This window comes from Lontra canadensis, unplaced genomic scaffold (genome assembly GCF_010015895.1).
Source record: "Lontra canadensis isolate GAN:19392208 unplaced genomic scaffold, GSC_riverotter_1.0 scaffold75, whole genome shotgun sequence".
Lineage (NCBI taxonomy): Eukaryota > Metazoa > Chordata > Mammalia > Carnivora > Mustelidae > Lontra > Lontra canadensis.
The window spans coordinates 642128-930485 of record NW_022631069.1 but is presented as its reverse complement, the minus strand read 5'-3'; the positions used below and the strand labels follow the sequence as shown (position 1 = coordinate 930485).

At 40.3% G+C, this 288358-nt stretch overlaps 3 protein-coding genes across 10 annotated transcripts; all 3 read right to left on the bottom strand.

The window, feature by feature from the left end:
• Nucleotides 1–13016: 13016 nt before the first annotated feature.
• On the bottom strand, nucleotides 13017–27422 carry REG4 (regenerating family member 4). The gene is made up of 6 exons (XM_032881254.1): nucleotides 27401–27422; nucleotides 24834–25009; nucleotides 22037–22134; nucleotides 18333–18470; nucleotides 16650–16755; nucleotides 13017–13096 (listed from the first exon to the last, which is right to left on the bottom strand). The coding sequence occupies exons 2-6, from the start codon at nucleotides 24898–24900 to the stop codon at nucleotides 13029–13031; spliced, it is 477 nt and encodes a 158-aa protein (XP_032737145.1). The 5' UTR covers nucleotides 24901–25009; nucleotides 27401–27422; the 3' UTR covers nucleotides 13017–13028.
• Nucleotides 27423–74863: 47441 nt separating this feature from the next.
• Nucleotides 74864–77151, bottom strand: ADAM30 (ADAM metallopeptidase domain 30). The gene has a single exon (XM_032881253.1). It carries the CDS (start codon nucleotides 77149–77151, stop codon nucleotides 74947–74949), a length of 2205 nt encoding a protein of 734 aa, XP_032737144.1. The 3' UTR covers nucleotides 74864–74946.
• Nucleotides 77152–87836: 10685 nt separating this feature from the next.
• On the bottom strand, nucleotides 87837–282872 carry NOTCH2 (notch receptor 2). 8 transcript variants are annotated; one of them, XM_032881298.1, is made up of 36 exons: nucleotides 282622–282869; nucleotides 272989–273212; nucleotides 266435–266545; nucleotides 212248–212329; nucleotides 178029–178288; nucleotides 174017–174352; nucleotides 162996–163118; nucleotides 144310–144543; nucleotides 142839–142994; nucleotides 141970–142158; nucleotides 140901–141014; nucleotides 139949–140062; nucleotides 138021–138254; nucleotides 134257–134367; nucleotides 128471–128663; nucleotides 126934–127079; nucleotides 124838–124951; nucleotides 122334–122453; nucleotides 121729–121881; nucleotides 114147–114375; nucleotides 113189–113390; nucleotides 111391–111544; nucleotides 110639–110823; nucleotides 108950–109082; nucleotides 104173–104409; nucleotides 101506–101618; nucleotides 100045–100550; nucleotides 98384–98731; nucleotides 97512–97654; nucleotides 97103–97313; nucleotides 96574–96670; nucleotides 94995–95163; nucleotides 93799–94100; nucleotides 92893–93040; nucleotides 92156–92253; nucleotides 87837–91232 (listed from the first exon to the last, which is right to left on the bottom strand). In XM_032881298.1, the coding sequence occupies exons 2-36, from the start codon at nucleotides 273161–273163 to the stop codon at nucleotides 89844–89846; spliced, it is 7629 nt and encodes a 2542-aa protein (XP_032737189.1). In that variant the 5' UTR covers nucleotides 273164–273212; nucleotides 282622–282869; the 3' UTR covers nucleotides 87837–89843. The 8 variants fall into 8 exon arrangements, 7 of the variants coding, with proteins under 7 accessions (XP_032737189.1, XP_032737190.1, XP_032737192.1 ...); XM_032881299.1 differs by lacking the exon at nucleotides 272989–273212 and having other exon boundaries at nucleotides 282622–282868; XM_032881301.1 differs by lacking the exons at nucleotides 266435–266545; nucleotides 272989–273212; nucleotides 282622–282869 and adding an exon at nucleotides 253055–253352.
• Between the last annotated feature and the right edge of the window lie 5486 nt (nucleotides 282873–288358).

Here is a 288358-nt window from a genome sequence, read left to right as displayed (position 1 = left end):
ACAATGAAGGCTTTGTAGTTTGGATGCAGAAAAGCCAAGTGACATTTGAGCCACAAAGTCATTGTTGAACTCCGGAAGAATTGGAACTAAAGCAAAATATCCCAGGTTCCTTTTGTAAGCCTAGTTTTGTTGCAGCAAACCAGCATTCTCTGTTAAACCACATTAATGTGAATTTGAAGTTTATTCAGATATATAGTTTTATTTCTACTTAATATGTCATTCTTTCCTGGTTTTGTAAGAGCTACCAGCATAAAGCATATATGTCTATTTTAATGTTTAAATATATTTAATATAAGAAAATAATTTTTATTTCAGTATGGTTGACACACAATGTTACTTTAGTTTCACATGCACAACATAGCCTTCAACTCTTATATATGTTGTTATGCTCACAAGTGTAGCTACCATTTGTCACAATTCAACACTATGACAATATCAATGACTATATTCCCTGTACTGTGCCTTTTAGTCCCATGACTTATTCCTTCCATAAGTGGAAGCCTAGACCTCCCACTCTCCTTCACCCATTTTTCCCATTCTACCTCCCTCCCCCAGCAACCATCAGTTTGTTCTCTGCATTGATAAGCCTGATTCTGCTTTTGTTTATTTATTCATTTGGGTTTTTTTCAGATTTCATATATGAGTGAAACCATATGGTATTTATCTTTGTCTGTCTGACTTATTTTACTTAACACAATACCCTCTAGGCCCATCCATGTTGTCACAAATGGCATGATCTCATTCGTTTTTATGGCTGTGTAAATATTCATATATGTATTCATATAATATATTCATATACATTCATATAATATTCATATATTTTCACAGACACACACATATACCATATATATGCACCACATTTTCCTCTGCGGACCAGTGGGTTTTGTAATCCTGTGTTTACTCTTGACTCATGGCTGAATTCTAGAATTGAAGTGATAGGTTCCCTTTCTCTGATTCAGGATGTCTACATGTCAGAAAGACCTTTACATCTCATTATGTGAGGGTCTAATATTTTCTTATGGTTGTTATTAACAAATTGAATTATAAATTACCTTAAATGAAAGGATCTGTATTCTGATTAGCTTATTGAGATACAATAGTGCTTATATAAATTAATATTTCTAAGATTCCCAGAAAACAAGGAAATTTAACTTGTAATGTTTTCAATGTATTAGAAATAAAAAGTATTCTTATTGAGACTAAGTAAAAAATGTTTTAAGAATTCAAGTTCGGGGTGCCTGGGTGGGTGGCTCAGTGGCTCAGTGGGTTAAAGCCTCTGCCTTTGGCTCAGGTCGTGATCTCAGGGTCCTGGGATCGAGCCCTGCATCGGGCTCTCTGCTCAGTGGGGAGCCTGCTCCCCCCTCTCTCTGCCTGCCTCTCTGCCTACTTGTGATCTCTGTCTGTCAAATAAATAAATAAAATCTTTAAAAAAAAAAAGAATTCAGGTTCACATAATTGTGGTAAATTTGCCAAATTAGCTAGTTTAGTCATTTTAATTTAATAAAAACAGCTAAGTCTTCACTGCTGTTTCAGTGTAAAGTGTAGATTTTTATTCTATGTGGGTATATTCTTCCCAAACTTATGTAGATTTACTGACCACATAGGCCAGGAATACTTCTACTTAATGTTCAAAGTTATGAAAAATATAGCTTTGTATTTTACCAAATTGATTTGTTATTCTGATAAAATGTGATTTCAACAGCAATTATGTTTTGTAGCATGTCAACTTGAAGATAGTTTCCAGGATGTTTAAGTAACTAAACCTCAGACTGACATTAAGTTGAATTAAGTAATGGCTACACATTGAATACCTACCATTCTAAGTAAGATGAATACTGAAACATTAATTACTAAGCATAATTTTAAATTTATATGATTTTGCTTCTTCTTATATGCTACAGGAAGACTAGATAATCTTGAATCTATTAATGAATGTGTTCATTTTTGTTATTTTGAGAAGTTGTAGAAAGTATGGCTATAGAAAGTTGCATTGTATTGTTGAGCTCTGAAGGACTGCAATGCAGCTGGTGTGTAAGCTCAGTTGTCCACCCCCAAGTTTTCTTTGTGATTTGAAGTTACCTTGGTCATAAATTAGAATGAATATATGTGATGAGGCTCTATTTAGCAGCAATAGTTTCAGAGAAATACCACTGTGTACATACTTCTATTTGTCAAGGAAATGATGAGTATTATCCTAAAGGACTATTTGCTTTTTTTTTTTTTCCAGCGTAACAGTATTCATTGTTTTTGCACCACACCCAGTGCTCCATGCAATCTGTGCCCTCTCTAATACTCACCACCTGGTTCCCCCAACCTCCCACCCCCTGCCCCTTCAAAACCCTCAGATTGTTTTTCAGGACTATTTGCTTTACCTCCACTCTGCACTCTTGAAGCTTATTGAGGGTCCCAAGAAGGAGCATTACTTATGGATTATAATTATTAATATTTACCATATTGAAGAGTGCCTTGGCTCAGTCAGTTAAGCAACCAACTCTTAATTCAGCTATGGTCATGATCTCAGGATCTTGAGATCGATCCATGTTGGGCTCCACACTGGGGGTGGAACTTGCTTAAGATTCTCTCTCTCCCTCTGCCATTACCCCTACTATACACTTTCTCTCCCTCTCAAAAAAAATTTACCATATTGAAAATTGAAACATAATTTTTAAAATGCTTACTTATTGCTAGGGGGGAGGAACAAGATAGCAGAGGACTAGTAGACCTAAATTATGTCTGGTCCCAGGAGTTCAGCTAGATAGTTATCAAACCATTCTGAACACCTACAAACTCAACAGGAGATTGAAGAAAAGAATAGCAGCAATTCTAGGAACAGAAAAGTGGCCACTTACTGGAAAGTAGGACATGCAGAAAAGTGAATCCAAGGTGGGAGGACAGACAACAGTGGGAGGGGCAAGCTCCCAGCAAGTGGTAGAGCAGTGGAGCACAAAATCAGAACTTTTAGAGGTCTGCTCTGTAGGATGTCACTCCAGAGGCTAAGTGGGGGTGGAGCTCTTGCAGGAAAAGTGTGGTCTCAGGTCCCTTGGGGTCACAGAAAGACTGGGGGTGCTTGGGTGTGGCAGAGCTCCCAGGTGTCAGAGCAGGGAAGCTGGCTGCAGAGATGGAGCTGAGGGGTGGGCTCTCATCTCAGGGTTACCTTAAACCATGATCTGGGGCACAGTTGGCCACTGCTCTTCCAGCAGGGACCCCGCAAGCGACAGATCCAGGGAGACTCACCTTCCTGCTCTGGGAGGAGCAGCACAGGAGCATGCTGCAGGAATCTGCTGGGTTTGGAGACTCCAATGGGGCTGTGTGCCAGAGATAGAAATGCTTGGTCACAGGCTGGGTGAGCTTGAAGCATGGCCAGAGACCAGGGAGACCGTAGGGATTGACTTCTTTTCTCTGAGGGTGCACCGAGGAGTGGAGCCCTGAGCTCTCGGCTTCTCAGGGTCAGAGATTAGAAGGCCGCCATTTTCATCCCTCCCTCCAAAGCTGTAGGGAAAGCATTCAGGGAACAGAAGCTTCCTAGAGTGAACCCGAGCAGATTGTTTAGTATGGCCCCTGGCAAGGGTGGTGCAATTCCGCCTTGGGCAAAGACATTTGAGAATCACTGCAACAGGCCCTTCCCCCAGAAGATTAGCAAGAACAACCAACCAAGACTAAGTTCACCAATCAATGAGAACCATGGAACTCCAGAGCTCTGGGAATGTAGCATATAGAATTCATGACTTTTTCCCCATGATTCTTTAGTCTTTCGAAGTTAAACTTTTTAAATTTTATTTTTTTCTTATCTTATTTAAAAAATTTTTTTATCTTTCCTATTTTAACCTTTTTAAACTATTTTATCTTGTCAATACCTTTTTAAAAAATCTTTTAAAATTTTCATTGTTATAGTCATATTCTATCCCTTCATTGTATTTAACCTCATTATTATTATTATTTTGTATAAATATAAGTTTTTCTTTCTTTAAAGTTTTGAGATACAGTTTCTTCTAACAGATCAAACTATACCCTAAATCTAGCATATGGCTCTGTTCTAGTCTCTAGCCTGATCACATTCTTTTTTTTTTTCTTTTTCCTTTTTTCAACCAACTTCTTATCTTATCAATTCCTTTTTTAGAATCTTTTTCAATTTTCATCTTCACAGTCATATTCCATTCTTTCATCATGTTTACTGTTATTTTTGTGTATGTATAAGTTTTTCTTTAAAATTTGGGGAGGCAGTTTCTTCTAACAGACCAAAATACATCCAAAATTAAGTGTGTGGCTTCTAATATATATGTATATATATATTTTTCTTGTTCTTCTTTCTCCTTTTTATCCCCCTGGTTTTAGGTCTCTTCTGATTTGGTGATTTGGTTAGTGTATAATTTTCTGGGATAATTGCTACCCATTTAGTATTTTGTTCTCTCATTCATCTATTCTTATCTGGATAAAATGGCAAGGTGGAAAACTCACCTCAAAAAAAAAAAAAAAAGAACAAGAGGCAGTACTGATGGCTAGGGACCTAATCAATATAGACATTAGTAAGATGTCAGAACCAGAGTTCAGAATAATGATTATCAAGATGCTAGCTGGGCTTGGAAAAAGTATAGAAGATAACAGAGAATCCCTTTCTGGAGAAATAAAAGCCCTTTCTGGAGAAATAAAAGAACTAAAATCTATCCGAGTGGAAATCAAAAAAGCTATTAATGAGGTGCAATAAAAAAATGGAGGCTCTTACTGCTAGGATAAATGAGGCAGAAGAGAGAATTAGTGATATAGAAGACTGAATGATGGAGAATAAAGAATCTGAAAAAACAGACATAAACAACTACTGGACCACAAGGGGAGAATTTGAGAGATAAGTGATAGCATAAGATGAAACAATATTAGAATAATTGGGATCCCAGAAGAAGAAGAAAGAGAGAGGGGACAGAAGGCATATTGAAGCAAATTATAGCAGAGAATTTCCCCAGTTTGGGGAAGGGAACAAGCATCAAAATCCAGGAGGCACAGAGAAATCCCCCCAAAATCAATGGAAATAGGTTAGCACCCTGTCATCTAATAGTAAAACTTACAAGTCTCAGAGATAAAAAGAAAATCCTGAAAGCAGTTCGGGACAAGAGGTTTGTAACATACAATGGGAGAAATATTAGATTGGCAGCAGACCTATCCAGAGAGACCTGGCAGGCCAGAAAGGACTGGCATGGTATATTTAGAGCACTAAATGAGAAAAATATGCAGCCAAGAATCTTATATCCAACTAGGCCATCACTGGAAATAGAAGGAGAGATAAAAGAGCTTAAAGGACAAACAAAAACTAAAAGAATTTGCAGACACCAAACCAGCCCTACAGGAAATATTGAAAGGGGTCCTCTAAGCAAAGAGAGAGACTAAAAGTAAGAGAGCAGAAAGGAACAGAGAGACAATATACAGTAACAGTCACCTTATAGACAATACAATGGCACTAAATTCATATCTTTCAATAGTTACCCTGAATGTAAATGGGCTAAATGCCCCAATCAAAAGACACAAGGTATCAGAATGGATAAAAAAACAAGACCCGTCAATATGCTGTCTGCAAAATACTCATTTTAGACCCAAAGACACCTCCAGATTTCAAGTGAGGGGGTAGAAAACAATTTACCATGCTAATGGACATCGAAATAAAGAGTGGCAATCCTTATATCAGACAAATTAGATTTTCAGCCAAAGACTATAATAAGAGATGAGGAAGGACATTATATCATATTTAAAGCATCTATCCAACAAGAAGATCTAATAATTTTAAATATCTATGCCCCAACATGGAATCAACCAATTATATAAACCAATTAATAACAAAATCAAAGAAACACATTGACAATAATACAATAACAGTAGAGGACTTTAACAACCCCCTCACTGAAATGGACAGTTTATCTAAGCAAAAGATCAACAAGGAAATAAGGCTTTAAATGACACACTAGACCAGATGGACATCACAGACATATTCAGAACATTCTATCCCAAAGCAACAGAATACACATTCTTCTCTAGTGCACATGGAACACTCTCCAGAATAGATCACATCCTGGGTCACAAATCAGGTCTCAACCAGTACCAAAAGATTGGGATCATTTCCTGCATATTTTCAGACCACAATCCTCTGAAACTAGAACTCAATCACAAGAGGAAAGCTGGAAAGAACTCAAATGCATGGCTAAAGAGCATCCTACTAAAGAATGAATGGGTCAACCAGGAAATTAAAGAACTGAAAAAATTCATGGAAACAAATGAAAATGAAAATACAACTGTTCAAAATCTTTGGGATACAGCAAAGGGGGTCCTGAAAGGAAAGAATATAGCAATACAAGCCTTTCTCAAGAAACAAGAAAAGGTCTCAAATATACAACCTAATACTACACCTAAAGGAGCTGAAGAAAAAAAACAGCAAAGAAAGCCTAAACCCAGCAGGAGAAGATAAATAATAATGATCAGAGCAGAAATCAATGAAATAGAAACCAAAAGAACAGTAGAACAGATCAACAAAACTAGGAGTTGGTTCTTTGAAAGAATTAATAAGATTGACAAACCCCTGGCCAGACTTATCAAAAATTTGATAAGCAGTAAATTTGACAATCTGGAAGAAATGGATGCATTCACAGAGATGTAAAAACTACCAAAACTAAACCAGGAAGAAATAGTAAACCTGAACAGACTCATAACCAGGAAGGATTTTGAAGCAATAATCAAAAGTCTTCCAACAAACAAGGGCCCAGGGCCAGACAGCTTTCCAGGAAAATTCTACTAAACATTTAAAGAAGAATTAATACCTATTCTCCTGAAAAGTTCCAAAAACCTGTTCCAAAAAACAGAACTGTTTTTTTGGTAGAATTAATACCTATTCTCCTGAATAGTTTCCAAAAAACTGTTCCAAAAAACAGAAATGGAAGGAAAACTTCCAAGCTCATTTTATGAGGCCAGCATTACCATGATCCCAAAACCAGACAAAGACCCCCTCAAAAAGGAGAATTACAGACCAATATCCCTAATGAACATGGATGCAAAAATTCCAAACAGAAACAGAAAAAGAGAATGTTGGAGGGGCACCTGGGGGGGGGCTCAGTCAGTTAAGTGTCTGACTCCTGGTTTTGTCTCTGGGATTGAGCCTCCTGCAATGCCCCCCTCCCCATGTGCAGATGCACTGCACACTCAGCAGGGAGTCCGATTGAGGATTCTCTCTCCCTTTCCCCCTGACCCTCCTCCACTAGTACAAACACTCTGTCGCTCACTAAAATGAATATGTAAACCTTAAAAAAAGAGAGAGAGAATGTTGGAGTTGGAAGGGACTGGCCTCCATGGACAAAGGTCAGTGGGCCTGCTCTGTTTGGCTCACACACAGCTGGGAAGAAATTCGTGTAACTGCTAGTTTTCCAGCTCAAACTGCTTTCCACCAAGCCACTTCACTTACTCATATCTAACCAGACCCTGTAAACATTTGAGTTTAACTGATGACCCTCATTTTATAGACAAACTGAGGCTTAAAAAACACATGTGGCCCAGGTCACAAAGACTTACAATGGCAATGAAACTGAGAGACAGGCCATATGTTTTGGCATTTAGAAGAGGAAAAAGCCTTCTTAAACAGTCTTAGCAAAACCAGAGGAGACTCCTGAAGGGAGCAGTGGGGCATTTGGTCGGAAGCACGTGCAGACATCAGTTAGCAGATGAAGGGCCTCTAGGATATTCATGACAGAGGACCTGATATGTTTGAAGGGAGGGAGAGTGGTCTCTCACTTTTCTTGGGGTCTTTGGAGTGTTAACAGATAACAGGGTGAAGGGACTTGGTACTGGATTAAGAAGATAGTAGGAACGATAAAGAGAATGAGTGATGGAATGAGGTAGAGAGAAGGGAAATAAATAATTCTGATAGAGATGAGGTTGGGAGAGCCAACTAAGGTGGGGAACATGAACATGAGGGGTTTTGTAAATAAATAGGTTTGGATTTAGGTTTTTTTCAAAGGTGACATGTTATGGGACTAACTCAGCTGTATTGCTCTGCAGAAGCAGAAAAGTTCCAGCTGATTTTTTTCCATCCCTTTTGGGAAAGTTTTTCCATAACTTTAAGTCGCTTTTATTGAGGTCCAATTTATATATTTTAAATTCACCCCTTTTAAGTTTATAGTGTGATGGGTGACAACTGTAGACTGTTGTGTGACCACCCCAACAACTGTGACCTGGAACGTTTCTATCACCCCAAAGCATTCCCCTGTGGTCCTTTGCCACCAACCCCCTTCCCCACATACAGCTGTTGGCCAGCAGTGCTCTGCCCTCTATCACTATAAGTTTTGTCTTTTCTAGAGTTTCAGATAAGTGGATTGTAGCTTACAGCATGTAGTCCTTTGTGTCTGGCTTCTTTTTCATAGCAGAATGATAATTTTTGAGATCTTTCCATGTTATGTGGATCCATAGTTGGTTTCCCTTTACCACCGATCAATATTCCATTGTATGGATATGCCTCGATTTGTTTATCTGTTCACCAGTAGATGAGTCAATACCTTTGGGTTCTTCCCAGTTTTGTGCCATTATGAATTAAACTATCACAAAATAAAATGTAATTAACAATTGCATAGTGGCCTTTCTGTGGACATGTATTCTCTTTGTTCTTAGATAAATAGGAAAGGACTGTTGGGTCATATGGTGAGTATGTTTAACTCTACAAGAAAGTGCCCAACTGTCTTCCAAAGTGACAGTACCCTTGTGCGTTCCCACAGCTATATCTAATTGAGGGCTCTGGCCACTGTGTCTCCTCAACAGCTCTTGGTAATTATGAGTCTTTTGCATTTTAGCCATTCTAGAGGATTTATTGACGTATCACATTTGGTTTTGCTGTTGTTGTTTTGAATTAAATTTTGAAGTACAGTTTCTCAGGGTTTTTTTCTTTTATGGTTTTTGCTTAGAGTCCCAAGACATTTAACCCAAGATCACAAAGATTGCTGCCTATATTTACCCTTAAAATAAATGGTTTCTGACTTAATCTCCATGCCCTCAGGTTACTCTCTTCTGCTTTTATTTACCTAGTGAATACAAAGCCTTCAGATATTATAGTCAGTCTGACAGAAGTGTGTATTAAGTTTTTAAATTAATGCTTGGTGTGTCCCTCCTTCGCTATCCTGTCTGTGTTGCCTCCTATGTGCTTGTTTGTGCAATGCCAGACAGATACACACACAGAATTTTCTGGAATCCAAGGTCTCTCATCTATAGTTGTCTTCCCATGCTCCTGCAGAAGGCATTACTTGGAGTTCCGCAGTCAGGCAGTTCATAATGACAGCTCATGTGACTTCCAGAGAGGACAGTGACTTTTGTTAAGCTCTTAGGTCAGGCTCCATTCCTAACAATTTTACCTATTTTAACTAACTTAATCCTCAAATCCCTGAGGAAGAAAATGAAGGCTTCAGGCTCCCTCTAATACAGCCTGTTTGTGGCAGGGCCCAGGAGATCTGGAGTGGCCTAATTCCAAGCGCTTTGCTCTCCCCACTGTAGTAAACCACCCCAGGCTGTGGCTGGAGTCTTTTGTGATTGAGCACATCTTGGGACACAATATCCACCTGATTGTTGTCTTTCTTGAATCAGATGTGCCTCCAGTCTCAGTTCAGACATCTGATTCTAAAGTCCCATGGTGGGGCCTTGGGACAGAGTTTCCCAAAGAATCACCCTTAGCCCGCAGGCAGAGACCCGCATGTGTCAGCCAGGCCACAGAAGAAGGTGGTGTAGTTTGTGCACTGCACAAATGTACACAGCGAAGGGGGCAAGTGAAGGCTGAATTTCAGCCTGCTTTTGTCCTATGGGATCACGGGGCTGTGTCTTCCCAGAAGATCCTGTTTAGTTCCCACAAAGTCACTGTATCTGCTAGTAGTGGCCCTGTCCTGTAGGGGAAGCTGCCTAAGCCATGGACTCCAGGGGGAATTACAGGTGCTGTCACTGGCTAAATTAATCACCACATCACACTCTCCTAGCCGTTTTGATTGGCTGAGGACTGAGAATACAACCCATGTTGGAAGATTCTTGGTCAATGAGGCTTAATCTGGAGGCTTCCCTTTGAGGGCTGTGGGTCTCTTTTCCCAAGGTGAGGACTGGAGCTGTGGCAGACGATCTTACAATTAGATGGGGCTTGATAATGAGGTTCATTCCCACAAACAATGCAGAGAGAAAGCCTTATTATATAATTTTGATGAGCCCTTGGTCAGGTTCTGCCTGAAGCCCGTATCTCCTCATGGACCATGGAGTAACCTATAGTATTAAATTGCCTGTTTTGCACAGACAGTCTGGCTTGTCAGTGTCTGACCAAGAAGGCACCAAATAGTCCATGCATAGTGTACCCAGGCTCCCTCCCGGACCACTTCCTGGGTCCGTACCTCCATCACAGGGCCTGCCACCCTCTCATACGACATTATTTACTTATTTAGTTAATTGAGTTTCTCCCTTCGCTCCTCCCGCCTGCTGAAGTGTATGCTCTATAACGGGAAGGGATTTATCTGGTTTGCCCACTGATGGATGCGCAGTCCCCAGAACGAGTTCTTAGCACATAGCATGCATTCAAATAACATTCTGTTGAATGATATATCTACTCGCTGAATAATTAAAGATCACTAAAATTCCATATGCACAACTAGAAACCAGCACAGCTCTAAAGTTAACCAAGGACCAGCCTTCTAATAAAACACGTGGCTGCTTGTCCTTGTTTTGAAATGTCGTGAAGCGTACCCTGCACTGCGCATGCGCAGCTTGGAATGTCGTGAAGCGTACCCTGCACTGCGCATGCGCAGCTTGAAATATTCCCGCATATTTCAGGCAGGGTGCTTAGTGCTACGTCACCACGGATGTGTCAGGTTGGTGATACTATTCAGCTGGAACTGTTTTAAACATATTTTAAATATTTTTAATTAATGTATTTGCAGGATGATTCTTAGATTTTACTTTGAGTTGGTATATCTGTTATTTGTCACTTTTTGAATTTTTATTTTGTTTCTCTTTACTTTGCTATCATGAGCTACTTTTCCTCAGGAGAGGATGAAAGAATTAGGGGGCACCGGTGGTCTGTGGTATCTTTTGTCTCTCTTATGTGCCATAGTCAGGAGCCACTGAGAATTTCTTCCTGTTTGGGATATTGTGATCCATGTTTCTTTTACATTCTGTTAAATCTTCCAGGAAATACCAAAGAATCTGACGCTTAATCCAGCAAGTTTCTTACATGGCTCCCATCAGTCTCACATTCCAGATTTATCTTTTATCTTTGATATAGAATCTGATACCTTTGTTTGTTTCTCCGGCGGTGGCTGGACCAGAACACTCGTAGGAGTCAGTGGCTGGTTTTTGCTGAAGCTAACAATCAGCTTCGAAAGAATGGCCTTTTCCATCTGCCTGTCATCTTGCCTGAGCTCCCACAATTAAGACATTTATCCTGTGGGTTAACAAGCTTTTCATACTTAGAAGGAGCAGCACAGGGACACCTGGGTGGCTGCCGGTTAAGTACCTCCCTTCGGCCCAGGTCATGATCCCAGGATCCTGGGATTAAGTCCAGCAACCAGCTTCCAACTCAGCAGGGAGTCTGCTTTTCCCTCTCCCTCTGCTCCTCCCCCTGCTCATACTCTCTCTCTGTCCCTCTCAAATAGATAAATAAAATCTTAGAAGAAAGAAGAAGAAGAGGGAGCAGCACATTACTTCTGATGTCTTCCTCTTTGGTTACCAAAAGAGTGACAAGGGTGTGGGGGTAGGAGGAAGAAGCGGGCCAGTTCTTCCTCCCACTTGAGAGGGCCAGTTCTGTCTGTTCACTTCTCTTCTCCTCATTGCCAGCATGTGACAGCTGGTCTCAGCCTGCTAAGGTTACAGGGGAGCAGGGGAGCGTTCTCAGTTTCGGGTATAAGACTCGGTGTTGACTGGTTGGCAGAGCAACATAAGGGAAGCCAATGGCCATCCACCTAGCCTGAACTGCGTGGCCACATGTGCTCTCCTCTCTGGTGCTTCTAAGAAAGGCAGATATGATCACATCAAAGCCACATTTTCTGTAATTGTCAAGTCCATAACATTTTTTCTTACATGGCCAAGTAGATTCCTGATTTAGGGAGTCACAAATCTGTATGAGGGAAAAATTACCTTCTGAGTATTGGGGCAACCTCTCATAGGGGATCTCAAACCTCACCAGGCAAAGAGACTTGAGCAAGGTGACGGGGTTGTTAGTGGCTGAGGAGAGAGGAACATCAGGCCCAAGGCGGCACCAGGCACCAGCTGTGATTCTTGTCTTCCCTCCTCAGTTGCTGTACTCATGCTTAAATAACCCCCACCCATTCGCCCCCACACAGAGGTTGGCTAGGCACGTGGCCCCCCTCTCTCCTCTGGTCAGACCAGGGCTGCAGCTGGGGTGGGTTGGAGGGGGGCTATTCTGAGAAAAGGCAGGGACTTTGAGGAAGGAGATGAAGAAATACATGGGTATGTTTTCTGAGTCTTATTTCACTTTTTCATTCCCATCGCTACTGAAGTGGAACAGAGCGATCTTCTATGCAGACAGCTATTTATTAAAAGATGGCCCTGGAATTGATGGTCCACGTCAGCCTGATACAGACCCTACCAGTAAAGATTCCCCATGGCGAAGGGAAAACTGAGCAGATGTCTGAGCAGGAGAACGTGGGCACTAGAGATAGGGCAGAGGGGTGCAGAAGCTGCAGGGGGCTGGAGGCTCATTCCTGAGGTTCCTCCTCCTGTCTTCAAACCTTTACCCCTGACCACCCAACTCCCGGCTACTTCACCAGTCCCCTCTCCACTCCGAGACAACCTCATGTGTGGAGGAGGAAAGCAGAGGACCATGGAGACACATCCCAGGGTGACTTTAGAGCTAGAAGCCACTGTCGTACTAGTATTGAGGACTTGGCCCCTAATAAACCTAGAACAGTGAGTGCAACAGGGGCACCAGCTGCTATGTTTACTCTGAGATGACGGGGAGATGCAGCCAGCGCACACACAGGGAAGGGGACAGGGGCTTGCACGATGTGGACACAGCCTCGAAGCTCATTCTATGGCCGGTATTTGCACACGAAGTGCTGGCGGTTGCTGCATTCATTGCTCTCCCAGGTCAAAAAATCTGTAAGACAATAAACAAACAGTGAAATCCATCTGGATCTGTACTGCATGTACCCGCGTCACCTGAGGATTTTGCCTGGAACACCGGGGAAGGTACTGCCATGGTTCATTTCCTGTGTCGCCTGGGCTGGGGTGTGTTCCCAGGTGTTGGGACAAACACCAGCCTACATGTGGCTGTGAGGGATTATTTTTTTAAGCTGTGATTAGTATTTAAATTAGTTGACTCTGAGTAAAGCAGAGGACCCTCCATAATGCGGGGAATCATCCAGTGAAAAGACGGAGTTTCAAGGAGCAAAGAATTCTGAGTCCAAAGTGCCTCCGATGCAGCACCACGACGTGAGTGGTTGTGGGGGTCTCTAGTTGCGGGGCCCACCCTGCGCACATCAGCTCTGCCAGCCCAACGATTGCAGGATCCACGTCCTTGAAAGAAATCTCTCTGTCTACATGTGCATCCTGTAACTTCTGTCTCTCTGGAGAACCAGACAGTCCTACCGGTACTAACTTTGTTCCCAGAAAGAAAAATAATTTAAATGTCACCTACAATTGCAGAAGCCACATGCCAGCATCCCTTCTGAGGGAAGGCAGAGCTTGACACGAATCCACAAAAAGTGGGCGTCCTTTGTATTTGAAACAGGGTGCTGTGAGGATGCGACGGTGATTTCTCCAAAGTTCACAGCTGAGGCACTAAGCAGCGCCTGTTAGAAAATCAAAGAATTGGAAGCCACAGAGCCAGTCTTGGCCCACAGGCCATCCCTTTATGAGGAAGAACCCAGAGCAAGGAGGAGGTGGTCTTTTGAAAGTGAAACATCTTTCAGGAGCGGTCCAGCTGTGGTTACGCACAGAGTCACTCGTCACCGCATGGTGTGTGCCACACAGCGGGAGTCTGGACGTCTGCCTGCCTCTGACATGCGGGTCCCGCCCTGGTGCCTTCTCCTTCCTCAACACCAGAGAGGCGTGTGGAGGCAACCACAGCCCTCCCCTCCGGGTTGCAAGAACCATGAGCTTACCCCACACTGGGAGAAGCACCTCCCCTTGTACGTATTCAGATAATGTGTACTCTTGGTTTGCCCTTTTTATGGCGGGGCAACTGAGGCACAGAGAAGTAGGAAATCTGCTCCAGGTCACACAGCTATATGGAGGAACTGGAATCCCACCCCAGGCATTCAGAATGCAGAGCCCATGATCTTGACCCCAACTCCAGAGGATATGAAATTTCTCTCTAAATAGTAACACCCTCATTATAATTATTAAATGTGTCAGAGAGGACCAGTAGAAATGTCAGAAAGTGCTGGGAAGTGCGATTTGCCAGAGTCCTAAGAGAGTTCCACTGTGCTGCAGAAAGGGAGTCAGAGAGGGTGGGAGAAGAACCGATGGGACAAAATGCCCCAGCAGGTCGTTCAAAACAGATAGAACAGAGGAACAAGTTCTGTCACACATGGGATGTGTGTGTGTGGCTGTGTTTTGATGCATTAATCTTACATTTTGAGTCTTAAAGAAAATATTCAGCCCCCAAGTTGGTGGGGCTAAATCTGTTACACAAATATAAAATGACACTGATGGCACCAGGGAAGGCTCTCTAAAATTCTCTCCTCCACCAGTTTCTCGCTAATCCTTGCTTTGTTCCTTGTGCTCTTCTGGCTTGAGCACTTCTGGCCGCTCAGAGTTGTGCTGAACGAGCCCGGGGACGGAAGAGTCTGAAAGATCAGTGTTCTCAGCAGGACGCCAGGTTTCCGGGTCCCACTCAAGTGGGTTCGTTCCTAGAAACTTGCTCCGGTGAACGTGGACCAATGGGAAAGACTTGTGTTTGAGAACTTGGTCCTGTTGAAATCTCAGTCGGGAGAAGGACTCTGGAGGGCATCTGGTCCATGGCTTCCCCAAAGCTGGCCCAGCCTGCAGCCCTAGACTTGCGGGTATTGTAGGTCCAAAATGATGACTGGAATTTGTATTTTAAAAGTGTTCCTCAATCGATTCTCCTTGCGCCTTCGAGCTTCTTTAGAAGCACTTTTAGCAGCTACAGTTGTCCACTTTCACTTGGTTAACTCTAGTGATGGGATTCTCACTACTTCCTGGGGGTAGCCCATTCGACTTTTGGGTAGTGCTAATTGTTCAAATTTTTTCCCCTTAATTTAGACAGAAATCCACATTTTGTTAGCTTCTACCTATTGGTCTCACTTGTGTTTCTTCCATCTGGGCTGTCCTGAATCTTTCACAGCAGTGGTTGTGTTCTCTGCAAGTCTGTGAGAAGTCCTTCCTTCATCTGTGAGGAGACCCTCTTATCATGAAGGGTCTAGACTTGGCCTCAGAGTTTGTGCCTTCCGTCTACCATTCATTCTTTGTCATAGGAAAGTTTTCCCACTCTTTTTTGTGCACATAAGCTTTATTCCTCGTACGAGAGCCACGCTGCCTCATGTCCCTGAGTCCTCCATCCAGGCCTTTCCCAGGCCGACTTCCTGCCTGGAGGGGTGTCCTGGTGACACCTTGGGAACTTTTAAACCCACCAAGATGTTGTCTTTGGCATCAAGTAGTCTCTTTTATCTTTGATAATCTGTTTTCTTGTTTTACAACGGAGATCTTCCATACCACTTACCAGCTGTGGTTCTCAAAAAATCAAATATGATTTTGCCCCTAAGGGACATTTAGCAATGTCTGGAGACATTTTTGGTGGAAACAACTTGTGGTGGGGAGGGGCGGTTCTACTGACGTCTAATGGTTAGAGGCCAGGGTATCCTAAACCTACAATGATAGCCCTCATTACGAAGAGTTATCCAGCCCCAAATGTCATAGCTACAAAGGTCGAAAACTCTACTTTATTTATTTATTTATTTTTAAGATTTGACAGAGAGAGATCACAAGTAGGCAGAGAGGTAGGCAGAGACAGAGGGGGAAGCAGGCTCCCTGCTGAGCAAAGAGCCTGATGCGGGGCTCGATCCCAGGACCCTGAGATCATGACCTGAGCTGAAGGCAGAGGCTTAACCCACTGAGCCACCCAGGTGCCCCCAAAACTCTATTAACATAAAAAGCAAGGAATGAAAGCAGACAAGAGAAAGAAGAAGACTCATATGAATTTGCGCAGCCTGCCTCTGAGGTTCTGGGCCCTGCACTTTGGGGACAAAACTCAGGGCAACAAACAAAAGGGCAGAATTCAGGCAAAGAGGAGGTCTCCCAGGCACCCCTAACCATCAAGAAGCCGGCAAAGGGTCCTCTATTTTTGCACCGGGTAGTCTGGGTTTCCTACAGTGTGACATCTTTCTTGCTCATGGCTTGAATATAGTAGCATTTAAAAATAAATGTATTTAAGGGAAAAAGTGAGTGGATTTAAAGAACGTATTAAGTAAATAACTGAACAGCTGGACCTTAGGTATGGCCAAGGTTATGAAGCGGTCACAGCTCACTGAAGGTTGGTCCACCACGTCCGCGGCAAGACCCCTGTCCTGTAGAAACAGAGTTGCTGGTGCAGATGGGGGGATGGGGAGCGGATTCCATTTTTGCTCTTATAGGTGAAGCACAGGAGCTGGGATTCAGGAAGAGGCAATGGGCAGTGCGGGAGAACTTACCGGTCTTGGAGCTCATCTCTGCACAGTACTTCTTCCCACGCTGGAATGCTCCAGACCAGCTCCGGTATGTATCCAAGGCTCCATCAATCCACTGCCACTGATGTCTCTGCCGGTGACCAGAGATGGAAGACAGTCAGCTCTCCTCCAGCCACTTGGAAACTTGTAAAAATGCGTCACTGCAAAAACTGGGGAAGCCCAGAAATGTGCACCGGAATGGAACATGGAAAACTCACCCCACTTAATCAGTGAGAGGAAAACGCCAACGTTTTGGCCTATTTCCTTCTGGTGTAAACATTTTTCTGGATCACAGTATTTTTACGTGCTAACATATGAGATGATCTTGAAAATACCTCTTCAACAGTGCATCTTGCTTCCTAAACTTTTTTAGATGGTAATGATGTACTAGAATTTGCCTTAATTCTGTTGATGATAGTTACATTGTTTCCAACTTACTCCCATTATAAAGAATACTGCCATGAACAACTTTGTTCCTGGAGCTGTTTCTGTACTTAAACTTACTTCTTAGGATAGAAACCCGAAAGCAGAATGAAGAAGTTAAAGGATATCATTTGTTGAGGGTACTGATATACATGGTCAAACTACTTTCCAAGCACTTTTCAGTTGTAGGAATTTAAATCCCATCTTCTGGACAATTTCTTTATATCCCTAAAAATAATAGGGATTAAGGGTAAGCTTAATAAATAATAACATTGAATAATTAAGCAAAAGCTTGGTAATCTGACAAGTCAAGTTACATTGCTATTTTAACTTGCATTTCTTTGATAACTAGAGACACTGCACAATTTTTTAAGGGGTTTTATGAGCTATTTACTCTCTTCAGTTATGAATGTAGAAAAGTAAATTACCAAAACAAATCTGGTATAAATAGATGTAAATATTTGTCTGGACTCTGAAGGAGAGAGTTCTGATTGATAGCAATGTGAATACATAAAAATATATAATGAATTGTATAAAATACTGGCAACATCTATGGCAAAGTTTTGGCAAGAGACTGGAGATTTCTTCTTGCGTTTCTGATGTCTTTTTGGGTTAATGATAGAAGCACCACGAAGAATCTGTAAACTGCAGGTCCCACATACCTCTGCGACCAGCCCAAAAACCTCACATGCCATTCTTTACAAGGAGGTAGTGATGGAAAGTGAAACAAGGGAAAAAAGTTATGGATGACTTGAAAAACACAGTAGCATCTAGGAAAAAGCTTGGCTGAAATTTCCTAACTTTGACTCAAGATCTAACGAGTATTATTAAGCTGGGTCCCCTAACAGGGGTGTGTGTGTGCATGCATGCATGTGTAGTGTGTGTTTGTGTGTTTATATAAATATATGTGTGTGTGTGTGTGTGTATACACACATATATAGGTACATATACCTATATATACTTACAAACATTTTTTAAGGCTCTGAAAAGCTGGTCATGGGGTGTTCTAAGATTTGGAAGGAATTTATTTAGATAGAAGTTCTATAAAACGATGCCACTGAAATAATTTCCTCCACAGAGGGACAGAAGGGAGATGCACAGCTTGAGGCTTTGGCGGATCAGAGACAGTGACTGAAGGAGACCCACAACCCATGCCCCTGTCAGTAGGGCTGGAGGCTATTTCCCAGGCTAGGGGCTATCTATCCGGCTTTCTGCAGGGGGCCTCTGTTGACCGTCTGACCTTACCTTTTCTGGGTCGTGCAGGCCGATCCACACGGGCTGGATTCTTTGGTAGCCAATTATGTAGTTCGCTACCACGGAGGCTTCCTTTGCATTCTGGAGAGACACCAGGTGGGCTCCGTTTCCGTAGGACTGACACTCGAACTGTGGGCCAGATGTTGTGCTAATCACCTCTTGAGTTTTAAAAGGGTCATCCTCACCCCAGAACCCCAGTGCACCAAGCAACAGGGAGTGCGCAGCCCCACCTGCTCCAGAAGTTGAGATCTACACCCTGTGACTCTGCCTGTTTCCAGAGGAGAAAACACAATTGCCCCAAGTGTGGGGTCTCAGAGGAAGAGGCAGCTGGAGGCAAGGTCGTGAGCTTTAGGGTCCATGGACGTGCCTGGGGTCCTCCTGGTCTTGCCTCAAGTTACTGTATGTGACCTTGACAAGTCACATGACCTCTCTGAGGCTCACAATGCTTATCTGTGAAGTTGAAGAAATAATCACTCTGCTACACAATGGACTTGTGTAGGGATATAATGGCTATAATTAAATATTCTAATACTGCATTTCAACAAACCTAAGAAATCACTAATTATAAAATGTGCCCTTTGTTTCATGTTCCACTAGAAAAGAAAGAGAGAAAAAATCAGTGCCACTTTCTTTAAGGGAACACTGATTTCGGAGGTGTTTAGACGTGATCAGGATGCATCTCACAGCAGAGAGAATAGGGCAGTGCTCTTCATGGAGCACCTCCAAAATGATGAGCACCTCAACACGCTACCCCCATTGAATCTTCACACCGATCTCAGGAAGTAGAACCCACCTGTAGCTTATGGTGGAAATGCATGATCAGAAAAGTGTGTCAGACTGAGTTGCCCAAGAATAGAGCCCCGGTCTACATAACTCCCAAGTTTGATGTCCATTCTATTTTACATCATTTATTATTTATTAAATTATTATGAAATTATTCTGGCTCTGTCTTGCACAAGAATAGTACATTGTGAATTGTAAACAGTGTTCTGTACATTATCTTTATCTGGTACCAGATAGGAATAGTGTGGATTGTCCAAAAATCTGTGATGCTCCCTCCAGGAGAGGGGAGATGCCTCAGATGTTGGTTTAGAATTGAAGATCCCGTGCTCATGACTTTCTGATTCCAGTTGAATGTGCCTGTCTGTTTGCTTGTCCTCAGCAGTAGCCACAGGATTTAATCTAGTTGGGGTTTTGAGTATCTTCATCCCAGTTAAACCAGACCAGGGGCTGGTGTGGGAGCATGGAACTATCTTATCTCTCTGTTGCAACTTTTAAAACTCAGCTCCAGACCCCAGTTTGTTTTGCTGCTGTATGTCTTTTTTGATCCCAAATTCTGTTCTTCAAAGATGTTGCCTTCATTCCTATGCAAGAGAACATGATCTGGATTTTTCTTATCATTTCCTGAATGATAATCCCCTTTTGTTTCAGGTATTGGATGGAAGATGTGGCATAACCGTTCCCTAACCGGAAACTTACTGTTCAATTAAATAAGACAAACTTTTACATGTACGTATCTTATAGCTAGATAGAGATACCCACTTATTTCATGCTTTTTGGGGGTTGTGTTACAGGAGCTGCCTACATGGTAAAACTTAATTTAATACAACTTAATTGGATAAAAACATGGCTTTGGCTGTGGTTGCTATTCCAGTGCTTCCCTTTGGTATCCTGCTCATGATGAGATGTGGTTAGAGTTGAGTGTTTGTGCCGGCCTCCCATTTGCCAACCACTTCACAACACCAGAATGCTTCCAGACCCCTAACTTCATTTGACTTTTGAACTTGGGAGGCATGGAAGTCAGAGAACCAGTCAACATTTACTGAGAGTGCCAGTCACCAGGGATTCCTGGGACAGAAGGGAAACGGGCTCCAAGTGATTCAGTGAGCTTTTCCTCCAAGTTCCAACTCCTGGTAGTGAGGGAATTTGGCCTGGAACCCAGACCTCTCTGCCTCTCATGTCTGAGATCAGATGTACCCACCATTTTCATGGTCCCCTTCATACCAGGGCTCTCAAGAACTGAGATCGACTCTCAGTACTGGCAACTAGTCAAGCTAGCAGCAGTGGCCATGGTAAAGTTTTCCAGTACTTTCTCTGCATTCTGATCAGGAGTAACCGGTTAATTCTGCTAAGGCCCCAGATCAATCGTGTAGACTGTTTTTGTCTTGAGAACTCAACTGAGTACTTAGCATGTGCCATAGGCTCTTTGCAAGTTATTTTAAGGAATCCTTCTGAGAAGCCCATGGGGTGAATTGTCATCCCCATTTTAAAACAAGAAAACCAGTCAAGTGAGGTATCACTTAACTCTGTAAGGCACTGTTAGGATTGAAACTCATGTCTATATTACTCCCAAGTCCTCCAGGTATCTTCCCCTTTGTGTTGGCAGAATTCGTGTTGGAATCTCTGGAGACAGGCAGAATGGGTGGCCTTCCAAGATTTCTTCCAGTTGCTTCTCAAGAACTCAGGAAAAGTTCATTGCTCTCCATCAGCTTTCTTTCTTTCATCGAATAGTGTCTGGGAAACCCCTTCTTCATTTAGTGTTCTCTCTCTCTCTTCCTCGCTCTCTCCCTCTCTCTCTCTGTAACTATCATCCACGTAAGCCCAGAAAGCATTGCATTAGGCTGACTTCCCTGGGTTTGTTCCATTAGTTACTCTGGGTGGGACCTTGGGAGAGTTAGTCATGCTCACACTGCATGGAAATGTTCTGTTTAAATACCACACAATCTTGCACAGGTCCTGCACGTTTTTGTTTTTTTTTTTTTTAAAGAATTTATCCTTTCATCTAACAGACGAAGATCACAGGTAGGCAGAGAGGCAGGCAGAGTGGGGGAAGTGGGGAAAGCAGGCTCCCTGCTGAGCAGAGAGCCCGATGTGGGGCTCGATCCCAGGACCCTGGGACCATGACCTGAGCTGAAGGCAGGTCCTAACCTACTGAGCCACCCAGGCATCCCAATCCTGCACTTTTTAAGGCCACAGATGACTTTGTATCTCTAATAGCTATTACTTGGAAAGTGCTCTGTCATTGCTGAGTTAGTTATATACAGAATTCTGAGGCCATTCTGGGCCTGGATCACACATTTTCCCATAAGGTGCCCCCAACTAATCACATCAGCTCAACAACCACAACCCAGAGAGACAGCAGCATGGGCTCCCCACAACCCTCTGAGGTAGAGTGGCTACTTGGGTATCTTCTAGACAAAGCCTCAGTGAAACAAAACCAGTACATTTGTGGGTGGTGTAGACAGTGAAGCCTTCCATTTGTTTAGTCTGCTTCCCTTTCTGTCAGGGGTTTCTGAAGACCATGCCCCAGGCCTGTCTGTACCCTGGTCTTTCTGGTAAATCAGGTACAGCAATTGAGTGATTCTTTCTAACGGTCTTTATCTTCTCATTCTCCTGTTTGTGTATTTCTGTCCTTCCTCTGGACAGTGACCTCCTTGAGGGTAATGGCTGTTTCTTGTTCATTCTTATGTCTTGACAGCCCATCTAGGGTCTGGGCATAGATCACAGGCCCCAGCAATGCTTTGAGAACTGAATGAGAGGAACACACCACCTCCTTCTCCCCATTTCAGCAGCCACGTGACTCCTCAGAATGTCTCCTCAGAAGGACCCTTAATTCTGAGTCACATGAGACCAGCATCTCTGGGTGGCCCCTGGCTTTAGAGGTACCCGTCCAAGCGTGGGGCAAGATTTCTTACCTCAGCCTCAGACCAGCTCCTCAGCTTCCGGAAGTATCCGTAGCAGTTGGACATGTAGTAAAACCATCCAGGAGCACAGCTGGGTCTCATGAGAATTTCTGCAGAGACATCAAAGGGCATCACAAGTTAGGATGGCAAAAACAATCACGTCCCACGCTGTGAAGTTTCCAGAATGATGGGGAGGCTGGGTACCCTGAGGAAGGGCCCTGCCACGCTCCCCAAACTTTGTGCCGTTAATCTTTCTCTCAGCCTTCCCCAAAGGGAACTATGGTCTTTATAAGGCTAAGTGCACATTGGAGAAAAGGAGACAACTGGATTCTTTGAGGATCACTGGACACTGGTTCTGAACTGGGAGACTAATTCCAGGAGACTCAAAACATCACTGTGGTCTGTCAGAGCAGAGCTTAGGGAGGTTCAGGTGACCATGGAGTTTTAGCTAGGAGTTTGACGGCAGGCCCGGTGGGACCCCCAGCCCACCCTGTGATTCTTTCCTGGTTATGGGATGCACCATTGGAACAGACATATTCAGCAACTGGCAGAATCCTCACTTTGGTCCTAAGGTCAAACAGCCATAATTCGAGGCAGCACCAGAGTGGACGAGGGGCATAAGTTGGCAGTTTTAGGCATTACAAGGAAGGAGTGGTGTTTTGGGCCAGAGGGACACAGGACAGGTTAGATGGCAACTTGGACAGAATTGAAGATGGGTAAGCTGGGCTGTGAGTCAGTAGTGAAGGGACATGTTAGGCCAAGGGGGTGAGCAGAGGAATGGGGGCAGAAGCTCACAAGATGTGCAGAGCAAGAGTGAACACTGAAGTTTGCCTTAAGTAGAGGGGATCTTTCAGACAAGCACGGTGGAAAGGAGAAGGAGAATCATTAGGCCTGGATGCTAAGGAAACTGTGACGGAGAGAAGCACAATCTCTTCCTGCTAGTTGCCTTAGTGGGGGGGCCATGTCACCATATCTGAAGGTTCAAGAAGCAAGGAGATGACTGGCAATGCAGAGGGCCTCGATGATGAAGAGAATGCTAGGCTAGTAAGTTTGGGCTTCGTGACCCTGGGGCTGCACTCCAAGGCTAGATGTGAGTGCAGGGCTCCTCCTGCTCCTAAAGGATGTCCACAGATTGTTGTTGTCACACAGCGAGCGTTTCATCTCTCCCCACTCAAATGACACCACTATCCTTTGTTTGCCCGATTCTCCTGTTCTATTTCATCCGTGCCTATAAATCCCTAGGGACTAACTATGCTTTTATTTTTTTTTAAAGATTTTATTTATTTGAGAGAGAGAGAGTGCGCGAGAAAGCACGAGAGGGGGGAGGGTCAGAGGGAGAAGCAGACTCCCTGCTGAGCATAGAGCCTGATGCAGGACTCGATCCTGGGGTTCCCGGATCAGGACCCGAGCCGAAGGCAGTGGCTTAACCAACTGAGCCACCCAGGCGCCCAGACCTCCTGTGCTTTTAGATAAGCTCCCTACTCTGGCTAGCATGGAGGGCTCTAGTGACCTAGCCCCACAGCCCTATCCATCTGGATCTTCCTATCCAGCAGCAACCCCAGAAAGTCTCTACAGCGGGGAACAGGATCTGTAGAGGAGCAGTGGAGTGACCAGTGGGCATGTCCTGGCTCTATCACCTCTGAGGGACAGAAACCAGAGAGCTTTAGTGAAGTCCCAGAGCAGGGCGATTGGTTTCTCACTCACAGGGTGTAGCTTGGGTGAATTTCAAGTCCTTGCAGGGTAGCCAGAACAAGAAACAACAGGGATCTAACTCTGGTTAGGTGGCTCCACAGGAGGGCTTGGGGCTGCTTCTTTCATACTCTAGCATGGCTTAGAGAAAGTGGCTGAATCCCCCAGGTGCGGAGCAGCCATAAAGATTGAGAGAACTGGTGGCTGGCAGTTGGCGTGGGGTAGAGGGCAGAGAGCCTTTGGGCACAAAGGGGGCTAAGGCAAGGACCACAGACCTTGAGCCACGGACACCTATGAGGCCTGAAGAACACTGCTTCTCTTCCTTTGTCCTCCCAATGCATCTCCCCTTGGCCAAAGTATTCCCCAGGTTATATACATGCTCAGGCATGGTTTTCCCCACAGGGCCACATGGGACTATGAGAGGCACCCCAGACTGGGAGCCAGAATATCCTGCAGTCTTGCTATGTGATATTGGGCAAGTCCAGACTTCCTTTGGGCCCCAGCTTCTTCGTAAACAGAACAAAGGCATTATACAAGATGTGCTCACATTCCATTTCTTTCCATTTTGGATGTTCTATGATATGTATTTTTAGCTCATGTGTACAGTTTTCTTCCCGCTTTCTCCGCTGCAAGATCTTAGGGTATTGATTCCTACCTTGTTGACATGTTACTTTGTACTTGATGCTGGGTCTACATGGGTGTAGGACCCATCTCTCCAATAAGGCTCTAAGTCCCTTGCAAACCAAAATTGCTGGTATGTTCAAACGGGAAAACAATGCATGAATGTTGGGGAGCTCTAATTCTAGTTCTCGCTCACCAACCGCTAGGTGACAGATGCTTTAAATACGTTATCTCCACCCTTCACCAGAAACTTGTAAAATAATGATCACAACTGACATTGAGTTGATAATTTCCCTATGGCTTACAACCACACGAGGTTGGATTTGTTTGATTCTACAGTCCTTGTGATTTTCCCCACATGACCTTGTCCTTCGTTCCTGTCTTTGATATCTATTGCCTGCAGCACCTAAACATCATGTGGGGCGAGTGGAGGGCTGAGTCAGTGTGCTGCGCGAACACTGGCTGTCGGCTCACTTCCAGCTGAATGACTGATACTCACCTCCCAGGACTTCAGTGCTGGCTATACAGCTCAGCAGTAGGAACAGACGCATGCTTTGGGGGGTCATCTTCCTCTTCTCCGGGGAAGCTGAAGTGCTTCGGAAACCTCTCCTGTAAGGGTCTCAGAGACCGTGTGACTTTTCCCTCGAAGTTCCTGGATTTGCTTGAATCTGCAATCTGAACACAGTGGGTGAGACAGACCCAGAATTTAGATGGCAAATCACATGTGGAGGAAAAAAAAAATAATTTTCTGGATGAACCCAGATTATACAATCAAGGGACTCTCAAGATAACTGTAGAGATTAGGGGTATTTAATCTATGTCACCTGCAAGGCCTCTGGTCCAGCGCCAGATACCTAACTGTGTTGGGTTGAAGAGTTTAGTAGTCTGGAGGAAGGCATTTGGTCCATTGCGAAGAGCCTGCTCCTGCTATTCTCAGAAGGACCAGAAGAGGGCGCCTAAGGCACGCTTTCGCACAGATGGGGCGGTAATGGACTTTCTATTGAGTCAACTCAATCAAATCAAGTCAGTCGCAAGAGCGAATTTGTCTGTGTTAGCACTAAAAGGGCATATATGGTCCAATACCCACATTTTACAGATGAGAGGACCTGAGGTCTATGGGTATTAAGTGGCTTGTTCATAGTCACACAGCTACAACTAGATAGTCAGGCACCCTCTTTCCTTCACGCTTAGGTATAACCGCATTTTTTTTTTTTTTAAAGAAAATGACTTTATTATCTTCCCCATCACCAGACAGTACATGAACTATTAAAAGATCCGTGACAAACTGGAAAATAGGAAGTAAATTCTATCTCCCAGAGATAAACAATTTAGTGAATAGCTTATGGACATCTTTCTATGTACATATGTCTATGTGTTGATTTGTGTAGCATTTTATATAAGTCGAGTCATATAATTCTGATACCTCGTTTTGTTGCTCAGAAACTGATCAACTGTAATGAACCTTCTTCCCCTTGAGTAACTATTATGCAGTTTTGGTTCTCTCTTTAGTATAAATGCACATACACAGGGCTGTGACTTCACAGAACGTGCACGTTGTCACACTGATACCCTTAGCTAAAATGCCTTCTGGATGGGCTGTTCCATACATTCCAGTAATAGCACATAGACAGCAATGCTGGTTCCCCCAGACTTCAAGGAACACCCAATTTATCCATTTTTTTCTTGCTAATTTTGGCATAATAAGAAAAATCTCACTGGCTAGTATTTTTAAAATATTCATAATTATATTACTTAAATTAATAATTAAAAAAATTTTTCAAGATATATAAAAAGTTGAAGATCTTTTTATATAATGATTGATTAGATTTTTAAATTTTTTTGTTAAATTTTTGGTTTATACCTTTGCACATTTTTCCTGTTTGTTATCTTTTTTCTCAGAAATCTGTAGGGCCATTTTTGTGCATTTGTTGTTTTTCATATATTATTAATATTTTAACATTAATACTTTAATATTAATATTAATTTTAAATATTTTTATATTAAATATTTTAATATTAATACTAAAATACTTTGTATTTCTTTTTAAATTTAATTTTGTTTTTTCAGTGTTCCAAGATTCTTTTTTATATCTTTTGTCACACTGAAAATTTCAAAAACTGTCATATTTACCTTCTCCTTTAAACATTTGGACTTTATATCAGAAAAATGTGTCATTACCATCCACATAAGATTAAAATATCTACCCATATTCTCTTTTATTTTCGTCCATCTGGTGTTTATTTTAGTGTAAGCATATGAATTGGGTCCAAGATTTTTTCCCTAATAATTATTAGGATGAGTGATTCATTGAATCTTCCCTTGAGCATGCTTTATGATCCAACAATCAGAATACATATTCTAACTATCAAATAATAGATTGCTTAAGGGGAATGACGGAACATAATGTTCAAACTTTTCTGGATATTCTACACAGGTCCATGTAAGCACTCCAACACAGTGTGAATAAAGAAGGAAACCAAATGAAGAAGATTGTGATGGACCCTCTGCTCCCAAACATTTTACATCATTGTATTAGCCCTGCGCTTCTCTAACGAACTTCCATTCAGAAGGTGATGGAGGTATGTTCAATGTCCTCCAACCCCCTTAAGACACAAACAGCAAGGACTTCTCTGTCCAACCAACTATCTGGGGGGAAGGGAGGTAGAGCATCTTTTGGGATAATCTGTAAGTGGATCTTAACAAACTGACATTCATTGGATGCTCGCATGTCACCTAATGTAATCATAACTAGGCTGCCTTGTAGTTATCATTAACTTATTTTACACATGAAAACACACACTTCATTGAAATTAAGGAACTCTCCCAAAGTTTCACAGCTGCTAGATTTCACAGCCAGGATTTAACCCCATGCTGACACCAAAGGCAATGCTCTTTACAGACAGAGAAGAAAGAAATGCATAGTTCAAGTAGAAAAACCAGCAGCACAAAGCATGACTAACATCATTAGACCCAGAGCTTGTCACTTCTGGCCCAGTGAAAAGCTGATAGAAGAAAACAGATGTTCAAAGAAAGCCTTCTGCCCTCAAATGGGTGGAGATTACCTACCTGATCAGCCCTCAAGGCTTTGAGGACCCCTGCCTTCTTCGGTGTCCTGAGAGATCCCCGGCAGTTTCTTGAGTTCTTATATCTTCTTGCTTCCGGAATTATATGGCCCTTGTTTTAATCATAGAGCAACAGTACTGCTTGAAGTAATAACCCATCCATAAAAGTCTTATCTGTAGTCAAAGTGAATGCGTGAGAGAAGGGAGAAGAACCCCTCCTCATTTGTAAATAGTCTTTCCTTTCCATCCCACCTTATCAAAACTGACAACATCCTGTAATCTGTTAGAAGATAGTCTTCTCTCCCCGTATTTACCTTTTTTTCCTTGTCAATCTTTTTTTTTTCTTAAGATTTTATTTATTTATTTGACATAGAGAGAGAGCGAGCGCGCACAAGCCGGGAGAGCAGCAGGCAGAAGGGTGGGAGAAGCAGGCTTCCCCCTGAGCAGGAAGCCTAACTCAGAGCTGGATCCCAGGACCCCAGGACCATGACCTGAGCCAAAGGCAGCTTCTTAACCAACTAAGCCACCCAGGCGCCCCTTCTGTCAATCTTTTTATCTCTTTCTACTGTCAATTTCCTTAATTTCTCTTTCCTTTCTATAAAGATGCCCCACTTCAACTCTGGAGAATCAGGATGTGTCTATCTTTGCGGAAACGATTTGCCACCAGGCCTGGATGTAAGTTTATGCACCCCTGGGGTGTGCTTGAGGGGTCCATACAGACTTTCCTCCTTAAGACACCAACCCCATCCACCTCAGCATGCACCCCATTCCTCAAATACCTGTTTTAACTCTTTCTCCTTATTCCTCAGGAACAAGGCACTGAAATCTTGACCTAATGGAGGGCAATTATGTCAAAATAGCTTAGAGTTATACAATAATTTATGATACAGTGTTTCCACCTAAGCCATTACCTGAGCTCCTAACAGAATCCCCGGGACTGACATAGGACATATACCCCCATTTCACATGGAAGCAACTTGATATTAAGAGAGAGCAGAGAGCCTGCTCAATCAGGATCATCATACTGGTCAGTGGTAGAGCTGGACCTTGACCTCTGGCTGTCTCTGTTTCCTGACTCACACAGTCTAAAGAAGAAAATAACCTATTTGAGAAAGGCAACACCATTTCCTTCTCTGGTGTAGGTAGCAAAAAATTAAACTACACTGAAGGTGTTGGAGATCATTCAACCTCAACGGACTAGAACGTTAAGGCTGGGAAGGATAACAGGATTTCTCAAGTCCTGGGCTTTTGCTCTACCAGTGAGGAACCTGAGGCCCAGAGAAGCCCAGGAATGATTCAATACGCACAGCTAGTTTGGAGTACAGCTGGCATCAGAAGCTGGGCTTTCTTCCTCTCAGCTCAAGGTTATTTTTACAATGCTACTCGGGCTTTTTGCCATCAGCTTTTTCCAACCTGTGTATACATCCATGGCAGGACAAGAGAAAGTCATGTTTCCATGGTGTACAAAGTGTACCGTAGAGAACCTCAGCCATTCTGATGATGCTCTGGGGAAAGAACACAGGGCCTGGCTTCTGGTGGATGTGGGTTCAGGTCCTACTCCTGTTACCTACTTGCTGCGGAACATTCAGCGTGCTCCTGAACCTCTCTGCACCTCAGTTTCCTAAGTGTATGTGGTAGGATATTACCAGATGAATTTTGTTCTTTATACTACCTGTTAAACACAGCCTTTTCCCCTTTAGGCAGCTGGGTGGGAATCATCATTGCTTCCTGACACAATAAAAAACAAAGATATTAATTCCAAGCCATTTGAGTTCAAAAGCACTGGTCCAGATGCAAGAGAGAAAAGTTTTGACAAAATATATGCCCAAGGAGATTTCCCAACCCCCAACCCTCACTCTGCTAGCTTCATGTCACGATATAAAAATTTTAAAGTCTTGATATGAAAGAGGGAAGAGAAGGAGATAAGACAAGAGGATTAAAGACTCCTAGGACTTTAAGAGATCTTACACTGAATCTCCCTCATTAGTTAGCTCCAAGAGAGGACATTGAAGGAACCCACATAAAACTTTGGAATGTAAGAATACAGAGGACTCAAGAACTATCTGAACTGAAAAGGGCCATTAGAATACTGAGTAAAAACATTTGGAATTTTTCTTTTTAAATTTTTTTTTTTTTTTTAAGATTTTATTTATTTATTTGCCAGAGAGAGAGAGAGAGAGAGCACAGGCAGACAGAATGGCAGGCAGAGGCAGAGGGAGAAGCAGGCTCCCTGATGAGCAAGGAGCCCGATGTGGGACTCGATCCCAGGACTCTGGGATCATGACCTGAGCCGAAGGCAGCTGCTTAACCAACTGAGCCACCCAGGCGTCCCTGGAATTTTTCTATATGTAGGCACATCATACATGAAATTTAGAGAGAACCCTAAAATGGCAAATCAGCAATTACCTCCAAAACTAGGATCAGAATAGCACCATACCAGAGTAATAAAAATGGAAGGGAAATAAAAACAAATAAACAAATAAATGAAATATATAAATAAAAAATAAACAAATAAATAAATAACATAAAAATAAATAAAAAGCGTGAAGGGAAACAACTTTCAACCCAGAACTATATTCCCACCCAAACAATCAATGAAGGAGGGGAGCATGAAATTAAGACAAGTGAAAATTATAAAAACATAGAAAGGATATTGTCCATAGTCTGCTACTGGGATTACTGCTCAAGCATGTCTTTTGGAAAAAAATAAAATAATCCCTGAAGAAGAGAATGTGGTAAAATAAAGAGATAGGTATTGATGTTAAATAAGAATTCTAATGTTTAGAATACGATTCCTAGTGACTTTTAGTTTTTCTTCTTAATACAAGTTGGGTCTAAAATATCAGACAATGACAACAGGAATTAAGAGTTTGGAGTAAAGTTAAAATTTCATTTCTAAGGTCTGGTGCTAGTTAAATTTACTTGATTAGAAAATTTTCATTTGAGAAGACCTGAGTGGTACGGTCAGTTAAGCCTCTGATTCTTGGTTTCTGCTCAGGTCATAATCTCAGGGTCCTGAGATTGAGCTCTGTGTCAGGGTCCAGACTCAGTGCAGAATCTGCTTGAGATTCCCTCTCCCTCTCACTCTGTCCACCCCCTCAAATAAAGAAGTACATCTTTAAGATAAAAAAGAGAAAATTTTCATTTGAGTCTGTGTATTTCCAGAATACTATTTATACAATGCAAACTTGATGTTGTTACATTTATGAGGAAATAGTAAAATTGAGCCTTTCCTCTATCCAAATTTTTAGGACAGCAGGAAAAACCTTCCCATCTTAGCCCCTTTTGTGACTCTAGTCTCTGGCACTGGGGCTCACTCCACTCATGTCTGACCACCATCAACACCCCATCAGTATTTCCTGGAAACCACACAAGTCATGCCTCTGTGCCTTTTTCCGTGTCATTCCCCCCTTTTTGCAATACTCTTCTTTTTATTTGTTGGGTCATGTTTATTTGTCTTTTAATTAATTAATTCAACAAACCTTGAATGTTATTAAGTGCAAGGATCCTGGGTTGGGGGATAGGTGCTGTGGGGAAGACAACAAGAGGTAAGAAAAAGATCACCAATCTGGTCCCCAGCTAGCTTGGTTTTGTTCCCAACTTGAAGTTTCTCCTTATTCTACTCTTGGACAGCAGAGATGCCTTTCTTGTGCTCACAGACCACATGCTTATATTTAAATTCTATTTTCTGCCTGTCTTCCTAATCAATCTTTAAGCTACTTTGAGTCTGAGATCACACCAACTCATCTCCACAATCTTATGCTCAGGAGGTTTTAGTGCTAAACTGACCAATACCTAAGAAAGAATAGAGGCTTCCAAACCTGCCCCTCTTTTTCTTAGGTGTTTCCTTCTAGAGGACAAGTAGACTCACTCATGCCTTTCTTTTCCCCATAAACAAAAGTTTTGTTTTGTTTGTGTTTTGCTTTTTTTTTTTTTTCGAAGACATTCACCTCATTCTCAGAGGGAAATGTTTTCTTTCCTCTTTTGCAAGAATTCTTACTCTACACTTGCTTGAAGCATTTTGCCTTCATCTATGAAGTGATTCTACTTTACTTCCTAAAAGACTCTTCCTAGGGAAAACATACACATTGGTGTATCTCCATAGATAGATGGTACATTTCTGAAAAGATGAGGGTGGTTAAAAATGCTTAAATCAAATTGAGTTTTCTGATGGAAAATAAAAATATGACCTCTTGGCCTGTGTTCATAAATATTCAATAAGTTCTCATCAATTCATGGCCCACTAGTACAACTGCCCTGAAGGATAGGACATGTCCTAATCTGTGCTATTAATGTGGCAGCCATTAACCACATATGGCCATCAAGCACTTGGAATATGGCTGGTGTGAATAAGGAGTTGAATTTTAAATTTTATATAATTTTAAAATTAAATCTTATAATAAAATTTTAAATTTTATATACTTTTTGTCAACTACATTTAAATGTAAACACCTCATGTGGTTGGTTAGTGGCTACCACTAAGTGAAACCAAGAAGACAGGAGAGGGTCTCTTATAGAAACAGACTGATGTGAAAGAAGGGAGAAATTGTTCCTATTTTTGAGGAAGCTTAGAGGCAGAAAGAAACTTTGCAGAAATAAGTCCCAAGAACTTGAAGGAATTGTGGGGAGTTTGTGGAGAAAACTGTACAGCTTAGATTTGAGTCAAATTCTATTTGATCTCCAATCTGACACCTAGGTTATACTTCAGTAAATAATCCTTGTCATATCCACAGTTTTCTGATTCTAGTTTCCCTGACTGAAGCTCGGATGGAAGCAATCTCTTTGCCTTCCTCTTCAAATGACGGATGAAAGCCATTCTGAGTCAAAGAGTAGAGTCACTGCTTCTTCATCTGAAGTCAAGAATAAATCACCTCCAGCTTTGGGATGGCAGCTTTACCCATTTTAATTAGTGAACAATTTCTACTTTGTTGTTGATGCCTATTGGAAGTTTTTTGAAAGGGTCAATTATTTTTTGACATCTAAACATATCAATACTATTAAATCTGCATGAGAAAATAACCTCAGCCAGTCATGGGCAGTGGGAGCACCAAATGGGATGGTGAGTGTGAGAGAAATCAAAGAAAAATGCTTTAGGGGAATGTGAAAAATGGAAGTCTGGTAGAGGGATTTGGAAAAAACATGAAATGACTATAACAAGAAAGCAAGTCTTGAAATTTTTTCCGATTCTAGATCTTAAGAAAACAGCATAAATTCTTACTATTATGAAAGAGTTTCTCCTTGCCCCTTTAGGGAGCAAATTTTTAGTGTTGGACTTAATCCTTTTATATTTGACAGAGATATTGACCATGAACAGAGCTGAAGGCAAGCCCTACAACATCCTATGCTACTGGACCAGTCCTATCAACGGGAGAGAGAAAATGAGTCACTTGAGGAGGTTTTCATTAACTTTTATAGCTAGTCTGAAGAAACTCTTGTTTTGAGGGTAAGTGAGTTTATGCCTATTCACTCATCTCTGACGTGGGGGACTGGTGACATAGAGTAATCTCCCCATCTCTACCTTTCCTAGGAAGTCTATCTGTATCTGTGGAAAGCTCTACCAGCTAGAAAGAATCAGCTGATTTGCTCAAAAGGCACAATGGAAGTTATGCCACAGAGACATAAATTGAAAAATTGTGTATGCAGCTAGCTCTTTTCTTCATCCTTCAGTGTTTTCAACTCAGGCTTCCTCTCCTCCAGAAACCCAGCCCTAAGCCTGCCCCTTCTCTGTAATAACATTCTCCTTTTTATGTAAAAATTATTTGTTTACAGGCCTGTTGCTCTCAACAGGGTGTCACTTCTCAAGCACAGCTATGTGACTTTCCATTTCTATCTGCTTATCTTAGATATGTGCTTAGATGGTGCTTAGATAATGCTCAAAATGTGTTTGCTGGACCAAACTCACTATACTGGAATGCCCTGGGCAGTACCTGACACAAAGAAGACACATAATGTATGTTATCTTCCATCTCCTATATTTTCTTCTAAAGATTTCCACTGACTTGATTGAGCTTATTATCTGAAAACATACATACTTTACAGATGCATATATGGAGGTGTGAAAATATTGTTATACCAGGCCCTACAATTTGTTTGGGAGGTGTTGTCTTCAAAGACATTCTCTTGATAAGCAAATTGGGGTGGAAAGTAAGACCCTAAGAATATTGATTAGCAGGATGGAAACATAAGACATATATCTAAGTAGTTCTGCTTTTGAGCAATAATTTGATGGCAGAGGGGCAAAAAGAGAGGTGAGGGGAGGGTGAAGGAAGAGAGAGAGGGTTAATGAGGCATCGTTGCTTTGCCCAAAAGACTTAAAAACAGGTTTGTCTAATATTAAACCCATTTTTAAAATTATTATATAAACTGTTCTACATTTCACCAAGATATTTATAAATTCTGTCATATTCACAAAGACCTTACGAAACTCTGGATTTGGTTTGCTTTTGTTTTATTTTTTTATTAGTATTTCAATGTATAATATTAATGGAAAATTATAATATTGTATGTAGACTGTGATCCTATTTTTGTAAAAGAACTAAGCTATCTAGGTATTTATGTGTATATATAGTTATGTGCCTAGAAAAAGCATGCAAACCACATTTCTCTGATTACCCTGGAGAATGAGGTGGGACTAGGAAAAGGGAAGAGGTTTCAATTTTTGTGTAATTCTGCATTGTTTCAAATGGTCAATAGCATGTTATTTGGAGTCACTTTCATTTATCTTTTTGTTTTGTTTTGGAATTCTGGATGGCTTCAAAACTTCCTCTTCCCTCCTCCCCTTTCTTTACTTCCTTCCCTTCCCTTCCTTCTCTTTCCTTCCCCTTCTTCTTCAAGTCATTTTATTTCCACTGTATTTCCACTTGTTTCTCATCTCTTGAGTCTTGCCATATCACATCTTCAAGATGTCTGGGTGAAAATGGATTCCCCTTAATGCCAAATTCCTTGATTAATTGTGTTTTGTTTTGCATTCTAAGACTTTTTTAAATGATGACTTTACCTTATTAGGTTTAATGCGTGCATTTTACACATTAAGCTTGAAAATTTTTGACAAATCTATACAGCTGTGTAACAACCCAAGATGTAGAACCTTTTCCATCCACAAGAAATTCCCTCTTGCCCCTCCCACCTAGGTGACTTCCATTACCACAGATTAGTCTTGCCTTTTCCTTTTATAAATTTATGTGAATAAAATATGTACTCATGTCTGGATTTTTTCACTTGACATAATGTTTTTGTGATTTTTCCACATTGTTGCCTGTATTGATAATTTGTTCTTTCTAATGCCCAGTAGCATTCCATCACACAAATATAACACAGGTTATTGTTATTATGATTCCTCATTCTTGGTTGATGGACATTTCAGCTATTTTCAGCTTCTGACTGAAGCTGCTATGAACATTGTTAGCCTCTTGATGGATATATGTTTCCATTCCGGGAGTAGGAGTGGGATTGCTGGCTCATGCCATGGGTGTGTAGTTTGTTAGAAAGGAACAAACTTTCTAATTTTACACTCCCACCAGCAATGTACAAGAGTTTTAAGTGCTCCACATCCTCAATAACACTTTGGCTATTGTCAGTCTTTTAATACATTCATCTTAAGTCAAAAAGTATGATACTATTTCCTGTGCTATGATTTATCACAGAGTAAGGGATTAAAAACTACCTAAAGAAAATGACTCAGATCTTAATGAGAAGAGAATTCATATGTGGGAGAATCATAGTCCTTTCTGGGTCTCTTAATTATCTTCAAAATAATAACATTGGAGCAGATGATTTCTGAGGCATTTATAACTCAGATAATGGATTTGAAAGAAGTCAGGCCAATGTAGTGTCTGTGCATGGCCTTTGGCATCAAGATTCAGGTTCTCACCAGGCTCTGCTATCAATTAGCTGGAGGGCTTTGGGTAGACACTTAGGCTCAAGAATACTCTATTGTTTTTACTAATACAATCAGATATGAATTATACATCTAACATAGGAAAGTTTTGAATATTAAATGAGATAATGAATGCAAGGAGTTTTGCATAGTACACAGCAAAAACTTCATAAGTATCAGATTATAGAATCATTGACACTTTCTGTGGGCATGCTGGCAACACTGACTCCATTGTTGGCCCTCCATCTTGTTCTCCCCTCTCATGCACAGATGGCCCCACTTCAGATAACTCCCCTGTGCCCTTACAACCATGCCCCTTGCTTTATACAAGCCATGGCTTGAGGTCCAAATGGGGCAGAGAGTGAATGCAGAGAATAGCCTTATACTGTTTAGAATGTCTGACTGCAGGGTACCTCTGTCAGTAAGTTACCTCACATAAAACTGTGTAAATAATATGGAGCAGCTTGCTTCATTTTTTGGCCTTAAAGTGAGTTCTCAATCTGGAGGATACTTTACTGGCCTTCCTCTGCATTTTCACACTTTCTAAAGTTGAAAAGATGGTGTTCTAATGAACATGATTAATCCTTAGTGTGGTTGACATGACATGATGACACTTTTCTCCTTGTGGGATCTCCAAAGACTTGAAGCACCTAATCCCCTCCAGTTCCACCCATGTTGATGCACATGGTGGGTACTCATCCTTTCTAAGGGCTGAGTTATATTCCATTGTATATATGTACCACATCTTCTTTATCCCTTCATCTGTTGAAGGGAATCTCAGCATCACACTGGGGTGCATGTGCCCTTTCTTTTCACTATATCTGTATCTTTGGGGTAAATACCTAGTAGTGACTCCAGGAAACAAACTGAGGGTTTCAGAGGGGAGGCTGTGGAGGGGGTAGCCAGGTAATGGATATTAAGGAGGGCACGTGTTATGATGAGCACTGGGTGTTATACACAATAATGAATCATTGAACACTACATCAAAAACAAATGATGTAGGCAAGGTTTAAAGAAGTATGTGACCACCAAGCCAGCACTACAAGAAATATTAAGGGGGGGTTAATAAAAGAAGAAAAAACCCAAGAGTGACATGGAACAGAAATTTACAGAGACAATCTCTAGAAACAAGAACTTCAGGCAACATGATGTCAATAAAAACTTATCTTTCAATAATCCCTCTCAACATGAATGGCCTAAATGATCCCATAAAATGGCACAGGGTTGTAGACTGGATAAAATAAAAGGACCCATCCATATGCTGTCTACAAGCGACACATTTGGAACTTAAGGATACATCCAGACTGAAAGTGAAGGGATGGAGAACCATCTTTCATGACAATGGGCCTCAAAAGAAAGCTGGGGTAGTGATTCTCATATCAGATAAATTAGATATTAAGTTACAGACTATAGTCAGAGATACAGAAGAACACCACATCATGTTTAAAGGGTCTATCCACCAAGAAGATCTAGCAATTGTAGATATTTATGCCCCCAATATGGGAGCAGCCAACTACATAAGCCAAATCTTAATCAAAATAAAGAGTCATAACTATCATACAATCTCCCTGATATAAGTGGAGATGCAACGTGAAACAAGATGGGATTGGGAGGGAGACAAACCATAAGAGACTCTTACTGTCACAAAATAAACTGAGGGTGACTGGGGGGAGGGAGTAAGGAGAGGGTGGTGGGGTTATGGACATTGGGGAGATTATGGATATGGTGAGTGCTGTGAAGTGTGTAAACCTGGCTATTCACAGACCTGTACCCCTGGGGCTAATAACAATATGTTTATAAAAAATAAAAAAAAATACTTGAACTAAAAAAAAAATAAAGAGTCATATTGAGGGGCACCTGGGTGACTCAGTGGGTTAAGCCTCTGCCTTCAGCTCAGGTCATGATCTCAGGGTCCTTGGATCGAGCCCTGCATCGGGCTCTCTGCTCAGCATGGAGCCTGCTTCCTTCTCTCTCTCTCTGCCTGCCTCTCTGCCTACTTGTGATCTCTCTCTGTCAAATAAATAAATAAATAAATATATTATTTTAAAAAGAGTCATATTGATATGAATACACTAATTGTAGGGGATCTTAACATGCCACTTTCAGATCATCCAAGGAGAAAATCAATAAAGAAATAAGAGCTTTGAGTGACACCTTGGACCAGATAGCCTCATAGATATATACAGAACATTCCACCGTAAAACAGAAGACTCATTCTTCTTGAGCACACATGAAACTTTCTCCAGAATAGACCACATACTGGGTCACAATTCAGGGCTAAACTGATACCAAAAGATTGAGATTATTCTCTGCATATTCTCAGATCACAATGCTTTGAAACTGGAATTCAACCATAAGAAAAAGTTTGGAAGGATTTAAACACTTGGAAGCTAAAGACCAACCTCCTCAAGAATGTTTGGATCAACCAGGAAATCAAAGAACTTAAACAATTCATGGAAACCAATGAGAATGAAGACACACTGATCCAAAACCTATGGGATACAGCAAAGGCGGTCCTAAGGGGGAAATACATAGCCATCCAAGCCTCATTCAAAAAAATTTTTAAATCCTGAATACACCATCTCTCTTTACACCTTAAAGAACTGGAAAATCTACAACAAATCAAGCCAACCCCACACATGAGAAGGGAAATAATCAAGATTAGAGCAGAGATCAATGAGTTAGAAACTAGAAATCCAGTAGAACACATCAACAAAAACTAGAAACTGGTTCTTTGAAAGAATCAATAAGATCAATAAACCCCTGGCCAAACTAATCCAAAAGAAAAGAGAGGACCCAAATTAATAAAATTATGAATGAAAGGTGAGAGATCATGACTAAGACCAAGTAAATAGAAACAATCATCAGAAATTAATATCAACAGTTATATGCCAATAAGTTAAGCAACCTAGAAGAAATGGATGCATTCTGGGAAACCTCTAAACTTCCAAGACTAAAACAGGAAGAAATTGACAACCTGAATAGACCAATATCTAGTAATGAGATTGAAGCAGTGATCAAAAACCTCCCAAAAAACAGGAACCCAGGACCTGACAGATTCCCTGAGGAATTCTCCCAAACATTCAAAGAAGAAATGATACCTATTCTCCTGAAGCTGCTTCAAAAAATAGAAACAGAAGGAAAACTTCCAAACTCTATGAAGCCAGCATTACCCTGATCCCCAAACCAGGCAAAGACCCCATCAAAAAGGACAATTTCAGACCAATATCCCTGATAAATATGGATGCTAAGATTCTCAACAAGATCCTAGCTAATAGAATCCAACAGTACATTAAAAAGATTATCTACCATGACCAGGTGGAATTTATCTCTGGGATGCAAGTGTGCTTCAACATTCGCAAATCAATCGATGTGATAGAACAAGTCAATAAGAAAAGAGAGAACCACATGGTCCTCTCGATGCAGAAAATGCATTTGACAAAATACAGCATCTATTCCTGATTAAAATGCTCCAAAGTATAGGGATAGAGGGAACATTCCTCAACTTCATAAAATCTGTCTACGAAAAACCCACAGCAAATATCATTCTCCATGGGGAAAACCTGACAACCTTCCCTTTAAGATTAGGAACAAGACAAGGATGCCCATTCTTGCCACTGCTGTTCAACATAGCACTAGAAGTCCTAGCAACAGCAATCAGACAACAAAAAGAAATAAAAGGTATTTGAATTGGCAAAAAAGAACTCAAACTCTCTCTCTTCACAGATGACTTGATACTTTATATGGAAAACCCAAGAGACTCCACCCCTAAACTACTAGAACAGAACTCATACAGCAATTCAGTAATGTGGCAGGATACAAAGTCAATGTACAGAAATCAGTTGCTTTCCTATACACTAACAATGAAGACATAGAAAGGGAAATTAGAGAATCCACTCCATTTACTATAGCACCAAGAACCATAAGATACCTTGGAATAAACCTCACCAAAGAGGTAAATGATCTGTACTTGAAGAACTACAGAACACTCATGAAAGAAATTGAAGAAGACACAAAAAGATGGAAGAGCATTCCATGCTCATGGATCAGAGGAATAAACATTGTTAAAATGTCTATACTGCCCAGAGCAATATATACTTTCAACGCCACCCTGATCAAAATCCCACTGGCATTTTTCAAAGTGCTGGAACAAACAATCCTAAAAGACCCAAATTGCTAAGGAAATGTTGAAAAAGAAAAACAAAGCTGGGGGCATCACATTGCCTGATTTCAAGCTTTACTACAAAGCTGTGATCACCAAGACAGCATGGTACTGGCACAAAAACAGACACATAGACAAGTGGAACAGAGTAGAGAGTCCAGATATGGACCCGCAACTCTATGGTCAAATAATCTTTGACAAAGCAGGAAAAAATATGCAGTGGAAAAAAAGACAGTCTCTTCAATAGAGGTGCTGGGAAAATTGGACAGCTAAGTACAGAAGAATGAAACTTGACCATTCTCTTACACCATACACAAAGATAAACTCGAAATGGATAAAAGACCTCAATGTGAGGTGGAATCTATCAAACTCCTAGAGAAGTGCGTTGGTGGTATAGTGGTGAGCATAGCTGCCTTCCAAACTTCTAGAGAAGAACATAGGCAGTAACCTCTTCAACACTGGCCACAACTTCTTTCAAGACTTGTCTCCAAAGGCAAAGGAAACAAAAGCAAAAATGAACTTTTGGTACTTCATCAAGATCAAAGTTTCTGCACGGCAAAGGAAACAGTTAACAAAACAAAAGCAACCCACAGAATGGGAGAAGATATTTGCAAACAGCACTACAGACAAAGGGCTGATATCCAAGATCTATAAAGAACTCCTCAAACTCAACACACACAAAACAGATAATCATGTCAAAAAATGGGCAGAAGACATGAACAGACACGTCTCCAAAGAAGACGTACAAATAGCTTACAGACACATGAAAAAATGTTCATCATCGTTAGCCATCAGGGAGATTCAAATCAAAACCACATTGAGATACCACCTTACACCAGTTAGAATGGCCAAAATTAACAGGACAGTACACAACAACTGTTGGAAAGGATGCGGAGAAAGGGGAACCATCTTACACTGTTGGTGGGAATGCAAGTTGGTGCAGCCACTTTGGAAAGCAGTGTGATGATTCCTTAAGAAATAAAAAATAGAGGGATGCCTGGATGGCTCAGTGGGTTAAAGCTTCTGCCTTCAGCTCAGGTAATGATCCCAGGGTCCTGGGATGGAGCCCCACATGGGCTTCTCTGCTCAGCAGGGAGCTTGCTTCCTCCTCTCTCTCTGCCTGCCTCTCTGCCTACTTGTGGTCTCTATCAAATAGATAAATAAAGGTCTTTAAAAAAAAAAGAAATAAAAAATAGAGCTACCCTATGATCTTCTCTTGCAATTGCATTACTGGATATTTACCTCAAAGATACAGATGTAGTGAAAAGAAGGGCCATCTGTACTCTAATGTTTATAGCAGCAATGGCCATGGTCGCCAAACTGTGGAAAGAACGAAGATGCCCTTCAACAGATGAATGGTCAAAGAAGATGTGGTCCATATATACAATGGAATATTATGCCTCCATCAGATAAAATGAATACCCAACTTTTGTATCAACATGGACAGGACTTGAGGAGATTATGGTGAGTGAAATAAGTCAAGCAGAGAGAGTCAATTATCATTTGGTTTTACTTACTTTTGGAGCATAAGGAATAACATGGAGAACATTAGGAAAAGGAAAGGAAAAATGAATTGGGGGAAATAGGAGGAGGAGATGAACCATGAAGACTGTGGACTCTGAGAAATAAACTAAGGGTTTTGGAGGGGAGGGGAGTCAGTGGTTAGGTGAGCTTGGTGGTGAGTATTAAGGAGGGTACATATTGCATGGAGCACTAATCTTGGAACACTAAAAAAATAAAATCTAATTTAAAATATAAAGATCTGTTTTGTTTGTATCATTAAAAAAAACTGATGATATACTACATGGTGGCTAATTAAATATAAAAAAAAAAAAGACTTGAGGGGTGCCTGGTGGCTCAGTCGTTAAGCATCTGCCTTTGGCTCAGAGCATGATCCCAGGGTCCTGGGATTGGGCCCTGCATCAGGGTCCTTGCTTGGCGGGAAGCCTGCTTCTCCCTCTCTCACTACCTCTGCTTGTGTTTCCTCTCTCGCTGTGTCTCTCTGTCAAATAAATAAATAAATAAAATCTTAAAAAAAAAAAAAAGACTTGAAGTACAGTACTTCATTATCACAAAAATTTTCAGACATAAATTTGAAGGGCTCTTATAAAAGTAGTATACTTTTGCCTGTATACTCATAACTTAGAATCTATTGTTAGCATTTTACTATTCTTCCTTTATCACATATTTATATGTTTACCCAAATCCCAGTGTACCCATCAATTCGTGTTGTGTTTTTTAAAAAATGCATTTCAAAGTAGATTACAGCATCAGTATACTTTCCTCTAAATGCTTCAGCATACCTATCATTTACTAGGTTAAATACTTACTTACAGATTTTATTTTGAGGTAAAATTTATATACAAGGATAAGCACAAATCTCTAGTATAGATTTTCAGTTTTGACAAGTGCGCACAAATGTGTAAACCAAACTCCTATGAAGATATAGAACCCTTCCATCACCCTGGGAAGTTCTTTGTACCCCTTCCTAATCAATTCCTACCTGAGCCATAGTCAAGTACTGTTTGTTTTTTTTAACCATAGATTTTAAATTTCAGAACTCCTAACAGTGGAATTAAAGAGCACACACTCTTTTTTACTCAATAAAATGTTTTTGAGATTCATCCATTTTTTTAAAAGATTTTATTCATTTATTTGAGAGAGAGAGAGCACATGTGTGAGTGGGGAGGGGCTGCGAGGGAGAGGAGAGTCTGAAGCAGACTCCATACTGAGCACAGAGCCTGAGTTGGGGCTCAATCCCACAACACTGAGATCATGACCTGAGCCAAACCAAGAGTCAGATGCTTAACCAACTGAGCCACCCAGAGGTCCTTCACCCATGTTGTTTTCTTTGTCAGTGATTTGTTGCTTTTTATTGATCTTTTGAATATTCCATAGAGGGAATAGATCACAGTTTATCCATCCATTGAAAGGTACCTGAATGTTTCCAGCCTGGTCTTGTAATATTAAAGCTGCTATAAACATTTTTGTATAATAAGTCATTTTGTGGATGTATTTTACTTTCTTTTGGGTAAATACCTTGGAATTACTGAGTCATAAAATAGGTAGTTGTTTAGTTTAATACAAATTTGCCAGACTTTGGGGCACCTGGGGTGGCTCAGTCAATTAAACATCTGCCTTCAGCTCAGGTCCTGATTCCAGGATCCTGGGATTGGGCCCCACGTTGAGCTCCCTGCCCAATGGGAAGCATGCTTCTCCCTCTCCCTATGCCTGCCGCAACCCCTATTTATGCTCTTTCTCTCTTTCTCTGTCAAATAAATACATAAAATCTTAAAAAAGAAGAATTTTCCAGACTTTCCTCAAAAGTGGTTAAATCATTTTACATTTTTTTAAAGATTTCATGTATTTATTTGACAGATGGAGATCACAAGAGGCAGAGAAGCAGGCAGAGAGAGAGAGGAGGAAGCAGGCTACCTGCTGAACAGAGAGCCCGATGTGGGGCTTGATCCCAGGACCCTGGGATCACGACCTGAGCCAAAGGCAGAGGCTTCAACCCACTGAGCCACCCAGGCACCCCTCGTTTTACATTCTTATCAATTATGTATGAGAAGGGAGACAGCTTTTGCTACTTCCAAAGGGTTTTTTCCCTAACTGGAGACATGGCTGGTGACTTCAGGAGCATGAGGGTGGGATACAGGAACACTGCCACCACCATCACACTAAACTGCAGGAAGTAGGTTAATTGTATAAGGAATCCTAAGACTAGCAAGAATTCTTGTCAGACAACACAGAGTACTCAACTTATTAGGGCTTAGGAGGGCCCTGGGATTACCAGTAAGGAAGTGTCCCACAGTGAGTCATTATACCTGTGCCCACCTGGCAGGTAAATATATTTTGTCCCTCCTTGGCAACCCCTAAAGATAAGGATGGTCAAACAAAACAATATCACATTTGGAGGAACCCAGATCTTAATACAAAGTAAGAGACAAATGCAGAGCTAATGCCAAGAAGCAGCTAATGGGCATCAAATGTGAGTCTGTGGGTCAAGGTAAGGAAGGAATGAAACACACAAGGTTTTTTTTGGAAGGAGTCACCAGTTGTTTTTCCTAGGCAGAGATGGGGTCTTTGTTTGCATTTCTACCTAAGGTAACCCATATGCTTCTCTTTGAATGACGATGTTCCTTAGTCAACAATTTCCTAAACCCTCTTTAGATAAGAATTTTATGAGCATCCCTGAAAGGGTTCGGGCTTAAAATTAACAAATTTTATGGTTTTATTCTAAAGTCTTGCCTTTGTTTCCATTTTAAGATGACATAATTTATAATACGCAAGCTTGCTGTCTCCTCCCTTTATGTACACATCAAATGAGCAAACAGTTGGCCATGACACAGATGGTCATAGAGTTGGTTCAATGTTTGTGAGGATAGTTACATAAAAGCCTCTTATCTGAAATAGGCCTAGGAATGCTTAGGCACAGGAGGCAGAAGGTGTTCAGCTGGAAACTTTAGGGTATGTGCTTCCAAAAGCAAAGTTATTGAAAAGGAACTAGAAATACAGGATGTCAGAGCCAGAAAAGAATATGGAGGTCATTGATACCTCCTCATCATCATACAAGGGAGATGGTGGAATGAAACAAGAATAAGCCTAACTTCTGTGTTCACAGTTCATTGGAAATTATTACAATTAAGATTTTGTGTATGATTGATGGAGAAATACACTCCAGTCAGCTCAAATTCAAGTTGGTTTATTGAGAGGATAAAGAAGCCTCTTGCAGAAATAAAGAATGCCTAGGACTTGTGGGCTCTGCCTAGGGAAATGAGAAGCCCTTAATTAGTGGCTGACTCAGTCACTGACTTGGATCACATGGTCTGTGGTTCCCTTTGGGCATCTATTCTTCTCCCTTCCTTCTTCTTTGAGCCTGGCTTTCTTTGTGTATTCATCAGCACAAAACTGAACACTGCTGCCCCAGCCGCAATGCTACCTGACCTGTTAGGTCAAATGTTAAAAGTGTGTAATGGCTGGCTCTTTATAATATGTCTTTTGGAATGACAGTTCCAACAGTGAATATTTTGACTGCTGTTTAGTGATTTATGCTGAACTTTCTCTTCTGAGCATAAGCACAGACAGTGAAAGAGCTTACCCTCAGTTTTCTCCTAAGATAGGAATAATAATTTCTATTTTGCAGAGTTTGGGTGGTGATTAAACCCATTTAATAATTGTAAAATGCCTAGAACATATGATACTGGTGATACCTAATGTTATTAACTGGTATTTTCCTTCTGCTCTCCACCTCCCAACACCTCTACCCCTGGACATGCATCTCTGTCCTGCCTTGTTCTCTTCAGAATGCACCCCCTGGGCTCTCTTGTTGATAGGCTCTCAGTTAGCTTTAGTCAATGGGAGGCACCAGAAGGAGCCTGGAAGATGAGAGGAGAGTGAGGTCAGTGTTTCCCACCCTGCCCTCCCTGCACTGACACTGGGAATCTTGTAGTACTTGCATCTTTCCATTATTTCTGTGGCCCCTCTTCCACAGTCCTAATTCTCAGAGCTCCATGCAGCTGTATTTCTCTCCTTGTTTCTTTGCCTCCCACAAACAAAAGTCCAGAAGACATCTCTTCATCAAGACTTTAAGATCCTTGGGTCTCCTGGGTGGCTCAGTCATTAAGCATCTGTCTTCGGCTCAGTTCATGATCCCAGGGTCCTTGAATTGAGTCCTACACTGGGTTCACTGCTCAGCAGGAAGTCTGCTTCTCTCTCTCCTGCTTCCCCTGCTTGTGTTCCCTTTATCTCTGTGTCTCTGTCAAATTAATAAAATCTTAAAAAAAAGAAAAAGCCTTTAAGAACCTTGTGGTATGTCCTCTACAGGCTGCTTCTAATGGTGGGAGATATTGCCATGGATTTGGCTTCCTGATGTTGGTGGGAATCATAGGATCCTGGAGAAGTACAGGATAGGTATGGCACTTAACCACCTAGAGACAAAATAGGAGTAATTACCTTGTGGCCAGGGACATGTGGTGGTGATTTATTATCCTGGGGTCCCTGGGAGTGAAATAGATGGTGAGCCTACTACAAAATTTTTTGACTTACCTAATAATTAGAAAAACTCTAGTTTGGGGCAACAGGGACCTGCCTGACTCACGATAGTGGGAATGTACGACCTCTCGTACAGTCCTTAGACCTGGAACTCCTTAACTGAGAAAAGACTGAGTCTCTCAGGAAGAATGAACCTTGCCAAGCAGCCACAAGTGATGCTATAAATCTTCCCCAGGGCTTTCCTAGGGAAACTGGAGCCATTTCCTGGGATGATGTGGAGAGGGAAATACCCAGACTTCCTGGGTTTATTAGATCTTGGCTCCCTGTAATAGTAGCCTATGGGGACCTACAGTGGACATGAAAACAACCACTCCCATCTCCAGCTGCAGAAACCATAACTCTTCAACAGCCCTAGCTAGTGTGCACTAAGTCTAGGGCTCTCTGACCTCTCCCCATGTCTGTATCAGCCCATGAAGAAGAAAGCCTCACACTGGGCCCTCCAATGATGAATCATGAGGATGTCAACTGTTTTTCTGGCCAACTCTGACTTTTTTTTTCTGGTTTATTTCTGCATATTAACATGTTTATGTGAAAGAAGAGAAGAAATCCTTAGACTCACCTAAGTCTCCTTTATTGAATCTTTCAATATCATCACATATATCATTTTTTCTTGATATCTCTTGATTAGTTGAAAAATTTCTCCCCAATCTCCCCAGGAATAGTTGAAAAATTTCTCTTCAATACCAAAATTAGACATATACTTTAAAAAATGGAAATTTTTAATTTTTAAATTAAACCTTTCTGTTTAAGTTTCAAATCCATTTAGAAATTACATTTTTGAGTATAGAGAAGCAGAGGCCCAATGTTATTTCCTTCTAAATGGACAGACACTTAATTTTGCCAGCATTAATTCTTTTTTTTTAATCATCATTTTCTCACTAATTTAATATGTCATTACATATATTAATTTTTATAAACTGTGATCTAAGTTCTCCATACTCTTCCACTTATCTCTATCATCTATCTATATATCAACAGCACACTGTTGTTCTTAATGAGCATATAGTTTAAACATAAAAATGTACCTTTTAAGTGTACAATTTAATGTATTTTGACAAATGTATACACTGGTGTAACCACAATCTCAGCTGAGATCAAAATATATTCATCATCCAGAATGTTCTCTCATGCATGTTGACAGACAATTCTTCACTGGAGCAAAGAGTGATCTGGTTTCTGTCATTGAAGATTAGTTTAATCTTCTCTTAACACTTCATAGAAATGGACTCATATGCTGTCTAGTTTTTATCTGTCCTCTTTCACTTAGCTGAACAGTTTTGAGAATCTTCATTGTTATTGTTAGTATCAGTAGTTTCTTCCTTTTATTCCTCAGGAAGATTCTGTTGTATGAATATATGAAAATTTGTTTATCTGTTCACAGATACTGGACACTTTCTTGGAGGTGTAACAGATATAGAACATCATGTTAGTTTCAGGTGTACTATAGAATGATTTGGTAATTGTATACACTGTGAAAAGGTAGTAGCCCAATATCATTATTTTGCACATGGCTGTCCAGTTTTCACAACACCACTAATTGAAGAAACAGTCCATTCCCCATTTTTTATTCTTGGCTCTCTTGTCATAAATTAATTGACTATAAATGCATGAGCTTATTTCTGGGCTCTCTATTCTGTTCTATTGATCTATATGTTTGTTTTTATGTCAGTACTCTACTGTTTTGATTATGATAGCTTTGTAATATAGTTTGAAGTCAGGGGGCATGATGTCTCTACCTTTGTTCTACCTTAATGGACATTTTGATTATTGCCATTTGGAACTATTGTGAGTAAAGCAACTCACAGGATTGTGTACACATCCTTTTGTTTGGTTGTTTATTTAAAAAAGGTTTTATTTATTTGAGAGAAAGAGAGAGAGAGCATAAGCAGTGGGAGGGAGAAGGACAAGCAGACTCTGCATTGAGTGCAGAGTCTGACACAGGGCTTGATCTCAGGACCCTGAGCTGAAATCAAGAGTTGGACAGTTAACCGACAGACCCATCCAAGTGGCCCTACAAGTCCTTTTGTAGATTTATGTCATTTTATGTCTTGAGGAGCACCGATGGGTCACACAGTAAGCATGTATCAATCTTTATAAGAAACTGCCAAACTGCTTTCTAAACAAATTATAGTATTTTGCACTCTGATCAATGACAGGAGCTCCATTTTTTCCACATTCTCTCCAGCACTTGGCATTGTCAGTCGTTTTGACTGTAGCCGTCTTAACTGATGCGAAGTGGTGTCTCACTGTGGAATTCACTCTCATTTTCCTGATGACCAATGGGTTCCAGCATCTTTTCTTTTCCTTTTTTATTATGTACATTTAGCCAGCATATAGTAGTACATCATTAGTTTTTGATGTAGCATTCAATGATTCATTAGTTACATATAACACCCAGTGCTCATCACCACACATGCCCTCTTCAAAACCCATCTGTAACTCTCAGTTTGTTTTCTGGAGTGCAAAGTCTCTTATTCTTTCTCTCTCTCTCTGATTTCTTCACATTCAGTTTTTTTCCCTTCCCCCTAGTTCCACATATAAGAGAAACCATATAATAATTGTCTTTCTCTACTTGATTTATTTCACTTAGCATAATGCCTTCTGGTCTCATCCATGTCAATGTAAATGGTAGGTAATCATCCTTTGTGATGGCTGAGTAATATTTCATTGTATATATGAACCACATCTTTATCCATTCATCTGTTGAAGGACATTTTGACTCCTTCCACAGTTTTCCAGCATCTTTTCATGTAACCTCTGTGTTTATACATCTTCCTCTATATAGTATTGGTTGAAATATTTGACCCACCTTTAACTGAGTTGTTTGCCTTCTTATTGCTGAATTATTAGGAGATTTTATATGATTATGATACAACTTCTTTTTCAAATAAACGTATTGTGAATATTATCTATGGCTTGCATTTTCATTTTCTTGATGGAATCAAGAAGTTAAAAATTCTGATAATGTTCAATATCAATTTTTTTTTAATTTCAATGGCTTGTTCTTTTTGTTTCCTGTATAAGATATCATTGCTTAATTCAACTCATAAAGATTTTCTCTTTAGTTTTCCTTTATAAGTTTATAGTTTTAGCTTTCATATTTAATGAATGAAAGGGGAGGTCACTTAGGAATTGTTATGGTTAATATCCTCAGAGAGATTTGAGAAGCAGTCACCCCAATCCAACAGGAGAAGCTGCTATGCAATAAGAATCACTCAGACACAGAATACAATAAAAACTTCAACAGAAGCACAGAACAGCCATACTAGTCACAACCAAAACAGTTCTTGAGACTTATGATGTTCTCTTGCCAGTGCCTGTCATGGGTTCATTCATTTATATACTTTGCCACAACCTTTAGAGAATGGTGTTATTAAGCTTTATCCCACAAGTGACAAAATAAGACACTGAAATCTTAAATAACTTCCCTACATCATACAACTAGCAAGTAGCAAGAACTGACATGATAGACATGGTTGAACAATAAATGAGTGAGCTGAGAGGTCAAGATGAGATCTTTGTCTATACAAAGGACAGATAACAGCTTCTATTCTGAGGAGAAAAGAAGTATGGAAGGAAGGTCCAGGAATTCAATAAGCTGTAATATGAGTTTTAAAGGAAGGAATGAAAACACAAGAGGAATATGGACAACATAACAAATTACATAAACGTAGGACAATTTCCCTGGCTTGGCTTCAGATACAGAGGATCTATCAAAACCTTCATGTTTGGGACGCCTGGGTGGCTCAGTGTGTTAGGCCTCTGCCTTCGGCTCAGGTCATGATCTCAGGGTCCTGGGATCGAGCCCTGCATCAGGCTCTCTGCTCTGCAGGGAGCCTGTCTCCCCTCTATCTCTGCCTGCTGCTCTGCCTACTTGTGATCTCTCTCTCTCTGTGTCAAATAAATAAATAAAATTTAAAAAAAAAACTTTTATGGAAAACTTGAAACATCCCCACACAGGGGTATCTGGGTGGCACAGTCAGTTGAGTGTCTGACTCTGGTTCTGGTTGTTGATCTCAAGACACTTGTCTAGCTCCACACTGAGCATGGAGTCTGTTTAAGATTCTCTCAAGAGGAAGCAAGATGGTGGGAGAGTAGGGGACCTCATTTCATCTGGTCCCTTGAAATTAGCTAGATAACTATCAAATCATCCTGAACATCCATGAATTCAACCTAAGATGTAAGAAAAGAATATCTGGAACTCTACAAGTAGAAAAGTGACCATTTTTTGCAAGCTAAGAGGTATGGAGAAGTGAATTTGAGGGGATATAACAGAAGATAAATGGCGGGGGAGGGAGACTCTAGGAGCTGGCTACCAGAAAGTGACATAGCCCTGAGGGTGAAATGAGAACGCTTAGAAATCTGCTCTAGTGAGAGACATCCCAGTCTGAAAAGTCTCATGTGATGAAATGGAGCAGAATTCTAGGTGAGACCATGTGGTCTCAGGTTCCCCACAGTCACAGAAATAACGGGAGTTCCTGAGTTAGTAGAGTTCCTGAGCACTGGAGTGGGAAAACTGGTTACAGTCAGCAAGACTGGCAGGGAACTCTCAGCTCAATTCACCATAAACTGTGAGCCTAGACCAATCAGGTGACCGTTTTCCACCTGAGGACCACGAATAGGACTAGAACACAGGGACCCTCCACCTTCCCCAGGGAGCAGCGGTGTGGGTGCATGCACAATTGGGCAACCTCTCTCTGTGCCAGGGCCCTACAAATTGCAGTAGTGATGGACCCACCATCTTCCCCTGAGAGAATCAGTGTGGGCATGTACTGTAGGAATCTGCAGAGGTTGGCACACACAAAAGTAAAGACTGTTTATCCCTGAGGGCTTACTGAAGAGAGGGGACTGATCTTTCAGCTCTGGGGCTGGAGATCAGGGTGAGGGCATTTTTATTTAGATCCTCTAGAGAGGCCATTAAACCTTCAGGAAACAAAAGCCACACAGAGTAACCCAAAAGAGCTTACACTGAGCCTGTCCTCAGGCAAGGGATGGTGTAACTCCACCCAGGCAAAGACACCTGAGAATCAGTGCAGGAGGCCCCTCCCTCAGAAGACTAGCTGGAAGAACAGGTGAAAAGCAAGTTTATGGACCTCACAGCACTAGGAGAAAATAATATAGAATTATTATTATTTTATAAGATAAAATATAGAATTCATGTTTTTTCCCCATGATTTGTTATCTTTCAGTTTTAAATTTTCCATTTCTTTTTTTTTCTTTTTTCCTTTTCAACTAGTTTCTTATCAACTTTTTGATTTTAAGTCTGTTTTTAACTTCCATTTTTTACATTTACATTTTATAGATATATTCTTCATTTTTGGCTTCCTTTCATTCTATTCAATTTAAATATATATGTGTATATATATGTTTTGCTTTCTTTACAATTTTGGGATTTAGTATCTTCTAACACACAGACCAAAATAGACTCAGGACTATGTAAATTGCCCTATTTTGTCCACCTGTGAGACTATATGCTACCCCTTCCCCACATTTTTTCTTTTTCTTTCCCTTTTTCTTTTTCTTTTTCCTTTATTTTTGGTTTCTGACCTCTTTGGATTTGTCTACCATATATTTTGCTTGGCTTGTGGTTCATATTTTTTATTTTGTTCACTTGTTCAATCTATTCTTCTCTGGGCAAAATAATTAGAAGGAGGAATTCACAACAAAAGAAAGAACTGGAGGTAATACTCTCTGTCACAGATCTAATCAATATGGGTATAAGTAAAATGTCAGAGCTGGAATTCAGGATAACAACTACACAGTTACTAGTTGGACTTGATAAAAAGCATAAAAGACATAGAGAATCTTTTAGTGCAGAAATAAGATCCAATCAGGCTGAAATTAAAAATGCTCTAACTGAGGCATAGTCTAAATTGGACGCTCTAATAGCTAGGGTAAATGAAGGGAGAGGTAAGTGACATTGAATGCAAGTTGATGGAAAGGAAGGAAGCTGAGGAAAAGAGAGAAAGACAGCTAATGGAATGGAGGGGAGGCTCCAGAAATCAGTGATGCTATAAAACAAAACAATATCAGAATCATTGGAATGCCTGAGGGAGAAGAAAGAGAGAGGGGGCCAGAGGGTATATTTGAGCAAATCATAGCTGAGAATCTTCCTAATCTGGAGAAGGAAACAGGCATTCCTGCCCGAGAGGTAGAGAGGACCCCTCCCAAATTAATAAAAATAGATTAACACCCTGACATATAATAGTGAAACTTGAAAATTTCAGAGATAAAGAGAAAATCCTGACAGCAGCTTGAGACAAGATGTTCCTAACCTACAAGGGTAGGAACATTAGACTGACATCAGACCTATACACAGAGACCTGGCAAGTCAGAAAGGGCTGGCATGATACATTCAAAGTACTAAATGATAAAAACACGCAGCCAAGAATACCTTATATAGAAAGATGTCATTCAGAATGGAAGGAGAGATAAAGCACATCCAGGACAGGGGCGCCTGGGTGGCTCAGTGGGTTAAAGCCTCTGCCTTCGGCTCAGGTCACGATCCCGGGGTCCTGGGATCGAGCCCTGCATCGGGCTCTCTGCTCCGCAGAGAGCCTGCTTCCTCCTCTCTCTCTCTGCCTGCCTCTCTGCCTACTTGTGATCTCGGTCTGTCAAATAAATAAATAAAATCTTTAAAAAAAAAAAAAAAGCACATCCAGGACAGACAGAAACTAAAAGAATATGTGACCACCAAACCAGTCCTGCAAGAAATATTAAGGGAAATCCTGTAAGTGAAGAGAGAGCCCAAGAGTAACATAAAACAGAAAGAAACAGAGACAATCTACAGAAACAGGGACTTTACAGGTAATACAATGGTACTAAATTCATATCTTTCAATAGTTACTCTGAATGTAAATGGGCTAACTGCTCCAATAAAAAGACATAGGTTATCAGATTAGATTAAAAAAAAAAAAAAAGTAAGACTCATCCATGTGCTGTCTATAAGAGACTCACTTTAGACCTAAAATGGTATCTGTAGACTGAAAGTGAGCAGGTGGGAGAATGATTTATCAGGCTAATGGACCTCAAAAGAAAGTGGGGACAGCAATCCTCATATCAGATAAATTAGATTCTAAACCAAAGACTATAAGAGATGAAGAGGGACACTACATCATACTTAAAGTGTCTACTCAACAAGAAGATCTAACAATTGTAAATATTTATGTCTCTAATTTGGGAGCTGCCAGTTATATCAACCTATTAATAACAAAATTAAAGAATCACATTGATAATAACAAAATAATAGTAGAAGACTTCAACACGCCATTTACAGTAGTGGGCATATCATCTAAGAAGAAGATAAACAAGGAAATAAGGGCTTTGAATTACACTGGACCAGATGGATTTCACAGATAAATACAGAGCACTCCATCCTAAAGCAACAGAGTACACATTCCTCTTGGGTGTACATAGAATATTGTCCAGAATAGATCACATAATGGGTCACAAATCTGGTCTCAACTGATTCCAAAGATTGGGATTATTCCCTGCATGTTTTCAGACTACTGTGCTTTGAAATGTGAATTCAATCACAAGAGGAAATTTGGAAGGAATTTAAACACTTGGAGGTTAAATAACATCCTAAAAAAGAATGAATGGATCAACCAGGAAATTAAAGAAGAATTTAAAAAATTCATGGAAACTAGAGAAAATGAAAACACAACTGTTCAAAACATTTGGGATACAGCAAGGGTGGTCCTAAGAGGGAAGTACATTGCAATATAAGCCTCTAATCAAAAAATTAGAAAAATCTCAAATACACAAGTTAACCTTATACCTAAAGGAGCTGGAGGAGAACATCAAATAAAGTCTAAACCAAGAAGGAGAAGAGAAATAATAAAGATGAGAACAGAAATCAATGAAATAGAAACCAAAAGAACAGTAGAATAGATCAACGAAACTAGGAGCTGGTTCTTTGAAACAATTAATAAGATTGAAACAATTAATATGACTGGCTAGACATATCAAAAAGAAAAGAGAAAGCACCCAAATACATAAAATCATGAATGAAAGCAGAGAGATCATGACCAAGACCAAGGAAATACAATTTTAAGAACATATTATGAACAACTGTACGCCAACAAACTCAACAATCTGGAAGAAATGGATGCATTTCTGGAAACTTATAAACTACCAAAACTGAAACAGGAAGAAATAGAAAAACTGAACAGACCCATAACCAGAAAAGAAATTGAAGCAGTAATCAAAATTCTCTCAAAAAACAAGAGTCCAGGGTCAGATGGCTTCCCAGGGGAATTGTACTGAACATTTAAAGAAGAAATAATACCTACTCTACTGAAGCTGTTTCAAAAGACAGAAATGGAAGGAAAAGTTCCAAACTCATTCTATGAGGCCAGCATTACCTTGATCCCCAAACTAGACAAAGACCCCATCAAAAATGAGAATAATAGGGGTGCCTGGGTGGCTCAGTGGGTTAAGCCTCTGCCTTCAGCTCAGGTCATGATTTCAGGATCCTGGGATCAAGCCCCACATCGGGCTCTCTGCTCAGCTGGGAGCCTGCTTCCTCTTCTCTCTGCCTGCCTCTCTGCCTACTTGTGATCTCTCTCTCTGTCAAATAAATAAATAAAATCTTTTTAAAAAATGAGAATTATAGACTAATATCCCTGATGAACATGGATGTCAAAATACTCAGTAAGATACTAGCCAATAGGATCCAACAGTACATTAAAAGGATTATTCACCACAACCAAGTGGGATTTACTCCTGGGCTGCAAGGTTGTCTCAACATTTGAAAATCAATAAACATGATACATCGCATTAATAAAAGAAAAGACAAGAACCATATGATCCTCTCAATTGATGCAGAAAAAGCATTTGACAAAGTACAGCATCCTTTCTTGATTAAAACTCATCACAATGTAGAGATAGAGGGAACATACCTCAATATGATAAAAGCCATACATGAAAAGCCCACAGCAATATCATTCTCAATGGGGAAAAACTGAGAGCTTTTCCCTTAAGTTCAGGAACACGACAGGGAAGCCCACTCTCACCACTTGCTGAACACAGTACTAGAAGTCCTAGTCTCAGCAGTCAGACAACAAAAAGAAATAAAAGACATTCAATTTGGCAAAGAAGTCAAACTCTCACTCTTCACAGATGACATGATACTTTATGTGGAAAACCCAAAAGACTGCCCCCCCAAATTGGTAGAACTCATACAGCAATTCAGCAACATGGCAGGATATAAAATCAATGCACAGAAATCAGTTGCATTTCTATACAATAACAATGAGACAGAAGAAAGAGAAATTAAGGAATTGATTCCATTTATAATTTCACTAAAACCCATAAGATACCTAGGAATAAACCCAACCATGGAGGTAAAGAATCCATACTCTAAAAACTATAGAACACATATGAAAGAAATTAAGATACAAAGAAATGAGAAAACATTCCATACAGTTGAATTGGAAGAATAAATATTGTGAAAATGGCCATGCTACCCAGAGCAATCTACCCATTCAATGTAATCCCTATCAAGATACCATAGACATTTTCACAGAGCTGGAACAGATAATCCTAAAATTTGTATGTAACCAGAAAACACCCCAAATAGCCAAAGGAATGTTAAAGTAGAAAACCAAAGCTGTGGGCATCACAAATGCCTGACTTCAAGCTCTATCACAAAGCTGTAACCATCAAGACAGTATGGTACTGGCACAAAACAGACACATAGATTAATGGAATAGAATAGAGAGCCCAGAAATGGACCCTCAACTTTATGGTCAACTAATCTTTAACATAGCAGGAAAGAATGTCCAACGGAAAAAGGACAGTCTGTTCAATAAATGGTGCTAGGAATACTGGACAGCCACATGTAGAAGAATGAAACTGGACCCTTTTCTTACACCACACACAAAGATAAATTCCAAATGGATGAAAGACCTCAATATGAGACAGGAACCCAACAAAATCCTAGAGGAGAACACAGGCAGCAACCTTTTTGACTTCGGCCACAGCAACTTCTTGCTAGAAACTTCCCCCAAGGCAAGGGAAACAAAAGTGCAAACGAACTGCCAGGGCTTCATCAAGATAAAAACCTTCTGCATTGCAAAGGAAACAGTCAACAAAATGAAAAAGCAACCTATGGAATAGGAGGAGATATTTGCAGATGACATATCAGATAAAGGGTTAGTACCCAACATCTATAAAGAATTTATCAAACTCAACACCCAAAAAACAAATTATCCAGTCAAGAAATGGGCAGAAGACATGAACAGACACTTTTCCAAAGAAGACATACGAATGGCTAACAGACACGAGAAAACGTGTGCAACACCACTCAGCATCAGGGAGATACAAATCAAAATCACAATGAGATACCATCTCACACCAGTTAAAATGGCTAAAACTAAGTAGACAGGAAACAACAAATGTTGGCAAGGATGTCGAGGAAGGAGAATCCTCTTACACTGTTGGTGGGAATGCAAGCTGGTGCAGCCACTCTGGAAACTGGTACGGAGGTTCCTCTAGAAGTTAAAAATAGAGCTACCTTCTATTTATTGCTATAAATATAAATTGCTATACCCAGCAATTGCACTACTAGGTATTTACCCCAAAGATACAAATGTAGCGATCTGAAGGAGCACTTGCACCCCAATGTTCATAGCAGCAATGTCCACAATAGCCAAACTGTGGATAGAGCTGAGATGTCCATTGACAGATGAATGGATAAAGAAGATGTGGTATATATATATATACACACACAATGGAATATTACTCAGCCATCTGAAAGGATGAACACTTACCATTTACACTGATGTGGATGGAACTGGAGGGTATTATGCTGAGTGAAGTAACTCATTCAGAGAAATACAATTATATGGCTTCACTCATATGCGGAATATAAAAAATAGGGCAGAGGATCATAGGGTAAGGGAAAGAAAACTGAAGGGGAAGCCATTAGAGAGGGAGAAAAGCCATGAGAGACTAGGAAACAAACTGAGGGTTGCTGGAGGGGAGGTGAGTGGGGGGGTGTGGTACCTAGGTGACAGGCAGTAAGGAGGGCATGTGATATGATGAGCACTGGGTGTTATATGCAACTGATAAAGTGTTGAACACTATCTGAAACTAATGATATGCTATATGTTGGCTAATTGGATTTATGTATGTATGTATGTATGAATGTATTTTTAAAGACTTTATTTATTTGTCAGAGAGAGAGAGAAAGAGCACAAGTGGGAGGAAGGGAAGACAGAGGGAGAAGCAGTTTCACTGCTGAGCAAGGAGCCAGATATGGGCTCATTCTGAGGACCCTGGGATCATGAACTGAGGGGAAGGCAGATGCTTAACGGACTGAACCACCCAGGTGTCCCAGCTAATTGAAGTTAAAAAAAAAAAAAGATTCTTTCTCCCTCTCCCTCTGCCCTTAACCCCTTGAATACTTTCTCTATATAATCAATCAATCAATCAATCAATCTAGCTTAAAAAACACACAGACATGCACACACACTCCTGGGCATATTCTAATGAAAATTCAAATTTTATACTGTTCCATTAAAAAGAGGAAGGCATTGGACTCAGACAAAATAAAATATGAATCCACGAAAGTGGTACATCTGAGGAATAAAGAAAAATGATGAGTAAGATCTTATTGCATTGTAAAACTATGCATTGATGATAGAGTTGTGAATTTGATTACACTATTTTTTTAAGTGGCAGATTAATTAAATAGAAGGTTTGTTATTAATAATCTTTTACAAAAGTTCCAGCTGACATCAACAAAACTTGGAAGATGGCCAGGGAACTGCAAACCAAGAAATTATTGTGTAGGAAAGCTGTGTTATTCCAAGGTAATCTTCACAGTCCAAAAACAATTCCAAAACTATATGAAAGAGAAATCTGAGTTGGCCAAATTTAGATGTTCAGGGATCTACTGTTTTGTTTTTTTTTTTTTTCAGCAGGTGTCAGAATGTGAGCATAAACACTGGTGCAGTGTCTTTCCCTCACAGTTTTCCTAATGGTGTCTGCACTAACTGAACACACGCATATCCTCAGTACAATGCATGTTCAACAGCACAGAAAGATCTGGGCCAGAGCAGTCTTCAAACAATATGTCATTGTTTCTTAGCCCAGACTGATTCTTGGTAATGTGGAAAAGGTCCCAGGCGAGGGGCAGGCCAGCCCATGGGGCTCTCACAAAAGCCACTGGAAAAGGAAAGCTAATTGATGAGTTCATATCGAGACACCCTGACCTATCTTGTTAAGGGTCTGTTAGTTTCAAAAAAAAATTCTAACATGAGGATGCAAATATACTGTTCGCATAGGTAGGTAAAAGGCAATTGGATGAGATTGCTATGCTCTCCAGTACCCAATTATCCAACCAGAGCCCTCTTGAAGACTGTCTCAGTCAGCAGGGCTTCCCAAAGTCCAGGAGGAGGTGAAAATATTTATGACCAGGCACTACAGATCGAAGTGCAATTCTGATGCTTAAAAATAGCACCAAAGTAGTGTGAGGCAATGCAGAGACCAGGCACCAGAAAAGAAGATGTTGCTGGACTCTATGGCTCTAAAGGCACCCAATGTCCCCTCTTCTTCATCCAAGATGCTCCCTCCTTTTTTCCCCAAACCTTCTGTGCAGGCCAGGGTCTTGTCTCCTGGTGCCCTTTTGTTCTGGCTGCTCCTCTGAGGCTCAATTGTACAGCAATACCTGGTATGGGCCTTCCCTGACCTTCCCTACCTTGCTCTACCTACCATGACCTGCCCTACCCTGACCTGTGCTGGGCTCTGCACTGCCCACAGCTGCACTGACACCAGGCTGAGTGGCTGGAGGCTTCCAGTGGCCTGATTCCCCTGCCTGGGCCTCTGTGGCATCTCTGGTACTGGCCACTGTGGGTCTTGCTGGGCATTGGGTCTGGGCTTGGGCTGGAGGCCAATGGGGACCTCCTAGGTCCAGGATCACTCCATTCTGTCCCTTACCTCTTGGCCATCTATGCTGTCCCAGATACTTGGGACAGGACTTATATATCCAACTCCAGTGGGTCTTTGACTCTTATGAGATCATTATCCCCAGGAAGTTGAACTCCAGAATGGAGAAACAGTCTGGACCAGGGAACATATGTGCAAACCTACTTTTGCAATTTTGGTTTGTAATATAACTTTTTATTTACTATAAGATCTAAAAGACAAATGCAAAAAAAGTTATTATAAATCTATGGTAGTGGATACACAATATATAACAAGGCAATTTGTGACAACAACAGCATAATGTTTATGGATCTAGAGCTGTAAAGGAACAGAGTTTTGGTAAATGAATGATGTTAAGTTGGTATCACTTTCAATAGATTGCTAGAGCTTTAGGATATAATATGTAATCCTCTTAGTAAATCACAAGGAAACTATCTATGGAATACACACAAAGGAAATGAGAAAATAATCTAAACCACAAAAACACAACCAAACATGAAGGAAGGCAATAATGGGGGAAATGGACAAAAGGGCTATAAGACATACAGAAAACAACTGGAAAAATGCCCAAAATAAATCCTTCCCTATTAGTAAGTACTGTATTTTTAAAAAATTTTTTTATTTTATTTTTTCAGTGTTCCAAGATTCATTGTTTATACATATGAAGTAAGTTTCCCAATCAAAAGACTTAGACTGACAGATAGCATTTTAAAAAAAGTGGATCCAGGAGAGAGGAGCAAGATGGCAGAGGAGTAGGAGACCTAAATTTCTTCTGGTCCCAGGAATTTAGCTAGATAGTTATCAAACCATTCTGAACACCTACAAACTCAACAGGAGATCCGAGAGAAGAAGAGCAGTAATTCTAGGAACAGAAAAGCGACCACTTACTGGAAGGTAGGATGTGCGCAAAAGTAAATCTGAGGTGATATATGGGAAGAGAGACTGTGGGGGAAGGGCTGGGTCCTGGCAAGTGGTAGAGCAGCAGAGCACAAAATCGGAGCTTTTAGAAGTCTTCTCCACTGAAGGATGTCACTCCAGAGGTTAAGTCGGGGGTGGATTCCTCAGGGGGACAGTGTGGTCTCAGGTTCCTCGTGGTCACAGAAAGACTGGGGTTGCCTGAGTGTGGCAGAGCTCCCAAGTATTGGAGCAGGGAAGCCAGCTACAGAGATGGAGCTGAGGAGTTCGCTTTCAGCTCAGGGTTACTTTAAACTGTGATCCGAGGCAAAGTTGGGCCACTACTCTTTGAGCAGGGCCCCCACAGGTGGCAGATCTGGGGAGACTCACCTTCCCCCTCCAGGAGGAGCAGTGTGGGAGTGGGTTGCAGGAATCTGCTGGGTTTGGAGACTCCAAACGGCCACGTGCCAGAGATAGATATGCTCCGTCACAGGCTGGGTGAGCTTTGAGTGCGGCCAGAGACCAGGGAGATGGGAAGGAATGACTGCTTTTCTCTGAGGACACATTGACGAGTGGGACCTGAGCTCTGGGGTCCTCTGGGACTGGAGATTGGGAGGCTGCCATCTTCATTCCCATCCTCCAAAACCGTATGGAAGGCATTCGAGGATCAAAAGCTGCCCAGAGCGAAGCCAAGCAGATTACTTAGCCTGGCCCCTGGCAAGGGCAGTGCAATTCCGCCCCAGGTAAAGACATCTGAGAATCACTGCAACAGGCCCCTCCCACAGATTAGCAAGGACATCCAGCCAAGACCAAGTTCACCAATCAATGATCAATGAGAACTGCGGAACTTCAGAATTACAGGACTACACATAGAATTCAAGGCTTTTCCCCCTCCATTCTTTATTCTTTCAAAGTTAAATTTTATTTTTTTCTTATTCCATTTTTTTTTAGTTTTTCCTCTTTCTTATTTCAACATTTTTAAAACTGTTTTATCTTATCAATACCATTTTTTTTTAATTTTATTTTTTTGGGCGCCTGGGTAGCTCAGTGTGTTAAGCTTCTGCCTTTGGCTTGGGGTCATGGTCTCAGGGTCTTGGGATCAAGCCCTGAGTCAGGATCTCCACTCAGTGGAGGGCCTGCTTCCCCCTTTCTCTCTGCTTGCCTCTCTACTACTTATGATCTCTCTCTCTCTGTCAAATAAATAAATAAAATCTTTAAAAAAAATAAAAATAAAATAAAATAAATAAATTTTATTTTGTCAAAATAAACTTTTTGAGGAATCAAAATAGAGCTACCCTACCATCCAGCAATTGCACTACTGAGTATATACCCTAAATATACAAATGTAGTGATTGGAAGGGGCATGTGCACCTGAATGTTTTTTAGCAGCAATGTCCATAATACCCAGATTATGGAAAGAGCCTAGATGTCCTTCAACAGATGAATGGGTAAAGAAGATGTGTTATATATATACATATGTGTGTGTGTGTGTGTGTGTGTGTATGTATGCAGCCATCAAAAAATGAAATCTTGTCATTTGCCATGACATGGATGGAACTAGAGTGTATTATGCTAAGTGAAATAAGTCAGAGAAAGACAATTATCATATGATCTCATTGATATGAGGAATTTGAGAAACAAGACAGAGGATCACAGGGGAAGGGAAAAATAAAACAAGATGAAATCAGAGAGGGAGACAAACCATAAGACACTCTTATCTCAGGAAACAAACTGAGGGTTGCTGGAGGGGATGGGGGTGAGAGGGATGGGGTGGCTGGGTGATGGACATTGGGGAGGGTATGTGCTATGGTGAGAAAAATCAAAATAAATTAAAAAAATTTTTAATTAGATAAATAAAAGGATTCAATTCTCTACTGTCTATAAGAGACTCAGTTTAGCTCTAAGGATACATACAGGCTGAAAGTGATAGAGAAAAATATTCTATACAAATAGTAACCAAAAGAGAGCAGAGATGGCTATCTTAATATCAGACAAATGTCATTCCTGACTATCCTCCCCCTCATAAGAACAATTAACAACTATTTGTGTCAAAACCCCAGTGAGAGAATCTTAGTAGATGAGGGTGAGGTAGAAGTACCCCTTGTACCACAGAGACCATGGTAGACTCCATTAGGAGGGTAAGAGCAGTGGCTCCATATGGACTGAATTGCCCCTCCTCCAACCTGTTGGAGCACCAGGTGGCGAGGTCTTCTCTGAGCCTATGGTTCCTGCAGTGGGAAAAGAACCCAGTGGGGACATCCAGCCCCTCCAGCCTTGTGGGTTACTTCACAGGAGTCCCTACTCAGGTCTTGCCTTATGGGGATTGCAGGGGAATCTTTAGGGCTCAACCACTAGAAATATTATTGTGACAGTGAAGAGGGAGGGGCTTGGAATAATCAACCCAAGCAGTGGTCCCTGCCAGTGGTTTTGCTTACCTGCAGAACCAAGTCAGTGGTGCTGTCTGACCAGGGAACTTGGTAGAGTGCAGACCTGCTTGATTCAGGTCTTTAAATGAGGGATTTCACCAACCCTGGAGCCTGGTCTGTCCCAACCCAGACATGGGAGCTGTCACAGCCCCCTGCTATTGAGTAAGGCTTCTGGACCTGTCTGACCAGCAGGGCTTGTGTGAACATGTGGAAGTTACATAGCCCAGTCATGCTCAGGCTGAGAGATGGGCAGGCAGAATTGATCACCTCCAAAACAAAGTCAGTATGGGTCATAGAAAGTTCCCCTACTATGCTCAAGCAAAGGGAGTTAATTTGTAGCTCCACCCATTATTGAGTATAACTCTTGGCCCCTCCAGACAGAATGCTTGGAGTGGACTCTGCTGCCCTACCCAAGCATGGGAGTTGAGTCATGGCTCCACCTGCCAAGTGTGGCCAAAGGGGCTGCCTGGAGGCTACAAAGGGCAGTAAGCTCAAGCCACAATCTGGGCAAGCAATGACATGTGCAGAGAAATACCAGTAGACCTGTTTGACAGGGAACATGGAGCAAAGATTGGCTTGAGTCAAGAACATAGACAAAATAAAAGAGCCTTACTGGTCCTAGAGGTGGTTTGGCTTCTACACCTGGACAGGGAAACTGATTCATTGCCCCACTCATTGCTGATTACAGTCTTCAGCCTGTCTGACCAGAGAACCTAACCAGAACACACAGAAAGCTGTGTAGCTCATCCAAGAGTGCTGCTTACAGTGATCCTTGACCAGAGAACACAGCCCCTGGTTTTCCCCATCTGCTGAGCAAAATCAGTGTCCTTACTTAGCCAGGGAATTCAGTTCATACTCTTGCCTGATTTGGGTACTCAAACAACCTGTGCAGGCCCTGGGTCCTGTTCTGCTTCCCCATCAGGGCTGAGAAGCTAATTCATATTCCCAACAAATACTACACATAGTATCATTCATAGCCATCTAGAAAACCTGACCTGAGAAGCTAGACAATCATGGAGCCCATCCTTTAGCCTTGCTAGGTCAGGGAACCAATGAACAGCCTTATCTAAATGTTCTCAGCCAGCAGTACATGCCCCTGACCTGACTGACATCAGAGCTTGGACATTAGCCTTGTCCCAAAATAGTAACCAAAATGGTAACCCCAAGGATGTTACCAGTTGATGTGTCTGAATACCCAAAGTAAGCTGACTGGTAAAGAATTGTCCCTGCCAAAGCAAACCTGTAAAGTATGGAAAAGGAGACCACTTACTCAAATTAATAAATACCAATATAGGGATTCAAGGATCACACACACATAATCAGGCAAATATGACACCACCAAAGGAAACTGACAAAACTCCAACAGCTGACCCTAAAGAAATGGAGCTCGATAAACTTTCAGGCAAAGAAATCAGAATAATTCTCTTAAAGAAGTTTAGTCAACTATAAGAACACACAGACAGACAACTCAACAAAATTAATTATACAATTCCTGAACAAAATGATAACTTCCACAAAGAAAAAGAAATCATCTTTTCAAAAAACCACAACCCTGGAAAGTCTAGAGTTGAAAAACACAATGACTAAACTGAAGAATTCAATAGAGAGTTTCAAAAGTAAAGTCAACTCATAATAAACAGTGAGGAGCACAGTACTCTGCATGAAGCCATGTTATAGTCATTGTTCATATTTTCTTTGGAGGATCTTTGATATAGGAGAAATTATCAAGACTGACATGCTCCTAAAGTCACTATGACTACCCAGAAGCATCTGCTCAGCTCTTGGGGCAGGGAGGGATAATGGAGTTTGTATGCCCTTCATCTTGGGTCAAACAGAACCTGTTGTTGTACCTGGTATGATTTTTTTAAAATATTTTTTTTTAATTTATTTATTTGACAGAGATCACAAGTAGGCAGAGAGGCAGACAGAGAGACAGGAGGAAGCAGGTTCCCCGGTGAGCAGAAAGCCCAATGCAGGGCTCGATCCCAGGATCTTGGGACTACAACCCAATCTGAAGGCAGAGGCCTCAACCCACTGAGCCACCCAGGCGCCCCTGGTATGATGTTTTTTAAAACAAGATTTAAAGGGTTCTTTAATATATTTTTCAACCTGACTGTGGCTGTTGCTCTCTCTGTATTTTGTAAATTTCTGTATTCAAAATCTAGACTGATATTTTCCAACTTTGATTTCTTTAAAAGATGGTACAGTGACCAAGACTAAGTAACAATGGCTAGATATGCTTTACTTTCTGAAACAACTAAAAAAGCAGATAAAACACTGGAATGAATCTTTTCAAGACATAGGACATCAGGCCAAGGAAGATAGTCATCCCTGAACTCTACTACTGTCCCAAATGTACTGCCTTAGGAGAGTTTTCAAGCTGGTCACAGGAGGGAAAACTGAGGAGGAGCCCAGCAGACCCTTTGAGCTGAGAGTTTAAGGAGGTCAAAGTAGATATAATCCATAAGACAGAATCTCAGGCAAGATCTCCAAAAAGAAAATCATGAAAAACTTCAGAGGAATTACCTCTAATACTCCCCAGAGTACTGAAAATTACCCAAAAGTCAAGATAGAATAGGATTAAAGGGGAGAGTGTCAGTTACCCACGAAGGGCTGAGAATAGACCTATTCCCAACAACCAGAGTGGAACAACTTATAATTAACAGGGAATTGGGAAGATGACTCAGGGAGGTAGCTGGAAATAATTAGCAGTAGGATGATCACTGTTCTGGACAACTTAACAAATAATTAAATCAAGATCTGAGAGAATAAAATTGTTTCTAAGTAACCTACCTGCATCGCTGAACAAAGTCCAAAATTTCTAGCAGATAAAAACTATTCAGCAACCAACAAAGTAAATATACCATCAAAATATTACTCTCCATTTGAAGGAGAAGGAAAATAGGGCCAACAATAAGGATACAAATCAATCATTTGAAACTGACCCAGATTGATACAGATGTTAGAATTGGCAGAGAACAGCATTAAAACTGTTATTATAGGGACGCCTGGGTGGCTCAGTAGGTTAAGCCTCTGCCTTCATCTCAGTCATGATCCCCGGGGTCCTGGGATCAAGTCCTACATCAGGCTCCTTGCTTGGTGGGGAGCCTGCTTCCCCCTCCCTCTCTGCCTGTCACTCTGCCTGCTTCTGTGCACTCTCTCTCTCTCTTTGACAAATAAACAAATAAAATATTTTTTTAAAAAGTACTGTTATTATAACTATATTCCATAAGTTCAAAAAGTTAAATATACAAGTGGATGGAATAAAAAAGACCCAAATCCAACTTTTAGGAATGAATAGTATAATGTCTAAGATAGACATTAAAAAATGTCTAATAGTATAATGTCCAAGATAGACATTAAAAAAATCCCAGCTAAGCTTAATAGCAGATTAGACAGTGTAGAAGGAAAAATTTAGCAAATATGAGGCCTAGTGAAAGTCATCCAAAAGGAAACACTGAGAGAAAGAAAGAATGGGAAGAAAAGCATCAATGAGCTGTGAGATAATTTCAGCTGGGCTAATATATGGATAATGAGGGTTCCTGAAGAAGAGAGAGGCACAAAACTACTTAAATAATAGCAAAAAACTTTCCAAGCATAATAAAAACAATAAATACACAGATCCAAGCATCTGAACATACTCAATTATTAGAAACAGGAAAAAATTACATGAAGAACCATCATCATCAGACTACTAAAAATAATGATGAAGAGCACATTTTAAGTAGGAGAGAGGGGAGGAGTCAAGATGGCAGAGGATTAGCAGACTGAGATGACCTCAGGTCACAGGAGTTCAGCTAAATAGTTATCAAACCATTCTGAACACCTATAAACCTAATAGGAGATCAAAGAGAAGAAGAGCAGCAATTCTGGAAACAAAAAATCAACCACTTTTTAAAAGGTGGAATGTGTGGAGAAAGTGAATCTGAAGCAATGGGAAGATAGACCATGGGGGTGGGGGGGCTGCTCCTGGCAAGTGGTGGAGGAATGGAGCACAAAATTCGAACTTGTAAAAGTCTGCTCCACTGAGGGCATCGCTCCAGAGGCTAAGCAGGGGTGGAGCCCGCGCAGGGAGAGTGTGGTCTCAGGTCCTGCGAGGTCACAGAAGGATCGGGGGTGTCTGAGTGTACCAGAGCTTTCAGGTATTGGAACAGGGAAGCCCGCTACAGAAACAGAGCTGAGGGGTGAGTTCTCAGCTTGGGGTTACCTTAAACTGTGATCCGCAGCACAGTCGGACCATTGTTCTTTGAGCAGGGACCCCACAAGTGGCAGATCCAGGGACACCCACTTTCATCCACTGGAAGAGCACAGTGGCAGGATCTGCTGGGTTTGGAGGCTCCAAATGGGGCTGTGTGACAGAGATAGAAACATTAGATCACAGGCCAGGTGAGTTTGGAGCACGGCCAGAGACCTGGGAGACAGGAGTGATTGATGAGTGATTGACCGCTTTTGTCCTAGGGTGCACTGAGGGCCCTGAACTCTTGGCTCCTCCAGGCCAGAGATTGGGAGGCCGCCATTTTCTTTCCTGTCCTCCAGAGCTCTATGGAAAGCATTCAGGGAACAAAACCTCCTAGAGAGCAAACCAAGCAAATTACTTAGCCCGGTCCCTGGCAAGGGCAGTGCAATTTGGCCTTGGGCAAAGACATTTGAGAATCACTACAATAAGCCCCTCCCCCAGAAGATCAGCAAGAACATCCAGCCAGGATCAAGCTCACTGAACAAGGAGAACAGCGGAATTCCAGAGAAGGGGAAAGCAAAGCATGGAATTCATGGCTTTCTCCCCATGATTCTTTAGTCTTGCAAAGTTAATTAAATTTTCTTAATTTTATGTTTTCTTATTCTAATTTTTTAAAACTTTTCCTCTTTCCTCTTTTAACATGTTTTAACATATTTATTTTAATTTTAACATTTAATTAATTTTAACATTAATTTTTAACATTAATTAATTTTAACTTTATCTTTAACATATTTATCTTAATACCTTTCTAAAAAAAATCTTTTTAAGCCTTCATTATTATAGTCGTATTTTATCCTTCATTGTATCTAATTTTATTTTTTGTACACATATAGGGGTTTTTCTTCTAAAAATTTCTGGGATACAATTTCTTCTAATAGATCAAAATATACCCTAAATCTAGCACAGGGCTTTGTTCTAGGCTCCAGCCTGAGCAAATTCTTTCCACTTTCTTTTTCTTTCTTTTTCCAACCAGCTTATCTTATCAATTCCTTTTTTAGAATTTTTAAAAAAATGTTTCATCTTTATAGTCATATTCTATCCCTTCATCATGCTTACCCTTATTTTTGTATATATATATAAGTTTTTCTTTCTTTAAAATTTCAGGAGGTAGTTTCTTCTAAGAGACCAATATACATCCAAAATCAAGTGTGTGGCTCTGTTCCATTCACCAGTCTAATATATATATGTATTTTTAAATTTTTTTAAAAAATGTTTTAACTTCATTTTACCACCTTTCTTCCCCCTGATTTGCGAGTCTCTTCTGATTTGGTTAGTATACATTTTTCTGGGGTCTTTGCCACCCTCTTAGTATTTTATTCTCTTGTTCATGTATTCTTATCCGGATAAAATGACAAGGTGGAAAAACTCACCACAAAAAAAAGAACAAGAGACATTACCAAAGGCTAGGGACCTAATCAATACGGACATTGGTAATATGTCAGATCTGGAGTTCAAATGATGATTCTCAAGGTGCTAGCTGGGCTCGAAAAAGGTATGGAAGATATTAGAGAAACCCTGTCTGGAGACATAAAAGCCCTTTCTGGAGAAATAAAAGAACTAACACCTAACCAAGCTGAAATTTTAAAAAAAGCTATTAATGAGGTGCAATCAAAACTGGAGGATCTACCTGCTAGGATAAATGAGGCAGAAGAGAGAATTAGTGATACAGAAGACCAAATGATAGAGAATAAAGAAGCTGAGCAAAAGAGAGACAAACAACTACTGGAACACGAGGGAAGAATTTGAGAGATAAGGGATACCATAAGATGAAATAATATTAGAATAATTGGGATTCCAGAAAAAGAAGAAAGAGAGGGGGGGCAAGAAGGTATATTGGAGAGAATTATTGCAGAGAATTTCCCCAATTTGGGGAAGGGAACAAGCATCAAAAGCCAGGAGGCACAGAGAACCCCCCTCAAAATCAATAAAAATAGGTCCATACTACCATCTAATAGTAAAACTTACTAGTCTCAGTGACAAAGAGAAATCCTGAAAGCAGCCTGGGACAAAAAGTCTGTAACATACAATGGTAAAAATATTAGATGGGCAGCAGACTTATCCACAGATATCTGGCAGGCCAGAAAGAACTGGCATGATATATTCTGAGCACTAAATGAGAAGAACATGCACCCAAGAATACTATATCCAACTAGGCTGTCATTGAAAATAGAAGGAGAGATAAAAAAAAAACTTGCAGGACAAACAAAAACTAAAAGAATTTGTAAACACCAAACCAGCCCAACACGAAATATTGAAAGGGGTCCTCTAAGCAAAGAGAGAGCCTAAAAGTAGTAGACCAGAAAGAAACAGAGACAACATACAGTAACAGTCACCTTATGGGCAATACAATGGCACTAAATTCATATCTCTTAACAGTTACCCTGAACGTAAATGGGCTAAATGCACCAATCGAAAGACACAGAGTATCAGGATGAATAAAAAAACAAGACCAATCTATATGCTGTCTATGGGAAACTCATTTTAGACCCAAAGACAACTCCAGATTTCAAGTGAGGGGGTGGAAAACAATTTACCATGCTAATGGACATCAAAAGAAAGCTGGGGTGGCAATCCTTATATCAGATCAATTCGACTTTAAGCCAAAGACTATAATAAGAGATGAGGAAGGACACTATATCATACTTAAAGGGTCTATTTCAACAAGAAGATCTAAAAATTTTAAATATCTATGCCCCTAACATGGGAGCAGCCAACTATATAAACCAATTAATAACAAAATCAAAGAAATACATCAACAATAATACAATAATAGTAGGGGACTTTACCACCCCCCTCACTGAAATGGACAGATCATCCAAGCAAAAGATCAACAAGGAAATAAAGGCCTTAAATGACACACTGGACCAGATGGACATCACAGATATATTCAGAACATTCCACCCCAAAGCAACAGAATACACATTCTTCTCTAGTGCACATGGAACATGCTCCAGAATAGATCACATCCTGGGTCACAAATCAGGTTTCAACCAGTACCAAAAGACTGGGATCATTCCTTGCATATTTTCAGAACACAATGCTCTGAAGCTAGAACTCAATCACAAGAGGAAAGTTGGAAAGAACCCAAATACATGGAGGCTAAAGAACATCCTTCTAAAGAATGAATGGGTCAACCAGGAAATTGAAGAACTGAAAAAATTCATGGAAACAAATGATAATGAAAACACAACAGTTCAAATCTGTGGAACACAGCAAAGGTGGTCTTGAGAGGAAAGTATATAGCAATACAAGACTTTCTTAAGAAACAAGAAAGATCTCAAATACACAACCTAACCCTACACCTCAAGGAGTTGGAGAAAGAACAGCAAAGAAAGCCTAAACCCAGAAAGAATAAAGATCAGAGCAGAAATCAATGAAATAGAAACCAAAATAAAAACAGTAGAACAAATCAACAAAACTAGGAGCTGGTTCTTTCAAAGAATTAATATGATTAACAAACCCCTGGCCAGACTTACCAAAAAGAAAAGAGAAAGGACCCAAATTAATAAAATCATGAATGAAAGAGGAGACATCACAACAAACACCAAAGAAATACGAACAATTATAAGAACATATGATGAGCAAATATATGACAGCAAATTTGACAATCTGGAAGAAATTGATGCATCCATAGAGATGTATAAACTACCAAAACTGAACCAGAAAGAAATAGTAAACCTGAACAGACCCATAACCAGTAAGGAGATTGAAGCAGTCATCAAAAATCTCCAGACAAACAAGAGCCCAGGGCCAGACGGCTTCCCAGGGAAATTCTACCAAACATTTAAAGAAGAATTAATACCTATTCTCCTGAAACTCTTCCAAAAAACAGAAATGGAAGGAAAACTTCCAAACTCATTTTATGAGGCCAGCATTACCTTGATCCCAAAACCAGACAAAGGCCCCATCAAAAAAGAATTACAGACCAATATCCTTGATGGCCACAGATGCAAAAATTCTCACCAAAATACTAGCCAATAGGGTCCAACAGTATATTAAAAGGATTATCTACCACGACCAAATGGGATTTATTCCAGGGCTGCAAGGTTTGTTCGACATCTGCAAATCAATCAATGTGATACAATACATTAATGAAAGAAAGGACAAGAACCATATGATACTCTCAAAAGATGCTGAAAAAGCATTTGACAAAGTACAGCATCCTTTCTTGATCAAAACTCTTCAAAGTGTAGGGATAGGATTACATACCTCAATATCATCAAAGCCAACTATGAAAAACCTACAGTGAATATCATTCTCAATGGAGAAAACCTGAGAGCTTTTCTGCTAAAATCAGGAACATGGCAGGGATGTCCATTATCACCACTGCTCTTCAAATAGTACTGGAAGTCCTAGCCTCAGCAATCAGACAACAAAAAGAAATTAAAGGCATCCAAATTGGCAAAGAAGCTGTTAAACTATCACCCTTTGTGGATGATATGATGCTTTCTGTGGAAAACCCAAAAGACTCCACTCCAAATCTGCTAGAACTTGTACAGGAATTCAGTAAAGTGTCAGGATATAAAATCAATGCACAGAAATCAGTTGCATTTCTATATACCAACAACAAGACAGAAGAAAAACAAATTAAGGAGTTGATCCCATTTACAATTGCGCTCAAACCATAAGATACCTAGGAATAAACCTAACCAAAGAGGCAACGAATCTATACTCAGAAAACTATAAAGTACTCATGAAAGAAATTGAGGAAGACACAAAGAAATGGAAAAATGTTCCATGCTCATGGATTGGAAGAACAAATATTGTGAAAATGTCTATGCTACCTAAAGCAATCTATACATTTAATGCAATCCCTATCAAAATACCATCAATTTCTTTCAAAGAAATGGAACAAATAATCCTAAACTTTATATGGAACCAGAAAAGATCTTGAACAGCCAGAGGAATGTTGAAAAAGAAAGCCAATGTTGGTGGCATCACAATTCCCAGACTTCAAGCTCTATTACAATGCTGTCATCATCAAGACAGTATGGTACTGGCACAAAAACAGACATATAGATCAATGGCACAGAATAGAGCCCAGAAACAGACCCTCAACTCCATGGTCAACTAATCTTTGACAAAGCAGGAAAGAATGTCCAATGGAAAAAAGACAGTCTCTTCAACAAATGGTGTTGAGAAAATTGGACAGCCACATGCAGAAAAATGAAACTGGACCATTTCCTTACACCACACACAAAAATAGACTCAAAATGGATGAAGAACCTCAATGTGAGAAAGGAATCCATCAAAATCCTTGAGGAGAACACAGGCAGCAACCTCTTCGACCTTAGCTGCAGCAACTTCTTCCTAGGAACATTGCCAAAGGCAAGGGAAGCAAGGGCAAAAATGAACTATTGGGACTTCATCAGATCAAAAACTTTGCACAGCAAAGGAAATAGTCCACAAAACCAATGGGAGAAGGTATTTGCAAATGACATATCAGATAAAGGGCTAGTATCCAAAATCTATAAAGAACTTATCGAACTCAACACCCAAGGAACAAATAATCCAATTAAGAAATGGGCAGAAGACATGAACAGACATTTCTGCAAGGAAAATATCCAAATGGCCAACAGACACATGAAAAAGTGCTCCACATCACTTGGCGTCAGGAAAATACAAATCAAAACCACAATGAGATACCACCTCACACCAGTCAGAATGGCTAAAATTAACAAGTCAGGAAATGACAGAATTGAATTGAAGAATTGAAGAAAGTGGGAATTTTTACTTTTTTTAAAGTGAGGAAATGCTTTTCACCTAGGTTTTTAAGGCAGCACAGACTTCCAAAGTCTGTTTTCTATGGATTGAAATCACGTGGGGAGATTTCAAGGGTGAAGAGAAAGGAGAACCCTCCTACACTATTGGTGGGAATGCAAGCTGGTGCAGCCATTCTGGAAAACAGCATGGAGGTTCCTCAAAAAGTTGAAAATAGAGCTACCCTATGACCCAGCAATCGCAGTACTGGGTATTTATCCTAAAGATACAAATGTAGTGATCTGAAGGGGCATGTGCACCCAAATGTTTATAGCAGCAATGTCCACAATAGCCATACTATGGAAAGAATCTAAATGTCCATCAACAGATGAATGCATAAAGAAGATGTGATACACACACACACACACACACACACACACACACTCACAATGGAATACTATGCAGCCCTCAAAAGAAATGAAATCTTTTCATTTGCAATGACATGAATGGAGCTAGAGGGTATTATGCTGAGCAAAATAGGTCAATCAGAGAAAGACAATTATCATATGATCTCCCTGATATGAGGAATTTGAGAGGCAACGTGGGGGGTTTGGGGGGTAGGAAAGGAAAAAAAAAACCGGATGGGATCAGGAGGGAGACAAACCATAAGAAACACTTAATCTCACAAAACAAACTGCAGGTTGCTGGGGGAGGGAGGTAGGGAGAGAGGGGTGGCGTTATGGACATTGGGAAGGGTATGTGTTATGGTGAGTGCTGTGAAGTGTGTAAACCTGACAATTCACAGACCTGTACTTCTAGGGCTAATAATACATTATATTTTCATAATCACATTAAATGTGAATGGTCAAAACATCAATCAAAAGGCAGAAATTGTCAGACTTGATTTTAAAAACGACTCAACTATACGTTGCCTACTAGAAACTCAGTATAAATATGAAGATACTAATATATTCAAATAAAAGAATGGAAAAAGGTGTGTATGTGATGTGAACAGTAGTCAAAAGGAAGCTGAAGTAACTGTATTAACAACAGCTATGACAGACTTCCTAGCAAGACCTATGACCAGAATCAGATAGTCATTTCATATCAATAAAGAGGTCAGTTCATCAAGAAGACATAAGAATCCCCCAAGTTTCTGCACCTGACAGCAGCTCCAAAAGACATCATGCAAACTGATAGAACTGCACAGAGAAATTGACAAATTCATCCGAAAAACGAGTTACAGTTCTCGCTTGAATACAGCAAGGAGACAGTGGACTGAAACAACACTATCAATCAAGGCTGCCCAGCTACAGTTTCTAGAGTACGCCACACGGCCATGGCACTGTCTTCTCAAGAGCCCACATATAGAATGCTTCTTGTAGCAATACCATTACTTATTAGTTACATCATCTTGAGCAGATTATTACTCTGCATCGTGCTTTAATTTGTCTGTTAGAGGGGGGGAAATAAGAACATATACCACACAGAGTTATTTTCAGGAGTGAAAATACATAAATGCGCATGAGGCATTTAGAACACTGCCTGGCACGGGGGCACCTGGGTGGCTCAGTGGGTTAAAGCCTCTGCCTTCGGCTGGGGTCATGATCTCAGGGTCTTGGGATCAAGCCCCGCATGGGGCTCTCTGCTCAGCAGGGAGCCTGCTTCCCTCTCTCTCTGCCTGTCTCTCTGCCTACTTGTGATCTCTGTCAAATAAATAAAATCTTTAAAAAAAAAAAAAAAGAACACTGCCTGGCACGGAGGGACCTCTCCACACATGACAGCTGTCATTTTTACTATTCCAACTAAATGTCCTTGCTTTCTCAGGATGTTTTCTGGTGACAGCCAAGCCTAAAAAATGTTAGAATTACGATCATCACAAAGTCAGGTTTTCTTGTTCTCCCCTCACTAAAAACCAGTCTCCAAACAGTACAAGGGGACCCCTTCCCCACCCCAGCCTCCTGCAACTTCTTCAATTAGAAGAACAGTGTGGCTGAGAAAAGAGAACGGGACAGGTGGGGGAGGAAGGTGAGGATAGTGAGCCTTCAGTGGTGCTTGGGGAGGGGAGAGCACAGTTGGCAGGGGAGAGGGGCGCAGTGGGGGATGAGATAACAGTGGGATGGCACGGCCTAGAGCAAGACCGCAAACCCTTGGGCTGACACAGGTCTGGGAAGGACGAGGTCCTCCCTGGGCACGAGAGGGGAGCATTGATTCCGCCCACGCTCAGCACCGTGAAAAGGGGCAAGAGTATTTGGAGGGAGACATGGGGGTCCATGGTGGAAGGCTTTCCTCACCCTCCTCTGCTCTACTTGAGGGTGTGGCAAACCTAGGGCCATGTGTCCCTTCAGCACACATTCACAAAAGACCAGATCCTGCCAGCAAAAGCCCAAAGCATGGAACTTTGTTACAAGTCTTGTCCCCAGGACGCTGCCACAGTTTGTCATCATTTATAGACTGGGGTGAAATGCAAGAGTTATGGTAGGTTAGTGTCCTTCATCCAAATGAGATTGCCCCAAACCACATGCCTGCAGAGCTGGAGGGACCCATAACATGACCAGACCAGGGAAGAAGAATTACCCCTGTGACACCCCTTATAAAAGATGGCTTTCTTTTTATAAAAGCGGTCGTCCAGGGGCACCTGGGTGGCTCAGTCATTAAGCGTCTGCCTTCAGCTCAGGTCATGATCCCAGAGTCCTGGGATTGAGCCCTACATCAGGCTCCCTGCTCAGCGGGAAGCCTGCTTCTCCCTCTTCCTCTCCCCTTGCTTGCATTCCCTCTCTCTGTCAAATAAATAAATAAAATCTTTAAAAAAAAAAAAAAGCGGATGTCCACATTTATCAGTCAGCAGGGGCCCAAGCCCAGAGTTCTCACTGATCACTTGAGGGAGGCAGACAATCACTTTGTGTGCTGGGATTCTGAGCCACGGGACTCAACTGTGAAAACCAATGCAATTCTGCAAAGCAATATCCAGAGCTTGAGTGTTCAGAAAAGCCATTGTGCCATGTTTTTCAGGATATCCCAAACTTGATCACAAATGAAGGAGCAAGAGAATGCTAAAAAAGCAAAAGGCACTGATTTGTTTCCCAAACAAGAATATCATTTATTTGCCGATCGAAGCTTGAAGGAAAATTACCTGAAAAAAGAACTGGAAGAAGAACAAAAGTGCTGTTGGGCTAAGTGAGAAGCTTTTCGATTACAGCTCTGTGTTATTAAATGGCTGTGGATCGCCCACTTACTTGTTTGGGTTCTTGACATTTTTTGCCTTGGATTATTTATTTTGAATGTTAATCGGTGTTGCTTCTCTCTCTGTGGGGGTTATATACTGTTCTATCAATCTCCTGAAAAACACAGCGACCACTGAGATGATTAAAAAAATAAGGCGCATTAACATAATGGACACCACCTGCACTGGGGCAGGCATATCCTCTTTCAGCTGTCTCGCCGGCCCGCTGTCAATGCTGCCTCCATACCCTACCTCCTCGCAGAATGGAGGCGCCCAGCCATAGGTGCAATGGCAGTTTCTCTTATTGTTGCAAACACCTCGGAGGTTGCACTTCGTAGGTGAACAGTCAAATTTCAAGGTGGAGGTATGCACACAAGTTCTGTTAACACAGATATGGTCAAAACCACAGGGGGTACCATCATTTATGACACCGATGTCAGATATTCCCGTGGGCTCCAAGGATTCGTGGAAACCTACCCCCCAGCACATGAGATTTTCTGCTCGCAGATGAGTAGAGATGAGGGCCCTATGCACTGGCATATCAGGGACGCTCTTGACATTTATACACTGTAGCCTGCCACACAATGCATTTTCCCTGGTACAGGCTTTGTATCTACGGTAACCTCTGAAACCACAGTTCCCATATTGATCACCCATTAAATTCACTGCCTGATAGCACTGCTCAGGAGCTTCCCTGGCGTCCGATCCAAAAATATTTTGGCACTGCGTATATCTGGAATTACACCTCCTTTTGAAACAACGGGAGTTACGCTTGCAAAGGGTTCCATCGTGCTTATAAGTATCATTTGGGCAGAAATTTGAGATTCCACTGCAGTACTCTGCAAGGTCACATTCATTATCTTCCTTTCGACACATGTACCCAAGTGGACGAAAGCGACAGTTATGACAGCAAAGCCCAGTGTTACAATCGGCACCTTGCACGAATTTACAATCCGGTTGGCAACACCTGTCATTTTTACAGTCCTCTCTTGAACCACAATCACATTCTTCAGTGCCTTCCACAATTTTATTTCCACATCTCTCCACCACATAACCCAGTCCCGGGATATTATTTAGACATTCTGCTCCTGTTTGTACGTGATCAAAATATTCGCTATAACTACAATTACTAAACCCACTACTCCCAACGCCCATGATACAAGTGCGCTTACCTCTACACTGACAATATAGCGTATCATGTTTCATTCCCACCCCATGACCCAGTTCGTGAGCAGACATTCTGCTGGCTTCAAGAATATTTGCGTTTGTAAAACTACTTACTGATCCACTATATTGGTCCTTACACACACCTCCAATATACGCCCATCCAAGAGAATGAGTAAAAGTACGTGTAGTATACAAATGTGCCCAATCTGCTGAAATCTGCTTAGAAAGGTTTGCTGTACGATATTTTAAAAACGCATTTAGAAGTTCTTGTGAGCTCATTTGGCGAATATTTAATCTGTCGTTCTCTGTCCATATTTCAACACCTTGTAGAATTATCCTCATGTTGAGATCTTTAAAGAAGGTGTCCATAATCCCAGTCAAAAGAACGGCATCCTGTATGATTCGAGTAACATTGGCATTTGAAAACAAGTATCTCCTGTGATCAAAGACCAGGGCTATTTCCATGTACTTCGGATGGAGAGAGGATCTGGGAGAGTCCCTAAGCCTCGCCATATTCTCCGTCTGAGCTGTCTGCTCTTCTAGGTCATCATTAGTTAAGCCACAGGTCTGATTCTGAAATTTGTGGTCTGTCTTCAGGAGATACATGACATGTTCAAAGCTGGAAGAGGCCTGGAGGGGCTCGATTTGGTAACGTTCCTCGTCAATTCTCAATATGCCTCGGAGACTCCCTGTGCATGTACTTAAAGTAGCTTCTGAATCCTGAGTTCCTTCAACCAGGCCTATGTAGTTGCAGTCCCTGGGTACGTAAGGGTGATCCTCCAGGAGTTTCCCTTGTTTTGTGAAGGAGAAAACCTTTAGATTTCGGGGCAGTAGAAACCTCTTGGGCCAGAGGTGGAGGACATACTTCTTGCCTTTGACCTGCAGGAGGTAGGACACTTGCTGGACGGCACCCTGCGGGCCTCCCCGGAGGCTCAGCTTCTTGGGAATGATGATTTCATACGACTCAAACCCCCACTCAGGGTGAAAAATTAAACCCTCACCAAGTGCGTCTAAGAGAAGCGCCACCAGGATGATCATGGGGAGCGAATGGCTTTTGGGGAATAAGGTCCATCCTGACCTCATGGCGGGGATGGGTGGCCCCAGCGAGTCAATCCCAGCAAGTGGCCTGAGTCAGGTTCCAGGGGTGGCTGCCAGGGGCGCGGGAGCGCAAAGTGCCGAGTTCCCAAAGCAGGGTACGCAGGAACCCCCCCGCCCCCAGCCTCCCAAGGCTCGGTCTGGCTGACATTCCCTGAATGAATCTAGTTCGTTTTCTGGGCGGTGCCGTTGGGTGGTGCCGTTGCGCGCACGAGGGAGAACCAAGGGAAAGGTGCTTGGCTCCTCTGGAGAATAAAACAGGAAAGAGGGGCTTTTGGCGCGAGGGATGGAGAAGGGCGGTGAGCAGCTTGGAGAAAAGAGGACTAGAGAAAAAGGAAGAACAAAAGACATCTTGTTCGAGGATTACCACATCCTGTGCTGTTTCATCTGTTTCTGTACTCCCTAGGACACACCTCGTGTTTTCCATCGGTGGGAATCATGTAGACGTTTCCTAAGCACTGCGTGCACCGCACTGCCACACCATTTCCAGCTTTCTGTTAGACTCGCGTAGCCTCGGGGGCAGCGGCAGCGGCAGAGCCAGGGACTATCAGTGAAGGATCTAATCCCCACCCCCACCTGGGGCAGAGCCTGGGTTCTAGCAAGAGAAAGTTTCCAGCTCATTTTCTCCCGTGGCTCTTTCTGCTCTTTGTCCTTGGATGCCAGGGACTAGAGGGATTTGGGGCCTGTGTGCAGCGTGGGGGTGGGGGGGGGTGGTAGGGAATGTAGGAATAGAAAAACACTGGTGAGAGCAGAACTCCTGGAGTTCTCGGAGAAAGGCAAATTGGTGGGTATGTTTGTAATATGAGTGGTGGGTGAGGGAGGAGACCGGGAAGGGCCACGGATTAAAATGATTTTAAAATGACTGACAATAGCAGATTTTGATGAGGGTGTAGAATGAGAACAACTCTGACACGTTTCTGGAGGGAATTTAATAGGCTAAAACCACGTTAGAAAACTGTGTAGCAGTATCTCATATCGTTGAAAATATGAAGGTTCCACTGTGCATGAATTTACCAGGATACATGGAAACTGCAATAACTGCAATATTCTCCAAATTGGAAACAATTCAAATTTCCATCAATAGTGACTGCAGCAACAGGATATGACAAGGGAAGAATTACTTACATGCACGACATGAATGCATATTACAAAGAAAAACAAATAAATGTAAAGATTAAAATCAGACAAAATTGAACTTTACTTTTAGGGATACATGCATCGCTGGCAAAATGAATCAAGGAAATAATTACCCAAACAGTGAGGACGAGCTGTCACCTTACTTCTAGGGTGAGCAGAAGGGGCTGTACACGGGTGGATGAGGGAGGGGCAGGGTGTGGTTCAGAAAGCTTCTAGTATGCTAGGGGTGTTGGTAGTGTATGTCTTGACCACTTGGGTTTGCTGTACATATTTGTTAAACCAATTCTAAAAATTCATGCTCATTTCTGTGTAGGTTATATTTCACAATGAAAAAAAATTTAAAGATTTTATTTATTTATTTGACAGACAGAGATCACAAGTAGGCAGAGAGGCAGGCAGAAAGAGAGGAAGGGAAGCAGGGTCCCTGCCAAGCAGAGAGCCCAGTGTGGGGCTCGATCACCGGCCCTGGGATCATGACCTGAGCCGAAGGCAGAGGCTTTAACCACACTGAGCCACCCAGGGGCTCCCCCAAAAACGTTTTAATAACCTAAAAATTTGTGTCTGTTTTCTGAGATGAGACAAATATGCTTTCATTAATCTTTAGGCTGACAGATTAGTTTGGAGTCATAAAGATATTGTCGAAGGGATGATGCTGGTAGATTAAATATGACTACTATTTTTTTAATTTACACCGTAAAATTTTATAGCACCATTGTATTCGTCCCCATATATATATATATATATATGAGGATATATATATATATATATGTATATATATATAATTTTTTTTTAAAGACTAGCTCCAGGTTTTTGAGAGAGCCATCATTCATTCATTCATTATGTCTCTTTGGGAAAAGAAAAGTTTTATAGATTAAAAGTTTCTGACTAGTTAATATTAAGATAAAACTAAGCACAACACAGAGCAATGTTTATGTCTCTGCAAAAGTTACCTTCTGTATCAGTCTGGGTTCAGTCAGGAGAAAGAATCCATATCATAGTTGAAGAGGGAAATGAGAATTATCAATTTGAACAGGGAATTGGAGGAATGAGAGATTTGGGGGTAAACTGTAAAGAGAATCCTAAAGAATATTGGAATTGTGGCTAGAATACTTAATACAGCAAATATGCAATGATATAATAAGATATGGTATAATATAATATAAAATGATATGAAATAAAGCAGAATAGGATGTAGTAGTATAGTAGACCTACAAACCTGAGAGGTGAAATAGGCCATCCAGGAAGAGCTAGCCTCCTCCTAGTGCTGAGATCAGATCTTGTGAGATGCCACAGCCTTGGATACTGAATGGCAGAGAAGTCGGTGAGGTAGCACTCTGGTGGATCTTACCATAAATCCAACGTCTAAGGTACTGGGTCTCGTCTAAGGTGTCTCACTAGGGCACTGGGGAAAGCTGTTCAAATACATTCCGCTACAAAGCACCCCCGCCCTTGCATCCCCCCCTCCCCCCATAGGCATAGGGACTGCCAGGTGTTGCTGAGGAGGAGTCCCTGGAACCGGGAAAGAAAACTTCTTACTCCTACAAAATCTCTCCAGCGCCCTCTACTGCTAAGGCTTAACATAGCGCCATTTGACAAAGCAAACATACTTAAAGGTCCCACATCCAGTTTTTCCAGAGCAGGTGGAAGGGGGGGATTTCAGAAGTAAGAGGCAATGACCTGATCACCAACACAGTCTGCTCTGAGGAATTCGATCTGTCAGTCAGGAGAGGCATGATTACAGAATTCTAGTTAGCGCTCTCTTGGCTCTCACACAGATATCTGAGGCTGGGATGAGGAATAAGAACTATGTGCCTTCAGGATGATGCTTCCTAAGGCACAGAAGGAATTCCCGAACGCATTTTTTCTTCCCAGTGTTCGTCATTAGGTCAACAGAGGCCCCTAAACCCACAGCTCCCAATATCCAGGTTTTTCTTGACTGACGTGGGTTAGAAGTCTCCTGTATCCAACATCCAGAATGCATGTAATTTCTTTACCCATCTGGTTGGAGTCAATAATCACTAACAGGAAGATTCTGTTCAAAACAAAACAACTCTCTTTTGTCCTCTTTAATGGCAACAGTTTCTTTTAAAAAATATTTTATTTATTTATTTGACAGAGATCACAAGTAGACAGAGAGGTAGGCAGAGAGAGAGAGGAGGAAGCAGGCTCCCTGCAGAGGAGGGGTTCGATCCCAGGACCCTGGGATCATGACCTGAGCCGAAGGCAGAGGCTTTAACCTATTGAGCTACCCAGGTGCCCCATGGCAACAGTTTCTAATAGTTTATATTTCTTCCTGGACTTTTAAAGAAATGGCCTATAAGCAATGACTTTCCATTTTTCCTGGTCAGAGCTAGGACTTCCAGAACAAACTGGATAGAATGTGTGAGAGCTGGCATCTGCAGCGTAGTTAACATCAAAGGAAACAAATTTGTAAGTTCATCATTAAAACTTGAGTTGCTTTCCACAGTAGATGCTGAAAAAGCATTTTACAAAGTACAGCATCCTTTCCTGATCAAAACTCTTCAAAGTGTAGGGATAGAGGGTACAATATCATCAAAGCCATCTATGAAAAACCCACTGCGAATATCATTCTCAATGGAGAAAAACTGAGAGCTTTTCTGCTAAGGTCAGGAACATGGCAGGGATGTCCATTATCACCACTGCTATTCAACATAGTAGTAGAAGTCCTAGCCTCAGCAATCAGACAACAAAAAGAAATTAAAGACATCCAAATCAGCAAAGAAGTCAACTATCATTTTTTGCAGATGGTATGATACTATATGTGTGGAAAACCCAAAAGACTCCACTCCAAATCTGTTAGAACTTGTACAGGAATTCAGTAAACTGTCAGGATATAAAATCAATGCACAGAAATCAGTTACACTTCTTTATACCAACAACAAGACAGAAGAAAGACAAATTAAGGAGTCAATCCCATTTACAATTGCACCCAAAACCATAAGATTCCTAGGAATAAACCTAACCAAAGAGGCAATGAATCTATACTCAGAAAACCATAAAGTACTCATGAAAGAAATTGAGGAAGATGCAAAGAAATGGAAAAATGTTCCATGCACATGGATTGGAAGAACAAATATTGTGAAAGTGTCTATGCTACCTAAAGCAGTCTACACATTTAATGCAATCCCTATCAAAATACTGTCAGTTTCTTTCAAAGAAATGGAAAAAGTAATCCTAAAATTTATATGGAACCAGAAGAGACCTTGAATACCCCGAGGAATGTTGAAAAAGAAAGCCAAAGTTGGTGGCATCACAATTCCCAGACTTCAAGCATCAAGACAGTATGGTACTGGGGCACCTGGATGGCTCAGTGGGTTAAGCCTCTGCCTTCGACTCGGATCATGATGTCAGGGTTCTGGGATCGAGCCCCACATCGGGCTCTGCTCAGCAGGGAGCCTGCTCCCCCCTCTCTCTCTGCCTGCCTCTGCCTACTTGTGATCTCTCTCTCTGTCAAATAAATAAGTAAAATCTTTGAAAAAAAAAAAAGATAGTATGGTACTGGCACAAAAACAGACACACAGATCAATGGAACAGAATAGAGAGAGAGCCCAGAAATAGACCCTCAACTCCATGGTCAACTAATCTTTGACAAAGCAAGAAGGTATGTGCTATGAAGTGTGTAAACCTGGCTATTCACAGACCTGAACCCCTGGGGCTAATAATATATTATATGTTAATTAAAAAAAAAACTCGAGTTGCTTTCCATATGTTTTAACAATTAGCATTTCAAAAGCAGTGGTACTAGGGAGGCCTGGGTGGCTCAGTCCGTTAAGCATCTGCCTTCTGCTCAGGTCACAATCCCAGGGTCCTGGGATCCAGCCTAGGGATCGGGTTCTCTGATTAGCGGGGAGCCTGCTTCCCTCTTTCCACCGCCATTCCCCTGCTCATGCTCTCTCTCTCTCTTTCAAATAAATAAAATCTTTAAAAATAAAAGACAAAATCTAAAAAAAATAGTGGTACTATTTGATAAGTATTTTGTGCTCTTTCTAAATATCTTCTAACTTACATTTGTATCAATAACTGATTTATAAGTTTAAAAATTCTTTGTACACATAGGCTGCTGGTAACATTTTTATTCTGATTCTAATTTGATAGTGCTGGGTTCAGAAATTCCTGTCTATATAATACTGATTTTTTGAAACTCTGAGATTTTAGCATGGTTTCATCTATGTGCGTTTTTGTGAATGTTCCAGGTATTCTTAAATTCTTGGGCACTCACTGTCACAGTCAGTGCTCTGTGTATAACAGGGTGTAAAGATAGGATTCTTTCTGGGTTGGAGTTTCAGCACAGACCTCTGCTGACGTCTGTGGGTCAGAGGCCACCAGGAGCACCCCTGCTCATCAAACAAAGATGGAGTACTCGCTGCTCTTTGCTGCAGGGAAAAAACTGCACACAGGGGGCAGATGTGGGTATGTGGAAGTGGGTGTTAGGCAGGGCTCAGCTGGCACGTGTGTTCGGTGAAATGGAGATGGGTTCAAAGACTTGAGTATTTTAGTGACTTTTATCCAGGTGGCAGGTGTGATTGGATATATTTATGATTTTTATCCAGCAGGTGGGAAGAATAGAAGCAGAGTTAAAGCTGTAATTGTTCAGGAGTCAGTGGCCACTCAAGTTGTCCGGAGTGGGTATATTCGTTAATATTTGCAGGTAGTAATTTTTAAAGGTTATTGGTGTGTGTGTTTGCTGTTATAAGTGTGATCTTCTTTTCAAATACATCCCCCAAATGGTTTTTATTTATAACAGATGTTTCTGCATGAATTAATTTGACATCATTTGAATTACTGAATTCCTAACGGTTAAGTGTTTCAGTAAGTTTCCTTGGGTTGTCTTATTAACCTCAGATGTGGACAGCCTCTCTCCCTCCTTTCCAATTCTTATATGCAAAGCCCTATAATAACCACAGTAACACAGATTCTGATATAACATGATTGGTGATTGGTGTCCATCCTCTGCCAGGTCCATGTTCTTAAATCTTTTTTAGGAGTACATTGAAAGTGGACACGGAGGAGAGAAGGTGGAGAAAAATAGAGAAAGAGGAGACAGAGAACCAGGAGCTGGGTCCCTATAGCCGGTACTTGGCTGACCCAAAGTTTCTGTAATGGGCATACAAAGCAAGGGATAATTTGAAGTGAGGTTCTTGCAAATTCCAGACGGTGTACAGAACCTAGAATCAAACCCAAAGATATTTGTACTGAAGCAGACAGGTGCCACCAGGTAGCACCAAAAGACAGCCAGGACCCAGCCAGAGATGGATTATCCAGCAGGCCTCCAGAACTCCTAGCCAGCTAGCCAACAGCGGGCTCACCTCACTCACATAATTAAGTTTGTCATTACGCAATCCCACATTTTACACAATGGCAATGAAAATATATTTCTTTCATGGATTAGCTATCGTACATAATGATATTTTTAAGAATAAAATAATCCCCACAAACCAAATTTATGAAATCAAGTAACTGGGAAAGGGAAGAGGGAGGAATAGAAGGAGAGGGAATGGAACAAGAGGGAAATACAGGAGTCTTTGCTATATGTGTATCATTATTAAACATCTGAAACAAATATGATAACAATTAACATTTTATGAGGTAAAAATATATATAACTTTTATATTGGGTATATATACATTTCTGTCAGTTATTATATATGTGTTTTATTGAAGTCCAATTTACCTAAGTAAAATGCACAAAGTCCTAAGTGTATTTTATACAAAACTGTACATATGTATATATTTATGCAACTACCACCCAGGCCAAGATATTTTCAGACTCCAGAAAGATTTTTCTTGCCCTCTTCTCACTCAAGACCCTTCTCCCAGAGGAATACCCAGTATTCCGATCCCTGTTTGCCTCTGGTTTGTTTTTCTTAAGCATATATAATGGAATCATACAGAATGTATGTTTTTGTGTCTGGCTTAATTTGCTTGACCTTATGTCAATGACAGTTCTTCATATGGTTGCCTGTTTTTGTTTTCATTTCTGTGTAGTATTCCATTGAGAGGATGTACCATAATCTGTCCCTTCTACTGCTGATGATTATCTTCATTTTGAGTGCTCAAAGCCAAAGTGGTGAAGAAACACACTAGGAGATGGGGAAAAGAAGTTGAGTAGGGATTATTGATACCTAATTCCTTTTACCTTGTGTGTCCTGCCTTGACACCTCAATGGCAGGCTGCCCATAGAACTTTCTTAGAAATGTGCTAGCTGTAGGGAGAATATTCTGGTTAAGGATATGTTTGCACCCGCAGGTCCACTCTCTCTTCCCTTCTCTACCAAGCTCTCCACTCCAGGAAGCTGACACGTATCAGTGGATCAAATTCCACAGGCTCCTGTATTTCCAGACTTCCACTGCTTCAGCAGTGTGTCTGGGTAGAAGGTGGGTGGGGAACGAGATCAGAGTTCTCATTCCCTGGCTTCCTCCTTGTGGAGGGTCCTGGGGCTCCCTGCGCTCCCTGACAGAAGTCACAGCTCTTACAGTGAGTGCTGTGAATTGTGTAAGACTGATGATTCACAGATCCACACCCTTAAAGCAAATAATGCATTATATGTTAATTTAAAAAAAAGTCACAGCTTTTCTTGAGGTCACTTGCTCTACAGGTCTCTTTCCAGGTTCCAGTAACCTCTCCCGGCTTCATCCCTTTGGACCCAGTAGTCATAGCTCTGCTGTGCTAGCCAGCACTTTCTACATTGTCTCTTAGAGTTCCCCTCCACCTCACCTGTGCACACTTCCTAAGTAGTCATTTTGTAAGTAATTATCCCGATTGGAGTTTGCCCACACTTGGCAGGGAGGATTTGACTGCTGTAAATGCTTTTGTTGTGTTTCGCTAAGCTACAAGTCAAAAGAAGAGTTGTATTTTCTCTTTCACACACACTCACACCCCTACGCCTCCTCACCTACTCACATATTTTACACGCACTCTATCTTCAGGGCTTTTGCAAACATTGTCAGACGTGTGAGGAGATGGAGCTGACCACACGCAGAGCTGGCCCAAAGCAGTGTTCACTGGGAGAGCTTGCAGAAGCAGAGGCAGTAAGCAAGCTCAGTTCCTCCACTGCCCATCACATCTTGGACTGTGTGTGGGCATTAGGGGTGGTTGCTGTGTTCCTTGTATTCTGAAAGGTGTACTTGGCCCCCTCTCCTTGGGCTGTGAGGCTTTTGAGCTGCACAAGTGAGGGAAGCACCCATCCCTTCCCTGGCCTGACTGTGGCCTGGTGTCCAAGTCTCCTGTTCAAGCCATGTGATGTGGCAGCCCTTGGTCTCCGGCCCTGATCTCCCTCCTTGGATTTCATGGTTGGGAGAGGCCTGGATCTTTCCGCCACAGTCAAGGGCTAGGTTTGTAGGCTTGCAATTACAGGGGTAGGATGTGGTGAGCGAGCTAGCGGCCTTCAGCTCAGCTCCATGAAAGCAGGTTTCCGGCGAGTCTTTGTTCCCAAATTGTCTGAAGAGGCAAGTCTAGCTCTGAGAGGCCAGCCTCCAGACGACCAGATTTCGCTGGTCATTCCTTAGCTCTCAAATTCATTTTCCTTTTACACCATTACAGAACCGAAGGTGAAGGCTTAACTATGTTATATGAGATTATAATGCTCTCTGGATAACCAACATGGGCTGTCAGTTGTGTTAAGATATATTTGTGCAGATCCTGAGTAATGCTTCTCCAACTATTTAACTGAAGCGTATCATAAGATTTCCAGTCATTTAAACAAATATGTCTACTGTTTAGAATTACATATGTGGGATTCAGAAGTTTCTGAAAAGTTAACAATATGGAAATAAGCTCAAGGCTAAAATTGATACAAGACTGCTAATTCCATAAATATCACCAATGTCAAGTATCTGTGTTGAAATGTCTCCCTGATTGACTTATACAAGGAAATGTATAAAGGAAATTGGTAACATATTTATAGGCAAAATACTATTTTAGAATTGTATATATTAAGTGCTATACAAAATTTACTTTGAGGAACAATGTGGTTTAGGTAACAGCATCATCAGTGTTATTAGTTTGACTATGTTTTTTAATTCTGGCTTTAGCAGAATTAAATTCTACCCAGACACACTCTCCATCTCCACTGGCAGGCACTCTGTCCTGAGCAAGTATCTTATTTGTCACCAACTAGTATACAGAAAAGTGACTCAGTCTTGTGATGCTTCCTGTTTGACAGAAATTTTTTCCTCAAAAGCGTTTCTTTACAATTTGGCTGGGGAAAGAAAAAAAAGATAGCTAGTGCTGGCCTTTGTGGGATTCAGAATGAAAAGAAAATTATTTCTCTCTCAGCAAATTCTGACATCATCAGGTGTATCATCGCAAGACGAGGGACACAGGAATAGAAAGTAAAAAATGCAATGCCACAGAGCTTGACTTGTAATCTTTTTTATTTTGTGATAAAAATGCTTTCATATAAATTTCATCTTAACTACATTAGAATGCAACTTTGAAAAGTAAAAACATTGTGCATTTTCCTTACTATGTCATAGTTAGGAACATGCAGTCATTTTCCTTGGTTACTGGGTTTTTCATACAAACAGATATAATATCACTTTTAAGAGAAATGTACACAAGGAAGGAGCCATAGTACCAAACAGTTACAAGTGGGAGCGTCAGGTCATACAATTGTATCCTCTCAAATGCTCATTATACATTCAATGTGTTGGTTAAAACCAAAATCTCCAAGCTGCCTGCCAACAAAACATTATACCTTTGGTTCTTTTCCATGCAAGAATTGTGTACCACCAAATGTGATAATAAGATGGTATAATGGGCTTGAGCATCATGGCTGATAGCTTACATCAAAGTCTTTCACTCTATTACCCTTACACCTTTCCCTCCCTCACCATCATGTAAGTCAGAAAATGATGCTTAACACAAAATAGAAGAAACAAATAGAAAAATCTACCCCCAAAGGCAGACAGGAGCCAAAGGAAGAATTTATAAAAATAAAAATAAACCAAAAATGGGGGGGGTGACCTATAAATGGCATAAAAGATATGTCCTATAAAAACTTAGTCTCTAATTCAGAACCCAAATGAGAAAGTGATTCTCCATCTCACCTTCTCTTTTATTAGGCACTATACAACTCAAGGGTTCTTACAAACTAAGGGACTCATAAATGCTTGAAAGGCAGTGTCTTCCTCTTCATCACTGAAGCCTGTTGTCTGTAATGGCAGCTTTCACAGTCCCTTCCTCCAAACCCAAAGGATCCCAAGAAGGAAAAATACATGAGTTAGGCCTGCACTGTGGTTGGGGAGAGAGGAGGCTATAGAATAGGAGCCAAGCTGTTGGGTCAAAGGCTGATACTTTCAGGAAGTGAGGATGAGATAGGATAACAGAGAGAGCAGATGGGGTGGGGTCCACACTGGTCCATGCAGAGACGTTCTCCCCATCTGTGAATTAGCAGTGGGTCCAAGGTAAAGAGTCACCATTCAAAAGATAAAATATTACATGCTATGAAAGGGCTGGTAGAGTTGCCATGTGAGAATAAAATACAGAATGAAGTCTGCTCATATTGGGGCAGGAACGACTAAAAAAAAAAAAAAAAACCAAAACATTGTAGACTGCCATGTTAACAGACATACAGGGCTACAGACAAATCAGGTTAAGTGGGATGCTCTGATGGGCACTCCTAGCCAAGGCAGGAACAAAGACTATCATTCAGACGAAAACAGAATAGGAAATTCACCTGTCAATATCTACAAAATGCCCCAGCAGAACTAATTCCCCAGGTGTCATGACATCATAGCACCGGGTAGAAGGGAGCATCAGGGAGAAGAGGAAGAAAACTATTTTCCTCTTATTTCTAGCATTGACTAGAATGTGTCTGCCCTCGACAGAGGGTCACGGAAGGTGCCAAGACCACAAACAGAAAGCAGACTCAAGTACAACATAATCACAATCTCAGCACGAGCATGACAAAGACGGTAAGTCTTTCATTGTCCATCATCATCTAGAAGGTGACTCTAGGAAGGGAAAGTATCCTGGTAAGTTTCTATGTTAATTGCCTAAAAGGGAATGTCATGACTGCCATGAAGGAAAAGGAATGGTAGCAAAAACACAGCAAAGGCTGCGTAATGGTTCCAACTTTTTTATAGGGCCGGCTTGGACTTCAGAAAACTAGGCCAGCTTTCTGTTTCCTGTGCTTGAACATAGAAAATCCATGTATTCAGCAAGAACCTACTTGGGTACACCATAACTTCAAGTGCACATTGTGGAGGGAAGACTGGTGAGCGGGTGTGCGGTCAGAAACAGACTCAGGAGGTAGAGACTGCAGCCCCCCCCGCTGTCACAGGGTTCCCCCGAACCGAGCAGAGTTCATTTTTTCATGGCGAGGGAGCATCATTTGAAACATCTTCTTCTATGGAGATATCTGGAAGGAAAGGCTCAACAGCTAAGGCTAGCTTCCCCTGCTGGACGAGTGAGTGAAGTGGGCCGGGGGTTCCGAGATCTGGGAATAAATGTGTTTCACACGGGCCATCAGTGGAATGCTGGGCAGGAAGGAGAGGAACTTGATAGTGGGTAACCACTTCTCACATGAGTTAGCTTATCTCTTGGTCATTCCAACATTCCAATTTTTTTCTTTTTTTAAGGGTGTCATAGTACCTGCACTGCCAAGGATAAAAGTTCACACTGACTAGGCCCACAAATGGAGAAACAGCCAATTCTCATCCTTCTTCCTGGTAAGGTTTATGTAAAACCCAGCATGCAGGCAAGAGAATTAAGGTGCAGTCTCTTGAAAGGCTCTTCTGTCCCCAGAATGGGTTCAAAGAAAACTATCTTGCCCCTCTTCCTCTTGTAGGAATGATATTATGTAGGAGACTGCAAGAGATCTGTTTTCTAAAGAAACATACTTGAAAGGTGTATGCTGAGAACCATTACCAAAACAAACCCTGTGATACTCCTGGGGACACTGGGAAAAGAGGAGCAAGGAGGCTGAAGTTGCTTTCCAGAGCAGGAATGATTAAAAGCACAAGGGTCTTGCCCTCATACATGCTAGGGGCAGGGGTGCACAACCACAGAGAGGTGCGAAAAGTAAAGCACCAAATGAAGTCAAGAGAATTTCCAAGGAAGGGAAGATGAGACAGGTCAACGTCAGCAGAATTCCAGGGTACAATTTCGAACAGGACCGTTCTGTAGAATCTTCTCATGGATATCGCAGAAGCCCCCAGGGCTTAAAATGCAGTCCAAACTGCAAGAATGTCTGGGCTATGACAGGCATCCATTCTTTCCTCCAAATAGAAAAGAGTAAACATGGTCCCAAGTCTTATATTAGTTTTGCACTTCCACAAACTTGGCTTGATAGGTAAGAGATTAAAAGGAGCCATGTTCCCCCGAACCCAAATCCTGCAGATACCCAGTGAAGCTGACAAAACTGCTTCCCTTGCATTATCTAAAAGATAAAAGCATCTTCTTTCTCCTGCCTCCGGAAGCTGGTTCCAGAGATTTCTTCATGTCTCTCCCGGATGACCTTCATTTGTTCCTCAGCAGCATTTACAATAGGCAGCTCTGTCCCTACACTGGAGGCAGATTCTTTCATGCATAAACCTGCATGTTGCTGCGTGGTGGCTCAGACATGTGTGTTCCAGGTCCCCGCTGACCTCCTCCAGCACCCCCAGGGGTAGGGCTGGTGGTCACATCTGACCAGTCAGAAGCAGAGTGTGGTGATGAACTTGACCACTGGTCAGGAGACTCTGGGGACGGTGTCAGGTAGGGATGCTCACCCTGCAGGTGACCGCTGTGACTGGGTGTTCGCTCAGCAGCATTTGAGGAAGCATAGCTATGCTGGGAAGGTGGTGTGGGGTACTTGCCCACAGAGGCTGGAAAAGGATGATAGGCTGGGAGAATGGTCTGAGCAACCTGCCCATCCTGCTGGGGCACCATGGCAGTGGGGAAAGCCATACTGGGCAAACGAGCCATTTCTGGAATCTGGTACATGGTGGGCACGGGGCCTGCAACAGGAGGAGGGCAGTTGGACTGAGTCTGGGGAGTCCCTGCCGGTTGGGCAATACTGCCTTTGGGGATTAGCTGGAAAGTCACAATGGGGGGCAAAGGCTCCCGGGGGGTAGTTACGTGCTTCCCTTCAGGCGGCCTGCTCTGGGGAGCTATGCCAGGGTGCGTGCCCTCAGCTGGAGCCAGAACCATCCCAAACATCTCATTGTACGGGGTCTCATTCACCTCCATGCGGCTCATCCAATCTGCTGGAACAGTGACGGGATGGAGCCTGCTCAAGCTCCCCGCACTGCCACTGCCTGGGGGAGCAATGTGGTGATGGGACAGCAGCTGGCTCACCGAGGGAAGCACAGTGCTGGCCCCATGAGCCAAAGGCTGCATTTCATGCAGGTTAGAGAAAGACAGTGCATGCTGTGCATGGACTGGGGCAGGGGGAGCTGCAGCGGCCAGCATGGGGTTGGGCGAGGCCTGTAAGATTCCAGGGGATGTAATCATTGGAGAGGATGTGGTGTCAGAAACGTATGTGTGAGGAGACTCTAAGGAATCAACGGGGGATAAAGTCACTGAGCTCTCAGAAAGCTGACCCTTGTCACTCAGAGACTTCTTCCTCCTACTACCCTTGGCATCCTTGGCCTCCTTGGCAAGATTAGGGAGGCTAGTGGGCATGGTACTCTTGGTGTTGGGTCGTCTAGGCTTCTTGCCCATTGGTGTATGCTTTAGGCTGAGGAAAGATCTGTTGGGCCCACAGATCACAGGTGAGAGGGCAGAAGTCAGCACAGTGCCTGGAGGGCTTGGTGTCACATTGTACTCGTCCAGGAGGCGCACAATGTCATGGTGCATGCGGTCCCGAGCCACGTCCCGGGGAAGACGATCCATGTGATCTGTGATGTCCCGATTGGCAAAATGGTCTAACAGGATCTTGGCTGCTTCATAACTTCCCTCCCGGGCAGCAAGAAACAGAGGTGTCTCTTCCTACAGAAAAGGCCCACATAGCACATTAAAATTAGCAACACTCTTGAGAATAAACCAGTGTTTCTCAAACTTTGTTATTATCAAACCCAGTTATTTTTTTCCTAACTGCCTCCCTGTATGAAATTTTAATACCACAGATAAAATGTCTTCCTGCCTGTGTACTGACTGGATATCTGTGGCTTTATACGTAAAAAGAATAAGATTATTTTATCCTTCTCCAAGAAGCAATACTGCCTCATTGAGGGTGATGTCTCCTTAGTTGGGAATATGGGAAATAAAGCATGCCCCTGAGCCAGAGATTTAGTTAAAAGAACACGGAGCTTACCAAAATAGGGTTCTAAGAGGATAAGGAGTTAGAAATAAGAAAGGTAGGAGGGGAAGAACCTAAAGTGGGGAAAAAAGGGAAAGCAAAAGCAAAAGGAAACTAAACATGTTCAAGAAAGAATTAAAATAAGGGAAAAGAGGAAATACAAAAGATAAGATGAGCAAGAGACGGGGAAACATGACCTAAGACTCAGAGGAAGAAAAGCAAACAGGAAAACACCCGTGGTGTCCAAGAACAGAAAACAAGAGCCACAGCAAAGAAAATGGAAATGAACAAGAGAAAAGGAAGTGGGCATGAGCCAAAAAGAGAAGAGGAGAAAGAGCAATGTCAAAGAAGAGAAAGGCAGAGAAGGCTATGATGACATTATTTATAGGACGGCCTGCTTCAGACTGAGTACTGCGGAGGCAGAGGGCTCACTCCGGACACTTCCCTGGGTAAGCCCAATATCCTCCCCTCAAGCTCTTCAGAGCCAGTTCCTGTCCAACCTGTGTCCCTCTCTGTCTGAATTCATCACAAGAGGAGCTATGGGAGAAAAGGGAAGGCTTCATAACCTGAGGCACTGTGAGGTCTGCCCTCCAGCTCAGAGCCCAGACTGTACCTTGTTGTCTTGCATGTCTCGGTTGGCTCCGTTTTTCAACAGCAAAAGGGTTGCCTCCACGTTATTGACAGCAGCTGCCCAGTGAAGAGCGGATTTTCCTAGAGGGAAAAACATTTTTGTAAGCCGACAGAGTAGAGGGACATGTCCTACTCAGTATAAACAAGCATCATGACTTATATGAGGAAACTTTGAACTTCCCAGACAGCAGCGAGCCAGCTGTCTCTAGAGGTCCATGGGAAAAAAAACAAAGTATTACCTTACTTTTCTTCTGTTCTAGAAATACTTTAATATAAGCTGCCTAGCTTTCAGAAGACACATAGGTAAAGGGATCATTTGTCTATGGTACCCACATCCTCCCCATGACAGAATCCCACACTGAGGACAAAAGCCTATCTACTTAGCACACACCAGAATGTCTATTTAAGATATTGTCCACAGCCCTCTAGTGAAGTCAGTTCACAAGTCCTCATACTGAGCGTGGTATGCCTGGGAGCCCACAAAGGCAAGCCTTTCATAGGCTGGCTTTGAGATCCAAGAATGCTTACTAGAAATCTCTTCCTATCTTTGCCTGTGAACTTCCCACTGGCATAGTTCTCTGAACTCAAAATGTTGAAAGGAAGAACAAAGAGTCTATGCTGGATTCAAATCTGGGAAATTCTACAAGGATCGTGTAATGATTTTCCCCTCAGAGGCATGCTTTGCAGACAAGAGTCTGACTCCCCGCCTCTTGGCCCTACCATGGTCATCCACTGCATTCACATCTGCTTGACAGTTGATCAGTTCTGCCACCATTCCCTCCACAGCTAGGCGGGCAGCCAGGATCAGTGGTGTAGTGCCATCATTCATCCTGGCATCCAGATCAGTTACTCGGTTGCGGATCAGAATCTAGAAGATGAAAAAGTACAGAAAAGAGAGTCACCTGGAAATAAGAAATAATGAAGCTAAGAGAAGAAACAAGAGCAACAGAGCTGACGCTATGCTGTGAGATCCTGGAGGGCAGGGAATGCTTGTTATCTTTGTGTCCAAGACTCTGTCATACTCAATAAATACTGAATGAATGAATGAATGAACGAACAAATGAGTGCTCAAGGGACAATGGCTCATGGAAAGTGATGTCTTCTACGTTCTAAAGAAAGGAGGGATGTGGGAAAATATCACAACCTCAATTATGGTGTCTAGTTTAAGATGAACTAGAATGCTTCCAGTTTCCTTACAAGGGTAAAATAAAAGGGCAACAAGGAATACACTGGAAATTCACATCAAGAAAACCACCAAGGAGCAGCTGGAAGTCCATATGGCCAGATAAATCTACAAGGAGAAGCTGATACTAGCCAAAAGCATCATAACAGGTACCTCTCCCCTCTGATCTATTCACCTGGGAGGCATTTAGGCACATCAAAAGGGACAATGATTAAAAATTAGAAACCGGTGTAATCTGCTGTTGGCTCTATTGCTATCTGGCTGTTAGAATTAGGTTAGCTTGGGGCCATTCTTTTCCTCCTCTTCTGCCCAGAAAGCAGGACTCCACCACCCACTCTATTCTCTCAAAGAATTTTTGAAGGAATATAATCAGATATTCAGTGCCTTAGCAAAGAGGAAACATTATGGACCCACAGGGAATCAGCCCTAGTCCTGTTCTTCACCTGGAAGACCCCCTGGGCGTCAGCTGCCACTGCAGCATGGAGAGGGCAGCGGCCCATGTTGTCCTGCGCGTTGGCGTCTGCACCTGCATCCAGGAGACGCTTGGCAGCATCAGCCCTTGAGTAGCGGGCTGCAAGGTGCAGAGCCATCTCACCGGTCCGGTCTGTCTGGGCCTGCAGGCTGGCACCTTGGTAGACCAAGTCTGTGATGATGTTGGCAGAAGAGTCCTCTCCATCTTCATCTTCATCGCTCATATCTGAGCTGCCTCCTCGGAGAGAAGCCAGCATCAGTGGAGTGCACCCATCTATAAGAAAGGAATTTCCCAAAAAGTATTCAAGGAGGAGAAAGACATTAATGTTCAATTAGCCCAACTGTTGGAACAGTCCGTCTGAATGTTATTCTTGTGGAGGAAAAAAATCCCTAGGCTTCCCATGGTAACTGACAATTAGTTTTATATCTGCCACCTACTTTTCCTCTGATAACGTCCTTTCTGTGAAGAGTAATGGGAAAGTAAGAGTCTTTTTAAGTTAGGGCTCTCCTCTAAGTTAAACAAGTCTTTGTGTTTAAATTCCTAAGTGCTATGTATTTTAAACTGGGCCACATTATAAAATGTCCAGTGTTAACAGAATGGTATGCACTAAGGTATCAACTAAACTAATTTTCTATCCTTCTGCTTTGGGATATTACTTTTCTATTTTTTTCTTTTTAAGATTTTATTTATTTATTTGACAGGCAGAGATCACACGTAGGCAGACAGGCAGGCGGAGAGAGAGGGGGAGAGAGGGAAAGAGAGAGAGAGAGAGGTGGAAGCAAGGCTCCCCGCTGAGCAGACAGCCCAATGCGGGACTCGATCCCAGGACCCTGGGATCATGACCTGAGCCGAAGACAGATGCTTTAACCCACTGAGCCACCCAGGCGCCCCTGGGATATTACTTTTCTAAACTACTAAAATATTTCCCATATAACCAGCTTATCAATTCCCAAGCATGCTGTACATGAGGCAATGTGAAACTTTCCATTCTTCTCACACAGGTTTACGATTTCTGCATGCCTGTGTTCCCTAAGCATTCATTTCCTCATGCTGATTTCATCTGTGCAATCAGCAGGGGTCATAGCACCAAGTGGAGCAGACACAGGCACAACCCAGAACCAAGGGCAGGCATGGCAGGTGGAAAGGGGGAGGCTTGCGGCTGCTGACCTGGGCCACGGACATTCACGTCTAGCACGTCCACCTCCTGCTCCGCCTGTGGAGGAGTGAGCGCCAGCGACGGTGTCCTGCGGATATCTGCAGCCTCAAGGTGCTGCTGTGTCCATGGACGTCGATCGATGGCATCATCTTCCTCTGAGAGCAAAGCCTCATCTTCAGCCTGACACGGGAAAACAGTGCTACTTGTTGACCTGGCCCACCATTAGGAACTGTGGACAAGGAGCTAGTCCAGAGTCTTCTACTCATTTCTCTTTCCTTCTATTCCACCCTCCAGGGCATCATCCACACGAGCTTCCTGATGCTCCCAAGAGGTAGGTCCTGTCACCCTCTTCTGCACCATCCATACAACTCTCTCAACTTCCCCATCCCAAACTCCAGGCTTCAGCCTTAATATGCCATCTATTTCACCTACCAAATATGCTATCTACAGATCCCCAAAGCAGCATTTCCTTGCTTCTGGACTTTTGCCTGTGTTGTCCCTGCTGTCTGCCATGTCTTTGTCTAACTCCTACCTACCCTTCTTACAGAATTGGACTTTAATTCCTCTGGTGGGTCCCAAAAAGCACTCTCTGCTTACCTCTACTTAACTATTGTGTTAAGTGCTTACAAGGCATTACATGGCAGTCTCTACCACTAGAGAGTAAGGTTCACGAGAACAGGAAATAAGCCTTAGTGAACACCACTTCCCTGTACGTAACACAGTGCCCAGCACATAGCAAGCACCAGGGATATACTTGTTGGGCAATAATTACTATACTAATTTAAAAAGCAGATACCCTTTATTGAATATTTACTATGTGATAGAAAATAGGTAGGGCACTTTACATGTATTGCCGTATTTTATCTTCACAACTCCCTATTTTACAGATAATGACAATCAGGTACAAAGAAGTTAAGTAATTTTCTAGCTACCAAGTAGCAGAGTTTGGGATCCGAATCCAGTTCTGATTGTAATTAAAGCAATGTTATTGCCGTCATCCAGTACTGCATCCCTGTATTCCTCAAGCATGCATATTTTCAAGCCGCTTTAGAATATCATGGATATATGCATATCCCAGCCACGTACAGGTATGGATGGATGGTCTCCTTTTTTATATCAGCTTCAGCCTGATCTACCTCTTACTTCTACATGGTTTTAATTTTCTGGATTCAAGATGCAGAACCTTCAAATTCAATGGTCACTGCCTTTCTTCTTCTGTGTATCTACAACTTCCTTTCTAGAAGGAATATCCAGAAAGGGTAAGAGAGAGATCTAGCCAAAAAGGAAGAAAGTTTTAATACACATCAGTCTTTATTTGGATACCATCAGCATGATTCTGAAGGAAGAAGACATGTTTGTTTTATTATTTTTAAAGAGTTCTTACTGAAACACATATGGCGGAAACCCAAGGCCAATGATGACCTAACAATTTTTACCTTTCGGGACAACCGGGGTTAGCCATTGCCTGGGCAGCATATAAAGACTACCACCCTATTCTCCCATTTGGGACACTCCAGATACCAAAAGACAGAAATATGAAGTGTGACCAGATAGTGCCTGACAATGGTGGTTCTACCATGGCCAGCTTACCTTGGCTTTCTTTGGCTGGGGCCCTTCATCATCAACCCAATGTTCACTTGTTCCAGAACCAATAAGGTTAGCCTCTGAGACTTGCACAGAGAGATTTCTGACAGGACAAAATTAAGAAGGGAAAAAACAAGAGCAGAGGTTATATCGTAAACTAATATAGTGGTTTTTAATACTTTTTCTATGGCTATCCTCAAAGATTTTCAGGGGCTGTGGCCCAGAAAGGGTGGGTAGTATTTTATGTCCCATTGCCTGAGTAAAAATCCTTTCCTTTCCCATGGATCAAGAGCTTACAAAAAAAGTGTGCCTCTACAAAGAAGATGAACAGTGCCACTTAAATATGTACTGAACAGAAGCATCCAGACTCTATTATTTCATCGTCACTCAGCAGGAATTCAGAATCATGGTCAAGTGTGATAATGTGGTATTGCCAGAGCTTGAAATTTAAAATAATAATTCAACAAGATCTCCTTTCTGATCTATCCCTGCTTTTTACTACTGTCAATAGTAGTTTGCTGATAAACCATCTTACTTCAGCCCCACAGCATCCTGTCCCACTGGCTCACGACGCTTGTGATTGCTGGAGTCTCGGCGAAGGGTAAAACCTTCAGGCAGCCAGAGGGAGCCATGCTTACGCTTTCGTTTCGCCATGATTACTCCCAGCAGGATAATAAACAGGATAATGACAATAGCCACAGCAAGTAGATACAGAAGCTGAGTGCGTTCTGGAGTCAGAGATTCACCTGGAAGTGCACAGGGACAAGGAAAGTGCTGAATAAATCTCTCAATATTAGTATAAATTCATTTAGAAGGCATGGATTGATTGACATCACCAGGCCTGAAAAACAGAGCTGCACATTGAAAAGTGTGCCCTTTTCTCCCTGCCCCCAAGTAACGCCTCCCCTGCCCCAAACTTTCCCCTTAACACCAGTGCTACTCACTGACGACAGACACAAGAGGGTAGGACAGGGTCCCCTGGATGGCATGAGAAGCCAGAAGAGCTGCTGCTGCATCTGTGTTCTTGAAACACTGGTCTGAATCTTGAACACACTGGCGGTTGTCAATTTCCAGAAATACCTTAGAGCTGTGGGATGCCAAGGGAAATGGTGAGAAAACAGAAAGGTGTCAGTTAAACAGCGAAGTTAAAAAGGATTACATGAGCCTTCCTTCCTCACCTTCAGCACTGGGCTCTCCAGCTCTGTGAGGCTTCCTTGAAAGATCTTAGAAATTAAGATCCTGTCCCTTCAGATCCTAACCACTAATTCCCACTTGGACTCTGTCTCACCTTCCTTGGCCTGGCTGAGTCTGTGCCTTCTGACTGAGGCAACACAAGACCAAGTGAGAAAAGTGGGTAAAGCTGGTCCTCATTCTCCTTTGTCTCTGCATCTGGATCCTAGCTAGCTAGAATTGTGGGATATACCAACAAAAAGTGGGGTGCAAAGACACAATTTAAGATGATTATAAAGACTTTTATGAATAGAAGGCAATGATTATTACAGAAGAGTAGTACTGAAGGGATCTGAGGCAACCCTGGCAAAGGGTTACAGATTCTGGCATTTGAGGAGGCCTCCCTGACATCCTGCCTTCTGCTTGCTCCAATGCACCTCTCAGGATACCAGGACCAAGGCAAACCTTTACTCTTAAACACACATACTGGCAAATGGGTTTGTCTTACTTGGTGGGCTGTTCCACTTCTCTGAGCTCTGCATTTTTACAGGTTCAGTTATAACCTCTGTGTACCAAAGTACTTAGCTTTATAAACTTTAAGAAGTTAAGAAGTGAGCTTTAAGGGGTCTAGAAACCAAATACCTACCCAGCTACCTCCCGTTCTTGATCATCAGGAAGGGACCTGCGAGTCATCCTCTGCTTCTTCATGGCAGCCGACTTCTCACCATAGTAGGGGTAGACCATGAGTGCCCCCTGCGAGTCCCGTTTAATGTGCAGGTTGGTATGGAGCAGGGTACCCAGTGCCCGCAAGAAGCTGCGGGCGTCCTGGAGCAGCTGCTCCGGGGGCATGAGCACCACTATAACCAGGGTCCCTTCTGCCAGGTTCTCTGGCCGGTCAGCAGCACAGTCCAGCCCGTCCCAGCCACACTCCTCACTGTTGCATCCCTGGTCACAGTGGTTGTCTTTGAAGTGGTCTGCACAGTATTTGTCATACCTAGGCAGGAGGCAGAAGCGGGAGAGAACAAGCAAAGAGTTCAGAATAGACTGCCACATTATTTGGTTTTCTACTTGGAACTATTGTGGCTTTCCCCACCTATCTCCTGTGGCCCCGATCAGGTCCCTTTGCCATATCTCCTATCCCCGACAGCACAGAGTACACATCATCTAGTGCTCCCCACGCGAGAAAAAACACTGTGCTTCTCCCTATGCCGCAGGGCTCACAGCCCCCCAGGTAGCTGGTGATCTTGTTAAGTCAGATTTGTAAGCAAAGCTGCACACCTGAAACAAAAATCAAGCAGGTACACCCTTCCTCTCTTTTTTTAATCCACTATCCTAGTGAGTTAACAGTGAACTTCTGGAAGTAAAAGGTGCCTCCAGGAACTGAACCATCAGGGCTCTACAGAAGATCATGTCAGTATGGCTCATTTCCTTCCCAAACAAGACTGAATCTGAGCTCTGGAAGGTAGGTACAGAAAGGTGCATGCCATACATGGGACAAGATTTAAATCTGTGCCAGAGCACATAGAGTCTCTTTCAAATACTGGGAACAGGAAATTGAGTCTCCAAATCCAAATGCTGCACAAATCATTTCATCTCCCTCTTCTCCCCACTCCCACCCCTTCAGAGTTATGCCACTGGTACAACTTGCCACACTGGCTCATTGAATTTGGGAGTCGACAGTAATTGTATGTGTTCTGGCAAGTTCTCCAACCTCCCACGTCTCAGTTCCCTCACCTGTGAAAGACCATTGACATTAATTATGCCTGATAAGATTGTTGAAAGCTCACTGAGGTTAAATTAAATGCAAGAGCTAAAAGGAAAGTTGTTATTTAACCATAAAGCACCTTGTAACTGCCATAGTAACGACTACGAGGGTTAAGTAGGTTATGCTTTGATAAATCTAGATGGGGAAACCCTGTCTAAAAGAAAGGGATGGGGTAAACAGAGAGAGGTACAGACCTTTTCATTCATCCTGCAGGCAGATTTTGTGAGAGGCTGCCTGGGAATGGGTAACACCACTTCCAAAACTTATTTCCCCTAGGAGGTCGTGAGAGCAGCAGGTGAGAAGGCAGAGAGAGGCAGAGAGAGGGTGGCTGTGCATGAGCATTCCTGGACCTCTGTCAGCAAGGGGGAGCACAGGGCAGCGTGCGGCGGGGCAAGGCTGACACCAGGAAGAGGGTCTCAGGGTACCAGTCCGAACAGCAGAGGCAGCTTGGGCTGAAGCCCTGGAGTGGTTAGGAGCAAGAACAAGGAACTGAGGTGTGTTAGTGATAGCCTTCTCAGCTTCTGGGGACCCTGGACTCTTACTTGCATGTCTTGCTGCTCCCCTGGCATTCAAAATTGTCAAAAAGGCACTCGGCTGTGTTACACAGCTCATCACACTGGTTGTTGATGTAATCCCAGCAGGGAAGTGGGGAAGAGCAGTTGGCCCAGGGGTTCTCCATGGTCAGGGAACAGTCACCCCCATCCCACTGGCAGGCATGGCTGTTGCAGGCTTCATCGCAGACGCCGTCCCGAGCTTTGTCGGCACAGTACTGGCTCAGGCAGGTGGCAGGAGGGGTGCTGGTGGGGGCCATGTAAAGTTCACAGTGGCTGCCCCAGAATGGTGGAGAACACTGGCAAGAGTAGTAAGGAGGCTGGCGCTGAGGATAGCAGCTACCCCCATGTTGGCAGGGACTACTGGCACAGCCTGATTCACAGTCCTGGGGGTTGGGGCAGAAGCAGCGGGGTCCTGAAGCCGTGTGCACACACTGCTCTCCTCTCCTGCACTTTACTTGTCCACAGCTGCTCTGGCATCTTGCCCCGGAGAATCCCTGTGGAAATCAGTGAACAAATGAGGATAGCAGGCCTCATTTTTCCTCCCAATCCCTTCTCTGCCATACCTCTAGACAATAAAGATTAGACACATGGCTAAGATCCCTCCACGTAGCCTCCTGCACCATGTTCTAGGAGGAAGCCTCTTCAAAGTGACCTAAGGTCAGAGATGAAGATTCCATGGGATGAACGCAGAATTCGTTCACTTTAAGAGCTCACTTCTAGAAATTAAATCCACAGGTCATAGGTGGGATAAAACTCAGATAACACTATATCTATAAGCAACTTCCCTAGCTGTCCTTAGACCATTTATATAATGGGTTTTGGGGCAGGGGAGAGAGACGTTATTTCAGGAGTCTGGAGCATCTAATAAGCTTTCCGTGTCATATTATTCTTATACTTCCTGCTCATACCTCCAGACCAAAGTTACTGCACAGGTCTCCCTTCACTATGTCCTCACACAGAGTGATCTCTGTTTTAGGGAGGTTTTAGCCCCTGGAAGAGGACAAAGAGTTTTCACACCAAATGGCTAAAAACAGGCTTCCTTCTAGTATAATAAGCAGCTTGCTCCCAAATAGTCCCTGCTAAGGAGTATAAGCAGAGTAGCATTTCCAACCAACTCTGCCCCAATCTGGGAGGCAAGACTACCCTCTGGCAAACCCAGAAGCCAGAGACACTAGTCTTGTTTTCAAGGGAATATTCCACTACTCCCCGTGGATTTCTCTTAGTGCTTTTAAAGACTGAGAGTCATAGAATAGGGAGCTTACTCTTTCTGGGAGTATCTTAACAGCTTTAAATGGGAAACCCCAGCACTTTTTTGTGAAGGAGCTAAAATTAATCAATCTCCACACCAAGAAGTTCCAGATGGAGTGTGGAAAAATCAGGTTTAATCTCAGCTTCGTCCAGACTGTGTGAAAGAGAGCATACCCCTTAAATAGACTACATGGCACTTACCGGGGGACAACGACAAATGAAACCATCAGGCATGTTGCTGGCCACAGCACAAGTCCCCCCATTCAGGCAAGGCATCTGGGGACACACATCAATGAAAGTTTCACAGTGACGACCTTAAAGAAGAAAATAGAAAGGAGTTTTAAAAGGGAGGAGTAGTAACTGCAGTTACTGAACAGAGTGCTGTTGGGACGGGAGCTAGACAAATGGTGAGGGATGGGGCAAGAGTTGTGAGCTGAGTCCTAAGCCCAAGGGAACATAAGAAGATGAGGAAAACACTAATTGGACCACCACTGGCTCAGGCCAATACCCTCATCTGTCTTGCCCACACAGTAAGTATATGTGGCATACATCCCCAACAGACTCACAAAACAGGGTGGACAGGGATGTGAAAAATCACTCTAATCTGACAAAAAGAGAAGAAAAAGAAAAGGACACCGCAGCTTTTTAATTTTCTTTGAAAATACTTTAGCTTTCATAAACCCAAAGAAACATTTACCAAAACCATTCAGTGCATTTTGTTAAAACTGTCAACTTCACAGGAGAGGCTACACCGGGCCAACACATCCAAGTGGTGATTTGTAGCTTACAGAGAATTTTCATCTGTAACATCTCTTTTCAATCATTTTCTAGCCATTTTGTAATCTGATCGGCACTGCTTTAAAAGAGAGCTGAGTTTTTTCCAGAGTTAATTTCCTCTAGAGACAGTTCTAAAACAGAAGGCATCTCTAGGCCACGCTGCATGATAAAGTGAAGTAAACAGTTGGAACCTAGGGGAAGACCTGGAGACACAGCTGGTGCCTCCCCCAAATGGCAGGAGATGGGTCCCGTCTGGCCCACAGCCATGGACAAAGAGAAGAGGGGTTTTCAAAAGGAAATTAAAATAGTCATAGTTTTGGCCAGTCCGGATTAAGAGGCAAGGGTTACATGTGCCTGCCTCTTCAAATCACAGCAGTAGCCACTAACCAAGAGCTGCCGTCACATGAACATGGGGCTCAGGGACAGATGGCTCCTCCGTGTCCATCTCAGCAACTGCATCCCACAATAATTACACCCAGTGAGCTCAAGGGACTCTTTTCAATCACAAGTGCGGACAATGCATCACTACTCCTTCCTGATGGTGGGACCCAAATTCAAGGTTGTCTTCAATCCTTCCTTCATCTCTTTCCCTCTTTCTTTGTAAGTGCTTGTCAGGGTTTCCAGAAAAAGGAAGCCTCAGAGGCAATGAAAGAAACAGCAGCCTGGTTTGCTTCTCTGGCTTCCCAAGCACCTCATGGCCAACATGAGGCTGCAGGACAGACTGTTCATACTCTGTGTGTCCAGAATTGCCCCAAAAGGCATGATGTTCATAATGGACTGTTTCTTTTTTGATATCGCATCCAGGCATCTTCCACAGTGCAAAATACTTCCCATTCTTCATAAATTACCAAAGTTCTTAAAGGCATCATCTCTTTAAAATTGGAAGGAAGGAGGTCTAGAGATGGTCTCACAATACAGCTGAGTCCAGCTTGTCAAATTAGTACTCAGGAGACTACTGTAGCGTATCACCTGACTCCCAAGGAATACTACTATAGCATAAAGTCTGGAACGACTCCAGAAATGCCAGGCAGACTTCTGATTATCTGATGACACTGCCACTGTTAGACACTATTGTAGTCCCCCAAAGTCACCAAGCTGCCCATCTTCAGAAATAACTAATAAGTGCCTATGACAAGCGCCCATTCTAAGATAGGACTTGGTCATCTTTATGCTCTGTGAAGATAAAGAAGCTTGAGAAGAGACTGGGAGCACAGCCAACTCTTAGCTGTGCAGGTAATACACCTGTAGCTTTCCAGTACATACCCTCATGAACTGGTTTTGCTTAAACACATCCCAATTCAGACCTACTCCTCTTAGGTGACCTAGAAGATCCTAATCATCTCTGGGTTCCAGACATGGAGAGAAGGGGCAGTGACTACCGGTAACCCAGGTTATTACATGCCAAAGGAGACAGGGTGATAAAGCCAGAGCAGATGCATGGTTTCTGAACACAAGACATTATTTTCCTCAGATGAAAGAGTCCTGTGGATGAATTTGGTGTTGGCAGCACAGCAATGTGAACATATTTAATACCACTGAACTGTACACTTAAAAATGGTTAAGATGGGGGTGCTGGGTGGCTTAAGCCTCTGCCTTTGGCTCAGGTCATGGTCTCAGGGTCCTGGGATCGAAGCCTGCATCAGGCTCTCTGCTCAGCGGGGAGCCTGTTTCCTCCTCTCTCTCTCTGCCTACTTGTGATCTCTGTCAAATAAATAAGTAAAATCTTTTTAAAAAATGGTTAAGATGGTACACATTGTTATGTGTATTTTGCCCCAATTAAAAAGTGTTATTTTGTTCAACCACTCCTAGCATTCTATTTCTTTTTTTGCATTTCTGCTCTAGTATGATATAATCAGTGTATAACAAAAGAGAAAGCACCTCAGGAAAAACAAAAAAGGCAGAGGTAGACTCTAACATCCATGAAGCACAGACCTGAGGAAAAACTATGTCTCCGAACTAAGCTGGCCTAGTTTTTCCTATGTAAGAAAAAAGCTACTTTGGGTCCAGTAGGTGACATACGTCCTTTACTCAAATTTCCTCACTCAAAGCCCCTCTGAGGTAGAGTGCTGGCAGTGCTGGAGAGACTCTCACCAGTGAAGGCGTTGCGGCAGACACACAGGTAGTCATTGGTTAGCTGGATGCAGTCCAGGCTGCCCTCAGAGCTGCAGGGGTTTGAGAGGCACTCGTTGATATCCCCCTCACACCGCTCTCCGGCAAAGCCCGGCAGGCAGCGACAACTGTAGCCCCCGATCCTGTCCACACACTGACCACCATTAAGGCAGTGGGGACCCCCGGCACAGTCATCAATGTTCTCTTCACAAAGCAGGCCTGGAGGAAAGAGAGAAGACACAGAGAATGATGACATTCTTTAGAACACTGCTTTCCAGCTGAAGAGAGCAGTTATTCAGGTTACACATCTCAATCTGCGATGGGACCTTTTAGGTCAGACAAGGAGAAGCTGCCGTCTTCCCGGTGACCAGTAAGGGCCAAGGAAAGAATGTGTTCAGGTCTTCACAGGTACTCTCCCACACAATCCACCGAAGCAGTCCCCTGGGCAGTAGCCAGCATTCTTTGTTCCACCTGAGAGACGGGGAGCCTGGAGCTCAAGAGACACCCAGCAATTTTCATTACTTTATTCCCATTATTCAAACTATAAAAACAGTTCAAAAGAGACTATTACAATCAGGACATAGATTATAAGTATGTAAAAATATTGGTAAAAACTAGAACTTAATTTTGAGTGATATAGTTAGGTTTTAGACCACTGACTTTCTTCCTGTAAAACAAGGTGTACTAGTTGTTTATTTTTAAAAATTTTAGGGAAAATATCCTGTTGAGAGCTCAAAGGTTATTCCACTTAAAATAGCACTCATACTATAGATGCAAGTGAGCCATCTAGTATGATATCTGTAAATATTCTTGAGAGTACAAAAGAAATTAATAATAATTCTAGAAATGATTCCATGAATGATTTAAAAAATTACAAAAGAAAGGAAAACAGTTATGTATTCTTGCCACTTATAGTGGTAGCATACACTAAGATAAGCAAGACTATTAAAAAGGAAAAAGAGGGCACCTGGGTACCTCAGTCAGTTTAGTGTCTGACTTTGGCTCAGGTCACCATCCAGGGTCCTGGGATGGAGCCCCACCTTAGGCACCATGCTCAGTAGGGAGTCTCCTTGTCCCTCTCCCTCTCTCTCTGTCCCTCCCCACTGCTCAAACTCTTTCTGTCTCTCAAATAAATAAATAAAATCTTTTTTAAAAAAGGATGGAAAGACCTCATTTTCAATAGCAATATCAAAAGACAAAATTATTGCATAAAAGATCAAATATTCAGTAAATTGTGTTGGGAAAAATCAGTGGCTATATGGAAAAAAGTGCTACAATAGTCTAGTACTTGAAGAAAATATGGGAGAATTCCTTTATAAACTTAGAGTGTAGAAGGTATTACTGACTAGGATTCAAAATCCAGAAGTCATAAAAAAAAAAAAGGTTGATAAATCCAATCTGATTAAAAGGAAAAAGGTCCAAGGGTGCCTGCATGGCTCAGTCAGTTAGTTGAGCATCCAACTCTTGGTTTCAGCTCAAGTCATGATCTTGGGCACCTAAGACTGAGCCCCCTTTGAGCTCTGCATTCAGCACAGAGTCTACTTGAGATTCTCTCTCCCCCTCTCCCTTTTCCCCTCCCCCTGCTCTCTCTCTAAAGTAAATAAATCTTAAAAAAATAAAAATAAAAAGCTCTGCATAAAAAAAAACTATTAAAAAAATCAAAGACAAGAAATAATATATTGACAATATTTTGTATCATAGTTAATCTCTATAAAATATTAAGATGATCAATGTAATAGGGGAAAAAATATAGATACAAACAGAGAAACCACTGAAAGAGGAAAACCAAATGACTCATAGATGAGAATACATTTATTCTGACTGAGAAGAAACCAGTACGCTCATATACTATGAATCAGCAATATTAATCTAAGTTACAAATGCACATAATTCTCTAATCCAGCAATTCCATTTCTGTAAATTTATCTACAAATATACACATGCAAGAAACCTAAAGTTCTATCACTAGAACTTTGATTCTATATACTCTACTCAAAATTCTACAAGAAAACAAGTTTGCGATCCCACTGACACTGAATATTTGGTAATTAGGAGCTGCTAGTAAAATGAATACTGATGCCTAGCATCCCATCAGAATGGAACCAGCAGTAATACACAGACCTATTGATTGAGAATGAGCTCAACCTCTGCCCGAAGCAAGGTAGTAGGGATACGCACAACAGTTAGCTCTGGACCTGAAACCAGAGGTGCCCCCAGGCCAAGATCCAAAGCTCACGAGTACTGAAATAAAAACAATCATTGTGATAACTCTCACAATGAACTTACAGGATTTGACAGTCCCCTGGAGGCTGACCAATGGCCAGAGAAGTCAAGCCAGGAGAAATAAATACCATTCTACATACCTAACCAAGCACACTGTAGTATGGTAACTCAATGAATTCTAAGCATGATAAATTCAAAGAGATCCAAACCTACACATATCATAAGCAAAAGGTCATAAGACAAAGGCAAAGAGAGCATTTTGAAAGTACCAAGGGAGAAGCAACAAGGGATCCTCAATAAGGTTAACAGCTGATTTCTCCTTAAAAGACAAAAACAAACCCTGGAGGTCAAAAAGCAGTAGGATGCCAACAATGAATCATGGAACACTACATCAAAAGCTAATGGTAACTGACATAACATAATAAAAAAAATTATTAAGAAAAAGCAGTAGAATGACATATTCAAAATACTAATAGTCAATACTAATAGCAAAACTATTGTTTAAACTATGGAGTATTATGCCTCCATCAGAAAGGATGAATACCCAACTTTTGTAGCAACATGGACGGGACTGGAAGAGATTATGCTGTGTGAAATAAGTCAAGCAGAGAGAGTCAATTACCATATGGTTTCACTTATTTGTGGAGCATAACAAATAGCATGGAGGACAAGGGGAGTTAGAGAGGAGAAGGGAATTGAGGGAAATTGGAAGGGGAGGTGAACCATGAGAGACTATGGACTCGGAAAAACAATCTGAGGGGTTTGAAGGGACAGGGCTGGGAGGTTGGGGGAACCAGGTGGTAGGTATTAGAGAGGGCACGGATTGCATGGAGCACTGGGTGTGGTGCAAAAACAATTAATACTGTTACGCTGAAAATAAATTAAAAAAATTTTTTAAAAAAGTACAAAAAAAAAAAAACCTATTGTTTAAGCCATCCTTAACAAACAGAAAAGAGAACTTTTGTTGCATTATGGAAGGGTCCATTCCAGGACTAACATCTGTAATTCATAGAACATTCATGGTACAGCAGAATTTTTAGTGTGCAATGAATATCCACGTGATCTCTCACATCCCCAGTCTCTCCTGGAGTCAGATTGAGACCATTTTACTAATTCTGGCCAATGTACTATGAGCAATAATGATGGGTGTCATGTCCAGACTGAGGCAGGGAGAGCTGCTACATGACCCTACAAGTCTGTCCCTCCTCCTCTGCTGTGGAGGCCTTGGAGGCCAAGTGCTTGCAACCTCATAGCTAAAATACAGAGAGAGACGCTCCAACTTTGAGTGACAAACGTTGTTGTGTCAAGCCACTGAGATCTGAGGTTTCATCTGCCACCAGAATCGGAGCTTGTCGTCAAGAGTAAAAATATTAAAAGGAACAAACTAATAATGAATCAAAATCACTTCTACTTCTCTTTCAACTATTGATTTCTAGAGCAGAGAACTACTCCCCTTTTCACAGGACAAATCTTCCTGTATTTAAAGGCTGTTTCTCTTGAGTTTTCTCTTCCCCTTTAACCTCATTGCTTGATAACTATCCTATCAGTGGGGTACTTTCCTATTTTAAGTTAGCCAAACCCTGAACTCAAGGAAGGTAAATTATCAAAGTTCACTGCACAAATGTCTAAGAAAGTATAAATACTTCCCTGATATTCTATTCTCTTCAACACTGAGATGAATTTCTCACCATTGTGGATGGGCTCAGCTTTTTTGTTTTTACAGGCTGCTCAGAACGGTTATAACTACACCTCTTCTAACAAAGAATACTCCAAGCTCTCTCCAGAAGATTGTTCAGAGGCAGGGGCAATGCCCACAGTAGACTGATGCCCCATCGTTCAGTCTAGGGTTAGACTCCGTAGGCTTTACTGCAATTCTTAGTTACAGCCTTAGGGCATCACCTTCCACACCTGGGCTTATGAAAATAGGCAAATGTTTTCATTTCATTCAATCCCCCACCTTATGGAGGCAATACCTGGCAAGTTTTAAAAAATACAGAAGCTAGTGGGCACCTGGGTGGCTCGGTGGGTTAAAGCCTCTGCTTTCAGCTCAGGTCATGATCCCAGCGTCCTGGGATCGAGTCCCGAATCGGGCTCTCTGCTCAGCAGGGAGCCTGCTTCCCCCTCTCTCTCTGCCTGCCTCTCTGTCTACTTGTGATCTCTGTCTGTCAAATAAATAAATAAAATCTTAAAAAAAAAATACAGAAGCTAGTAAATGTGAATTATCTATTTAAGAGACCACTAGTTATTTTCCCTTGAAGCACCAAGAAATCTTGCTAACCAGGCTAATCTTGTTGCAACACTGCATCATTTCCACATTCCGTGTTTCATGGAACATAAGATGTCATCAACAACCAGAAAGGACTGAGAACATGAGTCAGAACATCAGAGCTAGGCAAGAGATGAGAGAGTGCAATGGCCTGAGTTACCGGAATCCAGAACTAAATGCTTAATTTTTTAAAACCTCCTCCACACTAAAAATGGATTTATAAGATAAGAAAAATACCCTAGATGGAGACGTGCAGGGCTGATGTCATACCTCGAGTGCCTGGTGGACAGGAACACTTGAAGTGGTTCACAAGGTCGACACAGGTGCCTCCGTTCTGGCATGGCTGATTCTGGCACTCATCTACTTCATACTCACAATTGACGCCCTGATACCCTGGGACACACTGATAGGAACAAGCGAATAGGAAGAAACATTGGACCATTGTTGGAAATAGACCACCAGAGCAAATGAAATCCGGAAGGTTGCTGTATACCTCTGCCCACCCTGGGCCCCCACCCAGCTCTTATATGCTTCTCCAGACCATCACACGCCCTACCAATCATCTGGTGCAGGACCAACTTGCAGCATACTAATACTGACATCTTCCAGCTGAAAAGCCACTTTATAACAAAGGCAAGGACTCAACAATCTGAGGGATATTTCAGAGTTGACGCTTGTGCAAAACTTTCATCACTCCTCAACTTAGGTTTTCCCATCTTTCAAATATGCATTCCTTGGTATGTGATGAGGACCCTGTGACTCAGTCCAACAGTATGTGTGGACAGTAGTAAACACACTGCATTTATTGATCTCTAGATTCAAGAAACCACACATATGTATGAGAAACTGGCTGAGATGGGGGAGGGGTCGTGTTAGCTAACATAGCAGACATAGGGGTTTGAGGGATTTCAGGACTGATCACGGAAAAAAACCCTGACTGTGAAGTGGCTTTATTGGGTAATACTTTGACAGGTTTGCATGTGCGGGCATCCCTCACAGCATGAGACTGTCCAGAGCAGACAAGAAGATAAGGAAAGAAGGGCAAGTGAATTCCAAGGGAAGGGGGTAACAGAGAGGGGGCCTACATGTTTCGTGCAGCCAGGCCCCAGTCTTTGGGTCAGAGAGTTCTGAAGGGCAGCACTGGCCTGGGGTCTTCAGGTCCTGGGGCTTACCTATGGCTTGCAGATATTGGGTGTAGTTTTGTAGACTATGCAAAGCAGAAAGGCTCTACGTGGCTGAAAACATGCTTTATTAGGGCTATTTTTAGAAAAACTGGATGTGTAAAAAATTTTAGTTTGGTCCTGGTGGCTTTTGAACTAACAGGTCTCAGCCTTCTCTGAAGGAATAACTGCAGGGCCAGTATAAAGAGACCATCTTTAGCTCATTTATGAGAAGTAAAGCTTTTCTCAGTGGTCCTGGGTGGCCTGAATTGGTGTCAAATACAAGTCTCTGGTGTCTTGTTTACATCTTGCTCTACCCATTATCAGCGCAACCATCAGGAAGACAGTGCCATGTTCCTTCAGAGACACACACTTCCTCAGATATATACATGTCATACTTAGTATGATGCTACATGGAACAGGCTAAGCAACTTCGGGACACACCTCAAAGTGGCTTCTCCTATCTCAGCTGCTATTCAGGAAAGTGCCAGGGGCCACTGAGCTACCGGCCTGTGAAATGCACTCTGGCAGTGAAAGTTGGCTCTGAATCCTGAGGCGACTCTATGCAAGTGAGATGGCTTCAGACCTCTATAAAAATACCTTACTAGAGCCATGTGAACTTATTATACAAGGGGATGGAAACTGGTGGTGGTTGGTAAACAATATATAATGGTGATTGGTTAAAAAACACATCTATCAATTGTAAAAATAAGTCACAAGTAGCTATCTTCAGTATGCTGGTGTTCACAAGACCTGTGCCATCTTTGGGAGGTCTCTGACATCTGCCCACTCATCTTACCTCACATCTGTACCCGCCGATGAAGTCCCTGCAGGTGGCTCCATGCTGGCAAGGGTTGGACGAGCACTCATCAAGCTGCTCCTCACAATAGCTCCCGGTGTAGCCCAGGGGGCACTGGCAGTGATGCGAGTTGCCAGCATTGATGCAGACACCAGAGTGTTTGCACAGGTGGTCAGTGGACACCCCTAGGAAACCGAGTATGGGAAGAAACATCACAGAAGAGCACATGTGTCAGGTTCAGACCAACTAATTGTATTCTTATCTAGTTCATGACCCTCAGCACCAGATTTATATTGAAAATAAACCAGCCCTGGGAATCTGGGGGGCTCAGTTAGGTGTCCGGGTCTTGACTTCACTCAGGCAGTGATCTCAGAGTTGTGGGATGGAGCCCATGTTAGACTCCATGCTGAGCATGGAGTCTGCTTGAGACTCTCTCTCCCTCTCCACTCTCCCCTCCCCATCCCTCGCTCTCTCTAAAATAAATAAGTAAATCTTAAAAAAAAAAAGAAAGAAAAGAGAAGAAGTAAGTCTTGAAAGTGGAATATACCTTCATTTCATTTTACATACATTTCTTTTTGGAATCTCTAAGCCTGTGCCTCTGCCTTTTCACCTTCCATCTCAGACCCTTTCTGTAGAGCCCTGCCCACCAACCACTGTCTGCGCTCCCATGATTAACAATATCTTCCTTAAAATGCAGCTAGTTGGCCAATACTTTGGGGAGTGACCCTGGAGCCTGAAGGGACAGAGCTCACCTCTGTGGAAAGCTGCCACCTCACAGGACACATTAGGCACATCACAGTAAGCACCAGCCCATCCAGATGGACACAGGCACCGAGACTCTGCTTTTTCCTGAATGCAAGTACCTTTGTTTTTACATGGAGACCGACTACAGAGGTTCACCAGGGTCTGAAACAGAAGGATACAGCAACATCCAAATATCAAAAAAGAAGAAAATAAGTCACACACACTGAATTTTAAGAATCAAAGGAGAGCACACTAATTAAAAAAAAAAAAAAAGAGCCCTCAGTCACATCTTAAAATAGTCCAATGTTCTCAGGTAATCCAATCATTTTACATAGTCTAATTCTTCTTAGCTCTGCTATTTAAAAAGCTCTTACCACAGAAGTTTAAGCATTTGAGGGAACCTAATAGTTTAAGCTATTCCCTATGTTATGATTATGTCCAGATCTGTAGCCACCCTCCACAGCTAGAAAGAAAGAAATTACAGCTGTCAGACAGGTCCATAACACCTGTGCTAATTCTGTGGGAGAAATCTACATGGGTCTCAGTCAAATCTATCCAGGTGAATACGAGTAAAAGGACTTAAAGCCTGTTAATAAACCTAAAAGTTGTCACAAAGCTTACTTAGAGGGGAGAAAATCAGGCTTATGAAAAACACGAGGCAAAGAATATGAGCGGACTAGTCCCATAACTCCATAACTCTCATGTGGTGACTTGATCCCCGGGGAGAGCACGGTCACACTCATGGAGTGTCTGTGAAAGAAGGGGCCAGAGTGTTTGGGTGGAGCACGCCCTGCTACATGTAACCTCACACTGTGAGAATGAGCAAGAGCCCAAGGAAGAATGTCCTTCTGATCCACAGAATCGGCATCAAGCTGTTTAATTTAATATGCAGAAGTGGGTTATTTGCATGTCCAATATAACCAAAGCCTAACTGAAATGCACCCTGTAAGTCTAGTTAAATTTGGCCACTTAGTTCTAAATTCTCTGGAGTTCTGTTATTCTATCATCCTATCATTAAGAGGTAAAAATAGCATAAAATTAAATACAATGTGGGGTGCCTGGATGGCTCAGTTAGCATCTGACTTTGGCTCAGGTCATGATCTCAGGGTCCTGGGATCAATCCCCACATCGGGCTCCATGTCCAGCTCCACACAAAATGGGAAGTTTGCTTGCTCTGTCCTCTGTCCCTCTCCCCATTCATTTGTTCTTTCTCTCTCAAATAAATAAATCAAAAATAAATAAAAATAAATAAATACAATGCTGTTTGGTATGCAACTCTGGAAAGATTACTTTGCCCCCTTTGGGACTCAGTTTCTTCTTTTAAGAAATGAAAGTTTGCCCTCGTTGGCTCTGAGAGTCTATAAAAATGTAAAACAAATTTACATATATAAATTTAAAAAACTTGTGACAAGCTTGGTTTTGAGAATATTACAACACTGCAAGACATAATAATAATTATTATTTTCTGCCTAGATACTGTATCTGATCTTAAAAGACTTTAGACTGTTATCTTCCTTTTTGTATTTCCAACATAAATACTATCTATGCACTTATTTTCCACATGTATTTCTCTGCAGTTCTTGGTTAGCCTGTTACAACCATCTCATGCTTGTAAATCTGTATAATCTTGCCAGTGTCACCACTTCGAATCTACCAGCTGTTAAGAAGTTATGCAGATTTATCTCAGAGACATCCCCTCTGAGAGCCAGAATCTTCTCCTTTAGGAAGGGCTTATTCTGCTTAGAAGAAAAATAAGTGTAATATTCAGCTACTCTGAGGGAGCTGAGTGGGCTGAAATTTAATTACCTGACAGTTTTTCCCCGTGTAGCCCAAGGGGCAGGTGCAGCGGTAGGTACCCAGGCCATCAACACATATTCCTTCATTTAGGCAGGGATGAGAACTGCATTCATTGATCTCATGGAGGCAGAAGGGGCCAGTGAAGCCCACAGGGCACAAGCAAGTGAAGGAGTTAATCCCGTCGACACAGGTGCCACCATTGAAACAGGAGCTGATAAGCAGAGAAAGCAATGCCAGCTATGTAATCTGGTTCCTCTGACCTGCTATTTAAAAGTCAGTTTCCTAGAATCTAACATGTTACAGAGGCAAATACTCCTGAGCATCTTAAACTCCTAGATCTAATAAATTTTGTTTTTCCAAATTAGATTGGGTATCAATCAGCCTGAGTCCCAGCTTCATTTCTACAACCAAAAAAGGTTACAGGAGTAACCTGTAAAGTGAGGGTTTCCAGGTTTTACCCAGTCCTGTGGTTTTCCATGTATAACATTTCACTTTATCCCTAAGTCAATTTAATTTATAAGAAAAATGCTAAATAAGTAGGTCTGGACTCTAGATTTCTGAAAGAGAAACAGAACAAACTTGTTGAAAAAAAAAAAAAAACCTGGAAATTACCAAAGAGTAATGACAAATCTGAAAAAAAAAAAAGGGGGGGGGCATTTTAAAATGTCAGCTGAAATGAACAAGGGGCCAAGAGGAGAATGGAACAGCATTATAACTTTTCCTATTCCCTAAGCATTAGAAATAAATGATGGTCGGCCCCACTAAGCTTTTTAACCTCTGACCTTTCACCTGCTAACTACACATCTACAGGGAATCAGGAAGTAGGCAATAGAAGACAATGGAATGGGACCCAGGTAGCTACCTTACCCTGCCCTGCAACCACGGCATTGTGCTCTGTAGTTTTCCCTCCTTTCTCCATTCTCCCCATAAGACAGTGGTGACTGTTGTGAGTGTATGGGTTGCTCACCTCTCAGTGCACTCATCGATGTTGTTCTCACAGTGGACTCCATCAAATCCCAACTGGCACTTGCAAGTGTAACTGTTGACATAGTCAGAACAGGTCCCTCCATTCTTACAGGGTTCACTCAGACACTCATTCATGTCTGTTTGACACTTATCCCCAATAAAGCCAGGATTGCACAGGCAGGAGAAAGTATTCATTCCATCTACACAGGAACCTCCATTCTGGCAAGGATCTAAATCATTACACACAAGAATTAGAGCTCTGAACTATAGCATCGATTTAATCTTAGACCAATAAAGGTGAGTGACCTGAACTAAGTCACACTATGAACAGTAACAATTCTGACTTTTCTCTACTTGTACTTTTCTTTACAGGTATTTTGCCTTGACTCCTCCATTTACGAAAATGAATGCAATAACAGTTGCCTGAGATTCTTAGCCTATTTGATAACTGGAATGAACTATGCACATACACCACTAGCAGTTTTGCAAAATTAAGAGACCTAAAATTTATAATGGTCGCCCACATTTGCTAATCAAGTATGTGTTCCCAATATACAGAATCTCAAAAATACCAGTAAAGATTTTCAAAAGGTGTATGTGGTAATGGGAGTGGTGATGTAGGATAGCATATATACTAAGCAGCCCCCTGTGCTGATCTGTATTTCCTATCTTTGTCCTCCCTTCATCTTTCATTTCCTTTCCTTTCCTCTTCTCTTTCTTGTTTGTTTTTGTTTTCTAGATTTAGGCAGAATCAGGAAACATTAAAAAAAAAATTCTATATCGCATAGATCAACTTTAGAACACTTTAGGCTCACAGCAATTACTCAACAAATTTTGAGCTTCTATCATGGCACAGTCTTCCGAAATAAATGACATATAAATCAGAACAAGAAAAATAAGAGTTAGCCCCTGCTCTTAAGGAGCTTAAAATATATTGCAAAGACTGGTCCTCTATATAAAAAGAGAACTAAACAACAGGTGGGTAATGTAGTCCTGATTTAAAACTTATTCATCTATTAGGTTAATTCCACTTTAAGGCTCATCTGCAATCTTTACTGGAAAAATTGTAAAAATCATTATTATTCCTTCTTATCCACAGTGCATAGCACGCTGTAATTTCCATAGTGTCTTTCAGGAAACTCACCATAACTTACTGAATTATTATAATTATAAATTTTAAATACTGAAAAGTTTGACTGATAAAATAATTAACATGGAAAAGAAATCCAAATAATTTGATCCCACTCCTTTAAATTTCTCCATCAACTGCTGTGAAATATTTTTCTTCACTACTTACTACACAATGTTGAATTTGTCTGCATATCTTTCTTTGCCAATAGACTATGAGTTTCATGAATGTAAACACTGAGTTTCATCTACCTTGGCATTGCCAGGACCTAGTTTGGTGCCATCCATATGGTGATCTGAAATTATGTATGCTGTGAATTAGGTGCCACTACTCTTAACACATTGTGATAACCTTGTTTGAAATTTAATGATTTAATCACCACACAAGTAACTGAGTACTGATAAGCAGTGAGTACGGATAAGTAACTGAGTATAGCACATGTATGTGATGACACTGTCAAAGCCAGAGAATGAACCAGAAAGACAAGATGTAGATGGAACAATCCCAAGAGCTTACAATAGGATGAGAATAGCTAATGTTCATGACAGTCAAAATGAAAAGACCTCCTAACTAAGCACTAAATAGGATCCTCAGAGAATACTATCTCAGTAGTGAGCCATTTTAGTCCTAGACTAAAGGCTGTCTGGACCTAACAAATCCTGAAGAAAAGACCCAAAGGATAAAACTGCTTCCAAATGATCCTTAAAACAAAGCTTGAAAATACTCTGAAGATCTCTGTAAAAGTCTAGCATCCAATAAAAAATTACCTGGTAGGCAAAGAAGCAAGAAATACAACTCATGATGAAGGTAAAAGTCAAGAATAGATACAGACCCGGGGGGGCACCTGGGTGGCTCAGTGGGTTAGAGCCTCTGCCTTCGGCTCAGGTCATGATCTCAGGGTCCTGGGATCGAGCCCCACGTCGGGCTCTCTGCTCAGTGGGGAGCCTGCTTCCCTTCCTCTCTCTGCCTGCCTCTCTGCCTACTTGTGATCTCTGTCAAATGAATAAATAAAATCTTTAAAAAAAAAAAAAAAACAGATCCAGGAATTTCCCATATGGTAGATTCAATGTGAGGACCATAAAACAACTATGATAAACATACTCTGTATGTTCAAGAAGAAGAAGAAAGCATGAACATGACATGGAGAGAGATAAAGGTATAAAGAAAGACTCAAATCAAACTTCTAGAGATAGAAATACAATGAAGAAAAAAAATAATATTGAATGAGATTAGCAGCAAACAGAACACTATAGAGGAAATGACTAGTGAACTTGAAGATATATCAAAATATCTTCAAATAATAAAATTATCTAAAATGAAACACTGAGGGAAAAAACTCTAAAAAAATAAATAAAATATAGTATTGTTGAACAGAGAGACAACTTCAAGCAGCCTAACAGATGTATGATGAAATTTGTAAAGGGGAGCAAAAAAGTTTTGAAAAAAACAGTGCTGGAATATTTTCCAAATCTGGACCCATATATCCAAAAATGTCAATGAAACCCCCCTCCAAAAGGAACATGAAGAACAATAAGGGGCATCAGAGTCAAACTGCTAAAAATCAGTAGAAAGAAAATACCTTAAAAACAGCTAAAGGAGAGAAAATAACATATAAAGAAACAAATATAAGAATTATCGCAGATTGCTGCTCAGAAAAAATGCAAGGTAGAAAAGAATGGAAGGATGACTTGACAGTGCCAGAGGGAAAAGTCAACTTAGAATTCTACTCCCTATGAAAATATCTTTGAAAACTGAGCCAAAATAAAAACCTTTTCAGACACAGAAAGGCAGAAAGAATTAATCACTAGGAGATAAGCACTACAATAATTATTAGATTAATTTCTTCAGGCTGAAGGAAAGTGATAACTTGACAGAAATGCAGATCTATGCAAAAGAATGGAAAACACCAGAAACTATAAATATGTTGTTATGTATAAAGGTTGTTAATTTATTTTTACATCTCTTGAAAAATTAATTGACCATTTGATGCAAAAATAATATTTTGAGGGATTATGATACATTTATGACAAAATGGAACAGAAGGCAGGAGTGAAAGTATAAGCATACTGTTATAAGGTTTTTATGTGCAATATAAAGTAGTAGAGTTGAAGGTAATCAGTTAGAGTTGCATACTGCAAACCCAAAACCACTGCCACCACCACCACCAAAAAAAAAAAAAAATACAGTTAATGTGCCAGTGGGGAAATAAAATGTAATCCAAAAAATGTTCAATTATTTCAAACGAAGGCAAAAAAAGAGAGGGAAATGGAAAGAGAAGGAAAAAGATAAAGTAAAATGCAAGATGGCAAATATTGAACTCAGTTTAAATGGCATGAACACCTCAATTAGAAGTGAGACACTGTCATATCAGAGAGAAAAAGCAAGACTCAATATATGGTCTCTATAAAAAAAAACACACTTTAAAGACACAGATAGGCCAAAAGGAAAAGGATGGAAAGAATACCCAATAATAATCAAAAGAAAGGGAGGGTAGTTACATTAATATCAAACAAAGGAGACTTCAGAACAAGGAATATTACAAGGGTTAAACAAGGTTATTTCATAACAAAGACTCAATTCTTCAAGAGAACATAACAATCTTAGATGTTTATGTACTTAAAACCAGAGCTTCAAAATACATTAGGCAAAAACTGACAGAATTATCAGGAGAAATAGACAAATACACAATAATAGTGAGAGACATCAATTTCACTAATTTATAGGGACGTCTGGGTGGCTCAGTGGGTTAAAGTCTCTGCCTTCGGCTCAGATCATGTTCCCAGGGTCCTGGAATTGAGCCCCAAGTCAGGCTCTCTACTCAGCAGGGAGCCTGCTTCCTTCCTCCTCTCTCTCTCTGCCTGCCTCTCTGCCTACTTGTGATCTCTGTCAAATAATTAAATAAAATCTTTAAAAAAAATCACTAATTTATAGAATAAGCAGAAAGAAAATCAGGGAAGACCTAAAAATACTATTAACTAATTTGAATTAGTAACAGCTATAGAACACACCAAGAAACAGCAAAACAGACATTCATTTCAAGTGCACACAGAACACTTACCAAAACAGACCACAGACTAGGCCATAAAGTACGATTTAATACATTTAAAATAATCCAAATAATGCAAAGTATCTTCTCTGATCACATGGAATTAAACTAGATATCATAACAAAACTATCTGGAAGGAATCAACAACAAAAGACACTTGGAATTAGCAACAACATAGATGGAGCTAGAGAATGTAATTCTAAGCAAAATAAGTTGGAGACAAATACCATATGGATATGATTTCACTGATATGTGTAATTTAAGAAAACAAACGAGTGAGCAAAGGGAAAAGAGAAAGAGAAAAGGAGAGAGAGAGAAAGAAAGCAAGAAACAGACTCTTTTTACTTTAGAGTTACCAGAGGGGAGGTAGGTGGGCAGATGGGTGAAACAGGAGATGGGGATTAAAGAGTACACTTACTATGATGGGCACTAAGTAATGTGTAGGATTGTTGAATCACTATATTGTATAACTAAAACTAATAGAGCAATGTATTTTAATTATAACAGAATTAAGATTAAAAACTTGATAAAAAAGATTTGGAATTAAAGAACACACTTCCAAATAATTTTTGAGTCAAAGAACGAATCAAACTGGAAATTAGAAAGTATTCTGAAAAAAAAAAAAAAAAAAAAAAAAAAACAAACCATGATATATCAAAATTTGTGAAATACAGTTAAATCAGTGTTTTGGGAAAAAAAAACATATGGCGCTAAATGTTTATTATGTTAGAAAAGTAGAAAGAAATAAAATTAATGGTCTATGCTTTCATCTTAAACTAGAAAAAGAAGGGCAAGCTAGATCCAAAATAGGAAGAATAAAGACCAGAAATCAATGAATTAGAAAACAGCAAACCAACTGAGAAAAATATGAAACTAAAAATGGGTTCACTAAAAAGATTACTAAAATCAATAACTTTCTACCAAGAGCAATCACAAAGAAAAGAGAGATGTAAATTACCAATATCTGAAATCAATGAAAGGAAATCACCAGAGATCTTACAGTAAAAGTACAATATAGGAATATTATGAGTGCCAATAATTCTGACAATTTAGAGAAAGTAAAACTCATTCCCTGAAAGATACAAATTACCAAAGCTCCATAAAAAAATAGATATCCTGAATAAATATATTTATTAAAGACATTAAATTTATAGTTAAAACCTAAGAAAGAAAGTTCCAGACCTAGATATTTAGTAGATGTAATACCAACTATACACAAACTCTTTCAGTAAATAGAGAGGAACCGATTCCCAATTGGTTCTGAGGCCAGCATTGCCCTCTTACCAAAACCATACAAACATAGCAAAACAAAGTTGGGGAACAATATCCTTCATGAACATAGACACAAAAATTCATAACAAAACTTTAAAATCATATCCAATAAATATGAGAGAGATAATACATAAAGACCAGTAGAATTTATTCCAGGAATTTAAGGTTAGGTTAACATTTGAAAATCAATTAACACAATTCACCTACATAAAAAAAAAATATATTACTCCCTTAACAGATAAAGAAAAATCATTTGAAAAAAATCAACATTCATCAACATTCATTCACTGTACAAAGAAAAAAAAACTCTCAGCAAACCAGGAGTATATGGTAAATTTCTCAATTTGTTAGAAGACCAAAAACAAAACAAAACAAAACAACCCAAAAAACCCCCAAACCTACAAGTAATGTCATACTTAGTGGCAAAAGACTATATACATGCTTCTCCCTGCCCCAGAATCCAGAACAAAGAAGGATTTGCTTCTCTTACCATTTCTATTCTGCATTTACTAAAAGTCCTAGCCAGGATAATAATGCAAGAAAAACAAAATGTATACAGATTGAAAAAGAAATAAAAATGTATTTGGCTATACTTATTCAGAGATAACATGATTATCTGTAAAAGAAAAAAAAAAATCCTGAAAAGGTAAACTAAACTAGAAGCTAAACTAATCTAGAATTAATAAGTGAGGTTAGCAAGATTACCACACAAAATTACTCTTTAAAACCTTTAAAACCCACACTACATGTAAAAATTATCTCAAAATAGATTGTGGACTTACACAGTGCTAAAAAGTATAAAATCTTTAGAAGAAATCAAAGGAGACAGACCTCAGTGATCTTGGGTTAGGCAAAGGTTTGTTAAACAACATACTAGAAAGATGAACTCTGAATGATTATATTGAATTTCATCAAAATTAAACTCTTCCTCTTCAAAAGACAGTCAAAACAGAGGCTATAATTGGGAGAAGATAATTTTAAGGCAAATATCTGACAAAGAAATTGTATGTAGAATATAAAGAACTCAACTCAGTAATAAGACAAACAATCCAATTATTCAAGTGAACAAAAGTTTGGAATAGGTAGTAGAGCAAGTAATATAGGTGGCTGATGAATAAGCACATGAAAAGATGTTCATAATATTAATAAGTGGGGAAATTCAAGTTAAAACCATTGTTAGATACCATATACAGCCACTAGAAAGGCTAAAATTAAGGGCAATCACATCCAAATGTTCTTGAGGATGTGGTTCGCCTGGAACTCTCAAACAGTGCTTTTGGGAATGAAAATGGTAAAACTATCTTGGAAAACATTTTGGCTATATTGTGAAACATACCTACGACATAATTCATCTATTCCACTTCTAGATATCTACTTAAGAGAAATAAAATCACATGTCTCCATAGACTCACTCACAGCAGCTTTATTAATAATATTCCCAAACTTTAAAAAAGCTAAATGTGAATTATAGTGTGTATATATATATATATATATATATATATAATATCCAAATAATGGAATACTACTTAGCAATAAAATAGAATGAATTGTTAATACATGTAACACAGATGAGTCTCAAATAATATGCTAAATGACATAAGTCATATTTCCTCTCCTAAAAAAAGCTCGCATGAGATGATTCGATTTACATAAAATTTAAAAAAATGCAGGTAAATCTGTAGTGACAGAGGTAGATCCCTGGTTGCCTGGGACAGGGAAGGGGAAAGGAAGAGAAATTAAAAATGAAAATATTTTTAGGGGGATGGATATGTTCATTTTCTTTAGAGATGATTTCGGTCGTCAAATGTCAAAACTTACCAAATTATACATTTAAAATATTGGCAGTACACTTCATATTAATTATACCTCAATAGATCTGCTTAAAAAAAAAAACCTATCACAGCATTGTCCCCACTTTATCAGTATATAAAAATCAGTAAGGGAATGCTTAAAGAGATTTATTCCCTCAACTCCTAAAGTCATGAGCTTTGAAAGAAGATTTGAAAAATCCTAATATTAAAGACACATGATAAACTGTTGGGATGGCCAGTCTCAGCACGGAGAGGCAACTGTCTTGATGGGGCTCTGCTCTGCTCCCTGTATGCCTCAAGGGGCGGAGCTAGCTGGTATACTCACTGGCAAGACAGTCATCGATGTCCTCCTCACAGTCCATACCACTGAAGCCTGGAGGACACTCGCACATGTAGCTGCCCTGGGTGTTATGGCAGAGACCGTGGTTCATGCAGGGCTTGGAGACACACTCATCAATGTCAATTGTACATCGCTGACCTAGAAATACAGGTGCAATGAATGGTCCTGTCTTTGGAAGGCAAGGCCCCTGAAATGTATGGGGCATCCGAGCTTCAGCTGTGGAAGATGGGGATATTCTGGTTGGTCTCCTGCTTTGGGAAGTCCTGTAAGGCTTTGTGCCCTTATTTTTATAAGGGCACAAATATTTTTTATAATTGTTATAAATTATTTGGGGCAAGTTTTGTCCAGGTGGTAAAACTGCCTTAGAACATCTTGGTTTCAGACTCAGGCCGGAGTCTTCCAGCCACTAGGGGGCCCCAAAGACATGAAAATGAAAAAGGCTTTCTAAGTCATGCCAATTAGCACTCCTACACAAAGGCAGGGTTTCTTGATGATGGGCAGGGCTCAGAAGACCTGGGCCTTCAATGTCAATCTGAAGATCTGACCACTTTGTTTAAAACTTTTGCCTTCTCTAACTCCTGTATTGTTACCTTGCCAGCCAGGGGCACACAGGCAGGTGTAACTTTCAAAATTTGGTGCCTCTTTGCAAACAGCAGCATTTTCACATGGGTTTGGGGAACAGGGAGCCAACACCGTCTGACAATTCTTGCCTGTAAAGCAAATGACAGAATTTAGAGAAATAGCCAAGGAAACTGAAATCTTGCAAATTCTATACCAAAGGATGCTCTCTGAATCCAAGTCTAAGGTCTTTGGAACTTTGGAATCTGAGACCCCTAGGTCCTTTGAGTCTTAGCTCTAGCTTGATTACTAACTGTGTGACATCAGGCAAGTTATTTATCTGCTCTGAGCCTTCCACAGAAGCAAAATGAGAACCAGGATGGTATATAACTTATAGATGCTTTTTGAGGACTAACTGAAAAAAACGCTTACCAAGTCTTTATTAGCATAGAGGCTGGCACATAGAGTGAACACTCAACAACTGTTGGGCTCCTCCTGTCTTTACTATCATGGGTAGTTATTATCGTGGATTGGGACACCTGCATCAGTCAAATGCGATAGTTTCTGCATCTCCATTGCTAAGAGTCAGCCACTCAGAAGCTCAGCCACACAGATCCTCTTTCATGTGAGCCAGGAAGAAACAACAACACAGCCTCCCTCTCCTCACCACCTCTGCTAGCCTGTTCCAGAAGGCAACAAAGTTGATCAGAAGGCCATGGGAAGCAAGAAAGAGTGAGGTAATTCTGACTGCCTGGTAACATGTCTCCTTATGCCAACATCAACAACATGACATTGATATTTGCATACCAATATTTCTTTCCTTAGCATACTGAATATAAGCTTCCAGCATGGGGGGCGGTTGGGGGAGAATGGTTTTATTAAAAGGAAAAGAGGTTTTTTTTTTAAAGTCAAGTTACAACTAACTGAACTTAAAATTCCATTCTAAAATTTCATATTCAGAAAGAAAAAAAATTACCATTAATTTTTACCAACATACCCAACCAGTTTTTAAGGTATCTGGTCAGAATAGTGGCTCGCAAGAGAAGGCAATATTGTTTAGTTCCCTTCATGCTGGCAAAGCCCAATGACAGAACCCTTACCTACACTCAGCACTGAAATTTTAATCTACATACATTTTCAGTCTAACATAATTTCCCAAACTTCATACACAGTAAATTCTTTATTGGGATCCTAATGTGAAGAAAAACCAATAGCCAGCATAGAGTCAAATATTCTTACAGTATCTGAATAGCAAGAAGACAAAATAAATATTTTCACACCTACATCACACTCAGGTAAGCCTATGATATAACTGAGCATAGTGATACTTGCTTATATCTCCCTGCAGCCATCAAGTATCAGTTTTTCTGGCTGGGAGATACTCTTCTTACTATCAACAAATGTGATTAGTGCTATCATTATGGAATGTATTTTTTAGATATCCTTTGTCTGGGGATAGCTAGGGATATCCAATAACTTCCATTTTATCAAGGAGCATGGTAAATGCAATTTGCCTCCATGAACATTTCTTCTAAAGAGGGGCTAAGTAACAATGTAGCATTAAGTCTTTTGGGTAACAGAGTTATGGTTTTGGCCACTCTGCCATTCTTAATAGCTAGAGTCACTAGTAACAGCTACTACAAACAGCCCACCAGGGGAGTAAGAACTCAGCCATGCTCCTGCCTACATGCTGCATACTGGAGAAACATGCAAAGCCATCATCCATGTTTCTGTTTTGTTCTCCACAGATCAAGAAAATGGATGATGAAGAGGTAAACAAGCCACACAAATACAACCACAAGACAGCAGTAATGAGGCAGGGAAATAGAAAGAAGAAATAAATGTCCAAGCACACTCCTAAAATACCACCTGAAGCAAAGAACACTTGATACGAAATGAAGTAACACCCATGTCTTCTATGTGTGGAATCGCCATCCAAGCGGCAATACCTCTCTGAGGGAGACGTAGTGGTACTGAATGTAAGGAGAAGAAGGGCTGTTAAGAGCACGAACTTTGGATTGAGACAGACTGAGGGGCAAATCTACCACTTACCAATGTGACTTTCAGCAGGTAACTTCTCTTTGCCTCAGCATAAAATGGTCATAGGACCTTCTACTTTGCAGAATTATTGTGAATACTAGATTAAGGAATCCAAAATATACAAAGTGTCTGGCATACAGTAAATTTTCAGTAAGTGGTGGTTGTTGTATTATTGAACTAAGACTAAGAACACAGGTCATGACAACACTGGGTCCCTTAAGATAATGAATGAAACCAGCAGCCATACATAATTTTAAAGAATACTTTAAACCCCAAAGTACAAAGAAGGCAAATGAGTTCCCTTATCAGTTGCATCTAGGAAGGCCACAGGGTTTTGTCAGGGCTCAAGATCTAGTCAATGAGGGCAGGATGGTTGACCAGGGACTGATTCCTCAGAGCAGCACCACTGCCCCACAGACCCTGTCTCTGAGACTCAGGGGTTTAGAACGACAAGGCAACATGCATTCCCTCTGGTCCTTTCACCTGCAGAACTCACCTGTGTATGGCAGCACACAGTGGCAAGTATAGCCACTTATGTCATCAAAGCAGGTTCCTTGGTTCAGACATGGATTTGAAGCACATTCATCAATATTCACTTGACAGTTATAGCCTGTAACAGAAAAAGGGAAAACCCCCAAATAGTGAGAACTTTGTTAGCTCCTCATTATCTAAATTACTAAGCAAACCTCTTCATGGTAAATATATTTTTTAGATTTTATTTATTTACTTGAGAGAGAGAGCGCACACACAAGTCGGGGGGAGGGAGAGAGGGAGAAGCAGGCTCCCCCTTGAGCAGGCAGCTGGTTTTGGGGCTTGATTCTAAGACCCCAGGATCATGATCTGAGCCAAAGGCAGACACTTAATGTACTGAGCCACCCAGGTGCCCCTCATGGGAAATATTAACTGCTTTAGAAACTGAATTTCTTTAGGCCACTGGAACACTGGTTCATTCATTTCAGTGGCAAGTCCATGACATACAGTCAGTCAGTAAAACACACTCAAAAAGTTGAATAGAAAAAGTATATTCTAATAGTCTAAAGGTTGAATGCACCTTCAAATACAAGTAATTCCTCAATAATGGACCAAGAAGCTCATTTATGTTAAAACTCTGCTGCTGTATATAAATATTAACTCTCTCTGTACAAAGCAGCTGGACAGAGCCTAAAAGGGGGTATAATTAATCAAGGGATGATATTTTTTTTTAAGATTTATTCATTTATTTGGGAGAGAGATGGGGAGAGAACATGAGCAGGGGGAAGGGCAGAGGGAAAGAATCTCAAACAGACTTCCTGCTGAGTGTGGAGACCCATGCAGGGCTCAATCCCAGAACTGTGAGATCATGACCTGAGGTAAAATCAAGAGTCAGGTGCTCAACCGGCTGAGCTGCCCAAGTGCCTCAAGGGATAATTTTTTTTTTTCAGATATTAATCAAAGTCTCTGGTTTATGCCCACTTTTTCATATACATAGTCTCTACTATTAATGTAGCAGTACTTCCTAAAGCCATAAAACTGTTTTCCCCTGATCCAAGACATGCCATCTATTCCCACTATGAAAAAGAGGAAGTATCAATGGGATAGGACAGTACCCGAGAGCCTCAAGATAGAGGAACTATAAGCACTGTAAATTAAAAAAATGGTGGTCTGGCAATACACGGGTCTGGGTTCAAAGTTTACTCTGCTACTCATCAGCCACACAACTTTGGATTTTACATTTTGATTTTTATTTTGTTCATTGATCAGCAAGTCTCGATTAGACAAAGAAATAAAAGCATTTCTAAATTTCTTTGCAAATGTAATATGTCAGAAAATTAATGACTAAAATATAGTCTCAGAAAATTTTCAAATACATAACTAAGTAAATAAACTGACCCTGGAACATATGTAAACAGTGGTCGGTAAAATTTTCAAATAATCAAATAAACTGACCCTGAAACATACTGATATATCATGGTAGCCTGGCACAATTTTTGAGTAGGGAAATTAAAGGCCAAGTGGATAGAGGAGTACAAAATAAATGATACACCCACAGATTTCACTCTCATGAGTTTCTAAGAGAAAGTTGATGGTGGAAATATAATGGCAACTCAAAAATGGATTTTATACAACAGCCACTATAATACATTTTTCCAGAAGGCCACAGGTAGACTACATGTTTAGGTTATCTCAATGTGTAAGATAATTTGTTGGAAGGTGTCTGGGAACACACAGATTCTTCCACGGCATGACTGTTCTCATAATTATAGTAAGACAATATTCTCATTCTACTCTCTACAAATCTCTTTTGAATTACCATAGAATCAAACCGGCACCAGGGAGCTTACAATTAGAACACCTGTCCAGAGTTGTATAAGTGGAATCCTAGCTGCTCACCTTAAATAGTTCTGTAGCTCACCTCTCTGCTAATAGAATTGGTATCTCTTTACGTTTTTATTTCCCAAGTGTAAAAACATTAAGTTCTTATAAATATTAAGTTCTCAAATTATGTTTGCTATAAGAGTGAATAGGAACAAAGAAAGGGAAAGGAAGAAGTCCAAGAATATGCAATAAGAAAAAGGCATAAAGGGAGATAGAAATATGCACTTCTGTTTTCACCTTTAAAACCCTTCTTGCAAGTACACCTGTATCCATTCACCAGATTGTCACAAGTTCCTCCATTCTGACATGGGTTAGAAAGACATTCATTTTTGTCCACTTCGCAGTTGATGCCAACCCAGCCTGCATCACAGAGGCACTTGTACCTGAAAGGAAATACAGCTTTCTTTACTACGGGAGGATAAATGTAAACTTGAGTCTTAGGTGAAATATAAGACTTGGTGAAGAAATGAGGGACAGAGGAGCTCATCGGTAAACTAATCTCATTTTTACTCTTCTAGGAATCTATACTTGGATCGTTGTGGACACAATGTGAATTGTGTGGCCCCATCTGGAGTATTCAGTAACCAGATTTTTCCAGTGCTTCCCATCTCACCAAGATGCTAGAGAACCTAATTAATTACAGTGAGCTTTCATATGTAAACAGCAGTCAGTAAACACATTGGACCAATTTGAAAGGCACATTAATGCGGATAAATCTGAACTTTTATTATACATAACGCTAAAGTAAAGCAAACCTTAGGATCATTTGTTTCTGATGCAAAACAGACACCTAAGAAGTAGGTTCGTATCAGAGACACTAAGTAACTCTGAGGAGCTCTTGGGATGTCTCACTTTTGAGACATGCTTTGTTCTCTCCTGAAACCCTGCCCCAGAAAGCATGCAGGGTAAGCTAAGCAGGAAAAGGAACAAAAACGAAGGTGTCTGAAATACATGTATACTGTTCACAAGTTGAACATCATTAACACTTAGATTAATTATAGCATCAGGAAATAAAAGCTCTCTTGTGTGGAGATCCTCAGGAAAAGGGTAGATGGGTTGGGATGCTTTGCAGGTTACCATATTCTGAAACAGATATACCGAGGTAATTCATTTGGAAAAATTATTTGGTTTCCCTTCACCCCTAAATACACTCTTCATTCTTTCACCTGTTTTAAGTATGGCAAATGGCAATGGCTAGAGCCCTATCTTCTGGCAGGCATAGCAAGAGTATAGGACTATCTCGTGTGACCTAACATCACACTCTGAGTTTCTAGAAAAGTACCTATCAACACATCACACAACTCTCGGGGGCTTACAAACCATGAAAGTTTTATCAGGGCCTGTCTAAAGTTAGCTGAGACCAACTCCACTTCAGTGGCACAGTGGTACCATAACAGAATAGAACTGTTAGAGTAGGTGTTTTGTTGTTGTTGTTGTTTTTAACAACTGAGCTTTTTTTACGCAGCGGGAAAGATCAAGTAGAACCTCCCTTAGAACTCAGTCTTGCAGTGATTTCTAAAAGCACAATTGCCAAAGACTCACAAAATAATGCCGGACTTCTCCTGTGAGCTGACTACCTCCCTATTTTCTACCTATTCAGTCATGGAAGGTAGAGCAGAAGTGGTGGTTTGGAAGAGTGAAGGAGACTACCAAAATCTACAACCCAGTCTCAGCTCAAGCCCCTGAATGACTTCCACAGGGCAAGGCCTGTGTTGAAACCCAAATGGCTTGCTACAAGTCAAGAAGGAACTAATCGTTCATGGCAGCTACTCACCCACTGAGGCCACCGGTACAGTTTCCGTGGATGCAGGGACTGCTCAGGCACTCGTTCACCTGTGAGTAGCAGCTGGGGTGATGGGGACCCTCGGGGCACAGACAGCGGAAACCATTCACATCATTGATGCACGTCGCACCCTTGCGACAGGGATTGGAGGCACACTCATCAATGTCAATGTTGCACCTTTGCCCTGTAGAGAAGGGAAAGTTTTTGTCAAATCCAAATCCTTAGGGAAGAGACACAGAACAAGGAGAGATACTGTGTTGACACCTTTCATCTGTACAGACTGTAAGATGCCTTGGGCACCAAATGCAAGATTTAAATAAGACACCTAAGAGCACTTAGCTCCATGCAAGAAGTAGCAAACAGCATAGTCAGTCTTCTGATAACAGAACCAAGTTAACAAATAGCTGGAACAGCATTGCAGTGTTTTGATATACATTTCTTCTCTATCCCATTCTTAGAAACAGGGGAACTTCAAATGTTACCAAAGTTGGCTGTTCCTCTTGCTGCTGTTCTGAGTACTCTCGAAGAAGCTTTTATTATTGCTTTCAGCTGGTTCACCACAAAATAATTTTTTCAGTTAGTCAACCTCTTACATCTCTACCTGTGGTATATCTCAATTGCCCAGAATACTTAGTGAATAAACTATTAATTTACAAAAATAGTCTCTTAAAATACTTGTTTTAAAAGGAGATTCTTAGGTCCTATCACCATAGACTGATTACAATCTGGAGTGGAGTCCAGAAAACCATATTTTAAATAATGCAGATGGTTCAAATATTACATTTTGAAAACCTCTGATATAAACAACTATTAATCATCACATAGTAATGTAAATACTCAGAATATATGAAATAAGTAAATATATTCTTCCTCTAAAACCTCCATAAGGCTGCACCTCAAAAAGATGTCAGCTCTAACCTTGACATTTGTTGCTTTAAGTTGATTAAAGTGTGCCACTTATATAAAAGTTTTGCTTTGTTAAATTTTGAATAACTGAGATTTAACTATACATTCCAAAATGATATAAAAATTTTAAATAACCCATAATTCTGTAAATGAGTGGCAATAACAAACTGCTGGGAAGGAACTTAAAAGTTTCAAAGAATACAATTTTCTGATTCAGATAAAAACATGCATTTTTTTATTTAAGAGTAACCCTGCATTTAGAACAGGAAATTCCAAATGAAATAGATCCACACCCCTTTAAAGTATGGGTATTAACATTTTTTCACTCTCTGTTGCTCTCTAAACCATTATTGGTGGTTCTTGTGGTAAAGACCCATAATCTGGTAGTGGTTGCTGTTTTCCTCTTAAGTGTTTTATTAATAACTTATTTTTAAATACTATTTTCTTAGCCTCAACCTCAGAATTTTTTTTAGATGTTTGCCACTGGCACCAAGAGAGGAGCCGAACTCTTCAACTGCACAGCTATCCTTGGCTTGCTATCCAATGGAGAATGAGAAAAAAGCCTTCCTTTACTGTCCTTTGTAGGAAGCATTTTCTCAGAAGTCTCTCCTCCCAGGTTTTCTTCATTTGTTTTAAAAACTCTTCCCAGATTCAATTTTCAAGTCATCTTTAACCAAGAGAGTTAAATGCCTCCTTGTGCAGTCTACCATGTGGACTGACTGCTGCTTCACTATTAAGGAGTTTCCACCCAGCATCAGAAATGCCCAGCACAAGGCAATGCATCTTACTCGGCCCAGGAACTGGTGAATGAGAAGTTAACCAATGTTTCTCACCTTGTAGATACTCAACAAAATAGTGTTTAATAACAAAAGCATGGTATAGTCCACTTGAAAGCCTGGATTTGGATGTCAGAAGTCCCATATGTGAGTTCTAGTCATTTACTCAGCAGTATCTATTGTTTCCTCCATGCTAGGCACTGTTTTAGACACTGGCTAAAAAGATGATCAGGGAGGTTTCTGCCTTCTGGGAACTCGCAGTCCTAGCCGTGTGACTTGAAACCTACAAAATATATTTGTATATATCGCATGGACACATCAAGCTCTGTCTCTCAGCTGTCTTGTTAAACAGGAAGAGTAAAACTTCTTTACCTTTTGTGTTTTGTCTTGTAAATATTCTGAGATATAACTGATATATAACACCATGCAAGTTTAAGGTATACAGCATACTGATTTGGATATACTTATACACTGCAATAGATTATCACTTTAATGTTAGCTAACATCTCTATTATGTCACATAATTATCATTTCTTTTTTTGTGTTGAGAACAATTAAGACTTACTCTCTTAACAACTCTCAAGTTTATTATACAGTATTGCTGACTATGATCACTGTGCTGTGATAAATAAGGTCTGGAGACTTATCTACTAGTTTCAAGTCTGTACCCTTAAATACATCTTCCCAATTAGCCTGGCCCCTGCTAGCCACCATCCTATTCTATTTTTGTGCATTTGGCATTTTTGTATTCTGCATACAAGTGATATCGTACAGTATTTGTCTTTCTCTTACTGACTTATCTCACTTAGCATAAAGCCCTAAAGGTCCATCCATGTTGTCTCAAATAGAAAGATTTTATTCTTTTTTTAAGATTGAGTAATTGACTTCAGTATTATTGCAAGATTCCTTGTTCTTAGCAGTGTGCCTGTTTGGGATAACCTAATAGTGGTTAACTAAGGGTGAAAAAAAACAAAAAGCAATTGCATGTTAAATGTTTATAAATTACAAATTTATATATTTGTATATATAAATTATACACGTTACTACTGATTAGAAACTACTGTAAGACATTTAGAGAGAGCAGAGATTATAAAACTCAAATATATGTTTTCTTATTGTACTTTGGTGATTTTATATGGTTTTATAATGACATTGTAATGAGGGTTAGTTACCTTGGTAGTTCTGTTACTCATGATTAGCTTTTCAAATGCTTTTTGAAAACTACTAGGGTTTGGTAGATAGTGAAGTTTTCAAAACTTCACCTGTTTCAGATGATATTGGGTTTCTAAATATAAATAATGATTTACAGTTTAAAAAAAATACAATCAGTCTGTGGCTAAATCATGTAGCTCTGAAAATTACAGTGGATACTTCTAGTATCCTCTATCTAGAAATTATTGGGAATTTTCCAATAATTGTTTCTAAAATTGTGTTGAGTTATTTCTGCCTAATGTGTGTGTGGTTTGTTTTTTTTTTTAAGATTTTGTTTATTTACTTGACAGAGATCACAAGTAGGCAGAGAGGCAGGCAGAGAGAGAGGGGGAAGCAGGCTCCCCGCTGAGCAGGGAGCCCGATGCAGGGTTCGATCCCAGGACCCTGAGATCATGACCTGAGCCAAAGGCAGAGGCTTCAACCCACTAAGCCACCCAGGAGCCGTGTGTGTGTGTGTGTGTGTGTGTGTGTGTGTGTGTGTGTGTATGTGTGTGTGTTTTAAATGAGCTATAGTTAACATTTAACATACCAGTTATAATGTGTAACAGAATGATCTGATATTTGTATATACTGCAAAATGATCATCAAAATAACTCTAGTTAACATCCAGCACCATACATTGTTCCAAAAAATTTTTTTCTTGCCTTTGCCTGTTTTTAAATTGGATTATTTGCTTTTTTGTTATTGACTTGTATGAGTTCTTTATACATTTTGGATATGATTAATCCCTTTTCAGATATATTGTTTGCAAATATTTTCTCCCATTCTGTAGGCTGCCTTCTCAATTGATTGTTCCTTGCTGTGCAAAAGCACCTTAAGTAGTCCCACTTGTTTATTTTAGTTTTTGTTGCCATTGCTTTTGGTTTCTTATTCAGCTTACCTGCTTTAATGGACTGTTATAAGAAGTCAGCAAAATAATTTTATGAAGGCAAAACTAAAAGAGTAGTTTGTAAAACTGAAAAGTAGCTTGTAGAAGTATCATTTGATATTTTACATTTCCCAATCAGTAAGTATAAAGAGGTCTAAGGAGAATATAGAATTTAGTCTTAAAAAGAAAAACTCATTTGTATCTGCCAAAGCTGTCATGAGAATTGTAAAAAAAGAAAGGAAGAAAGAAGGAAGAAAAAGAAAAGTAGTAGTGTTAAAATAAAGGAAAGGATAAAACACCTCACATTTTCAGCTCATGTATATATAATACCAGAGCTGTCTGTGGTATTTTCAGCAGCTGATTAAAAAAACAACAAATGAAAAAAAAACACAGACATAGAAAATTGTTCCAAGAACAGAGTACCACCCAGTAACCAAAACATTCCAGTTCTTGGTTATGTAATTTCATGCTACACCTTAGGTTTATTTTAGAATATTTTTAGCCTATGTCCTTCCTCCTTGACCTCCTTGGTTTGCTGAATGTTAAAATCAGAGAGAATATAATTTACTGGCATTTCAAAAAAAAAAAAAAGTCCAGTCTAAGGCTTACATATCTAAAAAGAAGCCAGAACAGGCACCCACTTAGGCTGTCTGGTGAGCTGAGAACAGCCATGGGCTCTAGAGTAGGACCACCTAGACTGGAACATTGGCCACAGTGTACCTGTAATGTTATTTATACTCTCTAAGCTCAGGGTTTCTCATCAATACCATAGAAATGATAATGGCTGTGATAATTAAATGAGATTAGGCATTTACCTCCTAGCTCAAAATAAGCTCTTAATAAATGGTAGCTATTCCCTTGTTACCTATTTAACAAAAATGCACCTATTATCCTATCTAGCAGGAATTTTTGTGTATACAATTGGCTATCACTTAATCTTGGAGTAACAAGTTTTAGGATCCAGCTACTAATAGCAGTGTTGGGCACTAGATATGACAGCTTTCATCATGCCTGTCTTCTGAGTGATCTTCCACTGAGCAGAGATCTCAGTGACTCGTGTGGGCCACGAACATTACTCCTTTGCATCCATAATCATACCAAGCAGGAGAAAGGATTGTGAAATATACAGGAAAGTAAGTTCCTGGCAAGCGAGAGGAAGACATTAACTTCACTTGGCCCTGAATGCCTTTTGACATCATGGTTTAAAAAGCTCTGGGGGAAATTTCTCACATTGGTTGCAAATGACCACATGGTATTTATTAAATGGTAACATTATTATCTAAGTTCCTGCTTGCACGTGGCACTGTCTAGAAAGAATAGAATTGGCATTATCACCTCTGATGATGCCATTAACAAATAGATGAGTCAATAAGGTGCCTTCGATTTCTTAGCCCCCAGCACTATTTGATCAGGAGGGCAAAAGGTAAAGGCAACCTTATTAACAACAAAACAGAGAGATTTATGTTTGTGTGTGCGCACATAAGCATGCGTGTATAAATGTTCTAACTACTTATAATGATTATAACCAATTTTATTTTAGCCATGTACTTTCTTCCTCCTAGTGAGAAAAGATCTCCCTTGCACTGCCAAGTTAGCTTGGTCCTTCCAAGTTCTGGCCTCATCCAACAATCCCCCACAAGAGGAAGTACTCAGTGTTTTCATAGAATTTTATCTTGGCTATCCTTTTATGAAGGCATTCACTACTAAGTGTAGCAAATTAAAGGCGGCATTAGACATTATATAACTCAAGCACAGTGACAGAAACTCATAGTCTAACTAGGAATGCTTTTCAGGTAGGTATAACATATGGTCGAAAAATCCTAATTAATGAAAAGCTTCATGTTACAGTTTAGGGAAGGCCTGTAAGTAGAAAACTGGGACAGAGAAGTACAGAAACAAACTTCTAACATTCCAAGAGATAAAGGAATAGAAAACATTTGAAAAGTGAATTTTCTTTAGGTGCCCCTTTCCCAAAGTGATGGGGCTAGGACTCCCTGACAAAGAGTGTTTATTACCTGTGAACCCTGGTGAGCAGACACAACTGTAACGATTAATGCCATCCATACAGACTCCGTGGACACAAGGGTTACTTGCACAGTCATCAAAATTGATCTCACAATTAACACCTGCAAAGATAAAAGCAAAAAGAAACCAGTATTACTGCAAAAATAGCATATGATACTAGGGGCTGAGAAATCTAGAGTATCCAGCCAACCCTGGATAGGGTAAAGCATCAGATCTCCAAAGTGTAGTCTTCCAGACCCTGTCAGGGCATTATGAGGTCAAAATTATTTTATGAATCACACTAAGCCACTATCTGCCTGTTTCAGTGCGTTGGCATCTCCACTCCTGGTGCAAAAGCAATGGGGGTAGAATTGCTGGCATGTTAGCAGGAATCAAGATAGTGGTGCCAAATTGCACTAGTTAGTGGTCTTCATATTCTTTACCTCTATGAACTTACAATTTAAACCAACAAAAAGACAGTCTCACTTAAGAATGACTTTGGAGAAGTCAAAATTATTAACTTTATATTTTTATTATATCTTGACCTTTGAATATACATCTTCTGTTCTATGTAATGAAATGGGAAATAAAGCCATTCTGTGGCATGCCAAATACACAGCTGCTTCCAGGAAAAGCAGTTGTTTGATTGTTGGAGTTCTGAACTGAACACGCTTTCTTCATGGAATCCCATTTTAATTGAAAGAACAACTGACAGAGGAACCAGGGCTATTCAGACCTACGTATTTAGCAAACATTATGTGAAAGAGGTAAACCTGTCATTTCAAGGGAAAAAACTGGCAGTACTGTGTTCCAAAAATAAAATTTAAGCTTCTGTAAGAAAATTAGAATTTTGGAACTTAAATCCACTGCCAGAAGCTTGCAACTATCACTATTATGGATGTAAGTTCAGGATAAATCTTAAAGGGTCTGGTATCTTTCATCTAGGGCTGTGCTGCCTCCCTTCTGAGCCATTCCCCAGACGAATGGTAGAAGTTTGGCTATATTAAGAAAAGCTTAATTATAGATATGGATAACTAAACAGTATGGATATACCAATCATAATTTTTACCATCATTTTATAAAAATACTCATGATATTTTGGCATTTACTTAACATGAATTTAGTGATACTTTATTTTCCATCCACAGAAAAATGCCTTGGAAGTTTAAAAAATCTAAAAATAAAGCCACTATAAAGGATACAAACTAACAAAATTTCCATGAAAAAAAAAATGTGAAAATTTTGGTTCACTCACACTTTGTATTAATATTTATTAATGATAATTATATTAAAAAATAACTGAGCCATTATTATGTACAAGTACTTTGCCTCCCACTTTACAGAACTTTTCTTTAGTCTTCTCACTCAACTGGCACATGAAGTTGTGTTACATACCCGTTTTATCATGGACTTGCATAATTACAGCAGCACAGCCAGGATGTGAGCCACACTCTTTGCCACACCATACTGGTCATTCTGTGATTAATGAGGTCAGGCTGCCTCACTGGCCACAAATCAGACAAGAGTTTCCATATTCCCTGTATACTAGTGCATACTTTTAGGAGAAGTGTCTAGCCACTGGCTAATAACCCCCACTTACCCAAAATTGACCACAGCAGGCCACAGGAGGCTCTACTTTATTCGAACGGGAACAGATAACCCTGCTCAAGATGAGACAATGAGATTTTCTCATTGCAACGTTGGAATAGGAACTGTGGGACCCATGGTCTACAAATTGCTCTGCTTCCTAATTTCTGCAAAGCCTAATCAGTCAGTTCTCACTTGGAATCTGTAAGATACTTCTATGTGCTTTCACTAAATTCTTTGTCTATTTTGTAGTTATGGTTTGCTTGTTTACTAAAGGGTCTTTAAACTAGTCAAGTTGGTTTCTATGACTTAAAACCTAAAGAAACTTACTGAGAACAGTTTTCCATTTTAAGACCAAGGGTGAAAGAAGCTTCAGAAGTGATTTTGGGTGGTATATCTCACTTTAAGTACCCAATAAGTGAGAAACCACAATTATAACCAGCACATTGTAAAGTATCCCTTCTGTCTACACTCGTCCAAACCCCAACCTACTAACTCAGGACCATGTATTGAATGGGTCATAGATTCTTCCTCTAGAACTCAAGAGTCTATTCATAATGACTAATTAAATAAACATGTTCATCCAGGACATTAGTACATTTCAGGGCTTTCTCCACCTATTACAGACCAAGATTTTTTCATGATGCCTGCATCTCTTTGCTTTAATTCTCCCAACAGCCATATGAAGGGATCTGGCAGTTTTCTGAGAGATTCCAGGCCTTTATTCTATGTTGCCTGCACACCATTCATATTTACTTATTGCATTTCTCAGTGACAGCTACTTATACCTTGTCTTCTCTGTCCTCCCCAGGGAATACACCTGATACATCCCGGCATAATGATATAATCCCAGAGAAAACAAAGTGCTTGCCAACCCACCACTCACCCAGGTTTCCAGTATATTTGTTATAATGGGGATGATAGCAAAGCCGTTTACAACAGCCCCACCATTCTAAAGGCATCCTTTCAATTGCTTGTAAATCTCTCAAATTTCTTTTCGTACTGCAATTTCTCATGTCTGGGGACCAGCCCGGAAGCAAATTGCTTTTGGAAGGTTTCACAAAGATCCATTCAGCTCTTTTAGTGAGTTATCTAAACGTGGGGAGGGGGAAGGCATTTTCAACTGTGAAGGCATGGGATGTTTTTCGTATGCTTGAGCAACTCAAAAAGGACTTTGTTTTCAAACTTGGCATGTACGAGGTCTTGGATGGAGACCAGGGCCTTTGACAAGTTTGAAGAAATGGATTTGGAAATAACAAAATAAAATGAGGGCAGTTAACCACCTCCCCCACCTTTGCCCCCTACATAGGCCATTTTCCTTAAATCAAGAATGAGTTCTCAATAAATCACTCCCTTGTATTGGCAGGTTCCCTTCTAACAAAAGCACACACTAGTTAATCTTCCACTAATACATTTTCTTTGATCTGAGACATAGTACTTCTCTGTCCATTAACCACAGTTGTGACCATAATTATTCCTTGAATAAGTAAAACAGACTCCAGTGAAACCTGTGAAATGCTGCTGCCTGAGAAAATAATTCAACATTCCCCCAGCAAGGAGCAGCATGCCCTCCTAAGTAACAAGCAGTCACTCAACCAGACTAGGGAAACTGCGAAAAACTCGGGGAGGGAAATGGCAGCTCTGCATTCTAATTTACAATGGCTGGGAGGTGCTGCAAAGTCTCCCCTTTCCCTGAGAATTCCCCCAAATGGCCAAGGTCCACCTGAGACACATGGTGGAAGAAAAGTGTCACATTAAAGACACCAGACTCTGAAATAGAGAAAAACATAACTGGAAAGACAGGAGTAAGTGAGAAGGGAAAGGGCCAGCTTCATTCATCTGAGTGTGTCGGAGGCTAAAGAAAAAAGGATAATCAAATCAAGCCACAAAGCCAACAGGGTTTCCAATTTTAAATAATAATTTCAATTTTTTGAAGTGGTGTGTTTCCTTTTAACAAAAAAGACACACCCCAAATCATCAGTTTTGCAAAGCTACTGCCTCTAATTTCTCCAATGGCTAGAGGCATCTGCCTCTGAGATGTTCCTGGCTGTAGCTTTGGCTGTGCCTCTCAGAATCAGGATTATTTTTCAGATATCTGAGCATATGCCATGACAGCCTGAGACATATATGTAAACCATGTGGGGGGGAACAGTGAAAGTCCAGAGGAGACACAGGCTGAGTGGCTTACCTGACGTGCCGGGCTGGCAATTGCACTGGTAGCCATTCACCAGGTCGATGCAGCGACCGTCATTCAGGCAGGGGCTGCTGTAACACTCATCTATCTGGTCACTGCAGATGGCACCCATGTACCCGGGGTTGCAGATGCAGGTGTAGGAATCAATCCCATCCTGACACTGGCCATGGTGGCAAGGATCAGGGTCACAGTTGTCGATGTTCTCCTCACACAACACACCAGTAAATCCTGGGAAGGAATTTTACCAAGAAGGTTTCAAACCAAGTCAGACACTCCACACTGGAACATAAGTGTGGCCACATCCACTTATCCTACAGACCTCATGTCTCAATAGTTCATACTGTAGACAATGAGCAGCTGAAGCCAACTATTTGCATGACTTATAAGGCATGCCTGAGTTGTGCTTAAAATAGTTATCAAATAAAATTTGTAGAATTCAAATACCTTTTTTAAACGACCAGTGGTTTCATTTCAGATACTTTAACTACATCTTCATTTCATACTGGGCTTCAATGAGGAATAACTTCCAATATTTTTCTATTACATATTTATCTCTATATTTCTTTCTTCCCAAAACTAATATACAGATACTATATTAATGGTTACATGTACCTTATTTCCCCAATTCTGACCTTGGAGGACAGAGAACTTTTCTTTACCCTTCTCAAACCCTCCTGGAGCACTATGCTTATATATCAAGTTTTTAGTAAGTACCTGTTAAATGAAATGAATGAAAATTTATGAGCATTTAAAAGAACAAGGGACAAATAAAGTCTCCTTCATTCAATCCATTCTTTTAGAGGATTTTAAAGGAAGAGGGGCTCTCTTTCCTTTTAAACAAGAATTCAATGTTTTTAAACTCTCTCCAGTGAAGGCTATTCTCTACAAGGATAATCTGGCCAGAGGTGGACAAAACCTGGAACTTCTCCAACCAAGGACAACAACTCATGAAAAGAGAAAGGAGTTAAGTGGTTCATTTGACAGGACCTAATCCAAGGAGGCCCAGTAAATGGTTATGTTCCAGTACTACCAAAACACTAATTCTGTGTTTATTTTTGTGACTTAGTTCCCTTTTCTGTCATCAGAAAGAAATCATGAACATGATGTTTAAAATCTTTCAAGAATCCATCTTCTAAAATAAGAAAAAGGTCTTGAATTATATCCATAACTTCTTTCTCCCTTAAGTGGTCATACAAAAAATAAATTGGGAAATCATCTTTTCTAATAATTTCTAGTCTTTCTCTAGAATACTGGTCTGTGCAGAAGCAAATGTGGAACAAGGGACGTTTGCCTTATTCAGTTCCACTCCCAAATGAGAAATGTGGCCACAGCTCAGAAATGGAGAATATCTGTAAACAGATTCTTTGTCACTGTAGTAGCAAAGTCAGGAAAGAGGACCTAAACTTTCCCAGAGTTCTCTCTCCTGTTCAGATACACACCTGACTCTCAGGGTCTGAGCAGTCTTTTATGCAGAAAACCTCTGCAATTGCACACAATGGTCCTTAGATTTCTGGGCCTTTGTTCAATCACTTGCCCCAAGAAACACAGAGACAGACCTCCTGCTGAGAAGCCCTAGTGAAAAATGGCTTTCAGCTGGAATTCTTCCCTTTCCCGAAGGAAAAAGTCAAGCCAGCTGGAAATTCACCACTGCCAAAATCTGTCCCAAAAAGACATGAACACCAAATGAAAATGTCCAAGCCAGACCACTATTGTAGTGGAGAAGGAGGCAGGTGTTGTAGAAAGAAACAATGAGAGTAGCAAAAAAAAAAAAAATAATAATCCAAAAATATGCTAGAAGCACCTCTCTCTAAACACAGAGTAGGCCATTAGTAGACTGGCTTGGTAGGACAGCTAGAAGAGGACAGTCTCCTATTTTGCTCAAATGGACCTACCAGAGGGATAAAAAGTGAGGACAATCTTACCTGTGGCACACTGGCATTCATAGCCGTTCGGGTGATCAATACACTTTGCTCCATTCAGACATGGAGTACTGGAACAGTCATCAATATCAATCTGGCAAACTGGCCCAGTGAAACCTTAAAAGGACAGAATGATGACATAGTCAAAGGACTATCCTATGTCTGTCTATCGAGGGTCTACCTAGGATATCCTATGAGAAGGATGCCCAAGAAGGGTTGGGTTAAGTTACCAGTAGGGCTTAACCCAACGTTTCAGCAAACATAAAGTTGTTCTCCCAGTAGGAAACTGGGATAACTGCATGAAGCTCAGGGCATCAGAGGCCACTGGCTGTATCTCCACCTCTGTTTCTTCCCAGTACAGATTTCTCTTCTAACTGAAGTGGGGACTAAATGGTTATACAAGGAATCCTCAAACAAGTGAGTACAGCTTCAGAGGAACTGGAACCTCTCAATAGAAACAACTTGAGAGGCTACTGTCAGTGGCAGAAAATCCAGCACATCTTCAACAATAGCTCTGGGGAACAAAAGGAGAAACAGAGCATTCTTTGGAAAAAACTGACTTGTGTTGCCTATTTTGGGACCCAGAGTGAAATATTTAAAAATAAAAATCTCACAGAGAGGCTTCAAGAATATAACCTATGGGGGGAAAAAAAAAAAAAAAAAAAAAAAGTCCCGAATAGCCTACAAAAGGCTTCTGTGAGGTATGACCTTTCTGAAATATATACACAGACAGAGAGGTCATGGGCCATTCGGAATACACTTGGACTTCTGGCCACAAAGGATTTGGATGATCCACTAGCTGAAACAAACTCCCCATTTCTCCACACACTCCTATCCTGAGTGCTCACTTTAATGACTTCCTCATGTACAGCCCACACACATTCTCTCCTCCTTTCCCAGTGGCCCGGGAGCTTTGTGCTTTCAAAGAAAACAGGGGCAGGTGGTGGGCACTTACCAGGCGGACACAGACACTGGAAGCGATTGACTTTATCCACACACTGACCATTGTTCACGCAAGGGTTGCTCTGACATTCGTTTATCTCCAATTCACAATGCACACCTTTGAAACCTGAACAAATTGGACCACACAAGTGGCTTAGAAAGAGAGAAAGGCATATTCTAGCCAAGAAAGCACAAATTTGCAGAGATGACTATAACCTCTATGAGCATGAACATTTCTGCAGAAGTCAAAAGGGACTTTGCCATGATGGGAAATAGTCACTGAAAGTATCAGTGACAGAGGATAATACTACGAAGATATCCATGTCACAGTGAAGAGGGAGAAGAGGTTACCTCCAAAGATACTGGCAAAACACAGCATGCCAGCAAAGACTATCCCATACTCTTTGACCAGTCCCTGCTTCACTTTCAGAGCAGCACCAGGCACACAGGGTCCCTAGTTAATGTTCCCAAACAGCAGCTGACCTGGAGATGCTGTTGCTCTCGGGGTACAAGTCAAGGGCAGGAGGGCCTCCCAATGCTACAGCAGCCAGCACCTTAATCTGGCAAAGCAGCCACTGTCCTGTCATTTTAAACTAGGTTTACTTGAGCTCTCTAAGGATTCAAGAAATGGTTTCTGCAGAAGAAATTCAGAATACAAGTAATTATATGCAAGTCACTATGGACAAATGACAAGTTCCTATACAATTATGTGTAAAATAATTTCTATATATGGAATAGTATGGTATTTATAATATATCAAGAGATCAGAAAAGCTTGCTATTTAAAGGATCCTTATGGTAAATCCTTTATTAAGTAAAGGATATACTATACTTAAATAAAAACAATCACTTCTGAATTTTTCTCTTACATGTAACTGGTGTTGACATATGGACTTTTAAAATTTAGTCTCCATAGCTCTAAGACTTCTTGCACTGTATTACTCCTTAAAGGTCCCCTTGGCTGGGAAACCTGTCATTACTGGGAATTAAATGCTGACAGAGTTCATGGAATTGCCATCATATACTGAAAAGTGCAGGGAAATAACTTTTGTCTAGACCCCACACACTGATGGGCCCATGTACCTGGCATGCACAAACATGTGAAGCCTCCGATCTTATCCAAACAGGTTGCATCGTTCTGGCAGGGGTCGGAATGGCACTCATTGATGTCCATCTCGCAACGAGGCCCTGCATAACCCTTCAGACATTCACAGTGGAAGGCACCATCTGTGTTCACACATTTTCCTGCATGCTCACAAGGATTGCTATTGGCTGGAAAACACAAGCACCAATTACTGGGATCAAAGTACTTTAGTGGAATTTCCACAAATGTGGGTTACAGAAGTAGGTCTGATTGTTACAGCATTAGGGCCAGGCTTTTAATATTCTGGTTCTCAACTTCCTATTTTCTTCCTTAAAAAACAAGGGAAGAAAGAAAAGGGTAAAGGAAAGGAAATGGAAATGGCAAGGGAAAGGGAAAGGAAAGACAGACTGGGGCAATCTCAACTCTTGCACATCTCTGCTGTTCTTTTGCCCAAACTGTCACCAAAGCAGGGCTTTCTATTAAGAATCAGGTACAGGGTGCCTGGGTGGCTCAGTGGGTTAAACCTCTGCCTTGGGTTCAGGTCATGATCTCAGGGTCCTGGGATCGAGCCCAGCATCGGGGTCTCTGCTTGGTACGGAGCTTGCTTTCCCCTCTCTCTCTGCCTGCTTCTCTGCCTACTTGTGATCTCTCTCTCTCTCTCTCTCTCTGTCAAATAAATAAATAAGATCTTAAAAAAAATAATCAGGTACACACCTTCTATATATTCAATTCTCAGAACAGAATATACATTTACATTTAAAGGTTGTAAACAGTGGGCATCTAACAGGAGAGATCTGAGGTTTTGCTTCTGAATGCTTGCTGAACTCGACAAACACCATGAGGAATAGGAAATGTTCCACATACTCACCCATGGCACACTCATCCACATCTTCTGTACAGTCAGCCCCTTTGTAGCCTTGGGGGCAGGTGCAAATATACTGCCCATTTAGGGGGTTGGTATCACACAGTGCCCCCTTGTGGCAAGGATTGCTGATGCATGCATCATCCAGATGACATAAGAGACCTGTCACAGGGTGGGGCAAGAAGAATAAAGAGGAAATGTCTCTTACTTGAAGGACAGTTTTTTTTCATGGAGGAGGGAAAACCTTATGGTCACCTCACCAAAATCCAATATGGAGATTTAGAGGCAACTTCCCCTTTACCTAACCCTACCTTAGGGATATGCTGCTGCCAACAGCAAGCAAAGAGCTTCTGCAGACAACTGTAATGCTCTGACCCTGAGCTCTCAGCTAGACCTCTCCTCAAGGGCAGAGTCATCTATAGGCCATAAAGTGAGATGGTTAGATGATGAAGATATCCTTCCGACTTAGCAAATAAAAATAGAGGATGCCCAGTTCAATCTGAATTTCAAATAAACAACAAATAAGTTTTTACTATATTTTCCAAATATTGCATGTACCTTATATTTTACTTAGCAACCCACTTTCCCCAAATTACGCTACCTGATGATCAGGCACCACCAGTACTTAGCCAGCCTCAGAAGGAAAAAAACAGCTGAACACCATCAGCCTATACTAGGGCAGCCTTTTAAAAAGCGTCAACATTCCTGGCTCAAGTGCCCTGAGGACTCTGAAGGTATTACTAGGCCCCACGATCTGTGTAGTTCACATGAAAACTGGATTTTCCAGTCTGCAATTAGCTTAAGAACAGGTAGCCAAGGCTTCTTCCACAAAGCTGGAGGTGGGGCTTTTGGAAAGGCATAGATAGAAGAACACTTCAAAAGTGCTGGGCACAAAGTTCTCTCAGTGAAGCTATCTTCTTCTGTCACATTCCTCCCTTCACTGCTCTCTACTCCTAGTACTGGGAGCTGTTAACTTGAGAGGCTAGAGCAATGTTAACTTTGCAGTTAGTAAAATGCCTCCCTTGGAAGAATATTTCCATAGACACTGAGAGCTGGAATGCATTCAAAACTACTCTCCTCCCAACTCCTTCTGAGTAAAAGGTTTCCTCTCAAAATGAAGTCTCTAAATCCACTTATCAGTAATTTTGTCTTAATTTCGGAGAAATTAATCTTAATTTCTTTAATCTTATTTCTTTTAAGCTTAAGATCTTAAGGATGATCCCAAGGCAACAGTTACTTTCATTTTGGGGGGGGGGGTGAAAAACTGAGGTATGCAGACTAGAGATGAGAGCCAAAAGTCCTAAAGAAGAAGACTAATTTCATAGCACTTTGGCTAGCAATTATATTTCCAGAAGAACAGTCTTGAGTAACATGTTTCTACAGATGCTAATTAAAAGGACACAACTTAGGGAATGAAAGAGATCCTGAATGCTCTCCACCCCTTCTCTGAACTCCAGTTCTGTCCTGCTGGTCTTACCTGCCTTTCCTTCTGGGCACATGCAAGAGAAGGAGGCCACACGGTCAATGCAGGTGGAGCCTGGTGTGCAGGAGGCGAAGGCACAGTCATCAATGTTCTCACTGCAGTCATCTCCACTCCAGCCATTAACGCATACACAGCCATAGCCCCCGTTGCGGTTGGTACAGGTGCCCCCATTCTGACAAGCATTAGGTTGCAGCAGACACTCATCCACATCCTCTGTGCAGAACTGTCCTTTGGGGGGAAAAGTGCATTTGATTAGGGCTCTTAAGTCTCAAAGGATTAGTACCATACCCACTCTCACACATTCTTCACCCTCATGTGACCTGCCTGAAATTAAGGCGAGCAGATCTCCCAGCAGACCAGGTCTTCACATGAATCTTAAGGCTTACCATGAACCATCCAAATGATATTTATTCCAGGGAAATAACTTAAAGAAGAATGGAAACTGCTATCCCTAGAAATTCTGACATAAGAATTTAGCCAACCTATCAAAGAGAAGATTAGTCTTGTAGCATCCTTGACTCAGTTAAGTCCCTGGGACAATGAATATGTAAGTGAGAAGAATGAGGGAAAAAGGGTGTATGAGATGAGTAAAAAAAAGAATGATGAGAAGGAACCTAAAGGTCAAAACGTCAGGGAAGTTGTTCCATATCCTGACTATATCAATGTTAACATCCTGGTTATGGTACTATACAATGGTTTTGCAAGACACTGTTACCATTGGGGGAGACTTGGTATAGGGTATCTCTCTGTATTAATTCTTATAACTGTGTGTGAAAATATGATTATCTCAAAATAAAAAGTTTATTTCTTTTAAGATTTTACTTATTTGTCAGAGAGAGAGAAGGAGAGAGAGCACACAAGCAGGGGGAACAGCAGGCAGAGGGAGAAGCAGGCTCCCTCCTGAGCAAGAAGCCTAATGTGAGACTTTCTCCCAGAACTCTGAGATCATGACCCAAGCCAAAGGCAGATGCTTAATCAACTGAGTTACCCAGGTGTCCCTCAAAATAAAAAGTTTAGTTAAAAAATAAATGTAAGGGCAAGCACGGGTAGAGAGAAGAGATGAAGGACAATGAAAAGCCTCGGTAAACTGTAGAGGTGAAAGGCAACACCAGGATGATGAAACTAGAGCAAACTGTGCCTAGCCTGAGGCACCCAGCCTTCAAAGATGTGGATTTGTGAAGTAAGATGCAGAAAGTTGACCGAATGTAAGAGAAGATGGAAAAAGGATCAGTTTGATCTGCCTGAAAAAGAACAAACTGAAGGATGACACACAAGACCACTTATGGATATAATGCAGGTCACTACAATAGTAAAGGATGAGGGGCTACTGCAAAGCCTCTCAGGCCCTGTCACAAGGAACAAAAGTATGTCTTCAACTTATAAGCAAGGCATCTGTGATTAATAAGCAATTTAATGCTAGACCACCAGAGTTATAAAACAAGTTGATGAATCGTCCTTATTAATACCAGTTTAAAGATTGGGAGGGAGACAAACCATAAGTGACTCTTAATCTCACAAAACAAACTGAGGCTTGCTGGGGGGCGGGGGGTTGGGAGAAGGGGGGTGGGGTTATGGACATTGGGGAGGGTATGTGCTATGGTGAGTGCTGTGAAGTGTGTAAACCTGGCGATTCACAGACCTGTACCCCTGGAGATAAATATATATTATATGTTTATAAAAAATAAAAAAAATAAAAAGAAATAAAGAGCTACCAAAGGGAACTCATAATCAGATCATATGAATTCTCTAAAACACAACAGGACAAGTGGCTAAAACTCATAAAACCTCAAGGTGTCTTTTAATTTTATCTTTGTTAAAGAACTCCATGAATAATTCGAAAAGGCTTTCTGATGAAGAGGGCTCTCAATGAAAAAGCACATGATTTTTTTTTTTTAACTTTAGGCAAATATTTCTTTCTTTCTTTTTTTAAATTTTATTTATTTATTTGAGCTAGTACAGGAGAGAGAGAGAGAGAGAGAGAGAGATTGAGCACAAGCATGGGGAGCAGCAGGCAGAGGGAGAAGCAGTCTCCCTGCCGAGCAGGGAGCCTGATGTGGGGCTTGATCCCTGGGCTCTGGGATCATGACCTGAGCCAAAGGCAGACGTTTAACCGACTGAGCCACTCAGGCACCCAAGCACGTAATGTTTATACTCAGAAAATGTCAAGGCTATTCCTAGTTCCAGAATACCAAACAATAATTCAAGGAGCTCAAGTATTTTCAGAAGGGTTTCAATGTACCCAGCTGTGTAGCCATCACCGATAACAGAGGTTAGCTGTGTCTGATCTAACCTAACTGACCACCTATTCTTTAACCCTATCTACATATACAATCACTGTACAGAACTAGAATCACTCTACTGTACTTATTTGATTACACATCCATCTCCCATCACATGGCTACAAGCAACCACAGTTTAGGAATTTTTTTTTTTTTATTCTTCACCTAAGATCCCACGGCCCAGGATGGCAGGATAGATGTGTGGGCATCTCTGGAACTCTGTGCTCATCAACCTCCTCCGGTGCTTCTCCTCACCCCACTTCAACAATATAATTATTTTTTTACACATAATTCTTGAGGGAGCCACCATGTCTTTACATGATCATGCCCTCCTACTCTAGCTGACTTACCCAGGATGGGCATCTGATACAAGCTATATCACAGTGTCCCTTTGCTAAACTTTTGGACTAGGGACTCTTTGACACATTGACCAAAAGGATAAAATGGCTGGTGACAGACAAAGTGATAAGGGTGAAATCAGAAGGGCACAGAAGAAAAAAACAGAGTCATGTGGCATTCAAGTTACTAGTGCCAGCTACTCCTGAAGCCCAACGGCTCTTAATGAGAGATGGCCCTTCCAACAGGTATCCCTAATTTTGGATGGGGATCTGTCAACTGCAACCCACAGTATTAACTAATACAGACTGAATGAGTGAGTGAGGGAGCACATACTGGCAATCATATCCCCAGGGCGGATGATGTCATTTATTATAGAAAGCTTTGCTCCTTTACTATACTGGTAGAAATGCTACCTCAGAGTACAGACAGATGTGTAATTAGGATACAGGTGGGATTTAGAAATGATGACTAAGACGTAGGTGAAGAGTGGCTGTAACCTGGAAATTACAGAGAGCTTTGTCTCTTACACTTAGACTAACTCAAATATCTATGCTACCCTCAAACCAAACTTACTTGCTGAATGTGAGTAATTTGGATGTTATTTTTCTTTTTGACTGGCTCTGTGATAATTCTGAGTATAAGACACTGTGTGTTTAAAAAGATCTCATATATATTTCTTATGCGATATAATATCGAGACACTTAAATATTGTAGTAAGACAGACTAGGTAAATAAAACAATGCTTGGAATGGAAATTCGGCACCCCTAGGAAAGGAAACCAAGAGTCATTGCTTGCCTGCTATGAACCAGGCATTGTGCTTGAGCTGTCAGAAAATTTACCTCCTTTATAGTTGAGGATATAGGCTCAGAGAGGTAAAATTTGCCTAGTGTGAGGCAGGAAGTGCAGAAGAAGTGGGATTTAAACCAGAGCTGCCTGCCTCTAAAACGCTTAACAAAGGGATACCTGGGTGCCTCAGTCAGTTGTGTCTGCCTTCAGCTCGGGTCATACTTCCAGGGTCCTGGGATAGGGTACCACATCAGGCTCCTTGCTCAATAGGGAGCCTGCTTCTCCCTCTGCCTGCTGACCCCCCTGCTTGTGCCCTCTCGTGCACATGCTTTCTCTCTCTCTGATAAATAAATAAAATCTTTTAAAAAATTTTAAAAAAACCCTTTTAAAAAAGACTTGAGGTGTGAGTCTGACCATATCAAAACTATCTTTGTGTGCCTCAATTTCTGAAGCACATGAAGGCCTAAGGAAGTAGAGAGGATGAAGAAGGAAGGGAAGGATTAAAATCATTACTCATACGATCAGATCACTGGAAAAACTTACGACTCAAAGTTACTATTCAAAAATCAAATGTACTTGTAGGTACAGTTCACCATTTTTTGAATATTGTTGAAGATTAGAACACCTGACAACTGTGTACTTATCAGATACTGTTTATTAGAGAAATCAAATCTACAGAGCCAAGAGCACACTGGCTCCTAAGTTATTTTCTACAAAATTGATTTTTTGCTAAGATTCAGGCACATTACTCCAGAAAAATACTCCCTCCTAGGCTCATTTCTGCCAGAATTTTTTTTTCCTCTTCATTCCAATTCTATCAACCAGAATGAGGAAAATGGTAACCTGGGTGGCCACTACAAGTGTCTGCTCCAAAATTCCCAGTGGAATGTCTGCTAAGATACTACATTTCCTTCATGCCACCACTTCTTGGCACAGAAGGAAATCAATGTAGAAGACTAAGAATAAGAAACATAAGGGCTGGAAAAGTAAAGTAGCCTTCCCAAGGTCATAAACTAGTGAAAGCACTGTCATTCAAACCCAGATCAGTCTGACTCCAAATCTACTGCCCTTCTCACTGCAGCACTGTTAAGTTTTCAAGCATTAGTTTTGATGAACAAGATCTGCAGACTAGGTCCCTGCTCCTAGGGTCTTAAAGCAGGCTGGGAAAGCACAGAAGCATGCGGCAATTAAAGAACACTCTTGGTACAAACGAATAAAGGCAGAAGATCACTAAATATTGAAATAGAGTTTATTGCGATCATCTGGAGGGATTGGGTGCATTGCCTGAGGTCATTGGGCTGTTCCCACTATTCCATGACAAGAAAGCATAAATCCGGGCTGGAGGGAGAAGGCTCCCTAAGGGTGGTAGGGCTAGGCCTTGAAGACATCAAAATGACTGAAGGATAGTCTCTGGCTGGGGTTTAAAAGAAGAATAGGTTGGAGATCATTTAAGGCTTTTAATTCTAGTATGAGTTCTGAACATGACACAACAAGTAAGGAGGAGTTATCACAGGCTCATAGATGGGGGAAGACATGATCAAAACTGCATTTGAAGATTAATCTGCCAGTACAATATAAGAGGGACTAAAAGCAAATGGCTCTCTGTTGGTACTGAAAGAAGGAAAAAGTACTAAGTTATGAGCTACCTAGCATATGAGCTAGGTAGTTATGAGCTACCTAGTCTGGTAAAAAGGGAGAGCTGCATTGTAGCCACACTACTAAATCTTGCGCCCAAACAAGTCTTAGCACGGATACTATCTGTGTCAACACACAAACTTTGCTGGTGAACTCCCAAATATGTTGCACAAAGCTCAGTTAGGCAAGTTCTTAAGGGCCTCAATTATCCCTCTCAGTAATTTCCACCTGCCAGATACTGCAGGCTAATGCCAGTTAACGTTAAGACTAAGGCAGTCGGCTATTAGGCCCTTCCCTTTTCCTATCAGCAAAGGAGAAAAGAAATAACTTGTTTTTAGCAACTACTTTCTCTATTGCCACCATGAGTCTGGGCTATCTTGGTACAAAGTATCGCAATACCAAATCCTTGGGTGATACCTTCAATACTTGCAGCCACCTACAGTTCCTGATAATTTTCTGGCTGATCACTTTTGCCTCTCAAATACACCTCAAATCCATATCTTCCCTTCGTATATTTTACTCCAGACACAGTGGCTTACTGTTGGTTCCTTAAACTTGAAGTTCTTACTCACCTCAGAACCTCTGCATACCCTATTCTCTCTGCCTCAAATATTCTTCCTCCTCTTATTTGTATGGCTAGTAACTTCCCATCCTTTGACCTCTCTTAACTAGATCTTCAAATTCACATCTCCCCAATTTTCTCCACCATTACATCTATTCCATTCAATCCATCCTGCCAACATCAAAAGTTGTACTTTTATATTTATTTTTATATTTACTTATTATGTATAGTTCCCACCCCTGTTAAACTATAAGTTCCTTGAGGATAGAAGCTGTGTCTGCCAATGACCTCAGTTTTCATATCTGGCACTTTACTAGGTACTTGTTATCAGTGGTGAACTAGACTGTAGACCTTAGATTTAATCTAACATGCTCATTTTACAGATGAGGAAAATGGGACCAGAGAGGTGCAGTGACTTGTCCACATCTGCAAAGCTTGGAAGAATGTTAGAAAAAGACAAAATGAAAAATGGAAAACTTTGAGGGCTGAAAAGGATGCTGGAGGTGTGAGGTCATAACAGATCAAGTTAGTCTTCTAATAAGGAAGGGGACTCTGACCTGGCTGTTCAGAGATAGGGCAGGATTGAGAAACACAGGGACAGAGCAAGACACTTCAGTAGTACTACTAATGAAACAACACTACCATCAGAAAAATGAGTATGCTGTATTAGTTTTGTAGGAGTAGGTCACTTTCATGTTGATCTTTTCTTACTGCCTCATCCCATGGTCTTAAAAACCAAAGGGCGAATGCGTAAGATTGTGGGCATAGCTTCTGACAGTAAATATAACAAGAGTGAACCCAAGAGAACTGTACTGAAATGAAAACCATGACCCAGGCTTCATTAGCATCCAGCTCTAGCCCAGTGAGCTGTGGACCACTAAACAGACATCATTTATGAGCTGAAACACACTGGGATACAAACAGCTCATTATGACTCTCTCATAGTACCACAAACCAACCATCAATCTGACTTGGAGTTACAAGTAACTGGGAAGTGAGAGGAAGGGAAAAAAAGAAAAGAAAAGAAATGATCACTGAGCCTTAGCACTTTAGGATAAAGCCCTTACCCTTCCTAGTCATCTCTCAACTGTGAAGTGTGTGGGAAAAACTTTTATCACATCAATGGCCCTGTTAAGGGTCAGCTCTCATTGCAACAACAATCAGCACATGAGGAACATATAAAAAATGAGCCTAGTTGGCCCTTGCCCTGACCCTGCTACCTCCTCTTCCATGGTTAAATCAAGAGAATTCAGGCTCTAATATCTCCTTCCAGCCAGCAATCACCCAAGCTCCTGAGTGTGGTGTTCCATCCTTCCATACTACAGCAGAGGACTGTTAAAACCTCTGCCCTACTGAACCTTCTCTATACACAGATGTTCTATTCCACTGCTGAAGTGAAAGAACAGAGCACAAGCTTGACTATCCTACTCCTCCTGGGTCTAGACTGGTTGAAACATTCTGTATAAACACTGTTGTCTACAGGGTCTGCCTAATAAGAAAATGTGGGCACCAATGCACAAGCACACAAATGTATGTAAAAGGCCTGGGGGTTAGGCAAGTGGCTAAGGGGATAATGCAGGAGTAGGGGATAAACATATGGATAAATGCAAGAAACTCAATGAATGTCCCCCCTAATCCTAGACACCATCATCTTTTCTATAACTCTTCAAAAGCCTGGTTTCCCTGTATCCTGACCAATATATTTCCTAAAATATCACCAGAATGATCTCAATATAAACAGTGGATTATGCCATTTGCATGATCAAACCTCTTGATGACAAGGGGTTTGATGACTTCATTATACTTAGGATGAAATTCTAAATCCTATCAATGTTTTCTTGAAATATCACCTTCTCAAGGAGCTATTACATGCCTACCCTCAACTCAATTAATTCTGCCTGTTAATATGCTCTCCTAATAACCTCTATTTTTCCTGAAGGTATTCATTAGAGTTCAAAATTTTACAGATAAGTATATGATTTATGTCTGTGTTCCTCCCTAGACTGTAAATTCCATGAAGAAATAGGTGGTAGCTATTTACTTCATCAGTGAATCCCCAGCACTTAACATGGTGCCCAGTTAATGCTTATTGAGAGGTATTCAAAAATCTTTGTTAAACAAAAGTTTATCTGTACTTGTATTCTCTTACATAGGTTATTCTAATCAAATAATAATCACTTTTCAACTCATCTTCTTCACACCTTTAGGGTGTCTCTATTCTATTCCTATTCCCAAAGTTTCCATTTTCACTTTATTGACATCCACCAGTCAATACCCAAACTCCTCATTCTATCCCTTTCCTTATACTCACTGAACTCCATCCCATTTATGTCCACACCCAATTCACCTTGCCTTTTGACCCTAACTATGTCTCAAGGGTAATTATACACTATGGCAGGTACCTTCCCGCTTTGAATAAACCTAAGATTTCCCAAAAGACTACAGCCTAGTTAGCCCTCTTCAGTAGCGTTCTCTCCTCTTCTTCTAATTGCCTCCACTAACATGAAGGTAAGTAGGCAAAGAATCAATGTTTTCTTTATTCTCTAATGCTGCTACTAACTTCAAATAGGAAAAAATATATTTATTTAGCAATTTCTAGTACCAGACTCTGAGATAAGTGCTTATATTGTTGTCAAATGTAATCTTCTCATACAATTAGTCCAGTTTCACAGATGTAGTACAGACCTGGTCCATACTGAAGAAAGATACTGAAGTATCCCAGGGAATAGGGAAAAGAGATGCTGACAGAACCCAGTATCAGCCCTGAATTTCAAAAGATGATGTCGGGCCAGCAACTGAAAATTTTCATGTTCTCATTCATTCATTCATTCAACAAATATATATATACCATGTCCCAGGGACTGATCTTTATACAATGAAATTATAATGGTAAAGAAAAGAGTTGTAGCTGTAAACAGGAGTTTTACAACCAAACACACACTGAGAGTGATAAGTGCTCTAATGGATACAGGTTGCCTTGGGAGTATAAAGTAAGAGAACAGAGCACTATGTTCTGCAGGTCCAGTTGGGGATGGTATGTTTCATTGGCAAGCCACAATTATGGGACCTAATGAGAGCCCATGTCAAGGCAGTGTAATTTTTTTTTTACATTTTATTTTCCTACAAACTTACCCCTTCAAATCACCTAAGGCTGCATTTATGACAAGAATTTATCATCCAAATATTAACAGTAATGGCAGCATGTGTCTCGGCATTTGAAGATCACAGTGGTCTCCAGCCTTAACTCTTTCTAAAGTTCTTTAATCCATTTGTTCACTGCTATGTGATCCAAACCCAGATGCCCCCCTAGTGCCAGAGACTTCATGATCTATAAAACAGATAGAGATAAGTACAACAGAATATCTTTTTTTTTTTTAAGATTTTATTTATTTATTTGACAGACAGAGATCACAAGTAGGCAGAGAGGCAGGCAGAGAGAGAGGAGGAAGCAGGCTCCCAGCCAGGCAGAGAGCCTGATGTGGGGCTCGATCCCAGGACCCTGGGATCATGACCTGAGCCGGAGGCAGAGGCTTTAACTCACTGAGCCACCCAGGCGCCCCAGTACAACAGAATATCTTGAGAATAAACTCAGAAGTATGCCATGTAATGCTACCTTAAAGTCAGAATAACTTGCAGTATAGCTGAATAAACTTTAAACTACCTTTAACAAAAGAGAGAGAAAGTGACTTCATATGTTAAGTGGGTTGTATAAGAGTGTGTATATGTGTGGAAACGTGTGTAGTAAGAGGGCAGAGTGGGGAGTATTTCAGGCAGAAATAAGTGTATGTGTATCGGTTTGAATAGAAGAGAAAGCATGCCTCATTTGAGTCAATGAAAAAAAATCAGTATGGTTCACTTATAAGGCATGGACCAGGGGAGATATGGCTGAAGAGGGAGTTATATACAGAGCCTTGGAACTCTATCCAAAGACAAGGAGGACCCACTGAAGCATTTTAAGCAAAGACATAACACTATCGCATTTGTATTTCAGAAAGCCCACTCTGCTGCTGTGAGGAGAATGGACTGAACTCCACCTCACCCCTCCAGGTCAATAGCAATTTAAAGCCCTGAGGAGTTCCAGGGCTCCTGTGGCCGCTATAGCAACGGAAGAGTCTACGGTGCATCTGGGGCAAATTCCGGATGCAGCAGCACCGAAGAACATCCAGGCTCAGCCACTGTATGGACAGCAATGGATGCTGTGCCAAAGCTGGATGTTCAGAAAGCTGACCCTGGCACAAAGGCTTCTCCACACAAGAAGAAGAATACAGAGCCAAGCTTCAGTCCCCCTGCGTGGAGGCCCACACTCCGGTTCTCTCACCACCTTCTTGGGTTACTGGGCTGTTAAACCAATTTACATAAAGAGCCCCTCACCTCACTGTAGCAGGGGTTCCAAAAAGAATCAACTGACTCTATTCACAGGCAAGCAGTTACTATGAGTAGAATGAGTAAAATGGAAAACAAAACAAAACAAAACAAAACATGGGACCTATTAAAACATTCTACAACATGAAAGATGGAGAAGGTACCCCTTAAGATGCAGATGAAGAGCATACCTGTGAAATAAGTTCCCTTGCAGAATGGAAGGAATTGGCTATGTATTCTCCAGAAATGTAGACAAATGGAGGTTTTAAAAATAAATGAAAAATAATACAAGACGTCAGACTCAGATGAAGGACAGGCTGAGAACAAAGCAGAATCACAGAAGACCTAGATGCAATGAGTAAATTCTATTAGAATATAAAAAAATGCAATTCAAATAAAAATCATAATCAGAAGCTATAAAGGACAGAACTGACAATGAAGAAAAATAAATCAGTGTTATAAAGGAAAAGTTTAAGAAGCTCTCATAAAATGCAAAGGGAATTAAAATATCAAGAGATAAATCTTAGCTATAGGAAAGAATGAAGACTTAATTAAGATAACAGAGGCTCCTGAAGACACAAAAACAAATTTAAAAAATGAAAATCTTCTCTGCGGTGAGAACAGACGGAAGCCTACAGATCCAAAGGGCTCAAAAGTGCTAGAAGATAAAATAATACGGATATACCTATACCAATAGTAGTTAAAGATTTTACTTTAAAGAGAGAGGAGACGAGGGAGAGGGGAGAGAGCCTGACTTGTCTGATATCAGAGTTCCCTATAATGTTCACAAGATGCAAAGTAACAATGTCTAGGAACTTGGCAAGATTGACTTGTGATTTAAGAATTCAATATCCAGACAAGATGCCATTTGTGTATGAAGGCAACTAAATCAAAAGATATTTTTCAAATATCTAAGAGCTCTGAAGATATGCCAACATGCAATTTTTCTGGTGAAAAAAAAAATTACTCCAAGATGTATTCATTTGACTGAAAAAATAAATCAAAATAAAGAATCCAGGAATGAAAAGGTTGTTATATAAATGTTCTGGTAGTTAACACAAAACAAGTTACATATAGAATTAAGTCCAAAGTATTATAAACTAGATTATAAAGCAATGTAAATATCAAGAATATTTTTAAAAGAAAATGCATAAAATTTTAAAATTCAATAGCAATCCTATGATATGAATTTTTAAATCCCAGATCATATAAACAAAATCTGGAGAGTGAAAAGATATAAGAGAACCAAAAGCATGCCTATTCATCTTACCAAAGAGGGGATGAGTATATGCAGTTTTACTTTTGACACTAAAAAACAGAGATGGATTCAAATCCACATTTTTCTAAACATGTATATTTTTTAAGAAAACACTAAATACTATAATTTAAATAATCTCAGCTCTATCTGTTGTCTTCATGGACCAATTTCCAGCTCCTTGAAAGACTTAAACACATGACTTATGATCTTCTCACTCTTTCCTTTCCCATTTCCCATGAAATTAATATCTACGTTGAGGACTAATAAGGTCATCCAAGCCAAGAGTTCTTTACTTTTCTCAACTCAACAGCTTCCACATCCGCTCCATATCACAAGCACACTCACATTCTGGATCACATTTGGATCCATTATTTCAACCGCAAGATCTCAAATTTGGTATTCAACTCTGACTGTAACATCCTGTCTCCCTCTTTCCCCATTCCCAACAATGATTTCACCTAATTATCCCCCACTAACACTTGTAAGAGTCAAGCCCTCCTAAATAACCGAGTTCATTAACCAACCCTCTTCTAGCTGCCTTAACTCAGTCCAGCCAAGGGGCTACGGTCAGTCACATGAATGAAGTTTCTGTCCCCTGTGGCTACTGCCCTGCATTTCTCCCTCTTTTAGCTGTACAAAATCTTACATCAGTAATCTATACCCACTCCTCTTCCTCCTTCCTCAGCACCCACTTTTTTCCTAATTTAACCCTTTGCAAGTTTGCATTCTTCTCTCCTTAATATTGAAACTACATATTAGAAGATTCCCATGACCTCAAAAATTTTGATTAACTCTTTATAGTTATCATTCTTATTTCAGTCTCTTGTCATTCACTCAGTAACTACTATTTGTTAAAATTGGTCCCAAGAATGCCAAAATAAGTAACACCACCCCCATTCTCCAGAAGCTGAAAGCCCTCCTCAGGTGAGGTAAGCATATAAACCAGGAACAGCGGTAAAATACCAAGATGGTACCAGAGAGGCATGCAGAGTTGAGGCAAGGGCACAGTCTTAAAATGAAGCCCCTGGCTCAGGGATGCTGTCATGGCAGAGCTTTCCAACTCACAGACATCCCTTTCTCTCACCTTCCTTCTTTGGGTCCCTTTCTTCCTCCATTTTCTGAAGTGTGGACATTACTCACAATTTAGGTCCAAACTCTCTGTTTCTCTCACATCCCGCACTTTCCCTTACAAACCAGATACATTCTCAGAGCAACCAAAAAGAGACTCAAAATCTGAGTCTAGAGCCCTTACCTCTAATCTGACCTTCTGGGTGTTACGTGCTTTTCTCTTGGAAAACTCACCTCAAACTCACCAGGATCTTTAGCCCATTTCTCTATCTCTGTCAATAGAACCCAAATTCTCTTATTACACAGATTCAAAACAGAAGTTAACTCTGCTCTATTTCCCCTTCATCCAACCAAGTACTTAGATGGCCCCCAATTTCCATCCAAACTCAAGTTCATTTATAGTTTCTACCTCCTATATGGTTACGTGTAGACTTTCTTCTTTCTTCCTAGTGAATCTGACAATCCTTAAAAGATAAGAATTGATTTATTCCTTCTTTGTGTCTCTTAAAGTATCCATCATAGTATATTGGATATAACAGGGAGTTATTCAATAAATAGGTTATTGAAGCTACCTTACAACAATTCTGCAGGGGCTTGAAAAGCTATGGAATGAAACTAGATCTTGCCTGGAATGTAGCCAAAGTCAGACATTGAGTCATGGACCACAAGAGCACAAAAGACCCCTCAGTCTCACCTCCTATATTTTGTGGGGGGCTAACCTAACCACTCACCCCTGTTCACACCAACATGACCACTCATCAACTCCGGATTGGATGAGGGTGCTTCAGGTTAGCACTCTGGCAGTCTGCCCAACTGATAGCAAACTGAAATTGGGTGAAGCAAAATTCCAGAAAACAGACTTTTATCAAGTCCTCACAATCGAGTTCACAGCGGAGAAACTGAAATGGGAGATGTATTTTCCCATTCCCCCATGCAGAATACAAATGAGAATAGTTTTGCAGCCCCAGATATAAATAGTTTCCACTCTCAACCAAAAGCCTACATTCCCATAGTACTTAAAAAACAGAAAAGTGGTTGTAACAAAAGCCTCATCCTAGGGAACAGCTTGTCACCAACTAGAGTCTAGACTGAAATGAGGCATCTAGTTCAAAATCAAAATACTGTCACGAAAAGACTTCGTTCCCAGACACAGGAGCTAGTGCACCACCTCTGGCAGTATGTACTTGCTGATTCATGCCAAAAAATTTTTACTGAAATTGGAGCAACTGACAGTCAAGGGAATCTTAACCAACTCTTTGGGCTCATCAGTTATAAAAAGGAGAGCTGAGAGAAAATGTGGTTGGTTTTATTTGACTCATGTCCACCTAACTTCCATTGTTCACTTCTGCTTAGCATCCCAAAGCACTATTCCAAGCCCAAGCTAAAATTACATTTCTGGGTTAATAACAAGCACAGGAAAATAAATCACGTCTGCCCTAGGAGTGAACCCAAACCAAAAGCTGCCAGAGAGGAATTTGTGAGTTGAGTTTAGAGGCAACTTTAATTCTGAAGGAAATGAACCTTTAAAAAGAAAATTCAAATAACAATTTGAATTTGTCTATGTAGACAAAACATTAATCTACACTGCTTTAATTAATTTGGGAGCCTTTTATAACTTTTTTTTTCCTCTTAAATGGATATCTGCCAGAGCAGAACTTCTCTCATATAATGGCTTGGGGCCTAATACAGTAATAATATAGACTTTTGTGCTCAGGCTTCATCAAATCCTTAGGTTTATTTCCATTTCCTAAAGGAACATCCAACTACTCAGACATCTCTTTAACAAAATTCCTATAAAAAAAGTAAACCATTTTTGCCCAAATCCCAATACCAATTGCTTTCTTCCACCTGGGCTTTAGCTCATCTAGAAGAGTGGTAGCTTTTGAATACTGTTCTGGAAGGCCATGTCAGGTGAAGAGACCAGATCAGAACATAGTCCTGTCCATAACTGATGCAAAAACCACACCAGAACAAGGGCAACATGCCTTCTTCTAGTGAGACAAACCCAAGGCCCCCCTATACAAACAACTGCGAACCTATCCCTCTACCACCCAGGATCAGAAGGGATACTCCTACAGCAGCAGCTGTGCTAATACCTATAGAACATCTTCACACCTAAAGTAGTTCTGTCCACTAAAAATATCATGAGATATACAGATTTCATTTAAAATTTTCTGGTAGCACTCAAAAGAAAAAGAAACTGATGGAATCAACTTTAATACCATATTTTATTTAACTCAATACATCCAAAACACTATCATTTTAGAGTCTAAACCAAAATTTAAAACATTGTTAATGAGACATTTTGCTTTTGTGTTGCATACTGAGTCTTCAAAATCAGGTATTTTACAGCTGTGGCACATCTCAATTTGACCTGTTACACTTCAGATACTCACTAGCAAAATATGGCTAAGGACTACGATATCAAACAGCGTAGATCTAGAATGTTTTACATGATAAGTGCAATTTACAGTTGTAAGTATAATTTAAATTACAATTAATGTAATTTAATTTACATGATAAATGAAAGGATTAAGAGGTTTTTTTATTGCACCATTTATTCTCCCAATATCCCAGTAAAGTAACTAGGAGATATTAGTTCCCTGGATAGCAAATAAAGCCTTCTGAAGAAAAGGAAGCTGACTCATTTATCCCAAATCAAACCATGAAAGACTCGGAAAAAATTTCTGGTCATCTTGAAGCCCAGAACTTGCTACTAAAGACCAAACTTTCTCTGTATATGTATTTATAAAACAACATAGTGCCTATCAGGCTCCTCTCATTAAAAACTTATAAATATAATGCTATATGTTAACTACACAGGAATTAAAATAAAAAACTTAATTAAAAATGGCAAATTCACAAATCTCCTTTATTTCAAACTGATACCTAGTTTCTTCAGCTATATAATCCCATTCATTCTTTTTCAGACACCTGGCAACTTCACTTCTTCCTAGTAGACTAACTCCAACCCTTCTTTTTCTATTGTGTCAAAAGCAAGACCAAACTGTTCATGCTTCAACTCTATAGCTGGGAATTGTATGGGGAAGTCTGAATAAAGTTGCAATAAGGCTTTTGAAAAAATCTCCAGACTGAATATAAAATATTCATTCAATATTGACTTCTGATCCCAAAGTAACCAGGAAAATATCTAAAATGGAAAAAAAGGTAAAGAATAAATCACCACATCCTAGAATAATAAAATTATAAGTTGAACATTGTCTATTAAAAAGATTCAAAATTCTTAAAAAGAAAAAAATAAAGAAAGACAATCCAGAGTCAATTTGTATAGAAAAAGACCACAGACTTGAGCACAGACTTGGGGTTCAACACTAGATTCAAACCCTGACCCAACCACTTTGTGCCTAAACTGTTTAACCCTTCTGTATATCCATCATCATTTGTAAAAAGGATATTTAATAAACTCTACCCCTAATACAATTATCACAAAGATTACACAAAATAAAACATTGTAATTAGCACAGTATTTGGTTACTAACAAACATTAGTTAACTTCCAGCCTCTAGCCCACTCATTTCTTTAATTTGTATAAAGCAAAAAATACTAATCTGAATTTATAGCTCTGATATCAGTAGAAATAGGAACCCGATGACTCCCAATTTTTTCTCTATTCTTCTAGAGGGCTGGGATGGCGAACAGTTCAGCTGTATGCTACTTAGAACAAAGGTGTGTAGAGAGCAGTAGTAACTGGTATCACCAACAACAGTTGTCATCCTATAACTCGGTATTTCCCTCACTTCAAGCATATAATAATGCCAATATTAATGTGGTGAGCATTATCACTGAGGAATGTAATGTAGTAAGGGAATGCAGAGGACAATACCTAGCTCAGCCTGGAGAGAGGTCACGGAATGTTCCCTGAAGGGGCAGCCACTTGACCTGAGCCAGGCAGGTAAAACTGGTGAGGCTGCCTATAACAAGGAGAGGAACAGAGAAGGAAAATCTGTGGAAAAGGAATGCTGTGAGTGAAGACACAGGATGCAGCAGATACAGGAGAACTGGAAGCAGTTCTTACTGCTATTGGATTCATGAGAAGACTGGAGAAGCAAACAGGGTTGAGTCCAGGAAGGAATTCACACAGCCAAGAAAGGACCTCGGACTTGATCCTGTTAGTGATGTGGACAGTAAAAAACACTGGAAATCAAAGAATCTGCATGAGTGAAAAGAGGAAGGAAACCTGTGGTGGAAAGCCAAAGACTGAGAGTCACTTTAAATGACAGCAGAGCAAAAGAAATAAATACTGCCACATTAAACTTACCCCAAAGTCTGCTATCCTTTCTAGAAAATATAAAAACACACGGAGAAAGAAACATGTTATAAGGACTGTCCTAAAAAGAGGTACTTATTAAACATTCTGGTATAAGAAATTTTGATAAAATATCATTTCACTGGGATAGTTTTCCCCAAGAATGCACCTTCCTAATAAATACCAAAGCAGGAAATGGAGTATAGCATCAAAGAAAACTCAGCAATGAAATCACCATATCATTTAATCTTCATTGGCATCAGAACCCTTAGTACCATGTACAACAAAGGAGAGAGTAGGATGGGGTCAAGTTCCCTCTCATCCTGTCTAATACCACTGTAAGGATCATCAAAAAGAGAAAAATTTAAATCCTTTCAGTTATTACTGTCAAGTAATGAACTTCACAGTAATTTTTTTGAGTTGAAAAGAAAAATGGCCTCCGAAAAAAAATCTATCAGAGAAATGGCAAAAGCTAAAGAGAAGAGAGAATATGACAGAAAGTGCAGAGTGTTGGGAGTAAAGTCCTAGGATCAAGACACCAAGAAGAAATGTTACGGAAGTCCAATTCTAGAGAAACCCAGTGGAAAAGTATTTAAAAGGAGAGCTTGGAGATTAAAATCAGAAATGTGTGCCCTTCCAGGAAATCATGTAACCAACGTTTTAAACCCTTTTAATCTTTTCATATTCATAGTGTTCAGCTCTAAAGAGTACTCTAAATAATTAGTTCCTAGAGATAAGGGAAAGCAACTTGGAGATTCTAAAGAATACCAGGTAGTAATGTCAGCAATCCAACATCAAGACTTCTTTGCTGGGCAAAATCCCTCACTGGTGCCAAGTTTCCTTCTTATTCTTTTTTTAAAGATTTTATTTATTTATTTGAGAGCAAGAGTGTGCGTGTAAGAGAGCACAAGCGGTGGAGAAGGAGAAGCAGGCTGCCCCTCAGGCAAGGAGCCCGATATGGGCCTCTATCCCAGGACCCTGGGATCATGACCCAAGCCAAGGCAGCCACTTAACCAACTGAGCCACCCAGGCGCCCCTGAAGTTTCTTCCTTATAACATTAACTTGTTCTTTGGTTTCCACATTAAATCATCAAGTTCTCTCAAAAAGGCTTAGTTCTTAGCCACTTAATCAGTTCTTAATTGTTTCCACTTTCAGTTAGATAAATAGATATAAACAGAAATTAGAACCAAATGTCTGCATAAAATCACTTAACCTTCAAAAATAAGTGGAAAATCTGCCTAAGACAACAGCAGATACTTCAAGAGGTTGAAAAATTAAGCAAGAATAATGTCTGAGGCTGAAAAATCTATTCTTGCCCCATGTGCAAAAAGGAATACAAAAAAGGAAAAAAATAGAAACATAGATGGGTGTCATAAATATAATGTCATCAAAGGTGCCTGCCCAACCCTTTGCATAATTATAGGACATGGCAATAAGATAGATTTTTGTCCATGAATAAGCTCTGAACTCTTATAGTGTGTATAACTTATATTTCACTTTTTGGTTGGAACAAAGAAGAATATTTTAATAGCCTTTTCATATAATTATTATTCTTTGATATTATACTGGAACTTATTAAGTTGTAGTTTCTTTTTTTTCCAGCTTTACTGAGATATTTTTGACATATAATACTGTATAAATTTAAAGAATACATTGTGAAAAAATAAGGTATACAATGTGATGATTTGATATGTTTATAGCGTGTGTAGCAAAATGATTACAATAAGATTAGTGAACACATCAATTAGTTGCATAGTACCTATTTTTTTATAAGTGTGGTAAGAACATTTATATTTTCATAGTTAATTGTGTTCTTTTCCTCTCAAATATGTATTAAGTATTTGCTATATCCTAGGCAACGTGTTGCTTTTCCCAGACCTCGGAGTCTGTCAGTAATGCTCTTCTCTCCTATCTGCCATAGCATCTTAGTGTGGTGCTGAGGTACTAAGTCATATCTGTGAAAATATTATTCTTGAAATGAGCATAGAAGAACATACGGGGTTAGCGCTCTACCCAATGATGTAGCACAGAGACCCTTGTAAAAGATGTCCACTTCAGTAAGAGCCTGCCTCTGGTTACCAATCCATCCCCTACTCTAACTGATTTACCACAGTGTGCATACCTGTCCACTGAGGGGGGCAGCGGCAGTTGTAAGTATTAACCCCATCCACACAAACCCCTCCATTCTGACACTTGTGGTTAGGGCAGTCGTCAATATTCCGCTCACAGGTGATCCCTTCAAAACCTGGATAAAGAAGAACAAGAAAAAATAATGAATTCTCATGCTGAAGTAAGTGATCAGCTCTTCTACAGAACATGGTCATCAGAACGGACCTACTTCATTATTTCAGTTCAGTAGCCAGCAGGTGGTCAACCCAGGACTCACCATACAAAAAAATTGCCCAATCTTCCATTTTCTCTTACCTCAAGAGAAGCTAGACAAAGTGACTCATTATGCCAATGACATGCCTTCACAGTTACCTCACAAGTATTTCAGAGTGTTTTTATGAAATAAAATCCCAGTGAAGATAAATGCGTACTTAGATGACTATTCACTGATTCTTTAAAAAAGCAGGGGAGGAGGATGTTAGATTTTTCCCAGCTCCATCCTAGATTAATGGGAAGAACAGATAAAAGATCACCTAATTAAATTTAAACTCATTTACTTTCTTCTTAGGATGTTTGCTTGGGAAAACTAGGTGGAGGTAGGGAACATAAGAAAAATACTGAGAAGTCTAAATATATGGGTCAAGTTTCAATCTCACTACCTATAAGCTACTTAACACATGGTAAATTACAAACTGAATTAGCTTCCTCATCTTTAAAATGAGGCTCAATCCACCTGCCCAACCTGCCTTTCTAGGTTGTTGTAAGTGCCATATCATGAATAAAGTACATCATAAACATAAAAAGCTATCTGAAAATGGGGTGGCCTTATTATTAATTAAACTTAACTTACCAACACTTCAAATTCTTCAACTTCCTCTCCACATTTATGGCATTACTTCCTTCCTCTTGATTTTTTTTTTTTTTGTTTTTACCAACACACTAAACTTCACCCTAACTGCCCAGTGTGTTTCTCTGTAATTTACATATTGAGCTTTTTCCTTTCTTTCTCCTTGGCTACCAAATCCCTTAGCTATTAAGACAGAAGATTACCAACTTTAAAACTGAATGTTCAACTGATCATTCTCCTATTTGAAATATAGTATGACCGGGGCACCTGGGTGGCTCAGAGGGTTAAGCCTCTGCCTTCGGCTCGGGTCATGATCTCAGGGTCCTGGGATCGAGCCCCGCATCGGGCTCTCTGCTCGGCAGGGAGCCTGCTTCTCCCTCTCTCTCTCTGCCTGCCTCTCTGCCTACTTGTGATCTATCTCTGTCAAATAAATAAATAAAATATTAAAAAAAAAAAAAAAGAAATATAGTATGACCTCCTCAAAATGTCCCTAAGGTTCTTCTCTCACTCAAAACATTTACTGGGTCTTATACTATGCACTGGGGATTAAACCGTGAGTGAAAAAGACAGAATGTCCCTGCTTTTGGGGTAATTACAGCCTGGTGAGTGGGACAGACAACAATCACACCTTGCTTTATTCATTTCTACCACAAGTCACTGTGATGATATTCTTTATCTGCTTTGTTACACTGCAACATGGCTGGTTTCTCTGAATAAAGTGGCGGTCATGTAAATGCGTATAAACTAAGTGGCAAAAAAATTTTTTTTTTTTACTGACACCAAAGAAAATCACTTCACAGAAGATGGGGATAAATGAAAGCTTGACTAAGGAGAATTTGATTTCTCTAGACATTCAGTATTCAGTCCATTCCAGCAGATAAATCACTAAGTAAGCTTGAGAAAGGCTGTGAAAATTTTTATAGACAGATTTTTAAAAATTTATCGTATTACTCATATATCTGTTTAATTGTATGAAAGTCTTACAAATGAACTGACTCAGAAAATTCTGGTTTAAGCCCACCCATAATTAAGATGAAGTAGGGCAAATCTACAGATCCACCAAGTAGCAGTGTCTGAACAAAAACTGAGGTCTTTGCTCCTACCCTAGCGCTCTTTATGAAAACATTCCTTAGAAAAGTTAAAGATAAAGTTTTAGAGTGTGGGAGGGAAATAGGGCTCCTGGCCCACCACTGCTGGAACCTGTGTGGTCTAGTGGTATTCTGGAACTGGTAACTTGATCTCTCTGGTGACTAAGACTAATATGGTTGACTATAGTGTCAGGGAAGTGATAAAGCCCTGGTAGCCAAAATACTAGGAATTGAAACTGTGACCTTAAATTTTTATTAGCCAATGCTACAACTAACTGAATTCACCAACCACAGACAGATTAAGAAAGCAGAAGCATTTCAGCATAACCACAACAATAAGAAATAAAATGTTTTCTTTTTATGACTATTTTCAAGGTAGTTCTTCCCTGTCAAAGGCAAGTAGGTAAGAAAGCAGGTTCTAAGAGTTAATTCATGATTAAAGCATGGCCTCAAGGCCTAGGTTCAACAATCAACCTTCATATGCAATAGGTGAGTGAACAGGGGCAAGATGCTGAAACTTTCTTTCCTCTCTGGGGGAATCAACAGGGTCTACCACAAAAGATTACTATAAAGAATAAATTAGTTAGATATACAGAGCACTTAATTCAGTAAATGGTGCTGGGACAACTGAACATCTACAGGCAAAATAATAAATTGGATCTCTTTCCCATATCATAACACAAAAATTACTTAAAATCTAGGAGTTAAAATTGTAAGACTCTCATAAGAAAACATAGTAGTGACTCTCTGTGACTTGGGCTAGGCAAAGCTTTCATAAATATGAACAAAAGCACAAGCAACTAAATAAAAATTGGAAAGTTTGGACTTCATTAAAATTAAAAACATTTGGGTTTCAAGATACCATCAAGAAAGTGAAAAGACAGCACACAGGATGAGAGAAAATAATTATGAATCATTTATCTGATAAGAGACTTGTATCCAGGATAGATAAAGAACACTTATAGCAATAATAAAAATACAGTATAAATAATATAATAATAAAAAGGCAAATAACCCATTATAAAACGGGTAAAGGATCTGAATAGACATTTCTCCAAAGGTGACATACAAATGGCCATAAGCACATGAAAAGATGCTCAACATCACTAGCCATCACGGAAATGCCTATCAAAACTGCAATGAGATGTCATCTCACATCAACTCAGATGGCCATAATCAAAAAAACAGACAATAACAAGTGTTGGTGAGGATGTGGGGAAACTGGAATCTTCATATACTGCTGGTTGAAATGTAAAGGAGTGCACCTACTTTGGAACAGACTGGCAGTTCCTGAAAAGGTTAAACAGCATTACCATATAACCCAGAAATTCCTCCCTTAAATATAGACCCAAGAGAAATGAAAATATATGTCCACACAAAAACTTGTTTAAGAATGTTCACAGAGGCATTATTCATAATCACCAAAAAAGCAGAAGCAGCCCAAAATGTCCATTAATTAGTGAATGGATAAATAAAATGTGGTAAGCACTGAGTATGGGATATGTATTGCAATGTTTTGCACCTGAAACCAATATAACATTATATGTCAATTATACTTCAATTTTTAAAAAGTAGGGAGAAAATGTGATAAATTTACAATGGAATACTTCAAGAGCCACGAAAGGAATGAAGCACTGATACCTCCTATAACATGAATGAACTTTAAAATATTAGGTGAGGGGCACCTGGGTGGCTCAGTGGGTTAAAGCCTCTGCCTTCGGCTCGGGTCATGATCCCAGAGTCCTGGGATCGAGCCCCACATTGGGCTCTCTGCTCCTCGGGGAGCCTGCTTCCCCCTTCTCTCTCTGCCTGCCTCTCTGCCTACTTGTGATCTCTGTCTGTCAAATAAATAAATAAAATCTTAAAAAAAAATATTAGGTGAAAGAAATGTTTCCATTTATATGAAACGTCCAGAACAAGTAAATCTATAGAGACAGTAAGTAGATTAGTAGCTGCCCGGTGCTGGGGGAGAATTAAGGACCAACGCAATGTGACTGCTGATGGTACAGGGTTCCTTCTGCAGAGATAAAAATGTTCTAAAATTGATTGTGGTGATGGTTACGTATCTGTGAATACACTGAAAACCACTGAATTGTACAATTTTTTTTTAAGATTTTATTTATTTATTTGACAGGCAGAGATCACAAGTAGGCAGAGAGGCAGGCAGAGAGAGAGAGGGGTAAGCAGGTTCCCCACCAAGTAGAGAGCGCGATACGGGGCTCGATCCCAGGACCATGACCTGAGCCGAAGGCAGAGGCTTAACCCACTGAGCCACCCAGGTGCCCTTGAATTGTATAATTTAAAGAGCAAATTATGTGGTATGTGAATTATATCTCACTAAAGCTATTCTATTGGGGGGAATGCACTTAAAACAGTGCCTGATGCATAAGTGATCTATGCATATTAGCTAATACTATATATGAATAGACTCAAACAGCCCTTAGAAAGTATCTACTCTAATCCTTTTATGTCACAGATGAAGAAGTTGAGGGCCATATGGCTGACTTATCTAAGTTTACATGGCTGGTAGGCAGAAGCCAGTACAGAACCAGTTCCAAACAGTATGCTGTCTGGGACCCCAGAGTTCCCTTGTAAAAATCTGAAAAACCAACCTAAGGTTAAAAGTTCCCATGTCTGAGAAAACTCAAGCCAAATCAGTTCTCCTCCAGAGTTAAGACAGGATTTATGCTTTAAAAATAGAGATTCAGACCTCTTTTTGGAAATAGCTAGCAAATTCTTGTAAAAAAGTCCACCCAAGGAGAGGAGGTGGTGGTAAGGCTTATATGAATAAGCTACAGTGCAATCACTTCTTAAAAATGTATTTTAAGATTCTGGGGAAAGGGAAACAGACAAGTCTCCAGACCTGTGGGTGGGATGGGTGTAGCAGATTTACAAAGAGGCTCACGTGACCATACTAAAAGGAGTCAACTACTTGCCAATTCAGATCCTTAAAAGGCCAAAAGGAGAGAAATTAAACTTAGAAGGAACATTTTAAGACTGTGCTGTTATAAAACCATGGCCCATGTAACTGATAAATGATGACAATGAGGGTGGGGAGCAGAAAAGAATTTTTTCAACTTGTCATCCCATACAGAGAACAGCATCTCTCAAGAAAGCATACGTATCTTTCCACTTTCAGATGCCGGGATGTGTGAGGGTGGAAGGGCTTCTGGAGAAACACAAAGAAGAGAGAAGAAACAGGAAGATGAGAAGACACAACTAGGATTCTTTCATACCAGGCTAAAAGTCCTCTGGAGGAGCTTTAGTCCACAGGGATGAAAAAGTGAGGAAAAAAACAGGAATATCTGAAACTGGACAAAGGCAAAAAAGAGCTACAAGTCTATTTTCTCCCACAACCCCCCAAGAAGAAATATGTCACAAAAGCAAACTGGTCCCGTACCGGTCCAGTTGGTCTTCTTGGCACACACCTTCCATTCTCCAAATGGGCCCAGATGAGCTTGCTGACCCTCATGACTGGCCCATGTATCCCCGAGCCCCCCACCCACACAGGTTGCTGCTCCTGGACACCACTCTTGGTATCTCCCTAATGATCTCCACTCTTCTAAATTCATCACCAAAAAAGTCAAAAAAATGAATAAGACGAATCAAAAGAACTTCGGTATATATATATATTTTTTTAAATTATAAAATACAATAATTCTATAATTATTTTTTAATTATATTTTTTAATTTAAATTTTTAATTTTTTTTAATTTTAATTTTAATTTTAATTTTTAATTAATTTTTTAAATTATAGAATACAATAATTCTATAATTATTTTCTATCACATTCAATTCATTCGTTTGTGAAATATTCACTGGGTCTCAATTTTGTGCCATGCACTAAGTTGGATACTGGCAGGAGGAGTTAAAAGAGCGTGTCTACTAGGAAAGATGAACAAATAAACAATCAGCTTGATAAGCGCTGTATTAGAGGTATACAAGTTACCAAAAGACCTTACAGAGGTCTCCAATTCCCATGGGGATTGGGAACATTGAAGGCACTTCAGTGAAATAGGTGCCTTTGACACATCATAAAGAATAAGTTCTAGGGCATCTGGGTGGCTCAGTCACTTGAGTGTCCAACTCTTGATTTTTGGCTTAGGTCATGATCTCAGGGGCATGGGATGGAGACCCATGTCAAGCTCTGCACTCAGTGTGCAGTCTGCTGGAGATTCTCTCTCTCTCTCTCCCCTTACCCCTCCCCTACTCATGCTCTCTAAAGAAATAAAATATTTTTTTAAAAAAGAATAATTTCTATATAAAAAGGCAAGGTGGGCAGCGTAAGGTGATAGAAAGCTAAGGAGATACCATGGTTGAAACTACTGAGCATAGGAGAATAGGAAAGACGTCCAGGAACATCAACTAAAACTGGAACTAAAATAATGTACCCTGGAAAGTGGTATGATCATTTCTGCATCGCTCCAGAGATTCCTGCAAAAGTATGATTAATATAATACCCAAGAAAAAATAATATAATACCCAAGAGAAAGCTACATGCCCTTGCGTATGAGAATGCAAGAGGGAATTACTTCTAACAGTTTTTAAGCTCAGACACAAAAGCCACAAAATGGGCTTAAGCTTTATTTTAATGATATAGGGATATCACATATACTCAGCCTGTAAAGTACAGAGGTGGTTCACAAAGAATAAACCTCTGTTGTTTGGAGAGGACAGATCAGACAGCTTTTTATGAAATTTTTTAAAAAATAATAGAGGAACAGAGAGGTATAAGAGAGTAAGAAACGTAAAGCACACTGAGGATTCGCCAATCAAACTGTGAACTCACAAGGCACAGCCAATAGATTCAAACAATCCACTGTTCTCTGATTACCTGGGCTACTTTTTAAAGTATCCACATATACAAAACCAGCCTAACTCATTCGCTCCCCATTATTTGGCCCTAATGCAAAAATACTGGGAATCAATGATTCAATAATTTATTTTCTATGTTGCTCTTATGTTAAAATTATTCTCTTCAGTGCTTCTGCTAAAGACTTATTTAATGGCAGCCCTCAAAGGAGCTGGATTATTAACAGCTGATCATCCAAGGAGAAGATGAAATATGGTTCCTTGGTCTGATTCTATTGCTTCTCTCATGAATATTTTCCTTTTTTCTTCTCTCTGTGGAGAAACACTTCTTTCTCTGTTACACAAGACTGGTCATTTTCTGCAGTTTTAATTCCCTCTCCATGAGTCTTACAGTAATACTCAAATACTAGAATCATATTACTCAACCATAAGAAGTAGGAAATCTTGCCATTTGTGACAACATGGATGGACCTGGAAGGTATTATATGCTAAATGAAATAAGTCAGACAGAGAAAGACAAATACCCTATCATTTCACTTATATGTGGAATCTAAAAAACAAAACAGACTCTTAAATATAGAGAACAAACTGGTGGTTGCCAGAAAGGAGGTGGAGGTGGGAGGGTGGGCAAAAGAGGTAAGAGGGATAAAGAGAGACAAACTTCCAGTAATAAAATAAATACATCACGGAGGTGAAAAGTACAATAGAGGGAATATAGTCTAATACTGTAATAGTGTAATAGGGACAGTGACTACACTTAGTGTGGTGAGAACTATGTAATGTATAAAACTGTCAAATCACTACGTTGTACACCCGAAACAAATATAACATTGTATGTCAACTATACTTCAACAATAAAAATTTAAAAATCAACTCACAGTAACTATAGTGTCCTTTGCAGGAAAAGAACTATAACTTGACCATTTGAATATAGTCACTAACTTATGTGCAGTTCACTGACTTTCAGAGTTGAAAAGGACTCTGAAATTCTTATCCAGTACCAGAGTACACAAGAACTAAAGAAGAAAGCACACTAAGTCTAGGATGTATGATACCAGGAAGAAAATGAAAAGACCAAAATTACATTCTCAATACTATGATATTATACTAAACTCACTTGGTTGATAAATATTTGTGTGCCTATTATGAACTTAGCACTGTTTTGGGGTGCTTGGGATACATCACTAAACAAAAACAAAGATTCTGGCTTCCACTCCGAAGAGGGGAAGAGGCGGCAGAATTTGGAAAAGACAGACAATAAACAATAGACATAATGAAGTAAATTATATAGTGCAAATTATATACTAAGCAGATGATAAGTGTTACAGAAAAAGAAAAGAAAAAGTCGACCAGGGCCAATAATTAAGGGGGGAGGGAGCTGGTTACTGTTTGAAATAGGGTGATTAGGGTAGGCCTCAATTAAAAGTGCAATGACTTGAAATGTGGCAGGAAGCACACATGGGAGTTGCTTAATAACCTAACAAGCCTTTTTCCCTCCTGCTGACTTGGTTTCTCCATTTTTAGAACTGAAACAATGATTCCCTTCAAATAAGGGTGTTATTTACATTGAGATAGTGATTATTATTTTAAGTAATATTTTAGTCTCTTGAATAGTGCAGAGCACAATGGAAGGAGGGGCAAGGAGAATGGTATTGCATTATGAAAAGGACTTTCTCAGAAAAAATCATCTCCAGGCACTATTTCCTTATATGGAAATAAAGTTAATACTTTCCAAACTCCACCTGGGACATAAAAACAACGAGAATAAAATCTTGCAAACTGTGTAAATACATTCTGCATCATCTATTGTTTTGAATTCTTTTTAAATTTCTTTTTATACATTGTCTAGGCTGATGTCATCTATTTGAGATCATGAAACCCCAAAAGGAAAGAACCAGTCTACTTAACTATCCTGAAATGTCTGTATGGTGCCATACACAGGTTGATATGTAACAAGGAGTATTTGATCATAATTAGAAGTATCTCCTACTTTTTTTTAATCCAAACATCTCAAAGCATTTAACAAAAAAGTGTCACACATTTTCAAAGCACCTTCAGGGATAGACAAACAGTGCATTGTGATGCAGTAAGATGTAGAGGCTTTCGAAATAACCTGTCTGGTTTTCAGACCTCAGCCTAACCACATGTTAGCTGTGCAACTTTGGGTAAATCTCTTAACATCTCCAAACCTGAGCTATTTCACCTGGGAAAACTAGAAAAATAATACCTATCCCCAAGGTTTTCGTATAATTGAGCTAAAGGATGCAGAAGTACCTGGAACGGTGCCTAACTCATAAAAGGCATTGAATAAATGTTAGTTTTCTATTTGCCAAATCTTCTTTCCGCCCCTGTATCCCCATCCCGAACCCCAACACACACACACACACACACACACACACATACACGCTCATCAGTGAGTAAACAAATGTCTTGCTTTCAATTACAAGCAGAGCGTAAGAGACAGCCAAGATCTCCTTATTCCATCCCACAAGCCCTGGCAGCCTCTCAGCTGTGGAATCCCTGGTTATTTCCTTTCTCAAGGAGGAGATACTATTCTGGTTTGACAGATCCTTTCCTGGACACACTCTTAAGAATTCCCTAAGGTTCTTATCATGGCTAATGGATAACAATGCAGACTATGGGAGTGAACAATCACTCTCTCTTAGCTAAAAACTTCCTTTATTGACTTCTCTGACTTCCCGTCAGTATTTCTCTGCCAAATCAACCTCTTGTTCTAGGCAACTATTAAAAAAATTTTCTTGAAACTGAAAAAAACACATTTAGCTTTCAACAATAAATCATGCTAACCTCAATTATCAGCCACTTAGACTATTAGATCATTAGAGTATCAGAATATATGTAAAATTAAATTGTATTTCTGGCTCCTTCTTTAAACTTTGGAATATGGCCAACAAATTTGGGAGTGAAGAAAGATACCTTTTAGTTATTTCTTCTACAAGATAATGTGGATGATAGTAATATTCTGTCAATAAAATTTATTTAGTGTCTAGAATGATTTATTACCTACTCTTCATTGAAAGAGAAACTGAAAGCAATATAATTAATAACTTGTTTTTGTGGCTTACAGTTAAATGGTAAAAAGTTTTTTATTATGTGGCAGCATCTTGTATCACTCCTTTCTAAGCACATAGCACAGTGCCCAGAAAACAAATGGCAGTCAATAAATTTTTACTGAATGAAATGAATTAATTACCACTGGTTTTATACCAAGGACCAACATATGAACTTTAATCCCCAAAAGATAAAACACACAATCCCATTATATGTGAACCACATCCACAAGACCAGAATCTAAGATCCCCATTTTGAAGAGTAGCTAGAACAACTTCTTTTTGAGGCAATTCTGCTTACTTAGCACTTTATTCCCCCCTACAGTTTTCCTTCTTTTGTTTCTGGACTAAGGATATTTGTATAAAAACAGAATCTTTGTTGCTTAGTAATTCATCTGCTCCAGCTGCTTGTGTTCTGTTCCCAATCAAAATTCTCGGTTTTCAACCTCCTCCTCATTTTTTACAAGGGGTTAGAGAATTGGCCAGGTTTGCTCCTTTCTCCATCTCTCCGGAACCCTGGGACCCAAGCTCCCATACGTTGCTCTTTTTTTGGCTTCTGTTTTGTAATTATGTCTGGTTGTGCCATACCTTATCTATCAGCACGCATCAAAAAGTGCCCACTGAGTAACAAAGCACTACCCGTTCCAAAATTCTCTAACTTCAAGTCAGAGCAAGGTTACCCAAAGTCTCAGAGGGTACACGGAGAGGGCCAGGAGCCCAGGGAACATTATAAAAGGTGGGCAGGTACATTTAGGTAGGTAGGAAAATAATCTATTATTCCTTCAGAGGTGAAAGCATAAAGGAAAGTTGATCACCTAGTATTACTGTCAATTCAGTGTAAAGCACTTTACTAATCACACATATTTTTCAACATCTAATTCTCATTGTGTTCCCTTCCATTCCATAGACCTATCTATCTTCCTCAGAGCTGTTTCTCTTATTTCTTGCTGTTCTTCCAAAAAGGACAATAAACAATTTCCTAGCCACTCATCATCATAAACTCTGACATGTTAAATTACCCCCTACTCAGTTTATGGACCCTATTAGCCCATAAATCTCTTCCATCACCAGCAACCCACCCCACAGAAAATTCTCATTTCCCCTTTTCCCTGCTGCAAAGAATATTTCCTGAAGGAGCAATTAAGCCACACCCACCACCCTCCTCCTGCGTTGAAGGTGTATCCCCCAACCCCAGGACACTAGGGGCTCTTCTTACCTGGAAGGCAGTTGCATTCAAATGTGAAGTCACCTGTCTGCCGGCAGGTGCCACCATTGACACAGGGGGAGGGTGCACAGGGCACATAGGGGCTGTCACAGTGCTGGCCTGTGAAGCCCTGGGGGCATTGGCACTGGTAGGAACCCGGTAGGTTGAGGCAGGTGCCGCCATGCTGGCACTGTCCTGGAACGTCACACTCATTGACATCAATCTCACACTTGTGTCCTGTGAAGCCTGTGAGGCATTTGCAGGAGAACTGGTTGGCCACAGTGGTACAGGTACTTCCATTTGCACAGGGATGAGACAGGCAGGCATCAGTCCACTGGCACAGCTTACCTAAGGAAGGAGAGAAGAACTCAGTGCTGCCCACTGAAGTGGGAGCCAGCCCCGTCCTCAACAACTCACATCTCCCACCCAACTAACGTTACTTACTGTGTGGAGCATCCCTAAGCTCTCTGAACTTCACAAGAAGCCCAAATCAGAGCCCTCAAGATCATCTGATATAAGCACTCTCTAGGGCCCTCAGCCAAATACAAAGACCCAGTGGAGCACACAGAGGGGACTGTAGGCTAGTCATACAAAACCCATCCTTGGAGAATTCCATCTGTCCCTTTGGGGACAAAGAAGGATCTGGATCCACCTACTGTCTCACACCTTGTCTTTGCATAAGCTGCTCCTCTGTTTGGAATGCCATCTTCCTTTTTGTTTACCTAGTGAACTCCTACTCGACAATTCTACTCATAAGCTACCTTATTGCCCTTCTCAGCTCCCTAAATCACTCTCTGTCTCACACACACATCTGCACATATGTAAGCAGACCCCAGATTTTCTGTTTCCATTTATTATATCACCCACCACACAGGCAGGGGCTGGATCCCTGTAGTAGACTCTCAAAGCATGTCTTTTGAGTGAATAAAATGCATTGATATTTTCCACAATATATAGTTACTAAACAGACCTCTTATATGATAGAAAACAAGTCAATGTTACTTCTATTCCCTTTAAACACAATCTACACACATATTCTAGGGAACATTTTATTAATTGTGATCTTGCTATAAATATTGCTTAATGTGTTTGATGAGGATGAAGAATCTCTGGCTACTTATCTATGAAAAAAACTAGAAGCTGTCATGAGAATAAAGGTCTAGAAAGGTTAAGTCTTGCGGACTCTCAGGCAGGAAAATACAAGAGGAAGTCAGAAGACTCTGATGTGCTGGATCCTATGTCTTTGAGGTAGAAAGAGAAAAAAAAGTTCCCATGCTATTAGTAAATCTGGTATTCATATGGATTTTTGTTTTCATCATCTTAAGCTTTTTGTTTTTAGCTAGAGATTATGAGAACTTCCTGAACTTGTTAGTATTCCAACTGGCTGCCTAGGTAAACACTCAAATATATGAAGCTCATAGAAAAACAAATGAAAGCCATGACAGCTTTTCTTTTCTTTTTCTTTTTTTTTAAAGATTTTATTTATTTATTTGACAGAGAGAGATCACAAGTAGGCAGAGAGGCAGGCAGAGAGAGAGGAGGAAGCAGGCTTTCTAAAAGAAAGAAGGAGGTGACACATGAGCACACAGACATGCTCTCTATCAAGGAATGTCACATCAAAGGTGAAAGGTAACAATAAAAATTTGGGCATAGCAGGGGCACCTGGGTGGCTCAGTCAGTTAAGCAACTGCCTGAGGCTCAGGTCATGATCCCAGGGTCCTGGGATGCAGTCTCACGTCAGACTTCCTGCTCAGTGGGGAGTCTGCTCTAGCTTCTGCCCCTCCCCCCACTTATGTGTACTCTCTCTCTCTCAAATAAATAAAATCTTAAAAAAAAAAAAACTGGGCACAGCATATGTATCTTAGGATGCTAAGCAGAGAGAAAAAGAAGGAACTAAAATTCTTCTTCCTATTTTTTCTTCATTCCTCTGAGAGGAACTTACCTACAGTGGAGAAGAGATAAAAATGGTTCCTTCTGAAAACCGTGTGTACAGAATATTTGCCTACAACTGAAACAGAAAGGTCTTGAACCTTTGTTACATATAGGCACTAACTTCCCAACTCTGCTTCTTCAGCTATGATTGAAGGTCTGACTAGGTGGAGTCCAAGGGCTAACACAAAACCAAAAGGGTAAACTTAACTGTTGTAATTCCCAAACACAGACAAAAGTGGCAGATGTATGAAAATAATAAGAGCCCTGCAGAACACCAAGAAGAGATCCTTTTCATGGCAAAGGAAGAAGTTTTATTATGGGGATCATTTCAGAGTAACATTTTAATTATTAAGAAGACATTACTGCCATTTCCGCTAGTCAGGATTAAAATGGTTTAAATGGCTAGGCCTTCCCTTCTGTTGGGGAGCAAAACAATTCAAAACTAACAATGAGGAAAAAATTATTCTTTTAACCACCAAATCTCTTCAATGAATCACAACAATAATTCTGTCATAGTCATGATGAAGATAATGGGCCATTCTAACTATCCTCTACCTCTACCAACCCCTTTTAATGAAAAATCAGTAAGACAAGTATTCCAAACTAACCAATCCAGTTTAGTTTACTGAGTATGTTTTTAATTTTTGCTTATCATATTTACAGAAATGCTGGTGTAGCAGGGGACAAAATAGTGAATGGTTCTGTTTTCCTCATCTAACTTAATAAACATCTATGGTTCATTTTGAATAAAGCTCAAACCCACCTCTGAAGAACTCATAATCTAGTCAGATGAGAGACATATAAAAAAAGTATTACAATAAAATGTGACATATAAGATAAAAGAACATAAAGACTACCTGCTTAAAGGAATCACAAAAAAGTCACTAAAACAGAATTTTAAATAACATTGGGCAATCACCAATTATAGAAAAGGACATTCCAGGCAAAGGGTGTGCAATAGCATGGCGGCAACAGGAAGTATGACATTTTCAGGAAATGATGAGAATGTTGTTGGTGTGACTAGAGCTAGATGCTTGTGGGAAGTGAGGCTATAAAAAGATGTAAGGCTGAGACCATCAAGGGCTATGAAAGCCATGTAAAAGAGTTTGCCGTTGACTCTGCAGATGATAAAAATCATTGGGCATTTAAGTAGGTGAGTTTGTGGGAAGATTGGCTTTTATGATCAAAGATGTGGCAATGGGACAGATGAGCAAGACAGGGAGAAAATAAAGGCAAGGAAACCAGTTAGGGAACAACTGCAGGAACCCAGATGGGGGCTGAGCTGTCACCAACATAGACAAGATGGACCTCAACTGCAGAGCAGGAGAGGAAAGAGAGAAGAGTAGACAGGTGAGAGCTGCTTCAGGGGCTAGATTAGGGGCCTGAGTCTAAGGGTAAGGGAGAGGAGGGGTCTAGTTTGAAATACTTGGACTATACGTCACCACCACCCATTTATATCAACATGCTGAGTGTGAGGCACCGTTGCCAAGTTTCTAAGTATAATATGCAGCAGATAGTTAGAAATATGAGCCTGAATGTCAGGGTAGGGGTGGGGCGAAAAGGATGACTGTAAGAGTCACCAGCAACTGATGAAGATAATGACAGCTGAACCCACTGGAGATAGTGAGCTGGGGGAGCTGTGATATGGCTCAAAAGTGGGCTCAAAATAGAGTTCCAAGGAACACAAAAATTTAACAGATGAGGGCAAGGCAATGCAGAAGCAAAAGGAATAGTCAGAGTACAGAAAACCGAAAAACCAGTGCTTTGAATGTCTAGGGAGACATTTCAAGAAGCAAGTAATCAATAGCACAGACAGCTTTTCTCCTAGTGACAGTGAAGTAAAGTTCTGATCCCCAATCTTGACATACATACTTTAGGAAGTCAAATACTTCTGCCTTTCTCTTTCTCTCCTCTTAGAACTCTCAAAAGGAAGTTAAAGATAGTTGTCCTGAACACTGTAGTTCCTTATCATAATGTTAAACGCATACCAGAGTTAGAGGATCCTTAAGAGCAGCATGTCAAGATCTAAGAGATGCTAAAGAAGGGTATCTACTGAGAGTAGGAAAATGTGGCCCTGAGTCACATTTGTTACCTGTAAAACCAACTTGGCAGGTGCACTCATAGTCATCCCGGCTACGCACGTGGCAGGTGCCTCCATTCAGGCAAGGGTGAGAAACGAAGCAGGGGTGTGTGGTCGAGTACTGGCAATCATCACCTGTGAACCCCAAGGCACATCGGCACGTGGCTTTCCCCAACATGGCCTGGGCCACACATGTCCCACCATTCTGGCAGCGATTCTTCTCACAGGGGTCTCGATGTTGACAATATTCCCCCAAGAAACCCTCTGGACATCTGTGTGGAAAAGAGAGGAGTCCATGAAAACATATGACTTCTTATAAGTCCAAAAACTTACAAGATAATGCAGTGCATTCAAGAAAACACTAGATTGTGAATTGAGAGACCTAAAGGTACAACCTATAAAACTGCCTTGGTCCAGAAGTGCTTAGAGAACTTAACACTCGTGTGTCCTTTCGAGTCTTGGTAGGTGATAGAATACCAGGGGGGTGACCCAGCAGGGTCTGCCATGGCCAGTCAGCACAATCCTTATCAAAAACAAAATGCAACCACAGCTTTGCTCCTGTAGGTACAGGCTGGTACAATGTCACTTGTTTGTGCAGCATTGTTGGTACTTGTCTGTTTAAATTCATTACTGGTCTCATTTTGACTAAGCCATTTGACAGGATTAGGACATTCACATGATAATGCATGGACCCACCCCCTTATCCTCTCCAATTTAGAGTAGATAAAATATCATGTGCTTTCTCTCAATGAGGTACTGAGAAATAATAAGTCCTTTTCTTGCTCCTATTAAGACACCAACTGGCCTACATCTAGATTTCTGGGTTATGTTCAGGGGTTACAGTTCTCTGTGATGGAGAAAGAAAAAAGGAGGTACAGGAAAGGGGAAAGGTGGAAAGGGGCTTTTTAAAAAGCTTGTATCTGTTAAAATATAAATAGCAGGCAGTTTTAACCAAATAAAAAAGCATAAAATATAATGATAATAACACAAAAATAAGGTACCATATAAATGCCAAAGTGAAGAAGAGTAAACAATTCAAGAATAACATTCTGTAACATTCTCCACATGGTGTGTTAAGGAATCTTTTTTTTTTTTATTTTAAAGATTTTATTTATTTATTTGACAGAGAGAGACACAGCAAGAGAGGGAACACAAGCAGGAGGAGTGGGAGAGGAAGAGGCAGGCTTCCCCCCAGAGTAGGGAGCCCGATATGGGGCTCGATCCCAGGACCATGACCATGATCCCCGGCCCAACCCACTGAGCCACCCAGGCACCCTGAGGAATCTTTTTATATGCCACCCATTGATTCATAAGATATGCAACCATCCCAAATTGTGTGTAATATTTACGACAATCCTACATTCTCTAAACAACATTAAAAAGGCGTGGATAGCCCCCATTTTCCTAATATAGAGGTTATTTAAATGAGACCTCTAAGAAGCATTCAAAAGTAACACAAAGACTTTGATTCTAACTATAAATTTTGCCATCTGGCTGTCGCTTCAGATATTTGGTTAAACTTATCTCTCCATTTTACTTTTTTGGAGGATAGAAAACTAGGTCTACAAGGCTGCTCCATCATTACCTCAAAGATGACACACTTAAACCAACAGAACCACCTCCCTCAAAACCAGCTCCCATCACAGCTCCCTAAGTGCAGACACTATGTCCTGATTCTCGCTATCACCCAGACTTGAAGCACCAGGGTTGTGTATTCCTCCTGCCTGTCTATGCCCAATCACATCCAAGACATTTCATTAGGTGTTGGTTGGCGAGGTGAAATCTTCAGAGGTCCCAGGCACTGAGAAAAGGAGGAGGACCTGATATTAAGGAACTAAGAGAGAACATGCCCAGAACTGTGTAGTAGTTAACATGGCTGGAGGAGGAAATGGAGCTGGTAGGTAGCTCCAGTGGTACTGATGTAACTCGTGACAGCCCACTCTCCTCCTCCTGGATCTGAATACAGGAAGCAGAGCCAGGAATCTCTAGAGTTCTGAGCATCTTCATGAGCATGTGAAGCTAGAAATGGAGAGGCAGTGAGGAGAGGATGAAGCATGAAAATAAAAGACTGGCTGAAGTTTCTGTGAGGAGTCTGCACCTCATATGGTCAGAAGACCTGTCTGGAGTTAAGTCCTGGTGCTGTGATCTTGGATGTGTTGCTTAATTTCACTGTTATTTCTCTCACATTTTAAAGATTTTATTTATTTATGTATTTGACAGACAGATCACAAGTAGGCAGAGAGGCAGGCAGAGAGAAAGGGGGAAGCATGCTCCCTGCTGAGCAGAGAGCCCAATGTGGGGCTTGATCCCGAGATCCTGGGATCATGACCTGAGCCAAAGGCAGAGGCTTTAACCCACTGAGCCACCCAGGCGCCCCAGTTCTCTCACATTTTAAATAGTTACTAAAGCTACATACATTGTTACAAGAACTCCATAAAATCAAGTATGTGAAGAGCCTTATGTTAAAAAGTTTTGCAAATGAAAAATGGTTTTTCTCTTTTTGTACTTATTGAGAAAAATATGATGCTTTATTCAAATCACAGCTTGATCTGCTAATAGGTTATTTTCTGATTTTTTTAAAGTAGAAGAACTGCCAATGTAGCATAGCTAAAATTATCCCTGAGCTATATTACTAAAAGCATTTGTAACTTATTTAGGAAGTCTGTTATGGATGAAGTTAAAAAAAAAAATGCAACACAATTCTCATTCACATTGGCAGTCCTATGGGCGTTAAGCCTGGCTGACAACTCTTGATTCACCCATATGGAAATTATTCACCTATAAATAGGCAAACTTTTAAACCTGGGTGGGCTTTTCCCAGCTTTGCTCCTGGACTATTACACCACCAAGACCTCCCCAACACTATCATGTGGCATCTGCTCAGAGAATGCAAATTCACTTAAATATTAGTATCATAAACATGTAAAGAAAACATAAGGTTCCCAGGAAAACAAAAATGAAACAATATGAAAATTTCTGGAGCCAAAGAATATTCTTGAATTATGTGTCACTAGGGTTTAATCTGCATTGTTGCTCCCTACCAAGTATGGGAAAATAAGTTTCAACTAAGGTATGTTTAAGAAACCAGTAAAAGCAGTGGTGGGCAAATATAGCTTGTAGAGCTACTATGGTCCACTGCCTATTTTTGTATGGCCCATTAGCTAAGTATAGTTATTACATTTTTGAATAGTTAGAAAAATGTCCAAAAAAAGAAAATATTTTGTGACATTTGAAAATTATGTAATATTCAAATTTCAGTGTCATAAATAGTCATATTGGAACACAGCCATACTCATTCATTTACGGATTGTCTATGGCTACTCATGCATTATAATAATTGGGTTAAGTAGTTGTGATGAGACCATTTAGCCTGCAAAAATATTTACTATTTGGTGCTTTATAGACGTTTGCCAGATGACTGGGTGGCTCAGTTGGTTAAGCATCTGCCTTTGGCTCAGGTCACTATCCCAGGGTCCTGGGATCAAGTCCCACACTGGGCTCCCTGCTCAGCGGAGAGTCTGCTTCTCCCTCTTCCTCTCCCCTCTGCTTCTGCTTTCTCTCTCTCTCAAATAAATAAAAGAAAAAAAGAAAAAGTTTGACAACTTGAATAAGAAAATATATGAAGCCCAATTCTATATATAGCATCCAACACGCTCATTAATAATGATGTTAATGAAGAAGAAGAATGTTCTCACATCAGTTTCTACAAAGAATATTGCACTCATTCATTCATGCAACAAACATTTAGTAAGTGCCTATTATGTGCCAGATATTGTTCTAGTGTCTAGTGTTAGGGAAGTCCTTGAACTCATGGACTTTAAATTCTAGTAAGGGAAGACAAAAAACGAGATTAGTAAGTAAAACATACAATTTATTTGGTAGAGTTAAGTGCTATGAAAAAAATAAAACAAGAAAGGGGGGATGTGAAGGAATTGGGAATAAATAGTAGGGTCCAGATAAAATGAAATATTTTGGTTTTAAATAGGAAAATCAGAGAAGGCCTCATTGAGAAGGTACATTTCAGTCAACACCTAAATGACGTGAGGGACTAGCCAAGCAGGTATCGAGGGGAAGGAGTGTGTTCAAGGCAGAGGGAACAGCAAATACAATGGACCTAAAATAGAAAATTGTCCTGGCATGTTTGAGGAATAGCAAAGAGACCTCTGTGGCTCTCCCAAAGGTATTAAGGAAACAAGTACCAGCTAAACGGATGAGAACCATACTGTTAGGCAGATCATGAGGGGTCTACAGACCACCACGAAGATAATATAATGTACAAGTGACTCACTCTCCTGAAGTCCACATATAGAACTACATCTTATTTTTATGTGAAACTTAATATAATAATACTTAATTTCTTATTTAAAACGTTCCAGAGGGCTAGACATCAATCAGCCTATTTCTTTACCTTAAAACATGTACAGATCTCTTAACCTAACAAATCTCTTTTAAATTAACAAATCTCTTTTAAAATGTTTTAGTGAATATTTTTCATTAAGCCCTAATTTTCTTTCCAAATTCACAACCAAACTTCTGTAACTGTGGCCCAATTTCACAGATAGTTTCCCTTTCTCTTCCATCTAGTTCTTACCTGCCCCTTTACAAAAATTTTCATTCTAATTATAACCCGGAAATTATGCTCTAAGAGCAATACCTTTCCCCCTTGTCAAGTTCAGTCTGAAATTTCATCATAAAGAAATTCTCTGGAGTGCTTGGGTGGCTCAGCCAGTTAAGCATTGGCCAACTCTTGATTTCCGCTCAGGTCATGGTCTCTGGGCTGTGAGACAGAGCCGTACATTGGGTTCTGCGCTGGACGTGAAGACTGCTTGAGATTGCCTCTCACTCTCTCTGCCCTCTACCCCTCTCCTCCTCACTTCTCTAAATAAATTAATTAAGAATAAACCTAAAAATATTTACTTAAAGAAATTCTCTTTCTGTAGGGGTGTCTCTGACCACGCCTTCTATCATTATAATATTTTTACATTTGGTTTCTAGGACTCCCTCTACCTCAAAGCTTGGTGAATTCTTAGTCTAGATTGCTGATTCCTCTTCCCCTTCCCCATCAATTGTGGGGGAAACTTTAAGTTTGGGATACACTGCTTTTTCCTCTCATATGCATTTGTTACTGTTGTTGATTTGGTTTTAAGCAACTACATTCATGTACCCACATAAAGAGTTCCAGTTCCATAGGTTCAGTTTACTAAAAGTCATCTACTTACCCTAATATACTCTGCAGTATTTGAAACTGAACATTTGAAAAGTGGGATCATATTCCCATGAAACTTTAATTCTTCCATTTTTCTAAGGTTTCCCTTCACAATCTCAAAAGTCACTTTTGGTTACTGCTTTTAAGTTATATATAACATTATCATATTCTGACAAGTCTTACTAATTGAACTCCTACAATACTCACCATTCATATTCACAGTTTCCTTTTTGATATAAATTCTGATCATCTTAAAAGCCTCTGCTTTTACTATCCTTGGATAGTATCCTAGATACTATCCTTGGAATAACAGAATCTTGGGATTCAACACACCCTAAGGTAATATCTACCCAATGAGATAATTCTTTCTAAGATATACTTAAAAGATGATTACCAGTCTCTACTTGAATATAAACAGTTAAGCACAGTGCCTGAGTAGCAGTAAGAATTTAATAAATGCTTGAAGTTATTATTGTTCTTGCTATTAAGAGTACAGATTCTAGAACCAGACCACATGGATTTCAATTACAGCTCCACATTTACTTGATGGGTGACCTTGCAAGTTATTAAACTTCCTTGTTGTAAAATGGATTTAATAATAGTGCTTACCTCATAGGGTTTTTAAATAATTGTAAAGTACTTAGAATGGTATCCAGCACATAGTAAACACCATGCATTTGTTAAGTAAAATAAAATTAATGGCTCACTACTTCAGCAACAGAACAGTCTTCAGTATGGGTGGATTTCTGATAGAAAGCTCTTTCTTGACTCTTAATCACAGGAAACAAACTGGGAGTTGCTGAAGGGAAGGGTCCCGGGGGAATGGGGTAACAGGGTGATGGACATTAAGCAGGGCTTGTGATGTAATGAGCACTGGGCATTATGTAAGACTGATGAATCACTGAACTCTACTTGTGAAATCAATAATATGCTATACGTTAATTAACTGAATTTAAATTAAAAAAATAAATAAATGAAAAAGAAAAGAAAAGAAAGCTCTTTCTTTCTGAGGTCTTAATTTCTGCCTCCCCTCCTTGGTATATACCCAAGATAGCTAAAAATGTTAAGTCCACACAAAAATCCATAAATAATATTCAGAGGGGCACCTGGGTGGCTCAGTGGGTTAAAGCCTCTGCCTTCAGCTCAGGTCATGATCCCAGGGTTCTGGGATCAAGCCCCACATTGGGCTCTCTGTTCAGCAGGAAGCCTGCTTCTCCCTTTCTCTCTGCCTGCCTCTCTGCCTACTTGTGATCGCTGTCAAATAATTAAAAAAAAATTTCATAGTAGTATTATTCATAATAGCAAAAGTAGAAACAACCCAAATACCCATAAGCTGATAAGTGGATAAATTAAAAAATAAATGGATAAATGATATATTCATACAATAAAATATTATTTGGTCATGAAAAGGAATGAAGATCTGATACATGCTATGACATGGATGAACCTTGAAAACATCATGCTAACTGAAAGAAGCTAGACACAAAAGACCACGTAGTATACAATTTCATTTTTATGAAACATCCAGAATAGGCAAATTCATAGAGACATAAAAGAGATTATTGTTGCCAGGGGCTAGGAGGAAGGGAAAATCGAGAAACCACTAAGGAACAGAGAGCTTCTTCAGAGTCGGGATAATAAAAATGTTTTGAAACTAGATACTGTTGATGGTTACACATATCTGTGAATATACTAAACAACACTGAATTGTACACTTTAAAAGGGTAAGTTTAATACTATGTGAATTATATCTCATTTTAAAAATTTTTTGCCTCCCTAAAATTTTCACTTAGTGGCTATTACCATCCTCTAGAATAAAAAATAAGCCTTCTGTTTCTTTAACATGTAGCCCTTCAAGAACTTAAAGATAGTTATGTTGACCCTTTGGTTTCTCTTTTACAGGATTCTGTACTTTGGACTATGCTTTAGTATAAAATTATTTCCAGACCTCCTCACCATTTCAGTGGCTCTTCTCTGCTTAAAATAGTAATAACAGTGACTGATATTTTTTTTTAAAGATTTTATTTGTTTATTTGACAGACAGAGATCACAAGCAGGCAGAGAGGCAGGCAGAGAGAGAGGAAGGGAAGCAGGCTCCCCGCCAAGCAGAGAGCCCGATGCGGGACTCGATCCCAGGACCCTGAGATCATTCATGACCTGAGCCGAAGGCAGCGGCTCAACCCACTGAGCCACCCAGGCGCCCAGTGACTGATATTTTTAAAGCACTTATTGTATATTATGTATTTGCCATGCATTTTACAGCTACTATGTCTTTTATTATTCCCTGTAACAGTACTGATAAATTATGATCCACATTCGCATCTGAGGACCTTGAAGCTTAGGATTAAGATTTCACAGCTAGGAGATGGCAAAGGCAGGGTTCAAACCCACATATGACTCCAAAGCCCATGTACCCCAAACACTGGGCCATCCTGCCTCCTCCTACTAGATGATTCTAGTTTATCAAAAACCTCTTTAAAACACAGGGCCCCAGGGGCACCTGGGTGGTTTAGTCGGTTAAGCGTCTGCCTTCCGCTCAGCTCAGGATCTCAGGGACCCCTGCTCAGTGGGAACCCTGTTTCTCCCTCTCCCTCTGCTCCCCGCAACTCACATTTTCTCTCTCTCTCTCATAAATAAATAAAATCTTAAAAACAAACAAACAACAAACACATTGCCCCAAATGAGGGGGTGGAAAGAATAACACATGTGATCTTACCAGCACAGCATAGAACTTGGGACAATCTGGACACTATATTTTTACTACTGCAGCATAAAGCTGTGTTCACTTTTTTAGAAGACACAAAGTACTATTATGAGCTACTGAACATACAGTTAAAATGCCAGATCTTTCTTTCACACAAACTACTCATGCTGTATTTCTTGCATCCTATACTTGTACAACACAGTTTTGAATGCAATAATTGGACCTGTCACCATGCTGAATCTTTACCCCAAGTTTCTTTGAGATAACTTTTACACTTTATTTCTATAATCACAGAATTTCAGCACTGCACCATACTTCAGAAATCAACTGGTCTGAACCCCTATTTTACGATAAGAACACCAAAGCTAAATGGCCTGCCCCAAATTTGCTATCTGTGAATCTAGCAATTTCCTGCACTTTTGCACCATCTACAACTATATTTCTATCTTTACCTAAATCTTTTATTGAAACATCAAACAGCACTTAACTGAATGTATTCTACTAGGTCTTGCCCCAACACGGCATCTATTCAGTCAGCCCTATCATCTTAGCTGTGTCAGCATCCTATTCACATCTCTCACTAAACCTAAGCATACTACTTACAGAATAATCCTTTTCAAGCATAATTTTGATCACGTTACTTCTCTGCTCAGAAACCAGCATTAGCATCCAGCCCTTCAAATCCGAGTTTCTTAGAGTCTATGGCCTACTCATCTGCTGTGCTCCTATCATCCAATCCCTTACTCCTAAGTAGATCACTCCAGATAATGTCCATACTCTCTCTTGTCTACCGTTCCCTATATAAAAATCTTCTAAAACTTTCGCATCTGCTATGTCTCTAATTTATGCTCCTTTCTTCCATCCTTGCTTCAAAGGTCTGCTCAAAATCTGTGTCTTCCATTAAGCTCCTTCTGAACCATCTCATCCATCTCTGATCCTCCCAACAGCAGATGCAGTGTCATGTTATGCACTCCATTATTTCTGCCAGTACGGTACTACTTTGTTTCAGCCATTGTTATGTTATGTATTTCCTGAGCTTCTCTCGAACTCCCATTTGATCTCTTCTTGTAGGGGAGGGCATGTCTTGAGACCCTTGGTACAGGTACCTTGAATACCATAAGCACCTATATACCAACTAAGCAACTGGCTCACAAAAAGGTTAAGTATCATGTGATGGATAAAATCGGTCTCTCAATCCAAATATGTTCCCAAATCCCCTACTGAACCCACACTGTGTTCTGTCTGGCAGAACACGGGCTAAATCAACCCTAAGAATCATCCTGAGGTACAAGATTATCCCTCATGCTCTAGGAGGCTAAGGGGAATTATGGACATGGGAAGAAAGCAGGTAAATGGGTAAATGAGAGAGACAGAAATAAAGGACCCCTATTTCCTAAGGCAGGAGACCTTTTGAATTTGCAAATCCCTGTTCAACTGTAATACAAGTATACCATATACCCTGTTAGTCTGAGTGGAAATTAAGACTGCCTGAAAATAAGAACTACAATAGCTCCCTTCTTGAGATGGCTCAAGTTGGGTTTGGTCAGAGGCCGGAAACATGGGCTAATCATCCAAATTCTCTCAGAAATCTGTAGTTCTATTAAGCTATTACAGCAGTATAATTTTTGGAAAATAGACTATATCTTTTTTTTAATTAATATATAATGTAGGGGCACCTGGGTGGCTCAGTGGGTTAAAGCCTCTGCTTTCAGCTTGGGTCATGATCCCAGGGTCCTGGGATTGAGCCCCGCATCGGGCTCTCTGCTCAGCAGGGAGCCTGCTTCCTCCTCTCTCTCTCTCTCTGCCTGCTTCTCTGCCTACTTGTGATCTCTGTCTGTCAAATGAATAAATAAAATCTTAAAAAAAATTATATATATATGTATATATGTGTATATATATATGTGTGTGTGTGTGTATATATATATATATATATATATATATATATATATATAGTATTATTTGCCCCAGGGGTACAGGTCTGTGAATCATCAGGCTTACACATTTCACAGCACTCACCATAGCACATACCCTCCCCAATGTCCATCACCCAGCCACTAGCCTATATCTTGAACTAGAGGTGTATGTTAAAAAATTTCTTTAAATAAATAAATAAGTAAATCTCCTTTTGTTCCCAAAACTGTCTGAAGGCCTCCCTTCTAAAGGGAATTTATCACTTATTTTAGCAGTTCTCTCAGTGACTTCCTCCTGTTTTATCCCCCTTCTCTAGCTTTGGAACTCTGAAAGAATACAGTTAACAGAGGAGGCTGGAAATATAGAAAAAGTTTTGGGAGGCTTTTCCCTGTAAATAATTCCATGAACTAATCTGAATATTTATCAGGCCCATACAGATATATACACACCTTTCTTCTGAAAAAGTCTGCCATTTCTGACATAAAGAAGTCCACTCTTTCATTGTTACTGCTCAAACACACATGGGGAATGGAGTGGGGGGAGGGAAGGAGGGAAGGAAAGAGGGAGAAAAACAAGGGATTCCTCCTCGTGGAACTAGAAAGCATTCCAACTAGAAGGACGCCCACACTGTGCCCCCTCAATAAAACAGATGAGAAGCAGACCCCAACTCTCACATGTCACCAGCAGCTTGGATGCGTTTACATGTGGCCACTTTACAGATTTCAACGAAGCTGGGATTTGAATAGCAATTCCAATCTATCTGGCAATGGCTGCAGTGCAGCATCAGTCTCCCTAGTAAAACAGGACAGAAAATTTTGTTCTTTCAAGTTTCCTAAGTGAATAGCCACTCATCTAGAGAAAAGCTTAAAACACTGTAGCAGCTTGTGTCAGCTCCAAGAAGACTGAAGTCTGAGCAGGAAATAAGCCCCCTTTTCCAAATAAAAGCCAGTGTTCTCTCTCCTTGTTTTCTCCACCGAATGTTCTGTATCAGCAGGGTGAGCCCAAATTGCATCCAGGGCTTTGCTGCAGCCCTGCCTTTAGCTTTTTTTAGTGAGGATTTGGTCATTAAGAAAATAAAACAACAAAGAAAAACCCCACCACATACAAGAAGAAGAAAAAGAGAGGCGTGCTTCACAAAACAGCTATTTCAAAATCATGATTTTTTAAAAAACTATACAGAATGTGGAACGGAGGGGAAAAAAATGTCTCATGTGGGTTGCATCGGCCCCGCAGCTGCTCCTCATTAAAGCGCCTCTTTACTCCCTCTGGGCTAGTTTCCAGCAGAAAATTCTTTAAACAGAACTCTGCTTTCAACCCACTTTCTTCTTGCTCTGGACCTCTCGGCCCCCCAATCCGCAGTGGCAGCCTGCCCTAGCTGAGCTCTAGAGGGGGGGAGCTGTCGTTAAGGTAAATGAGGTAAAGGCAGGAGAAAAAAAATAACAAAACCCAGAAACCAAATTAAGCATTGGTCAGTAACAAAGGTCTGCAGTTTGAAAAGGCCCCAAATCAGTCTGTTCTTTCCTGTGACCATAATGCCAGCTTAGTTTCCTGCCCCCTCCCCCGGTTCCCCATGTTAAAGTAGATAAAAATAATTGCTAACAGCCAAGGCTAACTGTAACCAGTGAAAGTTCCTCCATAGCATTTAATTCCCGAGGTTCCAGCTACAAACTTCTAGATGCCCCAGAGCCTACAGAATCAAGTCTACATACACTCTGAGGGTGGCATTCAAGACCATCCCAGTAGTCTAACCTCATTGTCCCCCTCCTCCCATGCCTCCAGTTTGATATCTCATCAGACTGTCAACGTCTTAATTCTGTAACTCTGTGTAAAGATAACTGGGTTATGCTAATTACTGACTTGGTATTAAAAAACAACACATGCAGACTCCTAGTTAACCTCCTGGTAAGGAGGGGAAGAAAAAGGAAGAAGCTCTGTGATGTTGACTTCTTGCTGTTCCTACTCCCACACTTACTCCCCTCCCCCAAAGAAGAAAGGAAAAAAAAGAAAGAGAGAGAGAGAGAAAGAAAGAAAAGGAAACACTACAGCTTACTCAGCAAGAAGAGAAAACAAAAAGAGTTTAAAAAAAAAAAAAAAAGTATTTGTGTATAGTTAGGGCCCAGTACTGGGCTGGTTTGTGGTGAAACACACTTTCTAGGGCTTTGCTGATTTGATGTAAAGGAAACAAAGACAAATATACAATCAGTCTCTCTCTCTCTCTCTCTCTCTCTCACACACACACACACACACACACACACACAAACTTTTTAACACAACTAATAAACAAAGACTACCAAATACTGCAGGACAGCCCATTTTTCTACTATGTAAATTCAGCTTCCTGAACAGTACATTTCTGCTTTTCTTGTAGCAGTATTTCAGAAAATGTTAATCTTGGTTCCCACATTAGGCTGAATGCTTCCAAATTAAAAGTTTCCCACAGGAAAAGAATTTTACGGGGAATTGTGAGGCTGGGAATTATCTTCTGAAACTCCACCTCACTTGGTTTCTGTGTGTTCAGGTTTTTCACCCCTTCCCCATTCAAATAAAGCAATAAACACACATGTATTTTAATAAATCCAAACCAAAAAAGAAGCTGCACTGGTACTAGTTTTAAAGCTGTTAATTCATGGCACCATTCATCTTCATCAGAGACTATGAAATCAGTAACCACTGCAATGCGAAACCATGCTTTATTTACACAAGAATTTGCAAACACCCTTATCTTCCAGTTTACAGTTGGGGCTCATTTATCAGAACTCAAAAGCTGAACCAAGCACCCAGGCTCTTCATTCATCACTTGAAAGATTGGGCAAGGGCACACAAACAGTGTTGAAAGACTTGCGTTGCTGCTATAACAGAAGGTGGTCTTCCCTCTGTCTTCTAGCGCTATTCAGTGCCCTGCCATATTCTACTGCACTGGACTCTGAGAAAATGTCTACTTCTAATTACAACATAGCAAACATACTCTAAACATTTGAGTTAACAAAAAGCACCCTCCACAGTAATGGGCAAAAATGAACGAGTTAAGCCAGTTGTTGCCAAGCTATGCACTGTATAGTCATTGCAAGGAATCTGCAAACACTGAGCACTCTCTAGACTACTAAAGAATGTCCTGTGTCCATATTTAAATGGGCTGCAGATACTGTTATGATTATTAAAATATAAAGGTATTATATAGTGGCTACTGATTTTTTTGGTGGATTTTGGTACTATGCATTACATTTCAAACAAGAAATTTAAAAAGTGGTTTCAATTCAAAATTATCTCTCCTTTATGCATTTCTCTCTTTCAGCTCCCAGAACATGCTAAAGTGCACCACTTCTCACCTCCAGACCTTTGTACATGCTGGTCACTCAGCCCAAAACACTTTTCCTGACCCTCTTCTCAGAACTAAGCCCTAAAATTCCTTCAGACTTCCGCTTAAATGTTCTTCCTCTGAGAAACAGGCTTGAATCCCCCACTGCATACTCCCATAACTCTAATAGATCATATCACTCATTATCCTTTATTTTATTTGTCTTCCCAACACACTAAGAATTGTTCATCACCACACTAACACAGTAATTGGTATACAGAAGGCTTTCAACTATGCAGTGTTCACATTCTCAATGGAAGTGAGAAGAAAAATGCAAGGGTCCATGGAATCCTAAAAAGGCTCTCTAATGACACTCAAAGTTTGGGAACCATCAGGTTGAACTATTTATCCAAAGGATTATCACACCTATTAAGATTCCTGATATGGGGAGGGCTTCTTAACCCCCACTCACCCCTAATTCATTCAAAATGGACTAGCCAACCCCATATGGAGATTTTTTCAATCATATATTCACCCAAAATATGAAGTTAACTAAAACACACATGTATGTATACACGCATGTGCACACACACACAAACACAAACACACAGTCATCTTTTCTCTTGTAGTTTTATTATTCCTTGATAAAATACTGGTTATATGAACCACCAGAAGCCTGGAGTCCTGAGGAACATAACACCCTACTAAGTAGCCTCAGAAGCATGAACTCATTCTTAAGAGAATGAGCAGTAAAAATTAAACAAGATATCAGAGAAGAAAAATGAGTATGGGTGCCTGCTTTCTGTTCCCCAGCATGAGTGGATGACTGCCTTAAAAGTTCTAAAGTTCAAAAGAAATGTCTGAAAGTAAAACAGTTCCAAAAGCTTATGGTTTAGTCTGAAAAGATTCCTAGTTGAAAAATAATTGTACCCAGGGGTGCCTGGGTGGCTCAGTTGGTTAAGCATCCAACTCTTGATTTCCTCTCAGGTCATGATCTCAGGGTTGTGGGTTTGGTCCCTGCACTGGGCTCCAAATGCGTGTGGAATCTGCTTGAGATTCTCTCTCTCCTTCCCCACTCTAAAAAATAATAATAATAATAATTATTATTATTATTATTATACTCAAATCCTATCAGACCAAACCTGAATGTAAGAGAAGGCTGGAGAAAAATCTGCATTTCTTTAAACTTGAAGAGGATTAAAAATATTCCTTTGTAGGTTCTAAATAAATCATTCTCCCCAAAAAAGGGGGGAGGGGAGACTCAGACATGTAGGTATGCAAAATTGTTCCATGGATAATTGGAAATTAAATATATAATATCAAAATGCTCTGAAACACTACAAAACCCCACTTAAATTTCCTTAATTAGAACCACAGATAATAAAAATAATGGACATAATAGGATAAGAAATTAACAATGTCTAACCCTACTTTAAGACAAAAACTTCCCTTAAGATAAGATCATGGCCCAAGAGGTAAAAAATTGGTTCTTGGGGGTCATTCTTAGGTATTACAATGGTTTATGCCTTCCAAAGAGCCACAGTGGATAAACAAATATGCAGTATATCTGTGGTATTAAAACTGCATTGGGGGGTGAGAGGGAATTAAGACCAAAAAGCCTAAAAAGGCTTCTTTGGGGCAAAGAGTGATAATGATAAAAAGACTGAAAAACACCAAGATAGCATATACAAATAAAGTAATTCCTAGCCTATTATCTGGCACTTCATAATTCTTATAAATGTTGAACGGAATAGAAAAGTTTCCCACAAATGATGCCTATATTAGTACACAATTGATCCTTGAATGAAATGAGTTTGAACTTGGCAGGTCCATTTACATATAAGCAGATTTCTTTCAATAAAGTACAGTAGCATAAATGTATTTTCTCTTATGATTTTTAATAACATATTCTCTTCTCCAACTTACTTTACTCTAAGAATACAGTATAAAATACATATATCATACAAAATATGTATTAACCGACTATTTATGTTATCAGTAAGGCTTCTGGTTAATAATAGGCAATCATAGTTTCCACGAAATCAAAAGTTTTGTGGATTTTCAACTGTGCAGGACTCAGCACCCCAAAGGCCTGTGTTGTTCAAGAGTCAACTGTGTATTCAAATTCAGCTGTCTTAAAAATAAAGTGTTCCTCGACTTTGGAAATTCCTTCATCTGTATCTGATCTGCTATATAAAATCCAAGTCTATAGCTCTATAGGAACAAAATGAAAATCCTACAAAACTAGGGTCTAATGAGAAAGTTTATCTGTGGTTTATCGATCTTACTAATTCTTTCAAAGAATAAGCTTCAAGTTTCATTAATGTGTTCTACTGTATTTCTGGTTTCTAATTCATTGATCTCTGCTCTAATCTTAATTATTTCCCTTCTCATGCATGGGTTAGGTTTAATTTGTTGTTGATTCTCCAGATTTTTAAGGTGTAAAGATAGTTTGTGTATTCGGGACTTTTCTATTTTTTTGAGTGAGGCTTGGATAGCTATATATTTCCCCCTTAGAACCGCTTTTGCTGTATCCCATAGGTTTTGGATCTAACCAAAGAGGTTAAGGATCTATACTCTAGGAACTACAAAACACTCATGAAAGAAATTGAAGAAGACACAAAAAGATGGAAAAGCATTCCATGCTCATAGATCAGAAGAATAAACATCATTAAAATGACCATGCTGCAATCTATACTTTCAACACCAGCCCAATCAAAATACAAATGGCATTTTTTCAAAATGCTGGAACAAACGATCCTAAAATTTGTATGGAACCAGAAAAGATCTCGAATTGCCAAGGAAGTGCTGAAAAAGAAAAACAGGGCACCTGGGTGGCTCAGTGGGTTAAGCCTCTGCTTTCGGCTCAGGTCATGATCTCAGGGTCCTGGGATTGAGGCCCGCATCAGGCTCTCTACTCAGCAGGGAGCCTGCTTTCCCCCACCCCCCTGCCTGCCTCTCTGCCTAGTTATAACCTCTCTGTGTCAAATAAATAAATAAAATCTTAAAAAAGAAAAAAAAGGAAAAAAAAAAGCTGGGGGCATCACGTTGCCAGATTTCAAGCTATATTACAAAGCTGTGATCACCAAGATAGCATGGTACTAGCACAAAAGCAGTCACACAGACCAATGGAACAGAGTAAAGAGCCCAGATACGTACTCTCAACTCTATGGTCAAATAACCTTCAATAAAGCAGGAAAAAATATCCAATGGAAAAAAGACAGCCCCTTCAATAAGTGGTGCTGGGAAAACTGGACAGCTATATACAGAAGAATGAAACTGGACCATTCTCATACACCATACACAAAGATAAACTCTAAATGGATGAATGGCCTCAACGTGAGACAGGAATCCATCAAAATCCTAGAGGAGAACATAGGCAGTAACCTCTTCAACATCGGCCATAGGAACTTCTTTGAAGACATGTCTCCAAAGCAAGGGAAACAAAAGTGAAAATGAACTTTTGGGACTTCATCAAGATAAAAAGCTTCTATACAGCAAAGAAAACAGTCAACAAATCAAAGAGGCAACTCATGAAATGGGAGAAGATATTTGCAAATAACACTAAGACAAAGGGCTGATATCCAAAGATCTATAAAGAACTTCTCAAACTCAACACCCAAAAAACAGACAAGTCAAAAAATGGACAGAAGACATGAGCAGACACTTCTCCAAAGAAGACAGACAAATGGCTAACAGACACATGAAAAAATGTTCATCATCACTAGCCATCAGGGAGATTCAAATCAAAACCACACTGAGATACCACCTTACATCAATTAGAGTGGCAAAAATCGACAAGGCAAGACACAACAAATGCTGAAGAAGTTGTGGAGAAAGGGGAACCCTCTTACACTGTTGCTGGGAATGCAAATTGGTGCAGCCTCTTTAGAAAACAGTGTGGAGGTTCCTCAAAAAATTAAAAATAGAGCTACCCTATGACCCAGCAATTGCTCTACTGGGTGTTTACTCCAAAGATTCAGATATAGGGAAAAGAAGGGCCATATGCACCCCAATGTTCATAGCACCAAAGTCCACAATAGCCAAAATGTGGAAAGAGCCAAGAGGCCCTTCAACAGACGAATGGATAAAGAAGATGTGGTCCATATACACAATGGAACATTACTCAGCCATCAGAAAGGATGAATACCATTTCTCCATCAATTTGGATGGGACTGGAGATTATGCTAAGTGAAATAAGTCAAAGAGAGAAAGTCAATTATCATAAGGTTTCACTTATCTGTGCAACATAAGGAGTAGCATGGAGTATATTAGGAGAAGGGAAAAATGAAGGGGGAGAAATCAGAGTAGGAGATGAACCATGAGAGACTATGAACTCCGGAAAACAAACGGAGAGTTTTAGAAGGGATGGGGGAGGGGGATAGGTGAGCCTGGTGATGGGTATTAAGGACGGCACGAATTGCATGGAGCATGGGGTGTTATATGCAAACAATGCATCATGGAACACTATATCAAAAACTAATGATATACTGTATGGTGACTAACATAACACAATAAAAAAATTTTAAAAAAAAGTTTATCTGACATACATCTAGATACCATACAAATTATTTCTTTTAAAAATACAACACTATCATTATTTTACATATTCTTGCAGTCTTTTAAGAAAAAAAACAACAGCAAAGCCCACAAACCCACATCATTTGGAAGACAGTAGCAGCGCACAGCTCTTAGCCTACTGGTGCCTATACTTGGAAGCATACTTTACACTACCTATTCTGCTGAGATTGGACTTGGTTTGTTTATGTTTTCTTCTAGATTATAAGCTTTTGAGAGCAATTATTAAAACCATCACCATCACCATAACACCCCAAAAATCTTTCCACACAAAGGGTAACTTTCGTGAAGTTAATGCCATCAGCATTTATTACTTTTATGACAGTAAGAGAACAGTTATTGTCCAAAAAAATGTAAGGTTTTTATTTATCTTATTAATACCACTCATTAATTTAACAGGATCTTACTTTTGTGTAGACCTCCAGTATTGACCATCTCAACTAGAAAAGCAGCATCAACCAAAAACTGACACAGGAGGATTCAGATATAATTCTTTGTTCTAACTTCAGCAACATCTGGCTCAAGAACTTCTTTTGTATGCTTAAAAAACAAACAAAAAAAACAACCAACTGACCACAAAGAAAGGCTCTTCCAGTTTATACCACATGCGCTTGGAAGATGCTTCAAGTGACTATTAGGCTCTAAGGTAAAGGTCGGCAAATATTGCCCTGGATGAATACCAGATGGTTTTGGATCTACACCCCAGGAACTGGCTTTTACATTTTTTAAATGGTTACATTTTAAAGGGATATACTAGTACCTGTATAATATCCTCAATTTGCCTCTTGGCCAGTAAAGCCTAAAACATTTACTATCCGGAACTTAGAGAAAAAGTTTACTGATCCCTGCTCTTAAGGCCATGACAGGAATTAAAGTATACATAGGCAAAAACACTTTCAAAACACGTGCTTTAAATTTAGGTAACTTTCTGTTTACCAGAAGTCAGGCCACTCTAGAAACACCTGTAATGAAGTATGTTTCAGATAGGCAATTTCAGAAAGGCAACTTAATGGTCAAAAGAACATCATTGTCACCTCCCACAGCTCTGCATAATTAGAACCAAAGATAATAAAAATAATGGACATCATGGGAAAAAATTATGGTGTATAACCCTGATACCCTGACTCATGACAAAAAGCCCTACTTACCTTAAGAGGACCATGGCCCAAGGGATCAAAAAAGAAAAAGAAAAAAAACTTAGATATTACAATGACTTATAGCCTTCCAAACCAGAGAAACTATCAAACAAGCATCCTGAAAGTGTACATTCAAGTTTATTCAAAGTGAACATAAATGCATTACCCCAAAAAGATGGAGCAATAAGCCAAACAGACACTGTGAAACCCGAAATGGCCCAGGCTGGACCTGTACTTAGCAACCAAGTTGAAGCTAAATAAAATCTCCCAAATCTAAACCAAAACAGCATGATGGTAGACACCATAATATAAATCACAGCCCAACCCACATTTTCACACTAACTCTGGGGAGGCACTTTACTTACTAAACTGGGTCAAGGCAAAGCCATACCTGATGTGGCTCCATTCTCCTGAATCATTACGCTTTAAAAAACCCTTGCTTGGTGGCAGGTGAGATGTATTTAGGACATACTTGAACAAATATATTTTTTAATATATGTATTACATATATACATATAAAGTCATGAGTTTATTTTATCTCAATAAGAATAAAAATGTAACTAGGATATTGTTTTACAAATCTCTTACTTAAGACTTCAGCATGTCCCCAGATCTTTTTTGATAGAGTGGCCCCACAAACTTCTAAGCCAGCTCTAGTTCTGCCACTAGATATTAACCTTAACTTTAACTTCTCTGAGCTTCAGCCTCCTCATGTATTAAAACATGCTAGGACAGGGGCGCCTGGGTGGCTCAGTGGGTTAAGCCTCTGCCTTCAGCTCGGGTCATGATCTCTTCTGTGGAGACTAATTATGAACTCCTGATACTCAGTGTCAGCCTTTGCCTGGAAGGAAATGAGTCAACTTTTCATTAGTAATCAAGTTCTCTCCATTTTTTAAGAGTGACCCAGAAATGCAAGACCGTGAGTTTTAGCAATATGAGCCAGAGAATCAGATACCACAGATATTATATACAAATAGGACTAAGACAGAAAGTTAAAGTCAAAGAGGTTCCTGAGGTATTTTTCAGGACGACTGAAGTTTCAGAAGGAGCCCACTAAAATAATTCATCAAGGAAATGTGTCTGGCTTACACAAGAACAGGCACTTCAAAATCTTAAAGGAACAGGCAATTAAATGGCTAAGGCCCTACCATGGTCTTGCCAAGAGACTCATAACCATTGTCAAATGTTTTCCACACAGAATAGGCAGCCCTGGTTTATTCTGGATAATTGAGGGTTTGGATATGTACTATATAATCAGAGGAAACAAGCAGTAAAGGACATGAGCTAATTTGGGCTAACCAAAGACTTGGCTAACAGATGCTTGCTTACTCTGGATCCCTGCAATGAACTAGATCAGGCCAATCATATGCTGGACAGAAGAGGTCAGAGGACAGGATACCTGAATTCTCAACTAGGAGAATGAACTATGCCATATATGACAAATGATCCTATTCTTAGTGTCTGTTTTTCCATCTTTCTCCTATCTTAACCCATTCTTTTTCTTGCCTCAAAGATTCTTGGATTCTGAATTCCCTTGTAAATGGTGTCCACAAGCTTACCTGGCTACTTCTGAAAGCAGCATAAAAATCAAGTCAAAACCAAAAAGTTCTAGGAGTAGGAGAGGTGACTGCTCCCAGCTGCCCTCCCTTCCTGTCTCCTATGGTCTTCCTCCTACCCCTAACACTAGACATTTTATCTTTAAGCATTCAAGCCAACATGTATTAAAGGAATGATTTTTTTTAAATCAGTTATCTATCACCATGAAACCAGATGAATCCGCACACTGGTTTAGTAAAACCTCAGAAGAGAGCAACAAGATGTAGAAAAGTTTTAAAACTATGTCATTAAGGGGGTGCCTGGGTGGCTCAGTGGGTTAAAGCTTCTGCCTTCGGTTCAGGTCATGATCCCAGGGTCCTGGGATCGAGCCCCGCATCAGGCTCTCTGCTCAGCGGGGAGCCTGCTTCCCCCTCTCTCTCTGCCTGCCTCTCTGCCTACTTGTGATCTCTATCAAATAAATAACTATGTCATTAAGAACAAAATGATGAAGATATTGGTAATGATTATTCCAGGAAACAACGGCACTTCTGGTCCCCTTAGTCTCTCTCTACTTCCATCCTTCTACTACCCATCTCCATCATATTCTCAGATTTATAAGCTAAGTGATCCACTAAAGAACGTCTGATTTTAATCTTCTGTCCTGTAGTAGTTGCTCCCGTGTCTGACTCTCCACAGTTTTTATCATCTGTGCTGACACATCAGGTAGTTACAGACCACTGTATTTTATACAAAATTTATGCCTCATCTCCCTAACAAGATGGCAAGATGTCAGAGGACTGCCACCATGTTTTACATGAGAGAAACATGACATTCATTAGCAGACACTCCCAAGGTATTTCAGACTCACAAATAAGTCAGAGAACACAAGCCTCTTGGGCCTTTGTGTCTATTCACAATACCTAGCACAGTGCTCAGTCAATGTAGCCAGCTCAAAAAATACTAGATTGATGAAAATTAAACTTTTCTTTGAAGAGTGCTATGGACTGAATGTTTGCATCCCTCCCCCCCAAATTCATATGATGAAACAATAATCCCTAATATAATGATAGTTGGAGATGGGGCCTTTGGAGGTAATTAGGTAGGTAAAATCACAAGGTAGTATCCTCGTAATGGGATTAGTGTCCATATAAGGAGAAGAAGGGACCACAGCTTTCTCTCCCTACTATGTGAAAATATATATAGTGAGAAGGTGTCCATCTCACCAGGAAGAAGGTCCTCACAGGGAACTGAATCTGCCAGTGCCTTGATCTTAGATTTCTCAGGCTCCAGAACTATGAGAAATAAATACCTGTTGTTTAAGCCACCCAGTCTGTGGTAGTTTATTAGAGTAGCCTAAGCTGATTAAGACAAAGAGTAAGAACCCTACAGTGCTTCAGTCTATCTGACCTTCAGTGTTCGGGATATAGGATTATAGACAGAGCAAGTAAAGGAAAATGGCCTGAACCTACAGAGATTCATTACCCTAAAGCCACTATGCTACATAAGTCTTAATCAGGTTATTTTCTCATTAATACCTACGTTCTCCTCATACTTATGTGAAGAAAAAAACTGGGTATGATGTTCCAGTTGGATGGGTTCACTGAGTAATACCGCCTGTCACTGAAATAATGCCCTTATTAATTAATCTTTGCTTTGACTTTTCTTGCATAAAACCCCTTTGATAAAGATTCAAGTAATAGTTTGTTTAGGAGAGGACCATTTTAAACAGAAGATAACTGCATTAATAAGGGAAGCCTGAGGGCAGCGTATAAAAATCAGTAAGACATTTTTGAACATGGAGCATGAAGTGCCAGCAAAGATTATTGACAACAGATAAACAGAATACAGAAAACTTTGGGAAGCCCCAGATAAATTGTAATTTACCTTACATCAAAACATAAAGTAAAACAACTAAGACAAATACAAAAACAAAAAACTCACATAACACACACACAGAGAAAGAGAGAAAAGAGACGGTAGGGATAGAGGAGATACCAAATTTTATTCCTAGCTACAAAATTCCAAGCTATAGTACGTTTAGAAGAGCACTTAAAAAAATCTCCTTTGGGGGTGCCTGGGTGGCTCAGTGGGTTAAAGCCTCTGCCTTTGGCTCAGGTCATGATTCCAGGGTCCTGGGATCAAGCCCCACATCGTGCTCTCTGCTCAGCGGGGAGCCTGCTTCCTCCTCTCTCTCTCTGCCTACCTCTCTGCCTACTTGTAACCTCTGTCTGTCAAATAAATAAATAAATAAATCTTTAAAAAAAAAAAAAAAAGAAAATCTCCTTTAACGTCCACACATTTATGTTAGCTTAAAGAAAAAGAAAGCATTTGGAAATTTTTAGATAATTACATTTTTATCACATTCTGATATCCCCACTGCTCTGTATTCAATCTTGCTAGCTTTGATGAAAGACAGACAGTCAAAATTTAAAATGAAGTACTTAATTAAGCTACTCCAGATCCTGAAAGAAAAATATTTCTCATCCTGCTTAGTCACAAGAAAAAAAGGGAGAAAAGAATTCCTACATGAAATTAATGGTGCTGACATGCCACAATGGAACAATAAGAAAGAAACTTTACAGAGGATTACGGTTAACTTGGGGACTGTGTTGAAAGAAGCCTAGCTAAACTCACATCTATTCATGCCAGGTTTGTAGGCCAAAATTATTTGATTTAACTTATTGGCAATTATCCAAGACAGGCAAAAGGATACAGGCAGTCTAAGAATCACCTTCTCCTACTTCTTTACCTAACACTTAAGTTTATAAAAGTTCAAACCTGAAGAATAAAGATTAATTGAAAAGAGTATAGGAATCCCATTGTTCTATATTATAAGAACCTGATAATCAAGACTTACTTTATAAAAAACTCCTCAGGGACACCTAATGTATTTGTTAAAGGATTTTTCAAACACATAGTGGTTAATAAGAATCACTTAGGAATGGTACTGTTAAAGTGTCCAGATCTCGTGTCCTAAATAAGGAAAGCCTCCTGGGACATATATCTGTACATCTGTTAACTCACTATGCAAATGTAAGGCACTATGTTTAACAATGTGTGACTTTTGACCTGGCAGCAAAATTTATCTGAAGTTGTTGAATTTGACCAGTCCAATTTCACAGCTGCATAAAATCTGTCTGGACTTGTTCATTTTCCATTAGGAAAAAGAAGAGAGAAGTTTCAAGTTTTTTTTTTAATTAATTAATTTATTTATTTGACAGACAGAGATCACACGTAGGCAGAGAGGCAGGCAGAGAGAGAGAGGAAGCAGGCTCCCTGTGGAGCAGAGAGCCCAATGCGGGACTCGATCCCAGGCCCTAGGATCATGACCTGAGCCGAAGGCAGAGGCTTTAACCCACTGAGCCACCCAGGCGCCCCTGAGAAGTTTCAAGTTTTTCCATTTAATTTTCTCTACCAAAGACCATTTTAATAGATAGTATCCTCTCTCCCCACCTTCATTGCCTTCTTATATTTCATCTGCAATAATTACACTGAGCTTTCACATCAAAGGCCACTTCTCAGAAATGCAGCATTACCCAAGCCTGGCCCAGGTACACTCACAGAGCTACAAGCAGGTTCAATATTCAAATATTATGTCAGCTGCCCAGGTCTACCTAATGATACTGTCTCTGTTTAAAATCAGAAACTATGTAGAGTTATAATCACATCCCTGACCTAAAGAGTCACTTCAAGTCTTTTAAATGTCCCATATTTCCTTTTCAGAAAGTCATGTTTGAATTACCCATTTTAAAACAGATAGTTTTTGGAAAGCCTGGGTGGTTCAGTCAGTTAAGCGTCTGCCTTAGGCTCAGATCATGATCCCAGAAACCTGGGATCAAGTCCCACATTGGGCTCCCTGCTTGATAGGGAGCCTGCTACTCCCTCTGCCTGCCTCTCCTCCTACTTGCGCTCCTGTTCGCTCTCTCCCTGACAAATAAATAAATAAATACTTAAAAAAAAATAATAAAAAGAAATAGGTAATTTTGCCCCATTTTACTGATAGGCAAACTGAGACTCAGACTGACAGCCCATTTTCCCAGAGTGTGTGTCAGGTCAGCTACTTAGAAGATATGTTAGACCAATAATCCTAATGAGCACAGATGCAAAAATTCTCAATAAAATACTAGGAAACTGAATCTAACAATACATTAAAAAAATCATTTACCACAACCAACTGGGATTTTTTTCCTTGGTTGCAAGGGTGGGTCAATATCTGCAAATCAATCAATGTGATACATCATATCAATAAGAGAAAGGGTAAGAACCATATGATCATTTCAATAGATGCACAAAAAGCACCTGACAAAGTACAACATCCATTCATGATAAAAACCCTCCACAAAGTAGGTTTAGAGGGAACATACCTCAATATAATAAAGGCCATATATGAAAAATCCACAGCTGACATCATCCTTAAAGGGGAAAAACTGAGAACCTTTCCTCTAAGGTCAGGAACAAGACAAGGGTGTCAACTCTCACTACTGTTATTCAACATAGTACTAGAAGTCCTAGCCACAGCAATCAGACAACATAAGGAAATAAAAAACATCCAAATCAATAAGGAAGAAGTAAAACTTATCATTATCTGCAGATGACATGATACTATATAGAAAACCTGAAAGACTCCACCAAAAAACTGCTAGAACTGATAAACAAATTCAGTAAAGTCACAGGATATTAAATCAATGTATAGAAATCTGTTGTATTTCAAATACCAATAATGAGCAGAAAGAGAAATTAAGAAAACAATCCCATTTACAATTGCACCAAATATAATAAAATACTTGGGAATAAACCATACCAAAGAAGTGAAAGATCTCTACTCTAAAAACTGTAAAACACTAATTTAAGAAACTGAAGATGACACAAAGAAATGGAAAGCCATTCCATGCTCATGGATTAGAAAAACAAATATTGTTAAAATGTCTACACTACCCAAAGCAAGCTATACATTTAATCCAATCCCTATCAAAACACCAGCAGTGTTTTTTACAGAACTAAAACAAGTCTTTTATAGAACTACAAAAGACCCTGTATAGCCAAAGCAATCTTGAAAAAGAGAAGCAAAGGCATGCCTGGGTGGCTCAGTGAGTTAAGCATCTGCCTTCAGCTCAGTTCATGATCTCGGAGTCCTGGAATCGAGCCCATGTCAGGCTCCCTGCTCAGCAGGGAATCTGCTTCTCCCTCTCACTTTGCCCCTCTCCCTGCTTATGTTCTCTCTCACAAATAAAATAAAATAAAATAGAAAAAAGAAAAACAAAACTGGAGGCATCACAATTTCAGACTTCAAGTTATATTACAAAGTTATATTACTGATTTGAGTAATCAAAACAGTATGGTACTGGCACAAAAATAGACACATAGATCAACGGGGGAGAACAGAAAGCCCAGAAATGAACCCATGACTATATGGTCAATTAATCTTTGACCAAAAAAAAAGAACATCCAATGGGAAAAAGATAGTCTCTTCAACAAACCGTCCTGGGAAAACTGGACAGCAACATGCAAAAGAAACTGGACCACTTTCTTACCATACTCAAAAGTAAATTTAAAATGTACTAAAAATTTAAATGTGAGACTTGAAACCATAAAAATCCTAGAAGAGAACACAGGGAGTAACCTCTGTGACAATGGACATCAGTCATATGCATATTTTTTCTAGATATGTCTCCCAAGACAAGAGAAACAAAAGCAAAAATAAATACTGGGACTTGTATCAAATAAAAATCTTCTGTACACGGAAGAAAAAAAATCAACAAAGCTAAAAGCAAGCTACAAAATGGGAGAAGATGTTTGCAAATGACATATTCAAAAAGCTTAGTATCCGAAATACATAAAGAACTTATAAAACTCAACACCTGGGGCACCTGGGTGGCTCGGTTGATTGGCCAGCTGCCTTCAGTTCAGATCATGATCCCAGGGTCCTGGAATCAAGCCCTGCGTCAGCCTCACTGCTCAGCAGAGACCCTGCTTCTCCCTCTCCCTCTCCCTCTGCCTGCTGCTCTGTCTCTTGTGCTCTCTGTCAAATAAATAAATAAAATCTAAAAAAAAAACAAAAAAAAAAAACTCAACACCCCAAAATAAATAATCCATTAAAATATAGAGAAATGAAAAGATATTTCTCCAAAGAAGACATACAGATGGCCAACAGACACATGAAAAGATGCTCATTATCACTACCATCAGGAAAATGCAAATCAAAGCTACTATGAGACATTATCTCACACCTGTCAGAATGGCTAAAATCAACACAAGAAACAACAGGTGTTATAAGAATGTGGAGAAAAGGGAATCCTCTTGCACTATCGGTGGGAATGCAAACTGGTGCAGCCACTGTGGAAAACAATATGGAGGTTCCTCAAAAAGTTAAAAATAGAACTACTTTATGATCCAGCAATCGCACTCTTGGGTATTTACCCAAAGAATTCAAAAACACTAATTCAAAGGGATACATGCACCTCTATGTTTATAACAGCATTAATTACAATACCCAAGATATAGAAGCAGCCCAAGTGTCCCATCAACTGATGAATGGATAAAGGTGTGGTATTACATACAATGGAATATTATTCAGCTATAAGAAAGAAGGAAATTTTGCCACTTGCAATGACTTGGATGAAGCCAGAGAAGATAATGCGAAGTGAAATGAGTCAGTCAGAGAAAGATAAATACCATATTGATTTTACTCATATGTGGAACTTAAGAAAAAAACAAATGAGCAAAGGAAAAAAGAGAAATCAAGAAATAGACTTCTTCTTCTTTTTTTTTTTGTTTTAAAGAAACAGACTCTTAATTGTAGAGAACAGTCTGATGGTTACCAGAGGGGAGATTGGTTCAATAGATAATAGGGAAGTGTACCTGTCATGTTGAGTACAGGGTGACTGACATATGAAAGTGTTGCATCACTATACTGTACACCTGAAGCGAATATAACACTGTATGTTAACTTTAAAAATAAATAAATAAAATAAAAGTATGTGGGGCACCTGGGTGGCTCAGTGGGTTAAAGTCTCTGCCTTTGGCTCAGGTCCCGATCCCAGGGTCATGGGATCGAGCCCCACATAGGGCTCTCTGCTCAGCAGGAAGCCTGCTTTCTCCTCTCTCTGCCTGCCTCTCTGCCTACTTGTGGTCTCTGTCTGTCAAACAAATAAATAAAAAATCTTTGAAAAAAAAAACCTTCAAAAAAATGAAAGTATGTGATTTTGGGAAAATTATTTAACTTCTTTGAGTTCCTATATATACTCATCAGTAAAACAGGAATATATAAAAAGGTTAATTAAGCACAGAGCCTGGCATATAATAAGTGCTCAATAAACACTAGCTAGCATAATATTCTTTAACTTGCCAAAGGTCTGATTGCTAACAAGAATTAGGGTTCAAACTCTAGTCCACCTGGCATAAAAACCTATATCCTCTTCATGTTACCAGGCAGGGCTCTTTCAGATGCCTTAGCCCACACAGCAGTACCACAGTAAACCATACTGAAGTCTGAGGCAAAGGAAAAGTCAGTAATACTGATCTCTTTATCTTTAGATAAATTTTAATTTGGATATTTTTATCACAGTTTTTTTGCATTAATTTTGATATTCTGAACTACTACACTAAACTATAACTGCCTGGCTAGTTCAGTCAGTAGATAAGAGCATGAGACTCTTAAAAATAGTATATGCCTTGGTAACTGGGTTCTCTGACACCCTCTAAAATTTTACACCTGAGATGAAAAGCCTCACTCACCTCACCCTGGTCCCAGCCCTACCAGTCACCAACAGTTTCTGCTCTACATTACAGTCACTTCACAATTCACTTTGCATTAGTCTAGTAAGACTCATTCTGAACCTCTTTAAAAAGTCCAGGTGATGGGGCGCCTGGGTGGCTCAGTGGGTTAAGCCTCTGCCTTCGGCTCAGGTCATGATCCCAGAGTACTGGGATCAAGCCCCACATCAGGCTCTCTGCCTACTTATGATCTCTCCCTCTCTGTCAAATAAATAAATAAAATCTTAAAAAAAAAAAAAGTCCAAGTGAATGAATCGATAATTATTTTATGACTTCTCAGAGTGTGAAATAATGTGATAACACTATCAATTATTTGCAACTACTACCACAGACTTCAGTTATCTGTTATATGTGGTATACATAAAGAGCATAAAATTAATTTCTGAATTAATAGCTTCTTAAGTATCACATTAAAAAAAAAGATTACTCTGTGAAAGCTATTTAGTGAGCAAAAGACAGTATTCTTCATTTTATGGTAAAGATAAAAGAACTATGGGAAAGTGGCCAGGCTTCTGCTAGCATCTCCCAGAAAAACTCTATATACGATGTTCTGCTGAATAGGGCACGCTACTCAAAGGACTCTTCTTGGGGGAACCAGTTTCAGCACAGAAGAAAGAGAAAGTGATTCAACAGCTGACATTTTTCCCAATGTACCTCTGTGATCTGATATTTTCCCGAACAGCACTGAATGCACTAACAAGGTGAGTAAAAAGGAAGATGCTGAGTCAGCCATGACTTTTGAAAATGCCTTTCTAGGAGAGCACCACAACAACACATATATTGATAGAGCCTCCTCTATTCTAAGCTCTGGAAGATTCCAAGTGTCTCTATTCTCTCCTGACTATATAGAAACATACTGAGAGGACAAAGAAGGCAATAGCTCTAGTTTTCTTGAAAGGCTTTAGGAGGCCTGGACCACCATTATTACTCCTAATCCTGGCAAGGAAAGTTTAGTTGTTAATGTTTACTATTTTTTACCGTTAGTAGACAAATTTTAGGTTAATTGTGAAACAAAGTTATACTTTATAACATTTTATATTTATAATGATTTACTTTGTTTACTCTGATAATGTAAAGTAAAAATAATTTATTTTGATAGTGATTACTTTAAAACGTAGTTTCTATTTAGATACTTTGGCAAAAAATAGATTCTCAAACGCAATCACCCATTCATAGGAACCTAAGTAACTCATGGTGACTTTCCAGTGTTCAATAAACACTGTGCTAGTTACCTAAGCAGCATGTAGAATTTTTTGAAAGAGTCCTTTATAATGATAACTTTTATCATTAAAAATAATGGCAGAGTAATTAGATCAACTTTCTTGCTTACAATAATTAGACACTGTGGACAAAGATTAACGGTACCAAAGAGTAATCAAACCAGGCAGAAACTGGGATATAAGCCTCAAAAAAGAAAACCAAACCATATGAAATGTACATTTACATAGTTTTTTCCCTGAAGGTAGTCCTTGGTCCATGCAGCACTGAGGAACAGAATACAAGCAGAAAATGGGAGTCTTACTGAGCTGAGGAGTCAAAGTATCTGGAACTGTCAAAGCAGCTAGAATTTGGAGGAGGAGAAATCCCCCTGGAAAAAACAGAGCCACAGAGCAGGTAGCTCTAAAATATGTATATGACTCCACTAAAATCCTTAAATGATTCCTGGCTGTGCATGAACAAGGTATTTAGGAACCCAAAGGAAAGCAAGAGTTGGAAGTGGAAGGCTGAAAAACTGAGCATGGTTCTGGGGAGTTAGAAGTTTGAATTCAAGTCCTACTAAATTAGAAGGGTTTGGGGAACACGGGGCTTGACAAGCACCTCACAATTCCCACTGATCCCCCAAGGGGTCATACCTTGGGAGTAAGGACCACATCCCAGGACTAAGACTTAAATACTGTCAGATTAAAGGCAAAACAGACCTGCCAGAGAAAAGCCTAAAATCAAGCCTTCATAGGATCAAGGTGATCTTCCAGAGATGTAACGGCCTGTTAGAACAAAACTCACCGTTCTTTAGCAGAAGGTAAACACTAAAATGCATCACTCACAATGTCCAGTAAATAACAAAAACTACCATAAATGAGAAGTAAAGGGAAACTATACCCAGAGTCAACATAAAGAGCTGTTAATACAAACATACCCAAAGACAACCCAGATGGTAAGAACTGACAGATAGGACTTCACATAATTATGATAAATATGTCCTTAAAAATGCATATATTGTGAACTTTACAAATCAAAAATTTACCCTCTCCCAACATTCTAGTCAACTTGAGTTACCCATGATTTTCAATCAAATCGGGATATGGAATGGTTTATCTTTGAAAGCCTGAGACAAACAACTTGAAAGTGATTAATGACAGCCAAACTTAATTATATATTTACACCTCCCAGAAGGACAAGGGAGGCAATAAAATGTCTTATCTCTCTGTAGTGAGAGGGCTTTATTAAGATCCGACAACAACTATTTAGGAGCAATAACTGAGTTTTATGCAAGATTATACAGGTTCTCCTTGTCTGGCATCCTAATCTAATCACAGACTGATAGAATACTTAGGCTCCTAACAGTTAGAAAAAACAGCTGAGCTATATACAAAACTAACCCTTTAAAGTACTTATCCTCATCTGTCAATGTGATCTTATCAAGGATTTCTATAATTTCTATAAACAACTATTATATTTTAGCTAAATCAGTAGCATTATGCTCTTTAAACAGATAGTCAGATACCTTCTACTCTAAAACATTTTCCATTAATTCCTGCCTTCCCACCCCCTGTAAAAAAGAATTTGGCTTCAACTTTCTTTTCCTAATCCACTAAGCAATCTCATGAACAAAAAGATAATCATATGCCCTGCATGTCTAATGTAATTTTTATAGAACTTATGTTCTAATATCCATTTACCATTAAAATAATATAAAAATATATAAAAATAATATTTACTGAACAAGCTGGGTTACCTTCTTTCCCTAAGGAAAAAAGCAAAGTTGGTGAAGATACACTGAAAGTTCTGCTAAGTAGATGTTATTTTTGCTTAAAATTTTGCTCAATATCCTATGGCATTGTCAGGATGACTGAGTTAGCCTCCTTGATATTATTCGTGCTTTTCCTGTATCCACTTTATGTTGACACTAATGTTGCTTTTACCAATGTAGAGAAATATTCTCTTTTTACAAGTTTTATTGCTCATATTGGTCTCCCAAAAGGACAGTCTGGCCCTTTTTTTTTTTTTTCCTTACTCTTCCTTCTCAGGGGCTTGTTTCCCTCACACAGGGCTGGAGGACATCTGAGGGACTCACCCAGAACTATACCCATAAGCAACCTATCCCATCAACAATAACAAGCATCCACAGACAGATTTTGGGCAGCTCCATTTTTGTTAACCATAAAGTGTGTTCCCTGTTCCCTAGCAGTGCTTCTTCCAGAGACCAGGGGTAACTCTGTCTCTCTCACTTTGGAGAATTTGAGACTAATGGCCCACAAAACTCCTTTCGCCCAAAAGTGACCCTTAGTGTCCTCTCCTGGTAAAATGCTCAGAGACTAGTCTCTCTTCCTACAGCAGACCACAAATACATAGGCCAACACTTAGAACCTATTTGAAATTCCCCTACATAAGTCACCACATTGAATTATGTTCAGATAGAACTAAAGTACCTCTCCATATAGTACCACCATACTAAAGGCTGTGTGAAGCAAATAAAATTCTCAGAGGAGAGGACAGTATCTTCTTTTTTTTTTTTTTTTTTTTAAGATTTTATTTGTCAGAGAGAGAGGGAGAGCGAGCGAGCAGAGGCAGACAGAATGGCAGGCAGAGGCAGAGGGAGAAGCAGGCTCCCCGCCGAGCAAGGAGCCCGATGTGGGACTCGATCCCAGGACGCTGGGATCATGACCCGAGCCGAAGGCAGCTGCTTAACCAACTGAGCCACCCAGGCGTCCCAAGTATCTTCTTATTTAAGACACAGATTAAAAGAACATATGAATGATGAACTCTATTGAGCACCTTTTGGTTCAAGAAACACATTGTTAAGCTCAAGCTACGTATCATCATGTCCTATATACAAAAATATATAGGACAAGGACCTCGAAATCCAGTAGGAGAAACAAATACATCCACAAATGATCATAATTTAATGGGTTAACTACCACAAGAGAGCTGGATAGCAGAATAAAACAAGTAACTATGACACTGGGTGCCAAAAAGGGACTGAAGATTTTGGTAGCAAGTTCTAAGGCATTAATATAAAAGTTCCTCCCCTTTATTATCTCCAACTGTATTACCATTCTGAAAGAAGACTACATCACATTTTTGTTTTTTGTTTTCCAGCTAGAAAAACTATGTGAGCAGCTCATTATCAGTTAAAAAATTAAAAAAAAAATTTCATTCCCAGTATTACCTTTATTCCAATGCAAGCAACGTACGGTTAAACTTTACCGTCATCTGGAGTGCCTGGGTGGCTCAGAGTCCTGGGATCGAGTCCCACATTGTGTCCCCTGTGTCCATTGCCTCCCCCGTGTCCCCGTGCCAAGCTCCCTGCTCCTGCTGCTCCCTGCTCCTGCTTCTCCCTTTGCCTCTGCCTGCTGCTCCCTCTGCTCATGCTCTCTCATTCTCTCTCTCAGATAAATAAATAAAATCTTAAATTAAAAAAACAACTTTACTGTCATCATAGTTTAAAATATTGTCACTCTGCTCAAGAGCATCTTCCTTCACTTATAAAAATCCTCACCAATGGCATTAAGGAACTTAGATCCTGGGATGCCTGGGTGGCTCAGTCAGTTAAGCATCTGCCTTCAGGTCAGGTCATGATCTCAGGGTCCTGCTCAGTGGGGAATCTGTTTCTCCATCTGCCTGCTGCTCCCCCTGCTAGTGCGCACTCATACACTCTCTCTCCCCGCCCCCGCTCTCACAAATAAATAAACAAATCTTTAAAAAAAAAAAAAGAAAGGGAACTTAGATCTTGGTGTCAAAATGGACTTGACTGGAACCAATGTCATATTATATTTATGTTATTCAATTAAATACCCAGAAAAGAAATTAAAACATGTTGGATAAACTCATTTAAAATGCTTATCAAGCAAGTATTGCTACTGAAACAGTGGACAAGTGTACCCCATGCAAGTGTTAAAGAAAAGTTACATTATCAATCTTATTTCACATGATCTAAATACAATACATGTTCCTGTCAAAAATTTTCAACTGAAGGACGGCTGAGTGGCTCAGTCGGTTAAGTGTCTGGATTTGTCTCAGGTCATGATCTCAGCGTCCTGGGATCCAGTCCTGCATTGGGCTCTCTGCTCAACAGGGAGACTGCTTCTCCCTCTACTTGCTGCTCTCTCTGCTTGTGCACTGGCACTCTCCATCTGACAAAGAAATGAAATCTCTAAAAAAATAAAATTTCAATTGAGCCAGAGCCAGAAGGAAAAAAAATACAGTCTGTAGGACACAAAGAGGAGCTATTTATGAGATAATCTCACAGGCCTCCTCAAAGAAACAAAAAGTATAGCTAAACAAGGTGTGGGAGAAAAAGAAAAACTGCTCTTGAGAACCAGCCTCTACTACCTGGTCCTGTTCCATACCCTTATTCTTGTGAGTCCATAAAATGACCTTCACCACAGTACCTGCTCCCCATCCCATCCCTACTGGTGCATATACATCTTTCTAACGGTCTCTTTTTAGGAGCTGGACTTTTTTACACCAGAAAAATAGTTTCATGTTGTAATACTCGCTTACACTAGGCAGAATTAAAGTTAGTATCTATTGTGGTTTGACTTAAAAACAAGATCATAACTAACATGTTGAGGAGTGATCCTAACAATGTATTCAATATACATTAACTAGCCACTCACTGAAAAGTCTTTTTCATAATGAAAAAGATAGTGATAAGATAGGAAGAAGTTCTTGTTAACCATTTATCTGACATCTACATCATTCCATCCTCATCCTCCACAAAGACTACATCAGAAAAGTAAGAGAACCAGTAACATTTCACAGAGTACTGAAAATAGAATTAGTAGAACCAAATCTTGTCCAGGGTTATACTGAGGAAAAATAAAATATATAAAAAGGAAAGAAAAAAAAAGAGAGAGAGAAAAACTTACTTGCAATATCCTGTGCCATTGTGGTAGGTAATACACACTCCTTCATTTACACAGGGCTCATAGCCATCCCGACACTGCAATGCTAAAAATAAAAACAAATGCACATTAGAAATAAGTCCTAATCATAACCCTCAGACAGCAAAGAAATGTTACCCAATCCAGGTCAATATTCATTCCCATATCCAACCTGATCTGTGTCTCCCTTTAGAGCTTTCATCAGGTTTTTTGTTTGTTTCTTTTGTTTTGTATTTGTCCTTTGGCTCCTGGGGCCATAGAAGCATGGAAGTTCATCCTAGGAGTCTCTGCCTACAATAACTACTTTACAGTATTGAATGATGCTCTTAATTCTCTGTGCCTCTATCTTCCCAGCTGTTGCATCCCTATCTCCCAATGATACTAAAGAAAAGTAAAGCTCTTAACATCCATGACGTGCACAAGCGTCTTGAAATTTGAATACTTCAGATAAGCAATGTAAGGATTCATCAATGAATATTTAGGAAGACTTGGGTAAATACTAGGTCACCACAATACTAATGAATTACATAAGCCTTCAAGTGAGGTTTCAGAACAGGCCACTTTAATAGCTATTCAGAAACATCAACAACATTCATTGAACAAACTGTAATTGAGAGCCTAGAATATACTAGGCACAACATTAGTATCCAGAGGAAAAGAGGAAATGGAATATGTAAGAAATGAATACAATATAATCTCTAGCCTTAAGGGACTCACACAAAGATGGGGGAGTAGACCACAAATACATATTGTAGGTAGGGGGGTCAAAGTAAAGAAAATAAAAAGTTAATTTTATATACGCAGACAAAACAATAACTCTCAAATTCTTAAACTCCAGTCCTCTTACAAGGTACCTCACTACCACAATCCCTCCCAAAAACAGGCTACTCAGAAATAAATAGCAACAGTAGAAATTTTCATTGATTTTGGCCACAAGAGGAGAAAGGCTCCTAAAGTCTACCCCTCACTTGCTAGGTAACTTGATTATTTAGCTTTTAGAGTTAGAATTTTCATCATCAAAATTCATATCAAGAATCCTAATAATAGTTGGAAAGGCAAGACAGAAAGAAACCTAGTCAAACAACAAAAACCAACATTAAAGTCAATTAACTTTTTCCTGTAAGATCTTAAGATGTCCATCTGCTAGACAGTTTGTATACAAATACCTGAAAGCAAAACTGAGAAGTTTCTACCTTTGAGTTTTCTCTAGCCATACCACTCTATGAATAAACTGCTCAATATCACAGGCTCTAGGCCTGACATTCTAGGGTATCAAAATCAGCTTGTTTTCACAGGGGGGCCCAGGCACAAACTGGATGCTAGAACAACTCCTCCATTAACATTTACTGCATAAGATGGGTGCCTGGGTGGCTCAGTCAGTTAAGCATCTGCCTACGGCTCAGGTCATGATCCCAGGGACCTGGGATCAAGTCCCACATCCAGCTCCCTGCTCAGTGGAAAGTCTGCTTCTTCCTCTCCTGCTCCTCCCCCTGCTTATGCTCCCTTTCATGAACATGTGCGTGTGCTCTCTCACTCACTCTCAAATAAATAAATAAAATCTTTTAAAAAATAAAGGGATTTCCTTTAAAAAAAAAAAAAATTACTGCATAAGAACCCTCTATTTGCCCAGTACCGTTACCAAGTGATAGAAGCATTTGAGAACATGTTTATAGAAATCTCATCTCTTAAAATAATATTTTTAAAATAGTAATAACCACAGCAGCTAAGACATTGCACTTACTCAATCCCAGATACTATTTTATGCACTTCACATAGACTAACTAATTCAATGTTCCCTACAACACTGTGAAGCAGTTAATTTCATTAAATGTGTTCCACAAAAAGGTGAAGTGACCTGCTACTGCCAAAAGAGCCAGAATTTGAACCTTAGTGAGTCTGGAACCTGGGAAGTCTGTGGTCCTAACTACAGTGATACACTGTTTCCCACTATCTGACATTTTTCTTCTCAGATGGGCAGGATAGGTATTGTTAGACCCATTTACTAGAAAGTGAGGGCCAATGAGGTTAGGTGACCTCCTCATGGAACATCACACCACTAGTTGTGGCGTGTTAGGCCTGAGACCCAGATCTCTTCCCAAGTCCAGCCCCATCTCTGACAGCTGCTGGGATCACACAGTCACTAAGCTTCAATCTGAACAGGCAGATTCAGGAAGAGGGTCATCTTGTTGTCCATATCCCACTTCCCTGTAGGGCTCAAATGCTCTCTCTTCCCACACTGATAAGGCCAATGCAACAACTATAATTAAAACAGTTAATGTCAGGTTATTTCCTCCATACCAAAGTTCTCAAACTGCTTTTTTCATTCTATTTAGACACTTTTATTAGTTTCAATGAGAACTTCCTGACTTTTTTCTATTTGCTTTTTCTCTTTAAATAAAAAAGAAAACCTGTCAGTAGGAAAGGAATGTCCTGCAGGCACAGAGCAAGCTCAACTGCAGCTTTGTCCTCCCCCTGCAGGAATCCTGGCTCAGTAGAATCCAGAAACCTGAAATCCTGTCTCTACCACTAACTAGCTATACTACTGCAAGTAAAGCACAACCTCATGGGGGCTCAATTTCCCTACTGGTAAACTAAACTTGGGTGAACTAAATGTTCGTGAAGGTCTTCTGTGATCCAACAGTGACACCTCCCTCATTAAAAGTATGTGAATGGCATGCCTGGTACCTGGAGAAATCTATGCAGAAGGACATTAAGGGCCTAGCCACCCATGACTCAGAAAGCCATGGGTGTAAAAAAAATTACAGCCTGTTCCTATTAAGTGTCCTGGCAAATCATTACAGTGACAGGTTCAGAGAAATACAAACAACCCAAAGTCAATATGTGGCAATCCATCAAGCAAGTAACTTTACAGCCTAGCCTTAGTGAACCAATCAAATTCAGTGACCAAAAAGGAGGTGGGCTTACAGGGCTAATAATTAATGCCATTTGGCTAATCTGTAGGATCATGCTACCTTGACCCTTTAACATTTACTAAGCCATGGTGCTCAAAATGTGTATCAGAATCAACTAGAGGACTTGCCAGACACCACCCCCACAGTTTCTGATTGAGGAGGTCTAGAGGGGGCCTGGGTCATTTGCATTCCTAACAAGCTCCCAGGTGATGCTGATGCCAGAAGTCTGAGGAACCATACTTGGAGAACAACTAAGGCATGACTGTCCAAGTTATGGAATCCCCTAAGACTACAGAATCCACTGGAGGTTTAGGGTAATCTAGACAGTAATTTATTCCCTGAATAGACAAAAGAAAAATAAAGTAAAATCTGAGACTCATGACTTTGCTCAGGGGTATTTCTAAATGAATACTGTAATTATCTGCCATTCAAAGAGAAATTAAAACTTTGATAACTCAAAAAAATTGCAGTGAAACCGGAAAAGAATCTCATTTCAAAATTAAATGTGCTTTTTCCAATGTAAAACACTTAAATTTAACAGTGAAACTGAAAGCACCCCTTTATATTTGTAGAGTAAAAAACAAAATGCCCAATCATATCCCATTTAGAGAACAGATGCTTAACTGATGTTTTAGTAGACTCAGAGAAATGAGTCACTCACCAAAAAAGTGACTTTTTCCCAAATTTTCACCTTAAGCCATAGTGATCACTCAATAAATACCATTGACTAGAATCAATTTCATATACTCTGTGTGTGTGTGTGTCTGTGTGTCTGTGTGCATGCTCTCCCCTCCCCAAAAAAGGGGCAAAAACAAAGCAAAGCAGGAGATTTCAATTTTATCACTCCATCAACCTGGCAATGTGACACAAAATTTAGAGACCAATTTCTAATTTTCACACATTTTCTGTCCAGTGTTTTGGGGGCTAAGCTTCCAATATTCAAAACATACTTATAAAGCATCTACTCCATGAGGTGTAGGCCCTAATGTCAGGGATTCCATAGTTATCAGAATAAAGTCTCTGTCCCCATGAACCTTCTTTCTATTAGCGAAAGATAGGGAATACATGAATAAATAATATCATTTAGAGAAGGGTAAGTGATAGATTCTGTTGGAAACAGAACCCAGATATGGGAGACAGAGTAATCACAAAGGCTGGAGGTATAGGGACCACCTTTAGATAGGACAACTGGGAAAGGCATCTCTCAGAAGCTATCTTTGAGCTAATATTTAAATGAACAAGAATCATGAAGATGTGGGAAGGAGCAATCCCAAACTGAAGAAAGAGCAAGTATCAAGGCTTTGAGATGGGAATGAGACTGGTCTTCTAAGTTCATGTAGTTGGGGATTATTAAGCAAGGAGGGGGAGTAAAAGGAGGAAGGCAGGGGTTAGACCCTGGCTTCTGATCTAAGTGTGAGGGTAAATACTGCTCAGCTTTAAGCAAGGAAAATGACACAATTAGATTTGTGTTTGGAAACAGTCACAATTGTAGGGGCCCCTGGGTTGTGCAGTCAGTTCAGCATCTGACTCTTGGGCTCAGCTCAGGTCTGATCACAGGGTCTTGAGATCAAGCTCCACATCAGGCTCCACACTCAGCACAGAATCTGCTTGAGATTCTTTCTCCCTCCCCTCTGCTCTTCCCTGCTGCGCTTGCTCTCTCTCTCACTGAAATAAATAAATCTTTGAAAGCAAAAAAAATAAAGATAGAAAACAGTCACAACTGTAAAATGTTCCAGTAAGTGAAGGCTTTTATTCTTTTTATATAAGCTTATTCGAGTCATTACTTTTTAGCCTAAGTTGAAGACATCTATTTTCTCAGCTCCCCAAAAGTGGTAAGGCTTTTATTCTAATCTCATCCAACCTCCGAGAAGCCCCACTTACAAAGTGTTGGTACAGCACTCTCTAATCTGCATTGGCTTTCAGTTCTTAATTCTCAGAATTTACTCTCAGTTTGGCTTCAGAAGAACCAGCTGAGAGGTCTATGCAGTACCTTCACACAATGGCACAGATGGTACGTCTTCCAGGAACAAGCCATTTCTTACTTCTTCCAGTCTAAACCCTCAGGTTCGCCCTCAAGAACACAGTCCACCTTACCCTCCTAGGACCCTCCCACCATAATAAATGCAGTCTCTTGTTAGAATGGATCACCACTGCACTCAGGTCCATGTCTATCCACATCTCAGCTTCCTCAGCTGCCACTTTCCCTCCACCATCAAGGACACTCTATTCATTCCACCGAGGCCCAGCCTACCTTCCACCTCACCCTCAGGGCCCCTGACTCTTAAAATATTCAAAACTCACTCACAGTTTAGCACTTAATTCTATGTTGTCTTCTTTCTCTATTCTTCCATGTTTAAGTTCCTAGACGATAGAAAAATACTTATTTTCTGTATATTTGAGGCAATATCGTTTCATGCACAGATGCTAAAATCAGGATCTGAGTTTGGAAGGCAGCTATGCTAACCTCTATACCACCAACGCCAGGATCTGAGTTTGGATTCTAGCTCCACCATTTACTATCTATATCTGTATCCTCTTTCTGTTTTAGTCTCTTATATGATCTGTAAAATCATCTCTTAGAGCCCTTGTAGGAACTAACTGAATCAATACATTTAAACAACCTCAAATGCCTGATTCATAGTAAGAACTCAAAAAAAGCCTAGCTCACACAATAGGTACTTAAATTCTTTGGTAAGTGAATGCATGATAAATGATGCCTCTAGGGAAACTTGTTAAATCAATCAAACCCAGTTTGAGCAGACAAATCTGGGAAAATAGAAGAGCCCTAGGCAATTTAAGATGTACTATCAGTAAGTGGAATAAATTCTTCCCAGTTGCCATCAGTAACAGTCTAATAAAAGAAATACTGAACTACTACTACTACCAAAAAAATTTTGTAAATAATAATAATAAGTCAGCGGTCACTGCCTTTAAAAAAAGGTGTAGCACTGCAGAAATTAGGAGAAGTGACATAGTAAAGGTAAAATAAACATATATATGAGCAAAAATGTCTTTCAATTTAATATGGTTCTATATTTGTTGAAGAACTTGCAGTGAGCATGGCCCTCCACTAGGCATTGAATGGAAATCAAACAGAAGTAAAACAATTCCTATCCTTACAGTCCATACAGTGAAATGGGGGGAAGTTAGTGGCAGGGGCAAAGAGAATGTGATTTACCCAAATGAATCCAAGACAAATACAGACAAAATAAAAACTGCTTTTATTAAATGCCTTTAGCAAACCCTCTAAATGTCAATTTCAGGACCACTCCAGAAAGAACCTCTAAGAAATACAACCCAAACCCTTGTGTTTAGCACTGTGTAGCTCAGTATAGACAAGGTCCTGGTATTTACTCAAGTTTATTGGCCTCATTTGTCTATAAATACTGCAAACAACAGAATAAGCTGTCATTGATTTTAACCAGTTCTAGTGCCTCAGGAATTAGCCATTTAGGAACTGGCCCAATATCCTGACAGGATGGAATCTTCCTTAAAATTTCGTCAAGGCATTTGCCTAGGTTTTCCAGGGCTTTTCAGTATCATGCCAGCTACATATCATTGGTTTAAAAGCCTCCCTTTGTTTTAGAAATCTCTAACGTGAGTAATTAAGTCTGCACCCCAGCCAGCTGTAATCTGAGCAGCCTTCGATGTGTTTCACTTGTTGCATTAACATGTAATCGGTGTAAAGTGGCATTACTTGTTGCTTTGTAGCCTCTTCAAATAAGCCTCTGTCTGTTGTCTATCTCACATGATTTTTTTTTCCCATATCCTGTTCTGTTGGTCTGCAGTGTGATATCTGTGTTCATATGCACTGCTCACTCAAAAGACATTTTAATATCTTCAATGGGTGGGGTTCCTAAAATATATGAAGAGCTGGCATACAGGGCCCTTTTAATTTTCTCTTCAACGTTTATGCAAATTTCGAGTAGCAGCATTTGAGAGAGAAGAAGCCTGAGTTTATGCCCTAGGACCTTGGCTACAGCTGGCTGCTGTTGCTTCAGGCACATGGTGTCTAGAAGAAGCTCAGTAAAATGAATAAAGCAAAGTTTTTTTAAAATGACTGCTTGCATTATTACCAAAAGTAAGAAAATTGAGGGCAGACAGAGAGACATCAGGGATTTGCAATAATTCTCATAGCACCCTGTGATTTCAAACAACAAACTTCCACTAAATTTTTTATTCCATTTTTTGGAATGAAGCCATAAAACAAAAAATCCAAACAAACAGAAGTGCAGAAGCTTCAAATCCCAAGTGGTATATTTAAATAAAAACAAAGTAGAGAAACATCTGTCTTCCTCCTTGAAATTCGTCTTGCTTAAAAAGCAAATAAATGCAACAAGGGAGATACCAATTTTACTTTCCTGACAGCGTTACAAGGATTTCTCTGTCCTTTACAGACATCATTTAATAGAAAATGTGTTTCCTACTTAAGAGATGCTGATATCAGACCACAGAGATTAAGGCTTAGGCTACAGAGTCCATAGTATTACTACTTTTCAAAAACAGGTATACCTTGACTAAAGAAAATATAACCAACAAAAAATGAAGTTATATATAACATAAGGGTGTTTTTGACATTACTAGAATTTTTGTTTTATAAAGATATTTGTCCTAGTGAGTTGATGAGTCTGTAATAATCTTTGATTTAAAAAATTCCAATTTTCTATTTTATACTACTGGATTTATTTATTACAAAGAGCAAAATTCACCAATATTTGCTGTGCTCTACTGACATATACTATACACTGTGTTATTTCCTTCATTTTTCTGTCTTACAGACTGCAGAAAAATTTTGACTTAAATAAAATAAAAAGTTATAAAAACATATTTACGAATCGGATGTGGTGGGCGCCTGGGTGGCTCAGTTGGTTAAGCGACTGCCTTTGGCTTAGGTCATGATCCCTGAGTCCTGGGACTGAGTCTCACATCTGGCTCCCTGCTCAGCAGGGAGTCTACTTCTCCCTCTGACTTTCCCCCTCTCAAGCTCTCTCTCTCTCAAATAAATAAATTCTTTAAAAATCAATCAATCAGGGGCGCCTGGGTGGCTCAGTGGGTTAAGCCGCTGCCTTCGGCTCAGGTCATGATCTCGGAGTCCTGGGATCGAGCCCCGCATCGGGCTCTCTGCTCAGCAGGGAGCCTGCTTCCTCCTCTCTCTCTGCCTGCCTCTCTGCCTGCTTGTGATCTCTCTGTCAAATAAATAAATAAAATCTTTAAAAAAAAAAAAATCAATCAATCAGACGTGGCAAATCTGTCGATAATCATCTCTACATATATGACATTCTTTCACTTAGAAAATACTTTCCCTCCCTTTCTTCCTTATCCATCTCGCTTACACCTACCTACATTTCAAATCATAGATAAAACATTACCTTCCTTAAGAAGCCCTCAGACACCCTCCAGTCTGATTTAGGTGTTCCTCATTTAGGTATTATTCTCATTACATCCTAGGCAGATTTAATAAAAGTGCTGGCTCACCTATCTCTTCCCCAACCTCTGCGCAAATTCTCTAAAGACGATGACCATGATTGGCTCATCTTTGTATACCCAGGACCTAGCACAGCGCCTGGACCATAGCAGGTATAGTCTATACTCATAAGATATTCAATGAATATCTTTAACACAAAAATGTATGGACAAAGTCAACAACCATTTTATGTGTTTAGAATTTTCTAAGGCTTTAATTTTAATAAGCATAGTGATACCCAAATGTGACTGTGTCTAATAATTCTGATTTCATTTTGTATAAGCATTAGAAAAATAAAATAAGAAGGAAAAAATGGTGCAAATTTCCTGCCCTTTAATGGGGATGAGAAGTTGAGAAAGTGGAACTATACTTTTCTAATCTTCACAAAACTCAAACATATTTGGAAATTCCTGCCTTAAAATTTGCATAAAGATATACACTCCCCCACTCTTCCCCATGAATCTTAAGCCATCGTATTATGGTTAGGAATTGATTTAGATGGGTTGAACAGAAGCCAAAATAATTTATATCTATATGGCAAATGCAGAAAATACAGTAATAAAAATTTCAAGTGAATGGTAAGCTAAGATCATATGTTTCCATTATATAGTACCATTTTCCCCATGAGTAGATTCACTGACACACATCCATCAAAAAATATGCACCAAAAAAAAAAAAAGGCGCCAAACTGATCCAAAGTAGCCCCAATGTACTTCTTCACTATTAAGTATATAATATTTTGTAAAATGACACTGACCAAAAAAAATTACAACACATTTACATCCAAAAGCTTCAAGATCTCAGTATAACAAAACCCAAGATGGAAGAAGCTATATCGGATCTAGAAGTTAAATTATTCTCTATGAAGAAGTCAAATTATTCTCTATGTATAGTGGTCAAAAAAGGCCAATCTGAGGTGATACTCTATGGTCTTCTACCTTCTATTATCTCCTTTATGATCTACATCTGTTCTGTTATCAGAAACAAATTCTGTCACCAATTTCCTGTGCTTTTAGTAAATGCTCCCTTTTTAAAGCTTTTTAAAGACAATTTTGTTAAGTACAGCTACATTTTTTTAAAAGCTCTTAATTTAAATACATGCTTTTAAGTACCCTTGCTGGAAAAGAATTTTATAAATATATATAATCTTCTTGCTACTCACCCAAAGAAAACAAAGTGTTCTTTTAGCTTAAATTGTTCAGAAAACTTTTTAAATGGAGTAGACAATTTCTATTATTTATCTAGAGGTAAACCCCCAAAAGAATAAGGGACAAAATTATGTTAAAAATAAAAATGGAAAAACCTAAAATTGTTACATTATATAGAAAATCAAGGAATTACGGAGGGCATATAATATAACGGGCTCTGGGTGTTATGTGCAACTGATGTATCACTGAACTCTACCTCTGAAACTAAAAATACACTATATGTTAACTAATTGAATTTAAATAAAATCAAAATCTTAAAAAAGTAATAAATAAAAAAAAGTAAAATCAAGGAGACTTCCCAAAACCAACTGAGGAAAAATCCAGAGAACAGCCCCAGATTTCTCCATGAGTATCCTTCCCCACGTCCTTTCTTTTTTTTCTTTTTTTTTTTTTTTTTTCCAAAAACTATGGTTGTAGCAATGAAGGCTAGTCTCAAGAATCAGGTCTCCTGAACCCCACAAAATGTTATTGTATGACAAAAAAATCTGAGTCCAGCATAAAGCACCATTCCATTATATCTAACTCTTCTGAAGACAGGGCTTACAGAAACTAAGGTCCTAACACTTGGGTTATTTCTGTATTATTATCTGGGTGACAGAGGTTCTATACCTTCAGCCAAAACCAAACCCTATTCACCTGTAGAAAATACTCAATACAAAACTCACATCACTGAGAACTGGGTTTTTTTTTAAATTATTTATTTTTTATCATGTTCCACTGAGAACTGTTTAAACTCAAGAGCTCAAAAGGCCCTAAACCCTGGGTTTATAACCCAGAATACTCTGGATAAACAAAGAAACCAGCATTGTGAGGAAAATGTCTAAATCTGGAAATGGTAAATGCATATTGTTCCCATTTCCAGAGAACATGTCTGGGACAACAACCCTGGAATAGAAGGTAGACACTAGGAAAATATCAAATCTTTATTAACTACTGAGGGAAGAAAACATGTAATATAGCTCCAAACTTTCATTTTTATTTAGTTTTGTTTTCAATTGCTCCCTTCTTCTCACTTCTTTCTTCAAACACAGACAGTGCTAACTCACATCAACAGAACGTGGGTCCCAGGGTCAACAGAAAAAAGTAATAATGTACACTTAAAGATATTTGATGAATAGCTGATAATTTCAATGTTTAATCAAGTCCTCTTTAAAATTCCTTTCCTCTAAGACTACTCAGATTTCTATGGAGTTGTAACAGTCATTTTAAAACAAACAAACAAACAAACAGCCCCACACACTGACAGCCACAAACTCATTTGCAAACAGGCAATCCTTGCCGTCCTTGCTCATCCATGACCATATCAGAGTTTGAGCTTTCCATGTTTGTGTTTTTTGAAACGGGAAGGAAATCTAGGTTTCTCCATTTGCAGTAATACCCAATTTGGCAAATCCAAAATTTATGTTGCCTTTGACGAAGGTTTTCTTAGTTCCAGAGAGGCCTAGAGCTTCAGTCCAGAGTTCTCAGAAAGAGCTACAAAAATAATCTAAACCTCAATATATTAAATTAAAATGGGGGTGGGATCCTAGAAGGGGTATTGGCTTTCTTGAGCCCAGTCTTCCCCAACTCTCCAAAAATGAGTCATAAATTCCTAGAGAAATTAAAAAAAAAAAAAAAAAAAAAAAAGCAGATGTCCTAAACTACCACCAGTTTTATCTACCTTGCTGTCAACTCCTCCTGCCTGGCAGTCCAAGTGGGTTCCAGTAAAGACAGATTTTGGACTCAGTAACACCAATACCATGTCTGTTCTACCTAGATTCAACCTAGCTACATAATGCTAGGCATATGGGAAATGTTTGGGAAATGTTTTCAAAGCCAGACTGTTGAAGGATCAGGCCAGTTTTCTCTCTCCCTCCAAGAGAACATAAACAAGTTCCTAATTTCCCATAAAAGAAGACAAAAATAAAATCTGCGAAATGATAGTTTATTCTAGATTTCTAAGGTCACAAAGACCTGGCAGAGCAGAGATTTGCATCTTTTTTGTTTATCACTCTTAAAATACTCTCTTCAGTAAAAATTCATTCCACTTTGGGGACATGGGAGTGATACTCATGTAGAGTAAGAGGGATTTAGAAAGGGAGTTTTACCAGTTACACCACTCCAGGCCCAGTGGGAATGTCTTTCCCACCATCACCTCATCACATTAACAGGATTAAGTCCTTTGGAAAACCAGTATTAAAGCAAGTAACCCTGAGTTCAAGCAAAGGGACAAAGGATTTAGCTAACATGGTTATTAGTGTAGTGCTGGTGATTAAATAATTTCTCCTCCTCCCCACCAAAGCACACATTACCTCATCGAAAATATGAAAACTAAGGCATTGTAATCACTTTGGCTATGAGCCTAAATAGAAGTTATCATAGAAAGTCTCAAATACTTTAAGTTTCATATTAAAAATGTGAAATGAATCAAGTATCCTCATCCTCATGTGATCTGGTGTTTGAGTTAAGTAGAAAAAGTTTATAAATATGCACACAGTGGGCTTCTGTATGTGCTCTTCCAACTCCACTGAAAATAACCCCAAATCAGCAACCTTCCTGCCATACAATATCTTACCCTCAGAGAGTAACTAATGATGTGCCTTCAGAAAGCAGTCAGTCACATCCTAGGCCAGCTGGCTGGTCAGTGTCCTTCCACTACAATGAGAGTAACAAGCACCCGCTCTGTGTAAAGATGGAGTTGGTATTGACTTGGCAACGTGTATTTAGGATTAACGTCTCAGCTTCTAATGGGCAGGGATTTCTAGCTGATTTCCATCTATGCTGCCCCACCAAAACCTACAAGTATTCTAAGACCAATGTGAACACTGGCCAAACAAATCAGAACCTCAGCTCCCAACTCACTTTTCTCACCCCTGAGAAGTCTGACCAAAGGCAATGCTACAAGAAAAATACCTTCATAGTTTATAAAACATTTTCATACAAATGATTTTATTTGATCCCCACAACAACCCTGTAAGGCATGCAAATTGGTATTAGCACCATTTACAACAGAGGAAACTGCAACTCAAAGAAATAAGGAACTTGCCCCAAATCATTCAAATCAAGATGGCCAAACCTGCCCCAGAACACAAGTCTTTTATCTACCAGTCCAGCCTCTTTCCACTCACATCTGCTGAAATGCAGTCAGAAAAACCTGATGTCCAACCAAACCTGTAAACCTCCATAACAGAATATTCTCATGCAGATAAGCACCCACATACCAGCTATGTACATAAAAAGCATTTATGCCAAAGACCAGCTAATGGCCACATGCTTGCCAAAAATCAAAACAAGACTAAGTTCCTAGGATAAGAGGGGCCACCAATGATGTATTTCAGAGCCACTCTTCATGCACATGCTCTAACAAGTACATTCAATAGTATCACTCCTACCTCCACAACAAAAGAACCTCACTTTTGAAAATTTGCCAACTCTAGGATTCAATATACTGCTATGTACTATTTCTCAGGAAAAACACAAAAACAAACTATCCTATGAGGTAAAAGAATGGGTACAACTATACAGAGTTCTTCATTTGAAAAATTATAATTAGATACCACAGCAGCATCAAGAACCAAAAGGAAATTATGAACCAGGTCATAAGAAGGATCACACCTTATGTTGGCAAGATTTTACTCTTAAGAACAGTGACCCTATTAAAAGTAGGCAACCCATCACAATTTGATCAAGCTACCCATAAATCAACTGATCGGAAATAAATTCCTCCAAATAACAACACATCTGCAATTAAGTTAGTGAAAAGGGAACCTCTAAACAGAAAAAGTGTGGCCTGCTAGTCAGAGAAGGCATGTAATAACTAATGTGGTAAACCAAGAATGCCATAAGAGAGAGAATATTTTCTTCAACCCGTCTGCTCCTCTCCCAATTAAAGGAAATCAACTGAGAGGGGAAAAAAGACAAAAACTCACCTTCCCAAACCAACAAATAAACTATCCAGACACATACCGTTAATCACATTGGATCCTATTTGAGGAAACCTCAAACAGTGCACACCACTATTTTTCCACAAGTCTCAGAACACCAGACTCTTGGCTTCCAAAAAGTCAGAAGGATAAATTTCATCATTACAGTTTGGTATAATGTTCCATAAAATACCACCCTACTTCATGCCCATACCACTAAAAAACTTAGAAAAGTAATGACATGTTAAAATAAATTGTTTTTCTGTTTCTCTTATGACTTTTTTTAAAGGATATCTGACACCATATACCAACCCTCATCCATGAATTGGTAGATGAATTTGAAATAAAACTTTAATATACAATTGGTCTATAATAAATAATATACTTCCCATAAATAAATACTCCATCAAAATTCAGAAAATCTAATGATATAAAGCTAAGGAGAAAATGGATTTTTGAAAAATGCGGGCAAAAAGAAAACCAGCTATAATTGAGAAAGGAAATGGTCAACTTCTTTTTTTTGCATATAAGCCCTACTTCTGAAACAAGAGCTGTCTTTGCTCAGCTGGAGGAAAACCACAGGACTTGGAATAACTCACTTAATGTACTGTCCCTCCTTATGTTAAAATGACACTGTTGACTCACTCTCAGTAGGACATGTGCTTGGTTTAACTCGTTTTTCCAGTAACAGTAATGAACCAAGCTGCTCTATTATTGTAATGATTTGCATCCTCACAACCAAAAAAATATTTGGAAACATCTATATCTATAGAATACATGTCCCTGAATTTGTCTTGTCTTGCTCTCCTGTGTAGCCAAAATGAGTTTGATCCCGCTCTCTAATTTCCTCTACAGTCTCTCCACAAATGATGGCCAGTGTTACTCCTTTTTACTTCATTACAAAAATGGAATTTCTTCTAATTACCAAAATAATCTTTCACTGCATTTACTCAGTGTATCTTTGTCTTAGCTAATCCCCACAGTCCTTGGCTTCCAAATTCTGAAATGAAATGAACTAATTTATTTCCTTTACTTCTGATTACAAGTTCTGCTCAGCTTTGGGTGACACTGTAGAAGGCCTACAGCAAACCAACAACCACTGCACGGCACCAGTACACTCACCAGCAGCTCCATAGCAAAGTGCAGCACACTGTCCATTCTACTGCTCTGTCATGTCTAGTGTGCTCTCCAGTTGCAATGGAAGGAATTTTTTTAAAAATCAGCAAACATTTCCTAAGCCCTAATCTGGAGTAGGAAGTTTATCACTATGATGGTGGGGAGGGAATTCCGTCTTAATGACATCAAACAAGGGTTTTGTACCAACAGAGACCAAGAAAGGGAAAGTTGTGGGGTGCCTAGCAGATTCCATCCATGGAGCATAAGACTCTTCAACTACAAGTCATGAGTTTGAGCCCCATGCCAGGAATAGAGTTTACTTTAAAAAACAAAAACAAAAATTTTAATTGGGGGGGAAAAAAAAAAGGGAGGTGTGTGTTTATCTTCCTTAGATCAAAACCATCATTCTTTCTCCAGGAGAGATTCAACTTCACTAATGTACATTCTTCATTCTCACATAATCCACTCTGGAAAGATAGCCCCCCTTTTTTTCAATTTAATTAGCCAACTTATAGTACATCTTTAGATTCAGATGTACTGTTCAATAATTTATCAGTTGCATGTAACACCCAGTGCTCATCATATCACATGTCCTCCTTAATGTCCATCACCTAAAGATAGCCTTTTAATTCAAAATTTACATTCAATGGGGCACCTGGGTGGCTCAATGGATTAAGCCTCTGCCTTCGGCGCAGGTCATGATCTCAGGGTCCGGGGATTGAGTCCTGCAGTGGGCGCTCTGCTTGGCGGGGAGCCTGCTTCCTCCTCTCTCTCTCTCTGCCTGCCCTGCCTCTCTGCCTAGTTGTGACCTCTCTCTCTTTGTCAAATAAATAAATAAAATCTTTAAAAAACAACAACAACAACAACAACAACAAAAAACCCAGGGGCACCTGGGTGGCTCAGTGGGTTAAAGCCTCTGCCTTCAGCTCAGGTCATGATCCCAGGGTCTTGGGATCGAGCCCCGCATCGGGCTCCCTGCTCAGCAGGGAGCCTGCTTCCCACCCCACCCCTTGCGTGCCTCTCTGCCTACTTGTGATCTCTGTCTGTCAAATAAATAAAATCTTAAAAAAAAAAAATTACATTCAAAAACTATTTTGTAGAGGGACATTAAAAATATTGAGAGTAAAAAATCTATATAATGGAAGAACCAACATCTTTGACATTAAACTCTTCAATTTCTGGACCAGTGGTCTACAAAATGAGATGTGTGTATCCCAGAAGCAGAGGGGTGCGAGACTATTCCATGGGGCACCAGAAGCACTTTAAGACTGTCTAAAAAACACGTAATTAAGCTTTACTAAGAGTTAATATATGCATGTATTGTTTAATAGCTGTACATATATACATGTATATAATTTGAAAATATTTACCTAGTGGGAGGAGGGAGTCCATGCTCAAAAAAAACTGCTTCTCTTGGGGCATACATTTTATTAAAGTTTGGAGGTTCTTGCTTTACTCCTGCATTTCACAAACTAGGACACACATAGCCCTGAGGGTATATAGCATTTGAGGAAAAATGCAAAGAACCTGGAGAAAATGCACAGATAAACCAGGTACATGTTCCTGGTGCCTCTATTTCATTCCCAATAGGGTAAGTGACAGTCACTCTTTCCTGTGAACAGATGCTTCAGAAGACAACACTGGTGAACATGTCTTAGAATGAAAGGGGCCACAGAATGATAACCTAAGTACCCTGCCTGCTTCCTCTCATCTAGCCATCTGACCAAAGGCCAAGCACCTCATACCTCCAGAACTTTCAGGCTCCTTCTCACTTGAATTTTATGATGCACAAGTTAAGGTTTTCATCCCATCCTTATCTACTTCTACATGTCATTCTTTTAACAAGAATGTATTAGCCTCTCCTCCCCACCAATCTCCATCCCTGCCTCCCTCCTGATGAGGCCCTGACTTTGCATTTCCTCAGCTTCTATGGACCACTGGTATGATACTAAAGAGCACTTGCTGGAAGGATTTGTAAGCATTCTCACGTTATTTCCAAGTGTCTTCTATTACTTCTGGAGAGACTGTAAGCCCCTTGGTATAAATTGTTGGGGCAGCATTCTCTAGAGGGACCGACATATGTCATCACCTGATCATGCTGACAATCCACAGCCCTGCCCCTGATGCAAATCAGCAACATACTGATGTAAGGGGAAAAGTACTAGGAACCTAAATTACCCGCATAATGAAGGTATATAGTCTAGGGAAAAGGAAGAAAAGGAAGGAAGGAAGGGAGGGAGGGAGGGAGGGAGGGAGGAAGAAAAGCAAGCAAGCAAGCAAGCTAGCTGAAACCACTAGGTAAGCCAGGCTATAAGGAAAGTAGCCCTGAACTCGACAAGAACAAAATGAGGAACTGGGGACAGCATAGAGAAGTGTTAACTCATGCTGGTAGGATGCCCCCTCTCACTCCAAACCGCTGAGTTCATGTCCCAGCCACGGCCACCCTGCCAAAATAATTAGTAATTATGCAAGTTAACATATGAAACACACTTAGAGCCTGGTATTATTAGTTAATATCATTACCCTCATTCCACCAAGTATACTAGAACTAACAGGAGAAATGTTACATCTTCATCTGCAGGCTTTGGGGGTTTCAGGGCAGAATTTTTACCTACCCAGAACAGACAGACATTCAACTTCCCTTTTCAGGTTTTGTCAACATCTCTAAAGGTTCCATGGCATATTTCCATCACGTGAAAAGATAAGAATCAATTCCCAGGCAATACAGTGCACTTTTAAGGAAGCAGCATGATGTGAGAAAGGAAGCAGTGAACCAGGGGCTAAAAACTCAAACATCTTGTCTTGGTATTGGCGCTGACTATTCTGTGCCTTTGAAAGATTATTTTCCTAAGGCTTAAATTTTCTAATCTTTTTTTTTAAATGATGACCTATGGTCTGACAGCCAATGAAGCATTAGTTTGTAAACATTTTTTTACTGTGATCTAAAGTAAGAAATACATTTTAAGTCTGAACTCAATATTCACACATATACATACACAGAAAAAAATGAAAATCTTAAGAAGCAATGCTTATCCCATGTGATATTTTCTATTCAGTTCCAATTTCCCCCCAAAGTACTGAGACTTACCAAATTGGTTTCATGCCCCACTAGTGGTCACAATTTGCAGTTTAAAAACCTTAAACTGCAGCATGGTAATAAAGAGTATGGCCTTGCAATCAGACAGACCACCTAGCTGTATAATCTTGGGTGAGTTACCAACCCTTTCAAAATTCATCTTTTAAAATGAGATGGGAACACCAGGGTTGTTGTAAAAATTAAATGGGATAATAAATGTAAAGCACTTAACTACACTGTTTCTAACATAGAACAAGTACTCAATAAAAAGTTCTGGTGATAATTAGTAATATTGATGTCATTATTATTAAATTCAAAGATTCCAAAAGAAAGTAAAATAAGTAGAAGGGAGCTAAGAAAAGGAACAGGCTCACCTGCAAACATCAGTAAACAGCAGGACTGATATTAAGTAAATCCCAGCCTATGCTCACTGAAGTTCCACAAAGGGATTTTTGTGTGCTTTTTTCAGAATATCCCCTAACAACCATAACAGTGGCTGGCACATAGCAGACACTCACAAATTTGTTGGATGAATTAATTAATACATCTGGAAGCTCACCTCTGTGCACTGGTGAAAAGATCTGAAAAGATCCCAGCTAAGCTTGCATAGCTCTCTTTGCCCCAAAAGTCAAAAACCTGATGTTCCTCTAAGCCAATGGTTCTCAAAGTACAATTCCCAAAACAGCGGCAGCAGCAGCATCTGGGAACTTGTCAGAAATGCAAATTATCAGGTCCCACTGAAGGCCTACAGAATCAGAAACTCAAGGGGTAGGCCCTGAGCCCAGGAATCTGTGTTCTAATAAACCTTCCAAATACTCACTCAACTTTGAAAACCACTATTTCAAACTGTGATGACTTGGAACCTTATAGCAATCCCAGAGAGCTACATGTGCAACCAAAGGGACTCCTGCAAAGTTCATTAGTCATAGGAACGAGTTATACTCATCTAGTTCAACCAGAACTCTTTAGAACCAGCTACAACCTCCAAGGAAATCCCCAAGAATGGCTTCTCCTCTTTTGCTTCTCCTCAGCTCACCACCAGGAGCCTAAACTAGACAAAATAAAACAAAACAAAAACTTTGAAACAACTACTTTAAACATTCAGCACAAAGCCTAATTCTTGGAAGGCATACAAAACCTATTCCTTACATGTTCTCTTACCCCTAAGCACATTCCCTGGGCTTACACTGGACCACAGGCTCAGGGTGATTTCTGAAAAATGTACATTTGTTCTCAAAAGGTAAAGCCAGTCTGCAGAGCAACTCTGGCACCGAAGTTGTACGGTACTGTTCTACCAACACTCATCTTGCATTTGGCCGCTTGCCGAAATCAATGAGCACTAATTAAGCATCCATTTTGTGCACAAACACATGCTTCAGAAAGAAGGTAATCAAATATGAAAACTCCAAAATTAAAGTTTATAATGTGTTAGTAAATCAAATAACACATCTGTACCACTAAATTGAATCTGTTCCTTCAGAAAGTCATGGATAAGCTCCCTAATTTCTATAAGACCTTAATTTTCCCAAAGGTACCTTAGAAGCCCTGCAGTGCCATCAGACTCAGGAACACTAAGATTTAGAGATAACACAATGATTTCCTATCAAAAGGCTGGAAAATATAACTATCTTCTTCCCACTCTGGAAAGGAGTGCTAACGTACCTACCAAAGGCAAATGAGTACCTTTTAAAAATCGAAAAGTTCCGTAACTCTACCAATAAAATAATGATCCAGTTATAAACCAAAGAACAGAAAGAAGACCTGGCCTTGATTCTCCAGCCGGCCCTGGTACTTGACAGCGTGACTTTCAAATAGGTCCCAGAGGGTCTCCGTCACAGTCTCCAGAAATGAACACATGGTCTTATAAAAGATATAATGCACTTGAAAGTGCTTAGAAACATATTAGATATTATCTTCCCAACATGCAAATGTATTCCTGTGAACCAATTCCTTCCCTCCCACTTACAGTGACCAAAATGATTTATATTAGAAAGCACTCATAAGTGGTTTGACAGCAGTTGTAACAAAAATGTAAACTAGTAAAGATACTAAATGTCTCTGTACACATAAAGCAGCTTGAAGCCAGAGACATGAAGGCTTTCAAATGACAAAGAAATGGATTAGAAAAATGACCCAGATACACTGGCCCTTCATGTTTTTGGCAAAAATTTTTGCTAGAAAGATATGATATTTAAGGAGGAAAATGAATGACAAATGAGAAATAACATGAGATATTTCAAAACCTCACAAAAGGATACGTTTAAAGAGAAGTTTGGGAACAAAGCATTAGGGAGGGCTATGCTTTTGTCAGATCTGACTTACCCTTTGCTATGGGTATACTGTCTTTTCATGTGGCCCCAAAGAAACAGTTGAGCCATTATTGTTGTTGATAATGACGAGCAGATGCTGATGGGATGATTGCACATCAACAGTTCTCAGACTCAGGTCTTGTGTAATTGGGTGTGTCGATCTATGTCACTCCACAAATGGTTATTAAACTCATTACAACTTCCCTAAATCTTTTCGCTAGACCTGAGCAACATTTGGATAGCTATTCCCTGCCAACTGAGAATGGGCACTATTATAAAAAAAATTTTTTTTAATAGTTCCAAGATCTATTCCTCCTCCCAAAAGACAAAGACAGACACACACACAGTTAAAGTAGGGATGTTTGTTTAATTCAAATTCCAAATTATGAAATTTGAAAATTTAACACTTTACCAAAACCATGAATATTCTTTTACTTCAGTGAATGTTATAAGTCTGTCAATTTAAACCTGTCATGAAGAAAAACTGTAATCAATTCCCAACTTTCTATGAACAAATTATATGCATTTAGAATAAGCTATGTATCTCAGGAGCAACACTGCTATCAGCACTATCAAAGCTCTCCTCAGGAATAATGGAATGATGGAGAATGGGGTAGCCCAGGTCTAAGGACAGACAACTGCCAAAGACTTCCTAGTGAGAAAGGTTCATGGCCCTGATGTGGCTAGATGACAGTGGCCTTCATCAAGGAAGCTCTCAGGTGACCACAGGGCATGGCCAAATGGCTACCTGGATTGCTGAAGGAGTCAAAATGGTCCATTTGACATTTTGTTGATACTGAGGTATCAGACCTTCAACCAGTTGGCCACTGGGTGGAAAGCTCCTGCACTGTTCCCTTTGGAGGAACATTTGTTGAGATGGCTCCCTTGAATGAAAAGCACAACTTGTGAAATGGATTCTGTGGAAAGGCAAGCATACTTTCATATATAACAGGTGTAAATAAGGCAGAGGCTCCTATAAATTATTAACCTTAGAATTAATAAGCTAAACTGAAGTGCAGTATGAGAGCTTGATCATTTTTCTTTCTTTCCCTGTGAACATTTGGCAGACTTAAAATTTTAGCCATCATGCACTTTGTTCCCTGAAATGTATCAGTTACATTTCCCACAGAAGCTAACTACGCATTTCCTCGTTGGTGTATGTGTAAAACTACCATAACAAAACATTCTCTATTTCCTCATTTTGGTTAAAAGGAAAGAAGAAAAGCTAAAGTGCACTTATATACGTGACAGTGCAATGTTGACACACCCATCTGCATTCACAATTTATATTCTGCTTAAGTTAAGGAGAGAACTGCCAAGAGCAATGAAATAAAATTACATTGAGGAGAAGCCCATGCTGCACACTCTTAAGAGATTTTAGGGAAACTTTAAGGGACAGGAAAGTCACTTCAGGCCATTCAGGAAGAACTAAGGCTTGCGACATTAAAAAGAGCTGAGAAAAATACTAAGAAATAGACATCAGAGCACATGAAATGCATGTAAATGAACATGACATTACAGAGCCACTGGCAGAACACACAGAAGCTGTGATGGACTAAGCTGAGTGAGCCCCACTCTCCTGTCTATTTCACTTTGGATCAACATCCTGTCCAGGTAAAACAATAACAACTAGGGGCGCCTGGGTGGCTCAGTGGGTTAAGCCTTTGCCTTCGGCAGGCTCTCTGCTTGCCTGTCTGCCTGCTTGTGATCTCTCTCTCTCCTCTGTCAAATAACTAAAATCTTTAGAAAAAAAAAAAAAAGTAACAACTAGTGATTGCAGCCACAGAATAGCTTTAGGAAAAGCTAATTGGTCATCTGGGGAGAGAATCCTCAACTTTTGCTTCACTGCTGTCATACTGTGACGTAGCTAATCAAACAGAAAGGAAGAGAATCTTTTCCTATCCTGGGGAACAGAATTCAGATTTAGGTACATTATGCAGGAAGCAGTGTGGTCAGAAAGGAAGAGAATCTTTTCCTATCCTGGGGAACAGAATTCAGATTTAGGTACATTATGCAGGAAGCAGTGTGGTATAATGAAACAAGAACTGCCATAGAAATCAGAACCTGAGGGCGCCTGGGTGGCTCAGTGGGTTAAGCCGCTGCCTTCGGCTCAGGTCATGATCTCAGGGTCCTGGGATCGAGTCCCGCATCAGGCTCTCTGCTCAGCAGGGAGCCTGCTTCCCTTCCTCTCTCTCTGCCTGCCTCTCTGCCTACTTGTGATCTCTGTCTGTCAAATAAACAAATAAAATCTTTAAAAAAAAAAAAAAGAAATCAGAACCTGAGTTCTAACCCCAGCTTTGCTGTACACTCACCATGTGATCTAAAGGAATTCCTTTGAGCTATTTGAGACTTACTATTCTCATGTGTAAAACTAAAAATAATGTCACCAACCTTCCCTCCTTAAAAGAGTTTATTTGCAGCTAAAGTGAGATCATGTTACAAAAGTGACTATACACCAGAAAGCACTATTTAATGTAAAATTCCCAATCCAAAATTCTGTGAAACAGGAAATACTCATCATCTAACCCTGAAATGACAAACTATTACATGATTCAAATTAGTTTACATACACCTATGTTATGAGACCAGCCCAAATGAGAGTGGGATGTATGTTGGACTGGTATAACCAAGTTCAACCTCTTTTTTTAATATCCCTACTGCTCTCCCAGTGTCTCGACAATGCTCAGGAATTATAAGCAAGAGCGATAATCTCCTCAACCTCCGCTAGCCTTCCTGGCACAGAAATCCAACATAGGCCACTTCACATGCCTGATTAGATAAGCTTTCCCAACGCTGAAAACCAACTGCTTCTAACATTTCAAACCTGATTTCCATTAAGACTCAGGGGTGAAAGATGGAAACAAGTAAATCAACCAAGTAGATCCTCTTATTAAAAGAGATCTCTGGCTTTAATTTGAAATACTAAGTAACTTTTTTCTATGAATCAGCTATTTCTGAGGTGACAGGTGCAAGATGCTGCAAACTTGAGCAGACAAAAGGTTAGAAAGGCTTTTTTATTTTTTTTTAAATTTTATTTATTTATATCACAGACAGAGATCACAAATAGGCAGAGAGGCAGGCAGAGAGAGAAGGGGAAGCAGGCTCCTCGCCGAGCAGAGAGCCCGATGCGGGGCTCTATCCCAGTACCCTGGAATCATGACCTGAGCCGAAGGCAGAGGCTTTAACCCACTGAGCCAGCCAGGCGCCCCTAGAAAGGCTTTTTTAATTCACACACAGTTAATTTACAAATTTGAAATTACCAGATAATAGTGCTTTAGTCTGCTCTTGCCTTGGCAATGAAGCAGAGTCTAAAGGAAATCCTTGAAAGAAACTGAAACGAGAAGGGTAAGAGACAAGTATTTCCAGACTATCTCCTAAAGGGAGGAATTATCATGAGGTTAATGAAGTTTTAAATTGTGGGTGTCCTCCCCTCAACTTGAATGTCTATTTTGTGCCTAGAACCATGCAGTTAAAATGTTCTTTCTAATATCTGCAAATAATCCTGCAAGTTAGGTACTACTATTATCCCTGCTATAGAGATAAGAGAACTGAGACTTAGAGATGTTAAGTGGCTTGCCCAATATTCTTAACTAAGAATCAGAGCCAGGTCTAGCTGTTCCAAAACTCACCAGCTATGCTAAAGCAAAAATCAAAATGTAGTGGTAAAAGGTACCTAAGTCAAGCCAAGAGTAATTAAAAACAAACAATCAAGTTCTACTGTCATTTATCTCTTTCATTTCCTTAATATCCCTGAGCATTCTCCCCTTCACCATTCAATGGGCATCTAACACAACTAAACCTTAAGGAGAGTCCAGTATGTTTTAAAGACCCACATGTGTGAGCACACATGTGTAAGGCTCTATTTTATAGCTTCAAGCTGAGGTAAGATGCTCAGAGATTCACACAGCAAGATGGGAAAAAGTTCAAGGAAAATGAATTAAAAAAAAGAAAACCAGAAGCTGGATTCACATGACTTCTAACTTAGTCTTTTGGCAACCAAGATTCATTAGTAAAACATCTTTTCAGTCCAAAGTAACTTTTCCTCATGGGAATCATGTGCATAGAGACTGGAGTAATAAGAGGGAAATGTGCCTAATGAGCAGACACGGGGAGGTGTAAATATCACTTTGTCTCAGGTCCATCATCCTGTGCAACCTTGGATGTGAAAGGCCATGCTTCTTGTCTGTTCTGAGTCCTAATTCTGACTGGGAGCCAATGCTTCACTTCTTCCTGCTGTCTCAGCTGAGGACAGAGCTGTAGACCCTATCCTCTGCTGTTCAGGGAAGTGATTCAGACTTCCACAAGGACACCTTCCTGTCAGGTGAGTCCTATTGTGAATGACAGTCAGAGAATGGAAGCCAAGAATATTGAACCTAGTGGTGGGTATTAAGGAGGGTCCGTGTTTCATGGACCACTGGGTGTGGTGCATAAACAACGAATCTTGGAACACTGAAAAAATAAAATTAAATTTAAAGGAAAAATAAATAAATAAATAAATAAATAAATAAATAAATAAAACAGATGGGACTAGCGTGTCTGGGTGGCTCAGTCATTAGGCGTCTGCCTTCGGCTCGGGTCATGGTCTCGGGGTCCTAGGATCAAGTCCCACATTGGGCTCTCTTCTCGTGGGGAGCCTGCTTCCTCCTCTGTCTCTGCCTGCTGCTCTGCCTACTTATGATCTCTGTCTGTCAAATAAATAAATAAAATCTTTAAAAAAAAATAAAAAATTAAAAAATAATAAAACAGATGGGATTATCTGGGATTATCTGTTGGTGACAGACGCATTCTCTCATCTATCAGTACAGATGACTATTGATTGTCAGTAACAAAGGAGATAATATAATAAGGAGAACATTCCCAGAAAAGCGTGTACTTTTTCTATAATGATATATGTAGAAATGCTACACTTCCCAGGCCAAAATAGGTTAGTACTAGGTAGTTTCAGTAACGGGCTATGTTCATTATTCACGTGCTTAGGGATTCTAATTGTTTTATGTGGTTTCTTACATCCCTTTCAAAATTAAATAATGAGAATATATGTGCATACGCACAGTCAAGAAAAAGCTATCAGAAAAACAAAAAAGCGCTATCCATAACTAAAAAGGCTGGCACAAATATGACTCGGGATGGCCATTTTCAATCTTTCAAATTGTTTTTTATTAGGAAAAAAAAAGCTACCCATTCATTCCTGATCTTAATCTACTAAAGAATTTCTTTTAGGATCAAGATATAAAAGAGAAAGAAATGCTAAACAACTTTCCTTGGATTATGACAAACATAAATCCATTCTTCCCACTTTCAAAAAGATTTGGAAAGGAGTGCAAATCCTTGAAATAGAATTTTGAATTTAAGTAATTCCCATATTATGCACATGTTCATTCAGAGGTAAGGTGTTAAGAAGTGGAAAACTTAAGTCAGTTTGGTATACAAAATATTATTAAATCCAAAGTTACATTATCTGTGACTACAGGGTTCCACCAAACGGACAAGAGCATTATTTATAATGGGTAAGTGTGTGAGCTCTAGAGTTGGGCAAGAGGGGTTCCAATTGCTGGCCTATACCAATGGTCAGCTGAGTGGTCTAGACGACCACTCTTTTAATCTTTCAGTAAATAGGAATCAAACACCTACTGTAAGGACCAAAGGAAACAGGTGAAGTACTTTTACCAAGTACAGTCAAGCATCTGTCACATAATAAGCCCTCGGGATAGGAAAGCTATGGTTACTGCATATAAGCTCCAAAAGGACGGAAATTTTTGTCTTGTTTTGTTCACTTTATTAATAAGGAAGCATGCCTCGGTCTGCTTTCATTCATTTACTCCCAGTTCCTCTAAAGTGACATTCACTTTTATCTGATATTAATTACATCCAAATGCTGCTATCCTTAGTATACACCTCCTCTCTTTTACCATAAGTGGTCTCAGCTGCTTTTTTGGAAAGATTTAAATTATTGGAAAATATTTTAAGTGTTTTAAGAGAATTTGAGTTACCATATGCACCACTTACATTTTCTGTAAACAGTGTGCTTACACATAATTATAAATATCTCAGACTATAAAAGAAAACCCTTTATAGTACTCCCACAATTGAAAAACAAAGTCTTAGAAATAATTATAGAGGGAGCAAAAGGGAGTGGTAGGTAGAAGACAGTTTACTAAATCAGCAAAATAAAATTGGAGTTTTGTCTTAAAACAAAACAAAACAAAAACCTGACAACCATTTGCTCAAGGCTGCCAAAACTTGAGAATAAGCAAACTGTCATGGGAAACAAATGTTAAAATACGAAATCCTTTTCTGAGAAAGTTAACTCCACCAGTCCTGGCTAATCCAATACTGAATCACTAATGACACCAGCCCCGCTGGCTTGTCTTAACCACTACAGAGAAATCCAAAGGGGGACAGGCAGGGCTCACAGTCAAATATTTTCTCTGCTGTCACTGACATTTTCAATATGCACACCTCTCCCCTCCCCCACTCTTCCACTCCTTTTAGGATCTAAAAAAAAGAAAAAAAAGATGGTCGACATACTGACAGATCATCTGAGTAATGAATGCAGAGGAAAGAGCACTAGAAAACAAGAGCTTGGATTGGGCCCCAACCTTGACCTAGCTCTGGGTTCTTTGGCCAGTAACTTCTTTGGGCTTTAGTTTCTGCATCTGTAAAACAAGGATGGACTAGATGGGTAACGCTCCACCTGAGATCCCCAAATCTCCAGGAGCCCCTAAAAGCGTAATAACAGACCATAGGATATTTTTATTATTTCAAAATGCCCAACAGAGATAGTCCATTAAGTGCTATAAGGCTAATTAAAACATTAAATATTTTGGGTTTAGACTAGTATTCCACATGGTGACACAGAATGGCATGTGATGATGTTTGCCATATTGTATGAGATTGGGGAACAGTTGAGTTGGATCTGATATTTTCCTTAAAGATACAACTCAGAAAAATCACCATTTCTGTAGTAACCATAACATCCAACCACAAATGCCTGATTAATAAATAATGGGGAAATGAATTGACATCTATCAGTGAAATTTGTGTAATAGACAAAATTTCTCCAAGTGGCAAGTAAACCCCATTAAAGAAAGAGACTCAAATACAATACCCTTAAACATTTATGGGGTCACTGAAAACCAGTGAACAATACATGCTGCAAAGCTGAAGAAGCTCCTATTCCTCACCAAGGGTCCAAATCACTCATCCAATTTTAATTAAAGTGAAACCAACAAAAAGTCCATATTGTAACATAAAATAACACCACCACCAATAACTACTATTTACTATACTATTTGCCAGGATTGTACTATGAATTATTATCACATTATACAATTATTAATTTACTTAATCCTCGTAACAACCCTAATAATTACATGCTGCTATAATCTTCATTTTATTAATAATGAATTTGAGGCATAGAGTGCTTAAGAAACTTGCCCAAGGACACGGGGCTAGTATGTTCAGAGCCAAACTTAAACATATGTCCACCTTCTCTCCCCATAAGGGAACAATCCCCTCTCAAGGAAGTCTCCAGAAACAGCCAGGAATGTCCCCAGGCAGAGCCCTTGGGAGTCAGGCCATTGCTCCTGACAGCAGCCCTCTGAAGATCTCACAGCGTGCCCCATTTTGGCTTAAAGCCTCATCCTTAATGAAAACTCCCTCCTCTCAGCCCAAATTCAATCTGTTTGTCCTGGTGATTGAAATCAACTAAGGAAGTCAAGGGCCATCAGTCAACTAATGTCTATCCATTTCTTTTTTATTCAGAAGCTACAAAGGATTCCTAATAGCTGACCTCTATATTCAAAGAACTGCCAGTCTAATGAATTCATATCATAAAAACATGCATCTTAGTACACTGGAATGAGTAAGGACTGCTGAGACAGACAGACATAGCTTTAAATCCCAACTCTGCCACTTAATTAGCTGCATTATCCTGGACATGTTATAAGCCTCAGTTTCCCCACTTAATCTACTCCCCATTTCATAGAGCAGTTGTGAGGTATAACTATAGGAAGGTGCATACAGCACCATGGTTGACTGAAGAGGCTCTGGAGCCAGAGGTTTGAATCCCGGCTCCATTCTTCATTAACCACATTATTCACCCCAACACCCAAAGCTATGAATCCAAGTTCCAATTTCCTTATCTGTAGAACAGTTATATACTGTCTACCCTAAAGGACAGCCACATGAATTAAATGAGGAAATATATGTAAAGCCCTAGCAAAATGACAGACACATAGTAAGAATTCAACAAAATGTTTAAAAAAAAAAAAAAAAAAGCTGAGGTTTAAAAAGTCAAACCACAAGTTTTAGTCCCAGCTCTGTCACTTATTATCTAGAGCTAAACAATGGTATACAAGCCAGTAACTCCTCTGAGGCTCACTTTCCACCATGGTTTCGTGAAGAATAAAGGAGGCAATTACATAAGAGGGTTCTGTAAACTCTACATAGCTATGTAAATGTTGGGGTTGTTTTACTTTAAGCAAATAAGTTTTGTGTTAGTTATATTGACTGATCCTTCCAAATACTATCTTCATCTTTAAAATGGAAAAATAGGCAGAGAAATTTTAAGCCATAGAGGGAAGGCTGATGGTTCCAAAAGAAGGATGGAGTAAAGGACTGGGCCAAAATAAATTCAGATCATGACAGAGCAGAAAATGAATAAGCCTTCAAGAAGAGATGAGAATAAGCACCCATCAACCTGTTTTTAGTCAGCAGCTTCACCTACTGATTAAGCCTCTCAATGTACAGTCTAGGCATAAGAATTCTCTAATTTCCTCCCAGAAACAGTAGACTTCAGGGTAAGAAAGAGCTTCACTATCAAATCTCTCTTTCTACCCATAAACTAATTTTATGGGTAGGAACTGGATGGGGCATAGAAACAAAGACCAGTGGACACAAATTGAATCTCTTAACTGGCATTTTCTTAACCACACCTAAAAAACAAAACAAAAAGAGTCACAATCCTCTTCAGAAAGCTTTCCTTCTTTGGTTGGTCAGAAATGTCCTTGTTCCCCAGGTCTTTTCATACTAAATATGGCAAGAGCTGGCAAACGACCAGCCCAGTAAATTCCAATGATACTTAAGAAAGCATTCCTATTGCCTGAAATTACTCTGAATCAAACACTTAAGACCTGCAGGGCTTCCACATACAACAGTTCGGCTGGAGCTCTTAATGTCAAAAGCAGCAGGGTACCTTAAGAACATACAAGCTTGAAAAACAGGCAGTCTACTCTTCTTTATTGCAACATTCTTCAGCAACAACACTGATCTCCTACCCACCGTGCACACAGCACCACAGTAGGGCAGTGGGAAGCCGGAGGGAGAAATTGAAGAAACAGGTGGTATCCATGGGGTGCCAAAACAACAGGTTGATTCAGTCAGTTCTGTCCCACAACTAATCAACTTAGTGAGGAGAGAGGGGAGGGAATCTTAGTCATCCTGTTGTCTGACCAAACTGACTGGCTAGACCACAGTACAATTATCAATTAGGTCAAACTAGCAGATTTAGCAGCGCACAAGTCCTGTCTTTTAGGGATGTAACACACTTCAAAAATCTTGGCTCTCCGGGAAGACAGGACATAAGCAGATTACCCTCAACGCACCAAAAATCACATATTTACCTCCAGAAAGTACTGTTTTCCTCCAGTATTTTTTTTTTATAAAAGGTTAAATGTGCATTTCCTGAGCACATACAACAGACAGCTTGTTGTTTTAGGATACAGATTAGAACTTTAAATTAGCTAAAGAAAATACCAGTTAACAAATACAAAGAAAGCTGACCAAGCTCATTACAAGTCAAAGGATTAAAAAATAAAAATAAAATATAAATTAAAAATAAAATATTATAAAAAATATTAATAAAAAATAATAAATAAAATAAATTAAAAATAAAAATAAAAATAAACAGTTTTCAATATCAGTATTGGTAGCAATGGGTATTAAGGAGGGCATTTGGGGCACCTGGGCGGCTCAGTGGGTTAAAGCCTCTGCCTTCGGCTCAGGTCATGATCCCAGGGTCCTGGGATCGAGCCCCACATTGGGATCTCTGCTCAGCAGGGAGCCTGCTTCCTCCTCTCTCTCTGCCTGCCTCTGCCTACTTGTGGTCTCTATCAAATAAATAAATAAAATCTTAAAAAAAAAAAAAGGAGTGCATTTGTTATGATGAGCACTGGGTGTTATATATGTAAGCGATGAATCACTAAATTCCACTCCTGAAACCAATATTACACTGTATGTTAACTAACTCAAACTTAAATAAACATTTGGAAGAAAAAAATAATATATTAGTAGCAATCTGAAATGTTGCAACACATTTAAGACAAAGGACTCATATCCTTAATATAAATCAGAAACAAAAAAAATGAGTATCTCGAGGGGTAAAAGACACAGTTTACCAAAGTAAGTAAATAAGTGGCCACTGACCATATGAAAAACCATTCAATATCACTGTGTAATCAGGGAGGCAAATTAAGGTGAGAAGCATCTAAAACTTATCAAATTAGTTAAGTTTTAAAAACAAAAATCAGTGTTGAACATAGCTGGCAACAATGGCAGTTTCAAATTCTGCTAATGGAACCATAGCTTGGTCAAACTATATGGAAAGGAATTTGGCAGTGTGTATCAAAGACACAAAAAGGTCCATACTCTTTGATACAATAAGTTGACTTCTGAGAGCTTAGTGTTAACAAAATAAATATTCCTCCCAAGATTTATATGTAAGAATTTCATTATAGCATTATTTATAATTATGAAAATATTACAAACTAAGAATTAATTTCAGTTTAAATTATATATATATATATATATATATATATATCTGATCCTTAAGATAGAACAGTATGCAGCCTTTAATATCATTAAAGAAAAAAAATACATATATAGGAAAACATTCACAGTATTTTAAGTAGCACAGAAGCAGATGATAAAACTATATATATGCTAATCTCCCAATTGCAATAATAGACAGAGGGGAAAAAAAACAACCTGTCTACAATGTACCAATATATTAACTGTGGGTTTTGGCTGGAGGTGATGGAATTATTAGAGATTTTAATTTTCTCCTATGTTTTCCTGTTTGTTTTTAAATTGTTTCCCAATTCCTTTAAGTCACTCTCTTTGGCATAGCAATTTTTCTTCTGCAAATCTATTTCTGTATGAAGATGAGTATCATTTATATAGGAAAAAAATGGAACCAACTAAATATGCAACCAAACCAAGGAATGGTCAAAACATAGTAACCCAATTAATAAGAATATTATTGGGACATCTGGGTGGCCCAGTCAGTTAAGCATCTGACTCTTGGCTTCAGCTCAGGTCATGATCTCAGGGTCATGCGACTGAGCCCTGCACCAGGCTCCACACTCAGCCCAGAGTCTGCTTAAGACTCTCTCTTTCCAACCTAGATGTCCATCAACAGACGAATGGATAAAGAAGATGTGGTATATATACACAATGGAACACTATGCAGCCATCAAAAGAAATGAAATCTTGCCATTTGCGACAACGTGGATGGAACTAGAGGGTATCATGCTTAGCGAAATAAGTCAATCGGAGAAAGACAACTATCATATGATCTCCCTGATATGAGGGAGAGGAGATGCAACATGGGGGGTTAAGGGGGTAGAAGAGTAAATGAAGCAAGATGGGATTGGGAGGGAGATAAACCATAAGTGACTCTTAATCTCACAAAACAAACTGAGGGTTGCTGGGGGGAGGGGGGTTGGGGGGGTGGGGTTATGGACATTGGGGAGGGTATGTGCTATGGTGAGTGCTGTGAAGTGTGTAAACCTGGTGATTCACAGACCTGTACCCCTAGGGGAAAAAATATATGTTTATAAAAAATAAAATTAAAAAAAAAAAAAAAGACTCTCTCTTTCCCTTTCCCTCTACCTCTCCCCGCTCTTCTCTAAAATAAATCTTAACAGAAGTCTTTTAAAAAAACAAGAATATTTTTAAAAGAATAGTACTTAGCCAATAAAATTCAATTTATGAAAAAATGCTTAAAAATATGAGAAATATTTATAACCATCATAGAAAGGCAGCACAGAAAATTGTGTATATATATTATGAATCAAAACATTTTAAAACTACAGGTAGGAAAAAAAAAAAGATGTACACCAAAATATTGAGTGGGATGATTGTGACTATTTTTCTCACACTTTTTTAGATTTTTCAACATCCTTAACTACTTTTTAAGTAACCTCCTCCTCCAAAAAAAATCTTGTAAAGGTGCCAGAGAAAATTAAAAAAATATAAATATAAGTTAATTATGTATAAACATGAGGAATAATTATTACTATGTAAACCTACCTTAAAATATTACAATGTTTTTAGGTACAACCATTTTCCTTAAATCTCTTAGGAAGTATATGTCACAGGAGTCATGAAACATTGTCACTTACTTTAAATAGTAACACAGGACCAAGGACTTGAATGATTCACAAGATATGTCCTTCCTCTAATAATCCTCATAAAGATTAGAAAGTGTTTCAAATGTTGTAATAAAGTAAATTGTCCTTAACATTTCCAATTAAAGAAGATCTAGCAAATAAAGAAAGACATGTTCACAGCAAACAAAAACATAATAAAAATCATAAAATATACACATCCTCAAACTTCAACAAGTCTCAACACTTTCTGGACAAAAGCATGTGAAAGCAGAGAATTAAACAAGTTTCTTTGCAGCTCACTACAATTACCATTTAGAGAAGTTAACACATTAGCACTGTCTAGTTTTCTGACCGTTCATATTCAGAGACTCAACAGAAAGTATTAGTGAGTAAACACTATTCAATTATTCTAATTTAAATGTTGGATAAATATGCCAGCATAGCAACCTGTCCCTCCTAGGGTCAGTTAAAATACACTATTTAATCTTCAAGGCTTAAAAACTTTCCAGAATCTCCTCACAAGACAGATGAGAGTAAAAAGATATGAAAAAGAAGCAAACAATTTAAAAATGTACCTGCCTCTGAACAAGGCAGTATACTTCAGAATGTAACCACATCTTCTTGTACAACATTTTATTTAGCAAGCAAAATTGTATTTTAAAGCAATGCTATTTGTTAAAAGATAACATATTATTGAGGAGACGATATCCAACTCCAATCAAAATATTATCGTCATGTTTTCCTTACTTCATAAAAGACACACATGCTTTCTTCATATGATTAAATATATATATGGGTGGGGAGCTACTCTTAACCCAGAAACAGGTTCTGCAACACCCATAGATCCAACCTGTCTTTGTGAAGCTTTGAGTCCATTTTGGCATGAAGTTTGGCTGACGTATTCAAAGAATCAGAGTCACTTGCCCAGGTGCCAATATTCTGAAAGGAACTGACTTGAAGACTAGAAACTGCCTCAGGCAGGCCTCTGGGGAAGGTGCTTCAGTCCAATGGGAAGAAAGACCAAGGCCTCTCACTTAATGGCCAAAGTCCAAGGGCACCAGAGTTGGACCAATGTAACTGACCGCAGTTGAAGAGTGGCAAAGGACAGTAAAATGACCCCTCAAGACTTTGCTCAATCATATCTAGTAAAACACAAACTTTGAGGAGCTGGTAGAACAGGGTTTTGCCAAGACAAGCACAGTGGGTGAGGGAGATGTTAGTATGATTAATCAATGCCACCTGAGGCAGCAGCTCTGGGTGTGTCCATACTGTACCTCAGTCATTGCCTGGCCATGACAAGAAGTTCCTTCAGTTACTGCCACTGAGAACTAGATCTTCCAAAGAAGATATCTCCACCTTAACTTGTTCTAGATCAGGCCTGGCATCCAGGACTAAGACCAGCCCTCTCTCTTGCCACAAACCTACTGACAGACATAATAGATACCACAACATATGCCAAATTTACATTCAGACCTCCACCAGGCAAATGGGCCTTTATCTGTACCCCAAGTTAAGTTTTGATACTTCTAAATTACAAAAGAGGAAGGGGCAAATAGCAGACAAGCCTAGCAAGAGTGCGCCAGTAGTCACTATTTCCTAGTACACTTGCAACTTACTCCCCTAGACCCTACAGCTCTTAGTCACCCCAACTGCAGGAAACTGCTTTCTGAGACTGTAGATAAGTGACTTAAATGACTTGTATTTCATATTCCTAATTGTGTGCTCATCTGCTTTATCTCCACAATGATGTCAGCTCCTTGGGGGCAGGGCCCTATCTTCTGCTTGGTCAAAAGATTCCCACACATCTACAAAAGCAGAATACCCTGTACTCCCTACCACATGAAGAAACACACAAATTAAGGATAACACACACCACAATCCTCCCTGACACATCACTGGGACAGAAGAGCTACAAAGATAATAAATCTCAGAGCCAACAGCTAGGGCTCCTACCAGAGTCTTATATGGAAGTTTACATATTTACACATATAAATAAATGCAATAATTATCTCACTTCTCACACTCCAAGCTCCGGCTTTTATCATCCCCTCTTCTTGGCTTTACTCTTCTTTTTAAGGTCACAACATATTTTCCGCCACACAACTAGTATCTGTCTCAAAAAGGAAAGGACAAAAGCACAGATCTACAGCAAACCTACCACTACAAATGAAAACTGCAGTTTGTCCATCCACAGGCCCTGAGTCTATTGTTTCAGATCTGAAGTCACTTTCTAGATCTTATAAAGGACAGCAACATTAAGTGTCTTTGTCAGAGGAGCACTCCTGGGCCCCTTCTTACAGAATGCTCTGTTCTGCTCAAGAGACCCTTGATTCCTTCTTTATTCTCCCTTCCTTATTCCATTTGCCGCAGCAGCCCAGACAGCCCGAAGGCAGGACTGCATGAAATGAGTGGGCTTTATCTCTTTGCACAAACACATTTGAGGGAAATCCCTGATACCAGGTATGTGTTCACAGGTGAAAAAGGAGACATCTTCAAAGGCAGTGTCATCACAAGGAGTAGGACAGAATTCCATAGTGGACACCAAAAAAACCAATGAACACCTATGTATTCTGCCATCTCTGCTAACATTCTGATGAAGGGATAAGAAGGCTTTCACCAAGTTCATATACAACACATACACAGCAGTCCTAAGATTCTGAATAGTTTGTAGATTATTTTTTTAAGACAAAACAACTTTACTGGCCTTCTGGGGATACCAGAGCAACTTCGCCAGCAAGCTAGGCATTTAGCAAGAAGCAAGCATTTTCAAGGGTAGAAAATGACTACAAGACCCAGGCAAAGCAACCTATCTCTAGTACTATCAAAGAACAAACAAACAAACAAACAAAAATAAACCAAAAAAATCCTTGGTTTCTCTGCATTCACTCTGCAATGATTCCAAACTTCCCTAATATATAAATTAACTGGCTATTTCTTAAATATACAAATTCCCATAACTCTTTTTATGGAGAGGTAGGTATCAATTCAGTGAAGAGTACTCCTTTGGATCCTTGTTGTTCACGCAGGACTCAGGACTCTATAAGGCAAATTCCTGAGAAGACGCCAAGGGGCACAAGTCATATGGAGACAGACTGCAACTGAATATAAGAAAATCTTTCTAAAAATCAGAGTTGTCCAGAGATTAACTAAAAGCTGCCTCCAAAGGCAGGAAGCTACCACCACAAGAGGTAGGCCACCTCTTGACAAGGATGTTGTAAGAGGAGCAGATCCAGCATGGAAAGGATAGAAGGACTAGATGGATTTTAAAGTTTCTGCCAACACATAAGTCAACAAAGAGGAAAATTTCAGCTACCCATTAATTAATAAAGAGATAGTATAAAAGTCTATAGGTGAGGTCATGTTTCCAACTGATCTTTTCTATTCAAAGAAGAAAGGAGCATAAAGACACACCCCTGACTCACCATGGGCCTCTCTTCTAGAATGTCCCAAATGTGGGGAGGACAGAGCAGGAGTCACAGGTGCTATAACAAAGCCGACCTGTTGCTTGGATGACTCTACATGCTGGGCATATGCCAAACAAGTTTTATCAACCAGAGAAGGGATGTGTGTGACGTAGTACCTCCCCTCAAGGAGTAAACCTTGTTGCAGAGATAGCTCAAGCACTATATGGTTCTCTCAAGGTTTTACTTATCACATCTCATCTTTAGAGTTTTGTTTGTGGTAGTGGCTTTTAGGGAACTCTCTTGGTAGGAAAAAAAAACTTTACTAAACGTATATATCCTCTTAGTCTAATACTAGTTTGTGATATCAAGCTCATAATGAAAATTTTTTAAAACCTCAAAAAATCATCAAAACAAACATAAACTTAGTTAACTCTAATTTTAAAAATACCATTCCAATAATCCCCCAAATGACCAAATTACAATAAAGTGTGGCAACTCTGAACAAAATAACAGAAATTGCTGATCTAGTAATAGAGTAATACAGGAAACAGTAGAAACAGCTCAAGTGAGAGGCAGGGGGTGGATGACAGCGCCTTTGAGGTTAAATTCCAAAGTCAAAGTGACCTTTATGATTTGCAGAAGTGATCAGAAAAAAAAGAGAAGAAACCACACACACACATACATACATACACACACACACACACACACACACACACACACTGAATTTCAAAATGGCAAGTTTAAATAAAACATCTGGGGAAGGGAAAAATTTGGTTTTTCCCCAAATGCAAGGTAAGCAATGACTCTTGAAAATACTATAAAAAAAAAAAAAAAAAACCTGTCTTGGATTACCATAGTAATCTAGAATAAGAAAATGACTATAAATAATTGGTCAATTGAATGAACATTTATTGAATGTCTATTAGATGCCAAGGCACTGTGCCAGGTACAGGGAAAGGGCATTAGGAAAAAAATGCATAAGTGAAAAAACACAATTCTCTTCCTCAAGAAGTACACACTAACAATAAGCACTTGAGGATGTTCTAAGTGTTTTCATGTGCATGAGCTCATTTGTACAAAAGATATAAGTGGTGTGGAGAGTAGAGGAAGCACTGGACTGAGGACCAAAGGAGAGATTCCAGTCTCAACTCTAACTGGCTCAGTGACTATGGACAACATACCTGAGCAAATGGAGGACCAAAATGCCTCTCACAAGATTACAATACTAATTAAATATAGACCTGGAGGAGAACACTGGTCTTCTGGCTCCTAGTCCAGTGATCTTTCCAAAATATTATACATATGGTAGACCAATAAAAACAGCAGAGTAGAAGAAAATAAAACCTTTTGGTTTCAAGTCATCTGCAAAAAAGGGAAAGAAGAGGAAAGTGAAACATTCAACTTGTGGCATCCAGACAGAAATGTCAAGAAAGCAAGCACTTAAATAACAAATGGAAACATAATAAAAGGAAAATGTAAAATCTCTTACTATATTTTCATTCAAATCATGGCTTAGGATTTTTTACTCAAAAAAGCACTAAGGATAAATAAAGGGAGTCCAAAATTATATATATGAGTGAAACTTGAAGAAAAAAGGACAACAGAAAAGAAAAGGATCTGGGAGAGGATTTATAATATATCTTTCAAATATATGAAGCCCTTCTAAAGAGACAATGGAGACCCATTGTGTCCAGATGAACAAGAAGAAATGGCATTATACTCAACAGATTTTATGTTAGCAATTTTAAAAATCTTTGATAGAGGGTTAAAACACTGGTATAGCTAAGGTTAGATTAATTCTGGAAATTATTAAAATTAAGAAGGAAAGACCCCCATATATACACTATATACACTTCAAGGCAGAATAATGAACAATCAGTGGGTTCCAACAAGTTACTGTAAACCTTGAAAAACACAGATTCTCAGACCTGCTGTATCAGAATCCCTGGGTGTTGAGTCTGATTTTGATCATCAGCTGATTTTGATGCAGCCAGGACATGGAGCCTCCTTCTATCACAGGGGATGGGGTAAGGAGAAGAACTACCAGGAATGGCATCAGAGTGGGAACTAGATCAATGCAAATTTTGTGGGCAAAATAGAATTTCTGCGGGTGTGATATTTTTAAAATGTATTGTAAGGCTGCTCTGAAGCATCCAAGCATATCCCACTGAATTTCAACATTTTCTAAAGGTCCTGAAGTCAGCAAATACAATTCAGGTAAACGAAACGTTTACTCCTCTATACCACAGGAAGCCCATGGAAGAGACAGTAGAGTGGGAATAGCACAGTGGGATGACAAGAAGATGTGGGTAAATATTTTTAAAAATCAAAACATCAGGAAAAAGAAAAGAAAGACAAGAGATAATCACTCTCCTTCCTCCTACCTCTACCACCCTCACCCTGTCCCTGCCAAAGAATAATAATATAGAAAGAACCAAAAGAAAAAAAAAAGAAAAATAGTGTTAGGATAAACTCCTCAACTGAAAGAAAAAAAAATTGCTCTTTGTGATTTCTTTTTTTAAAAGCAAGAGAAGAATTCAGCTGAGAAATTATCTAGCAGGCTTCAAAACCAGGGAATCACTTCCCATTACAAAGCAAAAGAAAACAAGGAGCAAGAGGTGGTCTTGGATAGCTGTTTAGACAATCAGACAGATGGGTTGACTGCTTCTTGCCTTAGGAACTCAATGATATTTAAATTAACAACTGGCCACAATCCCAAATACAGGAACACTCAAAAATTGGAAGTATGTGTTATAATTGGTACCTTGACAAAAACACAATGATAACAGATCAAGAAGATTCAAGAAGCCTTCACTACTAGACTCTGAAAAGATTTAAGATTTATACCAAAAAACAGGTTTTTAAAATATTTTATTGCAGTAGTTTAGCATCTGAAGAACACCTGTCTAAAAACCAACATATCCATATCTAGTCCTTTGAAGTAACTAACATTCAACTTGTCCACCTTAAAGCTTGCTGGTAATAGCACTACGTCATCAGTACCAAAGTATATAAGAGGATATCATTCTATGCTCTGAGGTCCTAGAATGAGAGAAGCCTTATGTGTCAAAGTAATCCAATTTCTGACATCGATCTTACCATTTAACGCTTAATTTTGAAAATTGCTTTGCAGTCTTATTTATTATTCCCTCCAACTCTCTAAGATTATTTCTTCAGTTCTTTTCATAAGTGAGGAGAGTACCTACCATGAAGATTAAGTTATTTACTAAACCAAGTTAATGGTAGAAACCAAGGATTGTAATCCTCAGACTAGCCCATTGTTTATAGTCCTTTTTATCATAAATCTACACTTACAGTCAAGCTTTTACTCAAAAGAAAAAGGAAAGGCAAAAATGCCATCCTATTTCGTTAAACGCTTCTGAAACAATGATTTTTGGTTCATCATTACACAAACTCCTGGTCCACTTCTGAAATCCTTAGGGACATAGTGGTGCATGGAATTAGAGCTTTCCAAGAAGTGCCTGGTTGGTGATGAACAACACAGTACTGTGATAAAAAGATTAAAACAAACAAACAAAAAATGTGTTCTCTTTTAAACATCTGTGATTGGCATGCCAACTGTCTGTTAACAATGAACAAAGAGCAAATTTTTCTGAAGCTCATCATCTTTTTAACCTTTTCTTTGCAAAAAGACATAGCTCATGTACCAGTTTTTTTGTGTTTTTTTTTTGTGGTTTTTTTGGTAAAGGTAAAAACTTTCCTCGGATTAGGCTAGGAAAAGAAGAAATCTCAGTTTAACAAACACGCATAAGCTACCAACCACTGGAAGCAGAGTTCCTTAAAAATAAAACATGGCCCTGTCCTGAAAGTACTTTCTGAATACCTTATATGCCATGGGTTTAATATACATTCTCTTAATTAACCCTATTAGCTGGGTAATTTCATTCCCATTTGGTGGGTGGCAGAGCTGGATTTGAACCCAGGATTACAGAGGGCTCCAAAACCCAAGCTGTTTCTACTGAACAGTCTGAAGAAAATCGGAATCTAAGACTATGGGTGGGATGGATAAGACGTGATTCGATTTCCCTTTCCTCGGTCCAACCGTGTTCGGAAAGACTGCTGCTCATATCCAACCATAAAGAGGCTTTCCAAGGAAGCACTTTGAATTAACGTATCCACTTTTCCTCACCCGCCCCTGCCCCACCCCCAACCATGCCAAAAGAGCAGCAAATGCTGCTGCCAGGTTGGAGGGTTGGTGATCGTCACACCACATTCCTGGGGCTGGACATAGACTCTGAAACAGCGCCCGAGCTCAGCGCCTCGGAAAGAATAACAGCAGTCGAGATTTTTAAATCATGTGGCTCAGCATGCAGCCACACCAGTTTGCCTACTGCTCCTGCCTCCACCTTTCAAAGTCCCCGAGCAAAACACACCGGATTCATCAGGAGCAGGGATTCGGAGTGTCAGGACTCTGGCGCACCACGAAACCCTGTCCCCATCCAAACCAAACCCACCCAGCCGGACTGCGTGCCTCCCTCCGCCAGAGCGAAGTCTGGCAGCGGAGGTACAAGCCGTTGAGAGCTCGGAGGCCCTGCCCCCGCTCCCTCCACGCCAGAATCTGGCATTCCTTTGCTCAGCCCATCTGCGGTCCCTGGCCGGCGAGGGTTCTTCTCGCGCAGCCGGCACTAGGCTCTCTCCCTCGACCTCAGGAAACGCGGAATCAAAGGGCAAAACAGCCCAACTCCCCGCATTCAAGCGCCTGGGAAAGCGAGTTTCGGAGGCTCGCGGCCCGCCCCCCCTTCAGCCAAGGAGGCGTGTGTGGGGCCACCGGCCGCGGGGCGTAGCAGGCGGCGGGGAGTGCGGGGGAGGAGGCCCTGACGGTGTCCAAACTTTGGGGAACCGAGTGGCCTCACTCGAGCCCGGCCTCCTAGCAGAGTGGAGGACGGGGGGTGGGGGGGGGGGATGATCGCCCCAGGTGGCCGGTCGGGCCAGGGTGGCGGTGCGTGGGCCCCGGGACAGGGGACAGCACTCCTCGGGCCGATACTCACCACGCGCGGGGGCCGCGCGGCACAGCCAGAGCGCCAGCAGTGCCCACAGCGGAGCGGGGCGCAGGGCGGGCATCTTCTCGGTCGCCTCCTCCGCCGCCTCCGCCTGCGCAGATCCACATGAGGAGGGGGTCCCCACAGAGGGTCCCCCACTCTCTTCTTTCCTCCTCCTGCTTCTGCGGCTCACGGCCTCGAGCTGTGCCCCGAAGCTCAGGCGTAAGTGGCCCCACTGCCCGCACCCCAGGTCTGCCGCTCCTGGGCCGCCGCCTCAGCCGCCGCCCGAAGTTTGGCTGAAACTTTCTCGGCTGTGCAGCGAAGCAGCCTCGTGTGTCCTTCCGCCTCGGCCGCCTCCTCCCACCACAAACCCCGCCCCCCTGTCGCCACGGCCGGGCCCCGCCGCCTTCGGCACCCAGGGGTTTCCCGCAGGAAGAAGCGCCGGCCCGAGCTGCGCGCGGAGGGATCTACTACGAGTCCTCCGACTGCCCCTCCAAGCCTTCTCCAGCCCGCGTCTGATCTCGACGCGCCTTAACTCAGTCGGCGCTGGACTGCCTCGCGGGGCTGGGCCTCTGTCGAAGGAGGTGGGTGATAGGACCCTGAACTTCAGACGCTAGGGTTGCCGAGACCTTGAACTTGCCGGGAGAGAGAGACCCCTTCCCGTGAGATAGGTGTCGCCCCCACACACCCACACTTACACACACTCCCGGGCTAGCTGGAGGAGTGCGCTAGAGAAGGACCAGCGCTGTCAAAGGAAATGGGGGCTCAGGCGCCAAGCCCATTGAAAAGGAACACGGCCATTAACTCCAGTTGTGTTCTACACCATTCATTCATTCATTCATTCATTCATTCATTTAGCAAGTATTTCTTTAACTGCCTTACTTTGCGTATCAGTGTCCTCAGCACAATGGGATCATACTACAGTCGGAGGATGCACAAGCCACTTTTGAGGAGAATCCTGTTTTGCTAAAGATATTCATTGTAACATTGTTTATAAAAGCCAACAACTGACATATATGACACCCTGAATCCCCGTAAAAGCCAACAATTGGAAACAGCCTAAATCCCACCCATGAATAATGTATGGCATATTTATAAAATGAAATACAGCAATAGATGAGTCTGTATTCATATATTCAATAGGGATAACTCAAGAATAAAATGACAGTGAAAAGCTCAATACAAAAGGAGATATAAAGAGTATCATTTATGTATGTCTAAATGTTTTCAAAACAATACTATATATTATTTATGGATGCATACCATGCAGTATATAGTAATAAAATATAACCAGAATAGTGGTTACTTCCAGGGAGGAGAGTGGGGAATATGATCAAGCATGGGTATATGTGGGCTTACGATTTGTAAAAGAAAACAGCTGAAAACAGAACAAGCAAAAAGGTTTGTGTGGTTGTAACATTCCAGGGGACAGCCACCATAAAAGCAAAGGTACAGATAAGGGAATTAGCAGATGAGTTCTGCACTATTTGCAGTGATAGGAGTCAAGAAGGGAAGGAGGATTGGGACCAGATTAGTAAGATCTTGAAGGACCAACTGAGAAGGGGGAGGTGTAGTTATCTCTCAGATCACAGAAAACCACTGAAGGCTTTTGAACAGGAGTGAGACTTGATGGGAAGGGAAGTTGCTCTGATAATCCTGTGTAAAATTAATTGTCAGGAGCAGAAGGTGAACTGGAGCCCAGGGACCAGTCAGGAGTTTGTGAAACACTCCAGGCATGGGGAGATGAAGGCCTGAACTAATGAGGTAAATGTCAGAATGGAAAGGAAGAAATGGATCTGAGACAATCTTGGGGGCTAGGGGTGAGTGGGTGGGGGGATGCAAACCTATGTGACTAATTGGATGTGAGAGTTTACAATCCTACTGGGAAGGAAAATCCTACACACAGAAACTCTTCCTGCCTCTTACAGGATAAAGTCCAAACTTTTAAAAGCAGCAAATACAGGCCTTTACTTCATTGGGCCCTATCTCTCATCCTCTCTGCCCCCATTGTGAACTTTACACAATAATAGTATTTAACTACTTGAGATTTCCCCAAACATATCTTCTTGTTTCAGCCTCTGTACCTTCTGTTCCCTTGGTTTGGAAGGACTCTTATCATCCCCTTCCCTCCTTCTTTTAGTGAACTTCTAATCATCATTAATCCTTCAGTCCTGAGAAGGCTTTGCTGACACTGTAACAAATTCCTCCCCCTCACAGACAGTCTCTCCACTGTACTGTTTCTTTATCTTATTAAAATGCCTATTTTTTACACAAGACTGTTGGTATTTCTGTGTTCTCAACTAATTAGGAGGTCCTTATGGGCAAAGATCATGGCTTTATTGATTCCCAGTGTCTACAAAACAACACTACACAAGTATGAGAAGAGGTATTATAGGCTTATGAAGTTCCAAACTGGATTTGAATAAGCACTTTACAATAAAAAAGCAAGTACTATTATTGAAAGTAGTCACCTTGGGATGCTAGAAACTCTTTTCAAAAATAACATAATTAGTCAAAATAGCTTTGGAATTTCCCTTGTGCAAATATGTTCAGAGAAAGATAATAACATTACTTTTTAGTTGTTGACACATAGAGTTACCAGTTAGAGCATTCTCTTTACTCACTAAATATAGTTCATGGTGACTTGGCTCTATACAAATTTTAAACCTCACCTGCAAAGACTAACTGTGTCACTATTAAAATATATTCAGAAAAATGTGAAGGTATTCATCCCCAAAGAGTGGCTCCAGAAATGACTGTGGCTTTGACTAATTAAAATAGGTAGGCAGTTTCCCAAGGTGACTGTTTTAAGAAAAACAACTATTATGTTCACATATAACTTTTGCTGGATTTGTTACCATTTTAAACTTACATACATTGCCACAAGGACAAGAGGAATAAAGATTAGATGTTATGAATCAAAGTAGGATAAGTTTGTGACCAAAGAGGTGTTTTAAAAGACATGTTTTGAAGGAAGCTATGGATATAAAGGAGTCAAAACAAAACAAAATGGGAGCTGAAAATCAAGGGAAAAACTGGAGTTGGCAAAGACTAAGAGAGGAGAACAACTCAGTCCAACTCATCATGTAACATTTTGGTGAATATTACCATGGGTCAAATCCTGTGTGAGTAGCTGAGGGATAAAGACAGACCAGTGATCAACAATGAAAATCCAGTATGACAGGTAGAATATTGTGGGTTCACATCTGATGGACTATGAGTCCTGTCCCAGCTTAGGAGTGGGCAGGGTAGGCTTCCGGGAAAACCTCAAGAGATGGACTAAGAATTAAAGAACCAAAAGTTTAATCCAGTAGAGAAGAGATATCTCATGTTTAGAGGTCTAAGCCTTTTTCAGACATAGGGAACAAGTAGAGGAAGGCAAACAATAAAGACCTGAGCCTGTCCCCCCAAGATAGGAACTTGGGCAGGAGCTGTGGGGTTGCAGAAAAGATGGGCATTGGCTCCTAAGTCTAGTAATTGCTTAGATGAGAGAGGAAATGTAGGTCAAGGAATCAGCAATGACCTCAGTATCTTGGAGCATCATGGGCTATTCTCAGATATAGGAAATACAAGAGAAGGAAAAGGAAGTTTGGTAGAGGAGATAAAAATGGCAAGAGATCAATGTAGCTCAAAGAGGAAGAGTTATGTTCAGGTGGAGCACCTCACAGCTGTTGATTACTTTAGGACCCTAACTGATTAGCAGGATGGAATTGCATGGAAATATACTTTCTCCTGTTGAGCTCTCCCCAAAGCTAAGCCAAAATTCTACTGTGTGCAGTTAGGTGACTAGTTTCCTAATCCCTGTCAGGATCCAGGGGGTCATGTGGTGGTGTCTCAAAGCTTGAGTAGAAGCCAAGGATATGAAATGCCAGAATCTACCTGGAAATGTCAGCCCCAAATGCACTCTTCAGTTTAATCACTCTACTGGACTTGGGAATGGTCTTCCCCAGGACAGTGCCTCTAATCGAAGCAATTCTTACTTTATAGGAAAAATTGGCAGGAAATCATTCAGGTAATCCCATAACTAATTAGCTATTGCTATTTCTTAAAGTTTCATAACAACACTGAGTCAAAGAAAAATGGGATCCCCCAAACTTTCATCTGAAGTAAACAAAACAAAACAAAACAAAAACCTCAGTCTCTGGGGCCCAGTTAAAACCTACAGACCATTAGCAGTAGAAAAACATGAATAAGGCCAGCACTAGTTTTCATTTTAGTCAAAACTAAAAATATACATAGATGTCTTTACTAATTAAAACTCAGGTAAAATTGCCTCTCAAAACAAATGCAGAATTAAGCACTTACTTGTTCTCAAGTCTGTTCTCTAAGATCCCATAGGCTTCCAAGTCCCTCAAAGACAGAGATCCTATGTTGTCCATTTTGCCCCAGTTCCTCTCACAGTAGTACACATAGTGCTCATAATATGTTTTGAATAAATGCTGAATGAAGGACATATATGTATGAATTGGAGAAAGATGCATAATTGTCTAGGTCTTTCGGAGAACCCTAGGCTGGATCAGTTAAATGCTACAGATGTTGAAGAAAAGATTCTGGTGGGGTGCCTGGGTGGCTCAGTTGGTTAGGTGTCTGCCTTTGGCTCAGGTCATGATCCTGGAGTCCTAGGATCGAGTCCCGCATCTGGCTCCCTGCTGAGCAGGGAGTCTGCTTCTCCCTCTGCCCTTCACCCCACACTCTCTGGCTCTCTCTCTCTCTCAAATAAATAAATAAAATCTTTAAAACGAAAAGAAAAGAGAAGATTCTGGTGAACGTATCAGCTTAGGGTGAACTACTCTACACATCTCACCACATAACCCAGGAACCTGGAGATGTGTGATAAAGTGTTTGTGGAAACAAGAATTGAAAGGAAGGCTTCTTTGCAAAATAATACCTTGTACTCTTGCAGTGCTCTAGGCTTTGCAGAACACTTTTAAGTAATATTATCTCATTTGATTCACAAAGCAGTCATGGGAAACAGCCAAGCCAGTCATTACTATCCCCCATTTCACAGATGAAGAGACTGAGATAGAGTTTAAGTACCCTGCCCAAGGTCAAATAAGTAATTAATGACAGCTGAGACAAAACTCCTGCTGTTTCTGACTGCTTATTCAGTCTCATTCTACTGTCTCTTCCTGCAACAGTAATGAAGCACATCCAAGACCATCCTTAGTGTGAGCACCTCTGGGCAGAGGTCCGCCAGTTTCACCATATTGGTGAAGTCCACAATACTGGTACAAAACAAGCTGCCTCACTCGAATTAGAAAGTCCAAGCAAGCAAATACATTCTTTGATTTAAATACATTTTTTGAGAGCCTATCCTCTGCAAAGCACATCCTTGACTCTGTGGCAATACAGACATATAGAGAGAATAGACTTGAGAACAAGACCCAGCCCCTGTTCTCTGGAGATTAGAGTACATTCTGGAAGGCCAATATACAAATAACATAGATACAACAGAGATAAAGCATGGGGCTGTGGGAAAGTAGAGAGCATTGTGATTAATTCTAAGGTTACTTTCATTTCATCCTGTCCCCAGCCTACAAGATATGAATGAACTGAGGTGGCCTGTACAAACTGGACTATAAACAGTTTGAACACAGGAACTGTCTCTCATTCATGTTTGTAAACCCCACAGTAGTTGGTTGTTTGTCTTGCATGGAGTAAGTGCAAAATAAAGACCCACACTCTGAGATGTCCACCAGGTTCAGTCAAACAGAGGACAAGTTCCAGAAGACAGGAGCTCATCTTAAGGTTCAAACTAGTTCTGAGAATTAGGAGCCAATCAACTCTTCAACTAATTGTCTCTGCTCTGATTAAGGGTATAAATAATATAAGAAATTATAATTTGGGCTTCCTGACATATTGTTGCCCTTTTAGGAATGTGACTATTTCAATGTAATTGATGTCAAGAACAGGAAAATCTGGGGCACCTGGGTGGCTCAGTGGGTTAAGCTTCTGCCTTCGGCTCAGGTCATGATCTCAGGGTCCTGGGATCGAGCCCCACATTGGGCTCTCTGCTCAGCAGGGAGCCTGCTTCCTCCTCTCTGTCTCTGCCTGCCTCTGCATAATTGTGATCTATATCTGTCACATAAATAAATAAAATCTTTAAAAAAAAAAGAAAAGGAAAATCTGAGATTGTCCTTGTATAATGAACTGTTCCTCATGTGCGTGTACTACATGATGAATGGTATCTCAACAAAGACTCCAAAATTCTCTGCCATCCATGAGGTAAGCAGGAAAGCTTACCTATAGGAATCCTCACTTTAATACTACTTAACTTAAAATTTTCTAAGTATTTTATGCTGGGAGATGTTACAATTCAATTACTATATACATATACATATACATATACATTTTATATATAATGACACAAAAAAGGATTGGTTTGTATGCACCAGGATGTCTCCCCAGTTCAAAAGGAGCATAAATCCACAACTGTGTAATTATCAAACCACAATATTATTGGATGACTCTCAGCGCTTCAGTCACTAAAATGGTTATGCAACTGTAGATATTTATGCAATGTTAAGGCATTTTGTTCTCAGAGACTATCCAAGTGTTTCTACCCAACATTCTTATATTCTTCTCTCACAATTAGCCAAGAAATTCTTGAGCAGTGAGGTCCCAGCATACAGAAAGTTTCCACCTTAAAGTATGAAAAAAAACTTCATCCTGAGGACAGATCACATCTAAGTCCCTTGAAGCAGAAGAAAAAGGAACATTTTCTTATTATGTGGAATTCAAAGTGGTTAACTAAGTATGAAGGGGGGCATCACAAGTAAGGAAAATAAATCTCACTTTTTAAAGTAAGCATTAAAAAATCTTCTAAAGTAATTCATCAGGAGATAATTAATGGCTGGCAACAGGTATTTATAATGGAAGTGTACATGGCCTTAACGATAGGGTTTGCTTCTGAAAACATTCTAATTAGAAAGGGAAAGAGTAATTTTATAGGAAAGTACAAATCAGTGGTGTGTATGTGTGCTAATGTGTGCAGAGACAGAGGTGGTGATTGCTGGGCTCAGAGCAGCTATCTGGTGCTGAAAGTAATGACCTTGTAAAATATACAAATAGGGTTTCCAACAAAGCTGAAAGTACATCATTATTACTCATGAATGTGGGAAGGAATATAAAATTGGAATTCAGAAGGTGAGTGGTGGTTGTACCTGATCTGGATACTAACTTGTTTTTGTTTTTAATCATTTTGATTTTTGCTAAGAATAATGTAATGTGACTACTCTGCTCTCTTGCTCAGACTACTGGTCTAAGCATTTTTCTTGCAAAACTTTTACTTTTTCCCTTTTATCCCACTTATTAAATGTCTAAGCAAGAAAACAAGAACAGATGCTAGCAAGACAGAATGGTTCCCACATTAAGATCTACATCTGAGTCCAGGAAAATACACCTCATTGCCTAGAAGGGCCCTGTGGACAGTTCACACCTCTGTTGGTTTCTTTTGCAAGATATAGTTACCTCAAAAGAGCCTTCCTTAATTGGACTTTTATGGTCTGGAAGATTTGCCTGTCTACAAATGACTATCATTTAAAAGTATTTATTAAAGGCAGTGGTTGGGGGCATAGATCCTCTCTAAGGGGAAGAACGAATAGCAGGCACACAGACTGATTTAAGTAAACTCCACAAGATGCAACTAGGAGATAGCCTTCAAGTTTCAAAAAGCAAACTCGGAACATGCAAGATAGTGTAGTTCCTTATCCACTCCTTGGGGTCTTGAGGAGGAAAGGGAAGTAAGAAGAGTTGAAAAGAAGAAAAACAAAAGAGTGGGAGAGGAAGGGGAAAGCATGCTCTGGAGTAATACACACCTGTTGGGGGGGGAGGGGAGGGAAGTAGCACAAATACAAGCAAAAGAAGAACCAACATGGAGTTCCTCCTTGCATATTTCCCTCTTCCCTCCTGAAGTCCTGGAGTGAACTCATAGCATTGCTCTTAGAGGTGAGAGAGAAGCACCCTGGGGACACCTCCCTGAATTCCCTCCAAAGAAGTAAAAGTCGTTCCCTCTATCGTAAATATTTATGGATAATAATAACATTCATCACATTAATAATGATAATGGCAGGACATATTAAGGGAGCGCTGTCAGTTAGGCACTGTATTAAGCACTTTATCTGCTTTACTGTTCGTAATGCTCCAGGCAACTTATCAGTAGGTATGATGATTCCCACGTCACAGGCAGAAAGTGAAGCCTGAGAAGTTGCCCAAGAGCACACAGCTGCTAGTCAGAGGCACAGCTCGAGTTCATCTGACTACCTCCAGTAGCACACAAGTGACTTCTGCAAAGTCTGTATACCTGCCCTCAGGTCTCTGCCTCAGAGATTCAACCCCACCCATTGTTTGGACTACTCAGCTGAGCATGGAATAAGTTGTCCAGTAATTATTTATTGTAAGCCTGGTCTCCCAAGTTTATTGAAACAAGGGCTTGATCACATACCTCCTTTGTGCTCCCCTACAGCATGATGCCCAGTCTCTTGCTTGCCAGCCACAGGCTCTGGAACAACTCAAGGATTTCCTGTCCCTGCCTCTGCCACTCCGATGAGAGAAGCTCACACAATTCTACAGGTTGGTTCCACACTACAACTGTTTATTTTTAAATACTCTCTTCTAAATATATCTAATAAAAGACAAAGGCAGTAGGGGAAGAACCAATTCTATTTATTTATATATTTTTATTTAAATATATATTTTTCATTATGTTGAGTGAAGTAAGTCAAGCAGAGAGAGTCAATTATCATATGGTTTCACTTATTTGTGGAACATAACAAATAGCATGGAGGACATGGGGAGTTAGGAGAAGAGAGTTGGGGGAAATCGGAAGGGGAGGTGAACAATGAGAGACTATGGACTCTGAAAAACAATCTGAAGGGTTTGAAGAGGTGGGGCGGTGGGAGGTTGGGGGAACCAGGTGGTGGGTATTAGAGAGGGCACGGATTGCATGGAGCACTGGGTGTGGTACAAAAACAATGAATACTGTTATGCTGAAAATAAATTTTAAAAAATGATAAAAAAAATAATATATATTTTTCTAGTTAAAGGAAAATCCCCTATAATACCATTGCTAATAACATTTTGGTATATTTTATTCAGGTGTGGCTTCATATGCACCTTTCAGAGCTGTAATCATGACATACATATAGTTTGTATCCTGCTTCTAAGCTCTAATTCATAGATCTTAAATCTTTTCCTGTGTTGCTACATAGTTGTCCTATGTAATATTGTTATTGTCTGTGTTATATTCCAGCATTGATGATAGGTAGAGCTAGAATGCTTTCTGTGTTGGTATTGGGATCTCTATCCAGAATCATCCATTGTATTCCAGAGACAGTGCCTGAAGACAGTCCACCCATACTGCTCCCATTGCCAAAGACAGTGGAGTTAATGGGGGAGCCTGCAGCAGCTATAATGGATCAGCACCAAAGAATACCCCTACCCCCACTGCTGCTCCCTAACCTCACTACGCCACCCCCACCTCTAAGGCATGTGCACGCCTCTACCACTCTCCTCCGGCCTCTTTCCCTCTTTCTGTTCCCTGTTTCCTCCCCAGCAATAGGCCTCACTTCCCACTTCAATAAAGATATCTCCTAGCTCAAATATCCCCTCCCCTGTAAAACTGTCCCTAGCCTTCCCCGTTTCTAAATTGGCAGACCAACAAAGAGCTCCCCAACCTCTCTCCTTTAACCTTACAATTTAGGTCTTATGTTCCTACCCTTCCTTCCTGTCCTTCTATCTCAGAGACAAGTCTTCCCTTTATTCCAATGTTAATCTTTCTGCATTGACGTTGATTTCATCCCCTCCTGCCTTTTCCGAAGCCATCTTGCCATTCATTATCCAACTGCCCCCACTCTCATTGTCATGCATTTCTTCCCTTCTATAGATCTGATCCTCTCAGCCAACAATTTTCTTCCAGCCTTAATGCACACGTGTGCCCACACACAATTACTGTCTATTGTAGACTCAAAGAAATTTCTCTTTCAAATTTCTTTCAATTTCAAATTTCTCTTTCACTTATAAACCTCTTAAAAGAGTAGTTTCTCCCTGGCTGTTATTTCCTCAACCCGTTACAGCTTTCTGTTTCTACATTTATTGAGCATCTACTATGTGAAAACAAAAATATAGAGATGAACCAGGCAGTCCCTGCTCCTGAGGAGCTTCTAGCTAGTGGGGAAGACAGTAAACCAAACAATACAGTACAATAAAATAAATGCCATAATAGGGATATGTGCAAGAGGATCCATTGAAGGGTTGCCTGGAAGAAATTAGAAAGATTTCAGTGGTGTTTGAGATAGACACTAAACAATGAGTTCAATATTGCCAGGTAGAGACTATCTACATGTATCTATACATAGAGAGAGAAGGTTGGAAGAGCATACAATTGACAGAGGAAACAACTTACGCAGAGAGCTGAGAAACCATGATTTTGATGAGTGTTTAGGGCATCAGCTCAGTTTTGGAAGAGCTGGTTCCTGATAAGGACTGCTTACAGAAGAGATGGAGAAAGACTTGTTCAGGCCAGTAGTTCTCAAACTTTGGCGTGCATCAGAATCACCCAGGATGTACTCCACTCCCAGAGCTTCATGGTGGGGTATGGGATGAGGCTGGGTAGTTTGCACTTCTAGCAAGTTCCCAGGTGATGCTGCTGCCTTTGGTCTGGAGACAACAGTTTGAGAACCACTGGGTTAGCAACATGGCTTCTGCTTAAATTATTCTAGTGAAATTACTTTTAGGTGTGACCAAAGACCTTCAGCTGCCAAATGCAATGAACTCCTTCTCAGTCCTCATCCTCTTTGACCATTTTCAGCATTTGACACAATTGATGATCTTCTCAACTGGTCTCCCAGCTTTCAGTCTCACCTTCCTTTGTACATTCACTGTACTGAAACCCAGAGGACTACCCAAAATATAAGTATAATCCTATCATTCTGTACTTAAAACCCACCAGTGGCTCCTATTCCCTGTAGTTAGCACCCAAACTCTATAAGCTGACACAGAAAACCGCTGGCATTCGGGCCACATTTACCTCCTCTCCCTGCCCCAGTGTTGCACAGCCTATGTTCCAAAAACATCAGACGATAGTCCAGTCCCCAGACCCGCTGTGGGCTCATGTGCTCTTCAGCACTACACATGCACTTTCCTCTGCCTGGCATGCCCTTACTCCTTTCTCTCCTCCACCCAATCTTTCCCTTGACCTTTGGAATCCTAGCTCAAATGTCATCTCTTCTGTGAAGCCTTCTTTAGATTTGTTGTGCCTTTCCCTGTGTCCCCCCACCGTTGGCTTCTGCATATTATACATACCATTTAACAACTAGTTGAACATATGATTGTGATATTGGGACCTTCTTGAGTACATGGTCTATTTATTATTTTTGTTATTCTCATACAAAACATTCAATATAGATGTGTTGAATGAATATTCAACATAGGTACATAGTACATAGGATACATAGGGTACATAGGACACAATAAATCAGTAGTGATTTAGGTAGACACCCACTGCCTACCCAGTGGAACCTAGGGGTGGGTAGGCAGACAAAGAGGAGGAGGACATAAAGACAAACTTCATTCATGAGCAAGGGTCAAACATGCTACCTCTCAGCCCTCTGACTCTATGACTGAGATGTTGAACCACAGACTTTTATTTCACATGACTCTCTCTTTCTTTGATGACACACCGATTTGTCAGCTCCATGGACTGGGCAGTTATGCAGCTGCCTTTCTTGCTTTCAGCAAAATACTCTCCAAGGGACTTATCCTGAGCTAAAGATCAACATTTGTGGAGACTGAGCAGGAAACACGTTGGTTGCTTGGCTTGGTGAGCATACCACCAGCGGGCAGCTATTTACCTTTCATTCCTGTCCTACTGCTGAAGGAATGCTAGTGATTCTCTGCCTTTGGGAGGAACAGATCCTTTCCATGCTTCTCTTGCTCTTGCTCTCCCTTTCCTTCCCTCCCTCTCTTTCTGCTTTACCCCTGTACTTTCTGATTGCTGTGGTGACCAGAAATAAAACAGGCCTGGATTTCTATGTGACCAGCTTGCATTCTCCTCATTCTCTAATGATACCATCATCTTATGAAAGCATCTAGCTGCTAGTGAGCTCAGAACCCCCAGGCCTTTCATCACCTAGGTGATTTTTTTTTTTCATTTCTGGGTGCAAATATCCCTATGAGAGTAGTCATTTTTCACTGATTCATATATTCTAGGTGTTTTACATACATGATCCCATTAGATCCTCACAACATTCCTACAAGGTAGATGTCTTTATCTCCATTTAACAAATAAGGATGTAACATTGTGTGTCAACTACACTCAAAAAAATTTCTTTTAAACCCTGCAGATAAAGATAGTGAGGCTCAAAGAAGTTAAACAACTTATCCAAGCTCAACAAGCTAATAAGCGGTAGGAGTGGGATGAATAAGTGGTAGAAATAGATGAATCCATGTTGTAATAATTCCAAAGTCTCTATGTTTTCCATTATTTATGTCATCTTGAAGAAATGAAGAGGCTGAAAGTTATAGAGTCACCCAATGTTACATCAGGGACTAAGTTCAGGGTGGCCTGATTTCCAAGGTAGCCTACAAATATCTACTATATCAAGGGAATTATTCAAATGGGTATTTTTGATGGTCCAAGAATTTACAAAACTTAAAAAATATATTGAGGCGGGGCGCCTGGGTGGGTTAAAGTCTCTGCCTTCGGCTCAGGTCATGATCCCAGGGTCCTGGGATCGAGCCCCGCATCAGGCTCTCTGCTCAGCAGGGAGCCTGCCTCCCCCTTTCTCTCTGCCTGCCTCTCTGCCTACTTGTGATCTCTGTCTGTCAAATAAATAAATAAAATCTTTAAAATATATATATATATATATATATATATAGAGAGAGAGAGAGAGAGAGAGAGAGGCTATGATGTGAAAATGACCCAGATCTGGAAAAGCTGTCTAATTATCCATCAGTGTCCCTTATCCTGATTCTCCTTGTAGTCTATGGCCCTTTCCAGTTCAAGCACCTAAGCAGACCTTCTTCTCAATCCCCTAAAGTCACTCCCACTCAAAGCAGTGTTTTAAAAATCTTCCCTTCCCTCCTTCTTTTCCTTTTGGAGCACCAAGTACGACCAAAAAGGAGGAATAAGACCATGACTACAGGCACAACTAGTTTGACAAAATATAAATGATTGTTTATTTATAAAGCAAAGCCAAATTCGATAAAACAATTATTTTTTTTCCTTTTCTGGTCAACTTGACACTTGAAGAGTAGGTTTTCCTGAATATTTCCCTGCTCAACTGGTGCTCTTGGCATTGTGAATAAACAGAGTTGATGATAACATCCATCAGAGAGCTAAGCACACAAAGTGGGTGATAAAGTCAACAAGAAGCTGAAAACAAGATTTACCACGGATAAGCTGCCAAGAGTTGGCGCTAGATTCCAAGTGGACGCTGTGGCTCATCCATCTTCCCCCGTCAGCTTTCCACCCCAACAGTGTCATCTCTGCTTCAGCACTCATTACAAGAGAAGGAAAGCAGGAGAGGAGAGCTTAGGAGTCAACACAGGAGATGAGTACATAGCCTAGACAATGTGACTAAGATAAAATGCAAAGACTTGTTGATAAATTCTTAACGAATGCTATAAGAGAACCAAGAAGAGTATTTTAAAGTCAAAATAATCAACCAAATAAAGATGATACTCTAGGAGAACAAGTAGACACAAATGATTGCTGGGCTTCCTTTGAGCAACATTTTGTTTCGTGTCCTAGCCTACCTCAAGCCCAGCTAAGGAGGTTTTAGAGTCTGTCTATTGTCCAAAGACTTGAAACTGTTTTCCTTGGATTATTCCCAATCCTGTATTTTCCTTGCCTCTCTTTTCAAAAGTAGGTTACGGATGTTCAGATTTCCCTCAAGCATCTTAATGAGTTAGTCATGATTACAATTGCATCTTTTAAATTGCCCAACCCGTTGAAAGGCTGCCATGAAAGGAGCTTCTACAAACACAAGCTGGACTGTGTTTTTCATTTTCTTATGTTGCAAAATGTGAATGAGGAGTTGCCTCCAACTACATGATTAGCATAAAAGGTGCTGTAGCAGAGAGGAGGTAGGTGGGCTACTCTCTCAATGGAAAATGTTGCTATTGTTCCTGCAAGAAACAGGTACATTGAGACTCAAATAAGGAGAAGCTTATGGGTTTCACACAGCTCAGGGCACATAATAAATTCTCAAAATTTGTTTGCTAGCTTGGAATCTTCTCCATGATCTACACAGTCAAGTAACCACTCTGTTTCCTCACTATCAACACTTTTTGTGTTCTTCTTGTGGCTTGAATTTCAGCTTCATTACCTAACATGGTGTTTCTGAACCTTTTTTTTTTTTTTCATTATAGCCCTCCTACGGAGACTTTTCAGACATCTTTAAAGTGCTCTTCCACATAATACCACAGATAAATTGTTTTATCAGTTGATGTTCTGTGTTTACATCTGTACTTTATATATTAAAAAATTAAGTTGTTTTTCACCCCCTGAGAATCATTCTTATTCTTGTTGAGTATGCATGACCTGTCAGACCAGAGTAGTTTGATTTAGGATACAACAGAAGCAGATCACAGAGCTAAATGCTAGGTGAAATCAATTTGGGAAGAAAACCCAGGAAGATGGTAGGCATAAGAGTGTGTCTAGATTAAGCGTAGCGTGGGTCAGGACAGACAGCTGGCCACAAAGTTTAGCCAAATGGGACATAGGTTGTAAAAGGCAGTTTTGGTGGAAAACAGAACATGCTTCAAGGCAGGCAGAGGCAAGAGAATGTTGGTCCACTGGGTCAGAGAATGCCTCATACATAGAAATTCCAATATCCAGAAAAGCTCCATGGAAGGGAAATTCCTCTCAAGTCTGTAGCCAGACTAGACATTTGCCTTTAATTCTAAAGCATTCTTACACTGCCAAGCTGAATGTGCCCCATTGTTGAAAATCATAGGGGAACATGTCACATTGGTCCCTGTATTCCTTAAGAACCACCCACACCTCCCAGTACTTTGATCCGTCTGTATCAGTTGAAAGAACCAAGCCTTTCAACCTGACCTGGAACTGTACTATGGGGTTTATGTCCTCAGGCATTCATCAGGGTGATTGGATAAGAAGTCTGGTTTTCCTTTTCCTCAAGTCATTTATCTTCTGGAAATCCTTCCTCCCCTAACCTAAAAACAGGAGCAGACCCAGGGCCCTGGCTGAGTACTCTCAAAGCTGTGCTTCCTAAAGCCCTTAGGATCTCTTAGAGGTCAAGTCCAGCAGCCTTTCTCATTGATTTCCAAAGTCAGCATCTCAGTGGCATTTGGTACTGTTGCTCACACTCTCCTCTTTAATTAGAGGTCGTTTGGACTCTGGTCTTCATCACACTCTGTTTCCTTGAGTCTTCTGAACACGCTTTACAAGTGTCTTTTCAGTCTCCTCCTCTCTCCTTTCCTTTACTCAAGGGCATCCTTTATCTTTGGTTCATTTCTATTGCCTTCCGTGCCCATCCCCCCATGCTGATTTGTTCATATGTTCAATTTAAGTTAATAAATATTTGAGAACGTGTTTTGTGCTGGTATAAACAAGATATGGTCCTTGTATACTGCTGTAGAGGAACAGATGTGTATATAACCAAGTGAAACATAGTGTGAGATAGGAAATACAGATATTTACAAAATATTTTAGCACCCCAAATGAGGAGTTGATTAATTCTGTCTTGAAGAGATCACAAAAGACATCATAGAGGAAAAATCTTTTTAATTTGTTCCTTGAAGAATGAGTAAGAGTTCATAAAACAGAAAAGTTGAAAGAAAGGCATTACAGATAGATGAGGATGGAAAAGGAACGGCATGATCAAGAGAGGTTAGGAAGTCCATGTGACTTGAGGGGGAATAGGGGCAGGTCATCACAATGCCTAGCACATTCAATTTTTTTAAATAAACATGGCTTATATTTCTTTTTTTTTTAAAGATTTTATTTATTTATTTGAAACAGAGAGAGAAAGATCACAAGTAGGCAGAGAGGCAGGCAGAGAGAGGGAGAAGCAGGCTCCCCACTGAGCAGAGAGCCCGATGCGGGCCTCAATCCCAGGACCCTGAGATCATGACCTGAGCCGAAGGCAGAGGCTTAACCCACTGAACCACCCAGGTGCCCAAACATGGCTTATATTTCATGCACTGTGCTAGGTGTTGGCAATACAAAGATAAATAAGCTGTTCTCTCAAGAGCTCTAAGTATAGTACAGAGGTAGACATATTCAAAAAATTAATATATGCAATACAAGCTAATCCATGCAGTGATGGTAAGATGTATAGGAAACAAAATAGATGGTGACTAGCTCTGAGTGGGAGGATTAGCAGAGGATGCTTCAAAAAAAAAAAGTGATATCTGAGCTGAGCTTTAAGAGATAAACTGGAGGTGCATGGTATGGTAGGTAGAATAATGGCTCCCCAAAGATGCCCATGTCCTAAACCTATTAATATGTCACCTTACTTAGTGACAGAGATTTTGCAGATGTGATTAAATTCAAGGAAGATGAGGGGCACCTGGGTGGCTCAGTCAGTCAAGTGTCTTTCTTTGGCTCAGGTCAAGATCCTGGGGTCCTGGGACCCAGCCCTGTGTCAGGCTCCCTGCTCAGTGTGGGGGCTGGGGGAGGGGTGCTTCTCCCTTGCCTTCTACCCTCCCCCTGCTCATACTCTTTCTTTCATGTTCTCTCTCAAATAAATAAATACAATCTTAAAAATTTTTTTTCAGGGAAGAAATAAAGATTACAGATTATCTGGGTAAATGTGAAGTAATTATAAACATCTTTATATAAAAGGGAGACAGGAGTGTCTGAGTCAGAGAATATGTGACAGTGGGAGCAGGGGTTGAACTGACATGGCCATCAGCCAAAAAATATGGGAAACCTCAAAAAGCTAGAGACAGCAAGGAATAGATTCTTTCCTAGAAACTCCAGAAAGTATACAGCTCTGGCAACACCTTGGTCTTGGTCCCATGATACTCACTTCAGACTTCTGATTTCCAAAAAAGTAAGATAACAAGCTTGTGTCATTTGTAAGCCACTAAGTTTGTGGAAATTTGTTACAACAGTAAAAGTAAACTGCCACAGATGGAGCAGCAGGGAGGGTGTAGGGGTGGAGAACATACTAGGCAAAAGGAATGGCATAAGCAAAGGCACAGAGGCACAAACAAGCATGGCACACCCTTGGGGCAGGAGTTACAAGTACTTTAGTGTTGCTTAGGTTCAAAGAGCAGAAGAAAAGGCTGGAGTGTGACACAAGTGCCAGATGATATAGGGCCTTGTAAGGTGCTACCCTAATATGGAGCTTAAGTATTACTAAAGCTTAGAAGGTAAATCAGGAGCCATTCAAGGGCATTAAACAAAAGAGTAAAAACACCAGATTTTCAATTTTGAAAGAATGGGTGAATAGGGAAAAGCCTGGGACAGGGTGACTATTTAGGAAGCTATTACAAATGTCTTGGGGAAAGTGCCACAACTTGGACTAAAGCAGTGTGAATAGGAGCAGTCAGAATAAAGAGATATTTAAGACTCACAGAGTGATAGAATACTGGGGAAAAAGATAACGGGAAGAGTCAAGGATAATCCTAGATTTTTTAACTGGACCTTAGTGGATAGCCAGGCTGCCTACTGAGATAGGAAAAACTGGAGGAGCCTCTCATTATTTCTCAGATTCATGTTTTCTTTATTCCTGTGTCCAGTAGGCTGATTAGACTCATCAACCTGTATTTAGACTGTCTTTAAATTCTCCTAGCTACGTTTTCTAATGCTAGCCTTTCTCCTCCTCAATCCATTCTGTACGTTGTAAGCAGAACTAACTCAGTATTCAACAGACACTTATTTAGTGCCCATCATGTACCAAGGACTGTTAAAGACCTTGGGGATGTTATAACGAACAAAGCAATTTAAAAAATAAACTAGACTACATTCAATCCAGAAGGACTTTAGAAGGTAACTTTGGACTTTTCTAGCACGAATTCACATCTTCTACAACGGACATTTAATTTCCTCTGACTTTATAGCTAAATTTTTTGGTGTGTGCTCAAGCTGTCAACTAGCTTGTCCCAAGGTAAGTATAAGAAGTCTTACAAATGGGTTGTAACCTAAAGCAGTGCTTCTTATACTATCTGTGGCTTGTTGGGGTCTTTTGTTTTGTTTTGTTTTGTTTGGGGGGGTATTTATTAAACATTTCCCAACTATTAGGATACGGGATATTGGGATTTGGGGATATCAGATCCCAACATTAGGGATCTGATACCTGGTCTTCTTGCACATGACTAGTGCACAGGTCATGCACGTCCCATGTGACTCCCTGTGTGAATTCCACAACACCCAAACTCATCTATACCCTTCTTGGTGACATAAGTCCACAATGATGTGCTTATATGTCACAGCATTCTTTTTGTGCTCTGAAAATGTCTACATGCTTCCTTTCGATTTCTGTACTCTGAATTTCAACACTATCTTCAGACCACCCTTCAAGTCCCCACACTTACTGAATCCTTTAGTAAAACAGTTTTGAGGAATTTGAAACAAATTATATGGTGATTGCATTACTTGCTAGCCCACTGAAACCTATATTGGCCATGCTAGCTTATAGTTTTCCTATAAATAGAACCTAGAGTATGTGGAGGTAAGTGAATCAAGAGCTCTGGAACTGCTTTTTGGCATTTATTTATTTCCTCTTCTTTTTCATGCTCTGCATTTACTTCTTTCATCAGCTATCTCCTTAATCTACCCCCAGCTCATACATATGAAAAAGAAAATGTGAAAATTCTTCAATTCTTTATCGAGTTCTTGATGGAGATGGATCAACCACCTCGATTTCACTAGCCCTAAATAGATGAGGCTATTTAGCATAGATCCTACTTTAAGTCAACTTCAGCCTTATGAATTGGATGAGAGTAGGAAATAGGAGGAGGCTTTTGTCTCTGACTCACTGGCCCAATGCTGATGCTGGCTTTCCTCCAGCCACCAACAAGTATGTTTATAGCCTTATACTACAGCTCTTCTGGGACTCTTTTTCAGTCCTCATTATCTTCATCTTTTCTTTGGTTTTGACACCATTAATTCTTTCTTCCATGTGAATAAACTCTCTTTGCTTACAGCTTTCATGACTCCACATTGGATGTGTTTCTACTTCTTGATCTATTTCAGTTTAGTCTCCTTCTCCCTCTCCTTCTTTCCTAAGGGCCTCATCCTAGACTTTCTCCCCTCACTCCCATGATCTCCAGATGATCTCACCCTCTCCTTTGGACTCAGTTATCAACTGGATATACTCACGACTGACTTCCTGAGTATAAGACTCATGATTCCAACTGCTTTCTCAACATCTTCAGGTAAGTATCTCACAAATGTCATGAACTCAACTTAATGTTTTTTCCAAAAGCCTCTTCTTCTTGTATTCTGTATCAGAACACTGGCATCCATTTAAATATTCAAGATAAGTGCTTGAAAACATCCTTGCCTCTCCCTTTTCCCTCATTCTTCATCTTCAGCCAGTCACCACTCAATGTTCCAACACTGTTGTGCTTGCTCAATCATTCTGTTTGTCTCCACCTCGACTGCCTTGCTTTAGGCCCTCTCACTTCTCACCAGGACCATTCTCAGTTCTCCAAACCCTCAGATCAACAGTGTCATACCTGGACTCAGAGAAGCTAGTCCTACCTTTTCTAGAGCAACCTCTCCTCAGTTGTTATAGTCCTTTCTCTTGACAGGCAAATCCAGTCATTCATACTCTGGAATATTGATATTCACTATTCTTCCTTCTCTAGCTCCTTGTAATACAATAAAAATTCCTTTCTGTAATGGATTACTAGGACTTTCATACACAGGCCTTAACTGACTTCTGTAGACTCTTCTAGTTTAACAACAAACAAATCACCATGTGTCAAATGTGCCACATTTCCCACCATTTCTCAGGCCTCTGTACCTTTATGCATTCTGTTCTTGCCACCAGGTATGAAGCAACCCCTGCCCTCTGCCTTGATGGGGGTATTGATCATCTGAGACTTGGGACCTGAGCTTTCTTTCCTGGGACAACTCCTCCAAGCACAGGCTGCTGCATCTTCCTTTGCATTGCCATAGTACTCTGCAAGGCTCTTCATGGGTAATTCCTTCAGTGGAGGTTTTATGTGCCAGATGCTGGGCTATGTTCTAAAGGTACAAAGAAGATGGTCCTACCATCAAAGAGCTTGCCTTCAATTAGTGGAGAAAGGCGTAAGTGTAAACAGCAAATACATTATTTGTTTTTAAGAAGTCAATGTTACAAATAGTACAGGTGCCATAGGAGAAGTATAGGCGGCACACAGTGGACAATAACCAAAGGCAGGAATGGCCAATTCTAATTGTGAGATTGGAGATTGGAGGAGAGAAACCTGAGGAAATATGTTATAAAGGAGACAACCCGGTCAACCGCCTCAGGTCCCCTCCCCCTTTGGGAGCTTTATACTATCACTCAATAAACTATCACTCAATAAACTTTGCTTTGCTGCCCCCCAAAATAATAATAATAATAATAATAATAATATATTATATATATATTATATAATGATGATGATGATATGATGATGATAATAATAATAATAAATAAAGGAGCCAACCCTCCTGGAGGATGATGAGAGGAGGGCTTTGTAGGCAGAGGACAACATGAGCAAAGGCCTGGCAGGACAAAACTGCATGTGCTGTTTAGGAAAAAGCAATTGGTCCTCTGTGGGTAATCTTGGACATTGGCATAGATGCAGTTAGACAAGAAGTTGGAGAACGAGGAGGAGGATTTGCCCTATAGGCAAAGAGGAACCACTACAGGGACAGACAAAATGTTTCAATTCATGGTTTTATTTTTTTATTTTTTTAAAGATCTTATTTATTTATTTGACAGACAGAGATCCCAAGTAGGCAGAGAGACAGGCAGAGAGAGAGGAAGGGAAGTAGGCTCCCCGCTGCACAGAGAGCTCAATGCGGGGCTCGATCCCAGGACCCTGGGATCATGACTTGAGCCAAAAGCAGAGGCTTTAACCCACTGAGCCACCCAGGCACCCCCAGTTCATATTTTTAGAAAGATCATTCTAGCAACAATGTACAGAGTGCAATATAACACTTTTTTTTCCCATTAGATCTGAGCTCCATGATGTCACCTTCGTCTTTTTCCTCCTAGTGCCAACGCACTCATTCACCAAGCAATGCTAGAGAGGCTGCCTAGTGCTGGTGCTGCAGTGTGGGTCTGAGAATCAAGGGACCTGAGCTCTGGGTCAGGCTCCGTGAGACATCAGCAGGTCCCTCTGTGCTCTGTGCTTCAGTTTCCTCATCTATAAAATGGTGGCTTACTCAAGATCATCTTTCAGTTTTCTTTTGCTCTAATATTCTGTAATGCTCTAAGGGAGGTTCCTTTTTTTAAAGCTTGCAGTCAGTGTTTGACAATACAAATATCAAATCTGTCTCCAGTTTATAGAGGTGAGTGTCAAGAACTTAGTGCACCATGAAGCACAAGTTGAGCCAAAGGTTCTATAAACCACTCTCTGAACAGTGGGCAATGATTCTGGTTAAACTGTTCACACGATAAAAGGGTAGGTGCTTCCTGTTGTAGAGGGGCAGAATCGTGTCCTCAAATGTGTATTCCTTTTATAAGGAAAAGAATCAGGACTTCAATTATTATGACTATAAGCCTTTAAGAGATAAGATAAATACATTTTGAAAACATTAGAAGCTTGAGGGAAACCCGGTGGTTTTATTTACTTTAAATTAGTTCTTTACTTATTGGCCCAGTAGAATTCACAGAGCTCTATCAGACTCTTCATGTTCCTTCCATAATTTTTGTATCTCTTTGAGTTAGTAGAATATGCTCTGATTTTATTGACTCATCAGTGTAACACTGATTTCCATAATTTAAAATTCAGGATCCTAGCAACAGAGTCAATTTTTATTGACAAAGAAACAGACAACAACAACAAAGCACAATGGCTTCTCTTAGTCTTCATATCCTTTGATCTTTATCTTGATGAGAATATAGCCTTCAAAGCTCATAAAATAACTTTTTTAAAAGAATTTATTTATTGGGGTGCCTGGGTGGCTCAGCGGGTTGGGCCTCTGCCTTCGGCTCAGGTCATGATCCTAGGGTCCTGGGATGGAGCCCCGCATCAGGCTCCATGCTCAGTGGGGAGCCTGCTTCCTCCTCTCTCTCTGCTGCCTGCCTCTCTGCCTACTTGTGATCTCTGTCTGTCAAATAAATAAATAAAATATTTTTAAAAAAAAGAATTTATTTATTTATTTGACAGAGAGAGAGAGACAGACAGGGAGGGAGGAAACACAAGCAGAGGGAGTGGGAGAGGGAGAAGCAGGCTCTCCACTGAACAGGGAGCCCCATATGGGGCTCGATCCCAGGACCCTGGGATCATGAACTGAGCTGAAAGCAGATGCCTAATAACTGAGCCACCCAGGCGCCCCTAAAATAACTTTTTTCTTTTTTTGCTAATATGATTTTACTATTCTTTACCCAGAGGGGTTTTTTTTTTAATTAAGAAAACAAATTACCTTGATGCATTTCCCTACCTTGATCTTTGGAATTCTCCACCATTGATATTGGACTATAATTATTTAAATTTAATTTATTAGAGATCTTGTTTTTTAATTTTAAAGTTTTATGTCTTACTAGCTTATTGCTGAGAAATAATGCTCTATCCAGTACTAAGCTCAACTACATAAATCACCCAATTTCTTAATACACTATTCACAAACAGAAAAAACAAATCCTCACTTTGACCATATTCTCATAATAAACACTGCCCTTGAATTTCTTTCTACTGTAAACCCTAGCTGATGAATCTGTGCCAGGGCATGATTTTATAGAGTGGCTTGTAAAGCAGCCACGGTCATTTGAAGCCACAGATGCTTCAGCTGAGGTGCACCTCTTTATAACAAGCCTTTAGAAGAGGAAAAGAGGCGTGTTTATGAGTTTGGTGGACACGAAGTGGTGGCACCACCCTTCCCTTCTTCTCTCACAAACACTCTCATGATCAGGTGGGCGAGTGAAGCCTGTGATGCCAGTCACCCTGTGGGCTTTGACTTAGCTAAGCGGCGTGGACTCTGTTTTCAGTTGCTTGGCTTGTTCTTAAGAGAATCAGCTAACACGTTGGATAGGGGTCTCAGGACCCCAATCTAAACAAACAAGATGTGTGGTGTAGCAATTCCACCTCTAGGCTCAGCCTTCTGAAGTGCTCCTTTCTCCACCCCTCAGCCTGCCCTTCCCTGACTGGTCCATCTCTCTGAAGCTGTTACTGAAAAAGGGACTTATTCTCATTGGTTCATTTGCCCCTAAACCCATTAAGGGCATCTGGTCTTGTTGAGCTGCAAATGAAATATATTTGGGGACATAAGATTAATAGCCTTTGGGAATTAAAAAGTCTTCTGGCCAGGTCACCATGACACAACAGAAAGTTCTAAAATTCATAGCAAGTTTTGAAACAAAATATACTACCTAAAATTCGAATGGAGTATAATTTATGTCATGAAGTAAGTCAAAATAACATTCTTTAGGAAAATTCCCCATATACAGGCTAACCTTGCTGTCCCTTTCCTTATCTCCAAAATGAGATGATTACAAAAAAAATTTTAGTACCCTATGCAAGAAGTAATAGTGGGAAGAGGAAATGTTTTCTCTGGAAATGAGTTTCTCCTCCTGATCATAGACCCAGAAACTGGAGAAAAGAGGATGAGAAGAGTTACTGCAATGTTAAAATATCATAAATTATTAAATAATGTCTGAATGCTTTCCCATCCACTTCTTTTTCTGAGTTTTTCCTAAGGGTATCAAATGTGTAAAGGCTAGGGTTACATCAGACTTGGGAGAAATGAGAGGGAATTATGTACTGATGAGAAAAATGGCAGATAAGAGAAATGAAAGAGGGGAGCCTGCATGGCTCAGTCAGTTAAGCATCTGCCTTCGGCCAGGGTTGTGATCCTGGGATCCTGGCATCAAGCTCTGCATCGGGTTCCCTGTTCAGTAGGGAGCCTGCTTCTCCCTGTCCCCCTGCATCTCCCTCTGCTGCTCCCCTGCTTGTGCTCTTATCCTCCCTCTCTCTCTCTGTCAAATACATATATAAGATCTTTTTTAAAAAATCTTAAAAAAAAGAAAAAATGAAGAAAAATGAAAGCTATTTTCATATTTGTCATATAAGAAGATTTTAGTGCACAGAAATAAATTTTCTTTTTTTCATCGGTGTATAAGTTGCTTTCTCATACGAGCATCTGAAACCTGTTGAGAGCAAGGTAGAGCAATGTTGGCTCAGCTTATGAGAAAATGGCCCTCCACCATCTAGCCTCACAAAAGCAACTCCACACTTACTTTGTTTCTGAAAAGGTTGCTATCCAAACAACCATGTCTTGTGGAAGAGAGGGCAGAAAAAGATGATTTTTACAACTAACCTTGTCATTTTTAGAAACAAAGTTAACAACTGTCAACGAATAATAGGTAATTGCCCAAAACAAGGGTACCAAACTCTGAGAGTTGTTTTAACAAACCAGGTACTTGGAGATGCTTAGTAGTGGGGTGACTAACTACAGAACAGAGGTAGCTTGGTGATTGCAAGTGTGGCCTCCAGAGTCAGACCATCTGGGCAGGAACCCTGTCGCTTACTAGCCATGAGATCTTGGACACATTATTTACTCTCTGCCTCAATTCCCTCACCTGTAAAATGGAAATAACAATGATGTATACCTCATAGAGTTTTAAGAGGTTTGAATGAGTTAGTAAGTGTAAAATGATTAGAAAAGTGCCTGGCATAGAGTAAGCAACCAATAAATGTTAAGATTGAATTATACTGATTGATTTCACTTTAAAATTCTTCATAGTGATGAATGGCTTAAATTTTTTTTAAAGATTTTATTTATTTATTTGACAGAGAGAGATCACAAGTAGACAGAGAGGCAGGCAGAGAGAGAGAGAGAGAGAGGGGGAAGCAGGCTCCCCGCTGAGTAGAGAGCCCGAGGCGGGACTCGATTCCAGGACCCTGAGATTATGACCTGAGCCAAAGGCAGCGGCTTAACCCACTGAGCCACCCGGGCACCCGAATGGCTTAAATTTTGAATGTGGGATAGGATTGAGACTGAAATAATACAGACCATAGATCTAGAAACTTTTAAAAATGACTCCTAAAATCTTCTGTCTCCTGCAATCCTCATTGTTGACATCAGAGCAGAGACTGAAATCTTTTCAGCTAGAACCCACACCTATAATCAGAGAGCCAAAATTAAAACCAGTTTATAAAAGTGAACTTTCATTTGGGCCCCTCCTCTTGTTTATTCTCCTGCTCTTATCCCTCTTTTCTACTGGTGTTAACATTTTCTTCAATTAATATAATTTGAGTTCCAGTTATAGTAAAGATGCTGGGCTAGATGCTCTATAGAAGTCAACTATAGATATACACAGTATTTAGAGTTAAAGAGACTATTACAGAAATCTTCTAATTGTGCCCAAAATTAACATTGCTAGGGAAAACACCTTCCACAAAGGCAAAAAAAATTTAGTGTTCAGCTTCATTCTATTAAATAAGTAAAGGGCCTAGAATTGTTGATGACAATTGTTTTCAATTCCCTTCCAGTAACAAAGGAATACTATTTTTAAAAAAGATTTTATTTATTTATTTGACAGAGAGAGATTGAGTTAACAAGTAGGCAGAGAGTCAGGCAGAGAGAGTGGGGGAAGCAGGCTCCCTGCTGAGCAGAGAGCCTGATGTGGGGCTCCATCCCAGGACTCTGAGATCATGACCTGAGCCAAAGGCAGAGGCTTAACCCACTGAGCCACCCATGTGCCCCCAAAGGAATACTCTTAACCTGGGAAAACAGGGCTGAGTTTGTGGGCCTACTTGCAGGCTGAGTGAAATGGGGCATGCACCCCAACTTGGGAAGTTTATTGTCAGCTGGCCCTTATGAGTTAACACATGACACAACCAAGTGTTGTGTCTTAAAGGGTTATGGGTGGGACCATTACACTCTACTGTGGCTTTCCCACTGTGATTCATCGCTTGGCCTTATAATACAGGAGAGTTGGATCATGCCCTCTCCCCTCTTTGCTGCTCCCACTGATGATTTGAAATGCCCTTGTTTTAGGTGATTGTCATGCTGGAAATTTAGGCTCACTGTTGCTTTTAGGACTGGAAATCAAAAGCTCTCTCCTCCATCCAATGTCATAACTGTATATCTAGAAATTATTATAAGAAAACATAAAGTAGTTAATTTGCTTATCAAAAATAAGTACATAATACCAAGCTGAGCATAGAAAATAAACACAAATTCTTGGTACAATGTAAGTATTGTATTGGCCAGGCCATGCTGTCCCCAACCTGACCCCTCTGCCCAAGCTGATGTCTGCCTCTTGCAGATACAGCCCTGCCCAATTCTTGTGCCAATGAGAGCCAGATGTTATTCCAGTTCTTTCTCCAAAAGAGAGGGGGAGAAATCAGGAAGTAGTTTACTCAAACCTCAATTCCCAGCACCTAGTCCAATACCTGGCACAGGGCCCAGAACATAAAGAATACTCAGTAAATACTGCTTAAATGAACAAATAGACTGCCACCCCCATAACAAGTGTCCAGTGACTTGGGATGGACTTATCCTCCTAAGGCTTCTGTCTTCATTAATCTTCAGTTTCCTTATCTGCCTCTCACCATGTGTGACTGACCATCCTGGCTGGCTCTTCTGATCCAGTCACCTGACCCTGGTTCCCCTTGCAAAACCCCTGGGAGGATCACGGCATAGCCTGCAACACCAGCTGATGGGCCAGGAGTGAGTGGGATGGTGGGGGTGGCCGGACCTTCCTTACCCACCTATCCTACAGTTCCTTCTCCCTAAACCAAGGCCTGTTTCAGGCGTCTCTTACATTGCCCAGGAACCTCTCGATTAGCAACCCTGAATCCTAATATTGAGTATCCCCTCTCCCCAAGGCTTTGCACTGCTTCCTAAGTCATTCCTCGGACACGATCGCCACAGTCTTCTGTGTCATGACTCAACTTTGACTCTTTTTGCCATAAGTCATTTTACTCTCAACTGTTTTGCAGTTAAAATCCAAATATGAAATCCACATTAAGAAAATTTTGTCACGGATTTGCTCAAAGCTACAAGGACTTGACTTTACCTGGTCTGTTTCTTTCCTGTTTTGCAACTAGCCAGTCTTCTCTTTCTGAAAAAAACTGAAGTTACTTCTGTCTTAAAAGAATTTTCCTGTCCTCATCTGATTTTTATGGGCTCCTTCCAGTAGTGGATTAAATACTCTCTCCCATGCTTCTTATCAATCTGCACAGTCTTTTTCCTTTCCATCCCTTTGTTTTCCCATCCCTTTTCTACCATATCAATTAAGGCTTTCATTAACTCTTGCCTCAGCTATAGGAGAATCTCCTATATGGTCTTCTTACTTATTATCCCAGTTTATAATAAGGCCCTTGCCCTCACTTTCTATGGGGTCTGAGCAAGTTGCTTTTGCTCTAATTTGTTCTTCATCTGTAAAATAGGCATATTATGCTATAGACATTACAAGGTTATTATAAATACAAGCAAAGATCCTAAGTTCTCCCAGGCTTTAAATCCAGATGCTAACTAAAAATCTTAAAATAGTTCTCATCCTCTCCCAAATATTTTTGGGAAACCCACATAATGGACCAACTCAATGAATATTTTATTGAATATTCCGTGCCAGTCACTGATCTAGGTTCTGGGGACACAACAATAAACACAGAGATACTACTTTTGTTAGAGTTTATATCTTAGAGTAGGAAAGGGGACAATTTGTTTTAAAAGAAGAGAAAGGGGAGCCTCTGTGGCTCAGTTGGTTAATTGACAGCTCTTGATTTCAGCTCAGATCATGATTTCAGAGTCCTGATATTGAAGCCCTTGTGGGGTTCTGTGCTTAACGCAGAGTCTGCTTAAGTTTCTCTCTCTCCCTCTGCCCCTTTCCCCTGCTCACTCTCTCTTTCTTTCACAAAAAAAAAAAAAAAAAGGAAGAAGAAGAAACAAGAAAAATTATGGTATGTGAAATGGTGATGAGTGCTGTGGAGAGAAAATTATGGTAGGTGGTACTAGGGGATGGGACAGTAAGGGTAGGGGGTGTTCAGTTTTAGTTTTATACAGAGTGGCCTCACTGAGAAGGTGTTGTTTGTGCAAAGACATTGCATGAGTCATTAAGGCGCAGATGTTACCTGTGTTCTTGAATCATTTATTGTCACAGCTAGCTTAGCTGGACACCATGATGCTTGCTCTAGCAGCACCATGGTGAGCTAGAAGCCCACAGCAGTGCCTTTTTCAGAGCCCTGCACTGTCCCCTAGTCAACGATGCTTTGAAAAACAGGAAGTAAGAGAGTCCATTTTTTCAGCATAATTAACACTTAAGGTAAGTGTTACTGAGCTAACAGAGCTCAGGTACTGTTACCTTACTGACAAAATTTTTTTCTGCCCCCATGATTGGCCCCATGATGCTAGGAAATTTAGGGCTGGATAGCCCCTATGATGCCTGTCAGCATCTTCTTTCAAAGTGAGAAAGGAAAAGCTCTCTTCCTGGAGATGCTACACCCAATTGCCCACAGGGTAATAGGCCCCAGGGCATCACTGGGCTTCACTAAATGACTCTTTCTATTACACAGAGGCTTTTCTTTGTTTTCTTCTGGGAAGACACATACTGAATTAGCTGAATTAGGGCCTACCCCATGACAGCCAGATTGGCCATGACCTTCCAGGACTAAGCCCAGCCTTATCATTGCAGACTCCTGCCTCAACAGGCCATGCTCTCCTTGGGGGCCCCACTCTACCTGCCGGTAATCTACCTCTGGAACTCCCCCTGGACATGTCCATGCATGACTAAAACCCTACTGTAGGATTTGAGTTTTCCCCTCAGAAAACTTCTCAACCCTCTTGTAAATCAGTGGATACCAATCATTGCTTGAAGGAAAAGGATATTGTCTTACTCAGCATCACAGAAATATTTCTCTTAATTCCGGCCCACCTGGGGCTTTGTATTACACAGTAAATAAAAACACTATTCCTAAAGTGACTAGCTCAAAAATCAATAACTATCATAATTATGTACGTAGTTAAATTATGGAGAATTATAAATTTATTCTTTGATTTTAATTTTACAAGGTGTTTTACAAAATTATGTATTATATGATCAGAAGCAAATTCTTAAAATAATAATTTTTTAAAAAACCCTCTTGACACCTGTTTTCTTCCCCTCCTTTTCATCTAAACTTCTCAGAAGTCTCATCTAAACTTCTCACTATTTCCACTTCCTCAACTTGCTTCTGTCTGGTTTCTACCCCAACCATTCCTCTAAAATTGCTCTCCCTGAAACCACCAACCATTTCTTAATGTCATTCCCTCAGGAATATGTGGGTGGGCTGGGAAGGGAAGGTACCCTCAGGTAAGTGACAATTTCAAGCACAGTAGATTTGGGTAGAAGGGAAGGGGCAAGGGAGCAAGAAGTGAGGCAATTTACATCCAAGCTAAAAGCATGATCCAGACCCAAAGTTGAATCCAAACACTCACCATATCCAAGAGTCAAGCAGTCTAGTTGGAAGCAACTCACCTAAGTAGAAGAAAGACTCCAGAGACAAGCCAACTCCAAACAGGTAATAAGCTGACAAATCAAGGTAGTTCCAGAAGGAAGAGTGCAAAGACGTGGCAGACCAAGAATTCCAAACTCAGCAAGTCACTAGCTGCAGTTAGCTGGGCTTTCCTGGGAGTGCCTGATGAAAAGTCCTAACTCACAAGGTCACTTTTCTGAGGTGAGAGAGGGGCTCCCAGGAGCACTCCTATACTGGATATGTCAACAAAGTGCCTGCCACACCCAACTTCCTCTTCAAGATGAAACTGCCCCACCCACAGCCCCCTGCTCTGAGAAGCAGAGCTAGGTTGTTCTTTACTCAGGGATGGCTCCTGATTGGACCAGGGATTGGACCCTGACATTAGGGCTGCCTCTCCAAAAATCAGGACTCAAATGGAAAAGATGAATTGGGTGTACCAGATTCTCTTCTTCTAGGATGTGAATTGGCAGACATGGAAATAATGAGGGCAGTAAGCCATGGAAACTGAAGTTGAAAAGATGTCATACAGTGGAGTAAGGGCAATGCACAGTCACACAAACCAAATCTATGAGGAAGCAGGAGTATGATAAGAAAGCAGAATTTATGAATAAGCAGCAATTGTGCAATAGAAAAAATACATGAATAGTAACCAGAATTTGTTAGTTGGAATAGGATAGAAGGAAGCAAACCTGCAAAGTGTAGCTCAGAAATGGTGTACCAGTGTTCAAAGATCCTATCATCTGGCTCAACTAAAAGCCACTTTCCTGCCACCTAGGTTTACTAAGCCTCCTGTGTTCTTCATCAGGCAACCCCAGCTTCCTGGATTCCCTTGCTAAAGCTTGTTGGGCACCTACTATTAGCTAGGCATGATTCTAGGTATTTGGGATCCAACAGTGAACAAAACAGGAAAGTAGTTGTAACAAACAGCTTATTACTTCAGGTAGGGTATCTGTTTCAAAGGGGCAAATTCAAACAATTCCTCATGCCCTCATTTTTTCCCATGGTCCAGCTGGTGAGCTCAGTTATGGTGTCATAATGAGTCTTAGGAATACAATTCATGTTTATCCCCCCTTGTCATTGGGATAGTGGCTGGAGAATTAGGATAAGAGAAAAGAATTGAAGAAGCTGGGAGACTGGACATGGGGGAAGTCAGCTGGTGCTGACATATGACAATGACAGCAGAGCAGCTGAATGCCCAAGCTTTCAGTAAACTGGGATTGGAAACTTGGCTCTACCACTTACTCATCTGGTAAGGCCAATCGTCTCAGCTATAGATTGGAAGTAAAACATTATCCATCTTATTGCATTATTGTGAGGATAAAGTCAGAAAACACATGCAAAGCATTTAGCACAGTCTGTGGCCCAGAGTAAGTGCTCAATAAGTGATAGCTGTTGTTGCTGGTGCTCTTATTATCAGCAGTCCTCTAGCTTTCACGTTCAGTAGATAGGATGGCCATGGACATGCTAGGGGGAAACTGGATGGCATCCTACAGACCAACCTTTCCTTGAAGTCTGCTGCCAGCCAGAAGTTCGTATGCTCACTGAGGTTCCTTTGAGTCAGTATACCCCTTCCCAGGTTCTCTCTAGTGTGAGGAAAAAAGGGCACAAGAAAATGATAAAGATGAAAACTATTGTTGGACAGAAATGCAGCTCTGGAAGGAGGAAAACAATAAATTCTGGAAGCAAAGTCTGCAGCAGTGACAAAAACAGCTGCTCTTTGGGAAGCCCAGCTTCTCTTCGCTCAGGATCCTGGTATCATCATGGTAGCATACCAGAACACACCAGACAGGGCCACAAGTTGTGTTATAGTAGCAGAACAGGTAGGTGGCCAAGATAATACTGCATTCAGGCCTTTCTATGGGATGTACACCTCCCTACTCACATAGAGGCCTTCCTTGTATCTTACACCTCTGTGAGTTGCTCCCAAGAGGCCCTGGATGTGTAGATTAGGACCATATGTAGATGTCTGAAAGATAGTTTGGACTGAATGACTGACATACTTAAGCCAGAACCTTCCAAGGTTGAGTCTCTCTGCTGCTCCCTTATATCCAGACTTACAAAATAGTCCATCTGCTCTGTAGTTCTGCCACTTTATGTGTTGCTTGATGGAACACCAAAGGCTCACAAGATAAGGCAAACCACCTTGCATAGCATGAGCTGAGCTTCTAGGTTTCACTAGCTCTTCCAGGCTACTATGGACTGAGCTCTATCCAGACCATCATGCGTTAGGCTCTCTAGATCTTGAAGACATCTTAACAACAAACCATTCTCCTTCCTAAATGAAGATAATAGAGGACAGGCTAGGACTCCTCCTCAGCAGGATGGCACCCTCCACCATGTTGGCAGCACTGGTCACAACAGGGTAAGGATGAACGAGAGTTGGCTGGCTAGAGTTGCCCCACAGGTTAGGAGGACAAATTCTGGATCTAGATGACTCCTATTCAAATCTCGGCTTCTACTTTGGAGCCACTTTTTTACCTGTGTGACCTCAGAGGAATTACTCTTTCTCTCTGTTTCAGTTTCTTCAACTCTAAAACAGCAAATATAATACAACATGCCCCATAGGGTTATTCTAAGCATTAAATTTGTTAATATTAGTAAAGTCCTTAGACAAATATCTGGTACATAGTAAGTGTCTGCTGGTGCTATAATGGAGCAGAGGTGAAGGGAGTCTTGAGTTGTCCAAAAAATAGTGTCAAGCTCAGCACATCACAGCCAACTTCCTTCTCTTTCTTTAGGAGGTCATTACTAGGTCAGTTGCACAGAAAAGAACAAAATCAAGAACGTCTTGGAACATAAGACTGATGAATCACAGACCTGTACCCCTGAAACAAATAATACGTTATGTGTTAATTAAAAAAAAAAGAATGTTTTGGAATGTCTAGGTGTCCTCGAGTAGCCAGGGGATTTCTTACCCAGGAATCACAGACACCCGGCTATACCAAACTGGAATAGTCTGGAGACTGTTTTGGAGGTGCTGATGCTTTAGATAACCAAGGATTGCTGGACTAGAGGATTATATGAGGCCCAGTTGGGCAGGGTATGGTGGAGGTGTTTCAGGTTATCTTAAGACATTGTCCAGGAAGTGCAAAAACCTCCTCTTGAAAGTCATGCAGGATACTAGTCATTTGGTGCTGCCATAGGTCAAGGAGCATCATGATCTCTCCAAACTGTCTGGACAGTCCTAGAAAGCCATCTTCCAAATGCAGCTGATAAAAGGCCAACAAAGTTATAGGCACTCAGAACGCTTAATTTCATGGACCCCTGGAACTGGCCCAGGAGCGTGAGGGAACCAGACAGGTTCAGGACCCCAGTAGTCCTAGCAGAGACCTATTCCTGTTTTTCTTTTTCACAGTGCTCCTGTACCCTCAGGAGAAGAGGAGATCCATTGGATCCCAAGCCTATGAATTCCTACCAGGTTTCAGATTATAGATAATGTGGTGCTCATAGGGTTGTCAGGTAAATACCGGTCACCTAGTTAAATTTGAATTTCTAATAAACAATGAATCATTTCATAGTATAAGTATGCTCCAAATATTGTGTGGCATATACTTATATTAAAAATGTATTAGTGTGGCTAACTGAACATAATAAATGAATAAATAAATAAATAAATATTAACAATTAAATATAAATAAAATATAAATGTATTTGTTGTTTGTCTGAAATTCCAATTTAACTGGTATCTGTATTTTTATTTAATAAATCTGATAACACTTGCTGGGGGGGTGGGGCAGCAGTCATGGAAGGGTGACTGATATGTGCAACCTCCAACTGACCACAATGAACAAAGATTCTAGAGGATTCTGGTGCCCTCACCTCAGGGCAGTTCATTCAGTTCAAGTCTCTGAGCGTGAGGCAGTTTTGGATGCTTACCCACTCTAATGTTGTAGTTGGCTTACTCTATGGACATCAAGGGCAAGAGCCACTCTATGGACACCACTGGGAATTTCTCACAGCCACAGTTGGACTATTGTCCACCATCCCGCTTTCCAAGCAGAAGTGAGCAATCTCATTTTATAAGTGTCTTCCTGTGGCCACATATAAATCTTGTATCTCCATAAACAGCTGGGGCTGGACTAAAAAGCATGATAGCTGGGAGACTCATCTGAAGACAGCAAGTCTGCTCTGGGAGGCAACCTTATCAGGTCCCCTCCCTTTTGGGGAGCTTTGAACTATAGCTCAATAAACTTTGCTTTGCTGCCCAGCAGAAAAAAAAAAATCTGCTCTGACAACAGGCATTGCAAGGTTTGGCAAGGTCTGACCAAGAACCTATGATTTCAGAGCCAATAGCCCGATTGTCAGTAATTTGCCACATCTACAGAGCAGATACAGTGGCCACCGTCTGAGACCACAAATCCCAGTTTCCTCTCTGGAAACCGAATTGCAGAAAATTAGCAGGAGACACAGCCTTATGAATTGAGGGACAGTGTTCAACCTCACTCTGTCAAAATGGGAGTAGATAGTAACCAAGAGTAGGGATGTGGTGTAAGGTTGGGTTTTGTAAGCTGAGAGAACAGTCAAGAACCTCAAACAAGTACACATAGGTACAGAATGTAAAATTCAGGTCACCAAGACCCAGAAACAAAGAACTACCCAAAGAGGTCAAAAAGTCAAGGCAGTCTCTAGCAGCAGAGTTCAGAAAGAGTGAGCCAGCAACAGGTTGGTGTTTCCAAAGTCAGCATGTGACTAGCCAATATTGGTTCATTTTTCATTCTTGGCATTCCAAGTGGGGAATACAGCTGGTAAGAGATACTTCTGTGAGTTTAGACATATTGTCAGGGACTAGGCCTAATTGTCAACATCAGTGGATCTTTCCTAGCCCAGCTTTTCAAGTATTCCACTGTCTCTGACTGTTAGAAGCTCTGTTTGGTGTCACTCTACACATTTGACTTCTAAGGCTTTGTAATCTTCTGATCTCCTTCTACCTGCTCCTTCTCTGCCTTCTTCAAGGGCTCTTCTTTCTGATCCTTAAATACTCACATTGCTTAGGGTCCTGCCCTTGACCCACTGCCCTTTTCTTCCCTTTCTTTCCATAGTTCCTGGATGTTCTCCTTTGTCATCATTGTTCCAGCTAAACATAACTGATTGAAACGTAGATTGTGAAGACAAAGCTCTTGAGTCCTTTTTTCCTAGCTGTGAGACTTGAGTGAAGTTTTGGGGTTTTTTAAGCTTCTTCAGGTTTAATATCCTACCTACATAATGAGGATAAATAACACCAACAAGCTTGTAGGACTGTTAAGAGAATTAAATAAGAAAATGTATGTAAATTGCTTTGCATAGTGCCTGACATAGTAAGCGCTCAATAAACATAATCATAATAGCTATTATTTATTAGTACTTATATACTGCTCAATCTTAGATCTTCATTTGTAGCTCTTGTACTCTCTCAGGAGCCATTTCCATATATTCATCTGTCTACCATAGATTTCTACATGGTTGTTCCAAAGACACCTCATGTTCTTTGGGTCAAAACCAAAACTGGGCTTTTCTCCTTCTAAACCTTCTCTCCAGGGTGCTTGGGTGGCTGAGTTGGCTAAGTGTCTGCCTTCAGCTCAGTTCATGATCCCAGGATCCTGGGATCTGTCCCTGATGAACAGGGAGCCTGCTTCTCCCCCTCCCTCTGTTGCTCCCCTTTCTTGTGCTCTCTTGCTCTCTCCCTATCAAATAAATAAATGAAATCTTTAAAAAAAAAAAATAAGCCAGGTGATGAGTATTAAGGAGGGCACATGTTGTAAT

Coding starts and splice junctions, on each gene's coding strand:
- REG4 (XM_032881254.1), bottom strand. CDS start 24,900: ATGACCCCCCAAAGCATGCGTCTGTTCCTACTGCTGAGCTGTATAGCC. Junction 22,135..24,833: donor CAGCACTGAAGTCCTGGGAG/GTGAGTATCAGT, acceptor ATGTCTCTGCAG/AAATTCTCATGAGACCCAGC. Junction 18,471..22,036: donor GGAGCTGGTCTGAGGCTGAG/GTAAGAAATCTT, acceptor TCTGGCCCACAG/TTCGAGTGTCAGTCCTACGG.
- ADAM30 (XM_032881253.1), bottom strand. CDS start 77,151: ATGAGGTCAGGATGGACCTTATTCCCCAAAAGCCATTCGCTCCCCATG.
- NOTCH2 (XM_032881298.1), bottom strand. CDS start 273,163: ATGAAGAGCCTTGCAGAGTACTATGGCAATGCAAAGGAAGATGCAGCA. Junction 142,159..142,838: donor TGTGGATGAGTGTGCCATGG/GTGAGTATGTGG, acceptor TGTGTTTTCCAG/CCAATAGCAATCCTTGTGAG. Junction 127,080..128,470: donor TGTACCGGTGGCCTCAGTGG/GTGAGTAGCTGC, acceptor ATTTCCTTTCAG/GTACAAGTGCCTCTGTGATG.